Genomic DNA, 239,957 nt, shown 5'->3' with positions numbered 1-239,957 from the left:
TGACTGTCGGACCACACAAGCAAATAAAGAATTAAAATGATAAAAGGAGTCAGTGATCCTCAGCCATGATCACATACCTTCGAAACAGAATGTAGACACTTCATTTGGGAAATGATGGTAAATGCTTTACCTGTGACAATATAATCACCAAGAGGTCCAACTAAAAAGCTTTTCCTGAACTTCTGGCTTGTTTTTATCAGCATCGCACACTTTTATTTTATAATTTGTAATTTCCTGATAATCTCCGAGGGTGTTTCATGGACATTACAATCAAACTCTGCCATCTGGTAGCTTTTACAAGGAAAACAGAGAAAAGGGCCTTGAGGCAGTTATTTTGGTTAGATAGATGTGTTGAGATTATTGGCAGGAAGTTCACTCAAAGAGCTGCTCCATTTAAATAAAACTGGAAGAAATCAGGGCTGTAAAACAGTGCCCAAAAGTCATTCTTGAGTAGAAGTAAAGATTTAAGTTTCTGATTTTAAATGTACTTCATATGTATATTTATATGAATCTATATGCTGTTTACTGGGTCAACTTATTATCAGCCTGGCTCTCCATTTCCTGCTTCTTCACTTTCACCTCTACTACATTTTGGAGGCAAATATTGCACTTTTTACACATTTGATAACCTTAGTTACTTGTTACTTTGCAAATCACACCCTGCATCAGAGCCACTTTTACAGTATACAGTATATACATACAGAGCATGTTAATATAGACTGTAAAATTGACTTGTATTTGTACTTTTGATACTTAAGAGTATTTATTGCCAGAAAACTAAGTTTGATACTTAGGCACAGTCAATAACAAATACTTTTTTGCGTATTAGTCAATGTATTTGTAAATAAATTCATTTTATCTGCAATCAGATAAAAAAAAAAAAAAAACTAATTCCGATCATTTGAAAAGCTAAATATTGGATCAAATGATCGATCACACCAATAATAAGCCAACTCATAGTGAACAGCATAAACATACATGTTAACATATGAAGAATTCACTTTCACCAGTACTTAAATGCATTTAATCTTATATATTTTACTCAAGTACTCGGCTATTTGTATGAAGTGACTTTCACTTTTACCAAAGCATCATTATTACATGATATCTTTCCTTTACTCAAGTATCGGTTTTGGGTTACATTTTGCAACACATGTAACTACTAACTGAAGTTACAAAATAAATATGGTGGACTAAAAAGTACAATATTTGTCTACAAAATGTAGTGGAGTTGAAGGCAGAAAAATGCAGAAAATGTACATACTCGAGTAAAATACAAGCAGCATACCTCAAAAATCTCTTTCAGGGGCAATACTTGAGTAAATGTGCTGTACTTAGTCACATTCCATCAGGGCTCTTCACTCTGCAGATTGCATGTACTCAATTAAATTCCATCACTGACAAAAAAATAATAGATAAAAAATACTGAGCAGCTATTTCAATAAATAAATATACTAGGATTACATATATATCTTAGAGACTTTCTTCGGAGAGAACTTTAGTATTTCAGACCCCTGATTTCCCTCCTAAAACTGCAATAAAACACATCTACAGTTGTCCTAATTCTCTTGCATCTCAAGCATCCTGTCACGTCCATGAGGCATGCACAGAGAAATGAGGAAAAAGAAGAGGAAGGAGGAGGAGGAGAAGGAGGAGGAGGAAGGAGGGGGTATTTGTCTTGGTTGCCTGCCCTCTGTTGATGTGCCTCCCTCCACAGATGACCTCATGCGGGTTGGAGGAGGAGGAGGAGGAGGAGGAGGAGGAGCCCTGCCTGAGTCCCGTGTAGCCGACCTACCTACCTTGGTGGCGGAGCAAGTGGGGAGCGAGCGAGTTCGTGTGGGAGATACGCTGGAAAGAAGAAGACTTCGGGGGGAAAACTTTTTAAATTGGCACTTCCACATTCATGACATTTATCAGGTAAGACTTTAAGAAACACTCACAAGTTGTCTTGTGTCGGTGAAGTTGACCTGGAGGTTGTCGGTTCACCGGTTCAGAGGGAAAGAAAAAAAAAAAAGTAGCTCCGGACAGTTTTGGAGGTTTTTCTATCGGCAGCTTGTTGGGAGGAATGTCGGGACATGCCCATTGAGTCAGCCGTCAGAAAAAAAAGAAAAACACAGAACAAAACACCGGGAATGACAGCAGCACTGAGTTTTATTTTCAAACTTTCTCGAGGTGAAGTTTTAGACTCTGTGCTCGACTTACTTTCTGTGTGACCGTTACTCAAGTTAGCTTAATGTTAGCCGAAGCTACATCAAACTTGTCGGACAGGTAACGTTTCTCTGTGTGGTCGGTGTGAACTGGAGCTAACGGGACACTGATAATCCAGAAAAAAATGACCCCTGTGCTGTTTCAGTTTTATTTTACATCCTGTACTGGTGTTGAAACCCCTCAATGTGTTTTTGGCACTGTGGTAAATCATTGAAGAGTTTTGGAGCTGTATCTATTAGGCGATTAATCGATTACAACTACTACGTCACACTGGCAACAAACGGCTGCAGATTAAAGATTGATATCGTGGAGTTGCAGTTGGAGAATATAAGCAGTGTTTTCCTTGAAATACAGATGCAAATTTATATTTCTACTGCTCATGAATCTGTTAATAATTCTTTGAATCACTGTATGTGGAAAATGGCAGATAAAGGTTGAATGTGCCAGAGCCAAATTTGCTTAAGATATTCAGTTTACAATTATACATTTAGTCAAATATTTTCATTTGTATTTCTACTACCTGTCATTTAAAGCAAGTAGTTTTGATTGCTTTAACTGACAGATAGTGGATTATGAAAAAGGTTATTCTGGTTGTATCTTCTCAAATATGAGAATTCAGCAAATGTTTCCAGTTTCATGTCGTTATGTTTGGGTTTCAGACTTTTGGCGAGTCAGAATGAAACGTTTGATTGATATTTCCTTATCTAAAAGACAACTCGAGATAAGACACTTTCAACTGGTATCTAGAAAATAGGTTGAACATTGCTTGTTTTGCTTTGACCACCAGTCCAGAAACTCAAGATATTCAGTTTACAAAAACAACTTTGGACACACATTTTATTGATTAAAACATGTATTTATTTAAATATAATGTGGAGATATGACACATTCAACAGTTATCTAGAAAAAGTTGAAAAAAAAGTTGCTTGTTTTGTATGACCACCAGTCCAAAACCCCAAGATAGTCAGTCTTCAATAACCACTTCAGTCATACCTGACACACCATTTTCTGTTAAGCTTCAATTCATCATTTGTCTTCTGCTGATTAATCTGTTGTTGATGCTTCGAGTAGTTTAATAGAAATGTTTGTGCCAGAGCCAAAGATGACATCTGAAGATTGTGTGTTTTGTCTAACCAACAATAAAAAAAAAAACCCTTAGGTATTCAGTTTACAACAATATCTTTAGTCATACACTGTCATTATTTTTATTATCTGTCAGTTAAGCAAGCAAAATGCACTGGTTGCAGCTTATCCGACGTGAGGATTTAGCCAGCTCTTTGGTTGTATATGATTATAAGGTAATTTATTTGGGTTTTAGACTGGTTATGGGACAAAACATGCCTTGTTCTAGGATTTGGTGAGAATGCTGGACTATTTTATGGACAAATTGATGGTGGCGTCCTCAAATTGCTTGTTTTGTCTGACCAACAGTCCAAAAACCCAAAGTATTCAGTTTAACTTTAGTCATACATTTTCATTATTATCAGTTGTCAGGAAAATCAAACAAAATGCTTTGATTGTAGCTTTTCAAATGTGAGGGTTGAGCCAGTTTTCTCAGTTTTATACGACTGTAGAGGTAATATTTTTGGGTGACGGACTGCTGGTTGAACAGAACAAGCTTTCTCTGGGAAATTGTGACACATTTTGACTGATTGAGAAATGCTTTGTTAAAAGTAGTTAAATACCATGCAAAACAAAGGCCTTTCAACTTGCACAAATCCTACAGTGTGCCTTGGATTGTTTTTGAGGGAGACAATGAGCCCTTCACAAGATGGAATAGTTTAATTGATAATGATACAGTCGTTAGTTGCAGCCTTTCAACATGTCGCTACAGAATGCCTTAAATTGCTCGTTACCGCTTGTGTTTACTTTTCTGGAGATGAGCAGACATCCGAGAACGTTTGAAGATAGGTAATACTTATTGTCGAGTAACATCCTGCTCGCCAGGATGCAGATGTTTGACAAAAATGTTCATTACTTTTCTTTTAACTGTGTGGTCTTGTTTGATGCTAATGTTAGTCTGTATTTTGTGATTGGATGCAGTGGTTTTCAAACCAGAACCCAGCCCAGATATAGCAGTCGGCTTAAGGCTAAAGGACTGTAATCTTGCCTGCCCACATAGATTGAGTCATTGAAGTTTGACCGCTGGCTAGCTGTATATGACTTTATGCTGTTTTCAGCAGATTTGCAATAGAGGAATCCCCTTGTAAGTCAGCCAGGTGCTTTGAAAATAAAAGCTGTGTTTTCTCTGTCTGAGAAATATCTTGTAAATGTCAGGAAGCAGCTTTGATCACTGTGAGCACATGCAGTCATTGATTCAAGGTGTTCTCAGAACAAGTCTTCATAACCTCATAACCTCTTGGCAGAAACCTGCCACAACATTTCCTGTGTCAATTTACTTGTCTCAATCTAGCTTCAAGGGCATTTCCAATGTATAGACAGTGTTGATTCTCCATTTTCAACTCAACAGGTGAAACAGGCTTTGCTGTTGACAGTCATGCTGACTGCAAGTTATCCTGGTGATAGTCTGTATTAACTTTGCAATATGATTTCAGGCAATTTTACGCCGATTATGGAACCATTACAGAAGATTTGCATGCCTCTATGCCAAGGCTAGAGCTGCTCCAGTTGTCTACCAACTTCAGGGTTATGAGCTGTTTGCACTACAGAGCACTCATCTTATTCAAAGTGCCACAAGAGTCTGCCTCCCAGCCTCTACAGAGCCTGGTTCCCATGGTCCCCAGCCAGTTGGCCGCTAACAGATGCTGGCATCAGAGTTGCATTGTTATGGCTGAGGACTGGAGGGAAAGTTACTGGAGCCAGTGACCTGACTAGACAGCTTACTGAATCATGCTAGTTGTTGAATGATAATTTTAAAAGAGGCAACCCTTTGCAGAAGCACATGGTTCCAATAGGAAAGGAAGATTTTGGGGGATTTTGTTGGGTTCAGGACGACTACTGCCAGCATATTGTTTAACCACGATTGTTAGAGAATGAATCTTGAATGTTGTGGTGTGGGCTTTCAGGATGCTTGATACCACAAACCACAGATGTAAGGCCCAATTTCATGCCCGCTAACACTGTTGGGGCACTCTCAAAGCTAACATATACAGTAATTTCAAATTAACTGTGGTGTGTTTTCCTGTTCTCAGTTGTTGATCTAGTATGAAAGCTATCAATTAAAAACTTTGGTATATCTTAAGGCCATGACGCATCAGGGTGCTGTCAGCTAGCAAGCTTGTTGACAATAGATTAGGGATTTTAGTTTGAATTTGAAAGCTAATATCATCTGTCTGGTTATCATGGAAACTCTCCTGGCAGAAATCTCCTGTGCTGTCTATATTAGGACAACAACCAACAATTTATTGTCATCATCAGTTCATCTGCCAAAAATGAATCATTTAAGTTTATAAGATGTCAAAAATGCTGTTCACGAACCTCTTCACAATGCTTCTTTTGTCCAACCATCAACCCAAAACCCAAAGACTGTTCTTTTACTATCATTAATGACAAATTAAAGCTGCAAGTCTTAACATTTAAGAAGCTGGAACCAGCAAATGTTTGTTATTTTCCTTGAAAAATGAGTGAAAGGATTATTCAATTATCAAATTAGTTGGACATCAATAATTGACTGATTGTTAAATCATCTAATAGTTGCAGCTCTAATCTATATGTAAGGGGTCCTCATAATGTGGGTTCATGGCCAAGGCATTTTTACATGTCAGGATCATTGAGTTTGTTTTAGGGCATGTTGTGAAATGACAGTCTAACAGCAGAAGAGGTTTCTACCTGAGCTCCTGCAAGTTCAACAACTGTTTTGTGCTTCATTCCATGCTTTGGTCCTCCTACAATCTCCTGCAATGAGATAGCTGAGGTGATCATAAAAACCTGACATGGCTCACTCTGACAAAGTGTGGTATTAACTCTAACTCTTTCAGAGTCATGTCATGTACATCTTATTTAAGCTACTAAATTCTTAAATGCCTAGATGTTTACCATCAGGCAAAGGAATCGTTTTTCAAGTGGCATTGTGTTATTGAATTTGCTCAACTTTCATAAATGCTTATGACAATTGATATATTGAGATGTCTGCCTTAACCGTTAATTCCCACATTTCTGTTCAGGTCATCTATTAAAATGTTCTAGTCAACAACAACAGCCATGTATATTCAGTTATGTTTCAGTGACGTTGTCAAGTATCAGGCATTTTGCCAAATTACACATTAGTGATCATTGATAAAGTTATTGTTACAAAACGACAGTATTTTCTGTACCACACGTTCAAAGTACAGGTGAGCAAGGGTGTGTATGTGTGTGTTTTCAAGGTCTATGCATGCACATATGTGCGCTCATGCTTGCTTGCTAGAGCACGTGTGTTTGGAAATGCTTCTTAGTAACAGCTGTTACTGATTTACATTTTTGTCAAGCCTTTTTGAAGGCCCTGGAGATACACAGGGAGAGAGAGAGAGAGAGAGAGAAGGAAAGAAGGCCATCCAGAGCAGCTCCAAAATACCAAAAGTTTGAAAAGTAGAATTTGTGACAAGGTGCTCACAGAGGATTCATTTCATTATTCATTTTGTTGACATTGGCAAAATGAAAGGTAGAATTTCTCTTCTTTCTTTCCACCGTGTCAGGATTATTTTGGCTTTGACAGCTAGTGCAGCTCTAGCAGCTACTAAAAAGACCTCTGTCGTTCACAGGCAACACAGACCAACAAGCTGCCTGAATAGATTTGACAAGCAGATTTGATACAGATTCTGTTTTATATCTCCTGTATACAGATTCTGATTATTCAGATTCAACAAAATGGAATTGAACACCAACCGTAGGTGGAGAAGAATCTTAAGGCCAAGTCAAAATGTCCACGCTAAGCACTGGATGCTCACAGACTTTTAATCAATTGACTGAATAAAGGAAAGTGTAAGGTCTTCAGTTACTGTGTGAATGGGAAAGCACTTACCCAGACAGATGCATTTGTGTGGAAAGTATGTGAGGCTCATATTTGAGAAGGTCCAGGTTAGTCGGAGTCTTAAATGCTTGTTGCTGTTATTTAGACTCGCCCTTTCTGTTCTCTTTCCCAGGAAATGTTCTTGATTTTGTTAAATAATGAATGTAATAGTATTTATAATATTACTATGATTGTCAGTAAATAGTATTACTATTTATGCTGGAAATTAGACTGTGAGCCCCATTATAACACTATAGAACTTGTGTTTTGTGTGTTTCCTTCCTTGAGCAAAGCCTTTAAGCACAAACTTTATGATTTCATGGGGTGTATCTTGCAGCTGGGCTGTACCACTGCTGAACCTAAATCAATTTGTTCCTGTCATACCAATGAATTGGTGAAACAAATCTCATTTTATTTGTTAGTTTGTCAGATGTGTCAATTTGTCTCTATTGAGACTATAGCTTGGTCATTAAAAGTCAGTGCAAATAAAAGACTAAATAGAGCCTTGGTGTCCCATGTGACAACTGGACCTGTATGAGGTATTAACATTCATTAGCGAGGCTGGTTGTCCTTTTTTTTCTCCCTCTGCATTGACTGAAATCCTGGTTCACTTACCATCCTCACTCCTTTAATTCCATACTAATCTCCTTTGTGTTGATAGGATGATGATTCATTTATATGTGACCCTCTGACCGACAAACCTCAACATGAGGAGAATCTCTGGCAGTGTTTGCAGGAACTTCCTGTAGACTTTAAACAGCCCTCGTTAATGTTTTACCCTTAATCAAATACTGGGCTCCCTGGGAGGCAAATGTCGAGCTGAGCATAAGCAACAATGGTTCAGCTTTTATTTATTTTTTACTCCAGATGTTCATTAACACTTGATTGCTATAGCAAAGTGATAAGGTTTAATCAGCAGTGATAGCTGGATATAATGACTGTAACTGATGAGATGATTGTTGTTACTCAGCGTGCAGTTAAATCTGTTGCTGGCTAATGATGATGATGGGAGAGGCGTGGTTGATGGTGTGATGTAAATGTGAAGAGTGTGTAATTGTTGTGGAAAGAACGAAAAGATTTGAGAGAAAAGGATAAGCTCAGCATGGAGAAACTGCACGGTATCTCACCAATAGTCCATGTTTCACTCAGATATGTCATGCTAAATTCATGTAGGTTATATGTATGCTTATGGTTTGCTGAGTTCTGATTGAATCTGTGTAGCAGGGAGTCTGATACTTATTCAGAGAGGATATGTCTTGTTGTATTCCTTCCTAGATCTAAGTTTCAGGACTTTTCAGTTTCCAGCGCCCGGGGTGTAATTCAGAGCAATGATTGCCCTCTAAAACATGCCTTGACACTTCTGGAGCAACACTCCTGGGATATAAAAAGACACAGGTTTTGTCATTCGTCACTGCTGAGCCAGCACGTACTCTAGGTCTGTGTCTGTATTTGTTCATCAGTCATATTAGAAACAATCAAGGACAAGTGGCCTCAGAGGGCGAATCACTCTTTCCAAAATGACAGTGCCTTTCCCATGGCAGTCTAATGAGTAGATCAGACTTGTTATCCTTTTTAATTTCACGGTGAGCCAAGTGGCTAGTCCTCCTTATTAAGAAACTAGCTGGCTTTGACCCCGGGCTAGAGCTTTGAATCTGTCCGTGTCTGTGATGGGACAATATCATAAAAGTCAATAATTATAGAGGTCTTAAAGTGAATAGCAGCCTGTTCTCATCATTGAGTTTTTATGGATACTTACCTGAACTTTTTTAGCTAAACGATCATGTTACTTTTAAAAAGTACACAATGCTACTGATGATAGTATCCCTTTCCCACGATCTGTAATCTTACAAGCTCCTGTAGAAGAAACCATTAAAACCACCACTTTTCTTGAAGTCTTTTGAAGAACATTACCTGCATTTCAACAGCAGGAACCCCGTTCAAGGTTTGGTTCCAGGGTAAGCCTGTCTCTCAAAATGTTTCTCCTCCCAAGGTCGTACTTTTTTTTCACAGGATTTTCATTAGAATCTGTTGGGTGGGACTCGAAGCGTAGTGTTCATCATGACACTGTCTTGAGACAAATTATTGAGGGAAAACACTACTTTTTGAAGGCCATGGTGGCTCTGGGTTTCGCATTGCTGAATGCAGTGAAATGGCCAAGCACAGGCATAAAGCCTGCTACAACCTGTGTGGAGCATTCATTCAGACCACTCAGGCTTTTCATACAAATGGCAACCAGAGAGTGCCAGCTGTTTTACATACTAAATTGGTATGTGCCTGTGGTTCCTCTTTGTTGAGGCAGTTAATGTGTGGCATGTGTTTTTGAGATTTTTTGACAGTTTGGCTCCAATTATTTGGCCTCCATGGAGCCCTGTTATCTGTCTCACATTACTTAAAAAAGTCCTCTATTGCTTACAAATGCTGATAATTGGCATTCAGGGATTTCCTTATAGAATGAAACAGGTGTTACTGCCTTTATTTGATATCTAAGGTACAGCATTAAATTATAGGGCTATGTCTATCGATTATTTTCAGTATTGATAAAACTGCTGATTTATTTGCGGATTAAACGATTAATCAAGTCTCATCAAGACACAATTGTGAAAATTCTTGCCACAGTTTCCCAGACACCAAAGGGATGTCTTCAGATTGCTTTTGTTTCCAAATCCAGTTGTCCAAAACCAAAAGGGTCTGCATTGACTGTCATAAATGTTAAAGAAAAGAAAAATCCTTAAATTTTAGAAACCGGGCGAAAAAAATCTAATCTACCTATCAAAATATCTATCTACCTATCAAAATATCAAAATTATATTGATTTTTCTTTTTTTAGTGAATTGATTTTCTTTTGATTGACTAATTGAGTAACCAACCAGTAGTTGCAGTTCTATTAAATCTATATTATTATAACACACACAAAATGTTGAAGTTGATGGCATTCAATTAGATCTCCTACACATTTGTAGTAGTGTATTTGTTAATTTGATAATGTTACACTAGTAAGATCAATTTTTTGACCGCATGTTTCAGTTGAAATTGTCATTCATTTTGCAATGAAACTAATAATTTTTTTATTGAAATGTACAACAAAGAGACCTGTTTCACTTTGAGCTCTCTGTAGACTGGCTATAGAAATGCAAGTCAATTAACCATTTAGTGTTTGCTGGGTTGCTGGATTGTCAAATGATACAAGCTGGATGTAGTATTATATTAACAAGTTAAACATTGTCATTTCTCTTCAAGGTTAGCTATTAGTGTTCCAAGACATTTCCCTTTTTGGCTCATTATAAGATCAAGGCCTGCTTCTCGTAGGTTCTAAGGTGGAAGTCTGTGCAGGAAACACTTTTGTCAAACCAATGTTGATTCTTTTGTTGTTTCCCTTCCACTCATGTTAGTGTGAATAACAATCTTTGTCTACAGTGACCGACACTGAGACTGTGCTATCCTCCATACCCACTCCCCACACTTCCTCCTTCAAGGGTTTTAGCTAACTTCCCATTGTTTATGGACCACTTGAACTCACCGTCCAGGCCGGGCCTGTTTCCTGCTCCCAGCAAGTGGACAACAAAAGAATAGATAATTATGTTCACAGAAGGATTTTAAAATATCTGATAGCTCCAAGACCGTGTTTAATAAAGCAAGTTGAAGGTCAGCCCATGGTGAGAATTTCCGTGTCGCTTTGCCAAAGGTCAGGTGAGGAAATCTGAGAGTGATCATTCATGTATAACAGGCTGACGAAGAGAGCTGGCAGGGCATTTTGACAGGCAAGACATGAAGGTGTAGGGTGGAAAATGGCGGCAATCCTGGAAGAGCGGTAAAGTTGATCTGAGCTTGAGAGTGCTTTCTACTGTGACCATCTAACAGAGGACAAAGCCAGGTCTAACTCACCAACCACCAGTGTTTGTGAAATGCTTCCCCGCCAGAGGCAATTGGGTCAAACAATCCTGTTTCCGTTCTATATATAGCTGTCTTCTCAGGTGACTGTGGTATAGCTGGATGGCCCCATTAACCACATGTCACAGCACCATTGTACAGGTGAGGATCTTTTCTTCCTCACAGCCTGTATGGATTTGAACTCCATCAAGTCAGGAATGACCTGGAAAAACATACATGTTGATAACCTGAGGAACCCCTTAAGCACCTCAGTTTCCAATTTCACCTCTGTGAAAAGAAACCTCTTCATTGTACCATAGCCGTGTCCCTTTTATTGTTGCTTTGAGCTATTCTGAGGTTACAGACAGCCCACATGTGAAGCTCATACATCTGACATATGCCTGGTGGAAATAATTTTTTGTGCTATGTATTATTGGCCAAATACACTGATTGAGTCTTTGGTGTATTCCTTCAGTTGCTTTGGGCAGTTTGAATACTGTTAAGGACTTTTGATGACACTGGAGTTGGTGCCTTGACATAAACGAAGAGGCAGTACCACGAGCACAATACTCCTCTGTTTCTCTGTGGTTTCTGCCTGCTCTTTGGTGAATACGAATATTGAGAGTTTATTTAGTCCATTCAGCCAGTGTGTGTTCACAAAGACTTGTAAGCCACTGTGAGACTTTCCCTGCTCTGTTTTAATATTGAGAGGCCCCTCTGAAGGGGCCATGCTTTGAGGCTGGTATCCAAACACAGCTTAAGAGAACTGGGATGGACGAGACTATGAGGGCTTGAGCAGTCTAGATGCCCATCCTGCTGCATACCATGCAGTCCATTCCTCTTTTCTCTGAGGAAACTCTCTTATAAAGGGCACAGCTATCTCCCTACTACAGCTTAAGCATAGCTGCATTTGAAGTTGATTGTGGTGCCTTTGCTGCTATAGGATCCTCACATCTACCTCCAGTAAAAACAGCCTTAAGGCTGAGGCAATGTCAATATTGTCCTCATGCCGTTTCAAATAATGTATTCATGAATACAGAAGACTCCGTGAAGATACACAGAACAAAATAGTTTGTCACTGCAGGGCATGAATGCATCATGTTCCATTTGATTCAGGATTTATGGGAGTTTGAGTAGATGTAACTGACTCTCATGTAAATTGTTATTTAATGGTGAAGCTAATATCAATGTTCTAAAATGTTAGAAGCATTTCACTGAATGTGTCACATCCAAAGCAGATGCCAGCATTCTAGCTAATATGGCAAGAAATAGCTGAAAATAATTTCCATACCTGTAAAGCCCTTTGATTTTGGAAATGCCCCAGTGCTCACTATGGTTTTTAGAGGGACAAAGCTACACAGTCCACAGTGTTGGTAGTTAGTTAGTTGGTAGTTTAGGTGACCTGGGAGTTAAGAGATTTCCCAACATTTGCACAGAGCTGCTCTGACTCTGTTTAGAAAAACAACACCTGAAAAATCTCACAAATACCTGTGAACACTTGTTATATTTTATGGTTAGTAATATGTGCAAAGAGTTATTAAATAAATTGGTGTGTCTTCCTAATTTTCAGGTCACTTTTATATGAATACGTTATTGCTCCTCTCACAGACATCCTTGGAGTCTGTAGTAGAGCTTTGTATTGCCGTTGATTTATTGATTCGATTGAGATTACTGAGATCTTGATTTGATTCGATTCAATATTGACGGGAATTTCAGTTACAATGCCAGTTTGGTTTGAAAATGAAAGAAATTCTGAGAGAACTAATGCTGTAAATTGCACAAGGAGCTCTCTAACCTGGTGCATTTTTTAAGTTTTAATGTTTCCATTAAGAATTTTCTTAAATGGTTTTGGAGATTTTAAGTTAAAATCTGTCTGTGTCAAAATGAATGGAATATTTTTATGATTTTAGTAATGTAGTTATAAAAAATGCTGTAGTGAAATAACAAGATAGTCATGATGGATATAGGCCTGTGTGTTTCACCAAAGGGAAATAAAATGTTAATAGTTTTGTTCTTGTTGTTTTTGGCCCAGCCCCTAGTCAGCACACTAATACCATAATCTTGATTCTCGCCTTTTACACCAAGTGTCATAGATGTCTGCATGTCCACTCTGTTATAGTATGTGGCACTGCATCTCACAGGGGCCAAAACACTCTTGAGACTCTTACTAACAGAGGCATACCTCAGGTGATGTCTTTCGATGATGGCTGAAGAGATGGTGTTTCACAGTGCATACTGACTGTGTGTGTCTGGCCGGTGGCTGTGATGTGGGAAGGGGGGTGGAAGGAATTTGTCACATTGGCTTTTGGAGTTTCAAGAGGGCGTTTCTCATTTCCTCTTGGCCAACCTGGGTAATGTTTGTTGTTACTGTAGGGATGAGCAGCCAGCTCCCACACAGCTGCTAGCAGTCAGGCTCATGTACTATACTATACTGAACTACACTATTATGTATAGAAACTAACAGAGACAGTGTTTCGATCTTTCTTACTGTTTCCTCTTCACACCTGGTGCTATTTGATGTCATGTTCTTTGATGTCATGGGCATGAGTACACAGGGACCGTTAGACACCTGTGCATTCTTGAGCATTAGACTGAATCCAGCTCCAGAAGTGATGTTCTGTACTTAATCCTGCCATCTAATCTCCCTGTTATTATATCATTATCCATCAAAATAGGTTTAAAACAGATTAGATGCTTGAATTTGATTTTTAAAAAAAAACAAACAAAGAGAGTACTTCTCAGTACTCTGTATCCTGCCCTGACCTCACGACTGTCATTTGATTGGTTGTTGTCAACATATTCTTTTATTGAAAGATATAGAGTTAAATAGTAGAAGCGTTGAATTGATTTAGTATTAGTTGTTTTTTTTAGTATTTTCAGATTAATACTAGATTTAGTTGTTGTATTAGTTGTAGGCTAGTTAGTATAATTGTGTTTGTATTTAATTTGAGGAATGTGAAGTCATATCTCACCTCACTGTGACTTGTGAGTGTCATTAAACGTCCACATCAGAGTTGTGGTGGTGTACCGTGATTTCCTGACAGCATTCTGAGAACAAGATATGTTTGATTTAGTTTGGAGTATAGGCAATTACTGGCTTTTGGTGGTCCTAACCTGGAGCTCCAATAATATAACAATGACTAATATTTACCCTGTACATGAAGTGGACTTACTTTATGCCTGAGGGAAAGAAATGTTAAAAATTAAAGGGATGATTGTGAGACACCTTCCACAGAACTCATTTGATGGATAGACAGTGTTGGAAGAGGATCAGTCAGTGAGAAATGTCGCGGTCTTGGCAAGAACAAGTGCTAGAGGAAATGGCTTTGGACACAGAAAAGGATGGGTCCTAAGTAGTGCACACATGCTGGGCAGCCTTTAGGTGACTGTGTTGAGTGTCACAAGGTAACAGTGAAGGCAAATTGCATAAGATATGAGATGACAAATTCCCAATTGTGTGCCACTGGTCTGGGTTGACTTTGGCCAGCAACTTAGAGGCCGTCTACACAAAAACGCTCTTTTGCGTTTTCGTGCGAAAACGCACATGTTTTGCATCGTTTTGGCCGACCATCCACACGGATCCTGAAAACGCAGCGCCTGAAAACGCACTTTTTTGAAAATGGGTCTCAGGGTGCAAAAATACAGCCCTCACGTTCTCGTGTGGACAGCGAATCCGCATACTTTCTACATGCTTGTGTTCGTGCCGCAGATGCTATTGAACCTTTCTTGCAACTTACTCGCCTTGTAGTTGAGTGTGAGTTGCAGCAGCAGCTCAAACTCATTATCGGTCCACACAAACGATTCTGATTTCCTTGCACTAGCCATTTTCGTCTTCTTCTTGTTATGTTCGGTTTCTCCGTCTACTGTCTGTTTGTTTACGGAGCGCAAGCTTAATGCGCATGCTCCGTCTCTTCTTCTCCGCCTTTGGTGAATTTCAAGTGCCACCTATAGGCTAGGAGTATCAACTACAGCGTTTTGAGTTGTTTTCAGTGGATCCGTGTGGACGCAAATATTCTTAAAACGATGCCGAGGAAGACGGAGGAAAAAAAGATCATTTTCGTATGTGCGGATAAGGCCTTAGTGTGACTGATCATTCTACCTAAATCAACTGAGCAGACACTTAAGCATTGTTTTCGTTATGCAAGCCTTACATGCCAAGTTTAGGCAAGGGGCTTAATATTTGGATGACTTTTATTTGACTAACAAATGGCTGCTAAAAGAAGCCATGGTCGATGATGCGAATGCCTAAGTTTCAGTATATGTTGATGTGTTTTTTTTGCCAAGTTTAGAGTTTCTAGAGTTGTCAAGTTTCTCATGGTGGATGTTCGAGGAATGAATGTTTGAAACTTTAAAATAACTTTAAAAGGAGATGAGTTCCAGAGGGTATGTGTTGAAAAATATAATAGTGTTGTGAAAGTTGATGGGATTTCTTGTTTTCTTCCCTGGGTACTTAAATGAATCACGGATACAGTAGTCATGTGCTACCTTAAAACTGCATTCATAATCATGATTTGACAGAGAATAACCCCAGGTTAAGTTCATTTTGAGATGCAGAGTCTCATACCCTACACCATCACCTTCCATAACTGATTCAGTAGAAGCTCAACCCCAGAGTGTTTCATCTGACACCATCAAGGATGAAAATGGGCAGATCAATAGTTTCTCTTAAAGTAGAAGTAAGAGGACCTAGATATTTAAAGCCTGGGGTTCTGAGGTTGAGAGCTCAGTGAAATAGGAGTGTATGTTTTGTTTGCAGAAAGCATACCATATTTGGTTAATACCATTCTCTTCTCTTCATTGGAAAGATTGCACTGCTGCTATTAATATAGCAGGGTACCCCTCAGCAGCCTAAAATTTGTTTTGAAGGTTAGAAACCAAAAATCCCACACAATTAACTGTTATAGCTGCTGCTGTGTTTAGTTAAATAGGTGTTAACCATTGTTCAACTAGAGATAATTCCAAAGTAAACAAGCACATCCAGGCATCTCCAGACTGAACCTTGAGTTCATGTTATATCGCTTAACTCCAAGGATTCAAAATGCACACTAGCTTGGGAACAACCATGGAGAGCGGTTGCAAACACCCAAGTTCAGCCACATAGCATCAATTACATGTGGAATTCAGGGCATTCAGCAGAGTGTTTTCCTGCATAACAAGATAGCAGAACTTGTCCTTTTCTGTTTAAATATTAGAGCATTCTTTCCATGCACCCCTCCACTGATGACCTGCAGGATTGGGAGTACTGTGGGAAAACTCCCAGGCGGGTGCCAGCTAAGCAGACTGAAATGCGGATGTACAGTGTTTTGCCATTAGGTTTTCCGAGGACACATTTTGTATTGTTTGGTTAGTTCTAAGTTAAAAATACCTAGCGTAGGTATTTGTCTAGTTTGCAGGTGAGTTCTGTTCTGTCCCATGAAAGAAAGTGGGACCAGACAGACCTTTTTTCTGTTGCTGGATCATTTTCATGGATTTGCATGAGCGAGAGTAGATGGATTTCTGTTCTCTTGTCATCGTTGGGAGTGACTGAAATTTTTTGGTTTACTTTCCCTCAAGGACCCGACAGAGAGGATTCCAAGAATCTTGCCATGTTCAAGGCAGTGCTGAAGAAGAACAGAGATGGAGGAAAGGGGAGCAAGAAGGATTCAGGTATGTGGAAGATCAGGAGGAAATACAGGAAGCAAACAAGTACCTCATACCCCAAAGGCTTAGACACATCTCTTTCGGTGTTTGTACATTCATTTCTGATGATGGAAACTTTGTGTCATGAGTGAAGATTCTGACAGCGAAGGCTGACATGTGTTAAATAAAGCTAAAGTAAACTAAAGAGAAAGTTAAGATTAAAGCACAAAAGCCATGCTAAAAACTCAAGTGTGCACTTTGCAAACACACTGTCATCTAAGCCATCCTTTGCAGCATTTTCCTGAATATACAGTAGAGCATACGGCCAATAATTTGGCCTTACCACCTCCATCTGTAAACACTTCCTTTGAAGAGCACTGTGTGTTTCTAAGTGATTGACATGTATGTAAACATGAGCTGGAGGAGATGTTTGCACACAAAGAATAAATTAAGATATCACAGGTCAAGATAGTTCGTAACTCAAAACCACACAAATAAACATTCCTACATGCATGCAGGTTGTGTGAATAAACAGTGAAAAAAGAAATCTCTCTGATGCATTGTTTATACTTGATTGTAAGCATTGTCACATAACTTAAAGGAGCTTAACGTAAACATTTTGCACAGTGCATGTATGAAGAAGTTGTCGTCCATTTTAATTGAGCTTTACTTTACTGTTCACTGTAATGTGAAGGAACTGTACAGTCTATGTAGGGATGGTGTAGAGTATATTGTACAGTGTAGTCTCACACACTATATACAATTGGAGATTCAGCCGAGTACTGGCCCACTGTGGCTATGTTCGTAATCGGAATGTTATAACTTACTATTTGTACTCATAATGTCAAATTGAGTATGTAGTGTGGATCGAATATCGAAAATATGCCAAGGTTTTTTGGAGTTGAGTAGGTCCACAATTGCCTGATGGGGTGGGTAGCTCACCAGTCTGCTAACTGCTTTGCTTGTTGGCTTATAGATCCCTCCTGTGCCAGAGTCACACAGATTTCTGTAGTCTACCCCCCCCTTATTAAGGGTAAGCGCTGCTTTAGGTAAACTTACAAGACAAGGGAAATAGCCAGAGACGAATCCTCCTCCGTCTTCTGGTGCTTTTTACTCTCAGTCACCCATTCTGCTCACCAGCCTGCTCTTTAAAGCATACAGACATCTCTTTGTCCATATTTGATCTTGATAGTTATTTTGTCTTTATTGTCCTTATACTTTTAAATTAAACGTAAACCACTGTGATGAATAACATACTTGCTGGTTCATGTAGTAGTCGGTACAGTATACTGATTGATTATGTCATTTCAAACACAATCTGTGTCTTAATAAATAATTCTAGACATGGTACGTCTGTCACCCTCTATCTTTCTTTGATTTAACTGTGACTTTGGAGATAACCCTGCCATTGTGTCATAACAGATGTTTTCTTTGCCTTTGTAGATCTGTAGTGTTTTCCAACATGACTTAACATGAGTCACATTCAGAAATACATTGTTCAGTAGTCTCTTGTTCATACAGTGGACCCCTCCTATGATCCTATGATGCTTACACAGCATCTACCAGCCTGGACTTGATTTACCACCTCAGGACTGGTTTTAACAGGTCGTCTGGTTCAACTGTATACAGCAGATCTCATAGCTCTGCTCTTTGTCTGACGTGATCAATTCACTCAACAGTCGGGCTGAAACTAAAGGGAAAAGAGTCACACATCCTCGACAGCTTTTCAGTACAATATTGTTTTATATCAAGTTCTCATAAACTGTCTGGTATGTATGAATCTCTCTGATAACACAGCTTCCCTGTTATCCAGACAACACACACCCACACATGTATACACTTAAAGAGTAGAGTTTCTGTGTATGTGAACGCTGGAAGAAGCAGAGTTTTATGGCGGGATACAACCCCTTTATCCCAGCCTTTACTCTCCCAGTTGGACCCCATTCATCAAGCCGAAGTAGCTCTGTCTCCCTTTCTCATGCTGGGACAATAAAATCTGGCCTCTGCTGTCTGTTGTTTAGGGCTCTTAAGACAGATGAGAGGTCACAGAGATACAACAGCTAGCACTGGTCACTTTGTCCCACTGTTGTTTCTGCAAGAGTTTTTTGAAGGGCAGTCCTAATTTCTCGTGAGATTGTCGACAAATCATTTGTAATAGCCTGTAAAAAATAAGAGTTATACCTTGGATTATCCTGATTAAGATGTGGATGAGTCTCACATCCATATAAGCAGCTGTTGTTGGTCATAATTCTTAGCCAGAAATCAAATACAATTCAGTATGTGATTACAAAGAAAGTGGCGTACCGTGGCATGTTTTACTTGTCTGTTATCCTTGAAGAGGAGAATTTGTTTGTAAATTCAGGTCCTTCCTGGGATCTGAAATGAGATGTGTAACACAGAAGCCCTGCTGGGGAGGGCTATGTTAATCAAAATTGGGTACACTGTGGTATAGTTAATGGTCCCTGGGACAAGATAGTACCATATTGCACATAAAATATTCACTGCACCTTCTGCGAGGCTTGAATAAAGATTTAATTTTTTCCCCCAATTGGTTTGGGGAAAGAAGGTTGTTTTGAAATTGAATGTCTAGTGCTCTTGAGTCGTCTACTTTATTATGAGCCTTTCTATCTTTTCAAATTGGATTATAGTTGAGGATTTGTTTGGTTTGGTTTCACGCAGCATCAGTGTTATGCTAGAGATTTTTGTCAGCTTCAGGGCAGTGTCTCACTGTTCTGTACCCAGCGTCTGGTATTGTTATGTATCTTTGTCTTACAAGCTTGTTTGAGAAGGTAAATACTTTTGTTTTTGACTGATTTTGTTTGTGCAGATGAATGAAAATCATATTTATTGGTTAACATAGGCCTGGGCGATAAACCGAAAATTTACCTATACCGAAATTTACGACGATAACTGACGTCATTTTGGCCATGTCGGTATATTCGGTGTCATAGGCATAACATCCACTAGGGACAGGGGACATGTTAGGTCCACTTGATTAATCTACCCTGGCATATACCGATGTGCTTTTTTTACATTAATTTGATGGCAAACTCCACCCGCTGATGCAACACCAGCTATGCCAGGTTAGTAATCAAGTGAACCCACTCTCGCTGTGAGTCGGACAGTTTGTGTAATGATGCTGCGTTCAAAGGCTGCAACAGGCCACTGTCTTCGGCCGGGCCGGTCCATTGATCAAACATTTGTCTTTTGTTTTTTATTCACTCAAAATAATGACTGTATTTCCAGCTAGAAAACGCGCATCTCTCTCCTCCCTCCATTGTTGTTTGCATTTGTGTCTCTGCGTGGTCTGACACGTGAGTGTCCTCATGCTGGAAAACGTGACTTCTCGCGTACGTGACGTCACTCCCCGAGACGCAAGAAGAAAGCAAAAATATATATTTTTTACTAAGGAAAATGACAAAACTAGTAACGCGTTACCGGCATCACTGATTGTGTAGCTTAAGTGCAACATGGAGCATGAAGATGTAAAGGAAAAAATAAAAACAGTAGAATTAACTTTGAGCAAGTTTGGAGGAAAGTCGGAGGTGTGGACCCATTTTAAACAAGTCATGGGCCGTGATAATAACATTTGTCGGCTTTGTCGAGTGCATTAAGTGCGGCACTTGTTGCATTATTCATTAAGATTTCTGTAGTTAAAACAACTCGCAATTGTAGTCGAGAACGTCAGTTATAACAGCCCACGTATTAAACAGTTGTCGGGTTTAAATCGGTCTCGGGCTCATAATTACATTCGATGTGTCGGGCCGGGCTCGGACACAACGTGCACAGGCTCGGGTCGGGCTTGATTATAAGCTCTACTCGGGTCCAGCCGCGACTTTACTGAGGTTCACCCAGTGTGAGCAGCAGGAAGACGGTCAGCTCACCTCCCAGAACATGGCATTGAATCGCTGGAAACTGATTTAGGGACTGTCATCAAATTACTTAGCATAAATATATTAATACAAAATAATTGCAGTTCTTTCAATATCTTCCATGACATGGGGCCCAGTGACTCCAGCAGCAGATTGTATTAGTAAACTGGACGAATGAGACACAGCTATGTTTATTGTACTTTAGTGCTTCCTCTATTTTATATGAATATTAATATGCAGAAATCTTGATTTTTTTTCTCAGTAGCTTCCATGTCATGTGACCCTCTGACCTCTGAAACAGATTCTGTGTCTATCAAAAATATATAATGATAAAGAAAATAGTGGTAAAAAAAGTTCTCTAATGCTCAAGAGGTTAACATATTATTAAGCAGCAATGTCAACTTCTCTACTATATTGTCTCATGTCTTAGATTCTGATTCTGAAGTCCTCAAAATGTTTATTTATTTACATCCAACCTCTTCCACCACCTGCAGTACAACCACGTGATTCAATTCGAAGAAATAAAAAAAGCGAGAAGCGAGAAGCTTAGAATATTTTATACTTTTAAACTTGTTCAGTTGTTGTCATTTCAAGTAATCTGTGCTTTTCAGCTGTTCAATCGTGTGCCTATCAGTTGTTCTTAACTACTAAATAAATAATATAAATCTTAACTACAATGTAGTTTTACAGTCCTTTAAAGTGGCATTTCTGTAAATACACAGGATTTTTTTTTCTTTTATTTAGGTGCGGGGGGGGGGGGGGGGTGTTACTTATCGTTCATTTATCGTTATCGAGGTGAGTTGCTCAATATATCGTGATATTGATTTGAGGCCATATCGCCCAGCCCTAGGTTAACATCATTGTTTCATTGTCCTGAGCAGAATTTCCTTCCTTCAGAGGGACACATTTCATGTGAAATCTGTTCTGCAGCATATAATGGAAATCAGAGAGAGGAAAGACCTTGATAATGGTATAATTGCAAGATAGCTCAGCATATGTTGCTCATGACATGGTGGCTATGGACTGGAGGCAACTTTAAAGCGCTCAAGGAAACTTGGCCCCTATACCAGATACCACTACAGTCATTAGCTCTCCTTTGGGATCTCCCCAATGCCAAGACCACAAAAACACACAGTTTGCTAATTTAGTCTTTCCATCATGTACTCCTCCTAGATCCTTCCTTCTCCTCCTACTCGCTTGCCTCTTCAAGACTCAGTCTGTTAGGAATCTGTTTGGAATTGGCCTGTTTAATCCCTTTTAAGTACTCTTTTTTTAATGGTCTGCCAATCCGGAAGTGGGAGGCTAGTTTGCTGTGGGTTACTGCCTTTGAAGTCAACATTTTCTGAAAAGGGTTACGTAGCAAGTAGGCCTCTCTGGAGTTAATAGACTTGGGAGTCCAAGGCACGAGAAGATGATTATATTGTAAAGATTCAAACAGTGTTTTAATTGGTGTTCTCTTTGAGGATGCAGCCCCCTCAGATTTTACTGCGAGTTTCACCTATGACTTCCCATTAATTCACAGCAGTGTCTGGTTTGTTGTAAAGTGCAAAACAAATTGTGTGTTTGAATCTGATACAGTTGTTTCATTTGTTTTTGTAAGTAGATGCGGTAGGAAGAGTGATGGCTGATTGTAGCCTAGTTAATCAATTGTGGATGGCATTGTTCTTGTGGGTGGATTACAAAAATGAAACAAGACATAAATGGGTTGTCATATTTACCTGGCTGTTAATATTCCTGGGCAGCCCACATAAACTGTGTGGAAAACACTGAAAACCAAGGTGCTGCAGGGAATGTGCCTTCAGGCTAGCTTTTGGATAAGCAATATATTGTGTTTTACCAGGTGTTTCCTCTGGTTAGACATGTTGTCCTGGTAAGTTTTGTATTTGTCATCACAAATAGTTGCGGCAAGTGTTGTCTGCGTCAGGTTTTTAAGAGTGAACCCCCACTTCTGATTGGTTTCAGTTACAATTGCGCGGATTCATTGTGACTTTAACAAGTTGCGGGGATGAGGTAGACCCACTCTCTCTATCTCTCTATCCAACCCAGATGAGCTTGCATGTACCAAAAACTTGGAGCAATTCATTTACCATGAATCAATACTCTGCAGTAATGTACCAAGGTGGTGTCCAACTCTTGTAAAAGGCAGAAATTCTGCTCTGGGTGCACTCAAAAAAATCCCTTAGACACACTTTTAAAAATTATCAAACCAAGGTAGAAAATAGCTGACGATTTTCAGTCTTACTCAGTTTTTTTATGTGAAGTTCAGTGTGAAAGCACGTGCAGACAGGGCAGTCAAGAGCACATTTTCGTGAGTCCATGGTGCAGATAATTAAGTCACATGTCATCAGTTTGGTCCTCTTGCCAACGTGTTGATGCAAATATGAGCTAAATTTGATTACTGGCCAGTCAGTTGGTGCATCCCAAGTTTTTGTCAGTGTTTTCTGGGTTTTATTGGTGCAAGTGAAGTGACGCTAAGCCTTTAGTGGACTTGAAACACGTGAGGACAAGTCTGCATGTTTCCACCGAGACTTAATTCTCTCTTTGGGGAAAGTGGTCTGCCGACTGACTCACTTTACAGCCTCCCTTTACCGACTCAAGTATACTGCTTCTTACTGTCCTGAGAGCTTTTTCTGTCAGTAACTCTTCGAGATGTGAACCAGAGAAACACAATGTTTGACTACTCTTAAATTGATGAGTGTGACTGTGTGTGTGTTGGGTAATACCTCTGAAGTGCCTCCAACTTGGGCTTACCACTCAATGAGCTTGAGGCAGCTGCCAGACAGTTGTCTCTCTTTTGTGGGTGACGCAGTGTTAATCACAGTAGCTTGCATTGCCGTGCACTCTTTGAGGATGATAACTGTCTCAGCTGTTTTTCTCCTCCAACCCCCAACACACACACAAGCCATGTAATGTAGACACAAAGACATCAACAGTTGGCAGGTCTTTTCCAAATTTGTTTGTTAGTTTGGAGACGAGAGGCAACTCACGCACCTGGCTGGACGGGAGGCAGCAGTCCTGTCCAGCCAGCACAGAAGAGGGAGGCCAACCAGACTGCCCTGCTTTAATTTTTAATTTCTCTGGAGTTTATCTAATGGGAAAATAGTTGTCATGGTTTGGCAAGCTGATATCATTGACATCATATATATTTTTCACATTGTCCAGTCATTGGTTTAGTAATTAAAATATGAGAATGCAAGACGTTTTTGAGCACATCTACACCAGAGCCCGCCTGAAAAGGTGACGTCTGTTTCTTTCAAATGCAGCATAGCTCACAGCTGAAGACTGAGCATGTAGCCACTTTAATACTCATCAAGTTCTACAACAGCAGGGTTTCCTCCGACCAAAAAATATGATGAGAAGCAAATGAGAAGAAGTACACCTTCAAGAATGTAATGTGTTACAGGTTTGCTGCCATGCAGAAATCTTTAAATCTGCAAAGTCATTTTTAAAGAGGCAATGCCTGATTCGGGGTCACCTCATTTAGACTTGAGGAAGATAAAGTGAATGATGAAGAGGATTTTCACAAACACAAACTAATGTGTGTTTTATGTGTGTGTGTGTGTAAGCGAGAGAGGCCATTAAGCACTCTGTTGCCTCAGCTGTGGCGGGGACTGGTACATGCTGTCTCTGCACTTTCTGTGAGTTCCTCAGGTGTTTTGACATGAAACGGTGATTTGTTGCCAGGGGTCACACAACAGCAAATTGGTTACAAAGCAAGATTTTGTTTTGTTTGTAGGTTTCTTATGGTTCCTGAAATTTGAAGCGCCACAGTGATAATAGAGTTCGTGGGTTAATGCTTCAGCTTAATTTCCTTCAGGGGGTGGCCTCAACAGCACTGCAATAAATACTTCCTTTGTAAAGCTTGTAATACTCAGTTATTGTTGAGCATGTCAGTGAGGTGTTAATAAAGCTGGTAATATATCTGAAGCAGTAGCTCCTGCTGGTGAGTAATTTTTCATTGTGGTTCAGTTATCCTGAACAAAGCCACTCAAAATGCTCAGGTTTCCTTCTGATTTCTATAATCTCTCTTCTGTTATTGTGTATTTCCATTCTGTTGTGATACAGTTCAATATTGCAGCTGACATTGCAGAGATTCCTTCCCCATTGTCTCTATTCTTTCTCTTTCAACTGCCCTCAGGGGTTTAACATGAGGAATTTTTACTGTTATGGGAAGACTTCCCTCAATAAACAATAGCCACAGGTGGTTGGGCAGTTTTTGTTCAAACAATAAAAGAGCTTTTGATGGACAGTTGTTTGTCTAAACAACAAACTGTTTTTTTCATAGGTTACTGGGCAAATATAATATTAGAATCAATACTTAAAGGAGAACTTTGGTCGATTTAAACATGCAGCTTCATTGCTCAAGCTATCCTTGACTTGCCAGTACCGAAGACGCGAACACATTTGGTCCAACCATTACAGAGCTCCGTGAACGGAGATTTAGCGTTTACAGCTAACAGCATGGGGTCAGAACTTTACACTGTGTTTTAAGCGTCTTAACATGCTCCACATCTCCGCCAAAAGTTATGCAACATCAGCAGACACCTTACAACACAGCACTGTAGCGTGTATGACTCAAAATGAATAAAAAAGTAGTTTCATAGTTTAATGTTTGTTTCATGGTACACAGTTTTTTCATTCACAAACCTTTGTTGCAGAGTAATAATATTTTTTAGATGTCTCTTGTTGGCTAACCAAAAATAAATGTTTCATCTTTGAAGAGTGCAGCATTAGCTAAAAAACATTCAACAGGCTTGCTTTGCCCGATGATTCTCTCTCATCTTTTGGTCTTTTAATGCGTGCCAACAACCTTGGCTTAAGAAAATAGTAATGGCCATCTAACCAATAAAAAATGTGCTTCATGTTACTGCAACCCTGTTTCCAAAAAAGTTTAGATGCTAAAACATAAAAGACAAGAAACAGAATGTTATAGGCCTTATTTGTCAATCTTTTTGGACATAAACTCAGTACAAAGACAATGTTAAATGTTTAACCTCTTCAACTTAATTTTTGTAAATGCTTATTCTGAATTATTAAAGAGGTTGTGACAGGGGCAACATTAAACTGGAAAACAGATTAACAGATGATAGTATCATGATTGAATGGCTCAGTTGTTCACAAGCAGGGATGGGGTGAGGCTCACCACTTTTTAAAGCACACTGTTGTTTAAAAGATGTTACTACATGGACTTGGGAAAACTTCGTAAAAACCGTTGTCTGTAAACACAGTTTGTTTGCAAATGATTTGCATTCTGTTTTTATTAAAGTTTGACACAGCATCCAAACTTTTTTCTGAACCAGTATTGTAAACATGTGATACAGGTTTCTTTCTAAGATGGTGTCTGTTATTTATACACATGGTGGTCGACCCTCCCCTCAGACATTAACAAACAGTAGTCCATACAGAGTCTTCCCACAGGTTCCAGTGTCAAACTGCCAGTGTTGGCCTGGTGAACAGCTGGGTGGCAGCCTCCTCTCAGCCATATCTACCGCAGCCATTTTGAGACACGCTCCCTCCTTGTCCTGTGGCTTTTAAGGGAACTTAAAGAAAACTCCCTCACAGTGTTCTTCTGTTGAGTGTGGAAGTTTTAACATTTTCTTATATTGGGAAAACCTGCTCCTACACCCACGATGTCTGTGCTCCAGGTGAATCAAGATGTGATGTGGTGAAACATCTGTGTGGTAGCAGCAGTGGAGGAAGCTTTACGTTTTTCTTCATGTACTCAACAGTCTTGAACCTGAAGACCGATAGAGTTAGAAATGTGTTAACTCAAAAAGACAAATGGCTCTTTTCATTGTTTTCTTGGCGCACAATTTAAAGTTGTGAGTGCTGAGTCAAGATGGACAGACAAACAAGATGCACACAGTCAACCACAGGATGTCTAGACCCCAGATTACATACTGTACATGACCTGTGTAGCATAGGAAGACAGACTCCATGTTATGCCACACACATGCATACAGAGACAGAGAGAGAGGCAAGCAACCTCAAGATACATTATTAACATCCTTTGATTAACCATAATAACTAGTGCTCTGACCAGAACCACAGACCCCTTTATCATCAGGTCATGGTTTTCCTTTCGGAAAACACTTCATACTAAAAAAACTCAAACAGCTATGAAGCATTGGTCTGCTTTTAGTTTTCCACTCGAGTGTTTAAGCCTAAATATTCTGTGCCAAATAGATCTTTGAATCAATTTCACCTTAAAGCACTTCAGGGGTTGCATCTACGTTACCACCCAATGCCCTTCTCATAACTTAAATTAAAAGATAACTGTGCCGACAATTGTTAAATGGCCTTTTGGCCCATCTTTGCTACTTTTCCTCCTAGTCATGATAGTCTAGATTTCCATGTCCAGACAGTTGAGGTAGGATTTAAAATGGTGGAGAAAAGAATGCACCTGATTTACAAAGGAGACCATTGAGTGCACAGACCGACACAGCTATCAAAGCACCGTGCAGCCAGCAGGCAACGATTAGCGGGGCGTAGCTCCAACCACATCTTTTACTTACACACACATCCATGTACAAATGTACATACACACGCGCACACACACACACACACACACACACACACATGTACGCCCACTAACCTCAGGTGTATCCACATTAGACACTCCCTGTCTATCTTTCTGAAGTGCAAAATAAGGGCTCTCGGGGAAAGTATTGAACCTGGTCGTCCAGTCTTGCTGTTTTCTGTTTGCAGAGACTTTTACAACAAACATTAGGCCCTGGATACTTTTAACTTCTACATCAGATGACTTAGGATTTCTTAGAAGAAAGGCTATGAAGCTTATACTTTTCTGATACAGTTCCAAGCTGTTGCCTGGTTGCCAAAAAGCAGCTTAACATGTCCACAAGAAACAAACAACAGTTTAACAAAAGTTGTGTTATTAACTACCTTGAAGGCAGCATTGCATAGTGACAACGTGCAACTAAGTAGTTTCACTCACTTACTTTATTTTTTATAACAAGAGTATTTCCATTTTTTTCTCCTTAATACTTCCACTGTACTACTTTTTGGGAGACAAATATAGTACTTATTACTCTACATTTATTTGATATCTTTATTTACTAGTAAAGCAGCACATTTTTAAATTTAGTTTTTTAGTCAAATAAAGATAACACAAATTCTTCTTTCAGAAAATGGCAGAATATTGGATTCAATAATTGGCCCACTGGCCCAAAATAGACAGTATAAACATCCATGTAAATGTTACTTACTTCTTCAGGTATAAGTACTCTTTTTTTTTTTACATCACATAATATAATCTAGCCGGATTGCCAGGTTGATTTGCCATTTAATCTCACTGCTTTATTCAGCCTGACATCATGTTCATTTTAGCAGCTTTGCTCTCTTTGTTGGGGTGTTATCTTGCTCTAACCAATCGTAAAAAATGACTGATCTTTCCTACTGATTTAATTCCCTGCTGAAACAAAACTGCAATCGCTCGTGACTTCTTGGAGTAAACATTTTTCACACTGATTGCAGGAATATGCTGATTTTAGAGTAGTTATTTTTTGTAGGTTGGAGTTGTTAAAGTTGAGTTATTTCAGTCTCTTGACCTACAATAGCCTGTACAGCTGCTTTGAACTAATCCTTGTTGTCGCGATTTTCTTATCACAATTAACCATACCGTTGTAGCTTTGTAGCTAGCTATGTATGGAGATAAGGCCCTTATTTTTCCCCCCTAGTCAAATCTCTGATTGGCCAACTGATTCTTCAACTGCATGGAATAACTGTCAATGGGGATAACTTCAACTTATTATAACTGCTGAACAAAGGAGTTGAATATCTGATTAGTTGAATCTGGTTCTGTGACGGATTTTAAGCACCTCACTATACCTAAAACTACTGTAATTGCTCATTAAAGTGAAGATAAATGTATTTTTCCTGCTTGCGATTGTTTTAATTTAAACTATAATTCACCCACGGTGATTTATTTGATTTTTAACCAACAACACGTGCAGTAGAACTAAAGGCACTAGCTGATGGTCAAATCTGGCACTGCTCTTTCTTCCTCCTGACTAGGAAGATTTTGGAGACCTGCTTTAGTGGTTCCCAGGGGCCCACTGTCTGCTGCGACTGCAGCCACTGGCCACTCTCCATTACTCCAGATGGGTCTCATACACTCAGCATCGATGTCGCCTGTGACCTTGGAAGTGTGTGCACAGCAACGGACAAGAGGCCAAACAAATACATGAGGACTTGGTGGAAGCAGGGGGTGATGTCATCTACAGCACAGCAACACACCAGTCATAGGCCCACTCTTATCCCCACACCCCTCTTTGGGCAAATAGTTTCTTTTACTACTTCAAAGAGGAGGAAAAAACGTTTATCAGTTTGCATGCCAGGGTGTTTTTAGATGGTCTTTGAAGGGTTGATAGTGGCTGTCGTGGCAGTTCATTGGCTGGAGAGGTCAGCAGGCCACTGCTTTTTCTAATTGAAGCATGACCTGGCCCGGCAAACACATTCCTTATGTCTGATTTTCTTTTTTGTTTTGGCACCTTAAACATCTTTTGTCCTTGTCTAAATAAGCACTTGAAGTGTCCCTGTCACCCATGGGATGTTCGAGGTACTAGCGATTCATTGCATAACTTCTCTTTAGTTAACTTTGATATTTTCCAAGAGTTTGGAGGGTTGTGTTTTTCTCATCTATCGCCATCTTTCTATGCAGACACCAACCCATGCTGTCACAGTGTCTGACTCACAGAGAAGTCTGTGAGGGTGTCTTTGGAGACCTCTGTTCAGTCTTGGGCTTGGGGGGCCCTTTCTCTCCCTCTCCCTTTTCTACTTTGCACTGCTCTGCTCTGCCTTTCTGAACGCACAGACTCCTTTTTCGTAATTGTGCCTGCAGATGAATGTCTTGCCATCCTTAGCTCAGGAGGGTTTGAGACAGACTGAACTAATGACCTCAGTTCCTTTGTGCCTAGCCTCAAAGAAACTTTGGATAGTGATTTTTGGAAAGAGCAGTTTGTATAGATTGCCCCCTCTTCATATTTGCATCTCTGTTGTTTTAGAGGTGGCGTTTCCTGATCATTCTTTATTTGGGAAGTTCTGTTGGTGAAGCTGGATAATGCCTGGACAAGAAGTAGCAAAAACTTGATGGAATTTTGGATTCATTTGGTTAGAGCTGTGTAGGAGGCTGGTTAGTGTCAGAGGGGTTAATTATCTTTTTCTTCCATTATTAATGAAGTAAAAAAAAGGATATCATCCACTTGCTAATGGTTCAAAAGGAAGACCCTAGTGACCCTCTAAGAGCATCAAATGAGGTGAATATGATCGATGCTAAACTCACACAGATTCACCTTTTACAAAGATTTTCAAAGATGGTGCAAAGCTGCAAGATTCGCCCTGGTCTTTGTTTATTTAAGGGATTAGGCTCTTTTGACGGATTGGACGGACAGCCTTTGTGCCATATCCTCGTCCATTTAACGTTACTGAACAGGCTGTTGTCCAGGGGTTACTGCTGTTCTCATGACCTCACCTGGCCCCAGCAGCAGCACTGCCTAATGATCTGTGCTAATGGCAACCCAAATCTGTTGTTAATCCAGATCTCCATGGCAACCTAGGACTCCAGACCACATTTCAGTATGGCCTGAAAATAAATTCCACTTTTGTCTCAGAGCTGCTGTATCCATATTGTTAACAGATACAACTTTGGAGAAACCTGAAAGGTTGAAAGAAATCAAAGAAGGTGGGCTTGTCCATCTTTCATCTGGCTGCATTGTGACTTTGAAGCATAGTGGCCCCAGAGGTGTCTTTGCTGTGTTAAAATGATTGATCATATTATGGACAAGTGGGCTGGGTCATCCATCATCCAGCTGTCCTTTGCTTAGACTGTACCAGCTGTTTCCATGACATGTAGAGGACATTGAGGTAATTAACCCCATGTAAAACCCATGTGAGACATCATATGGTTTTATTGTAGAGGCATTGATGCATCTGTTGCTTGACAGCAGTTAAATAGAGCAGAAGTATCAGTCGTGGGTATCATGATTTTGATTCTAAAATTAACTTTTCAATTTCGATTATTGAATTCATAGGCGGTATCAGCGATTTGTTCAGGAAGGTGGTTTAATTTAGACAAGTTTGAGAAACCAAATTTGGCAACAAACGAATTTCTAACTTTTGATGTTTATTGTTGAATAACAGAAGTTTTGTACTTTACTTTGCTTACTTAACATTCCTTGAACTTCCCTATCCCTTACCTGCTAAAGCCCCCAGGATTAAGTCAAGCTGTTGTTGTAAAATACCAAATTGAAATCGTGAATGACATTTGTCTGAGCATAAAAGCATTGCTCTGTTGATCTCCACAAATCCAGATGCAAGTTTCATGATGGAATAGCCGGCATCAGTGCTGAAAAATCTAATTGTGACCTTAAAAAGTCAAATCGGATCATAGATATGTAGGATCATGTAACCCCTACTAGCAGTGCGTTTTTATTCCTAATAAAGACCTTGTCATTAAGATAATGAATCTGCTTAATATGCCCAGACTGTTGACCAGAGTGATACTAGCAGAAAAAAACTATAATAACAGCATTAAGAAACATAAAAGTGCACGATTAGTCGACTAGCTGATTAAATGTTGATGCCCTCACTTATCTGCACCAGAAATAGTAGTCAATAAAACAGTAGCATCTCAAAAGATGATTTGCTTATTGAAGAATATGATCTTGTGGTTGATAGTAATTGTATGTTGTAAAATGTATCAAATATAGATAAAATTGGGCCAAACTTTTTTCTGGGTGTTTCCTTACTTTAAGTCTATGTTCATACTTCTGTTTAAACGTCAGGGAAATAAGTTATTACGGACATCCCTGATAAATACAGTCAAAACAGGTGGATTGTGTCTGTAATGCTGAGTACCACAACAGACAACAGCTCTCTTTGACCACTGGAAGGGCTCTAGTTATGATCAGTGTTGTTGGATGAGTGGACAGTAGTCAAGAGGGGCATTTTTCCTTTATTGTTGGAGTGAACAGTGTGCCCCACTTGCAGAGAGTCTGGTACAGAGGGGACCTGCAGAGAGACATTCATGCAGGGACCTCACACACAATGCTGATAGCATGAATATCAACTCTCCAGCCAGGACTGTCAACAGTGGATCTGCCCTAATTTATTCCAGAGCTGTGATGAAACAAGATCAAGCTCTCTGCATTTCAGCGCAGCCACTTGGTCCATTTAGATTCTCGTGGATAGTCAATCATTTGCATTTGTGTTGGATATGCCATTGTGCTCAATATGGAAACCTAAAATCTTAAATATTTTTTTATTAGAAAATAACTGTATGAGATATTTTTCTCCATTTTAGAGGTGCCCTGTGTAGTTTTGGGGAAGAACTTCTAATGAGAAGAGAAAGATTTCATTGACTTTTTATGCCTGTGCAAACTGAATAGACAACTGACCTTAAAGGACAACACAATTTCATACAGTCACTTTTTTTTTTACATGTGGTGGACCCTGCCACATTAGCTTTAGACTGTGTTCTGGGGACCTTATTTTCCTCTGAGAACAGCTTGTTTATTAAGTTATTATAAAGAAATACTATTATTATGTATTCTGAGTTTGAATTATTACCTCATTCACATTTTAGATATTACAATTCTGGGTTTTAATTTCTTTTCCAAAACTACATAGTGCTCCTTTTAATCTCCAGGTTTTAGCTACCTACACTGTACCTCTTTAAATGCTGCATTTCAGTGTCAGAAATATAGGAATGCTCTCCAATTTTTAACTTCACAACATAATATCTACCATGGAACCTGCTGTGGAATGAAGACAAAACAACCCCCATGATCCTAGGCTATTTCATGACATCATCAAACTACGTCTTTTGTTTGTGTTGAACTTCTAGAAGATTATGCCCACCAGCGACCTTGAGACTGATTGATGATGTAATCTTTGCAAGATCTCGCCATCAATATATCATAGTTTCCATGTCTATTTAGGACTGACAAGTGCAATCATAGGCTTCCATTGTGTGCTCATGTTTAGCACTTCTCCATATAGGCTGTTCTCAGGTAGGTCAAGCAGTTCATCTGCATTTGTGGTAATATCCTTTAACTGGGTGAAAACAGCCTAATTAAAATCTGCTTCGCTTGACTTTTGTCCTGTTCTGTAGCTTGCAGTAGTTTCCCTCTGTCAGTCCCTTTACTGGCCTTCCTTTTGCTTCCCTGTCACAAATCTTGAAATAAAGCATGGTATAGACACTGTCTGGCTCATAGTTCTTTTCCCGTACCCACTTAAATTGGTCATTTATGAAGAGGAATGGGAAATGTCATGGTGCCTGCCCAGTGCTGCCTTCCCCCTCCTCCTCCTCTTATACTTCTTCTCCCCAAGACACACACATACCCCTCCCCATCAGCCTCTGTTCCCCCGAGGCCAGTGGGGAAGGCATTCCAGAGCTCAGGCCACTGCAGAGTGAGCATCGGAGGGAAAGAGACAGACAGAGTCTTAGTGTTCAGGATTAAAAACATTGTGCAGTCTTGCTTTTGCCTACAGCATCTTAGCTCTGCATAAAGCTGCTAATTTGTTCTCATTATCAAGTGTATGTGAATTTAAGTCGAGGGTTTCAGAGCTGCAGGAGCTGTTCCTCTCTCTGACAAGCTGAAACTGAAGACATTGTCAGTTGTTTTCTCTCCTCAGGGGCCACCAGCAGAGATGAGTAATCCTTTGAAACCAGTAAGAGAGTTGCTCTGTACAGTTAAAGAGTTAATGGAATTTGATTGTTGTAGACAAATTTGACATTTCGTGTTAGAAAATGTGCCCACAGGAGGGATTTGGACAGTCTGTTGGTTCACTTGGCATAGAATAATATTCTTAAGATGCAAGAAACAAGAGTGAAAATTAGATGCTGCAAGGAAGATCTGTTACATTGTCTTTTAGGTCTTTGCTATATATTTATTCTGCACCACAAATGAAGCATTGTGGACCCTAATGCACAAGTTACACACGTGAAGACAAATGTGTCACAAGAGAGCTAACACACGCGGTTAGCTTTATTATTTATCACTTACATCAGTCTGTGTTTAACCGTCTTATCAGGTGGCCTTATACAGTATTTTGACTGTTCCTATGGCTACCACTGACTGAGTGAAGTGGTCTGAAATTAGAATGGCCTCATGGGAAAAACAATGATGCCTCCACAACATTTCACAGACAGTTTGTACACCATTGTTTAACGCATTTTTTATGTTCTTTTTACATTTCTGAAATCATTTAATGAATTTCAAAACATGCTGATTTGCATCTTATTAACATTTTAGATCCAATTTGTCCTTCATCATCGAAGAGGACTTGTAATGACTACCCTCCCCCACGCTTTATCCCTCGTTGTCTGGCGCTTTCTCCTCTCTGTGGGTCGCTGTGTGTTAACCATGACAGCTTTTGTGAGACTGTCACCCTGGTCTCGGAAGTACACAGGGAATCCGCATTGGCACTCAGTCTAGCGGGAGAATTCCCCCTTTGGTGGATTGTCCAATGGTCATCGTGCTTTGTGTGTCAACTGAAAGAATCTGCATTAATTATAGCCGTTCTTCATTTTCTCTGTGCTCCATAAAATTAACTAGTGAGAAGCTAATAGAGCATTAGTGTGTGTTAGAGTGCGTACAGTGTATGTATATGGGGAGAAGATGGAATAGTTTCATGTTTAAAAAGGCTTTTTAGGCTTTTTTTTACTTTTAAGGTCTGCATTGAATACTACAGGCAGTGGACAGAAACACCACCGTTCCTCTTTGCTACTTCACTTTAGTGGTTCGGCATATATGATGATATATAGACTTTTCTACAGTAGTCTCAAAATTTGGCCGCTGATTCTGAGAGATGGGTAGTTATATATTTGATAATAGTATTTTTAATGCAGCATACTTTTACTCTTTATTTTCATTTATTATTTGTGGCATTCATGCACATTTTGTTAAGAAGCATTTGGCCAGCCTGACACTGTTCAAAGCAGGCCTTGGCTTTCAAATAAGTTCTTTTATAGTTCAACTCTAGTAGTTTTAATTATTTAGACTGCCATTACATCTATATGAGTTACTGTCAGTACTCAGTATCAGTACTTCTATTTGCACACAGTGTTTGGCCACTGTACCCATCTCTGCTGATTCACCAGCAGTTAAGGCAGTTTGTCTGGTCTTTGCACCTTTCGAAGTTACCCCATGTTGCCTTAATCACCTTAAAAATCTGAATGTCCATCTGATGACCTTAAGTTACAGCTAGTAAGATATTCAGCTTACTATCATTCACAAGCATATTGTGACACAGAGTGGAAAAGCTCATTATGATATAGGCCTAGGACAACTACATTAATGAAGAGGAACAATGGTCACATGAATACCCTCAACAGCAGTAACTCCTAAGAAGATAAAATGCAAACAGTGAGCATTACCAAATTGTTGAACATTATTCACCAGAAGTATCAATATGAAACTTAACTTGTTTTAGGAAAAATCCAATTTAGACAGACCAGAAGAATCTCAATTCCCATTCAGACAAACATGATGATGTAGGTCAATAGGTCAATATTACTCGGCTAACCCTCCCAATCTACATTTCCACTCAATGTGCCTTAATTGAAGACCATCGTCCATCTTTGATGATGAGGTTTCTCTGATGATTTATTCAATTTCAGTAGCTTTAAAATGTAGTTAAACCTATTCCCCAGAGAGAGTTAACACTGGCACTAATGGCAAAATACTTGTATTGTATTTTGTCTTTAAGGTTGTATCATTTTACTGGACAGTTATGGCCTGTGTTGGACAATGCAGAGGGGCCTGTGTCTTTCAGGGACGTTGCATATCCTCACAAGGAGTGACAGATTACATTCCATTGCACAGATTTACTTAAAAGGCGAAAAATGTATACCCATGAAAGACATTTCAAAGCGTTCAGCACTCAATGTGAACAGTGCCTAGTATGCTAGCAGGGGTAGAAGGGTCATTTAGGCCATGCATGAAAAAAGAAATGGGTTTTAATTCATTGCGTTTGACTTTTATTTGATGAGGATGGTCAATTTGCTACATAGTATGCCAATTCACGAGATATATAGTAAAATTAATTGTCAAAAATAATTAGATTTTGTGCAGCGGCAAAGAAAAAAAACGTACTCTCATCAGTATCCAGCCAGTAAAGGTTTTATATTTGCCTTTTTATGTAGTTTTAATTCAAAGTACAGTATTTCCATCTCTGACATTACTGCATATGTAGGACAGAGTGAGATGGAACATTGGTTGGAATAAATGTTTAATATTGACTCATGTTGACCTGCTCAAATAATTGATTTGTACTTTAATGTTTATTTTTCTGAATCAATGTCTTGAAATAATATTGAACCATTTTTATGGGCTGGGTATGTCCTCGTGGGCTCTGGCCCTTCACTTTGATGAGGAGGAAAGAGCATGCAAGGGACTGTAATCATTTTTACATCATCTTCGGGCAGCACTGTATAATTAGAAAGGGTTGATTTCTTTGACCACAGCAGGGGCTGAAATTGCAGGCCTTGCCCGAACCAGGGTTTAGGAAAGTAACTGAAATAGCACTGGCGAGTTTCTGTCCTTGTGTCCCTCTGCGTTATAAAGTGTTGGTCAGATGGCAGAGCAGTCACTGTGACACACTGCAGCCTCCTCACCAGAACTTGGACAGATGACTTTTATGTGGCGCCTTGTGTTTTCAGAGGCAACTACCAAAATTACAACTTTACCATGATCTCTTTAGCATGCAATATGGCTAAAACCCGTATCAACCACGACCTGCTTTGACTGCAGCAAGTGAACACTCAGCTGGCAGCTTTAAAATGAACCCAATCTTACAGTATTTAGGGACTGACAAATATAACTTTTTCAAGGCTGATGATACAAAAAACAATATTAGGAACTGATTCACACTTGTACTAAAAATGAAAAAAATTCAAGTGTCAACATTTAGAATAACCACTTATGGAAAGCAGCCAAGTACAGTTTACTTCAGCAAATATTAAGCAATATTGAGGTACTTGTGCGTTACTTGAGTATTCAAATTTTCTGGTACTTTATACTTACACTCAACTCTACAAATGTTGTACTTTTTACTCTACATCATTTATGTGATAACTTTAGGTACTAGTTACTTAGGCTGTTTCTCAGGATGTGTGACCAATCAACACTGAATAATCTAAATCTGCTATCTAATAGCGTTGTGGGTGGTGCATTGTTAAACTAAAATGGCATTCTTTTGAGCGCATACTTCCACCAAAGCCTAATTCATTCATTGAATCTAGCCTTATCCAATATCAAGACCCATCTTCGATCCAAGTTTTTGAAAATCTGTTCAGGAGACTTTGTTTAATCCTGCTGGACAGGAAGAAATTAAGCCTTTTTGGTGGAAGCAATTCATTTATTTCATCTGCAATCTGACAAAAAAACCCACTGATTGCGATATTCGAAAAAATATGCTAGATATTGGATCTGATTATTGGCCTGGCCTATAGTCAGTTGGACAAGTTTGTTATTTTAAATTCCCACACATTCTGGCCTTTTCACCTTCATTCCATATGGTTAATGTATTGTTGTATAAGGTTTGTTTTGGGGCCATCTAATCCTACGAAATGATTGGAGAGAGGGATTGAAAAGAGCGATAAGAACCAAGTTAGGGATGTAACGGTATGAAAATTTCACACCGCGTTAATAGTGACCAAAATTATCACGGCTATCGGTATACCATGGTATTTTTTAAAATGTCTTCAAAATGTTGAAAAAACACTGATAAATTTAAATAATTTCATCAAGATTTATATTTAAATACATTTATTATATATCAAAATAGTCCAAATCCAAAACCTTAACAAAACACTGCAAAATCAACATTAAATAATTATAAAAGAATGTATCAAATTGGCAAAATAGGTCATTGGCTTTTTGTGATGAGGGCACATAAGCAGCCTGTTTTTGAAACGTGTCCTTTAATGTCTGCGTTACAGAGGTAGAATGAGTTGTAGTGGCTGCAGCACTCGATTGGCCAGCGGACCCTCTCTGTGAAAAAAATGAATGAAAATGTCATTATTAATTATTACTGTCACTGTTACTTAATACTAAGGGTGCAACCAACAGATCACAAAACTCACAATTTAGATCATATCACTTTTGTGAGGAACAGACTGGATATTTTTTTAGATCAAAACAAAAAGGATTATTGTTGTTAAATGAATTATGAATACTCTATTTTGGCTCTTATTTCTGTCTAGACACTTGTTATAATCACCATTTTATATTATTCTTTATATACAGTCTATTCTACAAATAATCCACAAGTATTATATATTTCTGATATTACTTATATATTGGCTGTCTGTCTCTCTGTCTGCCTGCTCGTCTGTTGTCAATGGACTCGGTCAATCTGATTGGTCAGATGGTTGCTGAGCCACGGGTAGACGCTGCTCCAGTGAACGGAGCTGAGATGAAAGTCAGTCATCTCTGTCAGTTTGTGTTCACTAACTCAGTCCACCCAGTACGTGTTTGTGTCAAATCCTCCTCACTGCAGCTCTGCATCAATGTTTGGGGAATTATTAGGTCGACTTTAAAAAGTGAAATCTACAGTTAACAAGCGGTTCAGATAACGTGCCAAATCACGGATCAACTTCGTTCCGTTATACCACTATCTGGTCAGTTTACAACAGCAAATTAGACAGAAAACTCGACATGCACATACATCATGCACACAAGCTTGAGGTTAATTTACCTTGCATTCGCTGAACAGTTGAGGGTGATGGTCGTAAAGTGAAAGTAAGTAGATTAGAGGTGTTGCCGCCCCTCGCAACAACTTTGTTCTCGAAGCACCTGCAGATAGGGCTGCCATCCTCGACCAGCTGTCCCTGAGCATTCTTATAATAACCAAAATACGCTCAGACTGCAGATTTGGTTCTCTTTAAAGGCGGAAAAATGCTGTGAGGACCGCTACTATCATGTCCTCCCTCCGCCATGTCTTCTTCACTACATAACAAGCGCACGTTGCACGCTGCGCATGCGCCGCGAGTTTTCCACACAGTGGTTACCGACCGCGGCGGTTTCCATGCTAATTAAAACTTAAACGGTAACCTTCACTGTTGGGAATTTTACCATGGTTTACTGTGACACCGGTAACCGTTACATCCCTAGAACCAACATTGCCATAGAGATCCTTAGTCGACACAAACCAGGAGTTGACCCAATCGAACAGCAATTCTTTTTTACCCAAGGTAAATTGTGTCATACCCTACCATTTCATATGCAGCATTGTGGTGATCCAGACGTCAAGAGAACATGCTTGTTTTGTAAAAACCCCAGCAAAAATCACATCATCATTTTATATATTTTTCACTGAAAATGAAATGCAAAAATGAGCATAAGCACAAAAATTGTGGCTCATATCATAAACCCAATATCTGGCACAATTCGTTTTGCATACCCTTCAGCCCTAGTTTAGTAATGATCCCCTTTGGTATTGATTGGGGGTCAGCAATTGAAATATTCGAATAAACTTGGGTCATGTGGTTCATGTTCAGTGGTTGCCACAGAAATAAGTTGAGTGAGATTTCCTGCATCATATCTTCTGTATCTGCATTTCTAACCAGCAGTCAGACACACACACTTTATTAAGGACCCCTTAAAGTGTCAGTATCAGTGTGGATGCATTAGGTCCCACTCAGGTCAGGGTGACGGCAGGTCCTGGCCTTGGCTGAGTGACCTTTGGGTCAGTCACAGGTTTTTCCACGTCTGAAGTCATGCAGAGGTGTCGTTGCAACCTTTCCGCTTCCTGTCTCTGGCATTCTTCTTTGTTTAGGAGCCCTTTAAAACACAGAACAGCTTTGTGTCCCCTGTGGCGAGGCGGAGGCGTGGAGAAAATGGGTCTCTGTTTCTGATTAGCCAGGCAGCCCAACAACACTCATTTCCCTGAGGAGGGAAGCAGGATGCCAATAGTGCCTTGCCTCTTGTAGTCGAGTCTTCACTGATTTTTACAAACCTCTGGCTGCAGACAGGCGTCAGCGCTAATCTGCTGAAGTCTTCCCAAGCAGCGCAGTCCTGAAAAAATGGAACCAAAGCTAATTGTCATTACTGTGGTTCACCACATCTGCAGTTCTGATCTAGCTGGGTCTGTTGACGTATGGTCTGTATTATTAGTTAGGTATTAAATGTTATCTTGAGGTTGATAATTCATACATTTTAATTTGTGGCCATGATGAGTGGGCAACTTTGCCGCCGCATGACAGATTACTTTGCCGTTAGCTGGCTCCATGGCTAGAATGGTCTTTCCAGGCTGAATTGGTTTTAAATAAGCAAATCTGCTTTTTCCATTTATGGCCTGGAGAACTAGTAGTCAGGTTAAGTCATTCGCTCAAGACTTGCAAAGTCATCTGAAGAGACTGTGGGGAACCTTTTCTGTGAGGTGAACAAATTGCAGTACCTCATTAGGTCAGACTGAAAAATGGTGGGAATATGTGGTCTTAGATGTGTGTTTGACAGCAGAGGCAGTGAAATATCGCTGCCCTGAATGTTCAAATTCTCCAGTGTATTGAACAGTGAAACCAGAGAAGGAGAAATCTACCATCTTATATTGCAAGCCAGCAGATTTCCGTAAAAATGGATTGTATTGCACACCAGACTAGCCATTTTTTGGTTGAGACTGTAATCATAATCTCAATGTGGGGTTTTTACATGGGAAGTATTTTTACCCCCACTTCCAGACAGCATGAAATGTGGATGTCCTGTACACTTCTGAACATGAGGCTTGTTTTTTAGAGTCAACAAGAGGCAGAATGGTTGTTAGCTCTCATGGTGGTTTATTAGGCAGAAGTACTCAGGAGAAGGAAAAAGGAATTTTCCCACGGTTGAGGTTTTCTCCTTTAGGCCATATCCTTGCAATCTGAGGTTGAAGCAGCTACTAGAAAACCAATATGAATCATGCCTTGATATGGATACAAGTTTTTGCTCTTAGTATCTCTTGTGGCTTAGTCTTGATCGAAAGTTTGGATGAATGTTTTGGCATTTTTTATTGTTCTCTTTTTCCTCATAATTTTTACTATGTGCCTTTTTAAAACCAGGTTCAATGACAAAATATGTAATGCACAGAAAATTAAAAAAACATGAAAACAGCCAAGGCTTCCTCTTTCATTCACCTCTCATTGTTTAGTCTGATTCACAAATGGGGTTAATGGGTCAATGGGTTGCATGCCCTCCACACGGGCTATTTACCTCCATGTAACTGACGCCTGTGCAAACGGGATTGATCAGTACTCGCACAGACACCACAATGCTTCCTTAAACCCAGGTCTTGTTCCTTGCCTACTTATTCAACGTTCATATGCAGATATAGGTTTTTATAGTTATGCATCGATCAACATTTTGCTGATGTCCTGCAGAGGGAGAGAGGAAAGCAATATAGATAGAGATGAGATGAAGATAAATGATACCTGCCTGTGGATTAATTGAATGAGTTTAATGATGAATTTTTGTCCTTAAACAGCTACGGCAAAGGACACCCAGCCAGTGTGCTTAGTGATTTACATGTTATCTTAACTCAGTGGTCAATGACACTGCCCTATTTACTCCGCCAACTGGGTGTCCTTCTCATATGCCCTGATGGCATGAGAAATGCTCACTAGCCCATGACCCTGGGTTTAAATACATATCATGTGGCCCTGGATCCAGGTCTCTTCCCACCTCTATCAGTCAAACTTGTTTGTGTCCCTAGTCACCAATGAGAAGAATTTGATCTGACATTTGTATTGCATGGCTTTCATGCTGATGACAATTGTCTTTTGCTGTAATTTGTATACGTATATCTTGAGTGTAAGTGTCAACAAGTACAACTCGTTGCAACAAGTATAACTTGTTAACACCCTTGAGTGAAGTCTTGACAGTAAAACCGTACTGCAAGATGTGGGTGGTCAGAAATGGAAAGGAATACCTTTCCCCACAGAACCGGCAAACATTCTTTCACATGCAAGGAAATTTGAACTCCTGTAATCATCCGTCAGTCAGCCAACTCACATGGGACAAATTTATTATGTGAATACAGAGTATGAACTGAGTTAACTTTTGGCATCTATTAGGCTTCTCGTCAACCCCTGCAGGCATACACAAAGCTCAGCAAAGAGGAGATTGAGAAATGATGACAGTAAACTTTCCTTCGGGTGATGAAAACAGAGCCTGCAGGTGGATGCTGGAATGTAGGTAGGGCTGATCAAATAATGTAACAATGAGCAGCAGCAGAGGCAGATGCAGAAGTGTTTGCAAACCAGGCAGAGTACTAGCAGCTACAGTAAGAGCAAAAAGTCAGCGGTTCACTGATTTAAACCTTACAGAAACCATCTTATTGCAAAAGTTTTCTTGCAAGCTTTGTTCTGTTGAAACAGGACAAACAGGATACTTGTTAAGTATTTTAGATTTGTTAAAAATCAGAACAGGAATTCTCAGGAAGTGACTACTCTAATGTATGCTGAAATCCACTATTATCCCTTCTGTGTAAGCTGATTTCTCTGCAAGCATGTGGCACCTGCCTTTGTGAAATAGTTGCATAACATTGAACTAAATACTTTGATACTATGTGAAAAATAATTTGATGAATTTAAAAATGTGTCAGAAAGGTGGTATTTTTGCATTTAAACAATCTCATCTGATATGATATGTCCATTTTATATGTACTCAAAAATGCCATCTTGTCAGACCCAGGCTGTTTTCTTCATCAAAATACATGTTACGGGTGTTTCTTTTGAGGTTTTACATTCCAGGCGTTCAGACTCAGGATGATGGTAAAAAGAAATGGCTTGGTATATTGTTTCATTTGGGTCAGCGTCGAGGTCAGTTTTGTCATCTTTAGGAATATGAACTCTAAACAAAAGGTTTCATCAGGTTCTGGTTTCTTGTTTATAAAATCCTCAAAATCAAATAAGTTGTGGATTTGTGATGACTGACTACTACTACTTAAGCAATTAATTATTAAACAAAAATTGTGCATCAGTCTCCACATGCACAGTCTTTAGTCTATAAGGAGCACATCTGAACACTGGAATTCGCCTGACGGATTCACCTTGAATATTGACGGATTCAAATTGCTCTATGTAATGAGAGAGAATTGCCAATAATTTAAAACCCACTGAGAATTAACAGCCAAATCTGTAGTTCTTTCCAACATTTAGTCTTGTTAGCTCATTGTTTTGGTTTTCTTGTCTGTGAGTCTGAACATAGGCTGTCATTTGTCACAAGCTCTGACTGTGTACACTACCTGCTATAGAGTCATAGCAACACGAAGTGAAACAAACCAGTGACTGGTTGAGAAAGAGAACGTTCAAGCAGGTCTTACATGATGCCCTTATTCTTAAGGGATAATAAACTCAGACCATGCTAAAAAGATAAGTAGTCAAGTGGCCAAAAAAATGGTTGGCAATAAGAAGATAATTAGACAAAAGCATGAAGGTCTGAGTTTTTCTAGAGTCCAAGAGGTGACAAGGTGTCTCTTTTTACAACTTGTTTTAAAGTTTTTAAAGTTTTTTTTGACAGTAAAAGCTAAAATGTATTTTAACTCACTGACTATGGTATTATGGTTGTCACTTTGTCTTTATATGTTTTCGTGCACATACAAGCATTCCTCTCACAATTCAATTCATCCTGGAAATTACTACAGGAAAAAGAAATGTGCATACGACATGACATTTATTATGGAATAAGCTCTAAACATGTGCCCTTAAGGACACATTTGGAAAGCAGCTGATTATACCTTTTTGCAGGCAATGATATACTGGGGACCACTGAAAAAAAAATGTTTTCTGCTTGCTAATTTTTTAAAGCACTGTGGGCTTGTGCCTAAATAGGTAGCACAATTTAAGGATTCTTCTCTTCCTAATGTAAGTACAAAGCTGTTGTCTAACTCTCTCTCTAAATTCTCTAAACAACCTTGTTGTTCTACTCGTCAGGTGATGTTCACAGCCACAGTGCCCAAAGAAGATTCCCACCTGAGGGAAACCCTCAACCCCCGGGGCCTGGCAGCAGTCACCCTAATTTGCCCGATGACGTTTTCAGATTAAGCCTCGCCAAGGGAGTGTCCATGTCTCTTCCATCCTCACCTCTCCTGCCACGACAGTCTTACATGATGCCCTTACGCCCGAGCAAAAGATCACCAGGTACAGATTTTAGCCTTTCTATATGATTTTTGATGTCACTGTATTGTATTGCAATTGGGTAAACTAAGGGTTTTTGGTTTAAACGCCCAAAGTGCCTGGAACTATTAGTCAAGGAGCTACTTTTCGAATTGCTAAAATCTTTGGCTCCCTGACAGAGACTTGATGCACAAATGCGTTTGAGAATGGTCTTAAAGGTCTAAAGTGACCATGCCTTGTCACTAAAGGCATGTTAATATAAATATATGTTATATAAATTTTTTTTTGTATTTTTAGTGGTATAGACACCTTTATTAGCAGTAGACAGATAGGAAACATGGGAGAGAGAGGGGGAGGTGACATGCAGCAAAGAACCTCCGGCCGGAATCGAACCGGGGTCGGCTGCGTTTTATGGCATGCGCTCTAACCACTCGACCACCTGCGCGCCATGTTATATAAAAATTGACTAACTTGGAGTTTTCTTGTGATTTCTATGTCTACATGTATTCCTACTCAAAGACCACCTCTGACATTCTCAGGAAATGCTGCTCCCTCTAATTTTATGTTTCTTGTTGTCTGTGTTTTCCACCATGTACTATAAACAAGTGAAAAATAGGAAACTTGGTCCGCCGAGAAACATCTGCTTTTACACGTCTTTTTTGCATTCGACTATATAAGGTGACGAAACTTTGCTGTTGCTCCTTTGGTCTTATTCTTTCTTCTATAAATCCATGGAAGCATGATAAACCAAAAAAAACAACTGTTTTGCAGCTACATATTTTTAAAAATCATGGTTGAATAAAATACTGCGAGCGCTTGAACAATCAGACATGTTTAGCTCTGCAAACCCCACCCCCATAGTTATTGTAATTTAGTAAAGTACTGCCTTTTTGGGGGTAAAATAAAGTCCCTCAAACTAAATTAAGACTTTGGTGTCTGCAGTCGACGCGCATTGAATTCGTAGAAAGATTCAGAGTCCCTGGGTAAAGTTCCTACAGTGGAAATTTGTCTCAGAACAAACTAAATGTGCTGCTTTTGGGTCATTCCAATTCTTTAAAAACTATTTCAGTCTCTTAAACGGAGCATCATTTGTCTCTGTGGGTTTTCTGTAAATGTGATCGTTCCTGTCTACCTTCAGGTGCCTTTGTAGGATTGTTAAAACATCTGACAGTGCTCCAGGAATGACAGTCCCTCTCAGCTGTAAAACACTGCTGCTGCAGCTTTCAGCTTAGTCCACTGTGAAACATGTCAGACTGTTCTGAGTAATTGTTACTCTTGGAAAAATAAAAGTCAGATGAAAGAAAGAGGGATGAAGTAATAATGATAGCTTGGTCGATGTGTGTCCCAGCAGTTGGAGAGTGGGCTCAGGCTGGTTGCAAACAATTGTTTTTGTCACTTCTTCCTTGTATTTGATCACCTTGTGTTGATGTAGAGGTCCCTACAACTGCTCCGTGTGTTTACACTTTAGTGACTGGTAATGGACGTGTGTTTACACTGGATCTAATTGTCAGTCCTCCCATGCTTCTTCTGTCCACCATGTTTAGAACATGCTTGTCAGCAGCTGTGTGGGGTGCTTCAAAGCCGGGGATACCTTTTGTAGCTGAGTTTGTTTCAACCTGAGTCTTTGTATTCTGGAGACTTGGCAAAGAGGAGAGAAATCCTTTAAGTGGTCAATGTGGCCCCACTCACATGTGGCACTCATCTGTGGGCTATCTAGCTTTTGTTTAGAGCAGTAACAGCTTTGATCTGTTTAGTGTAAAGATGAGATTGTGAGAAGGGGAAGTGTGGTTTAATCCTAATGCAAACTGAGCTTGTTCAAGTTCACATCTCCATTAAGAGATCTCAACTCCAGTTTTAGGATTTAGGTGTAAGTTGTTGATTTTCTCTTGATTTGAGTCTGTTTTCTCAGATGGAACATCATATTCTAATTTCAGCTACTGATTAGGATGGTGATATTGTGTTTACTTTAGTGTTTTCACTAGAGATGCACAGATTGATCGGCAACTGATCACAATTGGCCGATAATGCCCCTATCGGTTTTGATAGAAAAAAATAGATCAAAGCAGGCCGATCAGATGACGTTTCAATATAGAGTGCATTGACATGCAAGGTGGGAATTTCACGGCGGCACAAGGGGACACCCGCACTTTGGCCTTGATGCCGCGTGAAAAAAATCTCATCGTACGGCCACAGTCGCCTTTGTGCCCCTGGCCCGGTCAGCGTAGTGGGCTTGCCTTGAATTACAGCTGCCTGAGTGCACAGTAGTCACTCACAGTAACTCCAGTGAGTTCGCGGTTCGCGCAGGTGGCGTCTCATCATCACATCGATGATCTCACATGAAAGCATCTCAAACAGCAGCAGCATCTCAAAACAGAAGAACGAAACTTACAGCACAGCGAGTGAGTGCAGCCGGTTTTGACATGATACGTAACTGAGTTATGTAGTAGGATTTAGTTTGGTAAAGTTGGAAATATATTCACAGATTCGAACTTACTGGATCAATAACTCCAGCGGTCCTCCGGGTCTCTATGGTCAGCCATCTGTGAGACAAGGGCGCAGGGACCGTCTACAAAGTGCAACACAGAAAAGAGAAACTACAAAAAATATTCAATAACTTCACTATTATTCAGAGTGTAGTGCCACCAAAATCACTCCACACATCAGTGGTCTCCTGCTTGTTTATTCTACAATTTTTTGTTTGGAAAAAATGTGCTTTGCCATAATGTTGGAGAATTTCTATTGGGAGAAATATTCAATAACACTAATATTCAGTGTGGTGTCACAGAAATCACCTAACCCTAACCCTACTTAAAAGAAAACTTTTCTAATGTAACATTAACTTGATAACATAAACATTTTTTTTAATACATAATCCATGTGAAGTGAAGGCCAAATGGACTTGCCCCTAAAATGACAAAATTCCCACCCTGACTGCATGCATTCCCACTAGTAAGCTACAGTTACTCTATGTAAGCTGAGTCCAAGTTGTCTCTAAGAGAGTCTCTAGAGTGTGAAATATTGCACATTGCCTCAGCCTGCAATAAAACGGTGGTCAATTCATGATACTTTCTCATCTCCTAATTTTTATACTTAATAATACAATGTCAAAGTTGTGTAAGAAGAATCATTAATTAAATATATGAAAGTTACACAAGACAACAATATAGGATGAATTTATGGATTTGACACTGTGATCGGTGATCGGCAATATCGGGATCGGCAGATACTGCTTTCGGTGATCGGTGATCGGCCTCAAAAATCCTGATCGGTGCATCTCTAGTTTTCACCTGATTTTCCATGTACCTTTCCTCACATAATTCAAAACCTAATTTTGGACTTGTAGGCCTGAAATTGTGATGCAGGACACATTGCCAGACACATATTTGAAAGTTGTCCCTAGTTTGTAAAAAGCAATGCAATACAAATGACAAAAACAGTTTATAATTGCCAAGTAGAGTTGCATTTGCTCATTCAATTTAAAATAAATCTACTCAACAACGTGGGTGACACAGGATTTATGATGACCGCTTTAAACCCATCAAAGGCAGCGCTGATAAAATGTACATACAGACATGAAGGGAGTGACTAGAGTGAGAGAGAAAGAGGGAGAGACAGAGAGAATAGAAGAAGAAGAGCGAAGAGGCTGGGTTTGTGAAGGTGAAAAGGGCCCTGGGGACAGGGGAAGGGGAACACTCATTAAAGGCATATTCCCACTCGCGGTGCTCTGAGGCGTGGAAAAGGGGAAAAAATGGACTGACAAGGATTTTATGGAGGACAACCAGGGAGAGAAGGTTGGGGGGGGTGGTTTCTAGGCTCTCCTCCACCATCCTCCTCACAGGTAACTGTGAAAACCCACAGGGGGAGAGTTCACACCTCCAGTTAATAAACACATACTGCAGGAAATGTCTCAGCTCAGCGACAAAAACAACATGGGTCATAATGCAGCATTTTCTCTTCTTGCTGAGCCCGAGAATACTCAATTTAAGACTCATCTCTGTTGACATGAGAGTGATCTACTAAAAATGGATAAGGTTGAGACAATTGATAACCATTATGAAGATGTTTTTCTTACAAACAAATTAGTCAGCGAGATTAGTTCAGTTTGATTTACTCAGGATTTGTAGCGGGAAAGCTGGAATTATTGGGACCACCAAAACACAATCATCGGGGTAAAGTTCACAAGAGAACTGGCACGCAGGTGGTCGAGTGGTTAGAACGCATGCCATATACGCAGCCGACCCCGGTTCGATTCCGGCCGGAGGTCCTTTGCTGCATGTCACATCCCCCCTCTCTCTCCCGTATCTGTCTACTGCTTAATAAAGGTGTCTATGCCAGAAAAAATCTTTAAAAAAAAAAAAGTTCACAAGAGTACTGGTCTTAGTTGTTGGTCCTATTAAACCTGAGCCAGAATGTAGAAATCCCCTAATACTTTGAACTTAAGCAGGCCAACATTATGAACATGTAAGCTTACATAAACTTGCATATGTGTTGTAATTTGATCTCAGCTCTTAATTAACAGAGCTTGAAAAGTGTTCTTACCTGGTAAGGATTTGCTGGTTGCAGATTGTTGCATCATGTACACAGATGCGGAGAACATAAACAAAGAAAATATATTTTGGAAAATGTATGGTCTCATGGGAAGTAACACAACATACAGGGCCCACCTAAACAGAAACACAACATGCAGTTTGAGTAATTCCTCCTTATGTAAGCAGTAACAACATCAGCAACATAAATTATGAACTTTACTGACTGGCAATGCATGATTTCTATGATGAGGAATCTCAATCACCAAAAACCTCAAAGCAAGAAAAAATAGAGAAGTGTTCTCAGCATTGTGATAGTGTATTTTTCAGATAAATTATTTGATTTATAATGATTTCTTACCTTAAGAAGTACACCTGTAAAGTAACCAAGGCTGCACAATACAGATTCTTTTTCAGCTTTTACAGATAACTGACAATTACCCATTGAAAATTACTCATATGATTGGCTCTATTTACTGGCTAGGATTTCGCCAATACTGGTAAATAGCTCATGATGTAGATTATCCAAACTTGGGCCAATAATTTATTGTTCTGATGTAAATTGTGCATCCCCCAAAGAAACACTCAATCCTTTGGCTCTACTTCAAAAATGAAAATAACAGTTCAGTAGAACTGAAGTTGACTGTTAGCCGATACAGGATGGCATCTGCGTAAACATACTTATGCATACATGCATGCATGAAATATTCAAAAAGCCAAGTTATGTAAATATGTAAGAATTTGCGACCTGTTCAATTAATACTCCAAACAAATAGGGGGTGACATAACACCAGAGTAACTGCTAACTGCTTTTAACTGGAGCTGTCCTTGGCTAGTTGGCTCATACAGCCATGCAGCTACGGATTTGGAATGGATGTGCAGGACCAGGGCAGTGTCAGTGTTTACACTACTAGTGCATGAGCTTCATACCGGGGTGGACTTGGGCTAGCTGGTTAGCATGCACACAATTTATAATTTTAGTGATTTTTCAATGTTTTAACTTAAATTCCATATTTTCCCCTTTAAAGTTGTCAGTATTCTTAAGAATATGAACCAATAAAGACCAACGTACACAGGCCTTTTGTCAACAAGTACTGTTTTCTATTTTAGATATTTACTCATATCCTTCTACCCTCATCTATTTCCACAGACACCCCATCCATCACTGTATTCTTTCGTACATCCATTTACTCCCATCCAGCTACCACTGATGTCTCTTAGGAGAGGGATTTCACAGATTCCTAAAGTATTTTGTGGCTCAGCTTCATTTCCAGACACATTGGATAATCTATGGCAGTTTGCAAGGCACCAACTTGGTGGTTGTTCTTTTCATGAAAGCTTCACAGGGGACAACAGAGAAACATTGAGTTAATTAGGAGTATGACGGATGCCTGAGCCGCAAAGTCCTGGTGGAGTTGAGTGCCACCACTTTGATCAGCTAAGCCCAGAGCTTAGTCATGAAACACAGCACCCTGACATGTGTTGAACAGCACCTAGGCTTTATAGTCTTAATAGTTTACAGACACCCTGAAGGCCCAGAGTGGGACGTTTACTGCAGGAATGTTTCCAAAGTGAACCCATCTTTCTCCAACACAGTGCATGTCAAGGCATTGAAAAACTTTGATCTTAAGTGGGTAGAGTATAGTTGTTGATGCAGTAAATGAAGTTTTCAGGTCTTTTATTTAGAAACTCCTTGTGCTCCACCACGGAGAGTCTCCTGGGTATCTCTACAGTGACCTCCTCTGGTTGTTAGAGGTTACTGTGCCATTGTAGGATTAAAAGCATCTGTTGTCCTGAAGGTTGCACTGCTTGGTGAGTTGCAGCTGTTGAATGAGCGCTTGAGGAAAAGAGTTGTGTACAGACGTGATATTGGTGCGGCCACTGTATGTACATTAGATGTGTGACCTTTCTTTAGTCACTTGACAAAACTCTTAGCCCCGGGCTTTGCCTCCATGACTGCCTGTGAGGGATCATAAAACAGCAATTCATATGATTTTATTACCATCCTGGGCAGTGTATCATTTTAATTGGAGTATCTGCAATGAGGCCACAGAGGGAATGGTCTGCGGGAGGCTGTTGTGTATATTGAAATGTGTTCAGTAGGATTTTCTTTGATGGAAGCTTTTGGCTCAGAGGCTGATTCATTTATCGACCAACCACGATTCTGACATGATCTCTCTATTATAGAAAACCTTTTCTTTCATCCAGGCAGGGTGGTAACCCTGTTGATTTTCTTAAATCAGGGGAAAATCCTGCTGCGTTAGGACACAAAACCTCTCCCCAACTTCTAACGACTGCACAGCTTTTGGCTTAACAGATAGGTGCGTGTTTGTGTGAGGAAGCCAATCAGATGATGACTTTCACTGACAGTGTTCTGATGCCATGACCTTTTTGTTGCTTATCTCCTCTTTATCTCTGTTTTGTGACAGCAGACCCATTGTTTACCCAGAGCACATTGCACGCTATATATGTGGTGGTGTGTGTGGTTAGCTGTTTGAGGCACTGTATAATCTTTACAGTGTGTTTTTGTTGTGGTAATTAAGTTAAGTACCATAGCCATTTTGTAAAATACATGTGTTCTTTGATATTTTTTGGAGCAGGGAAGGTGATTGAAAGAAACTATTTGTCAACTTGATAATCAATTCATCATTCTTCTCGTTTTTCAAGCAAAAATACCCTACATTTGCTTGTTCCCCCCTGAAATTTAAGGATTTACTGCCTTTTCTTTGTCATTTATGATAGTAAGTCTTTGGATTTTGGACTTTTGGATGGATGAAAGAAGTAATTAGAAGATGTCACTTTGGTATCTGGAAAAATTCTGAGCACTTTTAGCTTTTGACATTTTACAGTATAAAGGGCCATACTTGGCCACTATAAGGTTCAATTTGGCCCCACCAGATGTTTCTAGTAAATAAAAATCATTTTAAAAACATTTCTAATACATGCTGTTTTATCTTTTGTTAAAAATGCTCTTTAAATATGTCCTAATTTTTCACTGTTTTACATAATATGATCATAGCGCAGGAACTTAAGATCAATTAAAGGACCTTGGAACCATTTTGGGTGATCCCTGTATGCACGTTTGTCTTTTTAGTCCTCACCCACTAAACAATGAATCATTAGTTCTTGTGAATTTAACCAGCAGATTAATTAATCATGTGTGTTTTGTGTTTTTTCTGTATTATGAAATACCATAGCCATTATTTAAAATGTCTGTATTCTTTGAGTTTTTTTTTTTTTTTGAAACAGTGGTTAAAACTCTAGAGGATATTATTGTATCATACCACATAAAACAACACATAAGGTAATCTGGTGAAACACTTGATGATTTCTCCTTGGATTTGTGTGTTTTCGTTAAGCCTCATTGTTATGGACGAGTGATTAACAGTGTGTACAAGTTCAAGGACAGTGTCTGCTTACACTGAAACCCCCAAACAGAAAAATTCTGCCAAAATATTCAAAATAATATAATTACTTGTAACTGTAATACTCTTTTCCTTAGCAATATCTACTTTGAGTCATTTATCATACAATATTCTGTATGAACACAGTGCTCATCCACTAGCATCCTGTATCTTCTTCTACATCGCCAGATGAGTGCAATTTATTTTGCAGTTCTGTCAAGCGGATAGGAACTCTCTTCAAAGCCAGTTGCAGCCCCCTTTGAGGTGAGCTCTCCTGAAGTCAACTGTGGGGTATTGACAGTAACCAGACAGCCTTGAGGGAATATTGATGCCTCTCTGAGAGCAGAGCCTGTACAAGACCTTGCAGGAACCCTTTGAAAGGTTCCTCTGATGAGCACCCAGTTGTAAAGTTCTATCCAGTTCTCAACTCCGCTGCGCTTCACTACACTCTGGCTTTGGCTCTTTATCACATGCAATCCCCCCCCTTTTTTTAAATCTGTGGTGGAATCCCAATCCTTATTGCCTAAGAGACCCAGGCTGGAGATTCTGACATCACTTCTTTAGTAGAATCAGTTGTGTACCATTTTAGATTTTAAATGATGAGGAGAAAGGAAAACATCTTGGCTTACTTTACATTGAAGTAGGAGTTATTGTTGCACAGTGGAGGCTAATACATAATTCACACCAGCTTGTGAAACAGCATGTGTGAGATTAATCATGACTATTAAACATTTAATGTTTTTTCAAAAAGTCCCTCATTGTGGTGCAGAAATTGAATTAACCAAGAGAGGGTAATGGCAGTATGTCAGGCTGTCAGTAGGGAATTAATCATAAATGAGCATTTGTGTTTGAAGTTCACAAAGCAACCTGTCTGTAATAATTTCTCAGCTCTTTTTCAGTTAGCTTGTTACAGCTATTAACAATTCCAAAATATATTCCAAATATATCTTGTGCTGCCTCTCAGATGTTCAATAAATACCACTGGTAACTGAGTTTAACTTTGCAACGCTCAGAATATCAGCCTCATCTATCTTTTTTTTTTTTGCTGGAATATATTATTTTTCACGTTTGAGTTGAAGAATGACATTTAACGAACATAAAGAGGGCTGTTGTGAGACACTCTCTGCTGCACAAAGGCAATGCACTGTCTTATTGAAAAGTTGAAATGTGGAGAAGTCAGAGTCCATCTTGAGGAATGCTGGGAAAAGTCCTTGATCACTTCTTAGCTGTGAACAATCCTCTCTTTCACTGGCATTGACTGGACATTGTAAGTTGTTGGTCATAGGTATTTAACTGTTTTGGTATGTATGTGTGTGTGCGTGCGTGTGCCTGCTGATTGATGGCTTGCTGGTCATGGATTCCTGAGTCTCACAGTGAATACTGGCGGGTGAAGAGTAACAGTTCGCCTGGCTGCTTTACCCTAGAGATACTCCTTCTCTCTGTTTTTCTCCCTTAACCCATCTCCTTTCCTGCCTTCTGTTTGCTTGCTTTTCTTCCTAGATATTTAACATGTGCATTTATATATATATATATATATATATATATATATATATATATATATATATATATATATATATATATATATATATATATATATATATATGTATATATATATATATGTGTATATATATGTATATGTGTATATATATATATATGTGTATATATATATATGTGTATATATATATATGTGTATATATATATATATGTGTGTATACATATATATATATATATATATATATATATATGTGTATAGATATATATACATATATATATAGAGAGATATATAGATAGAATATAGATTAGAGATATAGATATATAGATAATATATATATAGATATATAGATATAGATAGATATATATAGATAGAGAGAGATATAGATATATATGTATATATATATATATATATATATGATGTATATATATATATATATGTATATATATATATATATATATGTATGTATATATATATATATGTGTATATATATATATATATGTATGTATATGTATGTATATATATATGTATATATATATATATATGTATTATATATATATGTATATATATATATTATATATATATAGATATATATTATGTATGTATATATATATATATATATATATATATATATATGTATATATATATATGTATGTATATATATGTATGTATATTTTTATATACATATATATATATAGATAGTATAATTATATATTATGTGTATATATATATATGTGTATATATCTCTCTTATTCTCTATGTATGTATTATCTATCTCCTATCTCTTTCTCTCTTCTGTCTCTCTCTTATACTGTCCTCTCTCTATCTCTATTATTTGTCTCTCTATGTATCTTGTCCTCCTGTGTGTCTATGTCTTCTCTCTGTTATCTCTGTTCTCTCTGTGTGTATCTATCTATATATCCTCTTATCTCTCTTGTGTGTATCCTATATATCTCTCTATGTCTATATTCTGTCTATCTCTCTATCTCTCTCTGTCTTGTCCTCTCTATCTACATATATATATATATATATATATATATATGTGTATATATGTATATATGTATATATATGTGTATATATATATTTCAAGTCTTCTTAACCATCAGAGCAGGGCTCAGGACTAACTAGTTTCTCTACAGTAGCAGAACCATCCTGCAGTACACTTGACGCCAACCCGACACCCAAACTGTAAAGGGAAATATAGGGCGCTTTCCTTTCTATAATGAGTTAACTATGTCCTTTTGGATTTTAATGTGTCAAATTTTTCACATGTCTCATGCTGAGCCCTGGCATAGGGCCATGGAAAAATGTCTAGCTATGCGAGTCTATGAATGTCGTAGCTATGGATGCACGATACATTCTGACTAATAAATTATTGTCTTGATATTGGGATACTTATATTATTGGCTATTTACAAGTCAGTAGAACTTCATCAAATGCTTCAGTTAAACAAATAGAGGAAAAGTATGTTAAACATTAATTTATAAAATCAGGAAGCTTCTTCTCCTTTTCTATTGTGTTACATTTGGTGGGTCTTGTCCCCAAACTACTCATAACTAACAGAATCTCTTTCAACTTACTTTTGAATCAGTCTTCTCGCTTTTCCTTGCTCTAATGAGCTCTTGCCTGCTTTTTGAAGGATATCAGAAAGAGACATTTTTCCTCTTGTCCTCGCTGCGTGGAATATATTCAGACTACAGCAACTCAATCTGGCTCTGTGATGGAATAAGCAGATGTGACAAAGTTGATAGTTTACAAAAAATCCTCACCTTTCTCATTCTCTTCGTCCACCATTGTATTTATAAATTTTCTGAATTGAAATTTTGATGATGATCGTCCTTTATGTTTAATTTGTTAATTGCCTTACAATGAATGGACACTTGAATAGATTAACATTCATTTATGGGAAAGTAAGAGCACATCTAATTTCTCTGTCATCCTTCAAGGGTCACATGTCTGACACTTCCATTTCTGCGACCTTTTCATGCCTGTTATAAACCGCAATTGCTCATTCGTCAGCGCTTCTATCTAAAAGGGCAGAGCGGTAATGACACCCTGTTAAATCTTGAGATGAGATTTTGAATGAAAAAGAAACCCCTCTGTGATTTGTCTGTCAGAGTCTTGCTGAAGGACCTTTCGCCTATTCCTTGTATTATCGACTGTATTATGTGGCCTAAAATTACCCTCGATAACAAGCCACATGTTTGTCGTTTTATGTGGATCCTGTGTTCCTCTCTGCATTCTTTGTAAACCGAATGTGAATTTAAGCATATGGTTTGGATTACTAAAACTGTGCCCCCTGTTGTTTTTGAATGAAATACACTCAACGGGACATATTTGGCGGTGCTTTTCGGCCCAAGATATTTACCTGAACTAAGTGTGTCTCACACACAGCCCTCTCTGTCTTTGTAGTCACACTTTAATTGGAGCAGTGTGACTCCCGGGTAATAGGTTCTGCCTGACCATCCACGGATGAATGGTGGTTTTCAGGACGGACTCTGGCTTTGTCAGGCAAATAACCGACTGCCTTGGATTGCTATTGCAGATGCTTCACTGGATCAGTCCCCTTGAGGCTTAGACCTCATCTATGTACACAAATTGGAAATCCAATAATTAGATTATAGTACTTGTAAACAACACCATCATCACGTTTTAAAACCTATTGCACCGCACAGTAAAACTTTCTTTCCTGCACCTGCATTTGACTTTTGGCTTTTACTTTATGATGTCTTCTAACACCCAGACAACACCCTGCAAAAGCAGAAGCTCTTCTCGGGCATCAAAAGCATCGTTCTTCACTATGCATTTCAAGTTGCGTATCCATAGATGGCACTGTGCATCAAGCTGACTTTGACTCTCATGCTTGGTTTGCAATGACACTTCCAGATCACTTCCTCTCACATGGCTTCTGCTGTAAAACCCCCCCACCTCCTTACCCCTCACTAACCTCCACTGTTAGTATCTTGTGCCAAGATCGCAGCTGTGTTTTACAAAATGGTTCCATCTGATTATGAGTTTTTTTCTTCTTCTTGAGGTGGGAGTGACTGGTTATCGAATGTGGTAATAGGAAGTGGCTATCTCTTCTCCCCATCTAATCTTAATGTTATGACGGGGTTACACATACAGTCATCTGATAACATGAGTCTGGAGGAAGAGGACGAGGTTTGGATTGGGTTACAGTAGGTCAGGGTTGGAGGAACATGGAGGAGCGGTGCAAGGGGAGTCATGCTGTTGCTGTTCGCAATGGATTTATGGATCGAAAAAACATACAGTGACCTCCTTTTTTCAGATAATTTTCTGCAGTTTTATTTTTGCTTCTGTTCTTTTGTGTCTGGACTGAATTTATTTCTCTTTTACTAAGAAAATGTGGGATAGAAGTAGGACATGAAAATCTGCTCAGCACGTTGCTCGGGAGATGTTTGTTTCATGGCTTAGTATTTAGTCTGGTGTCTTTGCTGGATTTCCTGCATGTATAAACAATTATATTGCCACTCTTAGGAAAGATTAGAAGGCCTTTGCTTCCACTTAAAGAAAGAACCTTATTTTACATCTATTTAGGGCAGATTTAGAGACAGTTTGTACAGAATAATTTACAGACAAGTGGGTAAATCATTTTGCACACATGACAATGGAAATGTTGCAGAAGATGTTATTTCTTCAGCTGGGTCAATTATGTCAATGGTTTATCTTAAAGTTCAGCACAGTGAGCAAGTGTTCTGTGTGGAGCTGTGGGATTTTCTAATTCTGTCACGGTTTGAGCGGAGGGAACAGCGAACCTCGACTCCTCGCTAAAGACAAGGACCGTCTTCAGAGGATTGTACCGCTGTCCCAGATACATCATCTGACTTGCACCAGGACACCTGGACCGTGTTCTGTCCATGTCCTTGAGGGTTTACGTTCACTGGACTCACAGCTCTATGTACACGCAGAAAAAAACTCTTTGCCTGTAAGTTGCAAGTTCACAAAGGGGCTAACTGTTGTGGTTTCCTGCTGTAGTTTACATTCCCCAACCTGGCTAACAGCATTTTTAGTGGGAGTCTCCGTCCATGCAGACAGTACTCTGGGTTGTCAGACAGACCAGAGCACCTATCAGTGCAGAGAGCTGTTTGTGTGTGTGTGTGTGTGTGTGTGTGTGTGTGTGTGTGTGTGTGTGTGTGTGTGTGTGTGTGTGTGTGTGTGTGTGTGTGTGTGTGTGTGTGTGTGTGTGTGTGTGTGTGAGAGAGAGTTTATTTGAGCTACGGAGTGCAGCCAAGCCTGTCCAACTAAGACACCACCGCCTCTCATCTCTAGTCCCATCTGGAACACGTTAATCCAGCGAGAACTCACTCTCTCTCTCCCTCTCTCTCTCTCTCTCTCTCTCTCTCTCTCTCTCTCTCTCGCTCTCTCGCTCTCTCGCTCTCTCTCTCTCTGTTTCTCCCATTCTCTCCTCTTTTGTATCTCTTTCCTTCTCTCCCTCTCTCTCTCTCCCTCTCTCTCTCTCTCCCTCTCTCTCTCTCTGTCTGACACTCTCTGTCTCTCATTTTCCCTGTGTCTTCGGTTCACGCTCGCAGGTCCAATCAGGAAGCCCAAATATGTGGAGAGTCCTCGCATTCCTTCTGATGCCATCGTTTCAGCGCTGAGGAAGGTGACCGATAACAAGGAGTCCTCACACAATGGTGAGTTTTGCTTTTTGTTCACTTATGGAGTGTGTTTGCTTGTGTTTTTTTGAAGAGATTCAAAACAGACAGTCTGACACATGTAAATCAGAGTTCACAACTTTGCCCTCAAACTGTTTAATGTTATACAGAAGATCATTGATGGCTCCATGAGGTCAGGGATAGGTCTCCGTAATTTTAGGGTAGCATCAGTTCCTGCATGAACGGTCCGTGTAAGTACCAGTGAGTTTGAGCAGTGTTCCCTCATGTAGCCTCTTGTACAAACACACAATAGTGCTGCGTTTATTTTTAAGTGTGTGTTTAGATTACAGAGGAGTCTGTTTTCCCCTGTGTGGGGATACATTATCTGACCAAAGAAGAAACACTGGATTTATTTCATGGGAATTTAATGAGGACAATGTCTGAGTAATTGGACATGTTTATGTGTGTCCTTCTGTTTCCACGTTTCTTTGAGGTGTGTCTTTAGTGTTATTGCTGCCTATTCTCTCTTGTTTTGGGCGTTGTGTGATTGTGTGTGTGTGGGGGGGTAATGTTCCACTAAGTGCCCTGTTTGGATTTCCAGCAGAGCAGGGCAAGCTCAAATTCCTCCCATAGGCTTAAGTGGAGTTGTGAGATGCGTTATCTTTCGCAAAAGGCAACACAAAAAGTAGTGCCCTCTGATTGTTCACATACGCAGACAGCAGTATACACCCAGCGCAGCCCAGTCACTGCTGACTGTTGCATACCAAGGCACGAGGGTGTGTCTGACATTCAGCTGGCACAGAGAGCAGTGTTACGGCTCAGAGCAGGCTACCGGCAGATAGCGGACGCCAGATAAATGTTATCTCTTAACAGCTGCTGCACTGGCACTGTTAGGAAGCTAATTTTATGAGGTGTGTACACCCCAAAAAGTTTTGAGTCCTGGTGGGGATTTTTATAAATTTTTTGTAGAAATTTTATGCCGGGATTCCATGGAGATGGGTAAGTCACTGTAGAGTGTTTCTGAGTGTAAATAAGGGCTAGCACTTAGTAGTCGACCGATCCAAGAAGAGTCAAACCCGACTGAGTTTTCTGTTGGTTCGTTGCAGTGCATGTGTGTTGCATCTTACAGACTGAATGCTAATCACATGACCAGGCAGGGTTGCTAATGCTTCTGCAGCTGGTGTTGTCAAGCTGTCAAATGGAAGCATAACCGTAGGCTGTCGGATTCATTTATTGAATTTATTTGTAAGTATAGATTATCCATCAAGGTCAGCAATTATTTGTTTTTCAAGCTGGAAGTTATTAATTAACATGTTTTGGACGAGACAAGTGATGTTATACTATGTTGTATAATTAAATGTTGTCTCCTTGCTGCTTGTTTGACACAGTCAGGATGATTACTGCTTCTGTCCTAGCATTGTCATTAACAGTAGGCTTGCTTTGTGAATGGGCTGGTAAAATGTATATTCTAAAGGCTTATTATTACTGTTTTGCATTTCTCTCAATCCTTTCATACTGGACAAAAACCCCACTGACACTGACATCGGGACTATTGTCTTAATTGGGAATACAATCAGCATTTATTTCTCGCAGTAGTCACAAGTGTTTATTGACTCCAGGTCTGATCCACTGTTATGTAATCATAGCACCCACATAGACACTCTAATTTCCACCCCTTTTCTGGTTCGATTCGATGATACGCAGTTCAGTTAAGGCCACTGGCTTGTTAATACTTTTGCATCCACCTCTGTTCAAGCGCTGAGTTTAAAAGAGAGATATTAAAGAAGTAACCTTAATTACATCAGCAGCTGCCTGATCAGTATTTGGCATGTTCCACTGTCAACAGAGATGACAGAGAAGCGTGATTTGTCACTCCTTAGCTACTTCCATCATCTCAGCTCCGAAAAATGATTGAGACTTTGGATGTGGTCTGATGAGGTATATGATCTGTGCCTATTATTGTTTTCCTGATTATAAATGTGGCACACAAGTAAAAAAACAAAGAAAAACAAACAAGTCCACTGGCAATGAGAAAGGACTCAACCAGCCTATTCTTAGTGGGTTTACCACCATTTTAAAATACTACATGCCCCAAAAATATATATTTAAATCATTAATATCCCAAGTGTGCAACAACTAGTCCACTGTTAGTTGAACTAATGGCTACTAGTCACTCTGATTATAAATGTAAAGCTACAACACCCCTCTTCCTCTTCTTAACATCACTCAACACCTCACTATTTTGCATGCAATTTTTCTGTGTTTGGCAACTTATGAGGAAAAACAATAACACAGCTGTACATGGAGCAGCGTCTGTCCTCCCGTCTGCCTTTCCGCCCATCCTACCAATTCTTCGTCACATTTCTGCCTGAAAAACAGCGTCTGTCACCGGCAAAAACTTAAACTCACAAAGTATTTGTGATGAAAATAAATCACTGCGACGGGCAGCTGTCCAGACCGAGACTTCAGTGAACTTTCCCCCGGAAAACAGCCTCCGGCCCTGTATGTGAGACCGACAGCGTCCAGTTTACTGATGGTGATTATGTAATTATGTAATTTAGCACGAAAAACTTAACTTTGTCACTTTCCAGGATGTTTGGTGGGTCAGGATCTCAATCACTGCACATTATAACAGCATCCATATGATTATAAACTGTCCGCGGGATTAGATTGACAGGGGGGACTCCAGGGAAACACCTTGGAAACACACCGACGTCATCATCATGACGTGTACCGTCACGCCTCTTTAGGAACCACAGCGCCTGCTTTCTGAGTGAATTTCACAGCGTTTCGTCTTTAAGGCGGAGATGCTTCGCTCTGTGTGAATCACCATCGGCGGAGAATTGGCGAACCACCGCTTCGGAGATAATGCGGCATCGCTGTGTTAAAAGGGCTAGTGATTTAGCTTTGGTCTGTTACATCGACTGGATTAACTCCTATTAACGTGCGCCACACGTTGTATGTGACAAGGACGTATCCGTTCTTTTGTCAGTAAAGGGAGCATCTTTCAGTCTGTGTTGTCCTCTACTTCAGAGATGGTAAACAATAGTTTTTTTTTCCTGCTAACTGCTGGGACAGGACAAGATGTTTGTTTGACATTGCAGCTTTTATAACAAGGTCAGCGTCAGCGCAGAATGTTGATAGGCTGCCGGAAGAATCTGAGCCAGAAAATCCATCGGAAATTTTTAAGCATGAGAACTGTGTGACATTTAGGCCCCGTTCTTACAAGTTCTTAGGAGTTATAAAGGGGGTTTTTGTTGGGTGTTGTGCTGAACGATGGCCTTTCTGGGATGTCCAACAACCATGCTTCACTTTGGTATTCATGTCTTCTCTTCAACATTTGTGGTATTTTAAGCAGTTCATACTCAGATTTGTCATTTTGTGTGCATGTTATATTTTGGTAATCCTCACAATTGATCACAGCTTTCATGTAGAATATTAATTTCTTCTTTTGGGTTGGATCGTCAGATTTCCAGAGCTCTCTGTTGTGGACAAGCAGGATGTGCTGTAGGATAAGTAAGGAAATGTGCGTTTGACCTGCAGGGGTGTCATCTCGCACCGCTCCGTCTATGAGGGAGGATAGAGTTTCTTGTCAGAGTGTATTTTTTTTTTTTTTTTTTGTGTCCGCAACTACATTTATGTTTGTTTATGTATGTGTGTGTTTGCGTGCATGAGTACATTTGCAACAGGTGGCCAACGGTCCGCCTGTCAAAATTGTTTCAGCTGTGGTCAGAGCTCTGTCACTGTCAATCAAGACTTAACCTCAGGTCCTGTCCTCTCGCACCATTAAGTCTCTCTCTTACAACCCCCTCTGTTACAACTCCAGTGAGACCCTGGCCCAAGTACTTAACACCTGTTTCTTCATGTACTGATTGTGTTGTCAATGCTGAAACTACGGGACAAATTACACTCTTAAGTGTTCTGTAAATTTACACCACTTTAATCTGGCTGTGGTGTTGCTGTCAGTGCTCTGTTCTGACATTTCATTGTCATTTCCTGTACAATGTGTACTAATTCGTTAACCCTTTTTGGAGTTCATGTCTTTCTTTGTGCCTTTCATGGCATATTATTGTTGATGTTAAATTTTGAGCTAACAGTGAAAACACTTCTAAATGTAGACATTTTTAGCTGCCAAATTGTTTAGGCCCAATATAGAGCTAAACACTCAGTATTCATTTTCATGGCGTCCTTAAGTGTATGTTTGTATGCCCTGACATGTAAAACATGTCATCTAAGAAAAGTAATCTGATGGTCTCGCAGCCACAGCTGGGGTTCCATGCAGGCGGCATGTGAGGAATGTTTTTGAGAATGTAGGAAACCACGGTGTCCCTGGTGACATCTTTGTACATCGTTTGGATTTGTCTATTCATACAACAGTACAGAAAATGTCAGACTGTCCTTTATTTTTTGGGGAATGACAGTATATGAAGAAACAGAGACAGAGAAATGTGAAAAAGATCTAAAGAAAAACAAGAGAACCAACATGATGGATCAGTTGTGTTAGCAGTTTCTTTACCATCTACCATTAAGGGAAGTGGTGACTAATACCCCCCTCAAACCAGACAAAAAACCCACAAACACTGACTAACATCTGGCTTTTGTTATAGTGGGATTGGTTCAATCAGCATTCATTCCCACATCAAATGACTCTAAAGTAGCCACGGGAACTTATCAGTTACAGCTCTGATCAGCAGAGAGGGGTAAACATGACACCCAGGTAGACCTGCTGATTTATATAGCAGGTAGACATGCTAATTTTTGCCTCATTATTGCTGTGATGCTATCATATAATGGGTTACTGTAAGGACATCTGCATGTCACTATATTTAATCTTTTTTCAAGCATTACTCAAACATTGTTTGAGTTTCAAAGAGAGACTAGACTTAAAGACTGTAACATTGTCACTGGCCTCCATTCTGCATTTTGTGTCCATTCTGTTTGCTCTATTCATTTATGACATTGAAAATGACTCAGAAGGAGTCAGGAGAGGAGTCAATCACCTATTTTTAGTGTATTTACCCAAGTTTCCAAAACGTTCGTATACAGTTTATTTTGTGGTGCAAAATAATATTAAAAAGATGGGGGGCTGTTATTTCTTTTGGACTGAAGCAGAATAATTCTGTGCCTCTTTCAATCAATAGCTAGCAGCTGAACCTAGCATATCATTTGCCTTTTTCCTTGTTTAGTAATGAAGCTTCATTCATCTGTGCTGCTCATCTCTTGCGGATCCTTACAGCACAGCCACTGTGCCCCACGGGGCTGAATCGTAGCATGTAGACGCTTTAGCTCTGTTGGTCAAATGGTTAATGAAATGCCATCAATATCAACAACACTAACAGCTTGAGTATGGTGTCAAGCTGAGATGTCAGTTGAAACCATGATTACTTTCACCCTGCCATCCCCATCCTCTGGATCTCATTTCACTTATTATCAGCAGTCTAACCTCAGGATACTGTAAAGTCTCATTGGAAGCTCCATCTGTGCTTGCGGCAAAGGACACTTGTGGTTTTATACATTGGAATGCAATAATAGCGCTTAACGTGCTTTAGGGGTCAACGTCACCTGGTACCTCCGAACTTAAATGGGGAAGCAGGATGCATGTTCTCATCGAGGGTTCATTAAACAGGCTCCACTGTTGTGGTAATGAAACTCCAGCTGCTAATGAGCACCGGCTGGATTGTTTTCTCGGCAGGGACAGAGCCAAGACAGCTCTGTGGAGCCAGGCTGTTCAGGGGCTTCACCCTCCTCCTCCACCCTTCTTCTTCTGCTCCTCCTTCTTCCGTCTTCATTCTTCCTTTCACACCTGCTCATAAACTTCCTCAGGCCAGCAGATAACGATGTTGTTTTGTTTTTGCCTCCATTTGCTATACGGTTACTGGAATAAGGAAAAGTGGTCCCCACTATGTCCCTGGTTTTCCTTTATCTTAGAATGTAGTGTAAGATATAGAGGAATTAATAAGATACTGTAGAGAGAGACGTTTGACTTTGAAATTGCCTTCCATCCAGATGATCTTACCTTATGGGTATTTTCAAAATTCCCATACTGCAACCGTTAAATCATGCCGCCCACCACAGAATCACACAACGTCTTCAAGTGATTCATATTTTTTCAGTTTTAAAGCTCTCACAGATAAAGTCATTGGTCTATCCAAGTCCATTTGGATGGGACCAATTAATAAACCATGTTAATAAAGATGAGGGTTGGTAAAGAGAGCCATGAGAATGATGCTGCTGATTAACTACACTCACCATTTCTAGATGGTATTGGATTTGCTGCAAAGTTACAGGAACTGGGGTCATAATAGACCAATCTTAACCAAACCTATTTTTCTTCTCATTGAAACATTGAGGACTAGCCTACAGCAATTGTAGAGAGCTCACCTATAGCTGAACCATCTATATATTGAGCTATATTTTTTTCGCTGTACATTCAGGCTTCCAATTAAGACTGTATGTCAGTGTAAAGGGTTGTTATCCATCCAGGTTGGCCAAAGATTTTGCCTTTACACTCTGCAGAACTTCTGTAGAATTTATTAGATATATTATCGAAATGGGTAATCCCTGCTCATGAGAAATGATAATTGAACATGATTTTTTTTATAAGTGGTTGCGTTGCTGTAGAAATCTTGTGACCCTCTATTGAATGTAATTTAAGTTATTATTAGTAACAAATTAGAGGCTTTCTAGCTAATATAACTAATATATCTTTCATTGAGTCACTCTCATTAAGACTGGACTGGAAGCAGCAAACGTGGGATTATTAGGCCATTGCAGAGGTCTGAAAGGTTTGAAACTCCAGTTAAGATGAATGATATGGATACTCCAAACTGGGAATAGACAAGACTCTACAAGAGGTCTACTTTGTATATCAGCTGCTGTTGCAAATATAAGTAGCATGACATGTGTTGACTGTAGCCCTAGTTTTTTTTACCTTTTAACCTTAGCGTCTTAGCTAAGTGTTAGCAAGCAGTGTCATACATGAACAAGATTTATTACTCTTTCATGGCTGTGCTTTATTCAGAGCTTAACAAAGATAGCAAACAGTAGAATTAAGTGTGATAAACAGCATGGCTATGGCTATGTACTGACAGCCTCCCATCCCTTAAACCAAGCTTGAAAACAGATACCCACATAACGACTCTCTTAATGGCTGCTAGAATCCCACGTATTTTAAGTGAAGGCACAGACAGTCTTACAGCAGCTTGTCACGGCTGGTTGTCTCCAGCGCTTCATAGCTATTCATGCTGCACTGACTTGTAGTCAGTCAGTGTCCAGCGTGTCCATTGACCATCTGCATCACACATTACGTGGCCTTGCAATTGTTTCCTGTAGCTTCCTTGCTTCCTTACTGGTGCATTTTCAAAAAGATGCTGGGAGAGAGGTTTCAGAATTTGAAGGTGTAGATACTTTTGACCCAGATCTGTACTGAGTTGGACTTACCAGCTTCCAGTGCAACACTGACATGAGTGAGACAGAAAAGAAAATGCTCACACGTGCCCATGCATACAGTATGTCAGCAGTTTAAATGTGTGTGTGACTGACCTGCTGTGCCTCAGGTAAAGAAGCGAATGAGCATTAACATGAAACAAGAACAGATCTAATCTCGACACACTGAGAGAGGCCAGCAGTTTTGACTTGTATTCAGCCCACCTTCAGGTTATCTTGGGAGACAGGTAGACCAATTGCAGTCAGAAGTGCTCCACTGCTGATAGCATTTTAAATCGGTAAACCATAGCAGCCCTCTTTCATGCTTTCCTTTTCAGGAATGCGTGATAGCTTGAGAAACTGATAAACCCCACTATGACCTCTGTCTTAGGACTTTGTTGACTGTTTTTTTCTGATTTGGTATGGATTAGAAAGTCCTCTTCCCCTTGAAGAATGAAGTTATTCATTAAAAGTGAGATAGACCAATGTGGTTCTTGACCTTGGGTTAATTTAAGTCCCACTGCTATGTTAATGTATCTCAGACTGAAGAAACTGAGCTATAGAACATACAGTAAAACAGGGATATAGTTGCAACACTTGGGATGGTTGTCTTAATATGATTTATTATCTGACCTTGGTGTGCTCGACTGTACCATGACACTGGTACTTATGGCATTGGAAAAATGTATATTATTTTTTTATTTGCAGAGATACACTACCAGTCTAAAGTTTGGACACACCCTCTCATTTAATGTTTTTTCTTTATTTTCATAACTTCATTGTAGATTCTCACTGAAGGCATCAAAACTATGAATGAACACATATGGAATTATGTAGTAAACAAAAAAGTGTGAAATAACTCTCAATATGTTGCATGTTTTAGATTCCTCAAAGTAAGTTCACAGGTGTCACAAGTCTTCATTTGTGGAATTTCTTGCCTTCTTAATGCAGTTGGCACCATCAGTTGTGTTGTGCAGAAGTCAGGTTGGTACACAGCTGACAGCCCTATGTAACAACTGTTAGAATTCATATTAAGAACCAAAGAGAAATGACAGTCCATCATTACTTAAAACTGAAGGTCCGTCAATCCGAAAAATTGCAAAAACTTTAAATGCGCCCCCAAGTGCAGTCACAAAAACCATCAAGCCCTACAATGAAAATGAGGACCACCCTAGAAAAGGAAGACGAAGAGTCACCTCTGCTGCTGAGGATAAGTTCACCGGAGTCACCATCCTCAGAAATCGCAAGTAAACAGCACCTCAGATTAGAGCCCAGATGAATGCCACACAGAGTTCTAGTAGCAGACACATCTCTACATCAACTGTTCAGAGGAGACTGCACGAATCAGGCCTTTATGGTCAAATAGCTGCTAAAAAAACGCTACTAAGGAAAAAGAATAAGCAGAAGAGATTGGTTTGGGCCAAGAAACACAAGGAATGGACATTAGACCGGTGGAAATCTGTGCTTTGGTCAGATGAGTCCAAATTTGAGACCTTTGGTTCCACCCGCCGTGTCTTTGTGTGATGCAGAAAAGGTGAACGGATGGTTTCTACATGCATGGAGAAGGGGGTGTGATGGTGTGGGACTGCTTTGCTGGTGACACTGTTGGGGATTTATTCAAAATTGAAGGCACACTGAACCAGCATGGCTACCACAGCATCCTGCAGCGACATGCCATCCCATTCGGTTTGTGTTTAGTTGGACCATCATTTATTTTTCAACAGGACAATGACCCCAAACACACCTCCAGGCTGTGTAAGGGCTATTTGACCAAGAAGGAGAGTGATGAAGTGCTGCGCCAGATGACCTGGCCTCCACAGTCACCTTACCTAAACCCAGTCGAGATGGTTTAGGATGAGATGAACCGCAGAGTGAAGGCAAAAGGACCTAGAAGTGCTCAGCATCTCTGGGAACTCCTTCAAGACTGTTGGAAAACCATTTCATGTGACTACCTCATGAAGCTCATCAGGAGAATGCCAAAAGTGTGCAAAGCAGTAATCGAAGCAAAGGGTGGCTATTTCGAAGAATCTAAAATATACATGTTTTGAGTTATTTCACACTTTTTTGTTTATTACAATTCCATATGTGTTCATTCATAGTTTTGATGCCTTCAGTGAGAATCTACAATGTAAATAGTCATGAAAATAAAGAAAAAACATTAAATGAGAAGGTGTGTCAACTCTTCTACAGCCTGAAGGCTACAGAATAGGAGACATATACCATAATAGCAACAAATACACTATGGACTGTATACTGTAGCTATTACTGTCATAAAAAGGCCAAACACTGGCCATGTTTTTGAAAAAATCCTTGGGGAAATAATGACTAGTAGCATTACCTGGTAAACAGTCTCTTACAGTCTCAGTGTGTTGTCATAGGTGACAGTCGCCAGACCTGACAACAAGCAGCAGTGATTTCATAAAGACGGTTTAAGGCAATGGTTGCTCATGATAGCTTTAGATGCAGATAAGATCAACGTTGGAGCCCAAAGGTTAGAGAATAGAGCTTATGGCTGAGAAGTAGCTGATATGAACCACAACCACGCTGGAAAACTTTGGCAGGAAGGTAAAAGAAAAATGTGTCCCTCCCTCAGCATGACTGCTGAGGTTCCCCTGGAGCAAGAGTCTTACAACAACAGATGAAAGCAGCCAATAAATGGGACTGCGGATGTTTTGAACCGTCTAAGTATGACAATAGAGGTAAAACAATAATTATAGAGTATTTCCGTTACATGAGCCCGATCTGCGTTACAAATTTATCTGTCATTGCTGTCATCAGACAGTGAAATGGTAAGGAGTGATTAATAGGTGATGATAACATTCATTAAAGAAACAGGTCTTAGGGTTATTCACACACTCAATTCATTCAGAAGCAGTTGATAAGCTAAAGCCTAAGAATTATAATTAATAAACCTGAGTTACAACCCTCAGCTTAACACAGATTCCTCTGTATACTGCATGTGCTATGTTTCTATTCATAAATCCAAGACAAAATGCTTTGTACAAATGCTTTCAGAGTAAAGGTTGCAGTGTGTCCAGTCTGGGTGTTGGTACAGTGTGCTGCAGAGATCACACGTGCCTATAGAGGATATTTTTGTTGATGTCATTTTTGGCTTGTAACTGCGATGTGTGCCACGTATGCTGACATCTCTGTTTATTGTGGTGTACTCATATCAGATGCTCTGAGATTTGTAACAATTCCAGGACTAATGATCAGTCCTTGTAGGCAAGGTGTCCTGTCAGGGAAAAGGGGACGAAGCAGACCAACAACAAATTGTATTAGTTTATACATTGTTATATGTCATAACCAGAGCAGGTACAAATACAGCTCTGTACTGGAAAAACATTGAGTCACTCAAGTATTGTAGGCTATACTCTTTGATTCCTGATTTTATATTTTGGTGATTATCCAATTAGCTCGATGCTAACACATAATGAGAATTCCCATACCATTGCCAATACCAACATGCTAATGAAAATTAGCATCTCAAGTGGAACAGTATTATCTTAACGAAAGATCCATTATATATTACATTCTTAACATTCAATGCTGAAATTACCTTATGACTGTTGATTTCACATTGTTAAGTCAGTCAGCTACTCAAACTTCACAGGGGTTTAAAAATACCAGCAGCTCTAGATGGAGAAACAGTTATAGACAATCAGCACATATATATATATATATATATATATATATATATATATATATATATATATATATATATATATATATATATATATATATATATATACCACTTTTAGGTGCAGTAGAGAAATCATGCTGCATAAGTTGAATGCAGAAAGACTGACTGGCATGTGATCTGCACATCTAAAGGTGTATGATTCAAGTTCAAAAAAGAAAACAAAAAATACAATAAATATTAACATTGAATGCCAATACTTGAAGATTTGCAATACTTGCATACAAAAGAAATTGGACCCAAAGTATTGCAATACTATTCAACCAGACAATAAGCATATCATCTTAGCCGTGTCAAGTGGAGGGCATAAATATCCTAATGTATGTGATTCTCCATATTTTAGTCTTCACAAATCCATAACATTTGCATTTCCAGAACTAAAAGCCACACCACACCATGCCTTTGACAGACTCTCACAATCAAAAAACCTGTCATTGTCTGTCTGTATGGTAGCTGTAAATGTGTGATGTGTAAGGTGCCCCCTTTTAAAGACCTGGGACCAATTCCCATTATCTGTACCCGTCTACTAAAAGTTGATGGAGCATGCAATGTGGTGTTGTGTATTTCAAATGGCTATTGACCTGCTATTGCAGTGCTCAACACAGATGATATCTGAATTCAGAACTGTTTGTGTGATTTATCTGTATGTGGGTGCATTAACAGCATCTACAGGACATCAAATGTTAATGGCAGAAAATCCTATAAAGATCTCATAGCAACAATGAACGCTTACACTCACTGTCGAAGCCACCAAGAATTATATCTGAAGATTACAACTTGAACGTGTTTCTGGTTTTAAGGATTTGTGCATGACGTGGTGGGTGAGAGTGTCCTATGATTATAGTGTTGTGTTAAGACTTAATATGTCATAATCCAATGACCCTGAATCTGTCTATAAAATCATTGCCAGCATTCAGGCCTCGACATTGTCTTTGCACCAGTGGCCAGTGGTTCCTTTCAAGCAGTTATATGAGCAGGGTCATATTCCCCATAAAGAATTGATTTTCAGTGTCAGGTTTTTGTTTTTTTTTACTGCACAGTATTTGCAATGGAGAAAAGGTGATGCAAGTACAGCACAGTGTGTGGGTAAGCATTCAATGCAACATGGACAAAAGCTTCAATTTATTCAATATGAAACCTTTAGGCCTCTTTGGTTATTGCCATGTTTCCTTTCAGACATATATTTCTCAAAATTAAAGGCAAGTGCTTTTTCATTTTTTTCTCCTTCTTTTTTTGGAAGCAGTGCAACTGGCCTAAAGTCAGTGCCAACACGAAACACAAACTTACATCAGAAACTAGGCAACCAAGTGGGAAGATTGGTCAAAGGGTTAACATAAATATTCTGCACAATCTCAATTTAGTGATATGTTGTCTGGCATTACATACTACTCAAGTATCTTGTCTAACACATTTTGTTCTTGGCTGGAGGATGTAGGCACATGACTAACATGTGCCAAGGCATAATGGCTGATTCTGACTGTTCAAAAGCCTTTGATAAATTGCTAGCTCTGTTTATTCTGCCTTTACAAAATTGCTCTGGAAGTTATATTGTAGCAGCTGTGAGCATTTTTATTCTCAAAGAAATTCAAGAACCTTTGCTGCTCTTAAAGTAGTGGGGAATTAGTTCTCACCAGGTGCTTGATTAGGCTTTGTTGGTCCAAATAAAACAATCCAGGGACTATTCAAAGATAAGACAACCAGTGCTGCTGTTTAACTAAGCAGCAGAAATGGTAAGTAGCCCAGGTGGAATAATGTAGTTTATTTTTTGATTGCGCAGTTTGTAGTTCTATCCTCAGCTCCTCCTTTTACAGGAGAAGCATTTTTGAGCAAGACATGGAATGAGTGTTATTATTTAACATGGAAAGCTTCAAGTAAGGGTTTCACAATGGGGTAATAAAATCATTTTGTATATAATCAGTTTTGTAGACATATGAACAACCGAACTCCAGTTTTAATTTTCACTGGGGAAAAAACAATTAAAATCATGTTGTGACATTTGTTAGGGTCTGTATTAAAACATGCTTTCTTACATTTGGAGAACTAGATTTATTATAGGTTAGGGCAATTGTTTCATTACAAATTGTGCCCATCAAAGACCGACACATTTGGTTATACTGCATTTTCAGTTTTATTTTGATTAATTTCAGAGCCCTAATTCAGATGTAGAATTAGTGGTTTTGCTCTCGCTGGCAACCAAACTAAGATCTCATGCTGCAGAGTTTAAGTTGATCTGTATTTTTCCCTGTTTCTGTTTCTGACTATAGCAGCAGTGAGATGCACCTCATATGGCCTTCCTCACCTTTAGATTTTGTCTGCAGCATGTGATTTTAGCTCACTGTCCATTCGGTGAATCTTGAGAATGAAAGCTCTTATTATGTAAGTGGTAGATAATGAATAGACACATCTTTTTCTAAACTTGTACTGTCTAACATTCCTTCATTATTGTTGCAATGCAACTTCTTCTGACCAGTAGCAAGACAGTGGAGGAGTACATTTCCTGCTATATGTAATTTAATGTGTAATATTCCCAAGGTGGTCTCCATGGTGTTTGAATTTACTCCTCAATAGGGGGGCTAGGACTTCATCATATAAAAATGCCTCAAACAATCAAGTTCAGGTAGTTCCCTAATGACTTGAATTTGACAAGATTTAACTGAGGCTCCCCCGAATTCTACAAGGACCTCCAGCAACTACATTAACGACACAGCAGTAGTCAAAGATGCCACACTAAATTACAGCATACGTCAAATAAAGGTATAAACGGACAACACAAGGCAATTTGAGTTAGAAAACACAAACATAGATTAAGGAATGTGTTACTGAATGGGCAGACATCTGGAACCAAGGGCGAAAAGTTGGGCCAAAAAGTTTGAAAAAGTAAAACAAAATAACAACAACAGTGGGCACCACCAATTTTACACAGTAAAGTGTCTTTACAGGGTGAACTACTGTATATGTGCAAAAAATATGTATAAAGCCTTTTGTGGCTATGGAGGAAACTAACTAAATGCAATTTAATAAAATGCCTCTCCCTGGCAAATTTGCATTGTTGGTAATATAGGTACCAGGTTTTGAAAAGGAAGAAGAATCCATGCAATAAAAATGCAATATCTCTGGTTTTGCTTTATCGATTTTGATAATTTGAATTGAACCTTTCCTGAAGGAGTCCAACAATGTTATACTAGTGCAATGCTACCACACACACACACACACACACACACACACACACACACACAAAAGAAAGAGTAACTGCTAACCAAAGAGGACATGTGACAGCTGTAGTGTATCGTCAGGTGTGTATACTGTATTATGCTAAATGTCACTGAAACTGACCTGTCTGCAATTGAACTTCTAGATGGCTCTTGTATGTTCAGCAATTCCCATTTTAAGATTCTAATTGCCATCACATTAGATATAGCCACAAAAAAGCCATATTTTCCTGAGCGTAACATAAATGAAATTTAAAATGGCATTCTCACGTGGCAACTAGCTGAAGAAGTATGATGTAATGGGTGGAGACATGTACATATGGTAACATACAAGGAGATGTTGTTCACGTTCACATAACAAGACCTCATTTGCCCCCAGTTTGCACTTGAAATAAGATACAGACAGAGAAGGACTTCAAAGCAGAGGGAAGTAAACCTAATGCCTGGGCAGTCAAATGGGTGAACGACACGGGAAAAAACAAGGCTTATTTTGTTATGAAGAATTAGATGGTGTCTCGTGGACGGATGGAGATAAGTCTTTTTGATGATTTCATCCAAAGGGAATCTTCCTTTAATGCTATAAATGATACATTTTCACCACCGCTTTTCAAGCATTCTCCAGTTTTGTCTTCCCTGTCGGATGTTACATAATTTTAACAAATTGCGGAGTTTGCCAATATTTCGAGAAAACGACTAGCAATTATAATAATGTATTGACGTTCACAATGAAGAAGAATGCATTATTTGTTTATGGGCATTCGCATGCCTAAGATTTATATGAGTGCTTGTCTGGTGGCTTCACTGGGGCTTGGCAGTACATCGTGCCATCGGACTTTGTTTGTATTTAATCAGATTGACTGCCAACATTATTAATAGCTGTGGAAGAAGGAGGGTAAAGGAGAAAATGAAGGAGAGAGGAGCGAAAGGTGCTGACAGAGAGCTGTATAATAAGCTTTTGTACAGTATCTTGGACATCTGCTCCCCTCTCTCCCTCCATCTGTGTGTCTGTCTGTCAATAATACTGTCTGTTCACTCTCAGCTACCTTAATTAATTTACCACATCCATAGCTGAGTTACATTGTATATGTATGGATGATGAAATACGCTTTTTTGATTTTCAGCACAGGTGGTTGTTGAAGTGTAATCTGGAGGGTTAAAACATAAACAGAAAAGAGATTGCAAGTGGACTGCAGACCTTGAAATGGCACACTAAACAACTACTGAGGCTTGGGAGTGAAGCCTGCAGACAGTTTAAGCTGTGCTGGAGAACGACCCATGTCTACTCATTGATATTCAGAGGCTCTATGAGTGAGAGCTGTAAACAACCAGAAAGCTCTGGAATTGGCACTCGAGGCATGTTGCAGGACACACACAGTTTCTGCTTTCTTAACAATGCTGGACATTCACATGTATTCAGACACTTAGAACACACTCACACAGACACCAGAGCCCCCGCCACACTCCCTAACTCACTCTCTCTCTCTCACTCCCTTGCTCTTCTTTCCTCCCCCTCTCTCGGTCTGCACCACATCAGCAGCAGCTGGAGAGTGCAGCATAGCATTTCAGAGCAGAGCCGAGAGGAGGGCAGGGCAGGCAGAGTGGCCCTGTGTGGGCCATCCAGCGGAGAAAGGGAATCTGCCCACTAACGTTGAGTCTCTCTCTTCCTCTCTCTCTCTATCTCTGTCTCTCTCTGTGTCTTTCTCTCTCTCTCTTTCTCTCTCTCTCTGTGTCTTTCTCTCTCTCTCTTTCTATCTCTCTTCTCTAGAGCTGCAAGCAGAGAAACAGCCAAGCTCCTCCTCTCCTGCCACTCAGGAACTGATGACAAGGCTGGGCTTTTTACTAGGAGAAGGGATCCCGGGTACGGCACGCATACCTATGGACGACAAGAATGAAAAGAAGGTATTCTAATTTTCTCCCTCCCCTCCAACTCCCCCCCTCTTCCAACAGCAGCTGCTGCCTCTGCTGCTGCTGCAGCAGCACACAGATAGAGAGATAAGGGAGAGAGGGAGAGGATGAGAAGCAGAGAGAAGTTGTGACAGTGTAACAGAAGAATGGATTTTTTTTGTTGGCGCTTGTTCCAATTTTTCCCCTGTGTGTTATCTTCGGATGGGGATTTAGGAGGCACCCCAGGGGATTACTTTTTTGGCGCAACAAACAACGGTAACTGTCTGTTTTGAGATGTTAATGATGTTTTAAAGAAAGGAACTGCATATTTTTAAAGAAATGTGGTGCTTTTATTTCAGTGTGAGCTCTCCTTTGTGGTGTGTGAGTCTCCCAGTAACTTGAGTAAAATTCCAGGGGCTCTTGAGTATGTAACAAGAGCGTCTGAGCCCGGGTCCAGAAATAGAGTTATGTTAGGTCTGAGCCTCACTTTGTTTGGCTCTGCTAATTAAGCTGGAGACCATGTGAAGAGTGGAGCAGCGCATTCTATGCTGCCCTCATGTATCTTGTGTCTTGGACACATTTCGACACTGAAGCGGCTGGAAGGGGAAAAAGAATAACAAAGTATTTTATGAGGTGTCTCATTAGTTGAGATGTCAGTAAAGGTGACAGTGTAATGGTTTTGACTTTGTGTTTGTTTGTGTGGGTGTAGGTGTGTTTCAGCCTAGGATGAGCATCTGCCAACAATTCTCTTTTCCTCCATACTGCTGTTTTACAACATGTCTATTAACTCAGCATGTTGTTTTTACTTGTGCCTTACAGTAAATTATTCAATGCCAGTAAGCTGTTTGGCACTCACTGTGACTTGTTAGTTAGAAGAAGCTTGGGCTGCATTGCCATGCAAAAACCTAATGGCGTGCTGTCTCAAAAATCAGGTGGGAGAAAGAATAATTGTTAGGCAGTTGGTATTCTACAAGTTGTTAATGGCTAGGGTATGCAGCATCCCCTCTATTCCTCTGTTTGGATTCTTCTAGCTTGCTAGTGAATGAGTAGATGTCAAATAAGAGGTTAGTCCCACCTCTCTCTCAAACCGGTGAAGCATTGGTGAGTCGTACTCGTATTTTATGAGATTGGTCTGAATGAATATTAATTTTTTGCAGTGGAAAAATCCCACATTATCTGTTCATTTTGAAACACTGTAAGCTTTTATGCAGGAAAAAGCTTTGATTAATTGAGAAACTTACTTACTAGCACTATTTATGTGTAGTATGTACTGAAGTTGTTCCATTATCCTCAAAGATTTTAGTGCAGTAACAATATACAGTATGTGAAAAGCGCCTTAGAAACAGGTTTGGGATGTTTGAGTTCAGATTGAATGTGAGATTTTAATTGGAGGAGTTTGTTTTAGAAGCCAAATATGGGTAAAAGCCCCTCAAGCAGCAACACATCTGTAAGAAAGCTGTTGTTTTAAGGATAAGGGTTGATTACATATGACCTGGGCTTGTAATATTTTTGTTTGGTAACTGTAGAGATAGCAATAAGCCTGCTAAAGAAACCCCCCTGTGTTGAAAATGAAAGCATGCTGAATTCACTGGAATGTGAATGAAGCATGATGAGGGAGGAGTCAGTTCAGAACTTACTGAGTGACAATCAGGCTTAATCACTGTGCTTGAAAGCTTTGGTTCTTCTTACAGTGGGAAAACGATGAGCTTCTTGAGCTACAGTATATTGTTTGTAATCAGAGTACAGTTGATCCAAGATGGGGAAACAGGACAAACCAGCTTTAATTTGGATTTCTACGCTTGTCAGTTAGCTCAAACAAAGCTTCAGCTGCTGTATGCTTGTCAGACAGGCTTGATGGCATGAGAAAGGTATCTTTTGTGTCACAACAAAGTGTAGACTTCTTCCCTTGTGAAATTCTCTTCAGGCTTTTTATAGTTGCTCCAGACACATGAGTGTGTAATTTTCAAGTCTTTCTCCGTTTACAGGGCTTTTGCCCTTCGGCTTTTGTGTCATGCTCGCATGTGAAAGGCTTGTTTATTTGGGAGGAATTTTATTTGGCATTGCTTTCACATGATCCAGTTGAAATAGGCAGCAAACTCTGATCAAATCAGCCTTTATAGCTTTCTCAATTCTCCTTCCAAATAAGGTTGGAAAATTATTTTTTGTTGTGTTTTTTGCTGCTCACGCTGAAAAAATGTGAAGAAGTTGCCAGCCGTTGAGTTGATTTCATACTTCATTGACAGGTTTGATTAGTAGAGCACATTCTTGGTGTACCTTAACCCTTTTCCCTGTCCCCCCTCTCTCCAGTGCTTTGTGACTAGCCAGGGTATCAGTCCCTGCTCTACACTCACCAGCAGCACGGCATCTCCCAGCACTGACAGCCCATGCTCCACGCTCAACAGCACGACCAGTCGCCCCCCTCTGAGCCGCTCCAGCCCCTGTGGGACCATCACAAGCCCCAGCTCCACACTCGAGAGCAAGGACAGCGGGATCATAGGTGAGAAATGGCCCACTTCATCATCATACACAAGTAGCAACTTGTTTGATCCATGAAAACTTGGTGAGATTAGAAGCAACAGAAGCAGCTTGAAGGTAGCCTGTTGAGTCTTTTTCATCAATGTCCCTGTGACCTGACTCTGAACTGACCCGTCCATTATCTTTGGGAATGCACATTTCTGGCACAAATGTCCACTTGGATTCAAGAATGAACAATGGAATTTCTCTCAAGTTTGTGACAAAAGGTTTTGATGATATTGAGCTTCAGGTGATCAGTCCTCTGTACTTAATAAATCTAATAATGTAATATTGTTTAAAAAACAGCATGTTTCTCACCGGTGGATTATTCATTCCAATCATACATGTCAATGTGATATCATAAACTTCACAGACTACATTTACCTTTCCAGATCTAGTTTTGGTTTTTGTTTATTGCACATGTGGCAACACAAAATTCATGCAAGAGGCATTGTTGCTGTTGTTTTTACACTATTGGCTGTGATAATGAGCCAAAAAAGTGAGTAAAACAGACCAACAAACAATCAAACATGGATCTATACAAAACAGGATTTAGAATAGACCTTTGCAAATGTTTGATGAGGAAGAAAATGCATTTGTTACCTTTGTCAGGTCTTGAGGATTCACACAATGCATGTGAGTAACACTTGAGTGAATAAATGTCAAGTCAAGTCGATTGTATTTATATAGCACATTTCATACGGCAAGCGTAAACTCAATGTGCTTCAAGAAATTAAAACAAAGATACATTGTAGAACATAAAATAGCATATAGGATAAAAAAAATAAATAAAATAAAATAAAATAGAATAAAAACATTTAGACATTATACAATCACACAAGAATGTATTTTTATCATCATTTAAAAAGGGAGATGATAATAAAAAATTCTTAAAACAAATGAGACAGAATTAACATACACTCTTTAAACTTAACTAAAAGCTTGCGAAAAAAGATATGTTTTTAGTTTACTTTTAAAAGAAGACACTGTTGTAGCAGACCGTATTTCATGTGGAAGAGAATTCCAGAGAGTGGGACCATAGTGGCTGAAAGTGCCATGAGCTGATTCGGAGTTGATTCTGGGTGTAGTGAGGAGCTCTTTATCTGATGATCTGAGGGATCTCCCTGGTGTGTATTTGGTGAGCATGGCACCATTACAACATTTATAAACAACTAGACAATTCCCCGCCGGGAAATCGCGAGAGTGGGCTGTGCGCTTTGCCCCGTGAAGAAAAAGCAAACATGGCATCAGCAAAGTTTCCTCACCATCAAGCGGGAAAGGCCTTAAGGAACACACACATTAAGTTTTGTGGTCCTAGTTTCAGAAATGTGGTAATAGGAGCGAGTTAAAAAAGGCCGCAGTTTTGCAAGTCCTCTTCCCGATTTACATTGGAGTGAATGGAGCAGTTGAGAGCTACTCTTGTCGGTTAGAGGCAGATCAATCCAAAACCATTAATCCTACCGATAAAGTAGACACATTGGGAGAAAGAAGACACGTGTGGCTAAAACTCCGGAAAATATCACTGTTTTTGAGCCCAATTTGTGGCCAGGATCCTCACGGAAAGAGAACATTTCTGAGCAAATTTTTGAGGTTCTCTCACTCTGTCAGTTGGCCCTCTCCACTCTGTTGCACGAACATTCCGCCATACACAATCATTGAAAACCCAGAATCTTTCCAAAATCACTCACCGTCATTCAAGGATCACAGTTCAAAAACTACACATCATAGGAAAAAAGTTCGAATACAACTTAAATACTCAGTACTTGTGCCTACATTTTAAAGCTGAAATGGTGTTTCTACGTGAACGTATGCCAGAGCAGGAGATGTTTGAAAAACGTTGCAGATTTCTGACTTTTTTTACCTCCCCCCATTCATTCCTTATGGGAAATTTTATCGCAGTTTTCGCGACTTATGTCGCGAAAAATTAACATTTCGTAAAGCTGAATAATAGCAACCCGAGTCCGATCGAGCCGCACATTGAATGAGCAAAAAAATAATCATTAAATGTAGTTTAAATGTTGGGAAATATACTGTGTGTGCGTTTGTGTGCATGTGAGTGCACGCTTAAGCTTTGCTGTGTGTGTGTGTGTGTGTGTGTGTGTGTGTGTACATGTCTCTCTGTCTGTCTGTCTGTCTCATGTGTGTCTCCTGTCTGTCTGTCTGTCTGTCTGTCCGATGTGTGTCTCCTGTCTGTCTGTCTGTCTGTCTGATGTATGTCTCCTGTCTGTCTGTCTGTCTGTCTGATGTATGTCTCCTGTCTGTCTGTCTGTCTGTCTGTCACTCTCTCTCTTTGCCCAGCTGATTTCGGTTGCTAGGTGACAGTTGGCAGGGGCCGTAGCAACGGACTGTGACGGAGTCAGTTGGCCCTCTCCACTCTGCTGCACGAACATTCCCCCATACACAATCATTGAAAACCCAGAATTTCTCCAAAATCACTCACCATCGTTCAAGGATCACAGTTCAAAAACTACACATCATAGGAAAAAAGTTCAAATACAACAAAAATACTCAAGACCTGTGCCTACATTTTAAAGCTGGAATGGTGTTTCTAGCTGAATGTATGCCAGAGCAGGAGATGTTTGAAAAACATCGCAGATTTGCGAGTTTTTTGACCTCATCCCATTCATTCCTTATGGGAAGTGTCTCGCAGCTGTTCGCGTCTTACGACGCGAAAGATTAATATTCTAGAGAACTGAATTATAGCATACAGAGTCCGATCAAGCCGCACATTGAATGAGTGAAAAAATGATCGTTTAATGTCGTTTAAATGCTGAGAAATATACTGTGTGTGTGCGTCTGTGTGCATGTGAGAGCACGCTTAAGCAGCTCTGTGTGTGTGTCTACATGTCGCTCTGTCTGTCTGTCCGTCTGTCTGTCTGATGTGTGTCTCCTGTCTGTCTTTCTGTCTGTCTGATGTGTGTCTCCTGTGTGTCTGTCTGTCTGTCTGTCTGTCTGTCTGTCACTCTCTCTCTTGGCCCAGATGTTTTTGGTTGCTAGGTGACCGTTGGCAAGGGCCGTAGCAACGGCCTGTGAGGGAGCTGATTTGAGAGCAATTTCTGCCTCACATCTAGGACGTCAAACTAGTGCTATTTGGTCAAAATCTTACATGATATCAACAATTTTTTTTCACGATCGAGCCAGAAAGGCCTTAAAGAACACACTCATTAAGTTTTGTGGTCCTAGCTTCAGAAATGTGGAAATGGCAGCGAGTTAAAAAAGCGTGCAGTTTTGGAAATCCTTCTCCCGATTTACATTGGAGTAAATGGAGCATTTCAGAGCAACTCTTGTCGGTTAGCGGTCGATAATTTAAAAACCGTAAATCCTACCGATAAAGTAGACACATTGGGAGAAAGAAGACAAGTGTGGCTACAACTCTGGAAAGTATCACTGTTTTTGAGCCTAATTTGTGGTCAGGATCGTCACGGAAAGAGAAAATTTCGGAGCAAATTTTTGAGTCTCTCTCACTCTGTCAGTTGGCCCTCTCCACTCTGCTGCACGAACATTCCGCCATACACATACGCAGATTTGCAACTGTTTTGACCTCGCCCCATTCATTCCTTATGGGAAATTTTATCGCAGTTTTCGCGACTTATGTCGCGAAAAATTAACATTTCGTAAAGCTGAATAATAGCAACCCGAGTCCGATCGAGCCGCACATTGAATGAGCAAAAAAATAATCATTAAATGTAGTTTAAATGTTGGGAAATATACTGTGTGTGCGTTTGTGTGCATGTGAGTGCACGCTTAAGCATTGCTGTGTGTGTGTGTGTGTGTGTGTGTGTGTGTGTGTGTACATGTCTCTCTGTCTGTCTGTCTGTCTCATGTGTGTCTCCTGTCTGTCTGTCTGTCTGTCCGATGTGTGTCTCCTGTCTGTCTGTCTGTCTGTCTGATGTATGTCTCCTGTCTGTCTGTCTGTCTGTCTGATGTATGTCTCCTGTCTGTCTGTCTGTCTGTCTGTCACTCTCTCTCTTTGCCCAGCTGATTTCGGTTGCTAGGTGACAGTTGGCAGGGGCCGTAGCAACGGACTGTGAGGGAGTCAGTTGGCCCTCTCCACTCTGCTGCACGAATATTGCCCCATACACAATCATTGAAAACCCAGAATTTCTCCAAAATCACTCACCATCGTTCAAGGATCACAGTTCAAAAACTACACATCATAGGAAAAAAGTTCAAATGAAACAAAAATACTCAAGACCTGTGCCTACATTTTAAAGCTGGAATGGTGTTTCTACCTGAATGTATGCCAGAGCAGGAGATGTTTGAAAAACATCGCAGATTTGCGAGTTTTTTGACCTCATCCCATTCATTCCTTATGGGAAGTGTCTCGCAGCTGTTCGCGTCTTACGACGCGAAAGATTAATATTCTAGAGAACTGAATTATAGCATACAGAGTCCGATCAAGCCGCACATTGAATGAGTGAAAAAATGATCGTTTAATGTCGTTTAAATGCTGGGAAATATACTGTGTGTGTGCGTCTGTGTGCATGTGAGAGCACGCTTAAGCAGCTCTGTGTGTGTGTCTACATGTCGCTCTGTCTGTCTGTCCGTCTGTCTGTCTGATGTGTGTCTCCTGTCTGTCTTTCTGTCTGTCTGATGTGTGTCTCCTGTGTGTCTGTCTGTCTGTCTGTCTGTCTGTCTGTCACTCTCTCTCTTGGCCCAGCTGTTTTTGGTTGCTAGGTGACCGTTGGCAAGGGCCGTAGCAACGGCCTGTGAGGGAGCTGATTTGAGAGCAATTTCTGCCTCACATCTAGGACGTCAAACTAGTGCTATTTGGTCAAAATCTTACATGATATCAACAATTTTTTTTCACGATCGAGCCAGAAAGGCCTTAAAGAACACACTCATTAAGTTTTGTGGTCCTAGCTTCAGAAATGTGGAAATGGCAGCGAGTTAAAAAAGCGTGCAGTTTTGGAAATCCTTCTCCCGATTTACATTGGAGTAAATGGAGCATTTCAGAGCAACTCTTGTCGGTTAGCGGTCGATAATTTAAAAACCGTAAATCCTACCGATAAAGTAGACACATTGGGAGAAAGAAGACAAGTGTGGCTACAACTCTGGAAAGTATCACTGTTTTTGAGCCTAATTTGTGGTCAGGATCGTCACGGAAAGAGAAAATTTCGGAGCAAATTTTTGAGTCTCTCTCACTCTGTCAGTTGGCCCTCTCCACTCTGCTGCACGAACATTCCGCCATACACATACGCAGATTTGCAACTGTTTTGACCTCGCCCCATTCATTCCTTATGGGAAATTTTATCGCAGTTTTCGCGACTTATGTCGCGAAAAATTAACATTTCGTAAAGCTGAATAATAGCAACCCGAGTCCGATCGAGCCGCACATTGAATGAGCAAAAAAATAATCATTAAATGTAGTTTAAATGTTGGGAAATATACTGTGTGTGCGTTTGTGTGCATGTGAGTGCACGCTTAAGCATTGCTGTGTGTGTGTGTGTGTGTGTGTGTGTGTGTGTGTGTGTGTGTGTACATGTCTCTCTGTCTGTCTGTCTGTCTCATGTGTGTCTCCTGTCTGTCTGTCTGTCTGTCCGATGTGTGTCTCCTGTCTGTCTGTCTGTCTGTCTGATGTATGTCTCCTGTCTGTCTGTCTGTCTGTCTGATGTATGTCTCCTGTCTGTCTGTCTGTCTGTCTGTCACTCTCTCTCTTTGCCCAGCTGATTTCGGTTGCTAGGTGACAGTTGGCAGGGGCCGTAGCAACGGACTGTGAGGGAGTCAGTTGGCCCTCTCCACTCTGCTGCACGAATATTGCCCCATACACAATCATTGAAAACCCAGAATTTCTCCAAAATCACTCACCATCGTTCAAGGATCACAGTTCAAAAACTACACATCATAGGAAAAAAGTTCAAATGAAACAAAAATACTCAAGACCTGTGCCTACATTTTAAAGCTGGAATGGTGTTTCTACCTGAATGTATGCCAGAGCAGGAGATGTTTGAAAAACATCGCAGATTTGCGAGTTTTTTGACCTCATCCCATTCATTCCTTATGGGAAGTGTCTCGCAGCTGTTCGCGTCTTACGACGCGAAAGATTAATATTCTAGAGAACTGAATTATAGCATACAGAGTCCGATCAAGCCGCACATTGAATGAGTGAAAAAATGATCGTTTAATGTCGTTTAAATGCTGGGAAATATACTGTGTGTGTGCGTCTGTGTGCATGTGAGAGCACGCTTAAGCAGCTCTGTGTGTGTGTCTACATGTCGCTCTGTCTGTCTGTCCGTCTGTCTGTCTGATGTGTGTCTCCTGTCTGTCTTTCTGTCTGTCTGATGTGTGTCTCCTGTGTGTCTGTCTGTCTGTCTGTCTGTCTGATGTGTGTCTAGTGTCTGTCTGTCTGTCACTCTCTCTCTTGGCCCAGCTGTTTTTGGTTGCTAGGTGACCGTTGGCAAGGGCCGTAGCAACGGCCTGTGAGGGAGCTGATTTGAGAGCAATTTCTGCCTCACATCTAGGACGTCAAACTAGTGCTATTTGGTCAAAATAGCCCACTATGGACACCTATAGCTCTGCTATAGAGGTGTCCATAGTGGGCTGGCGAGCACAGCCCACTAAAAAGAGGCGCGAGCAATAACAATAGTGGGCTGTGCTCCGCACAGCCCACTATTGTTATTGCTCGCTATAGATGAGCCATATATACTATAGCTCTGCTATAGAGGTGTCTATAGCAGAGCAGCCCACTGGACACCTATAGCTCTGCTATAGAGGTGTCCATAGTGGGCTGGCGAGCACAGCCCACTAATAAGAAGAGGGACGAGGAATAACTATAGTGGGCTGTGCTCCGCACAGCCCACTATGGACACCTATAGCTCTGCTATAGAGGTGTCCATAGTGGGCTGGCGAGCACAGCCCACTAATAAGAAGTATTTTAAAATCAATTCTTTGTTTTACTGGGAGCCAATGAAGAGATGATAAAATAGGAGTGATGTGCTCAAACCTTTTGGTTTTTGTTAGTACTCTGGCTGCAGCATTTTGAATACGCTGGAGATTATGTTAATGTGAGTAACATTGCATGTAAACATAACTTTGTTAATGAGAAAACGCTGCAGGGCACCTTTACTTTAGCAGCTTAAAGCTATCCACATGGAGACCAGAGGTGAAAATGGTGGAAATTATTGTACTGTTGTATGTATTTCTGTTTGAGGAAATTGTCTTGAATTGTACTTCATGATGCAAAAATAAACCACCTACAGACATCAATATCCTAATGCACATAACACAAAGCACCATTTGTTAAAAAACAATCTTCAAAACTGACTTTACTGCAGTTAAAAACCACCTGTGGAGCCTTTGCCAAAATGATGAGCAGTCACGTTAGGAATGCTAGTGATGAGCCAAGTCAGCTGCAGATCCAATGGGAAACCAGGCACAGTGCATCAATAGTTTGGTCAGGAGCATTAGTAGCTGCAGCTTACCAGTGGCTACATCAGTTTCTAGGTCTGATAAAAACATAGGCTCTGCTGACCTCCCTTTAATGTTTTTATTCTTCTTTTGGCATTTATCTTGCACAGTGGAACCTTCAGCGTCCCCTAGCACACACTTACTGCATTATGATCACTTATTACACTATTTCCCATGAAGCCCTTCTATTTCCTATTTTGCGAGCCCAGGATTGCAGTTACCTCGTTTGCACTTGCTTGATTGAGAGAAAAGTCTCACCTGTGTGGTGCCAGTCATCATTCATCATTTTGTTAAACCCATTTGATTTTTCACAGGACTGAATAGAATTTGTGTCATGGTTGATTCATCCTCCACCATTTCTCACTTATTGGGTTTGTATAGAGCTGTTCCGGTATGAGGGTGCATTGAGGTGACAGCAGCCACAGTTTGACGTTGTATAATATCTCCTGTAATAGCTCTGTAAGACATCTGGGGATTTGCACAAGCTGACAGGAATGTGACGTAGTCTATTCATGTATTAATCTGTCCGCTGTTTCTACTCAAAAAGCTTTCAGTGGCGATACAATGGTTAGAAATTCATTCTGAAGACATGTTTTGAGTTGTACATCATGTTTTGAGTGTTACAATCAATAGCAGATTGTAACTGTATGATTTTGCAGTTATCCTCAGTTGAACTTGAATCTGAAGGCGCTGGTAGATTTTCTTTTTTTTTGTGGGGGGGAGTTCATTTTCCATATCCCTGTCTGAAGTAACTGGGATATCATACATTTTGTGCTTATTAAGGGTAAAAGACTGACATGATTGTTCCACAGTGTTGCCAAAGCCAGATATAACACAACAATTTGGATTTCCAATACTGCAGAGTTGACATAACTGATTATCAAGAGTCAGTCATTCTGTCCCCCAGAGCAATATCACAGCTAGCTGCTAAATAATTTATGGAAGCTCTGATATATAATCTTTCAGCCTAGAGCATTGACATGCTGCCACCCAGGATGAGAAAAGCAGTAACATTGCATTTGTTGAAGTCTATCTCATCGTAAAGCTACTTTACTTGTGTCAAATCAAGATTTATTTTGCAAGAGAACGACACGATGTGACATCAGGCCTACAACATCCCACCCAGCCGCCTTGATAAGACCGCGCAGGCAGGCAAAAGAACAAAGCTATGTTGTGTGTACAAGTCAGATTCCAGCCTGAGATTAATGTTCCTAGTTCTTTGAAGTTTTGACTCTCACTCTGATTTCAAAAGCACATTAATTTGGCTTTCTACTGCCTTAAAAGCTCCTTGGTGGAACTGGGTAGACTTTGCAACATTTACATACAGTTCCCACAGGACGTTCTGGATGAAGTGCATGGAAAAGGACTTAAACAGGCCCCTAAAGCAATGACCATGTTCAGCTCTGCATATGGTAAAATATTTTTTTTCCCCCCAGGGGCTATAATTCAACCAAATAACCAATCACTGTAACTTCCTCCTTTGCTGTGCTCAGAGCAGGGGATGTGTGACAGGTGTCATGAATGACTTCATATTTGCCTAGGTAAACAGCATAGGAGTTAGGATGTGTTAGATTAGTGATAGTGATGATGATGCAACGTGCTGCAGCATTATGAAATCCAGATTAAGAGTGTGTGATGCAAACACAGCCAGCTGGCCAGTCAGTTCCAGTCCCCTGACTGTGCTGATGTTTCTGTATCCAGCTGCCTGTCATTGTACTGCTCTGGCCCTCCACACAGTTTTTGTTTTTTTTAGATCGTATTAGATGGTCGGGTTGGCCTGAGGACAGATTAAAGGATTTAGTCTCGTGTTAGTAAAACACCTGTCTGAATGCAAAAAATACTAAAGGCTTGTTCTCCACTCTAATCTTACATTTTTTTATGTGGTTGAGTGTGATTTGGTTCATAGTACAGCATCCAGTCGCAGTGCGCTGTATGATATTGGATTCTCATCGACGTAGTGTCTGAGCTCAGGAAATGAATTCTGATGAAGACTGTGTCTGTAAATATAAAATCAGGTGGTGAACGGGGTTGATAAAGGCAATGACGAGAAGCATGTAGTTATTAAAAGTTCCATTACAGCTCCGTATCTCACTTGAGATGAAGACAAGATAAATGTTTATAGCACACGAACGACTTTACTCTCACATTTCTTCCCTCCTGCGCTTATCTTACCTCCCTCGCTTGCTCTAATCCTCTCTCTGTTTCCATCTCCTCTCAGCCACCATCACCAGTTCTTCAGAGAATGATGACCGCAGCGGCTCCAGCCTGGAGTGGAGTAAGGATGGAAGCCTGAGGGGCAGTGGGCGCCATGGCCTGGCACAGAGTGTGCGGGCAGACACCTGCTCCCCTGTGGCTGAAGAAGACTCCAACAGTGCCAACGCAACACCAGCTGACACCCCGTCCAGGACAGACCAGCAGCAACAACAGCTGCAGCAGCAGTCTAACACATCAGCAGGGGCACCACAGCCTCCAAGTCACTCACCTGAGGGACCAGTTCCATACCCACCACAGGCAACTTCTTCCCTCATGATGCCGAGGCCGAACTCTGTAGCAGGTAGGAGCCCTTTGATTTGTGAGCCTTTGACATCTGGATGTCTTCTGTGCAACACAATGGATATGTATACCTTTTCTTTTTAGCATTACATGAAACATTTAACTTAAGTTCTCTTATGGTATGCTGATACATGGTATGTGTGACTCTGTGCTTGGCTGTCGGTCAGTCATTTTAAGATTGTGATGCTATGATATGACTTGTGCCTGAGGCTGACAAGTGTTGTGTCAGTTCTAGTCCCACCGAGTGACAGTCACAGACCTGAAGGAGCCTGGGTAGATATAGAGGGAATAAGATGTTGATGCAAGCCACTCTCTGGCTGATCTGTTCTGCATTCCAGCCCTAGAACCTCCCTGTTATGGCTCAGCTCGCCATGTCCACACAGCTGTCACAGTTGTTGATATCCCTTGCTTGCTACCCCCTTTTCCCCTCTTCTCTTTCCCCCTTTTTCCATTCACTGATCTCCTTCACACTACCTCCCTCTGTTTCTGCTGTCGCTGCCTTTGACCTTGGCACTGTTGTTATAACACATGCAGCCATTAGTTTTACATCTTCCTTTAAAACTTCGGTCCACAGCTGAGTTCAGACCGAGTTGATGCAGCAAAAATCCAGCCTTCACTGAATTCCATGGTTGAAATAGTATTTGTGAACTATTATCTTCAGCTGAGTTATACCCTTAGGACTCACTCAGGACAGTTGTTGGATTTTAATGTTCAGGCGAACTGTGAAACCACCAGCAATGTACTCCGCAAATTGTACTTGCAATCACATGCTGTTTATCTTACTCCATGCCCAGGGGAACATGGTGTACATGCTTTCTATTGGGCTGACTAGACACTAGAAATAACAGCAATATAAACATAGAGGACATGAGCTAAACATTTGCTTGTTATTGTAATTGCAGACTAGAACATGAGTTGTATATGAAAGGGTAAAGAACCTGAAAAGTTATGTAAAAAGTGAAGAGATTAGGGTAGCAGTTTGTAGAGCAAATTAACTGTATGTTAATGTGTATGAGGTGCACTATGTCATTTTAAGACATCATAATCAGAAGTGAAAGACTTACTTATGTTTTAGCCCTTAACAAACTAAATAACTTTCAATTAGCAGGGGCAGACTGGGCAGAACTGGGGAAGGAAGAACCGTAAAAACACAGATGGAATTAAGTCTCAAAGTAAAGGAGAGTTTTACCTGTTTCACCTGGATGCCACAGCTGCCAGTGTGCTGAAGTTCAAATGCTTTACTGTTCTTGCAAAATAGGCCTACCTTGGGTTTGACCCTGAGAGAACACAGTAACTATTCACTATGCCCCATCACAGTCATTTTCTCTTTGATGACATCTAGCTAGTTTGAATGCACTTATTGTAAATTGCCATGAACGAAAGCATCTGCCAAGCGAATTCAAAGCAATGAAAAGGAAGTGTATTTGTCTCAAAGCCCAGCAAGTAGCACACCTATCTGCTGAAGGTAATTTGCTTATTCTGTTTGCCATAATTGTTTTCTTTAACTCATTGTGGGAGAGTAAGATAGAGAGTGAAAAAGAAATAAAGCTGAAAAATACCACGTTTGATGCATAGCCTGTACTCAGTGGAGTGTCATAACTTTGGTATCGTTTCTGAAGCCCGGGGTTAAATCTGTGCTCACATTGTAACCATAAAGTGGTACATGGCATTGTGCTGAACGCGCCTGTTCAGTGGCCATTCTACTGTTCCACTCTTTTACATCGCATCATTATTTTGCCGCTGACATAAACCTGACCAGCACAGACATACACCGGCTCATAAAGCTAACAGCCCAGGAAATATTTGCCTGTTTGTGTGTGTTGGTTTGCGTGTAATCTCGTCCTCCTGTGTGCGCCAAAGGTTTATGGGCTGATGTCATAGTTATGCAGCGTTGCCCTCTAGGGACCTGCAGAATTCACACCTCAGATTTTACGCCGTGTGGCAAGGCCCTGAGAGAGGACGTCAAGGACATGGTGAGACAGGTTCATTTATGGCCCAAACCAATCTGCGTTGGTGTCAGGGTGTGCCAGGGACAGTGACTCTTTTCAGTGGATGCTCAAGGAAACAAAAAAAAATTATATTGTTTCTAAAGAGGCAATTACTGAAGCAGGTCCGAGCAACCAGTGGAGTAGATAGCAAAACAAACAGGAATGCATTCATCATAAGTGCATTCATTCACTGTGCCAGAACCTCTCTGACTATTTTCAGTTGTGTGGCTCTGTGAGCCAGCACATTGGATAATGAGTTGCCTGCTCTGAAATCTCTAAGACAACCAAGGTTATAGGTTATGTATTTGGTTGAGTTGTGTAATTGCATTATCCCAAATATTTCCAACAATTTAAAACCCAGAGGGATTTGTAATTTCATTCAAGGTAAAAGCAATTTAAAATCATGGTTGAAAGACAATCAAGTGTGGGACCATACAAATATCCTTTAGCATGCTTTATTTTATTTTTTAAGTTTTCTTATCCTTGTTTTTAATTGTCTCAATGTCCTGTGCCCTATGTGCACTATTTTATGTTAATGTTTTCTACGCGTCTATTGTAGCTGTCATTACACCTGCCCAGGGATTGAAGAAACACATTACTAAATAAATGCATTATACTCAAAAGTGTAGTCCTTGATTATAATTGTAATTGATGAAAGCAGATAAATGATCACTCCCTCACTACTACCTAAAAGATACCGGGGGTAGAAAAAAAACTTTTGGTTCATTAATTTGCGCTATACATTAACACCTCAAAGCAGCAATTAATCATCATGAGTGTGCTTACACCACATTTCTCATTGACTCACTTTTCCAACACAATGCCACTTAGCTTCCTAATGGTCCTTGTGGTACTCCAGGTTACCATGACATAACTCAGTCGAAAGATAGAGGCAGTATGTTGTCATTGTCATGTGAATAAATATCCCAAGAGTATTGAATAAAGAAAACAGAAATCAGCACCTCCAGTTCTCCAACCATAGTTCTCTTCTTCAAAACGGTAGATTGCTCCCATTGGGTTGCGAGTGGCTTCTGCTCTAAATGAGGTCAAGTCTCTCAGGGTTCTTGTTGAAAGGTGAGAGTGAGATGGAGGATGAGTTGCACAGGCCGACCTGTGTGGAGTGGGCATTGATGCAGACCCTGTACATGGTGAAGAGGGAGCGAGGCACAAAGGCAAAGCTTTCTCTTTCACAGTTGTTCTAGATTTTACATAGTAGCAACCCCAAAAAATAGATCACAGATCAAAATAATAAAAATTAAGCTTTTTACAGGGTATTGTGGCACATACTTAGGTACAGTGTGGGAAACATTGACATCTGAGAGGAATTTAGTAGCTGCTCCTTAAAGCTTAAAAGAGCTGGTTATGGTTGTACGGGCATCTCTGGAGGCATCCACAAGGTATTCAACTATCTTGGGACGGATTGGAGCATGCCGGGGAATACATGCCTGACCTGGCCTGAGAACACCTCAGGATCCCTCTAGGAAGAGCTTGAGTGTGTGGCTGTGAAAAAGAAACAGTGGACATCCTTACCTAGCCTGTTGGCATTTATGTGGTTGAAAATAGACGGATGGATTTCATTGACTTTTGCTTAACAGTCTTTAGAGAGAACTGCATACTTCACACTGAAAGGAACAAAACCTTACAGTTTTGTTGTTACATCACCTACCAACCAACATCCAGGTAGGGTTGAATGATATGTTGAATTTGAGAAAACAAGCTACTATCAGTACAAAACTGGCTAGTGCCAATATAGTTGCTCAGCTTTGTTTTGCACAAGCATGGGTAGGGCAGTAAAGAAAATTAACACAGACAAGAAAATAAATATTCTTGCACCTTTTTTGTCTAATAAAGCTAAGAGCACACAATCATACTCCATCTGAATCAAAGTTTCACTCTTTTACAAATGTTACACAAATGTAATTGCCTTGTTAACTCACCATAACACACTGACCAAAACAGTCTTGGTTAGTCTTTCCACTTTTCCATTAGTCACTCTGGTTTGGGTCGAAATAAATCCTTGATCCACATAATTAGATTTGAAATATTCTGGCTCTACACACTGCTTCTCCATGCTGTCTCTCTCTGCAGTTGCTGGTCTCTTTTTGCTACTGGGTTAGCTGAACAAGAGTCTGTCGCTGAGCAGTGGCTCTCACTTATTTCATCTGAAGTAGACCGTTAAATTGGCTAAATAAAATCACCAAATTCCACCCAAAACAATCACCCCCAAAAAGTAGCTAATTTCAACCAAACACTAATAGCTGATGTATTCATCCAGTCGCCCAACACAGATACCTAGATACTATACTGCCTAGAATAAAGAAAGAGTAGGAAATGTGCAGTATTATTTCACCCATATAAACACTGGACTATTCTTATGACTATTCTTATAATTAAATATTGGAAAAGCAAAATGAATACAGAGATTAAGAGAAATGAAGTTGCTTAGGGTTGCAGCGCAAATTTCCTTTGAGACAGAGTGTTTTTTGTCCACCTGTCTCATGCCAATCAACAAATGTATAGCTAGACCTCTAGAATGTTAGCTATGTATGTAGAGGAATGTCCGCATATTGCCCAGAAGTGTCATTTGCACGTCCTCGGTGAACACACACATTCATACTGTGGCTAGCCTGTCCGTGGGCCGCTGTGGGAACTTACATCACCTGTCACCTCTGAATTCAGATACCTCTTATGGAGCACTTCCCCATTGCATCATTAGCCGGTTGTCTCTGAGGTGCTATCTTGGCCACCATTCTTCATAAAACATATTTTCTTGTAAGGAACTATTAAAAAGTTGTCACAAAGGCAACCCCCAACAGAGGCACCACAGGCATTTATCATCCCTTTTCTATCAAAATGTACCCTGTTTAAATGTCATAGCTGACCACATGCAAGAGCTGTGTGGAATATATACTTTAGAAAGCCCATGAAATCTTATTGGCTTTTTTTCTTCCTGCACTTTGTGTTTTCAAAGAACCTATGTGGGGAAAAAATATTTTTCTCATGTCCTCACAGCACCCCTGATAATGCAGTCATCTGTTTGCAGCCCAGCTTGAAAAGCCTGCTGAGACGGCTCTTACCAAATAGGCAAGATTCTTTTTGATAGGGATATAAATGGCATTCTGAAAAATGTCTGTGTTTGACTCACAGTATCTAAATCAATAATATCTAATTATTTGTTCTGATTCTTAATACTTTTGGGTGTGGTGCAGTTTTATAAGTCACAATTAATTATCCATCAAAATTGATCATGTAAATGAGCAGCCCTGCAGGTTGGACCAGGTGATATGAACCAGACAAACTCTGGAAAAGAGAAGAGAGTAAACAGTTTTCTTGACCTGTTTAAATCATTAAATGTTTTTATTAGATTGCTCGCAGTACCACTCACATCTTACTCTGTTTGACTGGGATGTTGTTGCCACTCAGCAATTAAACAAAGGTATATCTATGGTATCTCCAAAAATCTCAAACATTTTGTGTCAGATGTGATTTCAAAATTGTTTGGGAATAATTTAAATGTTTTTAATGATGTTAACATGACCAGTGTTGACCTCATATTTCAGTCTGAGCAAGGTAGGCAACCCATTAGCAACACTAACTTTTTGTCCACATGGTAACTTTCAAATGTCAAATTTTGCAGCAACCATGAATGTTTATGCGTCCAAAAAAAACAGTTTATAAAATGGTTTCCTTCCTTCCTTCCTTCATGTTTTCAATCCTTTCTTCCCTCCATTATACTTCCGTACTAAGAATTCTATATTTGAGTTATTTGTGCTAAGCTTTTTTAAAAAGGCTTACAGAGTCAAAGGGCCATATTAGTTCTGGCCACTGGAATGCCATGGTTTTGAAATCTTAGCTTGAGCTGCTTGTGGTCAGGTTGCCCAGACAGGGAGATTGAGTTTGGGTCACTGTGGCTCAGGAATGGTGCTACAATGCATCTGTGGTGTTTTGCTATTCAACAGAGCTTTGTGGTCTTAGCCAGTTGAGGTACAGTACACACTCAATGTTTGTTTCTACTCCAGAGTCCTCTCATCTTCTGGGAAAACTCATGCTGTGTGATAATGATAATGGATCCAAGATTCTTTATTAGGCTGTGTGACCCAAGTCTATGGATTGCTGCAAGCAACTTCAAGGATATATTGTTGCTCTTTCAAAACCTTTGAGAACAGTGACAAGGTAAGGTTTGTGCAGCTGTGTTTTTATTAGAAGGCTGAAGTCATCTCCATCTGGTCCATGTGAACATCATCTGTGACTCAGTGATGCTGCAGAGGTCAGGCAGTAATTTTCTCAAATTAAAAAATCATGTTTTTTGAACTGCCGCAGCACTGCAGCATGAAGACAAGTTATGGCTTTTTAAATTTGATCTGCTGTAGTCTCTGTAGGACTAGAAAGAAAAGGCATGATGTAACTCTTTTATCTGATATCTGTATGCTCATGTCTTCTCCACTTTTCAAAACGCTATTGTCTGCTGTCACTTTTGTCGACCTCTCTTTGCCAATGCTTTGTGATGTCTTCAGGTAGCCAAGGAATTCTCCTTGGCTTCCAGCTTAATGTAGACATCGATCTGTTTGGTTGCAGACTGAAAAGAAGGCAAAAAGGAACAGATAACCCGTCCATAAGCTGCTGCTCTCTGGAAATGTCACATTTTAAAATGTCCATTCTCAGAATTGTCAGTGCCTCTATGTCACAGCATGAACCAAATAAAAAACAGCACAGCGATCAATCTGCTTCATTTTGAAGAGTCATTTAAATATTCTGCTCAGTGGCACTCCATTGACACATTAGAAAACTTGCCAAATGTCCAGTGTCAAAGGGACTGTGTTGGCTAAGTACTCTCTGCCACCAAGCCATCTGGGTAGGTTTGACTGACAGCCCCACCACAATTGAGAATAAGGTTATACAGTAGTTGTCGAGGACCTACATGACTGTTATGATGGCCTGCATTTCTTCATCAAAGTCTCTTTTCTTACTAGCTATAGCTTTTTGCACAGAGGTTGCAGTGAAGATTGACTTTGTGCTCCATTTCTCTGTATGATGTTCCTGTGCAGAAAATCCAATCCAATCTCTACTCTCGCTCTTTCTTGTGCTTCTAAGTATGCACAATGTAGAACATAGTTATTTCACATACTAAGTGTATGCTTTTTAGCCACGCTAGCAACCTGATTCGGCAGGTTGGTCCTTCACTATGGTGCAGATTGTAATTTCTAGACAACTACTGGATGAATTCCTGGAAGGTTTGTGCAAATATTCACAACATATGTCAAGGGTGAGATCCCTTAACTTTTCATGCATCACGACATCAGATCAAAGTTTCAATTTTCCTAATAGTTTAGTTTATGAGCAAATAGTTGCAAAAGTTGCCTTTCTATGACTTCAGCTGTATTTTGTTACCCGTATTGATAAGCAAATGTTAACATTCTATCATTCTTTTTTTAAGAAAAAAAATTATACCTGCTAAATATCAACAATTAATGCTGAAATCCATTGAAATAATGAACACCGTTGAAGGGTTATTTTAAAGTTTGATTTCCAAGTGGGAGACTCGGGGAAAGATCCACCCGGCCCAATTTTACAGACATAAACATACATGGCACACACAGTGAACTATTAGTCTACCTTTTATCTTTTTTTTCTTTTCCCTTTTTTTCCCCATTTTGTAAATCGTAGTGTTTATTTCTATCCAGTTATTTAAAGCTTGATAGAAGTTTTTGCAACCATGCATTGTGAGCCTACTCCTCCTGTCTCTTTTCACGTGTGCTAATCTATTAAATCAGCTGCTTTTGTTACTTTGGTCAGAGGTCAGAGATTTGCCATACACACATCAATTAGCTTTGGGGGCGTACACACGTTTTCGAATGCAGATGCACTTGGAGACCTTTTTGAATAGAAGTTGGCAACGCCGACTTGGAAATATTGACTTTTAGTCTTAGCATTATTATTGTTAGCATGTTAGCAGCAGTATTCCTACAGTAAGTACAGCTTCAAAGAACCACATCATGCCACGTTGTTGAATTCTTGTATTAAAACGTTTCTAGCAAGACTCTTTTGTGATCTGAGTTTGAATCAGAACTGGCCATCAACTGCTCTGACCCTGTAGGTTTTCTTTATGTCAAGTTAAATCTCTCAGGTAGTTTGTACTCTGAGTCAGTGTACCAATCCCAACAAATAAATGCATGCTGGAGTGGCAAACAGAATAACCCAACGAAAGCACCATTTATGGAAAACTCCAAAATACAATTGTCACAATCATAATTCTTTTTCATATTAAAACATTCACTGACATAGATCCGTGACAGAAACATAGTGAAGTTCTTGCTTATAGTGTGCATGAAACAGCACTTTCCTGTACAAAAACAAAAATCACCACCACTTTATGAGACACTTAAGTAATATCTGTGGGTGGATAATTATCTTTTTCTGTTTGACTCTGTCATGTTGATATAACAAATGTCTTATTGAAAAATGTCCAGGTTCATAGTTCTCAATACTTAATACTACCTAAATATTACAACAAATTGTTATCAAGATTATGTCAAGAAGATCATCACAGTGACAATTTGTTCTTATCGCCTCCACACTTACTACTGTGGGAATCGGACTCCCATCTGTGTTATAGCAGTCAAATACTCTGCGGTGCTTTTTTTTTTTTTTTTGAGAATTTATAGAACTTCCAGCCTCACCTAAAAACTGTCCTTCACTCTTACTTATATGTGTCACACAATGGTTACAATGAAAGCCTGCAAACCTGAAAAGGTAAGACGGTGGGAGTACTGATTGTATCCATTGCTCAAGAGCAGAGTACGGTCAACTGAGGAAGATAAGGGGGGCAGTGGATGGCGCTCAGGAGCTCAGCCCTCTTCTCTGTTCTGTCAGGGGAAACATGCAGCTAAAAGTATCAAAGGGCGGACCTGCCTAAGGGAAAAAGAACCCCATTTTCATCTGAACACAGACTGAAGCTGCACAAATGTGTCAAAGTCACTGCGAGCAAAGACTTCAAGGTATCATATGTATCAATGAGAAGAGATGTGCAAGAACAGGAAGGAATGTTGAGGCTGAGAGCAGAAACTGAATTGAGGGGGGGGGGGTTAGAGGGATATGAAGGCGTCCTGTGGGAATTCTTAGCCTTGAAAGGATTGCGGCTAATAAGAGATATAACCTAACAGAAAGGAAAAATGTTCATGGTGCAGGATGCATTATCGCAGACAGGAGTGAAGGAGTGTGTGCATTAAAATACTTAGGCAAGTCAAGCTGGGTTTCCTATTGGACCCATGGGCAGAAAGATGTGTCTGGTTGTAGGATGGGGGTTCTGCATTCTCCCCTTCAGAAATCTTAAAGAAATCGGCGAAGATAACAAGAAAAAGACCCCTTCCATGTGTCATTCTTCGGCTTTAGTGAGGATTTACTGCAGAGGGTGGATTTTCTGTCCATCTCTTGAATGACTCTCCTGCTTTTTCTATCCCACTCCTGCCAGGATCATTGATTAATGCTACAGTTGCTGCCCATTACAAACAGTAATCAGCCGCTGGATTCTAAATGCCTTGGTTTTCAATTTATATTTCCTCTAATCCACTTCCTTTTCACCCTCTGCTGCTCACTTACCAAATATTGTGCGTGTGCAGAATGCATGCAGCACATGGACAGAGGTGTATGTGTAGGGAGGATGACACTCTGGAAAGCTTTCTGTCAGCGAGTGCCCAATGCTGGGGATGCTGTGACTGGCTGAGCTCCTGAGAGGGGGGCAGCCAAGCTCTCTGCTCAGCAGCTGAATGCTGTCAGTGTGCCTGCATGGGAGCACTGGGGCAGAGGAATCGCTTTTGTGCCCTGGGTGAGCTCATCCACTAGGAGCACTCTCCAGAGATTTAGCTGAGGGTCTGTACCCTGCCTGTATGCCTGCATGCTGGGGACAAGGGGAGGGCTTTGAGTGTTCCCACTGCTCTTTTTGGCTCTGCTGTTGGATGTAAGTAGCTGCTCAGTTTAGCCTTAGAATGAGGTTTGCTCAAGTAATACTGCAGTATTGATCTGCACTCAGATTATGTGTTGATCTTTGCAGACTTCTTTTCTTTTTTTGCTTTTTAAAGTTCAACTTTGTGCATATAGGTAGTGGTGAGAGCACAGTCCACTGCAGTAAAAGTAGCCCTGAGAGGCTTCTTTTTATTCCAGTCAAAGTTGTATTGATGGCAGTGTCCTCAATTCCTCTGTTGTCAGCAGACAGGTTTTTAATTAGTGGGACATTCCAGAGAGTAAGTTAGCGACCAAGTGAGGGGAGAGAAGGGAGTGAAGAGAAGAGTTGAGTGTTTGTGACAGTCTCTTCTAGCTGAGGCTGTGAAAGTGGAGAGCAGATCCTTTGATTCTGCTCTTCAACAGGGCCAAGAGAGCCGGGATCACCATGGTGATAAAATTGTTGAATGGTGAGCATCAATTGGAAGAGAGACCTTGTTGCTCTAATGCACATCTATATAATATTTCACAGAACGTGAGCTACAGTTCAAAGAGAAAGTTTGCTTTGTTATCACTGGCTTATCAAGTAGTTCATCTCCATAGTTTGATTTCAGGAGACATCCCTCCTGAACAGTTTATTCTCAAGGTCCTCAGTATTTTAAGGGGTTGAAAGATTAGGGGTTACGGGAGAAATGATGGGTGACAGTCCTGGTGCTTGGTGGAACTAGCGGTAGTGCCTTCAAGGCTTTAGAAGCGTTAGTTAAGTGTGCTAAGCAATAATAATAGTAGTGTAATAGTATTCACTAGGGCTGCACGATTCTGGAAAAAATGTGAATCACGATTTTTTTGCTTAGAATTGAGATCACGATTCTCTGGCACGATTTTTTCACAAAATGTTTATTGCACTGATGAGTAAAAAAACATTGTAGTATGGCAGAGGCATAAAGCAATGTTTTTTTTGTTTTGTTCAAGTTCTATCATTGGATGAGAAATGACTTTTACAAAAGAAAAAAATACAATAATTTGTCTCCAAGATGAGAGGGAATCCTTTAATCCCTCATGTTGTACAGTGTTTATTGGGGCCATATCTTTGGCTAGCTGATATGTGATAGCTGCTTTGATCGGCTTTCTAAAACGGAGGCGTAATATTCATCGAGTAAACATGTGACGTGACATGAAGCCCGAAGTTGGGCTGGGAACAGTTGACAACAAATTTGTCTTCAAAATAAGAGCTTTACATTGCACCCCATTGTAGTTTAGAACTGGGTTCTTAGCGGGGGGCTTTTACTTTGAAAGTAGCGACCGTTTCTAGCTTGCGCTACAACAACAAGCTAACACAACGAAACAGCTAGAGATCCAGGAGAAACTAGAATCTCCCGGATCTCAGCGGCTGTCCAGTTGCTCAACTAGCAGGCGAGGTGGAAATAAGTGTAGCCTCTGAGGCGGCAAATCGGCGGACCTAAACAGACTCTCAATTTGCCGCCCTCTGTCTAAAACCGCGGCCCTAGCTGCCCAAAAGACGGGCAGATTGGCGGCTTGCTGCCCCGTCTAAAAACGGCCTCTCACTCACTCCTTCCAAACACTCAACTGCAGGTGGGCTTCCTCCGCTGAATCCCGTGTTGTAAAGATGCTTTACCACAGGTTGAGGGAGGAGGCAGCGGCAGTGCTGCGTTTGGGGGCGCTTCGAAAAATCCGGGAGGAAAATAGGAGCATTTGTTTGTGATTCAGCTCGAGATATAAAATGCTCCAGAATCGCTATGTGTAGAAATAAGATCACGTGTATGTGTGAATCGAGATCGCGATTTTTTAACAATTTTTTGTGCAGCCCGAGTATTCACTAAATTAAGCTGCAAACCCAGATCTCCATGAATGAATGATACGCTGTACCAGTCACTTTAAGAACCATTGAAAGCATTGGTTCCAGTTAAGTGACAGGATGAGCTGGAAGTTGCACCCAAAATTTGTACAAGGTATCATGGGTGCTGGAAATAAGGTTGATAGTCATGATGTGGCAGTGAATCTCTCAATTGGAACATTTCTCTAGCTTTCTTTCGTTGTGTTTTAGGAAAGGTAATCTGCCCTCCCTGTACAACCCAGCGGGGTGTTTGTGGGGACAGACCTCTCACTGCTATACTGGGTGTAGCTGTCAGCTCAAATCAAGGGAAAAAAGGCAGCATTTCTGTCTTGACTCAGGGATACTGTTATTCATTCTGCCACAGTATACTGGTTCCCGCGCACACCGCCTCAGGCAAACTGCAAATGTCAGAACGCACTGGCTTGCCTCTTCCTCACTCATCTTCTTACAGAGATGCCGAATGTGCCACAAATGTTCTTTACTCTTTTGTGTGTTTCTGTCTTACTCTTTATATTAGATGTACCAAAGTGTCGTCTGCTTCACTCTCTTTATTTCTATCTTTGTTTATAGCAACCAGTTCCACAAAGCTGGAAGACCTTAGCTTTCTTGATGAACAGCGTAACACCCCCCTACGGACATCCATTCGCCTACCCTGGCATAATACAGGAGGAAGGCCCCCTCAGGACTCTAAAGGTGACTGTTCTATGGGTTATTGATGTACTGTAGATAGAGGCAACCAGGAAAAAAACGTGAAAAAAGACATCAGCTAATACAGTTAGCAGCCAATTCATTAATTCGTTCACATATTTGATGACTCTAGTGCACTAGATGTTAAATTACAAGACAGTTGGTATGAGGATAATGTGCTGTGTTTTAGCTTGATTTTGTTTGTTGTGGTACATCAATATTAGTTTAACCATGAGGGAACTGTAGCTCTTTATACCATTTAGAGGTATGTATAAATATGTATGACCATCCGTGCTGAGTTCATCTGAGGTGACTGTCAACACCCTCAAATTAAAGCTGAATGTCAGCACTTAACACTCATTGTCCTTGTTTAATTTATAATCCAGTGCGCTTAAGTGCAGAACCACGAACAAAACTGAGCAAACACTTACAAGTATGCACTGATTTTTTTATTGATTTAATTACAGCTATACAATCATAAAACATGTTTCCTCCGCTCATTTAACTCTATGGATAAAATCATGTATGGTTTCCTCGGCTCACCAGCCTTCATCTTGGTTATATGTTTTGAAACCACAGTCTCACTGAGCAAAATCCCACAGAGTGAATATTTGATGAGAACATGAATAATTTAAAATGACATCATTAGATACTCAAACTATTTAACCCTCTTTTGAAAACGTCCTCTTCCTTTAGTCACACCTCTTCAAACATGAAGTTGATACAGACGTATCATGTCAGTGGATTAATTTTTATATCCCTGGTGAAGAAACATCAGTACTGAGAAACAGCATATGTCTGCTCGGTCTGAATACATGTTGTATTTAGTGTTATTGTCAGGATTTGCAGACATGCAACCTCACATGCATCTTTATATCTGACTGAGTTAATTAAATGTTTCTGTCCTATTTACATAAACTACATTGAAAAACAAGTGAAAAACAGCAATGGTTCAATTAAAGGATATGTTGATGGCATCTCATTCTTCTGGCCCATAAATTAAGTTTGTATATTCTTTGGAGTTCTTCCAGCCATCTTTGCAAAATGAAAATATAATCCCTTCCAAGCTGCTGTTACTTATAATTTATTTCAAGTATTATATTTCACTGTGAAAAAACTCTTCAAGATAGAAATTTGTGTGAAATACGTAATACATCATTGTGATTAAGTAATTGGCATGTGATGATGACACTGGGCACAAACAGAGAAAATGGAGAAGAAGGGCCTTGGTATTACCTTATGCTAGGTTTGAAAGCTTTGAAACAGGATGGCATCTAGCTGGTAACAAATAATATGGCATTACATGTCAACAGTACACTTAGAGTATGGTTTTGAAAAACAGACAATGAACCAAATCACGATTCATATTTGAATCTACTTTCAATCTACTTCAGTTTGACACAAAAAAACAGCTTTTTCAAATATGTCAAATCTGCAAACCCAAAAGTTAAGCCATTGTTAAAAGAGTAAGCCCTTTGTTGCCAAATAAATGAGTCAGACCAAAGGTGTTGTTATAAAAAGAACAGCAGTGGTGAGTATGTGGAATAAGTATTAGAAGTTGCAGTGATACTTATACAAGTAGAGAGGAACAGAGCGCTATCAAAGAATGAACAAGTGTCCTTAGATGTGATTAGTGCTGAAGTGGACCAGATAGAGTCCTCTCTCAAGTCCACTTACATCCTCATTCCACTCAAAGACACATGTGTCGAAGCTAAAGCGGACAATAAAGACAGTTTTAAGACTAAAATGTTCAGGTTTAGGGCTGCACAATAGGGTAAAGGTAAAGACAAAAAAAATAAGATTTTTTTTAGATATATTACTCTTGTGTTGTGATTCACAGTTAGTGGTAATCAAAATTTTTGCATCACACTATTAATTTTCACTGAAAAAATTACGTATTTGTGGGCTTCTATACCAAACAAACATGTTAACTTACATCTGGAGAACAAGATTTGTTGGCCAGGGCATCTTTGCAACACACTAGTACTTCTTTCCGATGCTGCTTTTTCACACATTTTGTCTTATCAAAATATTACATTGTGTGCGATTTGAATAATGCACTTCCATGTTTTTCTGAGAAAATAACGTTCTGTTTCTTTCCTATCCTTTTTCCTCAGCACGTTTTGCTCCCTACAAACCTGTGGACATCATGCTCAAGCCCTTGTTGTTTGAGGTGCCCAGCATCACCACAGACTCTGTGTTTGTGGGTCGAGATTGGCTCTTTCAGCAGCTGGAAGATGTCTTGAAGACGAGCGAATCTACAGAGAACCACGGTGCTGTAGTGGTGGGCAGTGTGGGTTACGGCAAAACTGCCATTATCTCACGGCTAGTGGCACTGAGCTGCCATGGAGGCCGTATGCGTCAAATAGCCTCAAACAGTCCGAGTGCCTCCCCTAAAAGTAATCATTTTTAGTATTTGTATTTGTTTTTGTTGAATGTTATTATATTTTCATTTCATTGGCTTGCAGAATAATTGTTAAATGTCTGCATATATATGACTAAGTGTGCCTCTGTATCATCCAGGTGGAGGACCTGGTGCTGAACTTCCCCTCAGCCAACCACCACAGCCCACCCCACCTTCCAGTGCTACCAACACGCTAAGGAGCAACAGCTGCCCGGGAACCCCCGAGATGCAGCGGCGGAGGGAGGAGGCGGTCAAACGCCTGGCTGCAAAGGTAAAATGTATACAATACAATACAATGCCTTAACATTCAAGATAGATTATGCTGTCAAAGAAACCTGAATGGAAAAGAAAAGATTGTCTCACTTATCCTAAAAAAAAATCCTGTAAACCTTTATTGTCCTATTTCCCGTCAGTTTTTCATAAAATAAATCTTCTTCTGCAGTGTGTTTTTGCCAATGAAACTCTCCCTTATTACAAAGATGTTCATGGTGTGCAGAGCTGCTTTCAGTATGTATGAGATGCACTGCAGTAGCCTGATGATACTGCTTCGCTCAGTTGATTTATGTTTGTATGTTTGTGTATGATTTATGGTTGTTTATTTTCATTTGTTTGATATTCAGCCTATGAAATATGGATGATCTTCAGCATTCTGCTGACATTATGAAAGACTGTGCCACCATTGGTCTTTCTGAGACCTTTAATATTGGCTTGTTTGATTTTAAAAGCAGTCAGCTTGGTTAAAGACATGGCCATGAGAAGCAATATTAATGTCCGCGGCACCTCAGTACTGCATTGTGACTGGGAAGGGGTGGAAAGATAGAGAAGTACTGCTCAGGTCTTACTGCCCTTTTAGCATTGTGTAAGGTGAGAACAGGCCTTTTCTGCACTCATGGGAACACACTAACAGTATAATAGAATTTTTTCTGAATAGCACACTTTTTCTTACAGTGCAGCCTGACATTAACTTCACATCATCCAAGTTATTTTTCATTAAAACCATTTTTGGATTTTTTAGAAGGCATTTCAAGCCTTTGTTGGACAGCTAACAGTAGAGAAAGGAGAGCAGAGAGAGAGATTGTCAATGACATCAAACAAGAAAGAAAATGAAATCTGGCGCGCAAGTAGTCGAGTGGTTAGAGCGCATGCCATATACGCAGCCGACCCCAGTTCGATTCCGGCCGGAGGTCCTTTGCTGCATGTCACATCCCCCTCTCTCTCCCACATTTCCTGTCTGTCTCCTGCTTAATAAAGGTGTCTATGCCAGCAAAAATCTTTAAAAAAAGAAAAAAAAAGAAAATGAAATCTTAAGTCCGTGGCCAGAAGCAAACCAGCGGTTTTTACCGTGCTGATTTTCCACATTAAAGAATTTTTACAGGTGCTTTGCAGGATGGGGTATATGTTAAGAGAGTTGTATAAAGGAATGTATGGCTCCAGAGAAATGTTTGATGTCTGATATATTTCATCAAGTGATTTCACTTGAGGCGACATTGGTTCAGGCTGAAGAGTTTGAAAATGAAAAAACAATCTGGGAGTCTGGAGTTAGAAAGAAGTGAGCTCATCAGCTCACTCCTTATCTCTGCTTGGATACATGTCAAACCTCCAAGCTAACTTTGTGGGATTGAGTTGCATGTAATGTAGGCAACAGACAATGAAGATGAATGTGTGAAACAAATCATGATAATTTCTGTGGTCGTCAAATAGGTCGGACCATCATGTTTTACTATAATTAGTTCAGTGTTACATAGAAAATTACATTGCATACAAGTTTTTGAATTTCATGTATCTGCAATGATAATCACACGCTAGTTATCTACCTGGAAGTGACTGTTGTTTGCACAACGTTGCAGAGATTCCGTCTGTAGGTGAACAGGTCATTTTTTTCAGGCTATCCAGTTTGATATAGTAACAGGTGAACAGTCACAACATTCCTGCACTTTAGTTGTCAACACTGTCATCATTATTGTCGACCACTCGTCTGTAATAGAGTTGGCAGCAAAGAAAACAAACAAGGGTTGGACCATATTGCTGCAATGCTTTCTGTGATAATGATCACAATTGCTCAGTGGGCAGACAAGTCAGCAATGCACCTGTCTGAAATGTTCTACTTAATGCACTTTGGCTCAGTTCAGAGTGGCTGCTTGCAGCTGTCATCCAGTTTTATAATTATTAGCTCCACCTCCTTGGGATGCTTTTTTCGTGGTGTGCTTTTGTCAATGCGTTTCTAATCATCTCACAAACATTAAACACCATGGATTGATTTTAGTGGCAGAAACTTCTCTCCTTGTTTTCACAGTGTACAGCATTGATGGGCTGCTCGTCATGCAATACTTGCGTGTTCAGTCCATTTTGGAAATACTTATTTGTCTGAACTCTCAGGGGAATTTAATAACTTTGGCTTTGCCTGCTGAGAGTTTTAACAAGGAGGATGAGGGAAAACTTTGTTCCAGAGAATATTTCAGATTCACAGTGGCATTCACCAAATTTGAATAACTTTGTGAGGTGGGTTGTTAGCTCTTTTGATGGGTGGCACAGCTTCCCAATGAGACTCTTTTACAGGATTCTGTCATTGATCCTGCTTTGTCCTCGTCCTGTTGTCCCTGTTGCACCTTCAGGGCTTAACATTTTTGCCCTGTCATGGATGCCTCCTTAGTAGTGAAATGGGGCATGAGACGACTCATGTAGCAGTTTGCCTCTGCTACTGGTAACGTTAAAGTTCATGCACCAGACAGCAGCCTGTGAGGCTCATCTAAACGTCTATGAAACCCAAGCAATCTCCCTCCAGCCAATTATTGTGCAAAGTGTTTCCAACAGGCGCTCTCACAGGGGCTCTGTTCCTGTGATGTGTGAATACTGATGCAACACTGAGCAGCTTCTGTCGAATTCTGTCAGTTCTTTTTAATCACTGATTTCAAAGTGGTCTCATAACAGGGGCACTGAGGCCATTACATTTTATGGTTTATTGCAGTTTTATGTCTTACGACTATGACACATTTTTCCGTTGTTGTTTCTCAACGGTGAAGTCATTGTTGTGACAGAATATTTAGAACTGCAGGTGCACTGCAGAATGTTGCATCATCATTTGTTGAGATTCTTATTCTTAATTGATGAAGCAGTAGTCGATATAACTTCTACACTATCGCTGCAGTCTGGTTGTCAGGCACCTATCCAAGGCTATTCTGTGTAATAGAAACAACAGGTCTCTTTAATTAACTGTATTTACCAAAAATGTTTTCACAGCTTCTGTCTGTTGCTTTGTTATTACGTCTTTCCAGTAAAGACTGATGACATGCTGTTTGAATTTAGAAATGTAATGTCAGTTGTATTCCTTACGTCTAGAAACTTATAATTTTCTCCCTGGTTTAGATCTGACTGAATACTCACAAGTTCCCTGTTTTTCTGACAGTCTACCACATTAGCATTGTTTTGTCTTATTTCTGAAGACTGTACATCTGGAGACAACTCCTTGATATTGCTGTGACAGATAAGGATGAAATGTGTCATTGACAAAGCTCCTTTCATTCCACTTAAAATGCAGTTACTCATTTGAATCATTCCTCTCTTTGAGCATCATGAGACCCTGCATTTTTGATGAAAGTCAACAATTCCATTGTTCCCACTTAGCCTTGTTCAGACCTCTAAATCATTGTCACCGCCTTTGTTGTTTTAGTGAAATCGAAAATATTATAATTAAATAAGAAGGATTTGATTCATACATCACGTGTAACAACCGCTGCTGATGATCATACTCGTCAGCAGCAGCAAAGGTAGAGCCAGCACAGGAACGATCACCTGCTCCTCCTCCTGCTGCCCCTGGAAGTGTGTCAGCTCCTCCAGGTTGGACTGTAATTAGAACGAAGTCACACATCCCAAGGCATCTCTCCTTCCTTCTTACCCATCTCTGTCCCTCCTTTTTCTTTCTAAATAAGACCTCCTTTGAACACTGCTGCTGCTCAGACACTGAAGGTCCTTCTTTTAGTACTCCACCTGGGATCCACTGGCTCCTTTTTATAGGAAAGTTTATCTGAGGTGGTCAGCCATTGCCCAGTTACTTCATCATCCCTTCTTTGTGGATAAAGTCATATTCCCTTTCTGTTTTATGAAGGTTATGAAAATAAAAAAGGCATCAGACTCAACAGTGCATCCACTGAATTTGGTTTTTACTCAACAAGGCTGCTGGCTTTTACAAATGCTTTGAGTTCATTGAATCTTTTTCTGGCTTTGCATATTTATAATTGCTGAAGCCCAAACTAATTTACAGTACTAATTTATTATTCTAGCATGTTTTCAATTTGTCTTCAGTCTGAAATAACCCTTGCCTGTAACTATTTTTCTCCCTTCTCGTTGTTTTCCAGGTTGTGGCATATCACTACTGCCAGGCGGATAACACGTACACTTGCCTGGTGCCAGAATTTGTACATAGTATCGCTGCCCTGCTGTGCAGAGCACACCAGCTCAGTGCATACCGGGAGCTGCTGCTGAAGGAGCCTCACCTCCAGAGCATGCTAAGTTTGCGCTCCTGTGTCCAAGACCCCATGGCAGCTTTTCGGAGGGGGGTCCTCGAACCACTAGCCAACCTTCGTAAAGGTAAAAACGTTCAGTAGTCTCATGTTACTCCAAAGTAGTGGAAAAGGCTTGTGTAGAAAACAGATGATGCAACACTCATTAGAAGTACAAAATGTTTGCAGTATGTGATAAGATTTTGTAGACACCACGGCTAAACTACACTTGTCTATAAGGTTTCTAAATGACAACCATTGCAAAGTCATAGTCTCGGCCCTCAGGCCACCTTAAACATGAACATTTCTGTACAATCACTACAGGGCAGTTAAGTAAAGTTAGTAGTTGCTATGAGCTGTACATCACTCCATGTTGTCTTACCTTAGTCGGTTACTGTGTGACGGTTTCCAGAGCGGAAGATTCCAGAGGAGGACCACATCATCCTGATAGATGGGCTGAATGAAGCCGAGTTCCACAAGCCTGACTACGGAGACACCATCGCCTCCTTCATCACTAAGATTATTGCCAAGTTTCCCCCTTGGCTTAAACTGGTGGTCACTGTCAGGGTCAATTTACTGGTAAGTAGCTCATTTATTAAAACACTGTTGAGCATGCTTCAGGGATTGAGCGCAGTCTTGACCGTTTGGAAAATGCTTTTCAACCATCATGTTTTCAAGGTTAGGGAATATGCTTGATTTCAAATATACTTGATTTCCAACATTATTTGGTGTTTTATCTACACAATCACTCATGCAAACCAGATACCCCTTAATATAATATGGATATGGTATGAAATGATCCCTTCATCATAAATGTTTATTGTCTCCTTGTGTCGAAATTAGCAATAATCATGATCAACATAGTCAAAGTTTTAATAAATATCCTGTAAAATAAATGAAAAAGTGGCAATATACATCGATTGCTGTGGATTGCAGTTCCATTTATTGTAACAATTTAGATGTCATTATAACCTGGAAATTATGGGTTAAGGTACCTTGGAAGTGCGCGAAAAATGTTCAGTTTGACTATGTACAAACCTTGTGTCTTACTTATGTTCTTGGGCTATGACAGAGTAAATCGTCATCATTCAGACTCGTTAAACATTTCACATTAAGCTTCTTCTGCTAACTGACAGTTGTAATCAGCTTATTGCAGTAGGTTAGCTAATGTCCACGCTTGTAGAATGTAAGAAACCTCAAACCACCAGTCTGCTGTCACTCCATGGTATTCTCACTGACTGCCGTCAAATCTTGTAGATTTTGATATGTGTGAGAGGTGAAAGGTTTTCCTAAGCTGCTTTTCCTTGTCGTACTCAACTCTCTACAGAGACCCTTTTTTGTCAAGCGTATCCAGGAACATTCAAGAATGAATTGAAGTATCAGTGACCCGGGAATCAAGGCTGCGTGGCAGGGAAGGAGCAGTCAGTCACTTTGAGCTGACTAGCTTGGAGGGAAAGTGACACTAGGTCGACCAGTTACAGAGATGTGCCGGGCCTTTGTTGAACTCACACTGGCGATAGCTGAAGCTTTGACACACAACGGCTTATTCTCTATGCTGGGATGAAGCTCTGTGCCTGGGATAATAATGTGATAGCTGACTGACATCCAGAACTCCAGTTATTAATGCTCAGGCAGAAGCCGGGCCGTCGTGCAGTCCATCAGTATGCGATGCACTACAAACTGAGAGCCAGAATTAATATTTAGTGTATAGCGAGTTTCTCTGGATGTGCTAAATCAATATATGACATTCTGTATTCAGCACTTATGTATTCACCTTTATTTGTAAGTCAGTATCAGTTTATGTTGTGGACTCAACACAATGCAGTCTGCTCTATATATTTATGTGAATGTGAATTTAGTTGGACTAGTAAAGCAGCATTTTAGTTAGAGGAAATTTGTATCACCACCTCTGAACTCGCTAGTTATGATAACAATAACTTGAATGATAGATTGCCCAAGAAATAATTGCATTAAACCGACACTATTGTGACTTTAAGACCATTTTATTACACTGACATACTGATATAATAGCATAATAATGCAAGTACTGCCTATCTAAGATTAATGGACTTTCTAAATACAACGACTTTGGAATTCGGATTTTAAATTCATTCTTGCTCAGTTATACATAAATAAAGTAAAACCACACAACCAAAGCAAAGGTCATGTACATTCTATACAATAATAAGTCAATAAGGTATGTACAGTAAGTCCATAATGTAATTATTGTGACCTTAAAAGATTTTAAAGCTATGATTATAGTCTGAGCAAAAATCCTGGTTTCAGTGTTATAATGCATTCAAGCAGCTATAAGCATTGTCATTGTTTGAGCTGATTTCCTGTACATTATTACAGTTAGTTCTCTCTACGTCACCACTTTTACTATATGAGCAGAAGGATGAGAGACATGGGTTACTGACCAAACATTCAATTATATAACAGTGATTGCTGAGCTATTTAACACTTATTTTAATAAAAGTATCTAACTTACAACAGCTTTAATTTGATTCACAACACTACATATGTATAAAATCACAAGTTCCTACAAAATTTCTTTGTTGACTTTTCCTTTTTTAACAGTTGCTGCCTTTTGAAACCAAAATAATACAGTAATGAAATAATACAGTACAAAATGTATGATAATAATAAACATGGTCAAAGTGAAGTTTTAGTATAAATGAAATGGATAAATTGAGAACATGTCTTATCTCCCTTCAGGGGATTACATGACTTTATAGGGAGCGTTCAGTTATAAATGATACAAAGCCCCTTTTCTGGCTTTGTTGCCATTGGTTAAGAGTGCACTGAAAGCCCAACTCCTAAATCACAGCTACTTAAAAAGATAATGTACAATGTCCCTTTTTTGAGAGTGAGAACAGAAGCAATTGGAGTTGCTGATTCTTTACAGTTACAAAACTGAATTTTGTGATAATTGCTGAATCCCTGCTTGCTTGTCGGTTTCAGATGTCAGATGTGAGTAGTAAATAAAACAGACAAATCAGTGATATGGCTTTGCAAAGGTCACATTAATACTCTTACTTAAGTGGAAGCTGTGAAAATGTACTACTCTGTTTGCACCCGAAACAATCATATTTCTGCTGAGAAAGTGTCATGGAAAGTGTCACTGTATTGTTTTACACACTGAGCAAACAAATAGGATTTCTCCAAAGGATATCGCCTCAGGATATCGCCTCTTGCTTGATAGACTAATATCTAATATCTGGACTGTATATCTGTGAGGTGCTGCTAGCACTTCACCCACCTCTGGGATTACAATCAGTGCATTTCAATGACTTAGTGTATGTGTGTATACATGTTTGTGTGTGTGTTTGCTGTACCTTGTCGTGATGAGGAAGAGAAGTCTTATCTCACTGAGGCAATGTTTCTCTCGCCTCAGACAGGTTGAGGATTGAAGGATTAAGGTGCATTGATTTCTTCAACCCCCAGGACATAGATTGAAATGTGAGCTCTGGCTCAGTCCTCTGCTAAAAGTGTGCCTGTCCACCACCACAAGCATCCCATCCATCCATCCCCTGCCTCTGAGTACTCACTTTTCCAGTCCTTTTTTTTTTTCTCTCTCTCTCTCTCATAGCCACATTTCCAGCAGTAACAAGTGTCTGCTTTGGCCTGATAGCTCAGCGTGTTTGTTCCCCTGGTGCTCACAGGCAGTCCTCTGATAGAAAACGCACACAAGTAGAATTTTTTTCAAATGGTAGGATGTGAAGAATGCTTTTAGCTGCATTTCTCATATGTGTCTGTTGTCCTAATAAGTAATTACATTTATACTGCAGAGACAAACTAGAAATGTCTTAGTTATTCAGGGATTGAAATTAGGTTTTTAAAAAACTTGCACATTTTCGTCTAGCTGCGTTATCATAACAGTGTGGTTAGTATATGCAAATTAATAATGTTTGACCCCTTATCTTTAAAAAATATTTGCGTCTTTCTACTGCACCAACAGCCCAGTTTTATAAAAAGATTATCTTTCCAACATTGAAATACTCCTTCAACCCATTATGAGCTAGGGCTTCCATTAGAAAAGCAATTTTTAAACCCAAGGTTTTGTTTGAAAACACCTGAAACAGGGATTTTCGGAAAAACTTGACAGACTTTTTAACAATCAATATGTTATGTCTATGCCTCTGTAGATAGAGCAGATAGAGACTTGATCATAAAAAACATTTATGATCTTAAAGACTTTGGCTTTTATTGGAAATTATTGCCTTTACTCTCATGTTAATTAACGTAACCCAGTGCATTTCTTCAGTCACATGTTGAAAATGACAACATGATCGAAAGAACGCTAATGGTTAATATAGGATAATTTGCAATAAGTAATTTAAGCAAATGGCTCCCAAAATATACCTTAGCCAGTGTAACTGAATTGTCTTTACCTTGTCTCCTCCGCAGGAAATCACCAGCCTTCTGCCCTTCTCCAAGATCTCCCTGGATGACTTTTCCGACAACAAAGAGATAAGCAACGACCTCAACGCATATATCCAGTACCGCATCAATGGCAGCAAAGAAATTATGAACAACATTAGCCTGAACGGCAAGGCCGACCCTATCACAGTTGGCAAGCTCAGTGGTCACCTGATTTCACGCAGCCAGGGCTCCTACCTGTATCTCAAACTCACCCTTGATCTGTTTGAGAGAGGCCACCTGGTGATCAAGAGCGCCAGCTACAAAGTGGTGCCAGTCTCTCTGGCTGAGCTCTACCAGCTACAGTGCAACATGAAGTTCATGACCAACTCGGCCTTTGAGAGGTCACTGCCCATCCTCAATGTGGCGCTTGCCTCGCTGCACCCCCTGACTGATGAGCAGCTGTTCCAGGCCATCAACGCCGGCTTCATCCAAGGGGAGCTGCCATGGGAAGACTTCCAACAACGTATGGAGTTGCTCTCGTGCTTCCTCATCAAACGGCGGGACAAGACGCGCATGTTTTGCCATCCATCCTTCAGGGAATGGCTGGTGTGGAGAGCAGATGGAGAGAGCACAGATTTCCTCTGTGACCCCAGGTCAGTCCTCTGCTTTGTAAGCAAATGAAGTAGCTCAGCAGCTTTCCCTTTAGGAATGTGGACTACTATTACAGGCATGACAAGTCTGTGGTGCATCCAGAGCGTATTCTTGCAATGCTTCACAATTAGATCTCAAACAATCTCTAAGCCTGGCAGTAGTCAAATGAATTTAAAAACGGCATCACAATGTCCTCACAGATGTTTTGAGACTGTGTCTTGTAGCGCTACTTGAAATTCAGCCCTTTGTGTACAAACAAAATGCACAGCACACTGCACTCTCATGAACCTTTGTACTTCTCGGTATGGTTATGAATCATGGCCACTACTTTGGATGAAAAGTAAACTGACATGATGGACTTGGAGAGTAAGTAGAACATTTGAATCAACAAGTGCAGCATGACTCATTTCTGAGTCAGGGTGGAAATTGAGTTTAAAATATTCCGGATATTTATTGTAATCATGGCAACCCAGTATTTAAGATGCAGTTGCAAATTTTCTAGTTGTTTTGTTGAAAACCATCAGCAATTCTTAAGGAAGGTACTTACATACAGCGATCTTTGCTGCAGAGTAAAAAGCTGAATTTTGTTAAGAAACAAAGGCTAACACTACTTCCTCTTAAGTGATGGGACTATGCTAATTTGAAAAGGTTGGATGTCAGAAATATAGATTAATTTCATAAAAGTCATGTCATTAGTGTGAATTCCTACTATTGTGTCCCTGTAGAAACGTAAATTAACTAGAAACGTAAATTAAAAAACTGAGCTTTTAATCAGTCCTCCTAAAAGTGAAAATGCGTCAGTTGGCAGAAAATGATCATTTTTTCTTGCCTTGCCCTTCTGGCCCTGTTCAACAGGCTTATCTGCTCTAGTAGCACTCCCTAATTGTAATTGTGGAGCCCCCTCACTCACAATAGATACTTGAGTCATTCACACTTAATGAATTGGATGATGTGACGTTGGCTCGCTTTTTTTCAGCTCCCTGTTGCTCGTCAGTATCACTTCTGTTCACACAGCGGTGTCTCTAAATGGACCGGAGCCGAGCTTCATATTCTGGTCATTCACAGCCCTCCAACTCCGTCATTAAAAACACAAAGGCTCAGAGTCTGGCACAGGGAATGCTCTCGCAGACAAAGGCTTGCTGCACTACCTCTGTGTTTGTGCCTGGGCACGAATAGAGAGAATTTTGAACCAGATCAAAGTGATCTGCAGTCATGCATGTCCTTTTAATGAAGTTCTGCATTAATTAACGCCAGAGTGAAGAAGGAAAGGAGAGCCCAGCGGTTTTTAAACTCTTCCCAGTCCTTCAGTGGGGCATTAGTCAGCATTTATTTACTAAATCACAGAACGTGTTTGATCTCTGTGACAATGTCAGGGTGTTCTTCCTGACCTGAGTGTACAAATGGCAAAAAGCTACCATCCAAATATTACATTATTATATATATTATATATTATACAAATATTATTATCTGGAGCAAATAATAATTTTGCCCTGATTGATTTAGTGTCACTTAGTTACTTGTGGTAACAGTGAATATAGTTTAACACTACAGATCACAGGATTTTGGGGGCAGCAAACAAACTATTGTCATTTCAATGAGTTCAGGTGATAATTTGCCTTTTTACCCCCTATACTAATTCATAGTATCAACAAATGCCAAAAATGACAGTTGAGGCATTGTCGATGAATAATAGATGTAAGAGCAAGTTAGTCAGTTTAGTTCATTTATTTTTATTTTTGTGTCATGCCAGTATCAGGCCCATCCACATAGTATTACAAGACAGCATCACATCACAAAACAAAAATCATCTTCCAATAAAATACATAGTAACAGTAATAACAGTTAAAACAACTTTAACAAATTTACAGTTTATCTTGATGAAGAGCTTTTTTTCTCATATCCCTACCCTTTTTTCCAGGTAACTAGCTAGTCTAAATGTTTCATGTATGAATATTTGACTTAATATACTAGTATTATATACTAGTATATATATACTAGCATACTAATGCAAAAAAAGTAAATAAGGGTTAAGGCTAAGGTCTTACATGGAATGTAACCAAGGACACCCAGTTGCTAACTGCCAAATGTGACCACGTTACATTTATTTAAATGAAAATCTTCAAAATTTTTGCATTAAGTTTGTCATTCTCTTTGTTACGTATTCTGCTTCACCACTGAGTTTCCTTTCTTGTTTCCTCACCAAGGACTGGCCACGCTCTCATGGCTTTCATGCTTTCGCGTCAAGAGGGGAAACTGAATCGCCAGCAGACCATGGAACTGGGACATCACATCCTCAAAGCACACATCTTCAAGGTAGACTTATGGGACCTATACATGCTTTCCATTTATCTTTGATTGATCCCCTCTGGGAATTTCATGCAGTCACTCTCTTTTTATTTATGTATGGTGTGAGTTCAGCAGAGGATAAGCCATGGAACGTGAAGAGAAATACTGACAACTTGTGCAGCTCAAGTTCATTGACTTCATGTATGTCTGTTTGTGCATTCATATATGTGTGTGTGTGTGTGTGTGTGTGTGTGTGTGTGCAGGGCCTGAGTAAGAAAACAGGTGTGTCATCCAGCGTGCTACAGGCTCTGTGGATCAGCTGCAGTGCTGATGGCCTTTCTGCAGCCTTGGCATCCCTGAGGAATCTTTATACACCCAACGTCAAGGTAAAGACATTCTGCAACTCTAAGAACAACCCGTTAGCTGATTACAGGATAAAAGATGCCAATTAAGTGATGCTTATTTTTAAACAGCAAACATTTGCTGGTTCCATTTTGTGAAATGCTTTCTTAGTTTTATACTGGTATCAAAAGAACCGTATTTTGATTCATGTTCAGACAAAATACGTTTTTTGAAGACATCACACTGGAATCTGGTAGATTTTTAGTAAAGATAGTTAATTAATTCATCAGAAAACTACAAATACACTCATATGGTGCAATCTAATCTCATCAAACATTTTCGAGTCCAAATAATTTCACTAAAACTCTCGAAACACACTTCAGGATGATTAGTATACAAAGTATTTTTAGAAACATCCAACGTCCTCAAATGTCCCCCCTGAATGCTTTGGTAATTCCGCAGATGGCAATTAAGTTGTGAATTATTATAAATGTCACGCTCTGTTCTTTACACGTACTTAAGGGGATGAGCGTGAGCTCAGCACAGATTAACAATGGAAACCACCATGAAAGCATTTTCGAAGATTCTCATCATTCAAGACTGATGCAACTCGTATCTTGTGTCATGGTCGTTTCTTGTTGGCAATGCCAAGAGCAAATACTGGCAGGCAAAAGTGTGAATGAACACACAAATAATTAGAGGTAATACCCTGACCTCTTCAGGTTGCTTTTTCTGTCAGAGCAACATTCAAAAAAGTTTTCAAAAAAGTTTTTAGCTCTGGTATGTTGATAAATGAATTTTCCCAATTTACAAGGTTATTTATCAATTAAGTGAATGAATTAAATGTATGAGGGTTTTTACAGAAAAAGCAGCAAAAGGCTTACAACGCTATCAAGGGGATGATGACCGTGTGACTTTATGTCAAACAATATTGTGTCATATGTTGAGATATAAAAGCAAACCTCTGTGGTTGCAGTATGTTCTATTTTCCATGTTGCTTTCATGACAATTATAGTAGCACGTCTCAGTGTGTTCAGGACAAGGAAACCGAAAGCATCTACAGTGCAGATGCTTTCAGTTTGCATCTTGTAACTAAATAATATTTCCAAACTAAAATAGTTACATGCTTATTTTCACAGCCATGTATGTGACAGATAATTCCCTGGCATCCTTGTTCTCTAATACACGGCTGGGAAATATGAAAAATGTATGCAGGACATTGACAAGTTATGTATCAATGAAATGTGTGCCAGGATGAGGAAAATTGGAATCGTGAGGAGTGAAAAGGTCAGCATAAGATGAAAAGAGAGATAGTCATACAAGGATAAACTTTGCAATTTGCAATGTTGTATTGTCTTGTCTTGAAGCTAAATTATCCTACATTTCTTTTAGCATTTCCAGTGTCTTCCTCATTCCTCTATTTGCAAGTTATTTTGTGTAAGTGCAGCATCTCTCAAAGACACTTTCACTAAATGACCTTGTTCCGTCCACTGGGGAAAAAAAACAGAGAATCCCTGTTAATTTACTCCATATTGGATCCAACAAATAACACACAGTTTCATTTCCTGTGTCAGATGCTCATTTGGCTCCGTGGTTGCGTTTGACGAAGCATTTATTATTGATTTCCTCAACGTGGAAGAGAATAACACACTTGATAATTGCCTTCAGTAGAATGCGACCACTTCATTTGTTGTCTGACCTTTCTCAAGAGTAGGCAGAATCGAATGAGTAAGAAGAGGAAAACCGAATGTATATTAAATTCTGAGCTCCTGCTGCTGTTTAAATTGGCCATTGATGACAGTGTTTGCAAATCCTGCAGAGTTAAATTAGAAACATTTATAGGCATAGCAAGTAGTTATATCCCCATCTCTCGTTGCACATATTGCATACAAACTCAGGCTGTGTATTGTTCAACTTTACTTTAAATTCTAGTCAAGATCTCATCTTTTCTAAAGATAATTGGATGCTTTACTGCAATGTTGTGACATAGAGTGGGATTAATGTTTTATTTACCTTAGAACGTACTTCCTGAGAGGAATGATGAGTGCATAAGGCTTCACATGCATCCATAATTCTGCCATCCAAATTTTTAAGATTCTTATTTTGCTATTCGGCTCCATACTTCATACAAACATCTATTGCACGTCTGTCCGTTCTAGGAGAGGGATCCCTCCTCTGTTGCTCTTCCTGAGCTTCTTCCATTTTTCCCCTTTATAGGGTGTTTTTTGCCAAGTTTTTCCTCATCTGAATTGAGCATTCAAGGATAGAGGGAACCATATGTTGTACAGATTGTGAAGCTCCATGAGACAAATTTGTGTTATTGGGTTACATAAATAAAATTAAATGGACTTGAAATGGTTAAATGCAGCCAAATGTTTCTCCTTGAAATGACAGCAGGGCAGCATGTCAGTCATTTATGTAAAGGAGACATGTTATGCTCATTTTCAGGTTCCTAATTTGTTATCTTGGGTTACAAATAGATAGGTTAGGTATAGGTTTACATGCTTTTAATCTCAAAAAACAGATTTTTTTTTACTCATACTGTCCAGTGCTGCAGCACTGTATTCCCTCTTTTTCTAAAATGCTCTGTGTTAGCTCCTGTTTCTACAAGGGCACCCCCTCCAGAATACGCAGTCTGCTCTGATTGGTCAGCTCACACATACATGAGCCAGCACTGCTTATCGTGTCTCTGTTCAGCCCTGTCGTTGTTTTGAGCATCCAGTTAGCTTCAATTATACTGTAAATATAGACATCAATTATGCAAATGTGTGACACGATGATGCAGTGCGATTTCAAGAAGTCACATAATTTAAGGCGGGACTACTGACAAGTCATTCAGGAGCGGTGTTTTCTGTTGGAGAGAGAAGCTCATGTTAGCGTGGACTTAGAGCTTTTAATCTCAAGACCTTTCACATGCGAAAGAACCTATAAATCACTGGAGGAAAGAAAAAAGAACATAGGCAAAAAAAAGCCATAATAGGTCTCCTTTAATATAATCTTTAATGAAGTTAAAAAAAAACTTTAAAAGACATATTTGTCTGTCGTCTTACATTAGAGGGGTAACACATGCAATTAAGATGATACAAGTGCACAGATGGAAACATTGTTCTGACGCAGCTGTCTGCCATGGCATTTTTATTTGTACCATCAGGTGAGCCGTCTGCTGATGCTGGGTGGGGCTAATGTGAATTACCGCACAGAGGTCCTGAACAACGCTCCGGTGCTTTGCGTCCAGTGCCACCTTGGGCACCAGGAAATTGCTTCCCTGCTGCTCGAGTTCGGCGCTAGCGTAGACGTGGTGTCTGAAAATGGCATGAACCCATTGTGCTTCTCAGCTGCTGCAGGACACTTGGGACTTGTCATGCTGCTCTCCAAGCGGGGGTCCAAGGTGAGGAGTCTTCACAGACTGATGCAGCTCATAGCTCAAAGCTTTTAAAAAAACATACAGTTAATTTTGCCCATGTTGGATTTATTTCCTCAAAGCTAACCATGCTGTATTTCCACCAGGTCGATCATGTAGATAAGAGTGGACAGTGTGCACTGGTCCATGCTGCTCTCCGTGGACACCCAGACATTATCCAGTACCTGCTGGAGCTCGAGTGGAGTGCTGAGGGGCAGCAGCAGGACTACGCTCTGAAGAACAAAGCTCTGCAGCAGGCTTTGATAGCAGCCTCCAGCATGGGACACACACAGGTCCGTCTGACGCGTGCACATATTTTACTTTTCACACAATCAACCTTCACCATATACAAACACTGAATCTACCTGAGGATAGAAATCCCCACCAAAAGAGATGTATTCAAAGGCTTGCATCAAAATACATTCCAAAAATAAGCTTGAGAAAAACACATTTTTTTCATACTTTGAGACAGTTTGTTTGGATTCACAATAACCTACAGATGGAACAGTAGACGAAATTTGAGCACATCTTCTTTGCAGTGATGATGACTTAAAGTTTGGAGTGTTATTCGGCCTTGTATGTCTGAAAGCAGGATTCAAGGATCGATCACGATGCATTCAGCTGCCCGGGTGCCATGCAGGCCCAAGGTTTATTTTGGCTTCCTCATTAGTTGGAATCTCAAGGCCAGGCTTAACATAAAGGAACTTGGCCAAGCTAAGCTGTCAACCAGCATGTAGAAGGAAAACATGTTAAGTATTAATCAGATTGGACTCACATAACCTCATACCTGTGGTTCCCTCTCTATTTGCTCAGGCAGCAATATCCCATATTTTTGTTGTTATTCTGCTACAAAATAAGCATGTTTTAAACCTCTTGAAGGTTTACTTGATGTCTTATGCTGAAACAGTATGCCATTAATCTAAGTTTGTTTTTTTGGCAGGTTGTGAGGGGCTTGCTGGCGTTGAATAATGAGCATGCTGTGCAAATTGATAGCCACGACACTCTGTGGGGAGAGACAGGTATGTTTTTCATCCATCTTTTAGCATTACGTGGCTCCCTGGTATTATCGCTTGCTGTTTTAGCATTCTGGACCTTGCTGCCATAATTGCATGCTGCAGTGGAAGGTCTTGTGTCTCTCTTCTGCTCTCTGTTTGATGCAGAGGCTGCTCATCCCAAATGTGTGTGCAGTTTTTATGGCTGTTTCCTTGTTTTTCTGTGCTCTACTCTGGTAAAAGCATTACTTATTGTGGGTCATGTGGGTTTCTACTTAGAGTTTGGTCAACACAGCATTTCCTTTGAACAGTTATTTTCCAACATACAGTATCCCCTTGGTGATCTGTGTTAAGATACTGGCAACAGTTTGGACATTTTGGAGCTACTCTACCATCTGTTGTATACGTAGCTTGTCATATTTGGGTTGCAGTAGAATAACCTAAAGATTGTAACCTTGTACCTTTAGATTTTCACTTTCTAAGTATCTGCTTCAGTTTGATTAAAAAAAGGGTAAAAAACTGTATGCTAATAAAGAGTAGATGCTATGAACAAAGGCTGTTGTTAAATGGGAATTCCAGTCTTTTCAATCCTAGACCTTATATTTGTCCGCTGCGTTAAGGCTCCGATCTGGTTTTGCTCCGCCGTCCGGCAATCCCCACTGGTTGCGTTTTGAGTCCGCCACGGCGCAGTACGGCAGTACGACAGTACGACAGCTGGGGTCACGAGGTCAAGGAGTTCACGTGATAATCACATGATCACTCACCACCGCACAGGTCTTGTGTTGTAAAAACAGCAACACCAAGTGTTCCCGACTGAAGGATTAGTAGAGGAGCTTGTGTTTGTCTCTTTTGTGAGATTTGTGTGCTGGTGTCAACACGGAGTGTTTTATTTTGAAAAGTAACCGGATGTTATATTGTTGTTTCTGTGCATGGATTCCTGTCTGCTCGGTGCTAAATTCGGCTGAATTGCTGTGTCGTGCTCCGGCATCCGCCAGAAATAGAAGTCCTGCGTATCTGTGCCGGAGGGCTTCGGACTGCCAGAGCTGGGACGGAGCAGATAGGCAGCGCAGCGGACCTGGTGGGGATTAACACATAGACTAAAGTGAAACCTATCAGCTCCCCTGGCTTGGCGGAGACAGAACGCAGCGGACACGTATCCAGTGGAAATTGGCCGTTAGAATTTGACAACATTACAGACATGATTCAAACAGTCTGATCCTCTTAGTTACAGTATCACATACACAAGTCTTGTTCAAGGAGAAGCCACGCTCTGAAATCTTGCAAAGTGAGTCATCAAAGTTGTTGCCTCATGTAGAAAGATAAGTTTGTTAAAAAGTCAGCCATGACGTTGCAATTAAATTCTTGCTAGCAGTTCCACTAACTCACTGCCATGAAGTCCAGTATGGCCCTCCAGATGTGTGTGTAAATATTCTAAAAATGTTTGTTTTTATTTATTCTATGGCCCATGGCCCTCCGAGGGTAAAGTTTTGCCACTCCCGCTCTAATCAAACACACATTCTTCTATCCAACTCTTTTCCAATGTTTTCCTGCAACAGTTCAACTCTCGCGAGATTTCAGAGCAATCCATCTATATGAAAGATCTATTTACACTCCTAGTGGATGTAACTTTGACAGTCATGTCATGGCTGACATCTGGACTAATTCCAAAACTTTTGATAAGTATGAGTCATTTAAACACCAAAACATGTTAGTATAGGGTCAAGGTTTGAAAATACTGAAATATTCCTTTAATGCCCTGCAGGCAGTGGCTGTCAGTTGTGAAAGTGGTTACACGCAGGCTGAATAAAGTGTTGGAGAGTGATATTTTGAATAGATATTCTCCTGCAAGGGTCCAGAAATGTAAATTTTATTCTTTAGCCGTTGCAGAGGTGATGTGCTTTTACATAGTATATTTACTTGCACATGTGCTTGGTGTTCTGTTTCTAGTTAAAGTACTAAAACTATTTTTGACACATTATGTAAGTTTCAGACAGGGGCATTGTTAGAGCTGCATGTTTTGAGATGTTGGACACGTTTGAAATGTTGCCTCTCATCTTCAGTGTGAGCCTTTTTTCTCACTCCAAGAGCTATAAATGTTCAAGTCTCAACCGTTTTATACCAGAATAGATTGAAAAAAAAAGAGAATTTTAATAATAGTTTCTTTTTGTCTGTCTACACTGTAAGCCAGCAGGATTTAGCACCAAAGGTTTGGTGCTACAAGAATGTAGGTCAGCCTATTAGTGGAGACGCTGTCCAGAGTGCGGTTAACTTGTGCTTGTGGCCTTCTAAACGACTGTAGATCTTCAGACCTTATTACAGTCCTGGGACAAAGAGAGTCGTCCCTCTGAAATATCCCTTTATAGAACCGCTGTTCTGTTTCCACTGATATGAAGTGAGTCTGGTACAATCCAAACACCTCATTATTGAAAACATTTGTCCAAAGCTTTCGTCTGTATCACCAAACATGATATGTAGCCTCGCTTCCATAAACATCTGAGCCATCTGTAGCTGCTGCAGCATTTTCCTCTCAGCTCCATTTACAAAGTGGATGTTAAATAACAAACGGCACCCTTTTGAACATGCCCCTTTAAAGTAATGAAGTATTAGGTCACAGGTTGTAATTTGCTGAGCTGTGGCTCCACTGACCTGAACAAACCCTTGACACGGCTGTGCATTCAAGTGTTTTTGCACCCACGTGGGCCAGGCTCATCTGCATTCAGGTAAAAGTGGTTAGTAAACAGCTCTTGTAAAAAAGACAGACATAAAATGAATATTTAGTGGTGTGTTGCTCGAGAGAGAGTTTACAGACAGTAAAAATGACTCAAACAACAGAGATGATTAGAACTCAGAGGTATATTAAATCTCAGTTTCACGTTTTCCTACTATTCATCATTCAGATTTAATATCCAACCTAGTAGCAGCTACTGCGGAGAAACCAAAACTGACAAAGCTCCTGAAACATCCCCTTAAAAATTGCCCATTCATCTGAAACAATTCTCTGATAACAACCTGTCTCTGTGAACATTTATTTCACCTCCAAAATGCAGTGGAATATTACCTCTCTATGCAAATAGGCTCACTGTCTCCTGTGTTTAAATAGAGGCAGATTGGATTGTGCATCTGTGCAAGCTCCATCTTTCAAAATCCCCTCTTAGGATGCAAAACTCTCCCTCGTTATGCAAAGAAAGGTAATTTAACTGCAGCAGGCTGGCTGAAGGTGAAGACCAACAGATTCTTGTGTTGCAGGAGTGTAATCTTTTGTAAATCCTACATTATTGTATGATATATTTAGTTGTTTTAGTGGGCATATAATTCTCCTCAGTTGTTATTCAGTAATCCTTTTTAAATGTTGAAATATTTATTTTATTTAGGATTTAGTTTTGCTTAACAACACAAGACTTTAGGCTGTGGGAGTGTACTGGAGAATAGCTACCCACTGCTTTTAATAAATAGGATGCATCAATACAGGAAACAAATTCTGAGAATACTCAGTATAAAACTCACTTGAAGTCTTTTCTGCCTCAGTACATGGCTCAGCAATTTTTCTTTCATATTTACAAAGAGCGCAAGTGTTCATACTGTATAATAGAAGCCCAGCATGAGCTCCCCCAGGCAGCTATTTGTGGCTTCGCTGAGGTGCCTGGGGAGAAAATGCTCTTTATTCTCGCATCAAGTGACAAACACCTGCATTTTTACTATGTGCACCGAAACCAACGCTGTGCTCAGGGCTTTGTGATGTGAAGATATTCCTCTATGGGCTTCTTGTCTATCACCGTTTTGTCAGAAAGATTCTTCAGCCAGACTAACATGCTTGTGCATGAATAAAGAAAAAAATAAATAAATGTCTCTTTATGAGCTACAACAGATATTGCTCATTTCTCTATTCAAACACGGAGCAGTTTAAAAAACAAAACAAAAAAAAACAGAATTTCCAGCTAATAGGATTTAAGTATTGCCTGTGTGCTCAGTGTAAGGGCATTTCTTATGTAATTGAGCATCTGCTGCATCCCCAGGCAAAGCAAACATGCCATTTTACAAAAACAATCAATGTCTCTGTGATGCCTTTTTATAAATTGCCTGCAACCTTTTGCAATTGACATTTTGTCAATGATTAGGTCATACTTAATTGAGCAGCTGAATTAAGTTTACCCTGACAAAAAATGCTTTAGCTTAAGCAATGATAACATTAGCAAGGACAAATTGAAAAATCCCAAACTATTGGGAGAAATTGTTATTTAAAGCTGTTTGTTGTTTTTGTTAAAGCCGTTGTTGTTGTTGTTGTTTAATGCCAGGTCAAAACCTCTCTGTTGTTGCTGGTGTCTCAGGTTTCTTTAGTCTGGTGGTGACGTGCTCGTGAATGAGGACATTTTCCTGTGTTTACATCGTAAATCTGTTTTTATCAGACGGTGATTTAGAGTCACCTCCTCAAAACACTGTCAGACAGCTATGTAGGTGGGCTGGAGCACAGATGAAACAAGGCTGATGAATCACTTACAAAACATAAGATAAGATAAAATAAGGCAAGACTTTATTCATAATACTGATGCAGGAAGTCAAACTGAAACAAAAAGAGATGATGTTAGAAAAATGAGCTTCGACATGTGTTCAGAAAAGTCACTGATAAATAATTGAACTTCTTCATGCCAAGTGAATTTATTCAAAGTACAGTGAGATATACAGGTGCTGGAAATCCTTGAAAATCCTGGAATTTTAATCTGGTCTAAAGTTGGAACTGAATTACTTCCATAATAAGTTACATGTTGGCTAATCAGATCTTAAGATGCCGAGTCTATGTCTCTTTTTGTGTTTTCATTAAAATTTTCCCCTTCGGTAGAAAGTTAGAATGAAACATGAAGCATAACAACATCTGATTCAATGTAATGAAACGTCGATTTATGTATAAGGATGGAAAGTAACGATTATTTTTATTGTCAATTAAAGGATAAGTTCACCCAAAAAGAAAATTCAGTCATCTTCTCACCCTTATACTGATGGAAAGTCGAGTGAAGTTTCGTAATCCAGAAAACATTTCTGGAGCGTCACAGTTAAACAGCGTCGCTGCATTCTCTGATAACAACTAAAGTAGAGGGGGGGCTTGTTTTAAGACATAAAAATCAGAACAATAAGAAATTAATAAATAAATAAATAAACAAAGAAAATGGCTCCATAGAGCTTGTCTAACATAATCAATGTCTCAAAAAGCCTGGAGATCCAAAATTGATTTGAAAAGACGTTATTTACACCTTTCAACACGCAGGCTGACTTGTACACCCACTTCAGCCGTGGTGCAAGCTGACACTTGTCACTTAGCAGCTAAATAACGTCTTTTCAAATCATTTTGGGACATTAGGGCTTTCTCAGATATGAATTAGTCTGGACAAGCTGTATTAAGGCTTTTATTTTCAGGTGCTTTTTTAAAGTTTTTAAGTCCCCATCTACTTTAGTTGTTTGGGAGAATGCTGCAACACTGTTTTGCTGTGAAGTTCCAGAAATGTTTAGTGGACCATTAAACCTAACCCGCCTTTCCATCTGCACAACAGCAAGTAGATAATCTCAAATCCTCTTCCTTCCTTTAATCTCACTCATGATGTCCTCAAATGTCTTGTTTTGTCGACAACGCAAAGATATTCAGTTCACTGTCACAGAGGAGTAAATGATTAATCGTTGCAGCTATAATAGATGTAAGTTAATGGAAAAGCTTGAAAAAAAAATTCTCGACTTTGAAAACTCGGGTTGAAGAATAAAATAAGTAATGTTTAAACAGGCATCACTTTCAAACCACCACACTGTACAGCTGTTGACACCATACTTAATGTATTCTAGGATCATCCCAGATGCTGCTAATGTCGCTCCCTGGAGCACAAACAGAGCCTAAGTTTAGCTGCTCGAAGTCATTGTTCTTTACTCTGCTGTATGTGAGGATATCCATATTTTGAGCAGATGGAGGGTGAGGTTGTTTGGCTCTGATTTCTGTTCAACCAGATGGATGATGTCAGTCAGATATGGAGGCTCAGCAGCAATGCAAGTCTCTCAGAGGTGAATCCGAGAGCAGAGCTGCTCTGGTTCTTTTGGTGGATCTCATTCTGTTTTGACAACCAGCGCTCATTTAAGACCGATCCATCTGCTGCCGTACAGCAGCATCCGGTGATTAACTGGCGGCATTGGACATTTTCGAGAATCTGTCTCTGTTTTCTTCACAGCGCCAATTAATACCGGTTGTTTTCCTTTTTGTTAAAAATGAATTAGAAGCAGTTAATTCCAGTTAATCATGGTCTGTAAAAAATAGAAACTATAAACAAGAATGGGTGTTAAACAGAATTGTTTGACTTTGTTGACTAATGTTTGTCTGCTGATGCATAAAATGACTGAATTCTTGTCTCACTGTGCAAGGCCGAGGGAGCTCGAGGCGGGAATTTAATTAGTTTAATAAGCATAACATAATTGTCTGTTTTTAAACTCAATTAGCACCAAACATTAGCCTGCATTTCTATACTCATAGTAGGGATTCTGGGATTGAAAATACTGTTTCTATCCAGGCCTTTCCTTTCACACATACTCAAGAGTTACTAAAGACCAGAGACATTGCTGGTGAACAGTTAAACTATGTACTGTACACTGTTTTATTCTGTTTACTAACCTTCTTGCTGTACAGTGTCCTCTTTGTCTTACCATAACCTGTTCCCCTGTAAAAGTCTAAATAAAGGCCTACATCACTCCTAACATCTGCGTGTGTGTCCTCCTCTCTCCTCTCTTTAGCCTTGACAGCAGCGGCAGGTCGGGGGAAGATGGAGGTATGCGACTTCCTGTTGGAGCAAGGGGCAGTGGTGCAGCAGGTGAACCGGAGGGGGGTGTCTCCTTTATTCTGCGCCGTCAGACAGGGACACTGGCAGGTGAGACATGATGAGAGGCTCTTCTGTCCAAACTGCAAAAACATCTCAACTTCTTCTTCCTCTACACAACTATTACAGGTTTCAAGTTCTTATTGTCTTTGTGCACCTGGATGTTTGATGTCTGTTTTTGTCTGTTTATTAGATTGCAGAGCTGCTCTTGCAGCACGGTGCCGACATTAACATCAGCGACAAGCAGGGCAGGACCCTACTCATGGTGGCTGCCTGCGAGGGGCACCTGAGCACCGTCGAGTTTCTGCTTTCTAAAGGTGAGCTACAACGACAGCCACCAAGAATCTCATTCAACGCGAAATTACAGAGCATCCAGGACTCATCAGCTGGATTTCTTAGATTGGTAGTGTGTGTAAGGGCACAAATATTCAAAATGTGATTAAATAGAGCAAATCTTGATAAGAGAGAAGTGCTGCATGACACACTAGCTTACACTTCAACTAGTTTGGAGTCCTAATTTACCTGTTGGGTCTCAGGCTGAAGAAAATTGGAGCATGAGTTTACCTCAGACTAGCAGTTAATCTGAGGTGTCACTGCTGGGTCTTACATTTTAACAGTACAGTAACTCTCAGAGCATTTTACGATATGAGTGTATGATATTATAAGAAAATATTATGTCCTGACAGACTCAAACTTGATATAAACTTGAAATATTAACCTTTAAATAACCCTAAAACAGCAGCTAAGCAGCCGTACTCTACTGTATCATAATAGTCCATTTCCAACCTACGTTGTGCCTTCAACAGTATATCGTGAGAATATATGAAGAGAGATTCCAAACTCCAAATATAAAGAAAAGGGGAAAATAAAGTGGCTAAAATATTAACTGTCCAATCATCAAAAAAGCCAACATGCGTCAACCAACATCATGGCTCCAAAAACAAATAAATATACGAATGGTTGGAATTATGAATAAATAATCAAATTACCATTTCGTCAGCCATGCTGTTAGTGTGTTTATATAAAGTGTTTGACGACTGTTGTTTGTCTTGAAGGTGCATCTTTGACTTCGTTGGACAAGGAGGGACTGACACCCCTGAGCTGGGCATGTTTGAAAGGACATAAGAACGTAGTGCAGTTTTTGGTGGAGAAAGGTGCGGTCATCGACCACACAGACAAGAACGGACGAACTCCGCTGGACCTCGCTGCCTTCTACGGCGACGCAGAGATTGTAAGCAGGAGAAACAAATGCACACTAACACCCTTCATTCAGCCTTAATCTAAAGCATCCCTGTGCCATTATTGAACACAGTGTTGTGCGTTAGCTCTTGACTGTCAACACACTGTTTGCGAGTTTATAAACCGTTGGTGATCTCACGTAGGTCCAGTATTTGGTGGAGAGAGGAGCAGTGATAGAGCATGTGGACTACAGTGGGATGAGGCCTCTGGACCGGGCCATAGGCTGCCGGAACACGTCGGTAGTGGTGACTCTGCTGAAGAAAGGGGCCAAGCTTGGTAAGCACATTGCTTTATTCAACTCAAATAAACCCACCCTAGAGCGAGGTGGAAACTGTACATCCATGTGTGTAGCTTTGTGTGGAGATACTCTGAACTGTCTCAGTAAAGACAAGAACTCTGAGTACTTTGTCTTTGTGTCGAGCTAGCTTCTGTCTTGCTCAGCATCTCATGGTACCAAGAATAAACTCAGACTAATTTTGTGGAATGTTGGGGAAGAAAACAGTTTCCATTCCTGCTTTTTCACTCACTGGTCAGCATGTGTGTCTGTTTGCTCACTTTTACTTGCATGTCGGTGCATGTGTGTGTGCGTGTGCATGTGTGTATGTGTGTCCCTCTTCTCCCTCATGTGCTGCTCGGCTAATTTAAGAATGTGACTTATCACCTAAATGACATTCATAGAGCTATCTGGGTCCGCGGCTTATCTGTGGTGCACTCTTCCGTAACAGGAGAAAAAAATTAGTAATGAGACAAACCTTTAAATTTTCCTTCAGCTCGGTTAACCGCCTGCATGCCAGAAATACAAGGCCGTTTCAAGTTTAGCGACACATAATTGTATATTGTCACATTTCCTTTCACTGCCGCATGACCTCTTCTCTCTTCACTCTTTAACTGCTTTCAATAAACTAAGGCTACAGAACGTCTCCTTACGATCGATCAGGTACAATCTTTAGGTAACTTTACCTTGTCCCAATTTCCAGAAAATACAGTGACGGTCTGTTGGCGCCAGAAAACAACTACGTTAACACTCTCTCGGCTTCTCTGTTTCCCCTCTACACCCACAGGGAACGCTGCTTGGGCCATGGCGACTTCCAAGCCTGATATCCTGATCATTCTTCTTCAGAAGCTGATGGAGGAGGGAAACCTACTTTACAAGGTAATGTATCAAGAGTGAAAAAAGCACAGAAAAGCAATGAATGATATAATTTGGTTCCCATCTTTTTCTAGCTCAGTTTTTCTGCACCACTTACCAAAGAAGCCATGATTGATGCCTGACATTTAATAGATTGAGTTTTTTGGCAGAAAGGACAAATCAGGTGTTGCGTGTGTGTGTGTCTTATTTGAGCGTGCCTGTGTGTTTTGTATGTGTGATTGATGAGGAGGGAGGGCTCAAGCCAGAGAGCAGCTATTGCAGGACTATCTGGTGAATACTTTGGCCCCCCCCCCCCATGTTTCCCTTTCTGGTTCCTCACCACATGTTTGCCCTCCATGTGTCCTCCAGAAAGGAAAGATGAAAGAGGCGGCCCAGAGGTACCAGTACGCCCTGAGGAAGTTTCCTAGAGAAGGCTTTGGCGATGACCTGAAGGCATTTAAAGACTTGAGGGTCTCTCTGTACCTCAATCTCTCCCGCTGTCGCAGAAAAACCAACGTAAGCCTCTTAAGAGACATTCTTCTTTCCTTTTTATTTTGTTCCTCTGCCGGAGTATTTTAAGCATGATCTTTTAATGACTTTAAATAAGGAGTTTCACTCACCGGACTCTTATTTGTCAGTGTAATGAACATCATGTGGCATGGTTGATGAATATGTGGTGCTGCAGCTAATTACAATCGTTTGGCCTTTAAAATGTTAGAAAAAATGTGAAAAATGCTTGTCACGAATTCTTCAAATTATTTAAATTGTCCAACCAGCAGTCCAAAACCAAAAGAAATGGGTTCTTCACATTTAACAAGTTCGAACCAGCTTTTTGGACTGAACAAACGATTTTTAAAATAAATGTCTTTCAACAACTAATCAGTGCAGCTTCACAATAGAACCCTGATTGTTTTGAAATGTTTTATAAGAAAAAGTGATAAATCTGTGATGAAGACTCGAGGATGCTAAATGATTCGAGCATGTGTGGGCAGGGGAAGCATGCTTGTGTTCAGATGGTAACCGGGAGGAGGTGGGGAGAACGCTACAAGCGTACTGGGCAGTGGAACTCAAAATCTCCCCAAATCTCCCTGTGAAACAATCTCAGTTCCTGCATGTGCCAGCCTGTCTGCTCGCTTCAACCAGCCGAGCAGTTGTGCCTCTTCCTGTTCAGAGTTTTCGCCCAATGTTTTAAAAGAATGAGGGATTTAATGAGTGTTCGAGACAGACTGGAAAGTTGTTTCTTCTGTAAAATGACAATGAAGCAAACACAAGGAGAGTGGTTGTTTTTAAGCCGCCCTGTCTTTGGATTTCTGGATAATTGTTTCTGCAGAGAAGCTCATCTTCAAAGTTTGTTTACATAAGTCTCAGCCGAGCAGGAAGACTTTTGTAGCGAGCAGGCTGTTGATGTGATTACATGCTGGAAGTTAGCAGGAGGAAACCACAAGGCTTTTCTACGTCTCTACAGTAACACCTGCCAGGTATTTTATACTTGTGTTGGAGAGATGAAGCATCAGTTAAACTCTTCCATTACTTACAATTTACATCAAAATGCAGATTTATTCCTGGTGTGTCTTGTTTAATGCACAAACACTCTGGTAAACATGAAACAGAAAGCAGCATGGAGGCCACTGATGCTGTTGTGACAGTCTTTTCTTTTTATATCTCTTACACCAGTCTATTTCAAACTCAACACCGGCTAAATGGATGTTAAACTGCTTTTATGCTACTTTAAAATCATGGCATGTCACCATAAAAAGGGCAAAAAATCCAGCCCTTCATTACTGATCTGAGCATGAGCCAAAAAATACCTGAGACTGTCAGTCATTTGACCCCGAATTGAAGCCACAAATCCAGATGCTAGAGGGTGTTTGTGGGTTTTAATGTGAAATTACAGTCACGTCCTCAAAGCCAGCAACAAGGATGAAATATTTGTACTGTTTAAAATGTTCAGTTCTGTGATTGAAACTCAGCCACACGTGCTTGAATATCAACTGGTTGACTATGATCTATTGATTCTGCCCCTGTTGTAGGATTTTGGGATGGCTGAGGAGTTTGCAACAAAAGCACTGGAGCTGAAACCCAAATCCTATGAGGCCTACTATGCCCGTGCAAGAGCTAAAAGAAGCAGCAGGTAAACTGATCAGCACTGCTCCTTGCCAGCTCTTCTTGTTGATGGTGATTTATTCGGATCTGGTCACACAATCTCTGTTCATTTTTTCTGCCTTTTACAGGCAGTTTACGGCATCCATGGCTGACCTGCACGAAGCGGCCAAGCTGTGCCCCAACAACCGGGAAATCCGTCGTCTGCTGGCCCGAGTAGAGGACGAGTGTAAGCAAATGCAGCGTACCCAGACTAAAGGAGGCCTCGCTGGAGCTGCAGCTGCCTGCAGCCAGGCGTCAGGAGGCCACGATTCAGACCAGGAGCAAGATGAAGGACAGGAAGACACCTCGGCGCACAGTTTTGCCAGGAGCATGGATGGCCAAAGAGACATCCTGGAGGAAGAGGAAGAGGAGGAGGAGGAGGAAGAAGCCTCGCTGCACAACAGGACGACTGAACCCTGCTGGTCACAGAACAGTTATCCCTACAACAGAGTCTTACCCTCGGAGCTTGTCAGCAACAGTTTGGGACATCAGAGTCAGAGCCCCAGCTCGCCCCCAGGCCCCAGCAGGCTTCCACCACACCGGTACCCTCGAGAGCACCGGGAGGCGCTTGCCCAGCAGGGTCTGGTGCTGCAGCCCACCAAGCAGGCCCAGATAGTCAAGACTAACCAGCATATGAGCTCCATGCAGGCGGTGGGGGGCCGCTCCAAATCTCAGTACGCTCCCTCCAGTCCGTTACCCAGCCGACACATGTCCAGTATGCTGAAGCCCGGCCCAGGCATCGACATCAGCCCTCTGCCGCCCCCAGCTGACGAGCCCGTGTATGGGAACCGCATGTCGCTGGCGGCTGCCTCCATCTCCATGGGTCACAGTTGTGATAACGAGAGCCTTCAGGCTTCCTATTCATCCTGCATCAGCTCCAAGGGTCTGGGGCAAGACAGGTTGTCTGCCCAGTCTGCATCCTCCCTGGACGGGTTGGCCTGCTCCGGTCCTGGACCCCAGGAGAACAACACTGACCCAGCGAAGGAAGGGTTGTGCAGTGCGATGGGATCGCAGGGCGGAGGCAGCAGCAGCAGCATGCGTGTGTCCAGTTCCACCAGTAGCCTGGCTTCCAGCAGCAGCCTATCAGACAGCGGCAAGCTGGGACCTGACGTCCGCATCAAGGTGTCTGACAAAACGAAGCACAGCCAACAGGCCAGCTCCGACTACAAACCCAGGCCCTTCATGGGGATAACCGACAAGACAGCACGCTTTCAGCAACAGCAGCAGCAGATTCAGCAGCAGATTCAGCAGCACCACGGCTTGCAGAGTCACCAGAGCGGCCGCAACTGGCTGAACCACTCGTCTGATGGTCTGGTGTGTCACAACATGTCGGCAATGGGCCTTCTACCTGTCGACTGTGAGCTGCCGTACGCCAAAACAGTGAGCACTTACCAGGAGCAGCACAAACCTCCAACACCTCAGGGTGCTATGGCCATGAGTAGCTTACAAAACGGCATTCACGCCAAGGAATTCACTGAGAAGTTCTGCCAAGCCGCCAACTGTTACAAAGAGTCCAAGCCAGCGCTGGCTTTGCCGCACACTTTCATGGACAGTAAGCCCAAGCAGCCTGGCCTCGCCCGAGATAATCCTGCCATTCACGTCACTTCAATGAAACCAAAGCGATCGTTTATAGAGTCGAATGTGTAAAGATGTTTTATCTGTCGTACAGTCCACAACGCACACACTCACACAAGCAAAAATCTAAAGTGAGACAAAGTTGTTTTGATTTTTTTTCTTTAACCCCTGAAAGAATACAAGTTTAAGAAGTACTTTGTCCAAGCAGTTTGTTCTCCTGTGTGAGTACAGGCTGCAGGCAGTGTACCGAACGCTCCAGATCTTTCTCCTCCCAAACCTGTCGCTTGTGGCCGTCAGCCTCTGTTACACAACAACATGTCCGCCGTCGTTCAGCCAAGCTGGAGACATTGCACTGAAGGAAGTATCGGGACATGTACTGTACAGTCCTCATCAAAGCAACGGTGACAGTAAGCACTTTATACTCACTTAGGCCGCTCAAGTGCTTAAACAACATATTCAGTTACAGCATAATGTTATTACAGAAGAGTTTGAGTGAGTGAAATGTGGTTTAAACTGAGTTCATTACGTCCATGGTGCTGAGAGAGGAGAAATAAGGAAGAGAGTCCTCAGTGAAGGCGTGAGAAAGTCTGAAGGACGGGCATTCCTGTGTTTTACAAAGGATGTTATAGATCCTCATGTTGTGTATATTCTATAAATATGTACTTTTACTTCTTTTCAGTGAAGGTCTATGTTAAATGTATTGACAAGTTCAGACTTGTGTATTTTGAGTTTTATGCACATTGCTGTTCAAATGGTGTTAAAGGTTCTAAAAAGAAGCATTTGTTAAATGTGTTTGTACATTATATAAATCACCATTAACATTGAATTGAAATCCTTTCTGTATCTGCTTGTTGTTGCTGTCTAGTTTAATTTATTTACAGCGCCAATGGCTTGGTTAATTGTAAAGCAATATATTTTATATAGTTATTTTTGCACAGCTACTAAGACATTTTATGATTCTCAATAATGTTTAGCTTAAGTGCATGCTACAATTGCAGTTTATATTACAGAGTTAAAAAAAAAAAATCTATAAAAACAGAAGGTTTTGGGGCACGGTGCCATCAGCTCTATTTTAATATGTACATTAAATGCAATTGTTGCCATGTTTTCAGTATTGTGAGCTTTATTAGCTGTGATCACATACTGTAATAGAACATTACTGCCATAGCCACCATTGGAGAGAGAAATAAAGACCCACTGAGGAAAAAACAAACCTGTCTTCTGAATTTTACTTTTAAAACAGAGTGTCTCGTTAAGAGGATATGTAATAATCACAGTGGAAGAAGTGGCAGGAGTGTAAACATTCAACAGATCAGATGTTTGGTCAGTGGCTGAAAGCGTAATGCAAATGATCGATTCAAGTGGAGGAGTTGTGCTGAACAGTGGCCGCTGTGGCCACAATTTGCAATTACAGGCAATTGTAACTTAAAGTAAAAATAATGCAGCTATTCTCTCAAAATAAAATCTGAATTCACTAAAAACCAGTTTCGCTCTAAATTTTAAACACCCCATGACTGTCAGCTACCAACAAATGGACACAGGTGAAAACATAACCATAACCGTTTGCTGCCAGCCGTAGGTCTGCTACGACCAGTAGCAAGCGGTTGCTAACGTTAGCAAACATCAGTTCTACAATATAATTCTGTGTAACTGAGTCAACTTGTTAAAAGGGATAGTTCGGGTTTTTTGAAGTGGGGTCATATAAAGTACATATCTATAGCCGATCTGTTTCCTACCATAATCACCGATCAGCGCAGCCTCAGTTTGGGCTGGAGCGGCTCTCTACTTCTCCAGACACTCATCTTTGTACTGCAGTGAACAGGGTCCAGCGAAAAGGCGAAATTAACCACCTAAAACAAGGCTCACGTAATTTTTTTTTACATCAGGTCAAGTGTACGTTGTATAGGTAAAATTCATACCGCTTTACATCGCCGTCAGACCGCTCTCTTTTGGCACTACATTTTCTCAACTGCAGAACCCCCATATCCCTATGAGCGCTAATGCGGAATGATACGGAGAGTTAAGTTTCGTTTTTAACAAAAAGTAAACCTCGCGCTGTATTCCACCGCTTGCAGATCAGCTGTTGCCCAGTTACGCTAGTGCGTAGGGATACAGAGGATCTGCGGTTGAGAAAATGTAGTGCCAAAAGAAAGCGCTGTCTGACGGTGATGTAAAGCGATGTAAAGGTGAGCCTTGTTTCAGGTGGTTAATTTCGCTTTTTCGCTGGACCCCGTTCACTGCAGTACAAAGCTGAGCGTCTGGGCTGGAGTGGCTCTGTACTTTTCCAAACTGAGGCTGCGCTGATCGGTGATTATGGTAGGGAACAGATCAACTATAAATATGTACTTTATATGACCCCACTTCAAAAAATCCGAACTATCCCTTTAATGATGACTATTCTCTTCTGTCGCTACTGCTGCGCATATTTTAGCATTCTATGATTATTTTAAGGTTTTTATCCCAAATGAACATTGAGATGAACTTAAATTTGTGGCTAGGTTACGATGTGTTTATTTGCAATAAAAGTGATAAAAGCCTCAAAATAACTCTGTCCATAGCTCCTGTGCAAGCAGTGTAAACACCAACACCACCCCGGTATTCCAGATGGCTGCACTGCTAACTCAGCTAACAAGCGAATAGTTACTGCTGTGATGGAACAGAATATAGTCAGCAGCAATTAGCAGTTACTCTGGTGATATGCTGCCCCTTTTTTGGGAGGGCAGAATTAATTCAACAGAATTCAACATTCTTACATATTACACCATTTCATTTGTGAGAGAAATAATGTGTTACCTCCTCTTTAAAAAGTTACATCATCTAACTTTATCCCCATTGTTAAAGAGAGCTTATGTGACTTTTTGCTGAACCACTTTTAGCATTAAAAGATGATCGAGGCTAAAACGTAGGCTAACAGTAGCACACACACTACAGTTATGACTCAGTAAGATAACCACGTAATGTGCAGCAATATCTATTTTTGCGCTTGCCATCATCAGCTACTCAAGAGTATTGAACAATGGTGCATTTTGTTGCTTAAGAACTGAACTTTTTATTTGTGGTTAGGAAGAAAAATGACATTGTGTTGCTTTCAGAGAGATTCTCTTCAAATACATAGTTGTACATCTGACAACTGGCTTGCATGCAGGTATTTTGCCACACATCCGTTAGCTTATCTGCGACCTCATGATCATTCTTCTGATCATTCTGACTCATCCTCTGAGCAGAACTCTATTAATCATAATTACTTCTTTTCGATTGATGATAATAAGAGCACTTGTTATCTGATGAGCTGGTTCCTGTTTAATGATGAAGTACCTGTTAATCTGGATTCTGGCAAGCAATCTAAAAACGAGCTGCCGTCTACTGGCTCGACTTCCACCGCTCGATCGCCGACTTCAGAGATCTGTTGGGCGTGAGCAGCGTGGTCTGGAGGGGCAGGTTCGTCATGGGGCTGGTTTTGTTCTTGCCCCTAATCCAGCTCTCGATCGAGTCTCGCTCGTAGGAATACCCATCTGTGGAGCAGACATGACATTTAATACGAGATGATGATGTCTCAGTGTTGGAGGAACAGAGCTGTACAGAATGAAGTGAGCGCTTTTCAGCATCTTTCGTCTAACCTGCGGCGATGACTGGATCCCTCATCAGCTCTCTGGTGATTGGACACAGGAACTCATCCGGGGCCTCTGAACCGCTCTGCTCTGCCTTCAGGGACTCAACTTTCCTTGTGAGACGACCGCGGAGCCCGACAGACTCTGAGAAACAAACACACTGCTCGGCATTCTGTTCAGTACAACGGCCAAATCGCATCACACACAGTGTGATGTCTTTTGAGTTAAGAAGCAGTGAGGCAGAGATTGTTTGTATCCAACATTAAACCATTCATTTATCATCAAAGACTTCACAGAAACCAACTTATTCCACTAATGTACTTGTGTGAAGATCAATCAGCAAGACGACAGACTGGCTCTGTCCCTCTCGGGGGGTCTCTCAGATTAAACAAACACAGCAGTAAATCTGGACCTCGGCTCGATCAATCTGTGCCAACACACAAAAGAACCAGACGCGCCCGACTGTGTCACGGTGGCTTCACAACTCGGGCAAGGTGTCTTTGTGTGGGCTGTAGCTCAGAGTCGCTCATTCTAACACTCGAAAGAGAAGAAAAAAACCTTTGACTTGGAACTTTTCGCCACCAGCGACAGTAGAGGGAGGACCTTTACTGCCACACATGATCAGGGAGGTGTCGGTGCTGCGGAGGTGCAGGTCAGATGAAGATACAGTGAGCGAGAGCCGCTGCAGTGACGTTCTGTGGTCTGGATTCTCCACTCGAAGTGGCAAATGTATTGTTAAAGACGCGCTGAGGTAATCCCTCCCTGTCACACTATTCCTAGCCAGGTATAAATTGTCTACTGGTTTCAACCTGAAGACAGACAGGTAGAAGTGTGTTTTTTCCAACATGTATCTATTTTATTTGTTACTTCCGCCAAGAATGTCTTGTTTTCACCCGTATCCGTTTGGTTGTTGGTAGGTTTGTCAGCGAGATTACATGAAAATCTAGTCAACGGACTTCTACTTAATGTGGATTAAAACGTTGTGATACAGGGCTGGGGACTATAGGGCCTAGGTAATTATGTATTTATTTAGCTGCTGTGATGTTGGTCAGACTGACAACAGCAGTCATGACTTCTCATTGCCCAGAAACCCCAGAAACATTTTACCTGACACTGAAAATAAAGTTAATATATGGATTTTTAAACAAAACAAAACATTTTATTAACTCAATTAACTGTTCATACTGTATATTCAGTTATGTGGTCGCTGTGGATGTCCAAAATATATAAACTTTCAACTCTGTGACGACCCTCCCTGCTCTCTCTCTCCCTCTGACATCAGCAGGGTCGTCAGCAGCATTGGCACCACCTGGGCTGTGAGAGTCTGGGTGCCTTTATCTCTCTCCTGGAGCTCAGTCCTTTTTTGCTCTCCTCCCAGAGACACCTTGTTCAGCTTTTGTTTGGCATTTTGGTTTCTGTACATCCTTCTTACAGCATTACACATACACACACACTTCTCCACTCATGCATTCACCTACACCACTGATTCCACTGACTACACATGCCATGATTAGTTTAGGTTACTTTTTAAGTTACTTTGTCTTCAATAAATAATTAGTTAATTGTTTCACGTGTGCATCTCCTTGCTTTGTCATGGCCGTGCGGCCCGGTTTGTGACAAGTGGGGGCTCGTCCTGTTTTACTTTGCTTTGTTGGAGGCCGGTGATTGGTGGCCCTTTTGAGGTAGGGTTTTGTTTGTTTTTTTGTTTTTGCGTTTGGGAGATGCATTTTTGATTTGGTTGTTTGGTTTGGTTTGATTGTTGTTTCAGTTTGGGGAGTCTTTTTGTCCTGCAGCCTCAGGTGTTGGCCTGAGTGGGCAGGTGTGGACTGTCAGCTGTGATTGCATGGTCTTCTAGTGTAATAGATCTTGGCTTTTGTGGAGTTTCCCTGGTTAGGTTGAGCAATGTGGTCCATTTTGGCTCATTGGTTTTTTTTGTTTTAGTTTGTTATTTTTGTGTGGTGTGCGGTTGGAGCAGTGGTCTCGGGGACACATCCACAACCAGTAGGTGAGTAACCAGCGTGCTGGGGACTTAACTCGGTTGTTGGTTTGAGTGTTTAAATAACCCACCGCTAATCTGCATGAAGACTAGGCATAGTGAGTTAGATTAGTTTTGGATAGGCAGTTTAGTTAGAGGGGGACTTCACATTAGTCTCAGGGACATTTGTAATGTCTTTTTGTTACATTGGATGACCTTTGAATCACTGTTTGGTTGTTTTCTTCTGCCAGTTGCATTGTTTTGTCTTTTGGGCCTGGTGTATTTGTAGCTCACTATGGCAGGTATAGAGGATTTTGTTGCTTCGCCGTGTGAGGAGTTTTTGGATGGTTGTACTAAAGATCAGCTGTTGAAAGTTGCTGAGAGTTATGACATTGTTTTGAGTGGCCTAAGTGATAAACGTAAAGGTAATGTTAAGTCTCTGGTGAAGATGCAGTTGATTGGTAAAGGGGTGCTGGTGGTTAAACGGGGAGAGTCTGGTGAGCCACAGGCAGTACAGTCCTTTAAGGTTCCATCAGGTAATTTAACATTTGAGCAGCAAAAAGAATTGCTGTTGTTACAGCTAGCTCATGAGAAGGACAAACAAAAGATGGAGATGGAAAGGCAAAGGTTGGAGTTTGAGAAGCAAGTTGCAATTGAACGCTTGCGGCGTGAGACAGAGCAGGCGAAGATAGACTTGCAGGCTACTAGGCTGGGGTTAGTCAAAGAGGGTAAACTGTCTGGAGAGGTTTTGCAAGGGGGGGATGGTTCATCTTCACCATCAAAGTCCCCTGACATGGTGAGTAGTCTGCGTCTCCTGCCTAAATTCAACGAAAAAGATCCGGATGTGTTTTTTTCTTTGTTTGAGCGGCTGGCAGAGGCAAGAGGCTGGTCAGATTCTGACCAAACATTGCTGCTGCAGTGCGTGTTGACAGGGAAAGCACAGGAGGCGTATGCATCTTTGGGCGGTGACCTCACATATAAGTCAGTCAAGGCTGCTGTACTGAAGGCGTATGAGTTGGTCCCAGAGGCGTATCGCCAGCGTTTTAGGACATGGGAGAAGAGGGCTAATCAGTCACATATGGAGTTTGTAAGGGAGCTAACTAATCATTTCAATCGTTGGTGTGTAGCCTCAAGTGTTGATAACTTTGAGGGATTGTGCAATTTGGTCATCCTTGAGCAATTTAAAGACACTCTGCCCAGTCGGGTTGCCACATATCTTAATGAGCGCAAGGTTACAACTGCTGCTGAGGCTGCAGGGCTGGCTGATGAGTATGTGATTGTTCATAAGGGCAGGCCTGGTGAGCCTCGAAGGGAGCCTGTTGGGCGAAAGGAGGGTGGTAGATCACCTGTTCGTTTTGGCATTTCCTCATGTAAGGGGTTCCGGGCAGCACCTCAGAATGGAGAGGATGTCTGTAACTATTGCCGTGAGGCAGGCCATTGGAAGTCGGACTGCCCAATGCTAAAAGCTAAAAAGCAGCATGCTGGAGGCGGGCGTGTAAAACCAGCTGCCCTGGCTGCGAGTGTTTCAGGCCCTGTGGATGTGGGGGCGTGGCAACGTAACTGGGGGGAATCTGGCCTGACTGGTGCCATTGACGAGTCCTATCTGCCTTTCATTTCAGATGGGTTTGTATCACTGGTTGGTAGTGACACTCAAGTGCCTGTTAAGATTTTAAGAGACACGGGTGCTTTTGATTCATATGTTTTGGAATCTGTTTTGTGTTTTTCTGAGAAGACTGATACTGGCGACAAGATCCTTATGCGAGGAATGGGCTTGGATGTAGTGCCCGTCCCAGTGCATAAGATGAACTTGGACTGTGAACTGGGGCAGCGTGAGGTTCTGATGGGTGTGAGACCAGCATTGCCTATAGAGGGGGTTGATATAATTCTGGGCAACGATCTGGCCGGCAGTCGGGTTTGGGCTAAGTGTTCACCACCCCCAGCAGTCTCTCTTTCTCCTTCAGGGGAAAAACAGCCTGAAAGGGTAGGGCGCCTTCCAGTAGTCTCCCTCTCTCCTTCGGGGCCAGAACATCCTGATGAAAGTGCAGTGCACTTTCCGCAAGTTTTTTCTGCATGTGTAGTTACGCGGGCAATGAGTTGTGCTGAGTCCAAGGGGACAGATGGGAAGAGGGATACTGTTTTGCCATTTTTGCCTGATTTTCCTTTGTCTGTATCCCACAGTGAACTGCAGAGTGAACAGAGAGCTGACCGATCGTTGGATGAGCTGTTTGGGTCTGTGCTGACACCCTGTGAGCTGAAAAGTGTTGCCAGCGGGTACTTTCTCCAGGATGGGATCTTGGTGAGAAAGTGGATGCCCCATGGGGAGGATTTTGTTGGGGATCCCATCTTTCAAGTGGTTGTTCCATTAAAATTTCGTGGTTTGGTGTTAAAGTTGGCCCATGATGGGTCAGGGCATCTGGGTGTCCATAAAACCTATGACAGGATTTTGCGTCATTTCTTCTGGCCACGACTTAAAAAGGATGTTTCTCTTCACATTAAAAACTGTAGTACTTGTCAACTAACTGGAAAGCCAAATCAGGTCATTAAACCAGCTCCACTGCAACCGATTCCAGCCATCAGTCAGCCATTTGAGTACTTGCTCATTGATTGTGTGGGGCCGTTGCCCAAGGCCAGGTCTGGTTGTAAGTATTTGCTGTCAGTAATGTGTCAGAGTACCAGGTACCCAGCAGCTTATCCTTTGCGTACCATTACAGCAAGAGCTGTGGTTAGGGCCCTGACACAGTTTGTTTCTGTTTTTGGCATCCCTAGAGTGATCCAAAGTGACCAGGGATCTAATTTTTCCTCCCATCTGTTGGGCCAAGTGTTAAAACTCCTGGGAATTGGGCACAACCAATCTTCAGCTTATCACGCTCAGAGCCAAGGCGCTCTGGAGCGTTTTCATCAAACACTTAAATCACGTTTGCGGGCGTATTGTACTGAGCTTGATGGTGACTGGGAAGATGGGCTCCCCTGGTTGCTTTTAGCTGCACGGGAGGTAGTGCAAGAAAGCACAGGGTTTAGCCCAAATGATTTGGTGTTTGGGCATACTGTACGGGGTCCACTGTCTGTGTTTAAGGATGGATGGAAGGGGTCAGATCCACCCACTAACTTAATTGACTATGTCAATGGGTTTAGGCATAGGCTATACACTGCTGGGGAGCTGGCAAAGCAAATGTTGGCTACATCCCAGGCTAAAATGAAGAAGCAGTATGATCGTAGAGCTGAGCTGCGTGAGTTTAGTGAGGGCGATCGAGTTTTGGCTCTGTGTCCATTGGTGAGTTCACCCTTCCAGGCCAAGTTTATGGGACCTTATACAGTGGTAAAACGTGTTTCAGATCTAAACTATTTGATTTCCACCCCTGGTCGGAGGAAGTCAGTTAAACTGTTTCATGTGAATCTGCTGAAGCCCTACTATGCTCACTCTCCCAGTGCATCCGTTGCTGACCAGCAGGGGTCAGTGGCAGTGAGTACAGCTTTGGTAGTCGGTACAGTGGGAGGGGTTTTAGGTGAGTGTCTTGATGGTGTTCTTGAGCCTGATGAGGGGGTGCTGTCGGGCCGGTTGAAAAATTCAGAGACCTTGAAGAATCTTAAAGGGTTGGTTGGTCATTTGCCAGAAGAACACGCCCTGGAATTTGAAGAGTTGATTTTCAAATACCCTTGTTTGTTTGGTGACGTGCCGTCCCGCACCGACTGGGCCGAACATGACATTGATGTGGGTGAGACACTGCCTATCCGTCAGCATTTTTATAGAGTTTCTCCTGAGAAGCGTAAATATTTGGATGCTGAGGTTAAATATATGCTTGAAAATAACATTGCTGTGCCTTCCTTTTCAAGCTGGGCTTCTCCTTGCCTTTTAGTGCCTAAGAGTGATGGAACACCTAGGTTTTGCTCAGACTTCAGGAAGGTCAACAAAGTGACAAAGCCGGACTCCTTTCCACTGCCTCGCATGGAGGATTGTGTAGACCAGGTGGGTGCTGCCAGATACATCACTAAATTTGATCTGCTGAAGGGCTACTGGCAGGTGCCCTTGTCCAAACGAGCACAAGAAGTGGCAGCTTTTATCACTCCTTCTGGACTGTATTCTTATCAGGTGATGCCATTTGGGTTGCGGAACGCACCAGCCACGTTTCAACGCCTTATGAATCGTGTGGTGGCTGGGCTGACTGGGTGTGCAGTTTATTTAGACGATTTGGTGGTCTACAGTGACTCTTGGTGTTCTCACATGCAGCGGGTTAGGGCACTGTTTGATCGGCTGGCCGAGGCGAAGCTCACAGTAAACCTAGCTAAGTGTGAGTTGGCTCATGCTACTGTGACTTACCTGGGTCGGGTGGTGGGGCAGGTGGCTCCTGTGCGTGCCAAAGTGTTGGCAATTGAGAAATTTCCACAGCCTATGACGAAGAAAGAGCTCATGAGATTTCTGGGGCTGGTTGGATATTATCGGTGCTTCAGTAGGAACTTTTCATCTGTGGTGGCACCACTCACTGACTTGCTGAAGGCCAGGGCTCAGTTTGTTTGGTCAACAGAGTGCCAGGAGGCTTTTAGTGATGTCAAGTGTCTTTTGTGTTCTGCACCAGTGCTGGCTGCACCCCGTTTTGACTGTTCTTTTGTTTTACAGGTTGATGCAAGCCATGTAGGAGCAGGAGCGGTGTTGGTGCAGGCAGATGAGCAGGGAGTTGACAGACCAGTCAGTTTTTTTTCTAAGAAGTTTAACCGACACCAGGTTAACTACTCTGTGGTTGAGAAGGAGGCCCTGGCCTTGGTCTGGGCCCTGCAGCACTTTGCAGTTTATGTGGAGTCTGGTGTGGCACCTGTTGTGGTCTACACAGACCACAATCCACTAACTTTTTTACATTCTTTGCGGTGCCCCAATCAAAGGCTGATTAGGTGGTCGCTGTTCCTGCAGTCTTGTAATCTGGATATCCGACACATTAAGGGCCGTGATAATGTGGTTGCAGATGCACTGTCTCGGGCTCCAGTGATGGAGTAGGAACTTGTTCACCTTCTGTTCTTCCTTCCCCTCCGTATCAATTGAAATTGGCCCTTATAGGTTGGGATGTTGCTGTTTTGGGGAATGGATGTTGGAACTGGCAGATTGTAAGTATGCTGCAATTATTGTAGTATTTGATTATGTAGTTCTCACTTTGGTATCATGTTTTATGTATTATGTTGTGACGGAGATCCTGTGAGGACCCCCCGTCTTATGGGGGGGGGTGTGACGACCCTCCCTGCTCTCTCTCTCCCTCTGACATCAGCAGGGTCGTCAGCAGCATTGGCACCACCTGGGCTGTGAGAGTCTGGGTGCCTTTATCTCTCTCCTGGAGCTCAGTCCTTTTTTGCTCTCCTCCCAGAGACACCTTGTTCAGCTTTTGTTTGGCATTTTGGTTTCTGTACATCCTTCTTACAGCATTACACATACACACACACTTCTCCACTCATGCATTCACCTACACCACTGATTCCACTGACTACACACGCCATGATTAGTTTAGGTTACTTTTTAAGTTACTTTGTTTTCAATAAATAATTAGTTAATTGTTTCACGTGTGCATCTCCTTGCTTTGTCATGGCCGTGCGGCCCGGTTTGTGACAACTCCGTTGACAAGATGTTTAAAACGTTTTTACTGCCTTTTTTTCTTTTCTTCTAATAGATTTTTGATGGGGCAGCATTGAGGTGACAGGAAACAGACAGAGAGAGGGGGGTTGACATGCAGCAAGGGCCACATGTCGGACTCGAGCTCTGTGAAGACAATGTCTTGTTTTCATATTAACCTATAGCACTGCCTCCAGTTACGATGTCCTGGAAGCTTCCTGTTCAGCCGGTATGGTTCGATATTTATGACATTTTTATGTGACACATTAAATGTGTTGAAGGTACGTCTTTATGTAGACCACAGCTTGCACTCCAGTGCAATGTGACTTTGGAGAATCACCTTCGAACAAGTCACACTGCATCGTCTCTCTTTCAACCCACAATTAATGCAACAAATTAATAAAACGTTGACACAAATCTGTTTTGTTCCACAATGTTGTAAACGTATTTTAGCTGGTTGAAAAGACGTCTTGGCACCGATCCGTGCTCCTGCAGCCCCTGTGGACGAGAGCGGGATGAGCACCACTGATCCTGATCCGGCTCGTGTGTTCATTTGTTTTGAGAGCGAGTGTTTGCAAGATGCATTCTGATGTGTCTCTTTGTGGCTTTGTCAGATTAGTAACTGTGATATGATGATGGTGATAAAACAAACTCATACTCAAGGCTAGCTTGCATGCAGCCTACAGCTTCCAGATTCAGTTGCTCAGTAATGGTCATGTTTTTGAGTTGGCAGCCTTTCTATGGACAGTGAGCACCGATGGCCTCATTTGCTCATTTAAGGTATTAAGTAATAATTGTAAAACCAGTTAAAAGTTCCTTGTAGTACCTTTAAGTTTATCTGAACTTTTTTAAATCACCAAATTTCGACTAGAGTTGTCATTGTTGAATACAACAATGAAGTCATAATACAGGAATCAGCCTACAAACATCCACCTTCAGAGTCTAAACTCCCTCCTGTTGCTAAAAGCCCCAAATTCCCGGAAACCCACCACAGACCTCCTCAGCGGCAGCTACAGTGCTGATGAGGGGAGTGAGAACTAAAGCGTCTGAGCTGTTCGTCATGCAGTCATATTTGCTGAGGATGCTTAATAAACCATCTGGTTCGAGGTTTGAGTTTATGACTTTGGAAATGATGTCAGGAATGCCTGACTAAATTAGATAATTTTTGGAAGAAGCGATAAAAACTATGGCTTCCAGCTCCATCTGATGATTGTGAATTTAATACACATGGGAGAGACTTCTGGATAGTATTTGTTTTATAGAAGAGTCTGTGTCGCAGTTTGAATTGAAATGAATACTTTAGCATTATTTTGACATTAAACTTTTTTTTTCCCTCATACGTCCTGATGTTCGGGGGGGGGAACCGTGTTCTGAAGAAACCCGATCAGTCCTTCTTGATTTTGTGACTCATCCACAGAGCAGGGAGGCAGAGACGCGGGGAGGAACGCATCAAGAATGTGGCTACCTCTTTACCGTGAACTCAGTGCCCTGACAATCCTGTGTTCAAGTTTAAAACAGACGGACGCAAGCGGAGTGGAGGACTGCTGTCGCAATCACAAGTAGCCCGAATCCTTCAGGGAAAAGCGATAGTGCTTAATCAAAACGTCTTCTCTCGGTGAAACACGTTGAACCCATTAAGCTCTCTGATTCATCCAATGAACTAATCTTGGATAGAAAAACGGCACTTAACAGCTGTACGGGGGTTTAAGGTTTCCATAAGTTCCCAGCAGCCATTAGTGCTATACTGTCCATTTTACATTTAGATTGATAATTTGATGAGACGCTACAATAAAACTGCAGAATGAGGCTGTCTCCGCAGAGATACACTGAATTATATCCGAATGGAACTTTTTTTCCCCCCCTTCCTCCTCTTACTCAAAGATTCATGAATATTTCATCAAGTGAAGTGCACTGGAATCTAATTTACTGTGTGCGCGCGCTCGTGTGTGCGTGTCTATGCGCGTGCGCACGTTTAAACTAACAGCAAAATGATCGCTGTTGGTTGCACAGCGCCGAAAAGGGGACAGGAAATGTGACGATCTGCCGTTTTCTCTGTCCTCGTTCTGCGGTGCTGATGAGAGCCGTCCTCCATACTGAACGCATCGGAAGAGAGTGGACATGCTCAGCATCGCTGAGCAGCAGCAGGATCCGAGGGTAGTTGTCTTTACTCTTGTTTTTTTTTTCTTTTTTTTTTTTACTGCGTCTACTGCTGTCCAATTAAAGCAACACAACAGACGTCCAAAAGGTCGGGTTTTTTGTCGTGATTGTGATGAAGCTGGGTTACATGATTAGTCGCATTAAGTAACCGTAATCAGAGTACAAACAGCTTCTCGGGGCGTTTCGACTATCTGTTAAAATTCCCTGTAAAATATGTGTCTGTAAATTAGAATTCAAGATACAGCTGCGCTTAACAAGAAAGCACTCAATGTGCACCAAGGACACAAGGTCAACAAAAAAAATCCCCAAAATGTGTTACTGCAAGAGAAAGTAATTATGTTTTAATCTGCGGCGAGGACGAACAAGAGAGAACTGTGTGTGAAGAAGAGGTGAGAGATCAGAACAATGAAGAACATTATTCAGAATGTTTCTTTTTTTTGTCAATTTGGCTAATTGTGTGTGATATAAGTGAGTGTAGAAATACGTTATCGATGCATCGACTGACACACATTTTCTGCAACTATCGCAATAATGTGCAGCTCGAACACAAAGACATAAAATGGAGGCAGAATGTTTCACAGGTCAACAGTAAACTTTAAAGGTACAATCTGCTGAACACAACCAGAGGTCGAAGGAGGCTCGAAAAACATAGTGGGCACCAGAGTAACAGACAACCACTGCACCATGCTAGCTATCCTTGGCTGCAGCTAGCTACCGTTACCTAATTAGCTAAGTTAGCCGTGTAGGCAGCGGCCCGACAAATGTGTCTGGTAACAGAGAGGAACTTGAATTCAGAAGGTGTGAGGTTGTATTCTTCTGTTTAGTGAGGAAAATAGAAGTAAGACTATTTCATTTCTTAAAAGATGTGAAAGTTTATTTTGTTTTATTAAGCTAACAGCAGGCAATCATCTGCTAGCTGGAACCAAAACTACACAGCGCCCCTTTAAAGTAAAAATGTTATCCATATCTTAATAATTACTCCTTTAATGAATAGTTCAACATTTCTGGATAGACAGTTAATCATTCTTTTGCCAAGAGTAAGATGAGAGGATCGATAGCACTGTCATACTCATAGAGTAAATGTGAACCTGTCGGTTACCTTAGCTTAGCTTAGCTTTACATGAAAACTGGAAACAGAGAGAAACAGCTAGCCTGCTGTTGTCTCAGGGTAACAAAATCCCCTATAAGCACTTTTAAAGCTCATTCATTAACACGTAACATCTTATATCTCACATTTGTTTAATTTGTTAAGCTAAAATAAGCTAAGCTAACCATCACAGACTTTTTTTTTCCTAAAACAAAACTGCCTCAGTGGAGATAATGATGCTGACGCTTGTACATTGTTTGCTGCTGTACTTCAGCGTTGGAGCCATTACTTTTGTTTGTACAGTGACCCTCCACACTGAGACCTTGAATGACCCTGAGAGGACTAATCTTATTTTCAGAGGGATTATCATTGTTTGTGATGTAAAGGTCATCCTGTGGGCTCCTGTCCTCGCAGCATGATTTGTGATTGTATAAGCAGATAGAAAAAGCTGCAGCCTCACGTCCATAAATCAGATCACCATTTGGGGGGTTGGGCGTGCTGGGGGGAATAAATCAGAGCATCGATAAAAAGAGGCTTATATCACGCTATCCGATTCGAGCTTGTCATGTTTTAGGATCAAACTGTAAATCCCCACAAAAACACTGAATCCCAGTGTCCCCGTGAGACATGACTGTGTGTGTGTGTGTGTGTGTGTGTGTGTGTGTGTGTGTGTGTGTGTGTGTGTGTGTGTGTGTGTGTGTGTGTGTGTGTGTGTGTGTGTGTGCACTGTACACTCATGTGCGTGACTGCCTTTTTACATTCCGTCCTCACCAATTCCCAGCTCTGCGGCCGTTTCCTTGTTCAGCCGGCTGAGCTCTGCTCCGTCGATGTTGTTGGCTTTAAAGATGCTGACGAGCTCCTGCAGTCCTTCCTTGCACAGCCAAGTCTGCACATCCTCCTCTGACCAATCAGCAAGCAGCAGCCTGGAGTGACCCGGTAACTTCCTTCCTGCAAAAAACATACAACAGGAAGGGAAGAAGTGCTCTGCTATTATACCCCCATCTCCTGCAACACGACTTATCTGATGCAAACAAACAATTTCCCCTCACACTCCACAGAAAAGGACACAATCCCTCGGTGCTGATATGGAGGGCGACAATTACTTTCCTGCGCGCACGCACACACACACACACTCCCTACCCAAAGAAAGAAAATTAAACCCAGCGTTGTGTTGCCAGCATGCGGCTCATCAACCTTCACGTGACACTATGGGAGCGAGCGGACCGTCATCCATCACGCGAGGCCCAGATAAAATGGCCTGTTGTGAGCCGCCAATGTTAATGACACCTCACAGCAGGCGTGTGGTTCCCATCGCCCATCATTAGCCACGTGAAGGATAACCCTGAAAGACTGGGAGGTGCTGCTCATTACCACGCTAACCACATGTTAGCGTTAGCCCCCCGCCTCACCTCACCTCACCTCGCCGATCAATGCGTGTTTTATTTCCTCCACAAAAGACGTTCTTGGATGAAAAATGTGTTTTGATAAGAAAACAAGCGTGCTGCCTTGGTGTCGAGTGTCCATTAGGGTAATTATTAAAAAGGGACAGTTCACCTCAAAATACGAAATACATATTTTTCATTTTAGCTGTAGTGACATTTATCTTGTCTAAATTACTTTGGTGTGAGTTGCCAAGTTTGGAGGTATAAGCCGCGGAGATGTCTGCCTTGTCTTGAACGTAATGGAACTAGATGGCACTCGGCGAGTGGAGCTCGAAGCGCCAACAAAACAAAAAACTAAACAAAAAACAAACCCTCAATGTCTCTTGACCCAGTAACTCAAGATCATCCACAGACCTTGTTCTGTGCAGTTTCTACTCGTGGATGAGAGGGTTGTAGTCTTTGCTAGCCTGCAAAGTAAACATTAATGTCATTCTCTTCAGCTCAGCTGTGATATTAGCTAGATTGATGCTTGGTTAACTAGCCTCTCTACAATACTGTGAAAATATACTGTTGCCCGGTGTTGATTTTTTTTGGAGTGTTGAGCCACGAGTGCCATTTTGTTCCGTTTGTTCACCTTTTCCTGCTGTGTGTCCAGACGATAATGTCTTTTTGCGGGTTACAGCAGGGACGATGCAGCTCTGGGCACGTGGAGCATGGAGGATAACACAGGACAGCTGCACTCAGGAGGGATTTTCCCAGGTTGGCTGGGGAAAATGGGGGTTAGCATGAGGGCGTTAGTTGCAGCAGTAACGGCTGGTGGCGTGGCTGTGTTGTGCAGCTTCAATGGCTGGGCTTGAGTTTATTGATTATGCACTTGGAAACATGGATCTCTGCTCTAAAGCAGTAACCTTCCATGTTAGCATCAACAAAGAGTGCCTTGCTTGATAACTTTGGCAGAGGGGGGCTCATGCAATGGACTTCCTCACAGGGAAAAGGATTCAAATGTTCACATCTTCAGTTTTTCCATTTCCACTGGAATTTAATCTACTGGATTTAGCATGGAAGAATGGCTACTTACTTTTCAAAAAACATGCTCGGCAAATCAAACAAAACAATCTGGCCGATGTTTTTTTTGGCGGGGTGAAATGTCACTTCAAATCTTGAGCCATCCAGTAGTTGTTCAGATATTTCAGTCTAAACCAAAGAGGCGGACTAATCAGCTGACTGCCACTGCACACATACAAATGTGTTCTCATTGCCCTCTACTGCAGCTGCACTGGAAATATCCATAATTGTCAACATGGGGCCAACACTAGGTCATTTATTAAAAAAAAAAAAAAAAAACTAAAACAGAAATTGCCGTGTCGTTTGAAAGTGAGTTCTCCTTCTTTGGGCAGGAGTACAACTATGCAACAGAAAACACAATCCTGCCCCAAGCACAGTTGCACATGCACTGAGTGGAAATCTCCACTTATTTGGTCTGCAGGACACCGAGTGGAGTAACACCACCTCCTGACTCTGATGGAGTGTGGAGTCTCCCAGTCTAGGGAGGCTGAGTCATGGAAACAGTGCGCCAAAAGCATGAAAACCTCACAGAGCTTCGCTGCAGACTCCGCAGACTGTGCTGGTTAATTACTTGGACAGACGCTCATGTGAAGCTCTCCTCGTCACCTCCGTTATTCACAGGAGGAGTGTGGTGATAGTCTGGTTGTCTTAAAGAACTGATTAATACATACTGTCAGCTGCAGTCTGACAGCTTATTTCTCCGCGCTGTAGACCTCAATCAAAAAAACAAGCTTGTATCTAGAAGAAACTTCCAGATAAACTTGACGTGAGATCCAACACTGTTCATTTGATGCATCTGAGGCTTTGAACTCTTTGAACTAAAGACCCCCTGATGAGTTCACACTCATCACACTCTGTGCACTAATAAGCTTGACAGGTGCATCGGAACAAAACTACCCGGAGGGCGAGAAAGATGTCAATCAAGACTTATATTTAGACAGGAGGTCTAATTAAGTGACCTGAAGGGTAACTCCACCAATTTTTCAACATTATAGTGTGTTCACAGGTCTTGGGGAGCACTACTGCATATGCAGAAAAGTATAATAAAGCCTTTTTGTGGCTCCGGAGGAAGCTGCATGATAAATTGCCTCCAGTGATAAATTGCATTGTGGGTAATGTAGGCACCTGGTTTCGAAAAAGAACACGTGGAATAAAAAAAACGATATCTCTTTGTTACATTGATTTTGATCATATGTTTTTAAACTGTCCATCCGTGTTATAGGAGTGCAATGTTAGACCAGTGGCCTGCTTTTTAAAATGAGCGTATACATTACCCACATTGCAATTTTGCAACTGAGTTTACATCAGTGGAAGGAATTTATCAGGTGACATGCAGCTTCCTCTGGAGCCACAAAAGGTTTTATGCTACTTTTTTCCACAGATGCAGTCGTACATGAGAACATGGTTAAATGTGTGAATTTGGTGGAGTTGCCCTTTAAGGAAAAACACCTTTTCACGGGAGAATATGGTTTTGTAGGTCATATCTTGCACTGCTTTTTTCCTGCAATGGTTGAAAGGATGTGACTTTACGTACGTTCTCTCTTATTTTACAAAATGTAGTCCGCCAACATAACGACCGGCTTCCAACACAACAAAGACATTCCACAGAGCTCCTTTAAACTGTCTTGGTGAAAGTTGCTAAGTTTACAGCTAGCTGCTCCATGTAGCTATACTTCGGCTTGACAGGCACTGCGACTCCGAGCTAATGTCAGCATGCTAACATGCTCGTAGTGACAATGCTAACATATAAATGTTCACCATCTCGACTGTCTTAGTTAAGCATATCAGCATGCTAACACTTGCTAATCAGCACTAAACACAAAGTATAGCCGTGGCTGGTGGGAATGTAAATACTTTTATTCATAAACCACATTATTTTTCTTCCAAATCCTGAGGGAACAAGAACACTTGCACCAAATTTCAAAGCAATACATTAAATGGTTAATGGGCTCATTTGAGAATGAAACTATATATGTGTGACCCGTTTTAAACAGTTCATTGGGAGCAAATAAGCTTGTGTAAGTGTTGAGAAACAGGTCAACATATTGTTGGTTTCAGTCTTTTCATGGGATTAAGAGAAACACTGAATAATGGCAGCCTTATCCTTTAGAACCAGACAGTAGCCATTTCATTTGATTATTTATCTATTTTTTTTTTCATCCCATTAGCTTCACCGAAGCACCTTTGTTGGGTTCACACAACACGGTATACAGCCCACAAGAAAAGCTTCCTTTTCACATGTGAAAAAAAATAAATAAAAAGTGTGCTACAACAATAAATGCTTTCCATGGATTGAGACAACACCTGAACAAGACTCTGATATTTGAACCAGTCACATTCAAATAAAACAGCTGTGTTTTTGTTTTAGCTCAAAGTGTAGCTGAAGATATTTGAGGGTGAGTGATGCATTTATTTACCTTGGCACATTGTCTCCTTTGATTCAGCTGCTGCAGAAAAACATAAAAGGGAATAACTTTAATATGTGAAAGGAGAGGAAGAAACAAGATTAAAGGAAAAGGGAGACAAAGACAGAGAGAGAGATAGAGGCATACAAAAAAAAGGCCGATCTTCACCGAGATGGAATTTGCTTTGTCAACATGAACCTGACTAATGGCGGCTGGGGAGCTGCCCCGATGAAGCTTCAAGGCCTCCAGATGTCTGACGATTGCACCTTTTCATTTAGTATTTCAAATATTTTCTTTCATGTTGGCTTTTTGAGAGGATTCACCTCCATAAGAACAGCTCTCTGAGGCTCAGTGGTAGTTTGGCCCGCTGCACCAATAAACATCAATCACAATTCCTCCTCTACACACCATAGCTAGACAGCAAACGCACATGTAATGGGAGCTTCTCCTGCTGGATAGCTCCCAAAACACTCTTTTGGGAGGCTTTGGCGGTCTGAATGGCTTCTGGGCTTTGAACCACTGCAAACAGTCTGTTTAAAAAAAAAAAAAAAAAAAACGAGGAGTGATTGCTCATTTGTAAGCGCCAACCTAAACAACTCCCCGCTAAGTATTTACCAGGCGCGCTGACTCCATCTCCTATTCTCCACACGTTGACGCTTCTGTCCATGGAGCCGGTTGCGATCCACGGCATGGTGGGAGACAGAGCGACAGCAGTCACGTACCTGCAGGGGGGAGGAAGAGGAGCAGGAGTGTGAAGGGTGTGCATGACAGACTAAAACCGGCACAGAAAGAGATCGGCTTTTAAAGTCAGGTTCCATCTACCCTTAAAAAAAAAAGAAAAAGTCTTAGATCGTACAGTATCTTAAATCCTTTCATGCACTTCAAAGCGCTCTGCTGGTGCCTACCTGCGGTGCCACTTCAATGACTGTCTGGAAAGCAGCGTTGAAGAATATACTATTGCATCACCGCGCGCACCCAGTGCTTCTGAGAGAAACTAATCAGGCAAAAATCACAAATTTTGATCTAAAAACATTGGGATTGCTTTTTTTAATTTTTTTATTTCTGCTGTTTGTCTGATGGCTGCTGAGATTGCATGGCGGCGGGAGGTCGGGGTCATTTACCTGTCATGCTGTTTCAGAGTGTGGAGCAGAGTTCCCTGGTTCTGTAAACAAGGTGCGAACAAACACGGACAAAAAACAGGAATGTTTGGCATCTCTGTGTTTACTGTGGCTGTGATTCATTGTTTGGAAATCACCTCTGTCACAGTTAGCTGAAACAGCAAAGCTAAACAAAGTGTTTTTACTTACCGCATCATATACTGCAACGCTTTTATCCACCGAGCTGTTGAATAATGACAGTAAACACATTCAGGTTTGGGTATCGTCTCCGGTTTCATTTTGTAAAGTTCATCCTCATGTCTCATGTTTTGTTACTTCCTGTCTTTGTCTTGTTTTCCTTCCTTGTGATTGTCCTGATTGGTTTCACCTGTCCCTGATTAGCTTCCTGTGTATTTTAGCCACCTCTCATTGTCAGTGTGTCTGTTTTTCTTCCCAGTGTTTGCGCTGGGTTTGTTCCTCTTGTTTCACCTGTGTTCCTGCCTGAGTTCCACACACTTTATTTCGATTTGGACTTTCATTTTTGAATGTTTTGCATTTCCTTGGTTCAGGGTTTTTCCATATGCCTGTTTTTATTATCAATTTTCCAGTAAAGTTTGCTTTTTGACTGTATTTTGGCCCTTTTTGTGTAACCTTTACATCTGTATGCATCAGGGCCAAAACTAATGATTCGATTAGTCCTCATTTGCTCATCACAAGTCCAAAGTAACGTCTTCAAATGGCTTCTTTTGTCCAACCGACAGCCCAAAACCCAAAGATTCTTCATTTACTGTCAAAAATGACAAAGAGGCAATCTGATGATCAAAATAGAAAGGCAACTTATTTCCTTCAATCAAGTAACTGTTACAGCACATGCGTTTGTATTATAAACAGAGGTGGCAAAAGTAAACACATTTACTCAAGTAGAATCCCAGATAAAAAAGTAGAAGCACTAAAGAAACTTCTTTACTCAAGAACAAGTAATACAGTACAGACTCTAAAATGTACTCAAAGTTTCCCTCTGAAAGAAATTTCTGTGCAAAGCTAACTTAAGCTCACATCATATTAATGAAAGTGATATGATGTGTAATAAACTAAGTATCAAAGGTAGAATCAGTAGGATTTGTCCCAGCTGATCTTAAACACACCAGAAAGATAACTGATTGTTGAGTATGGTTACCAGGATGTCAAATACAAGGACATCAAATACAGATATTTGGGTTGGTTAAGTTTCCTGAGCACAGCAACAAAGAGAGAAAATAAAAAGATCCAGGCAGAGGAGCTGCGGGGTCGATAAATACTGAGTATTGCAAGGTAGCATTTGTATTTCATTACTTCCCACATCTGATTATAGAGTAGTAGTAGTAGTAGTAGTAGTAGTAGTAGTAGTAATAATAATAATAATAATAATAATAATAATAATAATAATAAAAGATGAAAATTGGCCTCTAGTCAAACAAACACACCTCAAACAGCACAGATTAACCTTCACTCTGTTTGAACTGAAGCCAGAAAACAGCAGAGGGACACAACAAAACACACTCCTCCTGTGGCCGACAAAGAGAACAGCAGGATCAGTGCTCAGCAGTGGCATCTGCTGTTTACAGCACTGAGGGAGAAAAGGGCGCGTTTTAAACACGGAGGAGAGATTCATTAAATACTGATTCGCCCCAAACGAGCGAGTGATTTCACAGCAAATAATAAAACAAATGACTTTACAGAACGAGAGCCTGACTGCCATCAAAGTCAATATTCAGTTACCAAACGCAGGAGGTGTTTATTAGTGATTCCTGTGTGTGTGTGTGTGTGTGTGTGTGTGTGTGTGTGTGTGTGTGTGTGTGTGTGTGTGTGTGTGTGTGTGTGTGTGTGTGTGAGTGTGAGAGAGTGAGAGAGAGAGTGCGTGCGTGCGTGCGTGCGTGCGTGCGTGTGTGTCTTACCCCGAGACGACCAGCTCTCCATCAGAGGAGAAGGCACAAGACAGAACTGGAGCCGACTGGCTGGTGAGAGTGTGAAGCAGCTTCAGGACACAGGCTGAGGGTCGACACAACACACACACGCGAAAGGTTAGAGTTCAAAATAACTCCCCTATCCCTCAACCCAGATGCAGTTAGATGGTAGTATCTTCATGTAAAGTGTAATTTTATCTTATTTTACACTTTCATTTATTCATCTTTTTATGTTACACCTATCTTTATGTTTTAAATCTTTATACAATACTGTAACGGGTATTAAGAAGTCTGAGAAAAATACAAACCGAGTTCTGAAAACAGAATTAAGTAAACTTGTCTGTATTCGTTTCACAACCGACCTCCTGCAAATTGACAAGAACACTAAAATATGTTCACTGAAACTGACAAACACACACTTCAAAGTGCATCAGTGCACACACACGCACAAACTTTTTGTCAATAACTCTCCTCCCTCTCGCTGTCTTGCAGCTGTGCCACCTGCTGACAGCTGCTTGAAAACAAAAGATTTTCTTCTTTTCAGCTGTGAACCTGAGACATTCACGGCCTCGCATACAAAGACACACTTCGGTGCACGGAGCAATAAATTCACGGTGCCAAAACCTAATTGGTCTGTACTATTTACATCATCAGCCTGTAAATACACGTGTATTAAATCTAACCTCCCACCTCTCCATTAGAATAAAAATACTGTTTTCAGGCTCTGTGGGAGGCTAATGTGTTATTTTCATGCATATTCATGATGCAATACACACCGATACATCAGAGTGAGAGGGGAAAGAAAATGCATTATTAAACCTGGAAACATTTAAATGAACACCTGAGACATCAAAATAAAACAAACGTGATGCACAATCAAGCAGTCAACATATGCTGCTGGGTGGAAGGAAAAAGGCTGCAAAACTGATAATGTGAATGATTTAAGCTCCCGAACAGTCCCGGAATAAGAACGTTTCCTCAGGATATGGAGCCATAAAAATACGGAGCTCCTACACAAAGTAAGCAGCGGCTTTGAATATGTTCCATACAGACAGTGAGCTCAGCTTTAAACCTGGCCTCATGGCTTTCTTGAATCATCTACACTAGGTTATTTTTCTCATATCACAATGAAAGGTTGGGTTAAAGGAATAATTCACCCTAAAAAGAAAAATCCCATTATTACCTCATCACCACCACACTGATGGAAGGCTGTGTGAAGTTTCATAGTCCGCAAAACATTTCTGGAGCTTCACAGCAAAACAGCGTTCTCCTAAGCAGCTTAAGTAGATGGGGACTTGTTTTAAACCATAGAAAAATGACATTAAAAACAAACATAAAATGGCTCCATACAGCTTGTTTGGTGTTTTGGTGTTTTATGTTTTTAATGTTATGCATATATTAATGTTATATACTAGTTTTTTTTCCATTAATTGAATTTTTTTCATCTATATTTCACAGAGTTTTGGATTCATATTTTACCGTTTGTTCTTATCTTTTTATTCCATTTTCTTTTAACATTTCAAAAGATTTTTTTACATTTCATATTTTATCTTAATCAATATTTTGCTGTTGCTTGTATTCATATATTTATTTTTCATAATTTGACTACTTATTTTATTGTAAGTGAGTGGTGTGCATTACTCTCTTAATCCATTTTTGTTTACTTAATATCACATGTTTTTTGGATCACTTGTAGCACTTTGAATTAGTTGGAAAGGGGCCACATAAATAAAGTTTGACTGACTAACTGATTGAAATGTTTGGCGGACTATAAAACTTCACCGGACTTTCCATTGACTTGGGGGCGAGCAGATCGTGACATCAATTTTCATTTTTGGGTGAACTGTACCTTTAAAGCATGTGACCCTTAATGCACATGTTAAAAACAGTGTATGGAAAACTACATCTTAATGAAATGAAATTAGACGTCGTTCTGCTCAGACATGAATAATCCCCATGGACCGCAGCGGGTCACCATGTGGGACAACATGTGGCAAACAACTGTTACCACGGCAACTATCAACATGGCGTGTTCGCACCACTAAGAGGGAATACAGTCTGCAGGCTGGTTACACAAGCTGCGAGCGTACACGAAATGTTCTTGTTCTGCTGCCGGTCGTACAAGATATAAATGTCACAGTGGATATATGCACCTGATTTCCTCCGAAACTCTTCTCCACACACGGCCCTGCTGTATTTCAGCAGAATGTCTTAAAGCGATCCATTATTAATGAGGCAGTCTGTAGCTGATTTATTCCACACACACACTAATAAAATGTTCTATTCTACAGAGAGATTTCAAGGTTAAAGCAGTCAGTGGCCCCCCCCCCCCCCCCTCTCTTTCTCAGGGGCGATGGAGTGAGAGAGCTTTCAGTGGAGGGCGGCGGGCAGTGAGGTCGGCCTACCTGCTCCTTCACGCTGGGAAACAATCCATATTTTCAGCTGGCTGTCCTGGCCGCAGGAGGCCAGTCGAAGCTCCACACAGCAGCCGTCTGCAGGACAAACACAGACACATTCACTTTCCTCTGAATGTTCTCATGCTTGACTGGGTTTAATAACAAAAGGAGACAAATTTAATCTGATGGTCTGTTTTTGAAGTGTAACACTACGTGACAAGCTTCTTTTCACCCCGTCTGTGGTATAAATACAAGTGTTTGGATTAAAGTTAGACTCCATTAACAAAAAAAAAAAACAACAAAGTACATTTACTCAAGTACTAAAGTACAAATTTGAGGCACCTAAGTTACTAGTTACATTTCAGATTACGATATGTCACACCCTTCCTGTCCAGTGAAAATGATGTATCTTCAAAAGAGGTGATTTTGAATTTGAATGTTTCTGACCTGAAGGATAAAAGTGTTCATAAACCCTTCATGGGCTGAGAAATTCTCCTTCTTCAGCCAAATTAACTAATTAAAAAAAAAATGCATCATTGCAAAAATAAATCAGGTTGTTTCACTTTTTTAAAGATTATTTAGTTCTCAGCAGGCAGCAACACAACTAACTATCTTACAGAACATGATGCTAATGTGTATGCATATGTGTAAAGTAGTTAGAATTAGCTCAACTTGACGATTGAACATCTACGGCAGTAAAATGCAACACATAATAATAATAAACATGCCAATAAATTATGTTTACTGCACAATGAGCACTTTTACTTTTCCTACTTTAAGTACATTTGCTGATAATCCACACACGTTTTATTTAAGTAAAGTTTTAAATGCAGGACTTTTACTCATAGTGGAGTATTTTAAAATTCTAACTTAAGTAAAGGATCTGAATACTTCTTCCACTGCTGGCCCAAATTGAAATCTAAACTTTAAACAAAAATAAAGGATTAGTTCAGCCAAACTCACAAATGAATAACTGTTAGAAAATGGCTTCTTTCTACTGAACAAATGCTATGTGCCTGACCTTTTTTTTTTCTAACTACTATTACTTTTTTATTATCAACCTAATATTTTAAGGTTCAGTTTATAAGAAAGTTGATTTTTGAGTAGTTTTTCCAATTTGTCAAAGTTGTTTGACTATCCCAGACTTCAAATAAACAAATCAACTACAAAAATAGTTGTTAATTAATTGGACCAATCGACTAATTATACAGACTAGAATATAATTAATCTCCTTTGTCTGGATCTAAAATCATCAATAGACAAACTATCTACATGTCGAGACACTGACATGAACATAAGTGAAAATGTTTTTGTTGAAATGACCCTTTACAAACTCAGCACCCACCGATTTTAAACTGGGGTGCGAAGCTGCAGCAGGTGACTCCCATGTCGTGGGCGTCCTTCTCAGCATGCAGGAGGCTGATGTCCGTGTCCCAGAGTTTGAGGTCCCCACGGGTGCAGCCGGTCACAAACATCTGGCCACAGGGAGAGAAGCAGCAGGCCAGGACACTGGCCTCGCTCACTTCACTGCATCTGTTCACAACAGTGTTGGGTCACACGAGTCATGGACAGCAAAGGACCTGGTCTAGAACAACTATCCCTGGTTTTTAAATTAGATCTTTCATTAATCATTAATCAAAGAGTTTAATAATAATTATAACAGTAATTGACAAATTATAAGATTAACAAGTAAAAACTAATCTGCAGCTATTCTGATGGTCAATTAAACAACATTTCAAGCAAAAGTACCAATTATTTGCTGGATCCAGTCAGGGCAGACTGGATATTTTTGTGTTGCCTCTAACAAAACACACCAACAAACCAACCAAATTACTTAAATGTCACGTGATTACGATTATAGTTATCAATTTAGTAAGAGGATTTTGTGCTTTCATTCAAAATGTTTTGGACAGCTGGTCAGATAAAACAAGATCTCTGACTTTTGTGCATTATTCACTAATTTCTGATATTTTCTGCACTAAAAGGTTGATCAAGGTTTGAGTGTTTAACCTTTAAAATGCAACTTTTTTTTTAAAGTGCTGGACTTAAGAATACATTTCATACTTATCAATACGTATACACCACTAGATATTAAGTCATTCTTTTGGATATTAAGTCATTCTTTTGAATATTAAGTCATTCTTTTGGATATTAGGTCAATCTTGTGAGATATCAAGACATTCTTTTGCGATATTAAGTCATTCTTTTGGATATCAAGTCATTGTTTTGGATATCAAGTCATTCTTTTGAGATATTAAGTAATTCTTTTGGCTATTAAGTCATTCTTTTGGCTATTAAGTCATTCTTTTGGATATCAAGTCATTCTTTTGAGATATTAAGTCATTCTTTTGGATATTAAGTCATTCTTTTGGCTATTAAGTCATTCATTTGAGATATTAAGTCATTCTTTTGGATATTAAGTCATTCTTTTGGATATCAAGTCATTCTTTTGAGATATTAAGTCATTCATTTGAGATATTAATCATTCTTTTGGCTATTAAGTCATTCTTTTGGCTATTAAGTCATTCATTTGAGATATTAAGTCATTCTTTTGGTTATTAAGTCATTCATTTGTGATATTAAGTCATTCTTTTGAGATATTAAGTCATTCTTTTGAGATATTAAGTCATTCTTTTGGATATTAAGTCATTATTTTGGTTATTAAGTCATTATTTTGGATATTGAGTCATTCATTTGAGACAGTTTCTCATGATAAACAAACTCTAGATACTAGATCATTTCTGGAGATCATTTCTCATTATGACCTTCAGTAATTAAAGGTACGCAGCAGTAGCTCATGGTGTGATTGACTCTGGGTCAAGCTGTACCTGCGCAGTGTCTTGCAGGAGAAGTCCCAGAGGGCCACGGTGCCATCGCAGGCCCCGGCCAGCAGGAGGGAGGAGTCCGGCGCCAGTGCGCACACTCGGAGCGGACTGCGGCCCGGGTGCTGGAGCACCGCGGAGACCTCACCTGTCCTCGAGCCCCACACGATCACCGAGCCGTCCGTGGAGCAGCTGAGCAGGTAGCTGCCGCACGAGCTGAAGCAGCAGCAGTGAACCCCGTACCCGTGACCCGACAGAGGGGAGCAGGGGAGCTCCGAGAAGTCCGCGGTGTCATAAACACGGAGGGTCTTATCCCCGGAGGAGGAGGCCAGCAGGGATGGAGAGAAGGCGCAGCAGCTCACCTCGTCCGTGTGCTGCTGCAGGGTGACGGTCAGTGACACCATCTTGTTGGCACGGAGGCTCGACGCTGCCGGGGGAGCGCTTCTCTCACAAGGTGGCGCAAAATGCTCAAATATCCGTCTGTGACAGGAAACGAAGAGACGAGTGGAGGAGTGATGAGCCCCGGGCAGACAGCTGCGCGTCCTGACGGTCACACGTTGAGTTAAAATAGAGAAGAAGAAAAAAAATACTACAAACCTGTCAGCTCAGAGTGCTTCTGCTCAGGTGTCAGGAGCACTTCGTCCTCCAGCTCGGCTGTAAAGTATGTTTTTATCTCACACAGCTGTTATCAGTCATGTGACGCTCAGTTACACAATGTTTATGGCGGAGTTTTCCATTACTTGTACTAGAAAAACTGACTCACAACAGGAAAATAACGTTATTGTTCACTGCCTCTAAAATAATAAGAGAAGATTAACATACTCTACAAGTTAAAGTCCAGAATCCAAAAGCGTTTCTGAGGTTTTATCAAAGCTCAACAGTAAAAGTACTCACAATCCACTTTGTGTTTGTATCATTGGATTGAAATATTGATCTTGTGTTAATTAAACAAATATTTTACTCCGTTGGCAAGTTATATCTGAAATGGTGCTTGATAATTTGTTCATCAGTTTCGTGAGTAAAGTACCGTGTGTAACTATATCTGTGAAATAAATGAAATGAAGGTTTAATGTTTCCCGCTGAGGTGGAGTAAAGGTAGGAAGCAGCAGCTATCCTAACACTAAAGAACAAGTGTCCCAAAGTTGCATTTAAAGATACATTATGCAACTTTCTTGCTTAAAAAAATACAATATCACTAAACAAGGAAGGAAATATTTTTTTTAAAAGCCTTTATTGTAAATCTTTAAAGGGCCAACATTGGCGTGCAGGTGGTCGAGTGGTTAGAGCGCATGCCATAAACGCAGCCGACCCTGGTTCGATTCCGGCCAGAGGTCCTTTGCTGCGTGTCACATCCCCCTCTCTCTCCCATATTTCCTATCTGTCTACTGCTTAATAAAGGTGTCTATAAGTTTTCATCAGGGTCATCATGAAACCCTGTTGAAGACCTAAAGGCTTACTTCTTGCAGCACCTGTATTGCTTTTATAATCTTACATACTACACCTTTACAGTTGCTGCCAGAAAGTTTGTTTTTATTGATTCTGGCAGCCCCTCTGGACAAATACTGTAATATTAACACAGCTGTTAGCAGGACTTTATATAAGTGCCGTATAAGAGGCATCTTTATTTAACCAAGTTCAAAGTCCCTTGTACGTTGTAGTTAAACCAATATCAGCCACATAGCAGTGTTATAAATGAAATCCATGATTCAAAAAACAAATTTTTATTCTCCACACTTTGTACACTCAGAATGTTGATGAAGGTTCTCAGTCATCCAGCTCAATGTAATTCTAAATGCTGAGTTGGTCTTAGTCGTGAGTGCATTGATGGTGAGATTCATCTGTGGCACTCTTTCATCTAGTAGCTGGTTTTGAGCCCTCTGAAGGATCCTTGTGTCCTTTCACGCTGGAACTGAGGTGTAAGCTCTTAGGAATGATCCTGTGTTGCCTGCATCTCAAGTTGACGCTGTTCTTTCATAACTCCCGTACCAGCTAAAGGGCATTCCTCTCAAAATTGTAAGCAACATGTAGATGGAGGTTCTCAGTCATCCAGCTCGTGGTAATTCTAAGTGTTGCGATAGAGACTTAATTCTAATAATGGGTCTAAATAATGGAGACAGTGAGGGCCAAACAGCATTATTTTGAAAAACAGGTTTATTTTCCTCTGTGTCACACAGCCACTATTTAAAAATAATATTCCCACAAAAGTCTCTACTCATTTCACAACATTCATAATAAAATACAGTAACTTCAAGTCTTCTGACTTCAGCTGTCTCAAGACGCCTCCGGTGGACCGTGACACTGTCCGACTCCCAGCTGGATTAAAGCCCAGTGCAGGTTTCCACAGGATGTCTGAGACGACCGGCTGAAGGGAAATGCTTGGAGATGAAACACACTATATGCACCATATCAGTTCTTTGCAGAGGAAATGCTTTAAAGAGTTTTTACATTTTGTGAGAGGATTTTCCTACCGTATATTGTGCAGGACACACCTACAGTACGCACACTGAAAATACAAAAAGAACTCACTCCTCCGTACACTGTTTGCGAGGTCAGAGGTCAGGCACTACAATACTGAGGAGACCACAGTGTTTTGAGTTGATATTCAGCACGGGTGTAGTACAGTACAAGACATATGAAGTGCTACAATCATCTTTATGCATTAACCATATTTTTAACAAGACTGTGCTGTGTGTACTGTACACTGTATACATACATAGTGACAGTGATACCTCCTTGTATTTCACACAGTTAACTCAAACGCAGATGAACAGTAGAGCTGCTGGCACCTTATATTCAAAAAGCTGTAAACAATTATGTTTTTTTGATTGGCTTGTTCATTAAAAACAATATTCAGATTTTTTTTTAAAGCTGTGTGCCATTTCCTGCTTTTTCTTACAAAGGACTGACTGTAACATAAATAGTTGAGAAAATAAATACACACATATTCACTAAGCTAAAGTACTGATGATAAAAAAAAGTCTATCTACAGAGGAAATCTATGTTTCCCCAAATACAATATTGAGTCCATGAGTCAGTGTGTTTTGATAAAGAAAACAGTATTGCACTTATTAATCTGTTAAGTGTCTTTACTCAGCAGGAGAGCGCTTTCACACATTGCACATCAGTGTTATAACTGCGTATTGATTTAGTGTCACAGGTGAAGAGAAGGCCTCCAAACACTAAAGATGAAGTCTGATATGTAGAGAGGAGCACAGAGAGTCCACACTGGAATCTACTTTATTTTTCTTTCCTCATTTCAGCAGTTCAATCCAGCGTTTGTCAAAAAAGCTCCTCATGCGGTGGCCGGCTCGTCCAATATCTGAATCATCCTCGTTGAATCTTTCACAGTTCTCAAACACCAGGTTCACGTCAACAATGAATGTTTCCAGATTGGAGTAGCTGGAATTATTAGAAAAGGTTTCAATTTTAGTTAAGATGCACCAAGCCAATAAAAAATGGAAAATTATGACATGATGACATGCACGAAAAATCCACATGAAAAAAACATACATCTACTTAAAAGGTGGTTCCAGATGAAGCTGAAAGAAACCTGATAAATTGCCTCCAGTGATGTCACTCAGTGGCTTGGTTGCATTGTGGGTAATCATCTAAATTAATACAGCAGAACAAGAGATTTCTCCTTTTCGATTCCAGGAGTTCTTCTTCGTTGTCAACACCTGATGCCTAAATTACCCACAGTGCAACACAAGGACGCAATGGATATATCAGATAACATGCAGCTTCTTCCAGAGCCACAAAAGTCTTTATACTACTTCTATCATATATGCAGAAGTACTACCAAAGACCTGTGAACAAAAATTTAAACTTTGATATGTAAAAATGGTATATAGTTACCCTCTAAAGGTCAGGTCTGTAGGATTTAAGGGGATCTATTGGCTGAAGCCAAATATAATATTCACAATTGTGTTTTAATTTGCACCTGAAACTCATAATCTTCTCGTTTAGTTAGAATGACCTGTTTGTATCCACAGAGTTCGCCATGTTGCACCACCATGTTTCTACAGTAGCCCAAATGGATAAACCAAATACTGGCTCTAAAGAGGACCATTCATGTTTCTTTAGGGACCACTGTAGGGGCAGTTGAGACAAGGTGTGTTTAGTTGCTTGCAATCTGTAATGTCATCAATAGATCCCTCTAAAGCCTACACACTGGACCCTTTATAAAAAAATTCTGACGAAATGAAGTGAAATAAACATACTGGTTGTTGGTGAGCTTTTCTCTGATGGTGGAGAAGTCCATGGGCTTCTTGATGACCTTCCTGTATCCAGGGACAGCTTTGTGGTTGACCGGTGTGAGGAAGGGCCAAGCATCCTGATGGGCCTCCAGCTCAGCCAGCAGCACACTGGAAAGAGTAGCAGTGGTAGTACATATGAAATAATTGTGATATGTTCATGTCTCGTACACAAACATTACACGAGCCCATCAAAAAATGATGTACATTTAAGAAGAGTTAAAGTGAATGCTGTTACAGGCTGTTATTCAAGCAATGAGTATGTGTTCATGAGTACCGGCATGTCGCCAGCCCATCTGTGTTGTCGTCTCTGGCCGTTTTGGCTTTCTTCGCGCAGGAGACGGGGCTGTCATGCCTGGCCTGGGAGCTGGGTGGGCTGTCGTCTCCTTTCCTCTTCTTGAACTCCTTGGTACCTTTCTTTGGCACGCTGTTGCTGCTGGCAGCATCGCCTTTGATGAGCTCTCCTAGCGCAGATGGCTTAGCATTTCGTTTTACCTCTGTGCTTTTCTTCCCTCCTCCAGCTGTTCGGCTCTGGTGCCTCCTGCTCCGGGGGGACTGCCCACTTCCCTGAGTGGCAGAACACACAGAAGACACACAATGTATAATATTCAAATCAAATGATGTATATGTATAGCTATGATAACAGATGACTACATAGGATGCACCCCGTCCATCACAGTGGACTGATTTTATGAAATAAATGATAACAGAAAAGAATGAACACTCAGGGCATGCTGGTGTACCTTCGCTACACAAGTGGGACAAAACCAGTCGCCATCAGGTACTGTGGTGATCTTGGGTTTATGACAGTACGTGTGGCAGCCTTTGTCGCAGCCATCGCACAGTAAGAGCAGTTCTTCATTATCCCCCTTGTTACAGAGCTGGCAGTGCTGAAGACACCAAATATATGTAGTTTTAAATTCAAATGAAGGTACGTTACATTGAAAATTAGTGATTTATGTGATTCTGTGCAGCTAGACATATCGGATGATGTTCATTTGTTACTGATTGTGTTTTTATTTGATACGGTTATTGGCTGGAAATGATGTATTATAAATTGAAGCTGCCAACACACCTTTCCTTTGTGTTAGGTCTTTTGAAAATAATGAAGGTTACATCATTTTTAAGGATCAAATGAATTCAACACACAAATCATTTATACAGTAGTTTTTATAAAATGTAACCAGAAGCCATGCAGTCTAAAAGACTGAGCCTCATAAACGAGGGTATCTTCAATGTGACTTTAAATATATGTGTGATAAAACTATATTTAAAAAATCTGTGAGAAATTGGGGGTCACTAACCACTTTCATGATGGATCGTTCCCAGGTGATGGACTTCTGCAGCTGCTGAACACAGAGTGACAGCTGAGCTGAGCTGCGGACTTCAGCGAGGGCTTTACGCCACAACCTCATCCCTGGAGCCACTTCATCCTCGCTGCTTTGAGGTAAAAAAAAAGAAAAGACTGTAGACTGTAGTGGAACTGTACAGCAATCACATATACAGTCTGTTACATCATCACACTGCGGAGACACTAAAGAAGCAGCAAACTGTGAGGTTAATAATTTCTAATATGAGCGTGGGATGAACCTTCCCTTCACCACTAGAGGATGGTGCATTGACATGATTCAGTCTGATCGGAAAGGCTGCACTTAAAGGTCTCTTTAGGTACCTTCGCTCGATGTTCTTCTCCAGCTCTGCCAGCCTGACGACAGCCATATCGAGGGGATTGTTGGGCCGCCGCACCATGCTGCCAGGAAGTTCCTCCTGGCTTGTTTCTCTCTGTCTCGTCTTCTCTGGAGCAGAGGAAGAGAAGAGCTTGTGTTCATGATAAACCAGATCCTCCCTCTCTGACTGGGGCTCAGGATGCATCCAGCCCTGAGGGAGACATAGGCAAATATGGTTATTGCAATATAGTATATCATGACAAAAGTGAGAACATGCGGCGCTCCTCCATGCATAGATGAGTGATTTAACTCTACCTTGACCTGCAGACCAGCTGAGATGACTCTCCTCTCCAGATTCTCGACCTGCTGCAGCAGGCTGATGTCCACCTCCATGGCCTGCTCCTCAACGCACCAGCTCTCCACCGTGTCTGCACTCACCTCCTGCTTCTGCAGCTCTGCCACATCAATCGCTGTGACCACAGGCACATACAAAGATTATGCTAACCAATAAAACATTTGTTGCTGCCTGCTAACGCCTATGACACCTGAACAATCAGCGCCGACAAGGCTTTGCATGCAGGGGGGGTAAAGAGGCAGGCAATACGAAGAGCTTTGAGACAGAGGATGAACCGAGGTGCTGATGCAATGGACAGTATAAGAACATAAAGCTGTTCAAAGCTTGTAAACATTTTCCAGAAGACACACAAAATAAAAGACATGAACCTGTAAATATGCACAATATAATATGTGCCTTTAATGTAGGTGTGACAATACTTTTATTTAACTTCATGACTATTGACTTAAAAAGAGCAGAAAAAATGTGGACTAACCATCTTTGCTGTTGGCACAGAGTTGGGTCATATACTCCATATGTTTTTGGATCTGTTTCTGCAGGACCTTCTCTCTGATGCCTCTGCTATTTAGGGCCTTGACCAGACGGCGCAGTTCCTCCATGTCTGACACCCTCCACCAGCCACGCAGCATCTCTGCCAACACGAACATGCACAAGAACTATTGTCACATAATTGTTTAATTCATAGCAATGAGAGAAGTTGACGCACTGATAGCAATCACAGCATGTATTCCACTTCTGTTTGTGCAGTTAATGTCTTTAATGCAGCATATTTAATTTGTGCATCTTGGCGATGAGCCATCCTTACCCTCAGGGATAGGCTGAGGACTGGGGCAGTCCTGGGTCTTGGCCACCTCCGCAGCAGGGAATGAGGCACGAGCGGGCTTGTCAGTCGGGGGCTCTGGGGTCTCACTCTTGATGACAGAGTTGTTATTTGCCAGGAAGAAGACCCTGTTCCCATTACCCTCTGCATGCAGGGAGGCCAGATTCAGCACAGGGGATATAGAAGTACCGGAGAAGGGCAGGCTGAGACTTGTTGCAATGCTGGACATGTCACACAGTGTCAGGCTGCTCTGATGAACGCCAGACTTTACTTGCTGAGAGGGGAGATACAGATGCTTTAAAAACCATTTAATTTCACTTTGAAATGCATAATATGTAATGCTCTCCTGCAACAATTTCTCATTCACTTGTAACAATCTTTTAATGTGGAATAATACTTGCAACACAAGTCAAAGTCACAGTTTGATCTGAAATAACCGTGATTGAGATGGAAGATAGAATTTTTGTTATCCACCAACCTGAAGGACAGACGATTGCACGTTATTGATTCCAGCAGGAGTGCTGGAGCTGGATGCAGCTGAGGGATTAGGGGAGAGGGAGGAGGGGGATTTGGTGCTGATGGTCTGCAGAGGAGAGTACGAGGCTGGAGGGCTGGAGCCAGAGGTGACCGAGTCCTCGTCGCAAGGAGTGCGAGGAAACAGGCTAAACCACTGGTTGCTCTTTTCTGTCAGTACCTTTGAGAGCTGGTCCTCATGAAGCATCAACTGAGGGCTGCCGGTTATCCAGGGGCTGCTTTTGAATGCTGAAGTATCTGTTTTATCCGTCAGTCCCTGCTGAGAAGTGGCTGTCTGAGAGGTGGGATATGAGGGATAAGATGCAGCGGTGGGGACTTTAGCAGAAAGACTGTTGTGAGAATTGATGTCTGAATCTTGAGCCATTTTGGCCACTTCGAGGAGTTTGCTGAGCTTAGAGAAGGAGCCCGGCTTTTGGAGAAAGAGATTGAGGCTGTCTTGGTCTTGCTGGCTCTCTGTCCTGGTTGCATCACCATCTGTACCCAAAGTTCTTGTCTCTTCTGGCTGCTCTTCTTTTACTCTGATAACCTGAGCAGTCCTTGGTCTTTTCTTTTCTTTCTCTGCCTCTTCATAACCTGAAAAAGCATTAAAAATATATATATATCATCTCAGAGAAAAGGCACAAAAAATAATCAAATTTCTGTTCTGTACATAAAATCTGAGCGATTAGTTTTGTTTTGCACCTTCAACACTCTCCATGCCTTCCACAAAGACGCCACCACACTGTGGAAGGACCCAGTAACGTCTCTTGTAGCGGTCCTGTCCGATCGTCATGGAGCGCAGTGACTGTGACGAGTCAAATAACTTCTGTCTGATCTGACTCTGTTGCTAAAGAGACAGAAAGTACAGCTAATAAATTCAATCATGGGCTGATCCTGAGAAAAAAAAGGATCTCAGAGGGTTTAATTTACCTTGTGTGTTTTCTCTATCTGTTTCTCCAGCTCCTCCATGCTGGCTGAGTGGACACTGTCGTCCTGGATGAAAAGATCTCATTAGTGTGAGGACAGCTGACATTAACTTTAACAAACACTGATTTAGTCGCTGGCCTCTGTCACTGACCTCCTCTTCAATTATTTCTGTTTTCTTCCCCTTCTTTCTCACAGATTCTTCCTCTTCCTCATCATCCTCGTCATCCTCGCTGTCATCGTCGTCGTCCTCTTCCTCCTCACTGTCACCCTCTTTTCTCTTGCATTTGTTCCTGCTGGCTGTGGGGTTAACAAACGTGTTGATGTCCTCTCCCCCTACACTGCTGTCTCTCTTCCCTGTCTTCTTGGCGTGGATGCTCCTCAGTCTTTGAAGACAAAAATTGACTGTCAACTTGTCGAGAACATGTGCAGTTCAGACAAAATCCAGATTGTTTCATCATTCGTTCAGTAACACAAGAAATTCAACAGTAAGCACAAGCCCTGCTAATAAACAATTATGTGATACATATGTACTCACTTGCGAAGCTTTCCCTCAACAACCCACTTGTCCTTCCGCAAGTTGGTCATGTGATCGATGTTTTTGTCGATCTCACTGCAAAGTATACAATGATATTGAATCACTTGACTGTTACTGTGACCTTTATGTATAATATAAAAGGGCATGATGCGTTTGCAGCACTCTGCAGTGTGCACCAGATGTGTTTCAAAGTGTTTCCAGCACTAATGAAAAATTGATGACACGTAGTTTGATGCAACCTTGTGAAACTGTCCATCAGACTGCGGTTTGTTGAATTCCTTTTGATACTTCTGTTATTTCATTATAATTTAAGCCTACATGAATAAAACAAGATCATACTTTTCAATCTAAGGCACAGAGATTAACTTGTTGGCTTCAGACACAAGAGGAATTTCTTGTTGAGGACCAATAATGTCACTACTGATTCTATTCTATTTGCATGACAGTTCTCATACTGTACCTGTATCATCTGTTACTGCATTTTGTCTGCTTTTTATCACAATGAAGCATTTTTCAACAACTGTACTGATACAACAACAACATCAGACAAGGGGACTTCTGATGGAAGCCAGTCCCTCAACTAACTCCTGTTAATGTACATTGTCCTTTTTCAAATACTAAAAAATGAAAAAGAAAGATTTTCACAGGCCAGCAATGATTTCTTTCTAAAAAAAAAACATATCAAAGAACCAAAGTGACCAAAAAGGATTTATTTCAGTGGTAGTTTGGTTTACTATCAACAGACTAGGACTCTCACCTGATCACAGCCTTACTACAGCAGAGCTCATTAACCAGGAAGGCCAACATGGAGGCCTTCTGTGACGGGCTGTGGGCCTGAAAAGCCTTGGTCCTGAGGCTGAGGGCCAAAGTAGCCAGCTCTGTCTGCTCACAGTGACTATGCATGTAGATATGCAGGATCTCAGACATGTTGTCCCGGTTGATCCCCACATTAGTAAGGTGGTCCCCCAAGGCGGTCTTAGTCTGAGAGAAATGTGTTTTAAAAATGGAGTTTAGTCACAGTTAAAACCAGAATCTCTTTTTATATACTGTAACCCATGAGAGCATAGCACAGGTGAATAGCCCATAAGAGTGCAATGGGAGTCCTTGTGAGCAATTAACTCTGTTTGGTGAAGTAAGCAATGTTAAGCGCTTAAGTGACCCCCTAGGATGTGTCTGGGTTACATGGAAGATGTGCTGATTGTGATGAAACATTTACGTCTTCCATGACAATCTCTTGTCCTTGCCCTTTCACTTGATGTACACACAGCCTGACACAGCCTCTCAATACAAGGAGATGTAGTGATGTAAAGCCACATAAAATAAGCACAGCATGGACACATGGCTTTGGAGATTGAATAAATATATTTGTTTGAAATGCATATTTATACGGAAGACCAAGAGGCAAGTTAGCCAGTTTCAATTTCTCATCCCATTTGTCATTACCTTTTCCTTTTTTCAAATACATTTTGGCAGGTGATACAAATGTTTTTGCAAGAATATTGTCTTCTGCATTTTCATTGCATTGATTTAGAGGGTGATTCCCCCCCCCCCCCAAGTGTTTCTTTTGTGACACAAGGTACTGTGTTGCCAAGCTATACAACATCACTGTCATGTCTTTTGTTTGGACAAACACTTGATCCTGACCAAATAAAAAACAAGAGATAAGATAAGATAAGATAAGATAAGATAAGATAAAATAATCTTACAGATAATCTGTAAGATTATCTCAATCTGTAAGATTGAGATAATGTTTTAACAGAATAGTTCTTCTCACTTGCCTCACTGAACATCCGATATAAATGTGTGCCATCAGGCATAAACACTGTCAATATTTCCTTATATGCATTTTTCCTATATTGTCACAGCTATGAGTTCTTTCATAAATTACTTAAATAACACATAACTAGTGCTGCATTAGTTAAAGGAGCAGTGAAAATCAATACATGAAGCAGTAAAAACATTTATATTTGTAATAGTTTATGTCTCAATCAATATATTTTATGGGCAAATAGTAGCAGGTGTGTGCTTGATTTGTATGCATTCTGTGCATATAAACATGTTAATTATAGCACAGGGACCATTTACACTTCAACAACCCTACAAGCTGTAAAGTGTATTGAAAGACTCTCACCTTGTGTCCAGCAGGTAAACCAGGATCACACACAGCCGAAGAGAGCAGGCTCACCAGCAGGTCCTGCAGCTTGCCCATATTGTCCCCAATGTTGAGCAACCCCTCTTGAAGGTCACTCAAGTTGAGCATGCTTGGATTTATGTCTAACCTCAGGACCTTCCCAAAGCTGCGGAGAAACTGCAGCACCATCAGGCAGTCGGAGAAGGTACTTCCTGGTAAGACCAGACCGGGGATCCGAGATAACTCTGGAAGTGGCTAATAACAAATACAAACAAGATTTTGAAAACAAATAACATAATTTCTGTCTCTTAAAGGTTGTATCTACTCTCAGTTCATATGAGCCTCTTATCAACCTTGATAATTCACCTAGAATTAAAAAAAGACATGTACATGTAAAATATATTTCTGATCTACAGATCTGTTATGAACAGTCTAGACCTCTCGGATGGTCTGAGGCCAGTCTGCTTAATGTCCTCAGACTCTAAAACTAAACATGGAGAGCCAGCATTCAGTCTGTTGTATACGCTCCACATACCTGGAACCAACTACCAGAAAACTTTTACAATTGGGCTTTAGTCTCCTATTTTCCACTGCATTTTGTCCTGCTGTACAAATGAACAAAGAAACTCATGTAATTTGGGCTGTATACAGCTCTGACAACATTTTTGTAATCCGTTACAGTTTTAAGTTTTTTCTCAGTGTTACAGAGAACTGTGAACAAAGTGTTCAAGATTATTTTAAAGACTTAAATAATACCTTCCAATGTTTCTTATAGTACTACTGTTACTCGTTTCAGACTATTTTGTCTGACAAATCCTGTCATGAATGAAGCCCAGAATGTCTGATCAGTAATACTCTGCTTTGTGTTAGCCACTTGGTGGCAGTATTCTTACCAACACCTGCTTTCTTTTTAATCAATTCCAGATGCTTTCAGTGATATTATGCATCTATTTTGGTCGACCTGATAGTGAAACAATGAAACCATAAATGTGTCAAAAGCATTTCTAATCTTCGCACCTATGGCTCCTACAATGATTATACTGATAGATTTTTCATGTTGGAAAAAAAACCCTGTGCTGGTGGAAAATCCAATCTTTTCACACACATATTTACTACACAGATGGAGCCTATCCATGGCGACATACATGGACTTGCATTATTACCAGCAGCTCCACATTGTGTGAATACCTTGTGATCTGCTAAACACATGTCTTCATTTGGCTTCTTCAGCTCCCTTGCTTTTTCCAGTTCTAGTCGTCTGAGCTCCAGTTTCCTCTCCTTGTTTAACCGTTTCTCATCCTTCTTCTCTTTCTTCAGACGCTCTTTCTCCTACAGTCAAAGCAAATGTACAGATTGAAGCACTTTCACCTGAAATTACTGCATATAAAAACATATCAAAACAATGTAGTAGAACACAGGAGCGGGGATGATCAGAACAGGAACATGTGAGCAAATCAGTTGTTACGCACCTCTGCCTTCTTACGGGCCTCCACAGCCTTCATGAGCATCATGTGCTGCCTGCGTCTCTCCCTCTCCTGGCAGAGTACAGACACACAGTTTCTATTCCATTCACAGTTTGAAGAGAAAAGAGCTTATACGTGCAATATACAAGATGACCCCCCCAAGACATGCATTATCAAAGAGGAAATAGATTGTAATCATTGCAAAATGAAAATGTTGCACATTGTACAAAAGTTAAGGTGTAAAAACATTGAACCAAATGAACACAATGACAAATGACAAAAAGCTTTATTGTGATGCATACACAAAGCATAAGCTTAAAGTTAGAAACAGCAATTATTAATCTGAGCATGTCAGCAAGTTGCAGACTGAAAAGTACAGGCCAAGAGTTTTAGAACTATTAATAGCAGCAAATACTAAGTGTTACAGGGGCAAGCAAAGCACTGAATTTTTGAACAAATAATGAACAATGTCCTATGGAACCAGCTCAAGCAGAGGTGTGAAAGTAACACAGTATAAATACTCAATAATATAGTTTTTCAGTACTTTCACTCCCTACATTTGAACACAAATATCTGTACTTTCTACTCCTTAAATTCTAAGGCTTGTTAATTTAGCTTTAATGCATTTGAGGGGAATTATCATTTATATTTATTTTGCGTTATTGTAAGCCAACTTCTCAACAAAACTGATTTGAACCAATCGGTGCATATCACGCACGGTGGATGGAGTAAGACGAAATGATGCAAAAGACGAAACAAGGCAGAAACAGACAGAAAGGGAGACTAGAATGGGGAGAAAAGGCGCGCTAGCGTCTCGTATCTGCAGAGACCCTGCAGCCCCCTGCCTGGGTTTTGTTATTTTCTCACTTTTCTGGATTCTTTACAAACCCAAAATGTTGGTATTTGACGTCCTGGGCACATGCAGGAATCCTTAAGTTACATTTAATAAACCTTTTTTAAAGACCCTTTCCATACATTTTAAGATGTATTTATTCATTGCAAATCCAAACGATGTACTCGACATATACTATCTTTGTATGCCTAACAGCCATGATATATTAATTGTAAATAATAATGAAGATGAACAACTATGATAAAAAAAAATGTAAAATCTCAACTGAGTAAAAAACCTATTGAGTAGAATATTTTGTTTCATTGACTCAGTGCTTAAAAAAAAAAAATCACTGGCAAGAACACAAACTGAATATTGACTTTTGTCAGGTGACAGAATGAATTACAAAGTTGGCTCACATGTTGCAAAGTAAGAGGATTTTGGATCTAAATTTGATCAATCCGAAACAAAAACACTGTTCTTTCAGGCTATGAGAGTGCTTTGCGTCCTGTTACGGAGCTAAGGCATTTTTTTTTCAGTCATATCAGGTATGTAATAGATATGTTTTCTCAGAAAGACAAACAGCGCCGATGTATGCAGTGCACTGTTCTGGAAAAAGCCATGCGGAAGGATGTAGTATGACTGCAGCCACAACGCTACACTTTACGCAATGCTATGATGGCAACCATTTATCACAACACGTTCACAATATGCTGTTAAATGTACAGAAACAAACATACCCATACCATATCTAGTCTATGTCTCTCCAACTCCTGGGAGAAAGAGTTGGCAAAGTATTAAGAAATAGAAGGTCACACAAGAAAAACAATGCACGAAAAAAAATCAAACCAATAGTGAGCTGAAATCAAAAATTACACCCAGGAATCCCAAAGCATAATTTGATAGAATATATTGGACAAAATAATGATCATCATCATTAGTTAGAGACCATCTCCAAGACATCAGCTCGAGCACGAGTAAGAATGGCTTTGTTATATTGTGGACGTGGACAAAATGCCTACCTGGTGCTTCAGTATTACAGATTGCAGTCTTCGCAACTCCTTCTCCTTTAAGAAAAAAAAAGGATCAACTCTTTTAGAAACCAAAGCACTCACAGGTAAACACAGATACACATGAATGTCTGGCCTTCTCATCATGAACATCATGCTAAATTTCCAGGTGTCACTGGTTTAATTAATGTGAAAACTATTGATCCAGAGTAGATCTAACCTCCCTTTAATGGACAAGCAGGGGCAAAGAGGGGCATTTGAGGCAGTTGAACAAGCAAGCAGGCTGCCTTCCATCAGTTTAAGACGAGAAGGAACAGATTACGATCAGAGTTTCGCTCCTAATTGTCATCTTTCTCACCTTGTTTCGCTTCTCAGCCTCCAATATTTTTGCATTGGCTGCTTCTTCCTTCTTCTTTCTCTTCGCCTGTACATGCAAAACAGGTGTCAAGGTCATGCAACAGCCGCAACTGACAGACTCGTTTTAAACACATACAGCACATACACCACAGGGAAGATTTGAATGAATAGAAATTTGATTGGAGCATCAAATTCTGATGAATGAGAATTAGCCAAGATAATTGACTTAATTAAAAAAATCAAATGAAAAGTATCTTGAAATTATAAAAAACATATTAATCTGGTTCGTAAAAGAGATATCAATTAAGCATTGTACAGTACTTAATATTATGTATAAGCTTGCAAGATTTTTTTTTTTTTTTTTCAATCTATTTGAGAGTTAATGCCGTCAATAAAAACTATTCCACAGAAAGTTAAATAGAGCTGGTTACTGACTGATAACAACAAGTCAAACATACTGAAATCTTGAGCAATGAGACGATTATTTCCTCCCATTAACACTGAAAGACAAATTGGCTGCAGTTATTATGAAACACCAGCAGGCAGCAAGAATAAATTAAGTAAAATTTCTATCAGTAATTATAGCCCCAACAAAATCCTGTTAAGAGCTGCTTGCCAAGCGTGTCAGCTGAAATTTGATTTATAAAAGCTAAAATACTTCACAGCTTCTATTAGTGAGCAAATGCAAAATAGGTATTTCACCTAGCCACGGTAAACTCTGGGCCACCTCTTACTTAATGAAATACTGTATTTTGTATTAAGCTCCATCACGGTCTGAGGAGATTTTCATATTCAATGGCACTTTTGCAAAAAACCAATTAAGCATTAGTCACATGTACTCACTAGATGTGACGAAAAGCAGGAGCACATAATTTAGGAATAGCCTTTGGTTGGGTTTTTTAAAATATCCTATCAACAGCAGAAAGGAAGTGTTTTAGAATGTTTCTGCAATAACTTTCAGGACGAACCTCAAGAATTTGCTGTGCACGGAGTTCTTTTTCCATACGAATTTGCTGAATGCGCTTGATCTTCTCCTGGTAAAAGGATGAGGGCAAGATCAAATGAATTAACTGTTAAGTCATGCATGTTATAGAGTGGCGGGGGGAGGGGGAGCAGGGTGAAGCACAGTGGGTCTATGCAGATGAGGAAGGTACGCCATTTCGAAGGATGGCAACTTCCTTTAAGGATTTCAAAAGCAATTCAAGAGTGCTTAAAACCTTTTCACCTTGAGGCACAAACTGGATATGAACAGAGCAGCTGCAGACGGTTATGCAATGAAAATTAAACAATGCAGGCAAAGATAAATCCTTACTTGCTGTTTAAGAATCTTCATCTGCTCCCTCTTTTTCCTCCTCTCCTCTGCAGCCATCATTGCTGGAAGACACAAACAAATTAGGCTTGAACACAACATTATGATGTAGTGTTAGATTCTGACTAGACAGCAGCCGTTTACCTTGTTGCTTCTTTGCCTCCTTGGCTGCTTGCGCCATGGCCTGCTTCTCCAGTTTTCTCATCATTTTGATCTGAGCTGCCTGTCGAGCTATTTCTGCAACATGATGAAACGTGTTACCAAAATCACAGATACTTCTGAGTTAAGAAATTTAATGAAGGAGCGCCATTTAGGTCAGTTGGTAGAGCGTGTGTCCCATGTACAGAGGATTTGTCCTCGCTGCAGCAGCCCCGGGTTCAAGTATTGGCCTGGGGCCCTTTGCTGCGTGTCACTCCCTCTCTCTCTCTCATCCTGTTTCATGTCATCTATTAAACTGTTCTGTCAATGAAGCCATATAAAGACCAAAACAATTTAAAAAATAATTTAATGAAAAACTGACTAGCAGGTAGAGAACGAGTTTTTGCAACAAGCGAATTTTTTTATGTGTATTAATGGCAAACAGACCATTAAGAATAAACATCGCTGAATCCTATGACATGGTTTTTACTATATGTATATAGAGTATCAAGAAGTGATATGACTTTAGCTAAAGTTGGCCAATTAACCTTCCAAAAAAGATAAATGCACCAAACCACTATGTGAAAATAACTTTTACTTAATGGTTGATTTTCTTCTGAACAGATGTCACTGACAGTTTTCTAAGATGCAAACTGACCTTGAGCCTCTAATTTGCGTAGCAGCTTGGCATCACTGACATCTGGGAAGTTATTTTCACCGATATTAAGAGGATGAGACTTCCACTGTCTGGCCCCGGAGGCTTCGCCTATCGACTGGTTCTCGGACTTTGTGCAGCGACTGCGCCTCCCGTCCATCGCTATGATACTGGGAGTGATCTCATCCTCTGCCAGCAAGAACCACTGTAAACCCTGGATTATTATTAGAAGAAAAAAAGACATTTAAAACAAGAACAAAATAGAAAACTTATCTCATCATTGTCTTTATTGATGGATTTTCACTTTGACTTGAGTAACTACCTATAGCAACATCTCTAGGGCTTTATAACAGTACTTTTCCTACATTTACAACCCATTTTTTCATGCTTTCAATGTATTGAAAATATAATTTAATCTAAAGGAGACATATAAATCTTTTTATTTCTTTTCTCTTTCCTTCAGTGTTTCATTTAGGTTCCTGTGCATGTAAAAGATACTCAAAGTCAAAAAGGTCAACGCTGCTCTTCAGTCGCCTTTTATAATGGGACTTTGTGACATCACACTACATCACTATGTCACACATTTGAATATTATATTAAAGACTAGGTATTCGGGAAGGTTAGAGACAGGAGTTAAAACACAGCGTTTCAGACAGAGGGGTAATACGGTGCTGCAGTACTGGACAGTATGAGAAAACTGATGTGTTTTTTGAGCATTAAAGCATGTAAATCTATTCAAGTCATAACTCAAAATAAAATTATGAACCTGAAAATGAGCATACAGTAATATGTCTCCTATAATATATTGAACATCTGAGTGAAATTGATATGCTTTGGTCTCAACTACAATGTGAGTGTAACTGAATTATCTCTCAGACAAAACATACACAGATGGGGGCTTCTTAATTTCTATTAGTGCGTTTTCATTAACAACAAATTGCATCGCAAAGATTTATTGAATGACATGTTTTTGCAGAATTTGTCCTTTAAGTATGAACTAGAGGTCAGACAAAACATAAAAAAGTAGACAGTTACCTCTGGTCCTTCCCTGGCTTCATAGAAGTCCCCAACTTTAATTTTTGTACTGAAGCTGAAGTTATCCCGTGAGATTTGAGTTATTCCATTGCGGAGTAAATACTGCAGACAAAGAATAACGTGTATTAATTAAAGCAGTGAAACCTTCAACCATATCAACTGGTCAATCAACGCAACGCAACGCAACGCAACGCAACGCAACGCAACGCAACCCCCCCCCCCCGAGGGCAATTATTTTTAAAAAATGTTTTGCAACTTTTAGATTTACCTTCATTACATCCGGATACTGACGCAGCTTCTTCCCACATGGAGCAAAGTAAGCTACCTCTCCTTGTAGACGACCTGCCACATTCCTGATTCGGGTCTCTCTCTGCCAGCTGAGAAGAAATGAGTACATACATAGTTAACACATGAACAATATTATTACCACTGTATTGAGCTGTTTTCACTCATCATTATTGTATAATATTATATATTCTGAATATTTCTAGCACCAATATTGGGACAGATACATATTATCCTATAAATCACAACAGAAAACGAGACAAAATTACATCTGTACAGCTATGTATTGTGCAGTCTGTGGCCTTGTTGTCCTCTGACCCTTTCAGCAATCACACTCCTAAATGGCCAGGTGCCAAATGGGGCAACCCCTCAGTTCCCATGAGCTCCGCTGGAGAGCAGCCATTACTTACAGAACAGACACCTAGGCTTGCTGCTCCTCCAGACAGAGCAGGGAGCTGAAATATGGGCTTGTGGCCTCTGTTTCCTGTGAACCTCCTGATGAAAAACATCCCCAGGAGATGAAAGGCGCTCTGATCCGAGGCTGCAGAATTTGTGGGCAGGGAGCTGCTAATGTTGCATGTCTGTGTTGCAGGCTGGGTGCAATTAACCCCTTGATGCTGAACTCCTGGGCCTCAATTCATTTCCTGCCCACTGTGACTTACTGCTTAAGACGGGGGATTTTCAGGCCCCTGAAAGAAAGGTTGGGATGTTTTTTGTGGTCTACTTCTATTTAGCTGCTGATCAAGACACCACTGTCCTCAAATCAGCAACTCTAGCAGTGCTTTCTCAAAACATTTACAGTATTTACCCTGAGAGCATGTCTGATTCTTTCCCAATTTCACACATATTCACACATTTTCTAAGTAATTGCTGAGAGAATAGACTGTTTTGTATCATTGTTTCTTATTGGGTGAAGAGTTTTCAACACCGACACCTCTCTAAACACATTTCTGTATGTGGCAAACCTGGAGATATGATATTTGCCATTGGAGATCATGTGTCCTACACTGTTCCACAAAGTAAAGATGACTGCAGATGACCTTTTACGATAGGTCACTTGTCAGCCTTCAGTGAGCTGACATTTCACCATAACACCAGTTGCATAAACACAAACAATGCAAAAAGTGTAACAGGAACAAATGGAACATGGTGAGACCACAAAAATGTCTTAATATACAGTGCATGCACGATATCTCACCCAAACTCAAGAGGCAACCGCAGAGCTCTCTCGTCCGTTACTCTCCTCCTCTTTCCTGATCCTGGAAAACAAGAGAGATGACTCAGCACTTTTGGCATCTCATATAGGACCTGAGCAGAACAACAGACCTGCCATATTTACAGATATAGCCCCTAGACAAAATAAGGAGAATGGCAAAACCCAAAATTACAGGTTTGATATCCTCAGACATATCAATTTATTGTGTATAATTGTTTTACATAAGTATGGCAAAATTCGCCCTGCATGACTTCACTTAAAAGGTACTATGTGAAATTTTCAGAAATCCTTGTAATTAATATCACTGATGGCAGTTGAGTGAACAGCAGGCAGCATCATGTTGTTCACACACATGCTCACACTCTGTGGGCCAATCGAGCATTCTGTAATTTTTCTAGCAGCATGCTTTTGGATGCACCTTGTCAAATCAAACCATCAGCAGTTTTACTGGCTGCGTTGAGCCTGGCCACGCCCAGCCGCACCCACGATGTTTCTGCTCTGAAGTAGGGTTTAGCTGGGCCCGCCTGCCTCCAGTCGGGATGCGGGTCATAAATAAAGATCGTCTGTTGGTGTTAGTCTGAATAGAATTCCCTGGTGTTAACCCTAGTTTTCCCCTGCTCCCATTTGGCCAGACAGGCTCCACATGATAACAGACTTTACTTCTAAACTAAAGTTAACTAACATTAGCCAGCTACAACCACAATATCAAAACGTATTTTGCATTCTTTGCAGTAATGGTCACTTTGACTTTGGACTTTGTTGAATTTGTCGGTTTGTAAAAGGAACAGCCAGCAGCTCGATGCTGATGCAGCGGATTGTGACAGTTTTCCTGGTTGACAGAACAACCTCTTTCTGCTGTCACAGCTGTTTAAATCCATTCACATATTATCAAAACAAAACGATTAATACATGTACAGTTAATGCTTCACATGGTACCTTTTAATGACCATACCACCAGGGTGATTGTCAATTGTTTTGTAGTAAAACACAGTAGGTTAGCTCAGTTCAGGCTCAGCAATACCCTATAGGCATGGACATTAACATAAAATACTAGACAAACAATATTCAGATCTTTTGACACAAAAGAGAAGAATAAAACACAAGAAGAGAGCTTGTACAGCAACACGCCTGCTGTTAGTGTAAAATTAACCATCAAAGTTCCTAATCGTATAAATGTAAACATGTTTCTCTAAGAACATCAGGAGTAATTGATGACAACAGCTGTGATATGATTCTTCTATTACTCCATAGTAGGACTAAATGGAACAAGAAATGAATACTTTCCCTTTATGTCAAGTTAGAATCTGGCTCTGTTAGTAACACAATACGCTCCGTGACTCATCCGGTATCCGATGTATAAAGCATCTGCCTGGGTTATTAAAGCAAATGCTGCTGGGGACAATCAAAACAATGACGCAACCAATTTCTTCCACAGAGCTCATTGTAACTGGAACTACTGAGAAATGAGAAACCCCATTTTCATACTGGACAAAAAAAGCTTGGACTACCGGGGAAGGGGGGGGGGCTTAGGTCATGATTCTGCTTTGTTATCTTAGTAACACTTTCCTGAAAGCTTTAAAAGTATTATATTGACGTTTTTTGGTCCTTTTAATACACAGATTTGTTACCTGGCAGTGTGGCAAATGGGAAAGATGGAGAGATGGAGCTGTGGTTACTCAGTGCTCCCAAGCTGGTCACTGCAGTGGCATTGAGCAGGCCACTTGGTAAACTAGGAGGCTTGATGATCTGCAGGTTAAGCAGGGAGCAGTTGGCCGAGACTTTCTTGGAGGCCTTGTGAGCGGACAGGGACGTTTTAGCATGCTTCTGAGGAGTCCTCTCTGTGTCGCTATCTGCTTCGGTCTCACCGCGCTCCTTCGTATCATCCTCTGAGCCATCAGAGTCACTCTCCAGATTGCTCTCTGACTCTGCAGGGGATTCCAGCGTGATAGAGAGAAATTATATCCTAATTAGCATTCTTCTCACAACCAAACCATACAGTACAGAGGGCTGCTAATTTCTAGAAGTCTCATTTAGCAGCTTATATCTGAAGTAACATGTCACAAATGACATTTCATTATTAAAGTAAAGAAAGGCCTGTTAAATCTAACCTGAAAGGCTGCTGCCAGAATCTTCATCTTCAATATCATCTCCATCATCGTCATCATAGTCGTCTCCTAAAGAGTCGTCTGAGTCTTTGCTGCTGTGGATATCAGACTCACTGCTCCGGACCAGGTCTACAAGTGGACGGGATGAGTTGCTTTTAGAGAGGCTCTTGGGACTCTTCCTTGGTTTGTGACCAACACCTGATGAGGCAGAAGATTTGAGCTTGGAAGCAGATCTCTGTGTAATATCCTTAGTGCTAGTGCTCAAGTTGATAGGCATGGGATACGGAGGGCTGGTGGCTGCATGGAGGGGTTTGCTAGCAGGGACGCTGCTCTGGCTGCGGGGTTTAGTGATGAGGGCCAAGGGCGCATCCTGAACTGCAGAGTGGATTACTCCATTAGGGTGATGGTGGTTCAGGAATAAATTGTTGTCATTGCTGTGTGGGAGAGACGATAAATGATTTATCAATGTATCCGACAAATGCTGCAGACAACACGGATGCTGAAATGTTGTGACTTTTATACCAGTTCTGGCTCTTGGGTCGCAAAGAGAACACTTGCTCCACAGAGTCCTTGGAATGGAGGGGCTTCATGTATAAAAATGAAAAAGAAAGGAAAACAAAGAAAAAAAGGAAGTAATTACACAAACTGTCAGTCACATTACATTGCTGTGGGCCGTGAATGAAAGAATTTAAGGTGTAATAAGAGACGGGGACAATGAAGAGCAGACTCAAGCCTGTCAACAACAGTGAAGTAAAAAGGCGGCTGTGGAAAATATTTTCAAATTGTTTGGCTTAGTGCCATCGTGCGACTTTAGCTGTCATCTTGTATTTGTTGCTATTGTTATGCTCTGGCAATCAAAAGCCTGTATTTAATGTACCACCATCATAAGAATGAAAAACCTCTTGTTATAGACAAATTCCCCTCCTTTTAAAAATACTGACAATAACAGAGTCCCTTAAAAGAGGCCGATTTCTCTCTCTTGATAACAAACATCCCAAAGCATAACAGAGCTAATTGCTTGTCAATTTTGTGAAGCATCCCCAGTGGAGCTAACCACACTGTCACGTCTAGTCATGTGGCGGTCAGACTCGTATGTAGTACAATAAAAGCCCTGATAATAGTGTATAAGCATTCATTTTCCCCACAGATTGTTATTTATTTCATGACAGAAACATTGAAGGACAATTAATCAGACAATGGAGGATAAGAAATACGTTTATGCTTCATTACAGTCAATGTTTTTTTCACCCTTAGGCGGAATTCAGCTTCAATGCAGTAATGGTAATAACAAATATAACTCACCTTGTTCAATTTAAAACTGTTCAAGTGTAGCAATCCACTGCTCTCCTTCATGCCATCAAGAAGCAGGGTGCGCTTCGGTGAGGGCATCAAGAATTTGGGCTTATGTCGGGGCTTTTTTGAGGCTACCAGTGTTGGTGCTTTGGGTAAAGAAGAGAGGTGGAGAGGCTTGGGTGAGGAACAGAGAGAGAGGGGCTTCGAAGGGCAACATAGAGAAAGAGGTTTGGGGGAAGAGGAGACAGGGTTATGCTTTGGTGAGGATGAACGAGAGAGGTGCTTCGGTGAGTTGGAGAAGGGCAAAGGTGAGGCCTCCCTGTGGGACTGCGCTAGGGGACTGTTGCTGGCTGCCAACCCTGTGGCTTGGATGACACTGATGTGCTTTTGGCTTTCCTCCTCTGCAGTCCTGCAGTTCTGGAGGAACAGCGCTGAGGACTGTGGCAGGCCAGCAGGATGAGACGAGGACTGGAGGCGGTACGAAGAACTCAGAGAAACAATGTCACGGTGACTGTCTTGAGTTGAGTTTCCGTCAGCCGAGGAAGGTCTCTTCTTTTTATTCTCAGAAGTGTTCTGTGTCAGCCGCTGAGTAGGAGGATGAGGAAAAATGGGGAGAAGACAGCATGTCATGTCAGCTCCTACTGAGATGCTCACAGTGGCAGCTCAGTCAGCTACTGCAGCACACACATCCAGTTTCCCACCCACCAGTATGGCTGCTTTTGACAATCCAACTAGCCTTTACTTTACAGCGACACCATCCCTTTTTTGACACAAAACCTTACAAAATCCATTTAAACTATCTTTTAACTCAGAAACACAGTGAGGTAGAGACCTTTTTTTTTTAACAATATAACCAAGTATAAAATGTAGACAAAATGACCTAGACACAAAGAAACCTAAAAAGGAAGCTTAAAAAAAAATGCAATGTAGAGTAAAAATGATAAAAACTTATGGATAAAGCAATAAAAATTCAAAGCAGATCAATCAACTAAAACAAAGAGAAACTAAATGAGTCTTTGTCAAGCAGAACATTTAAACACAGATGCTAGAAGTCTGAGACACTTACCTCAACTTTCCTTTTCTCTGGACTCTCTTTTTCTGAATCAGAGTCCTCACTGTCATTGCTCTGATCATCCTCATCTTCATCATTATCCTCCTCCTCCATGTCATCAGGATCACTGCTGCTCTCCTCGCCATCACTGGAGCTGTCTGACAATGATCCTGATTGGCTGCCGCTCATGCTGGAGGTCTCAAGAGGTTTTTTGATGGGTTTCTAAATAAAAATAAAAGTCCACATTCCTTAATCGAGTGAAAACAGGAGAAAGGGTGTCAGGGACAACTGTTAGTTTTCATGCGCTGTACTGAGGTGCTTGAGCAAATGCTGTATTAACCTTTTCTTTTGATTTCTGAATGTTCTTCTGGTGCAGTTGGCTCAGATCCTGGCTGCTCATTTGACGATGACTACTCTTGGCTTGAGTTTTCTCCGTGTTTCCCTTTGTTTGATATGAAGTGTTGTTCACAGCAGAGTTCCCTGTAGGAGAAGCAGCACTCCGATCATTCACTTTTACACCTAAGGGAACAGGCATTGTGCATTTGTTTAGAATGAGAACAAGCAATATACAACAGTTAAATACATTATGAGGACAATAATGGTAACATGAGTATTATAATATTATGCAGTGATATGTCTGTGTGGAGCCTAAACTACTACAGCATGTATGACCTCAGGCAGGAGGTAGTTCTTTTTTTTTTTTTTTTTTTTTACCTGAGGTGCGTGACTGCATGTGAACAGAATCATGGCTCTTGAATGCGGATGCAAACATAGGATGCAGACCCATAAGAGGGGGGATGAAGGCTGCTGCTCCCCTGGTATGTACTTCAGATGGCCGCCACCAATCTGGAGTGGGAGAGGGAGAGAGATACTGTTTGGTTAGGAATAAATAGCCACTCACTATCTAGATATGCAGAGAATCCAATCTGCCAGCATGTTATAGGAGCACAAATCACTTGGGTCAAAATATAGTTTTGCATTGATAACAAGTGCATTCCCCAGACTGTGATTTCATCGGCTTATATTAAGAGCTGCTAGCTAGCTAGAGATGTCAAAGCAGCAACAGCTCCTCAAGAGCAGCATTCCTCTGAAACAGCATCTGCTTTCTAAAATATCCATCTACTTTGAGTGTCATGATCTCACTCAGATAAAATTGGCAGACAATCAGGTATCAGTGAGAATTTCTTTAATGTCTTTTACATGATAATGCTGTCAAAATAATTTTTTTTAGTGGGAAAAGTAAAGTAGAACAAAATAATGATAACTTATATTTCGGATTCAATTCGTTTCACATTTGACGACTGGAAAAAAAATGATAACATGAATTAACGCTTACTGCTGCATGTTAGTTGCATTTCATGGACATGAGAAATAGTTATTGTCTACCTTTTTAAAAGCATGCAGCATGTCACTGAAGATATAGTCCAGGAAGACCACAAAATAATTTACAGAACATAACAGCAAATGTTCTTACTCTCCTCTATTAATAAAAGAAACAAATAGATTGCACCTACCTGGAAATGCACCAAACTGAGAGTGAGCTGCCAAGGCAGACAAACCCAGACTTCCCAGGCCCCCGAACTCAGGGCGGCCTGAACTTGATGTGTACAGCCCAAAAGCTGGACGGCTCACTGAAGGAAACCCATTAGGGCTTCCAGACATAATCAAGCGTTCATCTCCTGTTATCTGGAGCAAGTGGCCTGGAAAACAAAGGACACAGTGTTAAAATATAATTTATTGATAAAGATCAATTTATCAGTTAATATAGACGGTATAGATAGACACTTTATTTACATATACAGCACCTGTACAATTCACAACATCATATCATGGTTAAATAATTCATTTCTCAGCTCATCAATAGTTAATACCATTAAAGACTGCTGAGGACTGTATTTTGTAGGAAAAAGAAGAAGTCTAGGATCCTTTCATTGTGATAATCAAGAATGATTCAGGGTCTGGCGCACCCACTCATATCTAGAAAATTTGCACAAACCTAATAAATACAGTAAAACCACTATTTGATGAATAATATAATGACTCTCGCAATATAAATGACAGTGGAAAGAAATAAATGAAATAGAGAAGGGAGGAAGAAAAGGACAAATGCTGAAAGCACTCTGTGCTGCGGATGTCAACTTGACCTTTTATAATAGCTCAGAGATAATATAACCAGTGTTTCATATCAGAATTATTTCTATTAAAGAAACTAGTCCCATTAGCAAGATATAATAAGTCATTTCAATGAGAAATGCAAACATTTGTTGTGTATAAATTCAAAGCTAACCAGACTAAACACTTTGATAATATGCTGCCTGACTGAAGTGAGGAAACATAATTAGCTGCTCATCGTGTGAGGTAACCTTAGCTACGGTTCATTGAGCAATTTACTGAGAAATCACTAACAACATCTGTACTTTCTGCTTTACATTTGTTTGTGTTTAACCATTTACAAACCAAACCATATCCCCTAATAATTAACTGAAAAGGTGCTTATGCAAAGACACAAAAAAATTTCAGCAATAATGCAGACTTAACTTATGTGAAAATGGAGCCAGAAACTCTGAAAGCACCCTGACTTTATTCTTTAGGAGAACTGAGGTTTTAGCCTTGGTTTTATAAAGTGTGCCTGTGCTTTTTACTGTACTGTAGCTGTAGAATCTTTCACCAATTAATTTAAATTAACCAGTTCATGCCTTTCCTCAGATATCAACATGGAATCAGGCACTTTTTCTTACTATGTTGAATTCACTGTGAGGTGTTGCATAAAACTTTCCTTAGAAAAACTGACAGCATTAAAGCCACGAAAAAGACTAAGAATATGAAAGCTTGAGTGTGATTCTATTCAAAGGGGTGTTACCGTCACCATTCGTGTCATATCTTTCTTCTTCTTCCCACGGGGGATAAGAAATCTCTTGAAAAGAACTCAATTTATTTGATAGTCATAACAGCAATGTGTCTACAGAGGTGCCTATGCGCTTTCAGCAGTTAGTGTTCAGTCCAAAATAAATTATCTGGGAATTTTCTGTGCACGTTTGGTGTGGGGGTCTGAAAATGAATAATTTATGAGAATGTCTCTAATGTGTTCTTCATTGTGATAGCATGACAAAGAAAAACAGTACTATTTGGGGCATCTTATCGTGAAGGAGGAGAAAAAAATAATCACAAACCACGGTATGTAAATTTGCACATTATTTTGTGGTCAGGGGTAATCTGACAGCTTATGCATCACCACTGCTCAATGCATAATGGCTCTGACCACAATTAGTATTCAAGGAAAACAAGAGGATGTCGGCGGCTGCATGCACACTGTGAGGCTGACAGATGTGTCAAATCACACAGGATAAACCGGAGCTAAAGGTTGTCAAAAGACATCCACAAGGGCGTACAAAGCTTTTTAATTGTCGGCATTCATTATTTCAACAGCTTTTCCATTCCTATCAAAATTGTCGGAAACATGTTAAGACTGGGAGAAGGTGTCTAAAGCCCTCTTATTGTTGGACAATTTTAATTCAGTGTTTTCTACTAAATTTCTTCCAAACAGATTTGCCTTTTCTTAATTTTCTTCTCCACAAAAGTTGGTGTGGAAGTGTATCTATAAAGTTCAGGCTAATTGTAAAGTCACTCAGAATGGTGCATTCATTTGCATGTATTAATAGCTTGTGAATTTAAGGCTATTTTGTGGGCGGCTGTTAATGCTCTTTGCAGCATTGCACTCTCGAACATTAAAGGAACAGTTCACCCCAGATCAAAAACACAAAAGTTTCCTCTTCCTTGTTCTGCAATGCTATTTATCCATCTAGATTGTTGTGGTGCAAGTTGCCCTGTTTTGGAGAAATCAGCGATAGAGATGTCTGCTTTCTCTTATATATAATGGAACTAGATGGCACTAATGCAAATACCTTCTGTCCTGATTACTCAAGATAATCCACAAACCTTGTTGTGAGTAGTTTCATGTAAGAACTACTTTCTTTTTACCCAACTACACCCTCCAACTGTATCACAGCACAGAATAAAGCACACCTCTGCTCACAGACAAGAGGCTCGCTTATTACGTTAGCTCTGCTGAGGAGGACACCATTATTGTTTACATCCCATGATGTCACAAGCACGAGCCTCACAATTTCTCTATGGCTAGTGTGTTTGTGTGTACATACCACAGGTGGTGAGAGGGGAGCTGCCTGCAGGGCTTGGTGCCGGGCTGCTGCACTTGGTGGAGGGAGTCTGGGGTGGAGCGGGGGAGGAGCTGGCTGAAGAGGAGGCCATGTGAAGGGAGGACGGGGCTGATGATGGGGAGGCCAGCCGCTCTCCAAACTCCATATCTGTCAAACACAATCCAGTCAACACCAATAGATACAAGACAAGAAAAGAAGGGGGAGAAAAGAAACCCCACTCATGCCACACACACCCCTGAGCCTTTTACCTCTCACTGACACACATCTGAATCACCATCACAGCAACACTGTATAGTGACCTTTGTGAAAGATGTTCTTCACGATTACTCGAATAAGGCTGATAATGCAATAGTATTGTTTATTGACTTCGAGATGTACTGTCCTGGGAAGGTATGATTAGTGCTGATATCAACAGACGACTGATCAACGACATTAAAATGCCAAACATTTGCTAAACCTTCTTAAAGTCACATTTTGCCGCTGTTCTATGTTTTCTATAATTCTAATATTAAATCATTGAGTCGTGAAGCGTTGTTTCATCAAATGTAAAGCATGAAAGTATTAACGTGATTATAACCTTGGCAAAAGAAGGTAAAGTTTTCCATTCATGATCGTCCGTCTGCTTGTTTCATTGGTTTGTCAGGAATATTACACAAAAACTACTGTATGGAATTGGACTTCCACAACAGCTGGATGGAGGATGGGTCTCAGCCCAGAATAGACCCCATTAACTTTATATACACAATCATATATACAGCACAGTACAAAATGTGCTAATGACAACCAGGTGTTTTTTGTTTTTTATACTAGTATAATCTTTTGAACTCTGCCATAATCAAACAACCTATTTATCCCCAAGCACAAATTGAACTCTATAAAAATAGGTTAAAATAAAATTATTTACATATATCATTCTATCTAAAAATGTATCCTGATATCTTTTGAATTAATTTGCAGGCTCTAGGCTAGCCCATGCGATGACATGAATGAAACAACTCATTGTTTCTTTACTCTGATAAAATGCGCTCCCAGATTGATTGTTAGCAAACAGTGCCGAGCGAGAGAGATTGGACAAGCAATCCTTATAGAGTATTTTACTGAAACCAAACAGAATGACAATGACAGTGACAAGTCTGTCATCGACTGTGCCATAGTGTTTTTGACCAGAATTTCTCCCCTTTCATCTCACATTGAAATCTTCCACGACACATGGACCAGATTATGGAACAGAAACCCAGGTGACAACTCATTCATATCAAAGCCTTCACTGATCTTTACTATAAAACTGCTGCAATGCGAGCGGTGATCGTCTAATGAAGGACTGAGCCTTTATAGGACATGCAACCTTCAGCCTCTTAGGAACAAATTATCCTTCCACCGTCCTCACATCAAGTCCATACAGATGAATAAACAAAAGCTTTAATAGTAGTCTCCACAATTTTCTCTGATGACTCTGAAACCTCTGTGGTTCTGCCCATCATCCACATCAGGCCACAGAGATTCTAGTACTACTGTACTCTTTTCATCAGCACCACATTTCCTGGATTTTCCATTATTTATGCCACTTCACATCCGACTGATCACAAAAGCCCACATCTGAAATCCTCTTTAACTTTAGCACACGCTTCCAGATTCTGCCTCAGAGCCTGCCCTTGTTAGAGTATTGTACATTACACCAACAAGTCCTAGATCTCCCTGGTGATTCTCCTCTGCACAAGAAAACAGGAGCAGCTGATTAATTTGAGGAGACAAAGCTACCCTCTGAATATCAAGTATCATCCCTCACCAGGAACAGCACTGATGAGACGTAAATGACATGAAAGCTGCAGCCATGCTTCACTGGAAAGGCCACCGTTTCCTGCGGGTGGGAGTTTGTGCAGAACAGAGAACAAAGGTGCTTTCATATTTATAATGCAACATTGAGGAAAAAAGATGAAAACAACATTGGGTATAATTTCAACCGTGCCACATCACACTTCATCTGCCATTCTGAGATGTCCAGTATGCTAATGAAACTCAAAAACCTTATCTGTGTATCAATTATGAATCTGAACAAATGACATTATATATTCAACAGGGTGGCAAAGATTTTGTCAAGGATTTAAAAAGGTAAAATGTGTCACTAATAAATTCTGCACACTCTAAATTATAGTGTTAATTTACTTCTTCATTTTCGGCGATATGCTGCAGATACGATCTCTTACTGGGTAATTATTTTCTACTACATAATTAAACTGTCTGAGGAAGCCTCTCCTTTCTAAAAGTGAAAAACTGGGTTTTAAAACAGTTGAAGTAATTTGTTAAATCTAGTATTGCAAACAAATTAAAATATAGGAGCAAAAAAAAAAGGAGCTGAACTGTTCAGGAGGGAAACACTATTTTACATAATTTAAAAAGCCCATCATGAATTCATTATTAGAATTTAAGGTTTAAAAAGTAAGTAAGATTGGATATATAGGTAATAAACATAAACCCACAGTAGGCTGCAAGTACAGTACTCTTGGTGTTTAGAACATATAAAAATATTTAAAATTAATTTAATGGATGCATGTACACCATTTTGAGCTAACGCAAGCGTGTGAGGTTAAAGACACAGAGCGAAGACATCTCAAGCAGCAGGATGCAGGTCTATGAAAGCACAAACAATATATGCTAATTCGGCAGAGATGATTTACAGGACAAATGGCTTTGATTGAATCAAAATATATGGCTCCATAAGCATAATGCAGCTTGTCATCTCTGAGTAAAAAATATATCTCTAAGCAGGAAAACAATGAACTTATCAACAGAATGGAATTCTAAAACACAAAACAGCATCAATCATTTCAGAGCGAGCTGCTATACCTATTCAAATTCTGGATGATCATACAAACGCTATGCAAGTGTTCTGATTACGCAGTATCTCAAACTTTTGCATTCAACAACATTTATCATGATAACAACCCAACGTCTCTGGCTCCTGCTTAAACGTGACTGAGTGAAGGCATATTTACATTTCTGTTTTTCATGTACAGATAAATGCGGTAAAATTCTCTCAACACTTTGTCATGGCTTACTAACTTAAAATAAAATAAGGAGGATCGAATGATGTTAAGCCATTGTCTGTGCACATCCATATTCCAACTGAAGGTCTTGACTAGAGCTGTCCCAAACGATTATTTTTCAAACGATTAATCTAGCAATTATTTTTTCGATTAGTCGACTAATCTAACGATTAATTTAACGTTACATAACCAAACAAAAGTAACGTAGTAACTGTAACTGTCATTGGTAACTTAGGAAAAAAATACCGCAGTTGTAGGCGGAGCAGCGTCTGTCCTCCCGCCTGTCCTACCAACTCTTCGTCACATTTCTTCCCAAAAAACAGCGTCTGTCACCGGCAAAAACCTTTAGCTCCCTCAAGTGGTTGTGTTGATAGAAATCACCGTGATGGTCAGCCCTCCCAACCAAGACTTCAGTGAACTTTCCCCCAGAAAACAGCCTCTGTCCCCACAAGTGACAGTCACGCAGCGACCTGTTTACTGATGGCGATTATGTAATAATGTAATTTAGCACAAAAAACGTAACTCTTTCACTTTCCAGGGTGTTAAGGGGGCCGGGTTCTCAATCACTAGACATTATAAACGGTCCGCGGGTTTAGACCGACAGGGGGGACACCCCAACGTCATCATCATGACGTGTACAGTCACATCTCTTTAGGAGTGGCAGCGCAGCTTTCTGTGTGAATTACATGGCGGTTCCTCTTTATTCCAGCGGTGCTTTGCTCTGTGTGAATGACCAACGGCGGAGAATTGACGAACCGCCGCTGCGGCGTTAATGCAGCGTCTCTGTGTGAGAGGGGCTATTCTCAGCCTCCGCAGGTACTACCACTTCCTGTTTGGGACGATGCGTCCTGGCAAATTATTCATGTCAACGAATTTATGTCGTCGATTATGTCGATTACGTCGACGCGTCGTCTCAGCCCTAGTCTTGACCATGATAAATTGGGCAGCAGGTCATCAGATTGCCAGTCCATCACAGCTGTGAGGGCACACTCACACCAACAGATCATCTTAAAAGAGGGGATACCCCTTCCTTTACAGGTATGTGCATTGTAATAGAAAGGAGAACACCAACATGAGACACGTGGAAATAAAAGGAAACCATTCAAATTTCAGACAGAATAAGCCCAGGATCGCCACTGGCAGAACAAAACAACAATGGCTTACATCAAGCAACTGCTAATTCTTTGTCGTGTGTTTGTTTGTGTAGCATCTGATTTGCTTTGTGTGTCGGTTAGTTGGTGACTAGTGTGTTGCTAGCATGGAGAGATGTCACATTTCTCTTTTGGCTCTTGAGCTGACAAAGTTTTGGAGCACATGATCCCAGCAAAAAAGAGAATCAGTGTTCTCTTTAAAAATATCACACCATTCTTGTAAACTGAATACTTGAGTAAAAAAAAAGTAAGTAGTATAAGAAAAATAGCTGTTTTGACCTAGCTTTCGTGATTAAAAATTAAGAATATCTAAGATTTTCTCTTATAATGAAAACAGAATCAAATTTATGTCAATTTACTCTTTCCAGCTGTGTCGTTGTTGTGTGTGATAGAGCTGTTGTGTTTCTGTTGCACATTTGTTTCCACTTGTGTGTTCCTTCTTGTCCATGTTATCTTCATGCACAAAACAGATGGCTGATGCTAACAATGATAATCCAGTAACAGAACCATCAGCATGGATCAGTAGCATTTGGACTGCAAACACTGTGACTTTCCAGCTAATGTAAGGCACATGCAGGAGACAGAGAGGAGTAGTGTATCAGAGTGCTTTGACATTGATTTAACATGGAGAGCTGCATCACTCAGAGGTCCTCTGTCTGTTCTACACCAATCTGTGATGAATGGGAAGTATGTCTGAGAACAAAATTACGTAAATATGCCCAGTTCTGACAATAATTGCTATGCATATCTGGGAGCCTACTAATTAGCATTACATCACTACATTAAATACAGCTCCTCTGACATTAACATCCCTTGATTGATTCTATACATGGTTGCTTTGACACTAGCTGCAGTCTGTCCATCATCCCACTAAACACAATCAACTCCTTCTGCCACACGGGAAAAATAATGCCAATCACTGTTTGGCAAATAAGCAGAAAATAAAATGACGTTAAAAAGCAGGGACTGAAATATTTCTAGTTGTAAACAGTGGTGAAGCAAATTAAAAAAAGCAATTTACTACCCCAATTGTCCCCCTTCCCAATTTGTGTGTCCACATGCAAGAAGTGATGGGTTAGAGCTCACTGTGGGGCTGACTTTTTACGGTCAATGAATGATGGTCAACAAAAATGTGAGTGAGTGTGGTTGCTGCTGAGGTGCATATCGAGTACAGTGATACACCCACAGTGTTCAGATGAAATATCATGGTCCTATGAGTTTCAATCAGTTCTTCATTCTGCCCATGTCCTCTGTAGACAAGTTACTGTTCCTGGCCCTGACTCTTACTCTACCTGGAAAGTGATAAAGTGTTGTGTCTGACCAGTCCCACCTGCTACGGAGAGAAAATGACCCACACCATGGGCCAAAATAAAGTAACACACAGGAATACTCATAGAGGGATTTTCAAGGCCAGCTATTGCCTAATGTGTTCGATGGTTATGATGCAGTAAGTGGGATTTATGTACCTATTAGCTAGAACTATCTCTTATACCATGGAAGAATTTTTGTATGGAAATTAACATTTTTGCAGGTAGGTCAATGGAAATGGTTATAATAAAGTGACATTACAAAGAAGGATTTCAGGATGCAATGAATAATAATAATACGGATAAGCTCAGTTTGCACATAAGCCACTGTATGCCGTTTTCCTCACAGTGTCAAAGCAACTGCCAACCTAAACTAGCACTGACATGTAATCAACAGAAAATGTATAAAACACCAATTTTACATTTAAGTCATTTAGGTAAAGTGCTGAACACAGATTTCTTCATTTCTTTTTAGGGTAACTACTACAGTAGTAACAGACGTTTTTTGATTGATGGTGTTTAGGAACACAAAGCATGCTGTCATGACAGAAGAGCTGTGCAGAGTGATTAAAAAGGAAAACATTGCTTTCCTACACAATCAATACCCCGCATTAAGGGCTGGTTTACCATTCATCTCAGGTTTGCTCTCTGCAGCGAGGGCCCCTTTTTTATGGCCACGCTGGGAGACAAAAGAAACCATGTGCTTTCCAGAGGTTGACTGGACAAGAATGGCTCTCTTCAAGGATGGAGAAGTTTGGATGAATGTAGGTTGTAAATAAGGAGTCTATGGAGTGACTGGTAGACAACCCCGACTATTACTGTTTACTGGCAGATGGCAGGGCACTGTTGGTTACACTGCTTGGAGAACCTCTGGGATACTTTGTGACTGAAACAGTGGTAGCCCCCATGGTATTAAATGTGATCCATAGCAAAGCCTGTCACAGTGTTACAACCCGAAACCCGATTCAAAGAATTCATGTAAAAGGTAAAACAGAATGCAATGATTTGCAAATACTTTTCAGCCATTTTTTTTTTTTTTTAGATTTTTTCTGGCATAGACACCTCTATAAAGCAGTAGACAGATAGGAAAAATATGGGAGAGAGAGGGGGATGTGACATGCAGCAAAGAACCTCCGGCCGGAATCGAACTGGGGTCGGCTGCATATGTGGCATGCGCTCTAACCACTCCACCACCTGCGCACCAGCCATTTTTTTTAATTGACAACGGTATAAGGACAAGATATTTAATGTTGTGTCAATGTTGGTGATTTTCGATCCCTCAGATGCAATGCATTTAAAGCGGACATGACTGTCTATGGAATATTACTACATGGGATCAGAAACGCTTCTGTGTGTAAACACAGTTTGTCACTGCATCTACAAATGCAACTTAGGACTCTGCCATGCAAAGGGAAAGCCATTGATGAACAATATTCAGGAACACAGGCGACTTCTCTTGGCCCGAGCTCATCTTAGATAGACTGGCGCAAAGTGGACATGTGTGCTATAGTCCTCTTGGCAACAGAGGTAAATCCAGATTGTTACCTCAAAAGCCAGCATCTGTGATGCTACAGGGGTGTTTAAGTGTCAATGGCATGGGAGAATGTGAAGGCAACATAAATGCTAGAAGGTGCATACAAGTTTTGGAGCAACATATGCTGCTCATGAAGACAAATACTTTAAAAAAAAAACTTTTTTAGGGCTTCAGCAAGGCATTGCCAAGCCATGTTCTGCATATGCTACAACAATGTGGCTTCATTTTCAAAAAGTGCAGGTTCTATACTGGCCTGCCTGCCCCCCGTTGAAATGTGTGGTATAATATGACAAGAGAGACCTCGAACTCTTGAGCAGCTGAAGTTGTACATCAAGAACGAATGGGAAAGAATTACAACTTCAATTCCCATTTCCAAAACATTATCTTAGTGTAGTTAAAAGAAAGGTAATATAACACAGAGGCAAACATGCCCCTCACCCAACTTTTTTAGAACATGTTGCAGGCATCACATTTAGAAATGAGTTTACAAATAACACTAAAGCTCATCAGTTTCAATATTGTAATGCTTCAGTTGAATATAGGTCAAAAATGATTTGAAAATCATTGCATTCTGTATTATTTTACGTTTTACACAGCATCTCAACTTTTTCTGAGTCAGGGTTGTACTAAACACCTTCAAACACCATCTACTCCCTTAATGTCCTGTCTGAGCCATAGCCATTTATGCATCAGTGTAATCACATTTTTGACCTCGTATGCAAGAACGCACACATGCTGTGAGCCCAGCAAAGATATCCACCTGTGCTTATACTGCCTGGATAATACTCAATTTTTGCCCTTGAGAATGACCAGAAATACAAAAAAAAGGTATGCACTCTGTTATCATCTTTTTCCAGGGTAACATCCATCTTTGAGGGAGACGCCAAAATATGAATTTCTGTTTGTATCGACTGCCTCAAATAAGTATTGAATGCTACCATGAATACAGTGGCAGGGTGGGTAGTTAAGGAGGCAAATGGACTCTGATGTATGATGCGAGGCCTCAGGATGACAAATGTTCCGAGAAATGCATTTGTCCTTCACAGCATTGTTAGCACAGTTTGCAGTATGCATGTGGATCATTTTCATGAGGAGTGATCTGGGGGTGGGAGTGGCGCCTGGAAACAGGAGTCCCACATGTTCTTCACAGACTGACATCCATCATGAACACGTTCTCAGAGCTCCTGCCTACTGCTGCCCCATCAGCAGCACGCATTAGCCATAAATTGTGTAGCTCAGCCTGCAGTTTTTAATTAGACACATACAGAGAAGAAGGAGGAGAGGGGGGTAGCGAGAGAGAGAGAGAGAGAGAGCGCAAGAGAGAGAGAGAGAGAGAGAGAGAGAGCGAGAGAGAGAGAAGAGGACAAGTAAATTCATGCTTCTCCCAATCAGCTGCTATTAATCTGTTGTTGTTGGCTTAGAAAATGCAGGTGGTAAAGGGAAAATGTTCATTGCTAATGCATAGCTATAGCAGTACATCCTTTCAAAAAAAAATGCCAAGCTAATATAAGCAAACCTCTAACTGTAAAAATGAGAGGTAACAGTATACCTGTTCATGGCCTAGCATGCAGCCAGTTTCATAGTATTTGCAGTGTTATCTTGAAATGGAAAGGCAAGCCAATACTTGTTTAAGATTATCACACGTACACCATATAATTATCATTACACAACCTAACTCCTTGTTTACTCCTGCATCATTTGTTCACCATCATTTGCTGAAGGCATCATTATAATGAGTATTTGGTTTCTGGTAAGAAAAGAGGAAAAATAATGCTCACTGAGGCATAAAATGGGGATACTACATTTATGACTACATGAAGTTTTTGGCCCAGTAAAAAGACACAGTTGATGAGGTTATCTAAAAATTGAGAGCATCTAATTAGACAGTGTATTTTAGAGGTAATGGGGGAAAACATTTTTTTTTCTGCCAGTTGGTCGGTACAATACCTGAAAATGTTCAAAAGCTTTCCCATTTCAAAAATATCTGCATTCCACTCAAAAGAAAAAAGAACATGGCAATATGTGTCCATTTAGTCTAAACTTGACACTTTTATTTGTTAAAATATTTTGTCGAAGAGACGGGGTGCTCACATGCGTGTTGAAAATGCCAATTGTATTTTTTTTTAAATGTGTCACTTCACATCATAACTTCAATTACTCACAGATAGCAAGTGGTAACACCATTAGTCTGTGACTCAAAATGTTATAATATTCATCAGCTGAATACTGAAGTTTAATATCATTGGGTTGTGGAAGGTGTGCATTTGCATGCAAACAGGAAGCAAACATCTTGAATATAAATCAGGCGCAATCATCTGACAAGAAGCGCAGCTAGAAATCGTACATGAGTGTAAGATGCTGGTGTAAAGATCATCTATCACCCTGCATAGCTAAGTAACACATAGCATAAAAGGACATCTATTCAACTGTTAAGAAGACATACTTGTGACATGATTATTGCTTATTTGCTTGTAAGATAAATTACTATGAGGAGGCCATTTAGTGGATTATGTTACAAAACTACAGAGATTTGTCTGTAGTATGTTATTAATTAGGTAAGTAATTAATAAGTATTGGTTAGCTGTCCGTACATAAAGGGTAGTGTGGTGCAGCCTGATTGTATCCTCACTGTGTCTTTCTTGATGCATAGACTAAATCACACAAAGTAAAAGGTTTGGTCAATCTTAAAAGCTTGACACTGCAATGTCAATAGTATCCTCATGCTTTAGGTGATAAGAGAAACAGCATTTATGTAATGTAAAACATGGGTCTTAACAGAGCTTGTAACCCGTTTCTCCCCACTGTCAATGCCCAAGATGAAATAAAAAAGCCAGCCAGGATCAAGGTAAACATCGCTATCACAGCTTTTTTTCATTCCCAGCGCCTCTCTCTCTCACTCTCCAAAGAGTACAACATAAATCACATGGCAACCATAATGGGAAGTGGGACTGCGGTGTGCCAAATGAAGCAATAAAACAGATCCCGAGTGTCCCTTTCAAAGCATTAGTCACACAGTGTCCATATGTCCACTGCTTTATTGAAGCAGAAGACGCTGGTTACATTCAAACAAACACCTGTGCACACATTGGTTGTCCTAAATGAAGGTCAATCATATCGGAAAAGCAGCATAATCAAAAAATTTCACCTCATAATTTGGCAAAGTGACTTCCAGCTAGATAATGTCAGGCTGCCAAAAGGAGAACACCAAGAGTTGGACTTTTGCAACAGCCGTCTAATGGAGCTGAATGACGACTGACACAGCCCATCTCTACAACAGTCACTTTGATGTGGAGAACCATGGGACTTAATACCCCCATGACCAACTCTTGAAGCACAGAGAAACAAGCGGGGCTCTCAACACTCCAGACAAGGAGTAAGCGCGATAAAGACAACAGGGATTAACATGATGCACTGATAGAAGCATGAGACCTTCCAGCACTGACGGACTCTGAAGTGAGGTCTGAAACTAAGGCCCAATCCCAATACACCCTTTGCCCAAACCACTTAGCCCTACCCCTTAGTTTTATGTTCGCACCTAGGCTTTATTATGTCTCGATTCTTGTTAGGATAGAGGGATTGTGTTAAGTGTTGGGGCTACATGCTCCTCCAAAGTGAGGTTTTTTAGAGGGTCAGTTCATGTCCCATTTCATAGGGGGAGATTTCAACCAATATCCCTTTGTAACTCTATTCTGAGGGGCAGAGGACACTCAAAAACGAGGGGTGGGGGTAGATATTGTAAATGAAATCGAACGTAAAGCATCTACACTCTTCTGCTGTCCTAAGGCCCAATCCCAATACACTCCATGCCTCTACCACTTAGCCCTAACCCTCTAATTTGTGTGTCCACGCCTAGGAATATGGTGTCCCTTTCCCTTTTTTGGGATAGATAGGTAGGATGTAGTGTTACAGCTACTTGGCCCTCCACACAAAGATAATTTTTTTAGAGGCAAACTTCAAACTGAGGGTTATGGGAACCCTGTTGATAAATGTTTTATGTCCTTTTCTTTATGTGATTCATTCATTGTGATTTTACCAAGATGGCCATTTGACATTTAAGTCATTGAAGGGCTGTCCTATTTCATAAAGGCAGAATTCAACCACTACTCCTTGTAACTCTGCTGATGGGTAAGGGGCCAACAAGGGGTAGAAGTAAACATTGGAAATGTGATTGAGCCATAGTTGTTCAAGTTTTGCAACTGCTGAAATATCAGTTGCACCTCACAGTCATCCAGCTCAGGCCTAAGCATTAGTAACAAAGAAATCGATCTCATCATACAATACTCCCCTTGTCATATCACTGTTGATGTTCACCTTCATACTGTATGCCAATAAAAACTCTTGTAATATCACTAGCAGTGTGCGAGGCAGTGAAAACACATATTAAAAGGCAATACATATGGTCTGGAGCAGAAAAAAAGGTAAAACGAACTGAGGAAATCTAAAATGGTGTACTTTAGGTTATACCTGTAGACAAGCTGTCACCGGCTGACAGGTTGTTTTCAGGCAGTCATTTGGAAGCCATTTACTGTGAAAAGGAAACAATTACCTCCTCAAGCTACACAATGACACAAAGTTGTCCACACCACAGCTGCATTCTCCATTTATTAAGTTAGGATATTGAATTCAGCACATTAGGTAGCAAAAGGGGAATATTGGAGACACAAAAAAAATCACTTAGAAAGTAATACTATGTAGAATTTACAAACTATTTTCAATAGTGTTTTATCTTGATATAGTCTGCAAACAGTGGGATTATTGAGATGTTAGAGATAAATTCTTGATTTCACTCCTCATGACACAGTTCCTAAAAGATCAGAAGTGAGCAGGAAGAATATTTTAGCATTCAGGGGGCACCATTTGGTACGGTAACAAAATGAGGGGGTGTACCTTTAAACACAGTTATTATCTTTGAGCACATACGGCAGCAAAATATTAAGTCTAACAGATTTACTAGATGTGAGAAATTTGCATTTATAATCAGGAGAAATTACATTCTTGTGAAATGTCTCCATCACCAGTGCCAAAGGCAAAAAAACATACTGTAGTACAGGATTAATAATTCCCGCCTGGAGAGAGCTGCCTTGAAAAACACAGTTCTGTTGTAGCAACGTGAACTTATAAAAAAAAGCAAGCTTGTATAAAAAAAATACTGACATCTGTTTTTTTTTTGGGTTTTTTTTTTTTACTAAATTTGTATCGTCAATCATAACAGTATTTTAAATATTTTGAACTTCTAATCAGTGCATGGCTGATTACACTACAGTATGTTGTAATACAAAGAAAAAACTCATTCTCATATGTGATATGCATGCACACATTTATAATTTTTTTCATACAGGAGAGCAAGGTTTCCCTCCAAGGTTACCTGATCTGACTAAAAACAATATTAGTTTAATATTGGGAAACGCCGCAAAAGCAAAATACACCTGTTTTATACAATAACTTCATTTCAACCCCTACAGTTAAAAAGTGTCTGCTTTAGAGTGGGAACTTATAATAATAATAATAATAATAATAATAATAATAATAATAATAATAACAATTTGCATCATCAAATAATCAGCTGATTATTTCTATTAGTAAAGTACAATTAGTTTAGTTGACATATGTAAAAAATAACAATTGTGAAAATTATCAATTTTTCCCCAGAGCTCCAGTGACATCTTCAAATGGCTTCTTATTACAACAAACAGTACAAATCCAAAAGACTTTTCATTTACCATTATTCAAATTAATTTTCAGTGTTGATTTTAGAGTTTTTCCATTATTGCAAAATCTGACATACTTATTCAGTTCATCTTTAAACCACCAGCAAATCCAACCTAACAGTGGCTTTGACTCAGTAGCAAAAAACTGAAATGTTAAAAGTTTGATTCAGCACATTCACAAATGATCAGCAGTTTTGTTTTCCCCACAAATGTTCAGTGAAATGAAACCACTAAGGCTGTGAGATTGCAAAAACTTGCTTTATTTCCCCCTGTGATAAAGCCTACTGTGACAGTTCCTGTCATAGCAATCTTATACTTGACAGGCCACAAACAGAAAAGAAGAACAATCGAAGAAAAACTGTGTAATGCAGTGTGTGCTTTACAATGGTAAAAGTTAAATGTCTTTTGTCATATACTGTTCTATACTTAGTTTGAGTTGAACCCAGTGAATATTTTTTTGCATGCTGCATATTTTGGGACAAACGACTGTGATATACATTTCTATTTTTCATGAAAAAAAATATTTTCCCACTTTCACACATGAACTTTATTCCATAATGCTCTGGTCATTCTGCATTTCACCTTCAATAAAATGCTGTGATCTGTCAGAGGGCTTTAAAAGAGCCAAAGACTGAACAATCTGGTGCACAGTCCCTGTTGACATTCTGCTTATGTTGGGCATTAAATCAAAGGTTAACAGATACTGAAGTGTCAAAAGACAAATATCTAACAGTTTTGCCATCTAGAGTTCTTTGTTCTAGGCACATTTTTAACTTCGTTTCACATTGTAATTTTTGGGAACTAATAGGTGAAGGTTATTAAAGTAAATGGGGCATTTCATTATTCCAAATATGCAAATTCTTATGGGATAAAACATAGGACAATGTTCTTTGAGATGAAAAAAAAATAGGAAAAAAAGGAGTCTTGTTTTAATAGTGCTCAAAAACACCTGAAATTCATTGGAGAGTTAATACTAAGAGCACAGCGCGTGCAGCTGTGGCTTCAATAGATGTGGGGGAGTCACTTGGGATACTCATCAGACTATTTTTATTTTGATGAATGTGCGGGTAAAATAACTAATTTCCTGTCTGCCTCTGAGCCATCTTCACTGAAAGAGCTTCTTCTCTGTTGCTAAATGAATATTTCCATCACCTGCTTGCACTACGTCAGACACTGTGTACTTTACAGTAGCTTGTGGTGCTAACAAAAACTATATGGTACTGAACAAGACTGACCACTTACAGTGACCATGATAATAAGTGACATTTAAATAATTGATGGAATAATAATTATATCAAATAAAATATTATCAGAGTTCATTTGGAATATGACAGGGAATATTGGATTTTGTTTCGGGACTATAGCTCCTTCTACTTTATAAAATTAAATACAACTATGATACTGTGCATATACCTTCGAACTGCTAAGGGAGTTAGCTTTAAATAGGTGGTGACAACATGTAAAAGCACCATAATGCCCAAAACATAAGCCCCAAGAGGTACTGAAGCGGGGGGCTTTTCACTTTAACCTAGGGACATGACCTAGACTGAAAAAACAAACACACACATACATTTTTCAAGGGAACTGAAGAGCTTTTAGTACATTGTGACCACAATTACTAGTTCCAGTTGTAGGCAATAGTTCCTGCCCCCAGAAAGTCCCTGCTCTCAAGCAAGCATTTTCTTGTTGAACTGATTAAATACAATGCAATACAATACAATACAATACAAACCACAAAACTACTTACAAAAACTGTGGACATCGTGGGTACCACTATTAGGACTAGTGATATGAATTTCTTTGATTTTGACAGTTCTGTTGCCAAAGTCCTGACAAGTTTAAAAAGAGAGTGAGATGAATGAATGAATGAATGAATGAATGAATGGATGCTTTATTTCAAACATGTGAAAAATATATTACACTTGAAGCACTAGTCATTAAAACCCCTTGTATGTTTGAAAAGGAGTAGGAAGAAGCATTAGCTTATTAATTCCTACCCCTTCTCCACTTAGTACCTAGTACTATAGGTTATCTTACTTCCTGTGTATCCTGTTTTTTTTTTTTTTTTTAATACTCTCAACAAAAACAATCACCAACAAACAACACAATAACCGCTTGTGTAAAAATAAAATAAATGACAAGTATGGCAAAATGTGTTTGTCATACCCCTCTTCTGCCCTGTACCTTGCAAATACCATCTGTTTGAGATAAATGAAGCTCTTGTTTTATAGCTTCAATGTGGCTGTGTACTAAAGCCAAAAAATAAACAGAAACAAAGAAACAGTGAGCAGATTTATGTCTACTTTCAAGACAAGCGTCTAGCGTTTCAGCTGTTCTTCAATCACACTTTGTGACTCTGCAAACATGAATGGAATACATCAGGGAATTTTTTGCATTCAAAAAATATGTCTCAGATGAAGTTTGTGCTTTTTAGTCTGTTGTCAGTGTAATTTACTTAATCTTTATTCCATTAGATGTGGCACACAAATGCATGCATAAATGTATAAGAAGGGATTTTGGTTTCTAGGCCTATCTGGTCGAAGCCCAACAGAGTCATTGGTACTGAAAGAAAGATCTTGATGTGTGTTGGTAGCACATAAAAAAAGCGGTTCATAACAAAAACAGAAAGAAAAAAAAATTAACCCCAGTGGCACTCAACACACTCAAAGAGCTGAGGGTATAAAACAGAGATGTAGATAACAGTAAACTCATGCATGTGCAGTTCCAGATATACCAACATAACTTCTAATCCTAACAACAGGAGGCCATGACTACCTCTGTCACAGAAAGTAGCTGAGTGGGATGCAAATCAGACAAAAACATTTTTGCTGACGAAATACCAACAAGATGCAGACACAACAGGTTCATGGTATTACTTAAACTGCACTTTAAAATCAACAGAGAACATAATCAGTCAGAAACCATATCTAGTTGAAACATTTGACCATATCATAATAACCTGAAGGATAACCAAAAGGCATCCAATTTGTTTGCCTGCAGCATTTTTGAAGTTCGTTTAGAGCTCTACCTTCAGGACATTACGAGTTACTTCTGGCATAGGCCAAACTAATACTGATATACATGTACTTTCACTTAAGCAGGTTACCACCTGTGAGCCAAATGAGGAGCAGCATCTGTCCTTGCTAGTATTGTCATTGCAGGCTAACTGTATGAGGATAGTGTGAAACATAACACCTTGCGCAGACAGAGCCTTACTAATGGAAAAATCTTCACACAGTTCCTGTTAGTGAATCTCGACAAGCGGTGCCCTCTGAAAGCTGTGCGCAGCCAGGCCTGAAAGAGGGCAGGAAGGGTGCATGGCATCGCAGCTTAATATCATCCTCCATACAGACAGAAAAACTACCTGTGTATGGTTAGCTCCAAACATGACAATGATCTAAAGCAAATACCTAACATACAAAATATGATTTTTGTAACACATATACCAAAATGTGGAACATGCAGTTAAGTTTTTAAATTGAGAGAAGAGCACAGAAGTAAGTGGCTAATGCCCAAAGGGAGCAGCTGACCCACCAACCAACCTTTATATCAATATGCATGGCTAATATATGCTAAAGCTTTTTTAACTCCTAAAGCTTTTTTAGTGCCTGATCATATGGATGTTTATTTTTAAATTGCAATTAAACATTAGTGCAAAACTGGCAAATATGTGCAAGATAATGCAAATATTATGATTAAAAAATAAATAACACAATATTTTGAATGAATGAAGGTCGCTGTTTAGAGATTCAACATAATGAATAATCAGAATCTGGGGTAAGGAGACAACACTTCACTCTCTCTGAAAGATGCCACTCAAATCCAAACATTTTCTCCTGAATATTTAGGCTACGTGAATACAATATTCTTTTTGCTGCAGGAAGACAGTCAATGCATGACAATGAGATCTACTAATGAAATCAACCATCACTCTGCAATGCATACATATTAAACTGGGGTCTCAATGTCATTTGCTTTTTTGCATCGTTTATTCTTTTAGCTCATTTCCCCCAGGTTCATTCAATATTTTATTCTGACTTCGATTTGTTTACAGCCAAGACTAATGACTGCATATCACGGTTTTATTCTGTGTGCCTGTGTTATCTGTGTAATGAGAAGAGCCATTACCAAATTAATGTTATTTGCATAAACATTTTCACCTTCGTAAATTATTTATTTTCAGTCACGCAATGTTAATGACAACCAATTGCCAAATAGAAGCCGTGCGATATATCTATACTCCTGAGAAATCTCTTCCATTAACGATGTTGTTTGGAACTCGAATCAATCACAAAAATTCTGTAACAACATGAAATAAATGGAGCTAAACAGCTGTCATGTATTGGTATTTCAAATCCGATTTATCTTTATACTGTGCTTAAAACAGGTACAAAAAACTTGCTTGTTCACAAACTACAATTTGCTTCCTCATAAAGCACTAACAACAAACACCAGTTTCATGATTACACATGCAATCTCTGTGTAAAAAAATGACATTTAAATCCCTTTCCTCTAGCTTAGTAAACAATGGAAGAGAGATAATTGATCATGTGCTAAGGGGGGATCTCTGTGAGCAGCAGAAGGTCACCGACCGCCAGCAAAGCTGATAGGGAAAATGGCGTTGATGTTCCCGAGCTGCCATTTTTCTTCCCTGACAAAGACTCCATCTGCCACCGAGCCATTTGCAGCCTCCGAGTCAGAATATCAATGATTTCCAACCATTCTACAACGCTGCGTTCACCTTGGTGTCACCTCTATACCCATCTGAGTGCTGACACCACAGATTCTATAGACTGCCATCGAACTCTCATCCAGCTAAGTGGCATTTTTGAAGCTCAAGAACAACAGGCATTTTATCAGAATTGATCAAATTTGAGCGATCTATAATCAAGCAGCTGCAAGGCTCAACAATTTCTAGCTTATCATACATACATTAAATGAGGAGCAAAACAAGCCTGCAGAAAGTGACAGACTTGGAAGCATTTCCAAGACACAAGATCTTTATTTTGATATGCAAAATGTTGCTCTGAAAATCCCTGTTGTCCAATGAAGACTTAATACCAACATTAAAGAAGGAACAGCAGGCAGCTGTCCATGATCACCCAAGAAAATTCAATTTTCCTCAATGCCATCTGCACACCTCAGAGACACAGTAACAGGCCTACAGCCTTCCAACAACCTCCTAACTTTGGTCTACTGGGATGTTATCCCAAAACCCAGGCCTGTCTGACCTGTCACCCAAGACGACAGCACATATAGTATAATTTATTCCACTTTATTGACAACAACCTATCCTCTGCGACTACAGCTGCCTATAACTCAAACCACTATGCAGTACTACCTTCCTCCCAGTGGTCTTATCCCTACTGAGCAGATACAAGTTGCTCCATATAAATCCATAGTGCTGCCTCTACCTGAAATATTATATTACTCCCTTCAAACAGGCTATAGATCACCAGAGAAACCTAAACAGTATATTCAGAAAACAGTGAGTGTGCCCGAGCATCAGCCAGAATACACTGCAAGTCTCACATACTTGTGTACATAATATACCTGTCTATTCTTTAAACTTTATTTGGATAGCTTTGCTGTCCTTGTTCTTTGGTGTTATGTCTATCCCTGTGCACTGCAGTGTTTCCCCTATATGCACCTAGCAGCGGCAGACCGCCACTGCTGAAATATGACCGCCACTTTTTATTTTAATTTTTATTTAACGAGGAGAGGTGGAGAGTGGGCTCAGTCTTGTCTCTTTAGAAACGTTATATCATTTTGCGCTATGGTCGCTTCATATCCAGGTCAATCACTCACCTGTTTGAAACGATTTATGAAAATAAATCACAAACCACAGTGGGCAACCTATCGATTCTATGAAGCCTGTTATGCTATTTCTTACAGCTGTTAGAATAATAAACTGCAGTTGCATTGTCATATTATCTTGGTTGCAAGATGCGCAGTGCTAAACTCCGCTATTCCATGCTGTGCCGTGCTGCGCTGTGCCGTCTCTCAGCATACACCACAACGGAGGTAACGTTAGCGCCAGGTTTGGAGAGGGTGCAACGAGAAACTTTGAGTTTACTTGCTAATGTCAGCACAACGATTTTAACAAGCCCCGGGTAGATGTCAACCATGAAGCAAGCAACACTGATCACGGATTCAGGATTATCATTTGGGGTAGATGGATTTGTGCCGAGTTCACAAGTAAGGACTCTGACTTTGAGTGGTGTTCCAGTGTACTTTTTCTAGTAGTAGGTCGGAAATTCCTACTGTCTCGCATTACTATGCGAGAGGGCCACTGTGACGCACGAAAGCTGTCGATTTCAAGTTACTGACAGATTACTTCACAGAGGCATTTTGGATTTTTCTAGTATTTGTCTTATGTGATTTTACTGTATATGGTTGGTTGTTAATATATTTTTTGTGAAATTATTGTCAATAATTGTTTAAAAGATTTTACTTTTATTGTGTTCAATAAAAGTACATTTTCCTAAAGCTTGAGACACCTCATATGTTAGCTAGACAGACATTTCCCCTGCTGATTACTGTGCACAAATGTACTGTTATGTACTTAAGCCTAAAGAGCCCCTCTGGTGCTGGCAGACACATAGAAACCTCCCGGCAGGGTGCACTTTGCGCTTTGCTTTTGCACGCGGGTGAACACTCACCTCCACTGCTACAACTCTATCCTAGGGGAAACACTGCACTGAAAGCAATTAAAGAATCATAGACGAAATTCCTTGTATATGTACTTGTCCAAAAAGCTGCCTTTGCACATACGCCACTATGGCTTGGTTTGCAGTACATACCAGGAAGTAAGAACAGCACATGCAACCAAAAATGTATATTGGTTGCACCAGTACACCACATATTCAGCTGGTCAGAGTAAAAGAATGTAAAAAAAAAAAAAAAAAAATGTAATCGCAATTTCTTGTTGCGTGTGCCATGATGTGAATACCTTTATTCCCATTTTGAAATTAAATGAAAAATGTATTATTGGGTGCATCTTAATTTGATGCTGGTGCACCTGATTGAAAAAGTTAGATGCATCAGTGCAACTTTTGTTAAAAGCTATTCTGGAGCTGTGAGTAGGGTATTTCATTTCAAAGTCAACATAAATCCTCTAAACATGCAACACACACGACTTCATCTTTCAATTAAGAGAAGCTGATAGGACAAAGTATCACCATCAACCATTTCAGTGAATTACTGTAATATCAAATATTCATTAAATTAATATATCTCATCCCATTCACACTGCTGGGTTCTTTCATCACTTCTCTTTTCTGTCCTACATACATCCCCCCATACATGCTAGTTCCCCCTTTGGGCACAAAAAAAGTGGGCTCTGATATGTACTACAGTTGAAACACATCATATCACTACAGCCTACACTGTAAAGCTAAACTATTAAAACATATCAAATGTTTGTTTTAAATAAAGAGGGAAAAATCACAACATGATGCATATAAAGCATAAAACTCACCAGTCCTTAAGCCTCCACCCCTCTCAAAACTGGGAAATTGCTGATACCAAAAATAAAAATAATAGTACTACTTTTGAAGTAATAACAAATGAGAACATGACTGTTTAGACCCTTAAAATAATAAAGCTGAAATTATCAAAATCCTTAAGATACTTAAATTATTGTTGATTATTCATTTAAACATCATTGTAATAAACTCATTTGTTTATAGGATTAGAATTTACCTGACATTTTAATAGTGGAATGGAACATGGTCCTGCTTCACTTTGTCATCCCTTAACAATTCTTCAGAAAACAAGCATGTGTGCTTTGTGTGGAGCCAGACATGCCCTTTGTCTGCTTTGTATCTCCATTGTGTTGAAGTGGTATAGAAATGAATGCCAGCACTGGCTGGCTTTTACTACAACGCAGCTGCAGGCACATGGTGTTCACTGAAGAGCTGATTTACATTTCCTTTTGCTTGATTAAAGTTGGTCTAGATCTCTGTACATGTGTTTACTGACGCTTTTTTCTGGATCAATTTGAAACATCGGTTGGAGCTCAGACAAATCACAGATCCTTGTACTTTGCAGAGATCAGGTCGGGATTAGTTACTGGTATCCACCCTGCCCTTTTCACCAAATCCTTCTTCATTAGTTTCCCTTTCTTCTACGTTTCCTTTACTCTTTTCCCTTTAGTAGAGGAAAGATGGGATCACTGCTCACAGTTTAACGTAAAACTTTCCTACTGTTTGCCTGTGCAACACATGTCTCAACTACCCATAAAGAAAAGTAAACTTTCATCAAAGCTGATCAAATTATATAGGCAGGAGAGAAGTGGAGCTTGAACAAAGCAATCAGAGAGACCGCTGCACAGATGCACAGTGTACACCGATTTCATAATATGAAAATACTCACTGGACTTTCAGGTTGTTTTTTTCTTTTTAAACCTATGCTAATTACTCTTGTTAAATCTGACACTGGTTCAATCCTAGCCAGTAACCCTTGGTACATGTTATTCACTCTTCTCTCTCCCCCCTCACAGTGCAGGAAAAAACAAAAACCCAACCAAGAGGGGAAACACTCCCAAGTTTACAACCTCATCAACTGATCCAGATCAGAGCAAACCGTCTACAGGAGTGAGAATGTTCTCAAACACCACAGCTTACTACTTCCTTCTAAGCTGAATATTCATGAAAACAATATGTGGGTGTTCAATGACCGACAGTCACATCAGGACTGTGAAATAGCTGTATAGCAACTGTTGTGTCAGCTATGAACAACCAAAAGCCAAGGCTGACTGTAACTTCCCAACCTGGCAGCTGTTTCGGAAACTTGCTGTTGGGCCCTGTAGGTAAACTGAAGGTTACTCATAACTGCTATAATAAATCCTTGAGGGCCTCTCCTTCACACAGATAAAAGGGAGAGTGCTCAGGTTTAGAGATGATGGGATTCCTGTGGCGAGGCTCATTTTGCCACTGCCATTTCAACTCGGCTCATCTACAGCGCTGAAGATGACCTGTCTCTTTCCAGGGTCAGTCACATAAACAGTGGGAGACTTCTCTTTTTCTCGGGAGGTGGCCATGTACATGTCATAACCTTTATGAAGCAAAGAATGCTGAAATGATGCCATGAAATTTAAGTGAGCAGATCTGCTCACCTTTATGATTTTACTTAATGCTGAAGATTTTGGAAGCACAAAAATGAGTAGCAAAGACACAAGAGGGAAACATTTAGGAAGGACTGAACCCTAAATGGGAGCAAACATCATTCCAGAACCAAGCAGCATCGATCACTGAGCTACATCTGAACACATCTTTCTATTAACTAATTTTATTTTATTTTAGTTAAGTAAGAAAAGCAAGTGCAACTTTTGTCATATATTCACTGTTCAGTATAAAGACCTCTCATTAATTCACACCTATTCCATAATCTAGCATGTTCAAGAGAGAAAACGTATTGCCACTTGCCAGACAGCAAATGAACTCCCTCATAATATTAGCAGCAAGTATTGCAGTCAGAGAAAAAAAACACATGTCACACTTTCTGATGGAGTAGAGCTCAGGCTCTGTCTCGGGGCAAGAATTCAATTTTTAATAGCAGCTAGGAATCATCTGTATATGCAGAAGTAGCCCGAATTAAAGTTTAAAACAATGCCAAACAATGGCTCCAACCCCACCAATTAGCCTTGTTTGGCTCACAGTAATTTATCTTAACATACCCCATAGTCAAAAAAGTTTTCCTTCCTCCCCCATGAGATTTAAATATGTTCTGAAGCCTTGACACTCTAATTCTAAGAAAGACAGGAATTAATTAGATTAACACACAAAACGAGAGCAAAGTGTAATGCAGCACAAACTAATTTCATAAAGGAGGACTTTGTTAAATCTCAACCTAATTGGAAAATTTTAATCCTATACCTAAATAATACTTTAAAATGAGGTGCTCCGCTTAGTCCTGCATTTGCATTCATGAGTTACTTTTTCCAATTTAACAGAGCAAACTGTTTTTTTCCCCTGTACAAAATCAAAAGAGCCACTTCAAAGAGCAAAATGGCAGAGATGGACAATGGGTAGCTGATGTAACCAAACACTTACTGCATGAGACTGTCCTCAGTTCTGCGACATCCTCGCTCTGCACCTGAAACACGAGACAGTCACAGTCAGATTTATTGCCTGACTTTTATCGATTTACTCATTCAGCATCGTTCCCATCTCAAAGCTCCATGAAAATGAAATAAAAATGGTAATATGGATCCATGGGCAAATGAGTTATCCATTCTCAACATCAGCAGAAAATCAAACTCCTGCACCAAGAGACAACACAGGGCAGTGGGACATGACAAAAACACTTGGAGAAATTGGATTATGGTTGACTCTATGACAAGAGCAGCTATATGGCCAACATTTGGATCTTGCAGAAAAATGGAATGACCTTTGGAACATCCATCAAATAAAAAGCTTTTATTTTGAGTAGAAATTGAAAAAATGCTTAAATACCAAGCTTCAAATTGTATTCATACTGAAATAGAAATGCACAACAAAGCAATGTTTATCCTTAATGTTTTTCCTCTCACGAAGCCCCTCTCCGCTAACGAGACACACATATGTTAGGCACTGCAAACATTTCTGTCCAGCCACCACATGTATACTATTTATGTATTACCATCTGGGTTCATTTTGTTTGGAATGTAAAGGAAATGGAGCCTGAACCAGGTTCAGTCTTTGAATCAATCCTCAATCACTTGTCTCTACAACCAGAGAACTGAAGCCATGACCCTGTTTAGTGACTGTGAACTAAATCACACAGTGCAGTTGCAATTTATCTTATGGAAAAAAGTTTACAAAAGCATTCACATCCAAATGAGATAAATACAAGGTGTGATTGTGAACAGTAAAGAGAAGACCAATCATATCTTACAAGTACAGCATTCATGCTTTCACATCAGTGGCAGCAACACTTGTGTCATCTACATGTGGGTCACCTTACAGTGCCATCTGTCATGTTGTTGTGTGAATACCAGTGTTAAAGAGATTACAGTCTTCTACACTTGCAGGTTTGATTCAGCACTGTGACTAAAAAGGTCACTCTCTAGTTTCAAATAATTGGTTGTTGCAACAAGTCTTTGAACTACTACAAGGATGAGCCTCCTCAAGTTACTCTCCTCAGGTTAGAGGCTGTTTACTAAATCATGAGGGATAACTAACAGGTACCAATAACAGGTTATAGTCTTATTGTGGTAAACGATTTGAGGGTTTCTGCTCTCCAGTGAGGTCAGTTTGATCAACCTTGTGTTTGTCATGTTTGTTACGAGTCGCGACTGGATCTGTAGCATGTATTTTCTTCACTGATGAATCTCAGGCTCTCAGCTCTGACAAACCAGCATCTCCAACAAATACTATTATTAATATGAAGGTTTTTAAATAAGTAACATTAAATGCAATGGCAACATTTCAGCTTCCATCAAAGTACTTTTGGTAAAGTAAATTTTAAAACCTTTGCTTAAACTGCGGTAACTGTACCTAAACCATAGATCTGTTTTGCATGTTTGCCCGAGATAGGGCTCTTAAATGTGGAAGGGAGCTCTGGATGCAGTGTCAGAAGATGTGCCCCATTCATTCCTATGAAAGCTGAGAAAAAAGCTTGACGTCCCAGGTATGACATTATCAACATTTTCCGCATTGTGTCGCCCATAGAGTATGCGTAATAGAAACTTCCACCCGTTGAGCCAACTAACTTCATGCCTGGCTAACTTTAATATGAGTAAAATTATTTAATAGAATAGAATAGAATAAAATAGTCTTTATTGTCATTGTACAGGAGAGTACAACGAAATTGAGGGTGCTCCCGCAGCAACAAATAAAAAAAGCAACACATAGAACAAATACTAATATAAATATAAATAAATGATATATATATATAGCCCTTTAAGGTGCTAAAGGGACGTAGGAGGAGGTAGATTGGGTTTGTTGGGAGTGGCTCGTCTCAGCTTTCAAAATATTATTTGACCAAACGGCTCAAATTCTGAAAAGTTAGTTTTACTGGGTTGTCGTGCTCAAAATAATGTAACTAGTGTTTTAAAGCCGCTTGTTTCACAATGTGAAATATCGGGAAAAAGACCCCAGGGCCACGGTGCATCACACGCAACTTGTAAGTTGACTTTGTCAACCTGTCTTTAAATCCTAGCGCTCCTTCTGGGGGCTTGCCGCAGATTACAAGAGGACTCTGGATACCCTGATTGACCAATCAGTTGTGTGCAGTGTTTTAACTTAATTATTTGGTATCTGATCAGTATGCTATGTACCTCAACAGAAGGGTCACAAAAAACAGGAAGCCATGCAGGGCTGTACGCTTAGCTTTTTCACTAGGAGCACAGGTGCTCCTAAATTAAAAAATTTAGGAGCACAGAAAAAATTTAGGAGCACTTTGAAATTTCTTAAATAACACAATTTTATTATTAACACTTAAATCACGTACACAGTAACACACATGTGCACTCAAACATATAAACACAGTGCCATCATAAGGCCTACTGCAACCCTCAATTAAACACAGAGAACATCCCTGTCCCACATCTTTCTGTAGTCAGGTCGCCTGGCACTCTTGGCTGAGTTTATCCAGCGTGTGAAAAAAGAAAAGTTGTAAGCTATGACCAGTGTTGGGCACGTTACTTTTAAACTGACTAACTGAGTTAGTAACTGAATTACTCCACTATAAAAGTAATTAGTTACCAGGAAAAGTAACTATTGCGTTACTTTTATTTCTTCCTCCTTTTGAGCTCGGCATTCATTTTAGCGTACTCGGCATCTACATATGTATTTAGAAAATGTAGTTATGCATGGCGGACCGGCTCCTGTTCTCCCCGATATTTTACCAATGAGTGATCTGAAGGAGTCTGAGTCAACTGTTGATAACAGGAGCAAGTTCTCAACAACATACCTGTCTATCATTGCATTCAGTTCAGTCTGTGTCACAAGTTTTTGTGAAGCTGTTAGTGGAGCTCACGTTAGCCACACCTGGCCTGCTATCATCATCAACAGCGCCAGCAACGGAGTTTTTAGCCAGTGTTAGTTTTGTAGAAGCGTGTGCCACTGAGAGATGCTTCATTAGATCAGAGTTGCTTACAATGGACGTGGACAAAGGAGATTAAAGTAGTGTCTGTACTTCCACTTTGAAAACGTTAACTTTCCCTCCGGACTCTTCATTGCTTCAGTTCACCTCTGCCAGTTTGTGTGTGTGAGGCTGCTTGTGTGCGTGTGTGGCTTGTGTGTAAACCGAACATTGCCACTGATTGGCTTAAGAACTCTCACTCAACGTTAGTGAGCCAATCATCATCACTTATGCGGTTGTCCCGCCCCTCCCTCCTCCCTCACCGGAGGAAAATAAAACAGCTCTGCAGCTCCGGTGGCTGAGAGCCGAGTCGGATGAAAACACTTCAATGATCAACTTCAGTTTCTAATGCGCCACATTTAATAGTCGGTAACGGTAACAGCGTTGTAAGGATTGAAATAGAAATTAGTAGATGAGTAGATTACCCATTACTGAGAAAAATCCGTACTCGCACGTGTGCTCCCTTTTTATTTTTTCTACTCGCACAATCTATTTTTAGGCGCATATGCGAGTAAAATGCTCGCACTGTACAGCCCTGCCATGGAGTCATTTTTTTGGTACCATCCCCAACTTTTGAATATACAGAAATTCATAATGTGTAATGAATTGAATCAGACTGTTGGAAATGAGGCCTTTATAAAAGAAAGCTGTGTGACATTTATATAGTGGATGGGTGCATAAGCTTTGCCTTCCATAGCAGTGTCCTACTGTAGATCTATGTCCCAACTACTATTAGTAGTCAGTTTTGACATTTTCATTGTTTACTATGTCCATATTTCCCTAAACATCAACTATTGTTTAGGGCTGTCCCCAAATAGTCGACCAAGCACTGGTCAACCGAGAACTCATTAGCCGACCAAAATTTCATTGGTCGATTGGTCGCAGGAAAAAAAACAAACACATTTGGAGCCGTGTCTTGTCAAAATTAAGTCAAAATCTATGTGAAGGCTGGAGGGCTTTTAATTTGAAGGGCAAGATACAGGAAGTCGTCACACCCTGTCACTGTTTTTTTTTTAACATGGCAGGTCCCTTCGACATCGCGGTTAGACAGTTAACAATTAATAGCCAACCATGTCGGGAAAGACGTCTAAAATATGGGATCATTTGGAAAAGAAGAAGGGTGACCCCAAGAAGGTGACATGCAAACTTTGCAAGAAAAACTTCGCCCATCACTCCTCCACGACGAACATGATGTACCACCTTAAACATTTAAGTAGCCTAGCTACCTGCCCATGGCGGCCCGAACGTTTGAAAGCAGAGATAAATACGTTTTATTATTGTTATATGCGCTAGTATTAGACTATTCATTTGTACTGGGCAGAGCATGTGAGCGGAGCTGAGCGGCGAGAATTTCCGCTCCCCGCTTACGTGGGTGTTTATACCAGACAGCTCCGCTCAAAGACCGCTCTCCGCTCACTTAAAATTTCATTCACCTCCGGTGAAAACGCTCCACGCTCGCTCAAATTTAAAAGAGGGAGCAATTCCTCTCTATAGGCGCATCTACTTTACTGCGGAAATGATATATATACACATATATATATTTTTTTATATATATGTACATATATGCGTCGATTAGTCGACTAATCGCTCTAAATGACGACCACTGGTCGACCAAGAAAATCCTTGGTCGGGGGCAGCCCTACTATTGTTAATTGACTTAGCCTACTTTTTGGATGGATAAGCAAAATTAAAACATGGGCAGTGACGATGTTGTCAATACATAGGACCAATATAAACATTCTTTCGGGTATGTTGAAGAATAGGGGTGGGAAAAATAATCAATTCTTAGATGAATCGCGATTCGGACGTGGATGATTTGAATCGATTCACAAATGTCAAAAATCGATTTTCTACATGTTAATTGACAACGTTATGTTGACGGAACGCAAGAGGCGGAACTCAGAAGTGCGGAAGTGCAGCGCCTGGACAGTTGACCGCGTGCACACAACAAAAAACATGGGATGTGTCGTTAATGTCTGTACACACAAACAACTCATAGGTGGAACATCTGAGGCATTTGTTGACGCCGAGCAGCTTGAGAGCAGCATGGAGACCGCTGTTAGCTGTGGCGCTGAGTGCGCAGCGTCCAGGTTAACTTGCGACACCTGTAACTAACTATCGGGTATTTATGTCATTCCGCCATGCGTTCAAATGGTTACTTAAAGCCATCGTTCCCAGCCGCATACATCGTTATTAAGCTGAATCCAAGTCGATGTGAAAACTGTACACTGTCAAACAGCCCGCACAGTATGTTGAAATCCAGCCCGAACTCAGGGTGAGGTCAGTCAGCTGTGGGAAAGTGTGAGACGTCCAGATCAACCTGTGAGACAAACACCTGCATCGACCGTCTACCAGCTGCAGCTGTATTAATGTACTACATGTATGCTGCTACAGGAACACTTTTCTTTTCCTTTTGGTTCTTTGCAAAGCTGGATGTTTGCTAGCAAATGTAACCTTCCAGTTGACTTGCCACATTTCTTTCATTTGTTTCATTAATTAAATATATTGGAAGTCAATTAAGTATGGATCATTACAAATACTTTGCTTTTAAAGTAGCAAGTAGTCACACAGTGAGAAAAAAGTAGGAAGTGATTAGCAAACTCAGATTTAATTTTTTTTAAATCGTGCATGGAAATGTACATAAAAAACTTGCTGCATCGAGATGCATCGAGAATCGATTTAGAATCGAATCGTTGACCTCTGAATCGGAATCGAATCGTGAGATGCCAAGAGATTCCCACCCCTATTGAAGAACATTATAGAAAAGGCAGCAGATCATTACATCAGATAGGATCAACTCTATCTGAACTGTGGATCATATTGAAACTCAGCTTAAACACTTCAGAGCCTTTCAATAAAAGGATATTGCTTAAAGGTTGAATGTCTTATAATGAGTGGGTAGGTCTCTACCTCAAAAAATGAATCTGCAAATATTCTAAGTACGAGACAGAGTTGCAACACTTCCCTGCATGCTGACTGCCTGTGCAATGTCTCATCGTGGTGAGGAAAGCACTTTTTTGGCCTTTGCTGATCCAAACATTTTTAGGGATGAATTTATTTTCCTTCCTCTCTTATCAGGCCAGACAATGTTGAGTAAAAATGTAATATTCAAAGATGTGGATGCAGCGGCAGCATGCAGAGCACAGCTAAAGCGGGAAGTGTTTTGTGGCAGCAGTGACCAGATTTTAAATACATGAGGATCAATAAAAAGGGGTCTGCTGAGGCACAGTCTTCATGTAAGAGAATCGTGGTTTACAACAGAAACTGGACACAAGTTTTGTATTAGTCCTGTGATTACCTGACTAAGAATTAAGAATTACACATTCGCAGCTGGCCAGCATTTTCTGCAGGAGGCAAATAAACGATAAACAGCAAAGCAAATAGTGCAGACCACTAGCATTTTAAACATCTGCCCCATTAACACAGCGGGGAGACTTCAATCTCAGAAGCATCATTGGTTCAAATAAAGCACTGCGACAAGCAATCTCCAGGCGGAGAGAAAATAGACCAGAAAGATGAGTGAAAAAGAGTAATCTCCCTGACATATTCCTAATAATCCACCTCCCTCGTGCCGCTCCCCCCAAAGCTCACCCAATCATAAAGTGTCAACACTGACCTACAAAAAGGGACTCCCGTCAAGCCTTACATGTTTAAAAACATCAATCACAGCAGACAAAGAGGGTACATTGAATTATACAGTATTAACCTTCAGGGCTTGCATATAAAGACCATAGATTTATTTATGCTTGTGTGTAAGAGCCTCTACACTGTTCCTTACAGCAAGCCGGCTGCCAAATTGATGAACTTGCTCAGCCCTCAGCAGGAGACCAGCACCTTTGATTAATGAGTGCAAACTTGTGGAAAGGGTAAGAGCAGAAGAGACAGGGTAAAAATTGGTGAAAACGCAATTAGCAGTTCTGCTTTTTCTTTCAAAAGGGGCCACAATGAAAAGAGGGAACTTCTCAAAAAGCAGAGGGATCATAAAAGGGGGGACTTCTCATGTTCTGTAATGACATACTGAGAGGGGCAATGTGTAGTGTTATCCCCCTTGAAATAGTAAGCAGTGTGACCAATTCAGCAAATCTGGTTAGGCTACAGCTCACAGAATTTTGTATGGTCGGACAAATTATACATTAGACAACTGAATTTACAATATTGTGAGATTTAAATTGTGCACAAAAATCTAACAATGCTGATGTGGTCTACTGCTAATGCAATTTAAGTGCTCTATGTTTAAAGTAAGTTGTGCAGCAGTGTCCATTTAAGTTATATAAATAATAGCTTTCAATAGGATTATTTCCCATTTCTAACTTCTCTGACGTTTAATCTTACAGTAGATTAGTAGACAAGTCTAAAAGTATTAAAATGCTTAGAAAATAATCAAAATTGAGCACAATTTAATCCACAAGTTCAAATCACAATCTGCAATAACCACTTTCAATGCCGCTGAACACACATTATCCTAAACAACAGGTTAATAAATCCAAGTAAACAAGTTACATTATTGAAAACAAATATTCAACGTAACAAAAACTCTTTAGGAAACGCGCTGCAATAGCATTATCATTGGGTAAATGCAGTTGCTTAGCATATTTGATGAAAACTGAATTTTAAACAATGATGGATACTTGTTTTTTAAAAATCAAGCAACATTGGACTGGGAAGACATGACAGTTCAGTGCAAATTAAGTCAGCGTGTTTTCTAAATGTGTACAATAATAAAATAAGGAGAGTAACAAGTTTAACTGTCTTGTATTTCTTATGCCAACTACTGAGGGCAATGTTTAACTAAACAGTCAAATGACTGTGCACATCCTTACTTTATTATCAAGAAAATAAATCTTCCAAACGATGAGTGCGCTAAAAATGTTTTTTGTTTTTTTTTCATTTTATGTTTTGACCGCTAGTGCTCTTTTAAGTAATTTAATAACCAAGGAGTTACATCTGCCTTCTTGCCTTTGGAAGAACTAAGCCCTGCAATATTTTGTTTTTACATTCAAATACCAAGTTGCTGACTCCTTTTATTTCTCAATGTTAAAATACTGTATTACCATACAATATTAGAAACCTAGTACACAGCATTTCAACAATGTTCTCTCTGCAGAGGTTTTCAAGGACATGTGCTCTGAATAAATATGAGGCAAATTTAGTGACCTTCTACCTGTGTTTTGATTCATTGGCAGTTACTGGATGCATGCATAACACATCAAGGCTGTGATCTGATTTATCTCGCTGCCTTGGCTACTGAAGCCATTTAAATGATGGACTTTACCAGGAATCATGTTTACTGCCATTTCGCTCGAGACTGTGTGTGCAAAGAGCGCAGACTAGTTCATTACTATCAATTATATCTGTAACGACAAATGAGCTTCACTGTGTAGCAAACAAAGGACGCCTGCCAAAACAAACTAAATGGCACAAGTTAAATTTACAACATCAGAATAAATTCTATGCACTGTACAAAGAGGGTGGTTGATGCTGCCTTCCCAGCATTGATTAAGGTCGAACACAAGTTAATACAGAGAGATTACAAAAAAATGAATGATGGCTGCATTCCATTTAGCTGCTTTAGTTCAGGTTCCTGGTATTGTGCATGCTTGCTTGCTGTCATGGCACAGTGGGACACTTGAACAGCACGAACCCGTCATTAATGCTATTAGTAAGCTCTTCCAATTGTACGAAATGTCTGACATGGAAAAGGGCCAGTAGATGTTTACTTATCTCAGGCATGGTCTTAATTTAGTTCAGATGCATCAGGGTGTACTGAAAATGTAGTCAAACTTTTTGGGAGATTGTCCTTTTGTGCCTGTAATGTACTGTTAGTCATTTAATTCATTTTTTAAAGGCTTCTTAAAATGTTAGAGAAACACTATATTTGTATTTGTATTTTAAAAAGTAGTCCCTATGCTGTAGTTTATGCACACCTGATGGTAAGAAAGGCTAAGATGTAGAGCGCAAAGATGGATGCTTTAATATTCTATAGCTCTTTAAAAAAATTGCCATGTTGCAGAAAAATATATTGCTTGCTGCAATCATTCTTTTTCGCCATCTTCTTCTTCTAGCACAATGACTTACAGTCCATACTGGTTTCCTGATTTATTCGAAATTGCCTAAGCCTGTCACCATTGCTCAAGCCATTGCTTGCACATTGTATCCCTCACAAAAACAAGTTAAAAAAGATGTGTGCAAGTAATGCAACTTCCAAACTGAGGAACGACAGGGAGATGATGTTACCACCATTTATTTACTCTTTATTTGTGCAGGAGGAACTCATAACTTGTGATTAATTATTATTTGAGTGTTAATCATTTAAAAGAGATGTGTGTCCCTTCTGTGATGCAATAAAAATATCTGTTTGCTAACACAAGTGTTCAGTTATAGTGACTCCAGTATGTTTTCATGCAATGTTAATTTTCATTTTAAAGTTTTAAGAATATTTTGATGATTAACGATATGATTAACGGGATAATATCGTGAATCATAATTCTGTTGGACAGGATAGGTTCATATTTGTCCCATACCTATCAACTGTAAAGTTGCATACCGTCACCTACTGTATCTATGGTATATAGTCCATGGATGCAATTTGGCTTCATATCAGCGGCTAATATATCTCCATCCCTAAAGCTCAGAAGGCACAAAAACCAAAGTGCACAGAGAAGAAATCAGGGCGATGTTAAAATGTCATGTCCTGATTTCTAGATTGGAAGTTGGACCTAGTGTGTGCTTGTGGCACCCAAATTATTAGAGCCACTACAGGGTGTCAAGAGGGCTTTCAGCCTAATGTGTGACATGTAATCGCAGGAAGATCAGACTGCTTGGGCTGCAGTTTAAAACCGATCCGTTTTGAAATCTCACGGGCATAAATCAAACTCCATTAAACTCTAAACCTTCTGACATATGTGCGATTAAAATACTGCTCAGCGTGCTCTCATCCTCTCTCCACCCAAAGTTTCCCAACTTTGCCACAGATACGACACTGTTTGAACAGACAGTGCTCATTTAAATACCCCAAGATGGCGAATGCCTTGTTGTTAATATGAAAGCAGAAAAATGGAGGGTATTGTCATAATCTCAAAGGGTAAATTTCAGCCCAGACCGCAGCTGCAGCATTAGCTGCGCTCTCCTTTAAGAGGAAGCAACAAAAAGAGAAGACAGAGGGGGAGAGCAGCGGGCAGCCTCCCGCTCTAATACTGATAACACCATCATTTCATGTTAGGAAAGACGATTATTAAAGCTCACCTGTGTTAGATGCAGCTGTTTGATATTTTCATGACATGTTGTCACACGAAGCGTAAAACCACATGAGTTAGTCTCACGGGCAGGCAGACACTACTTATATATCTACAACAGAGGCGTGCTGTGAGCTGAATAATAAGGAAAAATAAATAAACTAAATATTTCATTAAGCTAACTTATGTTTTCATTTTTTTCATCCATTAATGTTTGAGGACACACGGCGAACCAGCTGGCAGCGAAGAGCCGTGCTACAAGGTAATAACAAGACCGAGCAGCACTGCCTGTCTCCATGCCAAGTGCCGGGTGACATGTTCACGGTGCCGTTAAGTCTTCTTGTGACCAAGTTACACTTCCAACACGACAACAGTTACATTCTGAACAAAGTTTAGTTTGGCGGCATCCGAAAACGCCGTGTCTACTTCTGCCTGAACTTTTCTTTTTCTTTTTTTACCGCCGTGTTGAACTCGCGGAGCGGATAAAGCTGCGGTGAGGCAAGTGTAGCAGCGAGGATGCTACCGCTTTTAGCCACCAAGCGTTAGCTTAGCCGTTAGCCCGTGCGACAGAACTGTGTGAGCGGACGTTGGTGAGTGATAGCTAGCGAGCTAAGGGTGCAAACTCCCGAAGGCAAAACACAGACAATTAAACTCACCTTCTCGTCGAAAATCCGGTGTATTCCTCTTGAAAAGGAAAAAAACGAAACGGGGAGGAAAAAAAGAATTGTAATAATTTACTTCCAGGTTTTTTTTCTTTGCGGATGTTGAAAGGGATGAACGGAGAATTGGTCAATAAGAGGAGTCCGGGGTTGAGAGTGTGACTGGATGTGTTGCTCTCTGATCGCAGATTGAGGAGGCTCTCTCCTCCGAGCAACTCAAGAGAAGTGACGTCAGCTCCAGGCTGCTACAATGCAAACTTTTGTTCCCCCAAAAGACACTGCAGCCAGCAGCAAGTGCACACACACACACACACACACACACACACACACTGACTGTCAAACATCATCAGGATGATCAGGAGTCATAACCGCAAAAGGTGGCCAGCTCATCTCATACACCATAAATTCAAATGATGCAAGAGATAAATATGTTTGACTCATGATTTATTATTACAAAAACAATAAATGTATTTAGTTGAATAAACTTCCTCAGTTGGGGGGTGGGGTATTTATAACACTTTGAGCTGTTTAGAAAAGATACTGAGCGCTGGTGTAATATTGTTTTGGGGATTTGAACTTTTTGATGCCATAATAGAAATATTTGAAGGGTAACTTCGCCCCAAAACTTCAGAGTTATTCATCATCTACTCACAATCATTCCGATGGAAAGACAGGGTGAAGTTTGGTAGTGCAAAAAATCATTTATGAGGCTTTACAGTGACACAGTCTGAAGTGTACACCCTTCTGTGTCTGGGTGCGTGAGTTCAACTTTGGAAAAAAAAACTAAAATAACCAAATCCACATTTGTAAAGTATAATTTCACCCAAAAAGGAAAATTTGTGCGATATATAGTCACCCTCATGCTGATGGAAAGTTAGATGACATCTACAGTACACAGCAATACAGTATTACAGCGTTCTCCTAAACAACTGAAGTAGATGGGGACTTGTTTTGAAATTTAAAAAAAACCAACTTATTACAAAAACAATAAATGGCTTCATGCAGCACGTCCAGCGTAATTCAACTCTCTGGAAGCCCTGAAATCCAAAATTGGTTTTAAAAGACAGTATTTACACTCTTGACATGTGGTCAAGTTTGTGCACCCACCCCAGACCCACTTTAAATAATGTCTTTTTCACATCCTCTTTGGATTTTAGGGCTTCCAGGAACTTGGATTATGCCAGACGAGCTGTTTAAAGTCCCCATCTACTTCAGTTGTTTGCTGTGAAGCTCCAACCTTCCATAAGCATGAGTAGATAATATTTGAATTTTCATTTTGGGGTCAACTAATCCTTTAAATTTACTACACTGATTGTGTTGTTGAATAGCTTACATAAAAGATAGCATAGATTTCAGTAGGAAGGACTCCACAGCGTTGTCTAAACTTGCAGAATGAAGCTACTGTTGAATATAAGAATGCTTTCATGATCTTTAATAGCAATTTAACTATTGTTTATTTAGTTAGTGTATTTACATGTGTATCTTTTGGATTGCATTTCAAGTCTCCTTGCTTATTGCGGTTCCTGCCTGCCGTTGTTTTAGGACAGACAGATATGTGTGACACAGAGTTAGAGTAACATGTGCAATGTGGAGTAGTGTCGTGAACCCTGAAAGGGTGAAGTTTATTGCAGTGTCTTGCTGTGTCACTGTCAATTTAAAGAAAAAGATAAAGAAAAGTAAAGAAAGAGAAATTGTTGCGTGCTCATTGCCCACAGCCCAGAGAGACTGGAGAGCGCTACGAAACCAAGAAAAAGGGTCACATAATTAATACCCAAGAAAGCAGAAGTAAATACAAATTAAAACAGGACGATCAATAATTAAGAAACTGAAGTGCAGGTAAATGCATTCACAGACTGCAAAGTAATTCATATTCCTCATACTTTTAGATTCAGTGTTTGGATCTATTGCACCTGCTAGTGAGGAGTCCAGACATCTGAAAAGGAGCTTTGGTTGCGTTTTAGTGATGGTTAAAATTAAATAAGTACGGCTTTGTCTTCCTGATGCAACAGAAAAACTGGGTGAATTTGATCAACAGCCTTGACTACAAACATTTACAATACAGTGTGATTAAAAACAATGCAACGGTATGAAAATGTGTGGCTGATGTGGACCGGTGTAGCGCTGTAGATCCAGTGTTTAAGTATCACAATTACACCAATTACTGTTTTCTTTCTTTTTTTAAGAGAAGATGTGTATAGGGAACGGATTGGATTTCAATTTATGACCCTGCCACTTGAGCCAGCACAGATTGTACATGAAGTTGAGCTAATTTGATACAGTAATTAAGGCACAAAAGGCATGTTGCATTTGTAATTTAAAACCGGTTTATTTGCTCGTTCTCCGTCCCTTGTGCTCATTGATTTGTGCCCCAGCCCCACCCTCCCAACACCTCTAATTCTGTTGTCATTTTAGATGCTGCAGTCCCAGCAGCTACTGACTGACTGGACGGAGTGAAACATACGCCTGCCTGGATGAACACACATGGCGAAAGAGGGATGGGGGGGGGAATTGATTTGATAAATTTGTCAAGCTGAGCCACAGGATACCTGGGTTTTTAATTGTATTGGACAATCTTCATTAGAGAGAATGAGCAATGGGGAGAGATCAGGGCAGCATCTCTTTCAAAAGCCCCTTTTTTTTCCCAGCTATGTTTTTTTTTCCACATCGCACAATCAAAATGTCAGCCTATACCTTGGTCATTTGTAACATAATAACTCGCAGAGTCGATGGGCTGCAATGCAGCAGCATGCTGGGGGAAGGGCAAGCAGTCTGTCCCCTTTAAAGGGATTTTTAAAGAGTCTTGATTAGAAAGTATAATGAGATTCCAAAGACACAGCGAAGATGATCTCTCCGGGGACCGATGGAAAACAAATTAAGATGGTGCTTTTGTTTTTTAATTGTTATTTTTCTATCAGTACCACAGAAAGCTCAGAACACCCCGAAGGCACAGGAGTTGGACTCACTGTCATTGATTTTTTTTTTTCTTCTTCTCTTTCCTGACATATTTAAATAATACAGATTTTAATCATGTCAGCACACAATGCTCTGATCCGTTTAACACCAAAGCCTCCCAGCACTGCACATGCATTTGATTTAGAAAATGGCACAGTGTTGGAGCTGAAAACTGGGTCCATTCATCACCCAAGTTTGCATCTGAGTGTGTGTGCGCGCGCAAGTGTGTCGATCCGCAAAAATCTGCCACACCAATGCGAGATGTCAGATATGAAAATATAATCCTGTACACAGTCTCACAGAATCCTCTCATACAATTACAGTGATTTTTGCCACACACAATGCAATGACACATGGGAATATATGGCATTCCATATATTAAAGGTGCACTATGTTGTTTTATTGGAAGACATTTTGATCAGAACGGACATAGCTTCATTCACTGATTTTATTGTTATGCCTAAACAAACTGAACAAACAAACACAATTTAATACTGTGTACTTGTACTTTATATGTGGTGGACCCTGCCACCTTTCTAGCTTCAAACTGTGTTCTGGGGACCTTATATCCTCTGAAAACAGCTTGTTTATTCACTTATGGAAAAATGTATATTTCTGTTTGTGTTATTACCTCATTAATACTGTAAATATTAAAATTCCTAGTTTGAATTTCTTCTCCAAAACTACATAGTGGTTCTTTAAAATCCCAGATAAAAATTTTTTTTAAAGTCTGGGTTAAGCATTCATTTAACACACACACACACACACACACACACACACACACACACACACACACACACACACACACACACATTGTAATAGGTGGTAAAGAATTGTAGCATCATGACATAGAATATACTGCTGTTTATCCAGAACGGCTGGTCAGAGGGCAGTCATGTAAATAGTGGCCTTTGTTTTTCCTCCTTTGTTAATTGGAGCATGTTCCAGGAGGGTGAATGGGGGAGAAACATGAGACTTCCGGGACATGAGAAACAGATGCTCCACACTTCTGTGCACAGACACCTCACCCAGGAAAAGGACGGAACATGAATAGAGGGTGAGCTGAACATAGATAACAAAAAATAGGTATAGAATAGAAATAGGCAGGAAAGAGTTGACCTGTATTCACACAAAGGCCAGAGTCAGTTCTGTTTTTACATGTTAAACACATTATAAAATCATGAGCAAATGGTATTTTTTTATCCCTGTAATTTATCGACACATAACTTGATCAACATATGTCTTGTGATCCAGCGTGGCTCTCATTTTCCTTCCATCTGTCAAGCTACTGTATGTCATTTCTTATTCATGCATACCAATGTCCATTTTAATTAGCCATTCTGGGTCAGCACAGAGCACTTCCTGCTTGGAGCAGTGGTGTGGCAGATGTGTGAATGAGGTTCGCTTGCCATTATTTCAGCGAAAATAGGCCATTACAGCCATTGTGACGAGACAACAGCCCCTCTGTGATAATAAACAAATCCTCAGTTAAACAGAAAAGATGGTTTTCAGGGATGTAACAGGATAAATCAGTCGCAAATGCCTCTAAAGGTTCGTCATGGATTCAATTATTTCCAACGTATCAAATGAGGCCTTTTAGTCTATTATGTTACCATTAATTATCATAATTATAATTATCATAATTACGTCTGGGGTGCAGGAAAACAAATTGAAGAAAACCTTCCTTTTGCATGTCAATACACATTTTCCCTGTTGTAGCTGCTGACACACAGGAGCCTTTCTGCAGCATTACAACAAATGACAGATCTGTGTGGGTTCAGTAGATCTCCAACAGCCTCATAAACACACTCAATTTCCATTTTTGTTCTCATATCATTATTTATTCGTAACCAAACTTCAGTTTTAATTGCTAAAACAATATCTGAGATAAGGGAAGCAATTAAGAGACCTGGAACCAGGCTAGAATGTGAGGAAGGAACATCTTCCAATCCCACTTCAAGTTTTCAAAACGTATCATCAAGATGGAAGCAATCAGCTTTTATAACCTGAATAAATTATACTTGATATGAGGGTAAATCACTCGTTTGTCATTTAAATGTGAGTTTGAAAATAAATATCTGCTGAAATCTGACCAAGTAAGTCATACTTTTGTACAGAATTGAAGTGACGCATGTTCAAAAACAGAACTGTGTGTTTCACAGCCACCATTGTTGACAATATTATACTCCAGTATTCACCTTGCAATATCTACAGTCTTGTCAGTATACACTAAACAAACATGTTATGCAATAAAAGAAGACTTACAGACACTGCCGTTGTCTCCGTATTATTTTAAGACCTGTCAATCACTCCCAGAGTGATGGCAGGTTGTGTTTTGATTGTTGGCATTGTGGCTTTTGTTCATATTTGAATCAGGAAATGAGCCTTTGTGCTCTGTTCAAACCTCTCAGTGCCAAGTGTGATTATTTTTTAATTTCCTCAAGTGTTTGGTTATTGTAGGAAGCCCATGTCCATAATGCTTTGTAACACATTATGAACATACAGAGAGAGTTATAATGCACCTATAGTGCTGTATAATTGTTACAAGCACTCATAAGTTTTCATATTGCTTTATAACAATAATCATTGTTGCATTATGATGCCAATCTGTATAATGCAATCATATATATTCAGAATGCTTATAACAGTAATCATAACACATTATAAAGCATTTTAAGATGACTTATAAGGTTAAGATTCAATACATCATAAATGCTGGTCACTCACCATTTTTGCAGGGATCATATATATATTTATTAATTCCCATAATTTTACATTATAATCATTATTATAATACATAAAAATGTGATTAGGAGTTAGTCTAAGTGGCCATTGGGTGCTTTACACAAGGTTATGTGATACAGGCAGGTGTACTACGTAACAAGTTGGTAATATGTCACTATAAGTGGTCAAAAAAAGAGAACAGCACACAAAACGCTGTGAAAATTATCTTTTTTAACAGGTACTAACATACTTTATACTAATGTTTTTAACGCAGTAAAGACATTATTGTGAGATTATTGTTAGAAAAAAATATGAATATTCATAAGTGTTTATGACTATGATTATACAGCGTTATAGGCAGATTCTAATGAATTCTAGGATATTTCATAATGTGTTATAATGTAACCAAAATGTTTCACTATAAGCCAAGTTGTTGGTGTAGAACCACTTCGATAAGATGATGGGGGGAAATAGCTGATGTAATCTTCAGGATTTATGTACAGAATAAACACACCGACACGTGAATATTCACCTCGGTTTCAATTATTATGAATTATTGATGGTGTGCTGTACTTGCTGTCAAGACTGTTTTTCTTTTTATGCAATGTTATGGTGTTATAATTGAAAACCCCGACACTGAAGCAACAGATTAATATAGAATAGAATAGAATAGAATAGAATACAATACAATACAATGGAATAGAAAATTCCTATATTGTCATTTTACACATGTATAATGACATTGTGAATGGCTTTCTCTTCAGGTCAGTAGAAACAAATATTGCAAAGTAAGAAAAGGAAAGTATACTAAATAGAATAGACATAGCCCCTTTGCAGCGTCAGTCTCATTACCCCCCTACACAACATTCAGCTGTTTAGACCTTCATCTTGCCCACCATTATATTTAGAAGCTAAAAATGATCATTTATACAGACTAACTAGATCTTTAAACTTGAGGCACTGGTATATCATAGTTTAAAGATGGAGATTGATTACATGCATTTTCTTTGAAATTAAGAAGATTACTGTAGGCAAATATAACTGATCTTTCATTCCTTTCTATTTTTCTTTTCTAAGGACATACATCACTAAAAGATAAAACAGACATCAAATATACAGGCTGCCTTTTTTATGTGCATGAAAATTAAATTTAGCTCTTGCCATGTTTCAAATAATATTTGCATCATCTTTGTGTAGCATTTTGGACCCTGATGAAGATCGTCAAGGTCCAAACTGGTCAGTATTGTTTTGTTCTGTAAGTAGCCATGTTTTGAATAAAGGCTTTTTGACCTAATTAAAGTATTTTAGTTCCTGCTTCACGCATGAGTGCCTGAAGATTTATTCCTCTTCCCCTCACTAGAATCTGCTGTTTTAGACCTTAGTTTTGCTTAACATGTTAATTAATGTCCACCACAGCAGGACTACAGAACTTTCTGAATCATCCAAACCACCATTGGAGACTCCAGTTCCACCCCAGCTCCAGTCAACCAAGGCGTGCATCAAGGCTCCCTGCTTGGACCCCTCCTCTTCACCATCTACATGCTCCCCCTTGGTCAGATAATTCGCAAAACATGGTCTCAACTTTCACTCGCATGCTGATGACACTCAATTATATCTCTGCACCAAACCATCCACCAAGCTACCCCCACAGTCACTTGTCAACTGCCTCAACGATATAAAACTATGGATGACATCAAATCTACTCAAACTTAACACTAATACAACAGAGCTCATGGTTGTGGCATCCAAGGCGCTGCTCCAGAAGGTTGGAGATCTTCTCCTGGACCTGGACGGCTGCTCTATATCCCCATCCACAGAAGTCCGCAACCTGGGTGTCATCTTCGATTCCACGCTATCCTTTCAATCACACATTAAATCCATCACAAAATCAGCTTTTTATCAGCTGAAAACCATCTCAAGACTCCGGCCCTCCCTCTCCCAACCTGTGGCTGAGACCCTCATCCATGCCTTCATCGTCTCCTGCCTGGACTACCGTAATTGAGTCCTGTCCAGTCTCCCTTCCAAAACCCTGGACAGGCTCCACTACGTGCAGAACTCTGCTGCCAGGGTCCTCACCCGCACCAAGCCCTGGCAACACATCACCCCCACTCTCATCCGCTTTCACTGGCTCTCAGTCAAATCCATCCATCCATCCATTGTCAACCGCTTATCCAAAATCGGGTCGCAGGGGCAGCAGCTTCAGTAGCGAGCCCCAGACATCCCTTTCCCCGGCCACATCGGCTAACTCTGACTGGGGAATCCCCAGGCGCTCCCAGGCCAGAGAAGAGATATAATCCCTCCACCTGGTCCTGGGTCTACCCCTAGGTCTCCTCCCAGTTGGACGTGCCAGGAACACCTCCCTAGGAAGGCACCCTGGTGGCATCCTCATCAGATGCCCGAACCACCTCAACTGGCTCCTTTCCAGGCAGAGGAGCAGCGGCTCTACTCCGAGTCCCTCCCGGATGGCTGAGCTTCTTACCCTATCTCTAAGGGAGACCCCAGCCACCCTGCGAAGAAAACCCATTTCGGCCGCTTGTACCCGCGATCTCATTCTTTCGGTCATGACCCATCGCTCATGACCATAGGTGAGGGTAGGGACGAAGATTGACCGGTAGATCGAGAGCTTTGCCTTTCGGCTCAGCTCCCTTTTCGTCACAACCGTGCGGTGAAGCGCATGCAACACCGCACCCGCTGCTCCGACTCTCCTGTCAATCTCCCGCACCATCATCCCCTCACTTGTGAACAAAACCCTGAGGTACTTGAACTCCTTCCAGTCAAATCACACATCACTTATAAAATTCTCCACTTGACCACTAAATCTCTCCATTCTCTCGCCCCCCAATATCTGTCTGACCTCCTCCACCCCTATACTCAGTCTTGGACGCTGCGCTCATCAGTCACACCAAACTTCAAACCCTCGGCGACAGAGCCTTCTGTGTGACAGCCCACTGTCTGGAACACTCTCCCAGCTGAAATCCGCAAAGAGACTTCTCTGGAGACTTTCAAAGGGACCTAAAAACCCATCTTTTTAATAAGGCCTATCAGCTCTAGGTCCAGCCCCATCAATCACCTTTTCTATCTCTTCATCCAATTGTATTTTTGTTTATCCATTTATTCTTTGTTTAGTTGTTGTCAAGTCTCCTAGTTATTGTTAAGTGTCCTTAGGTACCCTGAAAGGCGCAATATAAATTAAATGTATTATTATTATTATTATTATTATTATTATTATTATTATTAATAAATAATTGGAAACAAGATCATCTTCTTAGTAACTTTTGTAAATGCTTAAAGATCTTGGTTATCTTTGTAGACTTTGTTTCTGTCAAGCGGGTCATTAAAAAAAAATCATAGAATTGTGAATTTGGAGAATCATAGTATTGTGTTATATAAAGTGTATTATATAATACAGTATTAAACTGATTATATTACATGTTTCCAGAACTCATTAATTAGTGGAAGGAAATCCCTTTCCTACAATATCAGTGAGGGGACTTGACAGAAATGTGATTCACTGTCCCACCTTGTGGCCAAATCTAGAAATGACCCAGAGCATTCAGGAGGAAAAGGTTATTGTTACAGTTCTCCAAGATTGGTACATCAGTGAACACTGGTCCAGGGACGCCTTTGATAATTCATAACTAAGATCTCAAGACATATCAAATTGGGGATAGAGAAAGTACTCAACAAAAAGAGGCGTATGCACCCGTGACATTTTGTTAAATGACAGACTTGTTGGAAGTCTAAAAATAGATGTGCATGAACGGGAAGGGAAAAAAAAAGATTTCCTGCTGATTTTTCTCAGTTCTGTTTCATCTTGGCCCACGCTGAGATGTCAATAGAGCCACCGGACATTTGGAGGGAGTGACGCTCGTCGGATGACAGTGATTTAGATGTCCTCTCAGAACTAATTAGGCTCTATCCCCAATTTTGGTGTCCTAATTCATCCCTTTCTCCTCAATTATGCATTGACATATATATCATTTATCATTTTTATATATCATCACTTCATTTTTTCCCTCATCTTCCAGATTTCTGACACTGCTGGACAACCCGAGGATGGAAGAGCAACATATTCCTGTCACTGCCAAACAGAAACTTTCAGACCGAGAGCTAATTCAATAAAAGCAAAGACAGGCCTTTGTTGTATTCAAGCATACTTTATTACGAAAAACACACAAGGGCTCAGGTCCTGCCAAATTAATCACAAATATTGCACAAAAGCATCCATGCTGTCAGAAATGTATGACAGTCTTAAGCGGGGTATGTTACACAAAGAAATAACATCTATTATCATCACTCTGCTATGTATCCATTACAAATCTTGATTGTTACAGGAAAAATGTATTATTTCCAACACCAAAACCCTGATTACTCTCTTCAAAATAAAACAAAGATAATGCCATCTCGTAGCGCAGCAGTACTGGGGGAGGTTTGCCTTCATGGCTTTCAGCCAGAAGGGACTAAGGAAGTCAAGTGATGTAGTCTAAAGAGCATGTAGTCCACGTAGACATGGACCCTTTCACCATGTTAACCATGTGCTTAAAGGGCTTTCTGGCTGGAAACCCTAAAGGCTAACTTCACTCATGTTCTAGGGCAGCAATAAAACACTTCACATAAACACAAATAATACACAGTGTGTCTTTTGACCAGGTAAAAAGTACATAAGAAGCAAATGAACTGGCTTTACAGGCTGTATTTCGGTTAGTTACAGAATGCAGGAAAAAATCAATTAGGACGGCTTTTTAGTTCAACATATACCTGGGAAAGAAAGCTTGATGGCCTGTGCAAATCTACATCATTGGCTACATTTACAAGCATGGCATAACAAGGCATTTGCTAACACTGTGGCTATTTACACGTGCCCTTAATAGCTTGTGATTGAAAATTCCTGTTTCTTTGAATACTTCTTAAAAAGGGACACTTCATTGATTTTACACATAAAAAAGGTCTGTTTACTCATCACCGTTGTATAATAATTTGGTAACACATCTGCATACATTCACATATCAACCATTAACTAGTTGCTTATTAGCTCATTTTAGTAGATATTGTCTCTTTATTAGACATCATGAAGTATTTAGTAAAAGTGCAATATGTAAGAAGTGGCCACCTGTCAAATTCATACTCAAAACAAAAAGGATGCAATATTTCATGAGAGAAACTGCTAACTACTGCTAACTGTAGCTGCCCATAGCAAGTTAGCTCAGTTAGGTGTGCAGCTAGTGGTCTGGACTGGCAGCTCAAGGACCAGGGGAAAGTTGGTTTTTACACAACTAGCACAGGAGCTTTGAACCTGGACTGGCAGGGCTAGCTGGTTAGTATGCTAACTATGGTAGATTTCTCTGCAACACAGTATATCAAAATGTCAAAACTGCAATTTATTCACATTCTGTTTATCATTTTTGAATGTTTTCAACTTAAGTTCTTACATATTGCCCCTTTTATTGCCCTGTTAACTAGGAGGCGTTTAACTAAGAGTGTTCCCTCCATAATCTCCCAATTACTGCTTATTCATTCATGTTCACAAGTAAGAAGGCTGTTGTACATGAATTAAGATACTAATAGGCTTTGCTTATTATGGGACCTATATGGTGGTAATACCAAATTGTTCTCCCTAAGCAACACTTGATAACTATAGTCAATGTCATGTAACCAAACCCAAAACTACTAAAGTGTATGTAGTGTCCGAATACCTCCAAATTTAGACTCAGAACATGTTACTCATTTTAATTGGAATTGCTTGTAACTAATTCCTGAACAGAAACTGTGTGGGTTGATCAATTTCAAACAACAAGTGAGTTAGTTGTGAGCAAGACCTCTCTTTAACGGAGACACATTATGCAAACTTGCAGGTTAATCATTTTAATTTGGGTTACTACTTGAATAGGTTTACATGCTAAAAAACACACCAGTTCTCTCACACTGTCCAGTGTTGCAGCATTGTTTTCACCCTCTGTCTAAAATGAGTTTAGTGCCACCCCTCCTAAATAACTATTCTGCTGTAATTGGTCAGCTCACACAGGCCTGAGCCGACACCACTAACAAAAACAGAGCATCTGTGCCAAATCAATTCTTACATGCCACGCTTGCCTGCTGGGCACAAATTATGCAGATGTGTGACATGGTGGCAGTGTGATACCACAAAGTCAGGGGAGTTAAGGTGGGACTACTGACGGGTGTTTCAGGAGCAGTGTTTTTCTGTTGGAGAGGAGTTTCTCTTAACCTTTTAAACTTTCATAATTCTTTTACATGCACAAGAACCTATATAAAACACTGAAGGAAAAGAGAAAAATGGAAAAGCACAAGAGGCCTTTAGCTCCAAGTAATGGCCTCCTAGATATGGTCATGCAGAATAAGGCATAATGGTGAATACGTGTACCCTAATATTAAGGGTTATCATTTCTAGGGTGGCTCCACGGAGCTCTGAAGTCTGAGAGAATAACCCTTGATGACATCTGACAGGTTTATCTCAGCTTGCACTCGTAGATTACACATTTTTAACAGAAAGCCTGCATTATAAACTGGAGGCAAATAGCCTTTACCTGGCAGTGAGGGTCTACTGGAAACGTGTGTAGTTGCAGCAATCCAGCATTTTTGGAACCTGATATATATTAGGGACTAATAATCAGGAAGTCTCTGTCTTTGTTGCACCAACTGACCACTCTTGTCTCCATCTCCCTCTTGTTAGTCCCTAAAATTTATGGGAATGCAACACTCAAACTGTCGGAGTAGCTTTGTAACAGATATTATCTGTCTGCTTGTGAAAAGTATTTTTATATAATCCCTCCTTTTTTTGAAAAACAAAAGTCGGTCACATTTAATAATCATAGACAGAAATAATTATCATAAAAGTTAATAAAGAAATGCCTGATAATAACAGAGGGCATGTAAACCAGGCTACAGCTACAGATGAAAATGACAATTTGTGAAATGGTACAGATGATTCTTTGTTAGTGCACATGACAGAAAGAAGCAGAAGTAGTGAGATGTTTATGTGCCACAGTGAGGATCTAGAATCAGAGTAAAATGGAGTCAGTTGTCTTACAATCACACTATATTACTCTGAGTCATGGCACTGAAACTACATCCATAACTGTTTGTTTGAGATCAGACTTCTCTTTGTATGAACACCCACCCAGCATGAAGGGAAGTAAGAAAAAAGTTCTCCTATGGCACACTGTCGGTCTCCTCAGACTCCACCAGGCAAGACCGGTCTGTTTCCAGCACTCGGAGCGGAGGGTGGTACTCAAAAGGTGTGAAGATCGTGGAGCCCCGATTGTGCCTCTGGTGCAGGAACCAAACAACTGCAGAGACTCCCACGATAGCTACCACACTCAGAATGACCAGGGCGGACATCAGCGGGCGAGACTCTGAGGACAAGTAACAATGCAAGGAAGGTCACTACCATAAACACAAAAATCACAGAGGCATTAGTAAAGAAAGTGCATAAAGGCTAAAAAGGTCAACTTACTTGCACTGATGTGCTCTTCCTCTGGTCCGAAACAGCTTATCGCTAGTGAAAAACAAGTGAAGTCACATTAATCTTAAATCCTTCAGATTTAAACTTTTCATTAAAAAAAGAAATTGATCTTACTCTGATATGCCTCACAGACCACTCCATTCTCCACCTCGTCCAGGCAGCTGACATTTTCCCACTTCCCTGTGGTGGTGTGCAAAGTCACACATGTGTCCAGAGGCAAGAGGTCCGTTGTAAAAGAGCTGTCCTCCCAGTTAGTGTAATGCACAGGTAGTCCACTATGCCACTTCATGTCATCACCTGGCAAGATGCACCAATCAGCACTCCACTCCAGGAGGAACACCAACAACGATCACACGTAATGTCAACCATGTTTGTCTACTCCAGCATATGCACTAGCTGCACTGAAATCATCTTCACACATATTAAATACATCATCAATATTCACACTGATTGATATATGATCTTCAGCTTCTGGTGGCTTAGCTTCTCCGACAATGGCTGTGTAAAAAACAGGATCTCCTGAGTTTTGTTCCAAGATTGGTATAGAGATTGAGTCAGCTAGCTGGCACAAGCAGAAAATAACAGAGGACTGAAACCGACACTAACAGTGCTTCATAATCTACATCGATAGACAGGAGTTGGGATTATTTATCTTTACTCTTGAGCAGTGATGTAACAAGTTCCCAAAAGTTGTAACCTGAGTTACAGTAACAATAGTGTTAAAATATTACTTTGGTATAGGTGAAAAAACACCCATACAAATAGCACTTGAGCAAAGTGCCTGTTATTAAATGAACTTAACTTTCATTTTCTAGCATGAAATGTACTTAAGTTTCAAAAGAACAAATAAAAGTACATTTAGACATATATTTACATGCATGAATACACCATATACTATAGGTTGATCAATTATCAGATCCAATATTCTGAATGTTCTGTTTTTTCCTCCAGTTGCTGATAATTAATTAATGAATAATAATCATTTTTAAAAAAGTGCAACTTCAGCTTTCAAAGAGCATGTTATCTGCATAGTATCTAGTAACTAAAGTTATCAGATGAATCTAGTGGAGTAAAAAATACAATATTTGAATGACATTGATTAATAAATTATTTTCAAAATATAGTGGAGTGAAAGTATGGAGTGGCAGAAGCTGGAAATACTCAAGTACAGCACAAGAACCTCAAAAGTGTACTTAAGTAAAGTGCTTGTGTAAATGTACTTCCATCGCTGCTCTTGAGTCCAATTGTCAAATTAAAGTTTCCAAGATAAAATGTAAAAGTACACTCCCAACATTTAAGATGACACAGACACAAAGGCTTAAAAGTGCTTAACATATGTAGACAAGTCTTTAGTTATGATGTTTTGTACAATTCAGATACCTCTACCTTCTTCCTTTTTTCGACTGCCTCAGAGAGTCAGTTTTTATGTCAGGGAAATTATGCAGCATGTTCTCACAGTCTTCCGGTCATATGGTGGAGTACTTACTGTCTGTGTCATAATACATTGCCAGCCACACATTGACAGCGCCTTTCCACACCCTTGGGCTATAGTTAACGACAAAGTCATTCTCCTCGGCATTCTCGATCGACAAAAGTTCTAGAAAAAGCACAGCAATGCACAGCAACAGGTTGACACACAGGGTAGAAAATATAGTCCGACTGTTATTTTGTCTTTGTAAATATATGAAATATAAAATGTCTCAGGTACCATAGTGTTGGCAGAGGGTTTTTGCTCTCTCAAAAGTGTAGCTTTTGATTTGGTCTTCTTCTCCATGGACAAAGTGGTAACATTTGTGACCTAACGGCACCCAGGTGCGTCCATCTCCAGGGCAGTCTGAGGAAAATAATAGGAAAAAACACACTGATGGAAAGAGTTGGAACCTGAAGAGAGTAGTTTAGAAGTACAAGAAGTACAAATATACACAACAACTAGCTAACTAAACAAAAGTCCACCCTAATGCCGATGGAAAGTTTTGTAGTCCACAAAACATTTCTGGAGCTTCGCAGCAAAACAGTGTTGCAGCATGCTCCTAAACAACTGAATCAGATGGGGACTTGGTTAAAAAAAAACAACTAAAAAACAACTAAAAGAAAACATAGATTGGCTCTTTACAGCTTTTCTGATTCACTCAAGATTCAGATTCCGGAAAACGATTTGAAAAGACTTACACCCTCTTCTCACCCATTATCCTTACTGTAGCCTCCCAGCTGAAAAGTACACCTGTCTGAAGTAGGTGCACAAGCTCGACTGCATGCCGAGGGTGTAAATAACGTGTCTTCGAACCCATTTGGCATCTTGCAACTTTTTAAGATTTGGACAAACTGTATGGAGCCACTTCATGTTTTGTTACAGCTATGTTTTGTTAAAGTCATCTATTGCAGTTGTTAAGGAGAATGCTGCGATGCCATTTTTCTGTGAATCTCCAAATAGCTTTGTGGAGTACAACTGCTAAACTCAACTTTCCATCAGCATGAAGTGGACAATGCCTTTTCATAAATGTTCTTGAATGGGTGATCGTATCTTCGAAAATGCTGCAACAACTTCGCACCATGTTGGGTTGGGTGCCAGTCAACACCACTCCACAAACCCTCAGCAGACTATACATGTCTGAACAGCTGAAACCACCCAGCCATCTAGTTTCACTTTGTGACCACTGTTCCTCTTTATCAGCGCCGATAGTGTCCGTGTCTGTTTGGAAAATGGTGTCATGTCTTTTCTAGACGGTTCCATGTCTAGTTGTGCACCTGTCATTTAAAATCAGATTATTTGACAATGGAGCTCTGTTGTCTCTACTTTAAGTGTTTACAAACTTACTTCACTGTTCATACTTTGTAATAAATTACATGTCGCCCTTCTTCATTAATCATCTCGTCCAAATAAAGAGGACTGTGTACGTGTTTGTTGGAAATTAGCCACCATTAGCCCACCTTCAAGACAAAACACGAAGAACGCCCTCAGCTAAACCAAACCCCAGAGGGAAAAACACTGATTTTAAATGTTTCATTCCCGTTTCGCAACACGGGCAAACCCCTAGCTATAGATAAAGACTTCCTGACAGTTCAGAAGTTGAGTTGCCATTACATGATGTGAAAACAACAGTGTCGACATTCAGGACAGTTGGGTTTGGTAACAGTGAGACATCCACACGTCCACCGAGAAAAGTAGGCACACATTTACGAGCAAAGAGCAGAGTTAACGCCAGGGCACTTGCTGTAACTCGGGCCTGCGCAGTGCTGCGCTCAAACAACAGCTAACGACAGACAAACACACCAACAAATGTGGCTAGTTCAGAGGAGAGACTCGGTTTGAAACTCTTACCTTGCGTCAAAGTAAGCTGCAGCTGCGTCCACAGCACGAACACACACCACAGTGCTGATGGGGAGCAGTGTTTTCTCTTCCGTGGCTCCATGACGGCGAAACACTCACAGAATCACCGAGCAGCAAACTTGTTCTGACCGTTGAACGCACTCGAGTCCGCAGCACAGCGCACGAGCGAGATCCCACCCACACACGCGCGCGCGCGCCACACACACACCAAGTCAGTGCTGTCACTTGTCGTCACAAAGGCCGGAAATAACTGGCAACATTAAACAAAAGTAGGTAATCTGAGCACCATTATTTACGAGTTTACTGATAAAAACAAAACAATAGAGCATGTGTTTTCAGTAACTGTCATTTTGTTGTCAAATGTTGGGAAATGCGCAGATGATGTTGCACACAGGAGCCTCTAGGTGGTGCTGCACCCACAGCGTCCCCTCGGGCTCGAAGTGGTTTCTGGATTTGCAAAACATGATGATGTTTTTGTGTACAAGATTCCGATCTTCTGTTTTTTAATTTCATTCACAGTATTTATTTATATCATATGCCCATCGCTGTGATGTGCGCGAGGCTCTTCGTTTGTTGTATTTAAGTGGCAGAAGAACATTTAACAGTTTAAAGCAATTCAGTCAGCGATGTCGGTTCTGTGTTGTCATATGCTCAAATATAAGTCAAGCAGTCAATGGCAGTGTTTTTTTTTACTCCATATTTATTTGACATCTATATAATAGATCTGCATAACAAAACACCTACAGAGCTTACAAAGTATGCTATTCTGTAGTACAGAATATGTACCTGTTATAGATTAAAGGATAAATTCACTAAAAAATTTAAATCCAGTCATTATCCACTCACCCCCATGCAGATGAAAAGTCGGGTGAAGTTTCCTTGTCCACAAAACCACATTTCTTGAGCTTCACAGCAAGAAAGTGCTGTAGCATTCTCCCAAACAAGTGAAGTAGATGGGGACTTGTTTTAAAATGTAAAAAAAAAAAAATCTATCCTAAATCCATACAAAGGCAGCAAAACATATTCACACTCAAAGCACAAGGATGAAAATATAACCAATCCTATAAAAGCCAGATTAAAATAGTGATTTTTTTAAAGAGTTTTTTGAAACAGACAATGGATTCGGCTGATCTGATGCGAGACTGGAGACTGTTCAATTGGCATACTCACTCTGACTGGTCCCTGTGCACTTCACTTCACTTTTCTTTTCTTTCCTTTTCTTTTTATGTCAGTGTTTGTTTTTAATATTCTGTGATGTTATTCTGTGATTTTATGCTTTTATCCTATGTAAGGTGACCTTGGGTGACTTGAAAGGCACCATCAAACAAATAAAATGTATTATTATGATTATTCTTATTCTTATTCTTATTCTTATTATTAATTGTCTGTGTGCGAAGACTTCAGTAGAGCAGTAGTGTTTTAGTTTTCAGTTTCATTTGTGGTGTAGCTAAAAGATTCTGGTTGGATGATCAAAAAAGTATCTTAATCCTTGTTTCCAGGAGCCCTGAGGTGCTTCCTACCTGAGCAGGTGAGGCAGGGGATGGTACAGAGCCTGAGGGGCAGGCTGGTGGAAGAGGGGGTTAATACTCTCTTGCCTGCAGGCGCAGGTGGCACAAACACAGACAGCTGGAGCATGAGTTTTTGCTCCCCGTCTGGAGCTTGTGGCTTCCCGTAGGGTGGCACAACACCCCGCAGGATACCATGGGGACCCATCTGCCATGGCGAGGCCCGCTCACAGACGCCCCCGTCCATCCATCCACCCAGCCTACACCATAACTCCTGATACCAGTAACTCACCCCGTCCAGGCCATGTATGTTGTCAGCATTACCATGTGACAGTGTTGATGTAATCCTTACCAGGCTCTCACCCTATGGGCTGAAAGCATAGCGTTCATTCATAAATATTGACAACCGAGCTCAACAAAGCTACAGTGAACTACTGTACATTAACATCTTGCTCAGAGGAACGCCCTTACAGAATATGGCCCCTTTATCAGTAAGGAAGTAAGGCTGAGCTCATAGTATTTCATGCCTTCCTGACAATGGCGATGAGCCCCACTGTTCGCCGTTATTTATCGACAAGTAACAATTAATTTTGTTCTCAAAGTAAGGACGAATTAAGCTGTTACTAATACCAAGCAGTGACACTTTGGGAGACACTGAAATCCTCCTCTCAGCGTGCTGTCATGCGTCATCTCAGTGCGGATGACGCAGGACTCCTCAGATTCCACCATAGTTATACATTATCGCTCCGACGCAGCAGCAGCAGCTTGAATGGTTATTTAAACTTAGAGCGCAAAATTTGGTTATTTGTCAATAAATATTTGGTGACCGAAGTGGCCCCATCAGCAGTGGAAGGAGTCAGAAAATTATGAAATATCATTAAATTGGGACTTTAAAAGTGCAATATGTAAGAATTGTTATCCTGTCAAATTCTTACTGTAGAGAAACACGAAGCAGGATATCACCAGAGTAACCGCTAATCGCACTTAGCTAGTTAGCTCTTTTGGCGTGAATATCAACCAAAATTTAACTCTTACAACAGCAACTACCTTCACTACATTCTCGTAACCGTTCTCACGTATCAGAAAGCTGGGCTAAAACGCCAGGAAGTGTCAAGTTAAATATTGCACATGCACAGTGTGGAGCTTTTTTTTCTTTCTTGAACAATAGGTCCTATAACGAGGCAGGACAGGCCGAGGCTAACTGGTTAGCGTGCTACAGACATCAGCACTGTTATTTCTTCACATTTTGTTTTTGTTTCGCTTTTGGGTAATTTTTGAATGTTTTAAATCAAAAATCTTACTAAAAATCTCATATATTGCACCCTTGATACCTATTAAATATGAAAGTGGTTTAGTTTTTGCTTAACCTCGTCATATATGTCGTTCTTTTTCTAAGATACCGCATTTTAGATGTATAGTGAATTGTCAGTCCATGGATAAATGTGTTCCAGTCAGCTGCAAGAGATAATAGTGTCTCATTAATTAGCTGAGCGCACACCTGAAAGACTGGTTAATGTATGCATACAGTATAGGGTATAGGGGATGATCACTGTCACATTAATGGAGTCTGCTAACAGCAAAGTGACCTCTGCCAGCTGCTGCTTCGATGTGATGAGGGGGAAGTAACAGATGTTTTCTTTTCTTCTTCCAATTTTGAACCTCAGCCGGCGGAGAGCTGCTTAAGTGTCTCTCATCTCGACTCATTGGAAAGAAAAAACACAGAATACCAGCACGTGAAACTAACTAGGCGTTAATGTGTAGATTTAGTAATACAATTTTATGGCATATATTTTTATCTGTATTGTAAAGGTAAACTGAGCAATATATTAATTTTAACCTGCCTCAACAGATTCCTCTTTAGGCATAAACTGAATGTAAAAGACAAAGTGACACAGTTTGGACGTAAGCCCTTCGAAGCTGCAGTCAAACTCCAG

At 40.4% G+C, this 239,957-nt stretch overlaps 5 protein-coding genes and 1 long non-coding RNA gene across 10 annotated transcripts; 3 read left to right on the top strand and 3 right to left on the bottom strand.

Annotated features, from left to right (window-relative positions):
- Positions 1 to 1,740: 1,740 nt before the first annotated feature.
- tanc1b (tetratricopeptide repeat, ankyrin repeat and coiled-coil containing 1b) lies at positions 1,741 to 131,895 on the top strand. Of its 2 annotated transcripts, XM_030427790.1 has the most exons (27): positions 1,741 to 1,917; positions 16,577 to 16,669; positions 43,445 to 43,651; positions 57,600 to 57,704; positions 73,765 to 73,898; positions 76,191 to 76,380; positions 86,023 to 86,358; positions 98,706 to 98,828; positions 100,940 to 101,221; positions 101,346 to 101,497; positions 105,579 to 105,810; positions 106,135 to 106,301; positions 110,133 to 110,740; positions 112,943 to 113,051; positions 113,288 to 113,410; positions 116,518 to 116,754; positions 116,874 to 117,059; positions 117,707 to 117,785; positions 124,515 to 124,648; positions 124,791 to 124,914; positions 125,653 to 125,828; positions 125,980 to 126,112; positions 126,744 to 126,773; positions 126,898 to 126,989; positions 127,335 to 127,481; positions 128,996 to 129,096; positions 129,197 to 131,895. In XM_030427790.1, the coding sequence occupies exons 2-27, from the start codon at positions 16,609 to 16,611 to the stop codon at positions 130,752 to 130,754; spliced, it is 5,826 nt and encodes a 1,941-aa protein (XP_030283650.1). In that variant the 5' UTR covers positions 1,741 to 1,917; positions 16,577 to 16,608; the 3' UTR covers positions 130,755 to 131,895. The 2 variants fall into 2 exon arrangements, with proteins under 2 accessions (XP_030283650.1, XP_030283651.1); XM_030427791.1 differs by lacking the exon at positions 126,744 to 126,773.
- Positions 131,896 to 133,704: 1,809 nt separating this feature from the next.
- Positions 133,705 to 158,973, bottom strand: LOC115587798 (WD repeat, SAM and U-box domain-containing protein 1). 2 transcript variants are annotated; one of them, XM_030427795.1, is made up of 12 exons: positions 158,804 to 158,956; positions 158,213 to 158,686; positions 156,730 to 156,917; positions 155,394 to 155,480; positions 152,980 to 153,073; positions 151,256 to 151,289; positions 151,070 to 151,110; positions 150,564 to 150,670; positions 149,961 to 149,990; positions 145,868 to 146,044; positions 134,300 to 134,434; positions 133,705 to 134,194 (listed from the first exon to the last, which is right to left on the bottom strand). In XM_030427795.1, the coding sequence occupies exons 2-12, from the start codon at positions 158,608 to 158,610 to the stop codon at positions 134,043 to 134,045; spliced, it is 1,443 nt and encodes a 480-aa protein (XP_030283655.1). In that variant the 5' UTR covers positions 158,611 to 158,686; positions 158,804 to 158,956; the 3' UTR covers positions 133,705 to 134,042. The 2 variants fall into 2 exon arrangements, with proteins under 2 accessions (XP_030283655.1, XP_030283656.1); XM_030427796.1 differs by lacking the exons at positions 133,705 to 134,194; positions 134,300 to 134,434 and adding an exon at positions 144,020 to 145,594 and having other exon boundaries at positions 158,213 to 158,973.
- On the top strand, positions 135,539 to 141,799 carry LOC115587797 (uncharacterized). Of its 2 annotated transcripts, none has more exons than XR_003985177.1 (2): positions 135,539 to 141,356; positions 141,515 to 141,799. XR_003985177.1 is itself a non-coding variant. In XM_030427794.1 (2 exons), the coding sequence occupies exons 1-2, from the start codon at positions 136,561 to 136,563 to the stop codon at positions 141,247 to 141,249; spliced, it is 4,041 nt and encodes a 1,346-aa protein (XP_030283654.1). In that variant the 5' UTR covers positions 135,539 to 136,560; the 3' UTR covers positions 141,250 to 141,799. The 2 variants fall into 2 exon arrangements, 1 of the variants encoding a protein (XP_030283654.1); XM_030427794.1 differs by having other exon boundaries at positions 135,539 to 140,229; positions 140,878 to 141,799.
- Positions 158,974 to 160,339: 1,366 nt separating the features above from the next.
- On the bottom strand, positions 160,340 to 220,316 carry baz2bb (bromodomain adjacent to zinc finger domain, 2Bb). 2 transcript variants are annotated; one of them, XM_030427792.1, is made up of 39 exons: positions 220,032 to 220,316; positions 209,131 to 209,173; positions 186,314 to 186,478; positions 183,671 to 183,856; positions 182,871 to 183,002; positions 182,497 to 182,675; positions 182,172 to 182,378; positions 181,115 to 181,690; positions 180,335 to 180,396; positions 179,816 to 180,246; positions 179,336 to 179,632; positions 177,690 to 177,750; positions 176,475 to 176,583; positions 176,207 to 176,308; positions 175,175 to 175,385; positions 174,523 to 174,615; positions 174,382 to 174,443; positions 174,038 to 174,103; positions 173,071 to 173,136; positions 172,725 to 172,769; positions 172,443 to 172,475; positions 170,877 to 170,942; positions 170,596 to 170,736; positions 169,408 to 169,662; positions 168,034 to 168,257; positions 167,277 to 167,351; positions 166,893 to 167,124; positions 166,745 to 166,807; positions 166,517 to 166,661; positions 165,780 to 166,408; positions 165,287 to 165,575; positions 164,957 to 165,112; positions 164,442 to 164,596; positions 164,132 to 164,337; positions 163,764 to 163,899; positions 163,203 to 163,349; positions 162,737 to 163,026; positions 162,427 to 162,570; positions 160,340 to 161,605 (listed from the first exon to the last, which is right to left on the bottom strand). In XM_030427792.1, exons 3-39 carry the CDS (start codon positions 186,474 to 186,476, stop codon positions 161,458 to 161,460), a joined length of 6,582 nt encoding a protein of 2,193 aa, XP_030283652.1. In that variant the 5' UTR covers positions 186,477 to 186,478; positions 209,131 to 209,173; positions 220,032 to 220,316; the 3' UTR covers positions 160,340 to 161,457. The 2 variants fall into 2 exon arrangements, with proteins under 2 accessions (XP_030283652.1, XP_030283653.1); XM_030427793.1 differs by having other exon boundaries at positions 163,764 to 163,896.
- On the top strand, positions 163,771 to 167,912 carry LOC115587799 (uncharacterized). The gene is made up of 3 exons (XR_003985179.1): positions 163,771 to 163,906; positions 166,775 to 166,830; positions 166,937 to 167,912. It is a non-coding gene; the product is annotated as an uncharacterized LOC115587799 (long non-coding RNA).
- Positions 220,317 to 229,851: 9,535 nt separating the features above from the next.
- Positions 229,852 to 236,686, bottom strand: cd302 (CD302 molecule). Its single transcript, XM_030428632.1, has 6 exons — positions 236,510 to 236,686; positions 234,899 to 235,024; positions 234,677 to 234,787; positions 233,305 to 233,487; positions 233,182 to 233,223; positions 229,852 to 233,080 (listed from the first exon to the last, which is right to left on the bottom strand). Exons 1-6 carry the CDS (start codon positions 236,598 to 236,600, stop codon positions 232,878 to 232,880), a joined length of 756 nt encoding a protein of 251 aa, XP_030284492.1. The 5' UTR covers positions 236,601 to 236,686; the 3' UTR covers positions 229,852 to 232,877.
- Between the last annotated feature and the right edge of the window lie 3,271 nt (positions 236,687 to 239,957).

The sequence above is a fragment of the Sparus aurata genome, chromosome 9 (assembly GCF_900880675.1).
Source record: "Sparus aurata chromosome 9, fSpaAur1.1, whole genome shotgun sequence".
Lineage (NCBI taxonomy): Eukaryota > Metazoa > Chordata > Actinopteri > Spariformes > Sparidae > Sparus > Sparus aurata.
The sequence above is the reverse complement of the archived record's forward strand: the minus strand, read 5'-3'. Positions and strand labels throughout refer to the sequence as shown.

Bases quoted from the DNA above. Each gene is read 5' to 3' on its own strand.
- tanc1b (XM_030427790.1), top strand. From the start codon at position 16,609: ATGTTCAAGGCAGTGCTGAAGAAGAACAGAGATGGAGGAAAGGGGAGC. The intron at 76,381-86,022 runs GTGAGAAATGGC...ATCTCCTCTCAG, and splicing joins CAAGGACAGCGGGATCATAG to CCACCATCACCAGTTCTTCA. The intron at 126,990-127,334 runs GTAATGTATCAA...TGTGTCCTCCAG, and splicing joins AGGGAAACCTACTTTACAAG to AAAGGAAAGATGAAAGAGGC.
- LOC115587797 (XM_030427794.1), top strand. From the start codon at position 136,561: ATGGCAGGTATAGAGGATTTTGTTGCTTCGCCGTGTGAGGAGTTTTTG. The intron at 140,230-140,877 runs GTGGGTGCTGCC...TTTGTTTTACAG, and splicing joins TGGAGGATTGTGTAGACCAG to GTTGATGCAAGCCATGTAGG.
- LOC115587798 (XM_030427795.1), bottom strand. From the start codon at position 158,610: ATGGTGTCACTGACCGTCACCCTGCAGCAGCACACGGACGAGGTGAGC. The intron at 134,435-145,867 runs GTGAGGACGGAA...TTTGTTTCTCAG, and splicing joins GGCCGCAGAGCTGGGAATTG to AGTCTGTCGGGCTCCGCGGT. The intron at 134,195-134,299 runs GTTAGACGAAAG...TCTGCTCCACAG, and splicing joins GGATCCAGTCATCGCCGCAG to ATGGGTATTCCTACGAGCGA.
- baz2bb (XM_030427792.1), bottom strand. From the start codon at position 186,476: ATGGAGTTTGGAGAGCGGCTGGCCTCCCCATCATCAGCCCCGTCCTCC. The intron at 174,444-174,522 runs GTAAACGGCTGC...TGTGTCTTCCAG, and splicing joins GGAGGCAAAGAAGCAACAAG to CAATGATGGCTGCAGAGGAG. The intron at 167,125-167,276 runs GTGAGTACATAT...TTGTCTTCAAAG, and splicing joins GTTGAGGGAAAGCTTCGCAA to ACTGAGGAGCATCCACGCCA.
- cd302 (XM_030428632.1), bottom strand. From the start codon at position 236,600: ATGGAGCCACGGAAGAGAAAACACTGCTCCCCATCAGCACTGTGGTGT. The intron at 233,488-234,676 runs GTAAGTACTCCA...GCATCTTGCCAG, and splicing joins AATGTATTATGACACAGACA to GTGATGACATGAAGTGGCAT. The intron at 233,224-233,304 runs GTAAGATCAATT...GTTTTTCACTAG, and splicing joins GGTCTGTGAGGCATATCAGA to CGATAAGCTGTTTCGGACCA.